This window comes from Neospora caninum, chromosome VIII (genome assembly GCF_000208865.1).
Source record: "Neospora caninum Liverpool complete genome, chromosome VIII".
NCBI classification, from domain to species: Eukaryota; Apicomplexa; class Conoidasida; order Eucoccidiorida; family Sarcocystidae; genus Neospora; species Neospora caninum.
In genome coordinates, this window is record NC_018395.1 from 5,749,426 (window position 1) to 6,026,078 (window position 276,653).

The 276,653-nt window shown below is 54.6% G+C and overlaps 38 protein-coding genes across 38 annotated transcripts in view; 16 read left to right on the forward strand and 22 right to left on the reverse strand.

Moving 5' to 3' along the window:
- Positions 1 to 2,936: 2,936 nt before the first annotated feature.
- Positions 2,937 to 6,531, reverse strand: NCLIV_037190 (putative glyceraldehyde-3-phosphate dehydrogenase; the record flags this gene model as incomplete). Its single annotated transcript, XM_003883920.1, has 2 exons — positions 2,937 to 3,660; positions 4,169 to 6,531. The coding sequence occupies 2 exons, from the start codon at positions 6,529 to 6,531 to the stop codon at positions 2,937 to 2,939; spliced, it is 3,087 nt and encodes a 1,028-aa protein (XP_003883969.1).
- Positions 6,532 to 9,092: 2,561 nt separating this feature from the next.
- Positions 9,093 to 20,599, reverse strand: NCLIV_037200 (GJ21226, related; the record flags this gene model as incomplete). Its single annotated transcript, XM_003883921.1, has 12 exons — positions 9,093 to 9,157; positions 9,512 to 9,654; positions 10,067 to 10,212; positions 10,628 to 10,741; positions 10,978 to 11,038; positions 11,437 to 11,667; positions 11,846 to 11,925; positions 12,325 to 12,654; positions 13,022 to 13,340; positions 13,579 to 13,661; positions 13,885 to 14,062; positions 14,400 to 20,599. 12 exons carry the CDS (start codon positions 20,597 to 20,599, stop codon positions 9,093 to 9,095), a joined length of 7,950 nt encoding a protein of 2,649 aa, XP_003883970.1.
- A 3,383-nt stretch (positions 20,600 to 23,982) lies between these two features.
- On the reverse strand, positions 23,983 to 26,522 carry NCLIV_037210 (hypothetical protein; the record flags this gene model as incomplete). Its single annotated transcript, XM_003883922.1, has 5 exons — positions 23,983 to 24,090; positions 24,308 to 24,580; positions 25,053 to 25,155; positions 25,710 to 26,183; positions 26,428 to 26,522. Coding segments are annotated over 5 exons (1,053 nt in total), but the record flags the coding sequence as incomplete, so codon positions are not given.
- Positions 26,523 to 27,722: 1,200 nt separating this feature from the next.
- NCLIV_037220 (hypothetical protein) lies at positions 27,723 to 28,880 on the forward strand (the record flags this gene model as incomplete). The annotated part of the gene is made up of 1 exon (XM_003883923.1): positions 27,723 to 28,880. The coding sequence occupies one exon, from the start codon at positions 27,723 to 27,725 to the stop codon at positions 28,878 to 28,880; it is 1,158 nt and encodes a 385-aa protein (XP_003883972.1).
- A 1,057-nt stretch (positions 28,881 to 29,937) lies between these two features.
- Positions 29,938 to 32,928, reverse strand: NCLIV_037230 (conserved hypothetical protein; the record flags this gene model as incomplete). The annotated part of the gene is made up of 6 exons (XM_003883924.1): positions 29,938 to 30,129; positions 30,188 to 30,255; positions 30,355 to 30,531; positions 30,588 to 30,644; positions 30,887 to 30,937; positions 31,785 to 32,928. 6 exons carry the CDS (start codon positions 32,926 to 32,928, stop codon positions 29,938 to 29,940), a joined length of 1,689 nt encoding a protein of 562 aa, XP_003883973.1.
- Positions 32,929 to 36,071: 3,143 nt separating this feature from the next.
- NCLIV_037240 (MGC81318 protein, related) lies at positions 36,072 to 39,671 on the reverse strand (the record flags this gene model as incomplete). Its single annotated transcript, XM_003883925.1, has 9 exons — positions 36,072 to 36,268; positions 36,548 to 36,641; positions 36,846 to 36,926; positions 37,201 to 37,302; positions 37,529 to 37,608; positions 37,820 to 37,914; positions 38,325 to 38,425; positions 38,799 to 38,914; positions 39,509 to 39,671. The coding sequence occupies 9 exons, from the start codon at positions 39,669 to 39,671 to the stop codon at positions 36,072 to 36,074; spliced, it is 1,029 nt and encodes a 342-aa protein (XP_003883974.1).
- Positions 39,672 to 41,745: 2,074 nt separating this feature from the next.
- On the forward strand, positions 41,746 to 43,255 carry NCLIV_0372 (transport protein particle component Bet3 domain-containing protein; the record flags this gene model as incomplete). The annotated part of the gene is made up of 5 exons (XM_003883926.1): positions 41,746 to 41,829; positions 42,133 to 42,221; positions 42,409 to 42,590; positions 42,788 to 42,912; positions 43,127 to 43,255. The coding sequence occupies 5 exons, from the start codon at positions 41,746 to 41,748 to the stop codon at positions 43,253 to 43,255; spliced, it is 609 nt and encodes a 202-aa protein (XP_003883975.1).
- A 1,074-nt stretch (positions 43,256 to 44,329) lies between these two features.
- Positions 44,330 to 45,661, reverse strand: NCLIV_037260 (conserved hypothetical protein; the record flags this gene model as incomplete). Its single annotated transcript, XM_003883927.1, has 1 exon — positions 44,330 to 45,661. One exon carries the CDS (start codon positions 45,659 to 45,661, stop codon positions 44,330 to 44,332), a length of 1,332 nt encoding a protein of 443 aa, XP_003883976.1.
- A 2,887-nt stretch (positions 45,662 to 48,548) lies between these two features.
- NCLIV_037270 (putative oxidoreductase) lies at positions 48,549 to 50,370 on the reverse strand (the record flags this gene model as incomplete). The annotated part of the gene is made up of 5 exons (XM_003883928.1): positions 48,549 to 48,790; positions 48,960 to 49,100; positions 49,317 to 49,547; positions 49,739 to 50,002; positions 50,154 to 50,370. 5 exons carry the CDS (start codon positions 50,368 to 50,370, stop codon positions 48,549 to 48,551), a joined length of 1,095 nt encoding a protein of 364 aa, XP_003883977.1.
- Positions 50,371 to 52,146: 1,776 nt separating this feature from the next.
- NCLIV_037280 (putative ornithine aminotransferase) lies at positions 52,147 to 54,617 on the reverse strand (the record flags this gene model as incomplete). Its single annotated transcript, XM_003883929.1, has 4 exons — positions 52,147 to 52,903; positions 53,172 to 53,334; positions 53,586 to 53,751; positions 54,378 to 54,617. The coding sequence occupies 4 exons, from the start codon at positions 54,615 to 54,617 to the stop codon at positions 52,147 to 52,149; spliced, it is 1,326 nt and encodes a 441-aa protein (XP_003883978.1).
- Positions 54,618 to 56,770: 2,153 nt separating this feature from the next.
- Positions 56,771 to 61,072, forward strand: NCLIV_037290 (conserved hypothetical protein; the record flags this gene model as incomplete). The annotated part of the gene is made up of 3 exons (XM_003883930.1): positions 56,771 to 57,656; positions 57,983 to 59,863; positions 60,354 to 61,072. The coding sequence occupies 3 exons, from the start codon at positions 56,771 to 56,773 to the stop codon at positions 61,070 to 61,072; spliced, it is 3,486 nt and encodes a 1,161-aa protein (XP_003883979.1).
- Positions 61,073 to 62,450: 1,378 nt separating this feature from the next.
- Positions 62,451 to 85,405, forward strand: NCLIV_037300 (conserved hypothetical protein; the record flags this gene model as incomplete). Its single annotated transcript, XM_003883931.1, has 10 exons — positions 62,451 to 62,666; positions 62,916 to 64,578; positions 64,878 to 68,280; positions 69,033 to 69,159; positions 69,890 to 70,229; positions 70,996 to 72,010; positions 72,736 to 74,906; positions 75,645 to 75,982; positions 76,307 to 80,642; positions 81,393 to 85,405. 10 exons carry the CDS (start codon positions 62,451 to 62,453, stop codon positions 85,403 to 85,405), a joined length of 17,622 nt encoding a protein of 5,873 aa, XP_003883980.1.
- Positions 85,406 to 88,231: 2,826 nt separating this feature from the next.
- On the forward strand, positions 88,232 to 96,344 carry NCLIV_037310 (conserved hypothetical protein; the record flags this gene model as incomplete). The annotated part of the gene is made up of 8 exons (XM_003883932.1): positions 88,232 to 89,875; positions 90,353 to 91,129; positions 91,422 to 92,538; positions 93,164 to 93,357; positions 93,796 to 94,020; positions 94,419 to 94,514; positions 95,229 to 95,314; positions 95,834 to 96,344. 8 exons carry the CDS (start codon positions 88,232 to 88,234, stop codon positions 96,342 to 96,344), a joined length of 4,650 nt encoding a protein of 1,549 aa, XP_003883981.1.
- A 2,384-nt stretch (positions 96,345 to 98,728) lies between these two features.
- NCLIV_037320 (MGC78790 protein, related) lies at positions 98,729 to 119,731 on the reverse strand (the record flags this gene model as incomplete). The annotated part of the gene is made up of 31 exons (XM_003883933.1): positions 98,729 to 98,818; positions 99,078 to 99,173; positions 99,651 to 99,733; positions 100,216 to 100,282; positions 101,350 to 101,396; positions 101,868 to 102,083; positions 102,728 to 102,821; positions 103,124 to 103,189; positions 103,695 to 103,873; positions 104,253 to 104,362; positions 104,773 to 104,840; positions 105,254 to 105,330; positions 106,179 to 106,356; positions 107,000 to 107,260; positions 107,638 to 107,790; positions 108,452 to 108,519; positions 109,120 to 109,390; positions 109,909 to 109,991; positions 110,411 to 110,689; positions 111,449 to 111,625; positions 112,140 to 112,264; positions 112,729 to 112,782; positions 113,384 to 113,724; positions 114,202 to 114,420; positions 115,314 to 115,453; positions 116,050 to 116,098; positions 116,684 to 116,862; positions 117,475 to 117,527; positions 118,121 to 118,317; positions 118,996 to 119,070; positions 119,663 to 119,731. The coding sequence occupies 31 exons, from the start codon at positions 119,729 to 119,731 to the stop codon at positions 98,729 to 98,731; spliced, it is 4,164 nt and encodes a 1,387-aa protein (XP_003883982.1).
- A 4,590-nt stretch (positions 119,732 to 124,321) lies between these two features.
- On the forward strand, positions 124,322 to 127,377 carry NCLIV_037330 (conserved hypothetical protein; the record flags this gene model as incomplete). The annotated part of the gene is made up of 2 exons (XM_003883934.1): positions 124,322 to 125,329; positions 125,701 to 127,377. The coding sequence occupies 2 exons, from the start codon at positions 124,322 to 124,324 to the stop codon at positions 127,375 to 127,377; spliced, it is 2,685 nt and encodes an 894-aa protein (XP_003883983.1).
- A 3,932-nt stretch (positions 127,378 to 131,309) lies between these two features.
- Positions 131,310 to 134,492, forward strand: NCLIV_037340 (uncharacterized protein; the record flags this gene model as incomplete). The annotated part of the gene is made up of 3 exons (XM_003883935.1): positions 131,310 to 133,400; positions 133,684 to 133,780; positions 134,020 to 134,492. The coding sequence occupies 3 exons, from the start codon at positions 131,310 to 131,312 to the stop codon at positions 134,490 to 134,492; spliced, it is 2,661 nt and encodes an 886-aa protein (XP_003883984.1).
- Positions 134,493 to 139,188: 4,696 nt separating this feature from the next.
- On the forward strand, positions 139,189 to 145,703 carry NCLIV_037350 (Abc transporter, related; the record flags this gene model as incomplete). Its single annotated transcript, XM_003883936.1, has 9 exons — positions 139,189 to 140,248; positions 140,850 to 140,965; positions 141,872 to 141,946; positions 142,155 to 142,335; positions 142,826 to 143,091; positions 143,391 to 143,836; positions 144,180 to 144,282; positions 144,828 to 145,037; positions 145,470 to 145,703. The coding sequence occupies 9 exons, from the start codon at positions 139,189 to 139,191 to the stop codon at positions 145,701 to 145,703; spliced, it is 2,691 nt and encodes an 896-aa protein (XP_003883985.1).
- A 2,810-nt stretch (positions 145,704 to 148,513) lies between these two features.
- NCLIV_037360 (conserved hypothetical protein) lies at positions 148,514 to 152,762 on the reverse strand (the record flags this gene model as incomplete). The annotated part of the gene is made up of 2 exons (XM_003883937.1): positions 148,514 to 149,596; positions 150,021 to 152,762. 2 exons carry the CDS (start codon positions 152,760 to 152,762, stop codon positions 148,514 to 148,516), a joined length of 3,825 nt encoding a protein of 1,274 aa, XP_003883986.1.
- Positions 152,763 to 159,204: 6,442 nt separating this feature from the next.
- On the reverse strand, positions 159,205 to 160,041 carry NCLIV_037370 (conserved hypothetical protein; the record flags this gene model as incomplete). The annotated part of the gene is made up of 2 exons (XM_003883938.1): positions 159,205 to 159,599; positions 160,023 to 160,041. The coding sequence occupies 2 exons, from the start codon at positions 160,039 to 160,041 to the stop codon at positions 159,205 to 159,207; spliced, it is 414 nt and encodes a 137-aa protein (XP_003883987.1).
- A 3,744-nt stretch (positions 160,042 to 163,785) lies between these two features.
- NCLIV_037380 (conserved hypothetical protein) lies at positions 163,786 to 164,715 on the forward strand (the record flags this gene model as incomplete). Its single annotated transcript, XM_003883939.1, has 1 exon — positions 163,786 to 164,715. One exon carries the CDS (start codon positions 163,786 to 163,788, stop codon positions 164,713 to 164,715), a length of 930 nt encoding a protein of 309 aa, XP_003883988.1.
- A 1,782-nt stretch (positions 164,716 to 166,497) lies between these two features.
- NCLIV_037390 (hypothetical protein) lies at positions 166,498 to 170,195 on the reverse strand (the record flags this gene model as incomplete). The annotated part of the gene is made up of 8 exons (XM_003883940.1): positions 166,498 to 166,798; positions 167,554 to 167,625; positions 167,918 to 168,022; positions 168,488 to 168,576; positions 168,834 to 168,940; positions 169,188 to 169,333; positions 169,558 to 169,822; positions 170,129 to 170,195. 8 exons carry the CDS (start codon positions 170,193 to 170,195, stop codon positions 166,498 to 166,500), a joined length of 1,152 nt encoding a protein of 383 aa, XP_003883989.1.
- Positions 170,196 to 172,932: 2,737 nt separating this feature from the next.
- NCLIV_037400 (putative la domain-containing protein) lies at positions 172,933 to 176,990 on the reverse strand (the record flags this gene model as incomplete). Its single annotated transcript, XM_003883941.1, has 6 exons — positions 172,933 to 173,313; positions 173,659 to 174,033; positions 174,392 to 174,595; positions 175,353 to 175,440; positions 175,802 to 176,073; positions 176,631 to 176,990. 6 exons carry the CDS (start codon positions 176,988 to 176,990, stop codon positions 172,933 to 172,935), a joined length of 1,680 nt encoding a protein of 559 aa, XP_003883990.1.
- Positions 176,991 to 181,032: 4,042 nt separating this feature from the next.
- Positions 181,033 to 184,357, reverse strand: NCLIV_037410 (conserved hypothetical protein; the record flags this gene model as incomplete). The annotated part of the gene is made up of 6 exons (XM_003883942.1): positions 181,033 to 181,193; positions 181,809 to 181,917; positions 182,345 to 182,497; positions 183,061 to 183,184; positions 183,709 to 183,818; positions 184,184 to 184,357. The coding sequence occupies 6 exons, from the start codon at positions 184,355 to 184,357 to the stop codon at positions 181,033 to 181,035; spliced, it is 831 nt and encodes a 276-aa protein (XP_003883991.1).
- A 2,197-nt stretch (positions 184,358 to 186,554) lies between these two features.
- NCLIV_037420 (conserved hypothetical protein) lies at positions 186,555 to 188,327 on the reverse strand (the record flags this gene model as incomplete). Its single annotated transcript, XM_003883943.1, has 1 exon — positions 186,555 to 188,327. One exon carries the CDS (start codon positions 188,325 to 188,327, stop codon positions 186,555 to 186,557), a length of 1,773 nt encoding a protein of 590 aa, XP_003883992.1.
- Positions 188,328 to 190,568: 2,241 nt separating this feature from the next.
- Positions 190,569 to 192,319, forward strand: NCLIV_0374 (inositol polyphosphate kinase domain containing protein; the record flags this gene model as incomplete). The annotated part of the gene is made up of 2 exons (XM_003883944.1): positions 190,569 to 191,358; positions 191,757 to 192,319. The coding sequence occupies 2 exons, from the start codon at positions 190,569 to 190,571 to the stop codon at positions 192,317 to 192,319; spliced, it is 1,353 nt and encodes a 450-aa protein (XP_003883993.1).
- A 2,625-nt stretch (positions 192,320 to 194,944) lies between these two features.
- On the forward strand, positions 194,945 to 196,646 carry NCLIV_037440 (Mitochondrial inner membrane signal peptidase,related; the record flags this gene model as incomplete). The annotated part of the gene is made up of 3 exons (XM_003883945.1): positions 194,945 to 195,151; positions 195,512 to 195,800; positions 196,495 to 196,646. 3 exons carry the CDS (start codon positions 194,945 to 194,947, stop codon positions 196,644 to 196,646), a joined length of 648 nt encoding a protein of 215 aa, XP_003883994.1.
- Positions 196,647 to 205,411: 8,765 nt separating this feature from the next.
- Positions 205,412 to 208,866, reverse strand: NCLIV_037450 (uncharacterized protein; the record flags this gene model as incomplete). The annotated part of the gene is made up of 2 exons (XM_003883946.1): positions 205,412 to 205,537; positions 206,362 to 208,866. 2 exons carry the CDS (start codon positions 208,864 to 208,866, stop codon positions 205,412 to 205,414), a joined length of 2,631 nt encoding a protein of 876 aa, XP_003883995.1.
- A 2,564-nt stretch (positions 208,867 to 211,430) lies between these two features.
- NCLIV_037460 (hypothetical protein) lies at positions 211,431 to 217,265 on the forward strand (the record flags this gene model as incomplete). The annotated part of the gene is made up of 12 exons (XM_003883947.1): positions 211,431 to 211,941; positions 212,147 to 212,311; positions 212,714 to 212,985; positions 213,377 to 213,466; positions 214,084 to 214,174; positions 214,424 to 214,516; positions 215,145 to 215,254; positions 215,649 to 215,716; positions 216,113 to 216,169; positions 216,431 to 216,480; positions 216,769 to 216,903; positions 217,171 to 217,265. The coding sequence occupies 12 exons, from the start codon at positions 211,431 to 211,433 to the stop codon at positions 217,263 to 217,265; spliced, it is 1,737 nt and encodes a 578-aa protein (XP_003883996.1).
- A 2,894-nt stretch (positions 217,266 to 220,159) lies between these two features.
- On the reverse strand, positions 220,160 to 225,657 carry NCLIV_037470 (conserved hypothetical protein; the record flags this gene model as incomplete). The annotated part of the gene is made up of 6 exons (XM_003883948.1): positions 220,160 to 220,194; positions 220,851 to 221,351; positions 222,029 to 222,364; positions 222,879 to 223,266; positions 224,724 to 224,835; positions 225,554 to 225,657. The coding sequence occupies 6 exons, from the start codon at positions 225,655 to 225,657 to the stop codon at positions 220,160 to 220,162; spliced, it is 1,476 nt and encodes a 491-aa protein (XP_003883997.1).
- A 1,158-nt stretch (positions 225,658 to 226,815) lies between these two features.
- Positions 226,816 to 232,486, forward strand: NCLIV_037480 (putative TPR domain-containing protein; the record flags this gene model as incomplete). The annotated part of the gene is made up of 10 exons (XM_003883949.1): positions 226,816 to 227,561; positions 227,880 to 228,536; positions 228,883 to 229,147; positions 229,296 to 229,516; positions 229,805 to 230,009; positions 230,305 to 230,602; positions 230,849 to 231,097; positions 231,356 to 231,463; positions 231,700 to 231,926; positions 232,394 to 232,486. The coding sequence occupies 10 exons, from the start codon at positions 226,816 to 226,818 to the stop codon at positions 232,484 to 232,486; spliced, it is 3,069 nt and encodes a 1,022-aa protein (XP_003883998.1).
- A 1,318-nt stretch (positions 232,487 to 233,804) lies between these two features.
- Positions 233,805 to 235,674, reverse strand: NCLIV_037490 (uncharacterized protein; the record flags this gene model as incomplete). Its single annotated transcript, XM_003883950.1, has 2 exons — positions 233,805 to 235,099; positions 235,635 to 235,674. 2 exons carry the CDS (start codon positions 235,672 to 235,674, stop codon positions 233,805 to 233,807), a joined length of 1,335 nt encoding a protein of 444 aa, XP_003883999.1.
- Positions 235,675 to 237,122: 1,448 nt separating this feature from the next.
- NCLIV_037500 (uncharacterized protein) lies at positions 237,123 to 239,147 on the reverse strand (the record flags this gene model as incomplete). Its single annotated transcript, XM_003883951.1, has 2 exons — positions 237,123 to 238,417; positions 239,015 to 239,147. 2 exons carry the CDS (start codon positions 239,145 to 239,147, stop codon positions 237,123 to 237,125), a joined length of 1,428 nt encoding a protein of 475 aa, XP_003884000.1.
- Positions 239,148 to 241,227: 2,080 nt separating this feature from the next.
- NCLIV_0375 (mRNA (2'-O-methyladenosine-N(6)-)-methyltransferase) lies at positions 241,228 to 244,801 on the reverse strand (the record flags this gene model as incomplete). Its single annotated transcript, XM_003883952.1, has 6 exons — positions 241,228 to 241,375; positions 241,562 to 241,782; positions 242,203 to 242,406; positions 242,736 to 242,828; positions 243,382 to 243,537; positions 243,935 to 244,801. The coding sequence occupies 6 exons, from the start codon at positions 244,799 to 244,801 to the stop codon at positions 241,228 to 241,230; spliced, it is 1,689 nt and encodes a 562-aa protein (XP_003884001.1).
- A 4,545-nt stretch (positions 244,802 to 249,346) lies between these two features.
- On the forward strand, positions 249,347 to 253,905 carry NCLIV_037520 (conserved hypothetical protein; the record flags this gene model as incomplete). The annotated part of the gene is made up of 8 exons (XM_003883953.1): positions 249,347 to 249,363; positions 249,685 to 249,903; positions 250,353 to 250,590; positions 251,188 to 251,408; positions 251,716 to 251,845; positions 252,045 to 252,395; positions 252,606 to 252,700; positions 253,566 to 253,905. 8 exons carry the CDS (start codon positions 249,347 to 249,349, stop codon positions 253,903 to 253,905), a joined length of 1,611 nt encoding a protein of 536 aa, XP_003884002.1.
- A 5,552-nt stretch (positions 253,906 to 259,457) lies between these two features.
- NCLIV_037530 (conserved hypothetical protein) lies at positions 259,458 to 262,564 on the forward strand (the record flags this gene model as incomplete). The annotated part of the gene is made up of 3 exons (XM_003883954.1): positions 259,458 to 259,955; positions 261,448 to 261,823; positions 262,203 to 262,564. The coding sequence occupies 3 exons, from the start codon at positions 259,458 to 259,460 to the stop codon at positions 262,562 to 262,564; spliced, it is 1,236 nt and encodes a 411-aa protein (XP_003884003.1).
- A 1,488-nt stretch (positions 262,565 to 264,052) lies between these two features.
- On the reverse strand, positions 264,053 to 266,502 carry NCLIV_037540 (YOR039Wp-like protein, related; the record flags this gene model as incomplete). The annotated part of the gene is made up of 5 exons (XM_003883955.1): positions 264,053 to 264,421; positions 264,787 to 264,934; positions 265,345 to 265,513; positions 265,933 to 266,026; positions 266,320 to 266,502. The coding sequence occupies 5 exons, from the start codon at positions 266,500 to 266,502 to the stop codon at positions 264,053 to 264,055; spliced, it is 963 nt and encodes a 320-aa protein (XP_003884004.1).
- Positions 266,503 to 271,777: 5,275 nt separating this feature from the next.
- NCLIV_037550 (conserved hypothetical protein) lies at positions 271,778 to 273,481 on the reverse strand (the record flags this gene model as incomplete). The annotated part of the gene is made up of 1 exon (XM_003883956.1): positions 271,778 to 273,481. The coding sequence occupies one exon, from the start codon at positions 273,479 to 273,481 to the stop codon at positions 271,778 to 271,780; it is 1,704 nt and encodes a 567-aa protein (XP_003884005.1).
- Positions 273,482 to 275,788: 2,307 nt separating this feature from the next.
- NCLIV_037560 (conserved hypothetical protein) overlaps positions 275,789 to 276,653 on the forward strand; it is a gene marked incomplete at both ends in the record, with an annotated part of 1,258 nt that continues 393 nt past the window's right edge. Inside the window, 2 exons of the mRNA XM_003883957.1 lie at positions 275,789 to 275,891; positions 276,538 to 276,653. The exon at positions 276,538 to 276,653 is cut by the window's right edge and continues 393 nt beyond it. Coding sequence (XP_003884006.1) covers positions 275,789 to 275,891; positions 276,538 to 276,653 — 219 coding nt within the window. The remainder of the gene's footprint in view (positions 275,892 to 276,537) is intronic.

The following is a 276,653-nucleotide window of genomic DNA, read 5'->3' on the forward strand; positions in this document are numbered from 1 at the left end:
CTGCGTCACCGCGAGCAGGAGCAGTGACGTGGCCGAAAAGGGGGCGAAGAGATGCGGCGAGGGCCGGGGAAAACGGCGGAGAGAGAAAACGGGCGAAGCAGCCGGCGCGCTATCGTCACCTTCCACATTCATCCTCCCACAGCCTCCTTCCCCCGAGGCGGGGAAGAAGGAGGGAAGAAGAGAAAGTCGACCCGCGATGAAGGTTGTATTAAAATCCAAGAGAGGTTGGAATTCATCCGGTGTCCGCATGCGCGCAGTCGTGAAGGATCTGCACTGGAAATCGCTAGGTTTGTGCCGCGGGTGTGAAGGCAGGCAGAGTAGGCAAGCGAGATCTTGCAAAGGGGCGAAAGGCGTGAAAAGGTTGATTCGTGAGGACGGCCGAGACTGGACAGGACAATTCCGCGCGCGAAGGGTGGAGGCAAAACCAGATCTTCTTTGTTCCACTTCCCTCTCGGACTCCCGCTCAAAAATGCAAACAACGGGACGATTCCAAGGTATCCCCTAGAGGAACCCGACACGTTTCTCTCTGTCCCGAAAGAAGAAAGTGAGACAAAGGGGAAAACGAGTGTCTGGTGTCCGGCGAAATCTGAAAGCGTCAACAGTCCGTAGATAAATCTCCCGCATGCCGCGCATGCAGAAAGGGGGGCGGTATGCGCTCTGTTGTCACGACGCTAACGTCAGGAAGAGCCGCGCAGCGAGGAACGGAAGCAAAAAGCATCTTTCTGCCCACAACTTTCGGAGAACTCCTTAGCTAACAAGATGCATAGCGAGCCCGCACATTTTCAGAACGTCCTGGGAACATCTCGGCTTTCCAAGCTGAGCGGTTCCTTGTCCAGGCCTGCGGCGTCGGCCGTCTCGTAGCCTCCCCCCTTTCGACCGTCCCTCCACAGTTCTACAGCATGAAAATCACTGAGGCAAAGTCTGTTTTGTCAAACGATGGAGAGGCGACCGACGCCATCCTCCACGTTTGTTGCCTGACACTACATGCGAAGAAGTTCGAAAGCACACGCGGCTTGTGCGGACTTCTTTCTGCGAGGGGAGAACACACACAGACTTTTGACAGAGCGTATACGACCCAACACCGGCTAGGAACCTTTGTCGTGAAACAACGAGTGTTTGAACCCGTCAAAAAGGCAGAAAAGTTAAAGCGTGTGTGAACGGTAACTCTCTGGAGAAGGTTCGGACTTGTATTGAGACGGGAACATGCCGTAACATCCTCCTCCACTGGAAATGGACGGTCCGAGACTGATGCCTTGTGGGTCATGAAGAGACCCAGACGAAGGGAAACGAGGCAATGTTATCACTGCGGTCTCTGCCAGGTTTGCCTGGCGCCTTCTGCCGAAGTGGAGTCTTTTTTTGTGTGCCGTGAGCAAGCATGGGGAAGTGTGGCTCCGTACAAGGGCTAAAGTGGAAAGGTCGTTCACATAGCTCGATTTCCTGTCAGTTTCAAAAACGCCACACGAGTACCAGGTAACTGTTAGCATTTCCATTTGGTTCCGGGAAGAACGTCAAATCACTGTTAGACGCCGTGGGGCGCGTTAGAAGACGGAACGTTGCCTTGCATGGCATTTTTCCAAATGGAAGGATGCAGGACCGTTATCACCGCACTGAGCGCGGATGCTCTAGCTTTGTCTGACGCACTACCCTTTCCAGTAGTAAACGGTTCCTGTGTATCGCTGCTCAACTGAAAAAGGAAACAGGGGTCGGCTTATACTCGATACCTCCCTAGTTCTCTTCTCTACGTCAAAAGTCCTGTGGCAGTTTCTATGCAGACGTCGTGGTTGCACACACGCCGCCCCCTCGTGCTCGTTTCAATGCGCGTGCCTAGCCTTCTGGCTCTTTCCGCCTGGAAAGTCGCGTCGTTTGTACCGCCAGAACGGGCGTTATACCTGCCCCGTCTTTTTGGGTGACATGGCTACACCGCGTACTGCACTGCGCTGTTGAAGCCGGTCTTGGTTGCCACACTCTGAAATTGTGTTCACGTAACAGCGCCGAGCAGCCTCACACATCCATCCGGAGAACGCCGGGATTACGAGCGACTGTCGCTGGAAGCGTGCGGCTCCGTTGCGGTTCATTGGCCTTTCGAATTCCCGTCCAAAATTGCCAAATTATCGGCAATGGAGAGTTTTGTGCGAAAAACGAGGTCATGTATACAAGGAATAGTCGCGATTCAAAACTGAGCACCTGACACATATGCGCACCGTTTTTGGAGAACGGTATCGAAGAGAGATAACAGTTCAAGATTCTTTGGCAGGAGAAAAGCACAAGTCACAAAACGCCACTTCGAGTATACCACGTTCTCGAGCTTAGCAAACAGAGCGCGTCGACAGGTTGCACAGAGCAGCATTCTCGAATAAAACGGCAACTGACGTGGTTCACGTCTTTGTACGGATACTGGTAAGGCGTCGAATATAGAACACCAACTCCTAGGGAAGCACGCCGGGAGTGCCGTGTGCCTGGAGTTATGGATGCTCCGGATACAAACCTCCTCGAAGCAGCGTCAGACGGTTTTTTCTTCCTGAAACTACCCGACAAACAAAGGTCAGAGAGCATCCTCTGTGTGTATTTCAAATTTCCGTCGCCATCATTTTTGACTCCGTCATTCTGGCAGCTTCTCCAGCACCGGACACGCACGCACGCTCTCGGGTGGTAGGCCTCGCAGCCTCCGAGAACCAAACTGTTTCCGTTTGCACGAACACACTCTTCACGTGAATGACGCACACCCCGAGGTCCCCTACCTCGCGTTCCTCCCTTTTTTCACAAGCAAGCACCGGCACTGGGGAGAACCTGACATGAGTCCACCTTCCAGCCTTTCGCGTGAAGTGTGTGTAGTGTACATACACCAGGGTGCGCGCGCAGCAGACTCGCCTGGGACATTTGCGATGCTTTAAACACACTCGCACGCAGCTACGTGCCTCTCTAGGGATGGCTTTTTTTTAAAAGGGTTTCCGGTCGAGTCCCGTTCCCGCGGCAACAACGCCGTCCTTGGCAGCCATGACGGCAATGAGGTCGACGAGACGCGCCGAGTACGCGTACTCGTTGTCGTACCACGACACGAGCTTGACAAAGTTCGGGTTCAGCATGATGCCCGCGTTCGCGTCGAACACTGTCGAGCACTGCGAGCCAACAATGTCCTGGGACACGATCGGCTCCTCAGTGTAGCCGATGATGCCGCGCATGTACGTTTCGCTCGCCTCGCGGACCGCCTTCTTGATTTCCTCGTAAGTCGTGCTCTTGTTCAACCGGCAGGTCAAGTCAACGACAGAGACATCGAGCGTGGGCACCCGGAAGGCCATGCCAGTGAGTTTTCCCTTCATGTGCGGCAGACACCGGGCGACCGCCTTCGCGGCTCCTGTGGATGACGGGATGATATTGCCGGTTGCAGCTCGGCCGCCGCGCCAGTCTTTCTTCGAGGTGCCGTCGACGACCTTCTGCGTGCCTGTGGCTGCGTGGACGGTCGTCATCAGACCCTCAACCAGGCCAAAGTTCTCGTCAATCACCTTCACCAAGGGCGCCAAGCCGTTCGTGGTGCACGACGCACACGACACAACTTTCATGCTCGACTCGTAGTCCTGCTCGGCATTCACGCCCACCACGAGAGTCGGGGTTGATTCGTCCTTCGCCGGAGCGGAAATAACTGCGTGCTTCGCTCCGCCAGGTCTGAGCGCAGAACAGACACACGAGCGAAGAGCCTCCAGAGAGAGTCGGAAAACCTGGAGGAAGGCCAGACAACCACGCGCACACACGCAGAAACCTTCTCACAGCACCGATGCTGCAGAGCGGCGCTCCACCAGAAGGCGCAAGACCTTGGCGAATAGCAGATGGACACCGGGGGGACAACGCCATGGCTGTCGGCTGCAGAATGCCTAGGAATGACCCACACGAGGTACAGGAACCCCGTGGTAAGAGAGAAAAAAAGGCGCTCACGCACAGACGTAGCCGGCGTTCGCGACGCGCATCGCGAACAGAAACTCCCGGCTTTGCCTCCTTCCACAATCCGACACCCAGCAAGCAGATGACATCGGTTTCAGCCCGAGGACTGCCGTTCCCAGGGAAAAGGCGCGACTGACCAGAACACGGGGCCGCCGCACACGATGCCCGGTTTCAAGTCCCGGGGTTCTGCATACTCGTTCCTCGTTCCGCGAGACACACGGAACTCAACCCGTACCTGTTGACGTGTTTTGCCGCAGCCTCGGTCGTGCAGAACACACCAGTCGATTCACAGACGTAGTCGGCGCCTTGCGCCGCCCACGGGATCTCTTCGGGGTCACGGGTGTTGGAGATGCTGACTTCCTGGCCGTTCACGATGAGGCCGGAATCGGTAGGGACGATTTCGCCGTCGAACCGGCCGTGGACGGAGTCGTATTTGAGCATGTACGCGATGTAGGCAGGATCCATGCTGCAGTTGATGTGCGTGACGGTGACGTCCGGTCGGGTCATGGCGATGCGGAAGACGAGGCGTCCAATGCGGCCCATGCCGTTGATCCCCATGCGAATCGGCGCGTTCGCCTTCGCGGAGCTGCCTCCGAGGAGGCCAAACAGACCACTCGGCGAGATGCGCGGGACCGGGGCAAAGGCGTTCTTTCCGGCGCCTCCTGCGGCGAACGCGTTCCGGTTATGGCTGCGAATGCTCGCGCTGCGGGGGGCGGGCGCGGCGGCGGACGCCGAGGGCGAGGCGGTCGCCGGCGCAGCTGGCCCTAGGAATCCAAAGTTGGACGCCAGGAGTGCCTCCGTGGTCAGCGCAATGTTCTCCCCGTCGTCGGCGGGGGACGCACACCGCGGATCCCGTTCTGTGCGCAGCAGCTCTGCCGAGAGCGCCTGCACGAAGCCGCACAAGTCGCTCGTGCTTTTGCCGTCCTTCGCCATCTGCTCCAAGACTGCCGGGCCGTCGACGCCCGACTCCTGGAGGAGGTCAAGCGCCACTGCCTCGATCTCTTCTTCCGTCACTGCAGCCATCGGTTCGAGGGGAGTCGCATTGTCGAACGGCGAGGCGGCGGCCTGCGAAGAGCCCTCCGGCGCCGCGGCGCAGAAATCCGACGTGGAGGCGACCAGCCACAGGTACGCGTCGTCGAGAATGCATCTCTGCAGCACTTCGTCGCCGCTCTGCTCGTACTGAACCACGCAGCGCGGGTGCTGGCGGCAGAGATAGGCGTCCGTGTGGAGCGCAGCGCACGGCAGGTCGTCGAAGGGGGCGAAGCTGTTGTGGAAATAGATTTTCAGGACGCGCCCGGAAGCCGCGTCGCTGATGTGAAAGTGCTTGGGGGCGAGCAGCGAGCGCGGGACCTTTCCGCGCGCGGCGGGGTCTGCGTCGCTCACGATCTTTTGGTTGATGGCGTAGCGCATCTCCCCGGCAGCGACGGCGTCGGCGAGTGCCTTCCCGCTTTGTGCCTCGGCTTCCTCCGTCAAGACCTGCACAGCAGTTGCCAACTCCTCGTACTCCGCAGCGGCTTCCAGCGCCTCCTTCTCTGCGGCGGCGGCCAAGTTTTCCTTCTTCTGCTTCTTCGCGTCCTCGAACGCGCGGGAGGCCTCATCGTGGCGCTCCGCCGCCTCGCTCGCCGCCAGCATGTACTCCGCCACCATCTGTTCCTTCTCGTCCAGCTGCTCGCCAGCCTCCTGAACAGACGTCTCCAACGCAGCGAGTTTCTCCAGAGCCTCCGGGACAGACGCAATGTCGTCTGGCGTGATGGTCACGTCGCACGAACCGTAGGGCAGTCCCTGCTCCGCGGCGTTCGCCTGAGACTCCGAGGCAGCCTGCTGTCTCCTCGCCTCAGACTCGGCGCTCCGGTGCGCCTCTTCCTGTGCGCGCTCGCGGAGGAGCGCAGGATCCGTTTCGGAAACCGCCTGCGCGTACGCGGCGATGTCTTGCGCCTCGGCGGCTGCCGCGGCCGCGGCCGCGGCGAGCTCGTGTGCCGCGGCGATGTCGCCCTTAGCGGCGGCTTCTCTCGCCGCCTCCGCGAACTGCTGGACGTCCTCCGCCGCGCGCTGCGCATGCTCAGTCGCTACAGTTTGCTCGCGGCGGAGGATCTCCTCCGCCTCGCGAAGCGACGGCACGCCATCGGCGCCGTCAAACGCGCCTGCCGGCTCTCGGCAGGAATCCGTGGCGCCGGCGACGGGGAGGCTGTCGGGTTGCGGGGGGACGGGCTGTGCGGCGTCGAGGCGGATGCCGTAGGCCGCAGGCAGGGACGAAGGCAGGGACGAAGGCAGGGAGAGGGAGGAGGGGGAAAAGGGGACACACGTCAGAGACAGAGACAGGAGAGACAGAAAGACGCAAAGCACGCCTGGCCGAAGCCGGACCGACGACGGTCCGGTGAAGGAAGACATGGTGCGTTCCGCTTGAGAGAAGGCAGCAAAAACGCACGAGACAGGAGAGGGTGGGAAGAAGGCACCCGTCGGAAAAGGCGTCGAGAGTGTGGGGGGTTTGACCAGGCTATTAAGTTGCCTCCCCGACACAGATTCGCAGAAGGAGAAACAACAAGACTCGGGGACGCGAAAGGACAGGCCCTGTTTCGGGTGTTTTTTGCCGCGCGTCATTGCCCGCCCGATCTCAGAACCGTCCTGGTGTGCCCATGTGTGCACGCGCTGCAGGCCTGCGTACCTCTCTCTGCCAGTAGCGAGAGACGGACAGCGGTTCCCGTGGGCGGCTTGTGCGCTGGAGGCTAGCGCTCACGCGATTTCCCCGCCCGCTTTTCGCAGCGAGAGACAGGTCGTTGGGGGCTGTCTCGCCTTCGTTGCCGCGCCGTTTGCCTCCTCGAGCTTCTCGGTTTCCACACCGCGAACCCGAGCAATTGAACGAAAAAGCCCGCCCCGGTGAAGAGTGCACGCGCCGCGTCGCGAAAAAGCCACACTGCATCCCGCTCCGCTGGCTTCGGTTCTCCCGGGAAAAACAGACACGAGCTTCGTGGCCGACACGGGAGGAAAACTACCCTACACACGTGAGAGACAGCGGCGGACCGCCTCCATCGCCGGGGAAGACGACTTACTCGCAACTCCGGACAGCTGGGACCGTCTTCACAACGCCTTCGGCCCAGCGGAGACAGTGCGCGACACAATGCGACCGACGGCTTCACTGGCGTCCCGTTCTCTTTCACCTGTGTGTGTGTGTGTGTTTGGGCGTGTCCGGAGGCAAACGCTATCCAGAAGGCGCACTGTGTTGGAAAGGCTGCGCCTCCTGTGTTGAGGGAATCAAAAAGACGGCAGCAAGGACACCGGACGCTGTCTTGGGCGAGCGCTCCGTCTAAGAAACGGTCCTGTCTTCCGCGGCCCTCTCTGCGCACGTAGCTTGCCAAACGCCGCTGTTGCGACACTGCGGCGTGTGAAGGAGAGGTCGCGTAGGCGTATTATCGTAAGCAAACTCCAGGGGTATCTGCGCGAGATCTGTTTCTGCTTGATTCGAATCCTCATAAAACACCGCAGGTAGGCGCAGGTTGTGGCTCCGCGTCCTAGGCTTTGTTTCCGGCAAAAGCACGACTCGGCGATCCCCGCTAAATGCTACAATCCCTTGCCACTTTGCAATCAACAACCATTGTTTTTTCTCACAATCTGGCCCGGACACCGTCAGATCGCCCCGTCGAGTTACGGCCGTTGCGTCTAGGTTTGTCGTTTTTTAAGAAGACAAAAGACGTCAACCGCGAGGGGGGAGGATCGCGAAATCTTCAGACCCCGTAGCGTCCGAAGCACAAGTTCCGAGTATGTCATCGGATAGATCCGACACCGAGAGGAGCAAATCCCTGAACAAACAGGTTTTACGTATTTGAACGAAGTGGTAAAATAGCGGGACAGAGCACGCAGCGGATACCCTTGCGTAGAACCGATCCACGGAACGTCTCTCTGGAGGCGAGAAGTTTCAGGCGTTTCGGCCGCCACCGTTTTCCCGCCGAATATGCCAAATGCACTGTCACAGTTCTTCGTCTGTCCGTGAACGCGCTCGATTTCCCTCTCTACAACAGGGCGACCTCTGCTGCATATGCCTGTAATCGTGCGGTGGCTGCAGCGTTCCAGCGGCAAATACCTACGCGAGTGTGTGCACATGCGCTTTTACTTGTGTACCGTCGCGACCTGTGTGTGTCCGGGGCACCGAAGGCCTGGACTGTGGCCGACGCCTACTCAGTCTCTCTCGAGTTGTTTTCATGGACACGTAAAGTTCGACTGCATTTATCGTTTCCTAGTTCTGGTCACAGAAAAGCTGGCGCAACAAAGTTAGCCTCCGATGTGTACATACACTCAATCGAGTCCGCGGAGAAACGAACAGTAAAAAACAATGAACCGCAATTTTTTGAGGAAAAACGTCGCGTTTCTTCCTGGAGAAAGAAAGGACGATCCTCTCCTGGTCTCTGCAGTCCCGAAACAAGACGATCTGTGTCGGCGCTTGCGGCCACGCCGAACGCGGGACAGAGCAGCCAAAGGGTGTGCACAGTACAGAGAGAGACGGCAAGAACTGAGATGCCACTCGAGTTTCTCACGCCGACTCTCTACACAGGCACAAATACCTACCAGGTCTAGCCGTAAATTCACCCGCCCTGCCTATGACCACCGCATTTCCCTGCCACGGCTCTTCTTAAAAAGAAAAAGAGAACCTCCGGCGCGACGACCCACCGCCCCGAGACGAAGAGAACGACGGCAGAGAAGGCGGACCTCGCTCTTCCCGCGGCATCGTGGTCTCGCCCCCGCCGCTACGAGCAGGGGAAGAAAAAACGAAACTCCTCTTTTCTGTGCCGGTGACCAGGCAGGAGTACACACATACGTCCAGCGTAAAGAACACGGGAGATTTCCGCGCTCCCGTTCTACCCGTGTTCCGCTCGTTCCTGTCCCTCCGTCTCCCAAACACTCGCTTTTGGAGAGTCTGGGCACTGGTTCCCCCCTCAGTCTCTCTCTTAGCAAATCATCATCAGTCCGCTCTCTTCCCAAGAGAGCAGCGGAGGAACCCCGTGCACCGTCCGCCCACATCCGTAGCCGCCTTTTGCCTTAACAGCGAGTTCGACACTCCTCCGTCTCCTGCTCTTTTTCACTGTCCACGCTTCTCTCTACCGCGTGCGCATGTTCCTTGCCACTGGCCAAGAGGGATTTCTCCCCTCCTCTGGCGCGCTGTGCTCGCCTCAGAGCTTGCCTTTCAAATCGTCCAGGGTACTGGTGCTCAGGACTTGGCGCTCAGGGTCGGCGGCTGAAAAAGCACAAAACAACGGCGAACAGAAACATTCCTCAAACCTTTTGTTTGACCTAGTGTCTGAACGAAGCCAGTTCAAAATACACACGCCGCCCTTGCTCGCACCCCCGCCGTTGGCCCTCGTGTTCCGGGAAAACGAAAACACCCACAACTATTCCACAGCTCCTCGCAGCTCGGGTCGGTTGCCGCATGCGCGTCTGTACCCTAGCCGTCTTCGAGCTTCCTCGTTCTCAAAGCAGCCGGCAGAAGCGGCGAACGAAGCATCTCTCTGCGTGAAGGCCCTACGCGGCCGCACCGTTTTCGTTGACACCCTTTTCTCTCGAATGTGCGCCGAGACTCCCCACCACTTACTTTCCAGTGTCTGCAAAAACTCCTTCATGAAATCGGTAAGGCGCGGAACGTCAATCTTCAGATCGCTGTACGGGCTGTCTTCGACGACTTCCCCGTCTTCGCCCTCGTCGCCATCACTGCCGTTCGACATGAACTGCTTCAGGCTGGCCAGCAGAAAACACAAAATGCACGCAAACTCGCACAATCCACACACGCCGACGGCCAACGCAAAGCCCGCACACGACTGAACATACGCCGATATCCGTACACGTCTATCTATCTACCTATATCTATCTATCTCTCTATCTACCTATATATATATATATATATATATATATATATATATATGTAGATGTATCTGCATGTGGGAATCCCGCAAGAGTACACAAACAGCCACGGTTCACCCGGTTTTGCCGAAGAGTACTGGGATCGCGAAACCTCGCAGCACGTTTGATAGGGGAACACACGCCACTGTCGGCACGTGCAGTGAACTCTATTCACTGGATGAACAAGGCGCCGACCCGCTTTCGACGGAGAGGCGCCCTGTGTGGGTTTTCGACCGTCCTCGGGGCTTACCAAGCTTTGAGAGACTCCGCCTGCATGATACCCTTTTGGCAGACTTGAACGAAGAGCTGGAAAGCAATCGCCCGCTGCTTGTTCACGTGGTCCTTATCGGCCACCAGAGCCTCGATAGAATACTTCAGCCACTCATCGAAGATTTCCTAAAAAGCAACGCACAACACAAGGAATCAAACGTGCAATCCAAAAAAACGTGGATACATCTACATTTAAATATATACACATATATACATATATATATGTATATGTATACATGTGTGCATATGCCCGTCAAGTGTACTGTTCGAAGTCGCCGGTTTTGCCACACGGGAGACAAACACAGAGAGCGTGTCCTCTCTTGCCGCCGGGGTCTCTCTCTCATGCAGACATGGGCGACTACGGACAGCATCTCCATTCGCGGATACTGCACACATACATTTACATGATCGTAAACGCGTACCTGTAAGTTCCTATACACACATATATATATATATATATATATATATATATATATATATATATATATATAGGCATACACAGGCGCGGTTCCGATGTTGAGTACAAAGATCGCGTCCTTACCTTGTGGACAGAAGGCGAAAGGTTCATTTCCTTTAGCATCTCCAGCGCCGTGTTGAGGTCCATCGACTGTACGAGATCCTTCAGCTCAGATCGTGCAGCGGCGACTTGTTGCTCCTGAAAAACAGAAAGAGCCCACGTCGCGTGAGAACTTCACAAGGAACATAAAACCAGGCCCCGGCGGACACTGGCGAGAACGCGTCGCTACACTTCACGCCTCACAGGCGGGACACACATGGAGACGACGCATCGCCTGCATTTCCATCAGCAAATTTCACAGTGCGACCGGTTGGGCGAGCCGCAGACGCGAACGAATAAATTTCCACTCTGTCGCTCTTGTCGACAGAACGCACCTCGGATACTGGCGCTGCGCCCGCGCTGCTAGCCTTCGTTGCAGCTGTTTCGCCGGCACTCCTGTGGACACAGGGGAAGGCAAAAAGAGGCGCTCGAGGTCACCCAACGACGGCGGACACTCTGTGAATGGTTCCGGATCGCGGACACACATTTCTTCCAAGAGAATCCAGGCCACCAAACGGCAGGCACCTCGTGGAAACGGCTCCCCCACACATACACTACACTCCTGTGTGTGCCCAAACCTGTTGATGCATCCGCCTCTACACACAGACATTCCCACATGCTTACGCAGGTACACCACACTCCGCCACGTGCTTACGTACACACACAGAGGAGCCCAGTCGCGCCAGGCAGAGCGGCAAGCGTTGGGATTTGAAACGGAGGCGATTCCGCGACGCATCCGAAGCCCTCTGCAATTCACGATTTTTTCCAACTGCGTCCCGCAACTTTCAACTTACCTGCGCCGGCTCTCCTTCGCAGGCGACGCTCCTCCGTCAACGGGGGCGCGGCCGAGGAGGGAACTCGGCCCAGACGAGGCTGCATGTGCAGAAGCCGCTGCGTCGCTGGACGCAGCCGCACTCGCTGGCGACCTCTTGCTGAGGCTCGATCCCCAGTTCTCCCGACGCAGGTTGTCGTCGCGGCCGGGTTCTCGTTCCTTCTCTCGCTCCGAGCGCATGCGCCCCAAGGCACTGGAAAAAGACAAAAACAAAAGCACGCGGGATGACGCAGCGGACCGAAACGCGTCCACACACAAAGAGGTTCTCCTCGCTCCCAGGACACAGCACTGGATCAGGTGGGGAGGCTTGTCGCGTTTGTCGTGGTAACGCCCGCTCCCGTTTGCCTCTCCTACGCTGAAGCAAGGCTTACCTGAAAGCGCTCAAGGGTTTCGAAGGTTCGCCACCCATGCGAGAATTCGTGTTCATCGGCGTCGAGTTCATTCCAGGCTTCTGCGTACAACGAACAAGACAGGAGGTCGCGAGCATGTGCTGTGGGCGCCGGCCGACCTCCACGTCTCAGCCTGCCGAGGAAACGCGTCCCCATTTCCTGTCTCCGGGGGCGAGTTCACATTCTGTTCGACCCGAGAGCGGCCGCACCAAACTCCCGCCGTTCCGCGCCTCTGAGTCGACGCCACACCACCCCTTGAAGCTGCCCTCACCGCTCCCCGCCTGTGCAAGTCTCTCTCCAGTGGTCGTCTGCGCTCTACCTGGCGTCTCTCTTTCCTTTCTCTTCGCAGTCGACGCGGCTCGCCGCGCCGCTCATTTTTATCCTCGCGATTGTCTCCTCTCTCTTTGCCGCCTCCTCCGCGGCACAGTCCAAAAATATGCGTACTCCGTCCCTTCGCTTACCAGTTTCGCGAGGCCGAGTCCACGCCTGCTAGGCGCCATCTCCCAACCGCCGTCGTCTCCCCGGTTGTCGAAGCCTGGGCCTCTACCCTTGCCTCCGAGGAGACCCGCGCTGTACTGGTGCTGCTGCATCTGCTCGAGCTGCGCCTGCTGGTGGAGCTCTGAGAGCCGAGTCGGACCTTCCTTCGTGGCCGCGAACTTCTTACGCCATTTCTCCGCCCGGTTGTCCAGCACGTCCTTCAAGAGGCAGCGGACCCGGAACGGCAGCGACTCATCCTTCTGGAGCTTCTGAACGATCTTGATCCGCTCACAGAACTCCTCGTAGAACTTCCACTGCGCGCACACGGGACAGAACCAACCGGAGTGTTGTCAAGACACGAGAACTCAGAGACAAAGGGCGTAGAGAAACGCGCACGCAGGTTCCCCCGGGTGGTTTCCACCGAACGCGGCTCGCCGACGACTCCCCCGGAGCCCAGCAAAAATACACATGCGAGAGAGGAGACAGGTATACGAATGGTAGGGAAGGATCGGCAGGCCGGAGGTGCGCCGGTTTCTGCACGAAGTGCGTAACAGCGCGGTCGACGAGCTTCGACAGCCCGAGGCAGAAACACTCTAGGCATGGGAGAGACGTCTCAGAAGAACGAACGAGGGAGAAGGATGCACAGCGAGGCTCAGAGAGGTGAGGCAGAGGAAGACGTACTTTCGGGTTCTCGAAGAACGGACCGACAGTGTGCAGGAAAGCACACAAGGCCTCCATGTGAGGCACGCCCTGGTCCTCGCCTCCAGAGATCTCGATACACTCCAGGCGCTTCTGCAGCAGCCTGTCGATACACTCGAGGAGAATGCGGTGGGAAATCATGCGGCTCTTGAGCAGCTCTCCGACGAAGATCATGTTTCCCTTCATGCGCGCCTTGTAGAGCTGAGCGAACTCGAAGGCTTCTTCCTCTCCCAAGCCTTCGGGAACTCGCATCGGCTCCAGATTCGCCACAAACGAATCTTCGCATTGGTTAATCAAGATGCTGAAGCGACAACCCACACGCGCAAGAAAACACACATCTGAATGTTTGTCCGAAACGAACCTAGTTGGGAGATGCAGACGGCGCTCGACCCGCACATGCCAGCAACAGGTGACAAACCATCGATCGAGCGCGCCTTGCACAGATCGCCATCAACATGAGCATACTCACGGATACGTATACTGACCGAGACACATGTGCATGACGTATGGGTGTATGCGGATGTAGACGGCGAACTTACCGACGGAAGTAACTGCCCTTGGCGTCGTCAGCAAGAATCTGTTTCAAGTCGTCCTTCAGCCTGGAGCAGAGCTGGACGTACATCTGAGACAACAGGCAACGACCGGGAAGAGACGGATGAAAAACGAACCGCACACGGACAGCAACACAGAGCGACCGGGAAGAGACGGATGAGAAACGAAAGGCACGAAGGTACCAACGCAGCACGAGGAAAGCCGACAGCCATCTTCCCCTGCAGAAAAAATTCCAGCACCCGAGCACCTCGCGACAAAGGCGCGGTCCTGGCAGAGTCAAACTCGGCGCATACCTGGATGAAGTGGTGCTGAGACACGGCCTTTTCGAAGACCATCTTCATTAGGGCGTTGACTTCCTCCTTCTCCTTGATGCCTGCATTGAGGATCTGAGGGTACAGCTTCTCGAACTTCTCCAGCGTCAGTTTGTTCAGGTGGCCCTTAAGCCGACGCAGCAACTGTTGTTGCTCGTCCCTAGAGACAAAAAGCCCACACGCATCGCGACTCGTGGCTCGGACGGCCCGAGAAACGACCAACGCATTGCTACGTCTCCGTCAAGGCGCGAGGACTAGTCGCAAAATCACCTAGACACCGACCGAACGAACCGCGGTCGATGTGTATACAGCAAAACTGCACATGCCGTTCCGTTCGTCCCCCTCGCGCAGAGAAGCCGGGCGCGTCATTCAACACGTAGAGTACCTATAGCGAGGCGAAAGCGTTTGCAGAGAGAAGGCATTTCAAAAGCGAGCGTTCGGCGAACGCGTGCTTGGACACACACACTGCCAGCGAGGAGACTGCGCTGGAGACTCACTTCTTTTGCTCCGCCTGTTTCTTGACCCACGAGCTCTCGGAGGCCTTCAGAATGGCGTGTGACGGCGGCGGCGGCAGACTCTGTTGCATGCGGCGGAACTCGCCGGGGTCGGGGCGTTCTTGGTTGAAGAAGCCGCCAAGGCCTCCGGCCATGGCGCTCAGCCCGCCTCGGCCGCTCTCCTCGCCGCGTCGCCAGTCGCGCATCGGCGCGGATCGGCCGCTGTCTCCGGCCTGGCCCCTGCTGCCGTTGTGCTGGGTCCCGTCGCCCATCCGCCAGCCGTCTTCGTTGCGCCCGCTGGCGCCCTGCTGGCCCATCGCGCCGCGCTTGCCGTCGTTCTTCCTGTGCAGCGAGTGGAGCAAACCGTCGCCGCCGGCGCGCCCGGAGCGACTCTTCCACGAGTCGTCGTGGGCTTGTCGGCCGTGGTACCAGAAGTCGCCGCCGGGTTGGGCCTGCTGAATGGCTGCATGCGAGAGCGCAGAAATCGAGATCAGCGCGGGAACCGACGCCGCCTGCTTGCTCAGCCGACACGCTACCAGCAGCCGCTTCGAGTACGGCCCGGAGTAGGTGCCGCCGGGCGAAAGAGAGGAGACGCCGTCCTCCCGGGCCACGTCGTTGCCGGACACACTCGACGCGATCCCGTCGCTGACGAGCGACGCGGCAGACGGCGGCGAGAAACTCGACTTGCTCTGTGGCGAGGACACCCCCGCGTCTGGGGATCGAGAGAGAGCAGTGGCCGGAGACCCGACGAACTCCGACGGCGACGAGGCCGAACCCGAACTGCCGACCGGACTGTCTGAAGCCTCAGCCGGCGCCGCAGCGGGCGCCGCGCCGCGCCGTCGGGGGCTGCGCGGGGAGTGCGCCGAGCCGGCGCGGGATCTCTGGCCTTCCCTCGGAGGCTCCACGGCGCCCTCGGGAAGAAGCAGCCGGTTCGCCTGTGGACTCGCAGCCCGAGGCGAAGCTGACCCCGAGGGGCTGTAGGCCGGGGAATGAGGCCTTCTTCGGGAGCGCGGGGAGGACGCCTGGCCCGCGGCCGCTCGCGGAGACAGGAACGTTTCGCGCTTCGACTCCGCCTCCGCGCCGTCCTTCTTCTCGTGCGTCGAGGAACCCGACAACCTGCGGGTCTGGCCCCTGTCCGCGCAACCCGCGCGCGGGCTCGAGGCCTTGCGCGCCTCCGCCTCACATTTGGCGCGCGAGGCGGACCTCGGCGACGCCTCCGCAGAGGCCCTCCCTCGCGGAGACAGCTTCTTGCCCATCTCGGCCTTCATTGCCTGTTCACAGAGCGCGTCCTCAGACGGCGGCGGCTCCGAAAATCCCGCACTCACTGGCGGTAGCCCGCCAACCTTGGCTGCAACAATCCGCGGGGCGACGGACTCAGCGGCGGCCTCCTTCTTCGCCGCGAGCGAAGCTGCAAACCCGAAGGGCGGCTGCTCGACCGGCGCGGACACAGACGGCTTCTGGACGTCAGTGGAAGAGACGCAAGTGACGAGCGAGACGGGGCTCCGCGGAGACAGCGCGGGAACCGCGGGAGGTTCGGTTGTCTCCAGCGTCGTCGGCGTCGAAAAGACAGACCCAACGAGACTCGCGGTCGTCGGGAAGCCGCGCGCAGTGACCGCCACGGGCGCGGCTCCGGTCGTCGGCGGGATTGCAGCGGGGGAAGACGGCATGAAGCTTCCCGAAACGCCCAAGGCGCCGGGCGCTGCTGCAGTCTTGCTGGAGACAGCTTGCGTCTCCGCATTCGAGGGGTGCGAGTGCGATTCCACGTCGTCGATCTCCTCGGCTTCCTGCTTGAGCACCTGCTGCTTTGCGCGGCGACGCTCCTCCGCCCGCAGCTGGTCCTTCCGGCCCTGGGGAAGTGCGAACTTCTGTTCCTGGCCGGGGAGCAAGGGCGCCTCTTTCTCTTCTTCCTGTTCCACCACGACCTTCTTCAGCTTGGGTCGGTTGCGCGGCCACAGCACATGCGGCTCCTCAGCCTTGGTGAGGACCTCGCGGCCCGCAGCGCCTTGGCCCTCCGCGCCACTCGCCCCGGCGCCAACCGCGCCGCCGGCCTGCGCCCGCCACGCGCTTTTCTCGCCTGGAGACGGCGTCAAATCCTCCGCTGCCGCCTGGAGACTCGGCCTGCCTCCTGACTCCGCGTGCGCCTGCTGCGTCGCCTGCGGCCCCCAGCGCCGCGGCTGCTGAGGTTGTGCCGCCGCGACGACTGCCGCGTAGCAGCCCGACGGTTTCTGCGCTCCTGTCTCCGTTCCTCTCGGCTCGCCGGGCGCGGCCGAGGCTGTGGGGCCCGCCGTGTGGCTTCCCCGTCTCCGCGAAGGGCCTTCCTGGGCGCCCGCGCCGGCGGCGCCGTGAGCTGGCGCCTGGCCTTCGCCGCTGGCCAGCGCCTCCGAACCACTCCCGCCCCGGCCCTGGCGGTGCGCGCCGCCTTCGTGCGCTGCGGCTGCCGCGGCTGCTGCGTCGTCCGCGGCTTCGCCCCGACTGCCGCGCTGCTGGTCACGCCGCGGGTGTCCCGCGCGATCAACGTAGCCGTGGCCGCGCCCTTCTTCTCTCCCTCTTCCTCGCTCTCGCTCCCCGCGCTTGGAGTCGCCGAACTTGCCTCCAGGCGCTCGGGACTCCGAGACAGCCTCGCTCGAAGGCGACGGCTTCGCGGGCTCGACTGCCGGAACGGGCTTCTCCTTCACGCGTCGCGCGCGCTCGGCCCAGGTCATCGGGCCACTGGAAGTCGCCGCTGACGCGCTGACCTCCGCCTGAACCTGAGAGAATTCGCCCGTCGCGCTCGCGCCGGCGGCGCCCGCGGGGACCGCGTCGCTCTTGTCTTCCTGCTTCGGCTTCGCGCCGTCCTGCGCGCGAGAGCCCTGAGCACCTGCCGCGCCCGAGGCCGCCTCGGCGCCGCCTTCTCGGCCCGCATCGTGCGAGTCGCCCGCCTTTTCGCCAGCGCCCGCGGCAGGTTTTGGGGAGCTCGGCGCCGACACGCGTGCCGCCCATCCAGTCGACTGGCCGCTGGCAGCTGCGCTCCCCGTCGGTCCCTCCGCAGAGCCGACCTCCCGCTTCTTCTCGTGGACACCCGCCTGAGGGCCCTGAGAGGCGCCGTGCTGCTCGGCCGCCTCGGGGGCGGGCTGAACGTCCCCCTTTCCGACACCGCCGCCTGCGCCACTCGGGCCGCTCTTGGCCGCGGCCGGCGAACCTGCAGCGGAAGCGCCTCCTCGGGCGGCCGCATTTCCTCCAGCATTAGGCGCCGCAGACACATTCGCTGCCGACTTTCGCGCACTTGGCGAGGGCGCGACGACCGCGACCGGCAACTTGCTGGCGTTCTTCATTCGTTCTGCCCAGCTGCGTGGGCCCTGCGGCGCCGCAGGCGTGGCTTCGCCTGGAGACGCCTTCTCCACTGCTGCTTGAGCTTGCTCAGCTCCGCCCTCCTGCCGCGACGACGCCGGCGCGTCGGCTGAAGCTTCGGCGCGAGGTCGCGGCGCCTCGGCGACGCGGTCCTGCGCGTGCGGCGCGCTGGGCGCCGAGCGCGCAGAGCCTCTCCGCGACGGCGACGCAGACCCGACAAGGCTTCCCCGTCTTGTCTGATTACCCGCGCTGTCCTTCGCTGCGGCGGAGAGTCCGGCAGCTGGGGACCCGCTGCTCTCTTTCGCGGGCGTCGCGGCCGCGCTTCCCACCTTCTGACTCCAGGAGGGCGTCGCTGCACTCGCAGACGTTGTTGCGTTCCCCGCTGTCTCCGGAGAGGCCTTGCCTTGCTTCGGTGTCTCCTCCGGACCTTTCTGTGAGGCCGACGGCGCCCGACTGCCGCCTGCGCCGGACGCGCCCGCGCGCGGCGAACCCTGATGCGCCGCCCCGTTGCCGCCGTGACTCAGCGCCGCAGCCGCGACTGCTCCCGCGTACGAGAGGCCGGTCGCGGGCGCGGTCGCCGGGCGCTTGGCCTCGCCAGAGGAGACCGGGCCCGCGCCACTCGACACCGGAGACCGCGCGCCGTCGTTGGTGGACGATCCGGTCGGACTCGCGCCGCCGCCAACCGCGGTGCCTGTTCCGCTCCCCGGTCCCGTCGTGGTGAGAGAAGAAGCCGGCGAGGTCCGCTCTTGTCCGGCTGCGCTCGCCTTTCCGCCGGCCTGCGCCGCACTCGCCTGCGCGCCGGCGCCTTCCGTTTGGTCAGCCTTCGCGTTTCCCTGAAGCAGCTTGTCTCGGAACGACGTCCCTGCCGGCGGCCGCACTGCGCCGCTGCCTTGCGAAACAGTGGGCGGAGGCGGCGGGGGACTCTTCACTTCGTCCGAGGCCTTCGCGTCTGCTCCGTCCGAGCCTGTGCCCGCGGAGACGCGTCCCGGCGCGCCTCCCTGGCCGCCCTGTCCCGCGCCAGGTGTCTGGACAGCCGGTACAGAGTTTGCGTTGCCGCGGCCGTGGTGCGGCGCACCCTGCGCCATGCGAGACGCGCCAGGCGCATTTGGAATGCCGCGGCCGGCGCCGCGTCCGACCCCGCCACTCACTCTGTAGTTGACGTCGCCTGCGCGGCCGCCGCGGCCCAGGCGACCGCCGCGTCCCCTGCCGACGCCGCTCCCTGTGCCTGGCGCTGGGCCGCCCATCGCGTACGGCGTCACGAGGAACTCGCCTCCCGGCGCCGCGCAGTTCGCGCCCGGTGGAGGCCCAAGGTGAGCATGCGGAGCTGCGTACGGGAAGACGAAGGGACCAGGCACTGCGCCTGCGCCGACGGCTTTGTCGAGCTGCGCCAGCGTGGGATCGGTCGGCGAGCCGACTGGAGCGACGACGAGATGTTCGACCGCGCCCGACGGAGGCTGGCCGGCGAAGAGTGCGCCGTTCGGGATCGGCGACGCAAACTGCGAGGGGACCGGGTGCATGGGCGCAAAGTGGAGAGTGCCAGGCACCGGAATGAAGGGTTGCGAGTGGTGCGCACCGCCCCCAGGCAGGTGCGCGGCTGGTGCGCCGCGGCCGACGACCTGCGGCCCGTACGCCGGCAGCGTCGCCGCCCCCGCTGGAGACCCGCGGACGACGCCGACGGGCGGAACGGCGACGGGCGCGGCGCTCGGCGCGGCCGCGGCGGGTGGAGACGCGGCCGCGCGTGAAAGCGACGCAGCGCCTTGAGCGGACGCGAGTGGGGCGGCCATGGCCGGCGGCGGGGGGGTGCCGGCGGGCGGAGGCGAGGGTGACGGGAAGACCATAAAGGGGCGCCCGGGCACGAACTCCTGGGCATTCCGGTTGAACTGGTGAGTGCTGTAAGTGCAAGAAGAGGGCGACGTGGGAGAAGCCCCGTTGTTGACGCTGAGACCCGCGTTGGAAGGAGAAGCTGGCGACGGCGACCCAGCTGCGCCCGGATGATGAACCAGACCTAACGGCGCGGATCCAGGCAGCGACGCCTGGCCTCCGACGCCTTTGAAGTTGGCGGGGACCGCAGCGGCTGAGGCGGCAGGCCGGAATTCCACGGCATCTGCGCGGAGTTGAGACCGCATCGGTCCACCTGCAGACGCGGAGGCAGTTGCAGGGACCGCGCCGTTCGCGGATTCGGCCGGCGCGGCGGCGGTCACAGACGCGGGCGGAGGCATGGTGACAGGCGCAGTTGAGAGGACGCCACCGCTCCGCTTTCGAGGTGCTCCCCCGTCCGTCTCCACGGGACGATGTGCGATGCCAGGAGGCGCCGGTTGAGAAGACTGGGCGTCGACGGAACTACTGGATCGGTCGAGGGCGCGGAAAAGAGGCCCGAGTGGGACGGGAGAGAACGCGGGGAATGCGCCGCGAGCGCTCGCCGACTGGACACAAGCGAACGACAGACCGGGAAGAATAACAGGCTCTAGAGCAGACGGACTTGGACGGCCTGCGGCATTCTCGCTGGAAGACGCTGCCGACTGATTGGCACCAGAGGGGAAGAGGAGTCCGGCTGTCGCTTCCTGTGAACACGGCGCGGCGAAAGGAGAGCAGCAGGGGTGACCAGCCGCGAGAGACTTGCCAGGAACTGAGGAATGTTGAGGAATGCCTCGCGCCCGACAAAAAGGCGGGTAATCGGGCACGGCAGCGAAGGCGGACTCGCGAGTGCCGGTCGGAAAATCCGCGGAAAGCCGAAGATCGTCCTGCGTGTTTCGTTCTTGGGACCTCACAGTGCAAGACTGTTCTGCAAAAGAAGAGTGCTCGACGCTCTGGTTGGTCTGAAAACGTTGACTACCATCACCCGGTTGCAACGGTAGACATGATGCTCGGAACTCCATTCGCCACGCCGGCCACGCAACCCCATCAACCGCGCACGGGGAGCAGCAGTGAGTTTTCTCCTCCGACTCTCTAGCGCTGGAAAACCATCACGGCCGCGAAGGCTTGAGACCAGTAAAAAAACGAGAACGGGCGGCGAGCGCCGAAACACCCATCAAAGCAGGAACGAAGCGGCCGACACCGAAGCGGGGCATGCAGAGAGAGTGAGTGGTCAGCCAAAGACGTCGATGCGGGCCACCGGAGACGACTGGGTAAACGTGAACTAGGTTTTAGTGAACGAACTAAATGCGACGGTCAGGCAAAACACGACGGCCAGTGCACGAGATTCGCTCGCATAGAGGCCGCAGTTCGGCTACACACCAACGCCGGTGGAACTGATAAGCGGGGAGGGAGGAGCAGAGAATGCGGCAGACCCCGCGGGAGAGAGCGCCGGTACGAGTCCAAGAACTTCCGGGGAAAACGCGTAGAGGCGCTGGCAAAAAACCCACGTCGATTTGTCACACGCTACGTCTCCCCTGCATCCCTTCGCTGGGCGAAGTGGACGTGGAAATACTTGGCAAAATCAGGGTGTACCGCCCAAGTACTTTGCTTAACCGCCCTACGGTGTCAGAGCAAGAAGCCGCGGTCGTCGAGATTTCAGGCGGAGAAAAGGCGGCAAGAAAAAACAGGGTGCGTAATTTCAACGCAACGACAGCGCGCTTCCGATGGTTGCTGCCAGTCAGAGCCCCAACATTGCCGATGAAACGGACAAAAAAAGTGGAAGGACAGGACTACGAAACCGGCACAGACGGCGAAACCTCCCTGACCTAACGGATGCAGGAAACGGGTTTTTCCTCTCAACTGTCGTCTCCAAGGGGGAACATGATTCTTTTTGGCTTCGTCACCAGAGCGGGGTTCCTGTTGGTCTTTCACGATGCGTGGCGAGAAACGAAGCGCATCACGTCAGCGAGGAACAAAAAGCGTACGACAAAAAATGGGGCAGCGCTAGGGGAAAAGAGCAGACACGTCGAAGTCCTCCGCGAGTTTTTTCACGAACATGTATCTAGATAATTCGCATATTTTTTAGCACGGAACAGGCCGCACAATGGTCGTCGCGCCTCTGTGCAGGATTGGAGAGTGAAAGGCGTTACAGCGGACGAAGTAGGGTGTGGGGGTGCCTCTCTCAGGCGAAAAGAGGGTCGGAAAATCCAAGCGCGAGAAGTGGGGTAAGTACGAGCGAGAAGTGATGCGGAGAAGAAACAGGAGAAAAAAGGGGGCGAAAAAGATGCAGACAGGCCAGAGAAAGACAACAACTCCTGTCCGCGCCCGCGCAGCGCCTGCTGCATATATGAACGCAAGATTCCGCCCAAGGAAAATCGTGACAGGGGCAGCGGTAAAACAGCAGTACAGCCGCACCCGACTCCACTCTTACTTGGGTGCCCGACCGTTCTGGCGGGAGCGTGAACTTTGCAAAAGGTTTTGCCCCCCGCCGGGGATTTCGCGCACAGCGAACACCCCACCGCGCAAAGAGTTTTACGCTGTCGAGTCCGCACGCGCGCGCGATTCATGCGCCGTCGCTCCCCCCAGTGCATCGTCCACACGTTTTCCTCTCGCGTTGGGGAATGAGTGTGGCATGGCCAGGGCGATATGCCAAAAAAGCCGGTCACCCCCTCACCGGGCTGGTTTCGAAAGGCGCACCCGAGCCGAAAAATCACACGCGGCGCAGCGTCACGAGAGAGCGCGCCTACAGAGCGAAGGAGGGCGGGATAACAACCGCACACGCAACGTCCCACGAGCGGCAATGCGGAACAACAACCGGAGCAAGTCTTCTGTCGAAGCTGAAGGGGTTATCCCCCGCGGTCGAGGAGCTGGTAGTGAATGGGAAAAGAGTACTCGGGGAAATCGGCAAAACGCACGGGCATTCAACTAGCCGCACGCTATAGAGTCCTCTCAGCGGGAAATAGAGCATGGTTTCGAGTTCGCGCCGCACGATGTGTGTCGCCGTTCAAGTAAAGACTGAACGTCCTCGTAGACGGCGTATGCGCTATTCCCACAGAAAGATGACCCCTATTCTACGATGAAATGACAAGGCCAGAGCAAAAAATGGCGAGGAATGCGTGTGTACAAATGGGAAGCAAGCCTTTATATGCTGCATCCTCCGACGCGTGCAGCTGGACGAACATCGGGGGCAAAATGCCGCACAGAACCACCAAGAGACGCCTAGACGAGGGAGGCGTGCGATGATCTTTTTTTGGTCTCGCGGCTCCCACCTAGAACCCATGGCTCGATGCCCATTCCTGGAAGTCAAAAACGAGCGCCAGTTAGCGGAATCGCCCGTGGGGTGCGGATGACTCGCCAAAATACTGAGTGTGCTTCACAGATCCCCGTCGCTGCTTAACCGGGTTCTGCCGTGTGTTTTTTTATCCCGCTCATGTGGATGACCCCAAAGACATGGGGGCCTTTCCAGCTGCCATGCCTCGCATTCAAGACGGTGAGAATTAAGGAGATCACAGCCGAGCCAGAGAAAACTGAGTGATCACGAATGCCGGCTACAGTTGATCTAGCACACACAACCAGAAAAAACGAGTCTCCCCTGTCCCAAACAAGAGCATCCTTCACGAAAACGCACGCGCACAACACTCTGGGTGCTGGCTGTAACCCCAGTGAATTCGAGCCTGTTCTAATTCTCTCGTCTGGTGCGTGAGATGTGACACTTTATAGTGCATCACCTGTGAGAGGGACGACTTGCGACGCACGATATGCACGAGTGTCTTGAGTACGTGGATTTGCCTCGAGAAATCCGATACTGCTGCTTCACCGAAAAACAAGCAGCGTGCTGGCTGACAGCAGAATATCTCCCCACCTATATGTGGATTTGCCTCGAGAAATCCGATACTGCTGCTTCACCGAAAAACGAGCAGCGTGCTGGCTGACAGCAGAATATCTCACCACCTACGCAGCGTCCGCTGCAACGCGGCATCGCGTCAAATGTAAACTGGGGGATTTGGTTGATTATCGAGCACAAAAATAAAGTTGGCGACACAACGGAGTGCCTGGGGCCCACGAGGCACGGAAGCGATGAATCAACGTGGACAAGTCGATTTCCGCGTGAAATGGGAGTCATAACAGGGTCAGAACGCAGAGGCACTGCTCAGCAACTTGTGCATCTGGTGCTGAATAGAAAAGCAATTCCGGATTCCAAGTGTTTTCGGTGGTTCTTTTCTTCGCATAGCCTTACATTGGCTAGCCACATCATCTAGGTCCCTGACAAAACATGGGGGGCTGGACCCCATTCAAAGCGCAGTCACATGCTCTCAGTATCACTGCTGCCACTGGAGCTGTCGGAATCAGACACCGCCCCTTGCAGGTGAACGGTGGTGATTCGGTTGCCAACCGACACGCACACCTTCTGAACTTTGATCCATATCCGGGCGTCGCCCGGGACCCCACCAGCAGCGCCTGCCTCAACCTGTGACGCCGCATTTGTTTCGAAACGAGAACGGTTCGGTGACCCCTGAACGACGAGACAGACACCAGCGGAAAATCACGTGCCAAACCGTGTTCTCCGAACAATTCCCAGGGCGAACAGAATATTAAAGAGCATGCCTTGTCCCGTGCATCACGAATGGGTAACCGATCACGTTCCACGCCTCTATACCTACGCACACGTGCACGGCGCCCGCGTACCAACTTCACACCGCGCGAGCTGCATGCATGTCCTGCACGCTTACGTTGCAACAATCAGCCACTTGGTCCTTGTTGCATTCCCCGGGACTCCTCCGAAAAGCGCTCTCGTCATCGCCGCTGTCCACGTTAGATTCACGCGACTTCGACAGGGTAGCCTCTAACTGCTGCAAAGCGTCTTCTACCTGCGGCCAGCAATGCTGATCGCCTTCGACATCAGCTCTCTGATCACCTTGGCCCGAGCCGGGGGAATTCTGAGCAACTTCCCGCTGTCGGTAAGTTGCAATTTGAGACACTCTGTGGAGGGCGGGGCGAATATCCTGAACCAGAACATGGCGGAACGGAACGCCGCGGCCGACGTATCTTGCGCACCTTGAAACGCATTCGAACGAGCACTGCATGAGAGGCGAGCCCACTGCCTCTACACGGCAGATGTCACAAACCCGGGCAAAGAGAATGGCGCTTACTTCTGCCGTCCAAGCCACGGAGACATGGGGACGGAAAGGCCGGAAGGCGAACGGCGCTCCTCCAAACTTTGTCACAACCTCATTGACATCTTGTACCACCGGAGCGACCTACAGGAAACGGGGGCATGAACATAGATCGTGAACGCAATTGAGACAATCGGTCCAGCACTCGGGTGATGTCGCCGTCACCAAACCTTCGTTCTCGTCGCCGCTCCCACGCGTACATCATCGGAGCAGCTGCGCTACACTCGCCACACCGGGTTTAGATGATGGCACACGCGAACTAGGAACTGGGACTGTCGGGCACGTTGCACCAAAAGCGTACCAGGTTTCTCGCGCAGATCGGCGATACCGGAAAGGCAGCGAAAAAACAAGATTGGTCCAGATTGCTGAAGATGTCCAATCGATCCTGGAGTTCAATTGTGAAACTGCTCCACATCACAGAAAGGCGAGTTGACAGGATACACCGCCGCCTTCTCGAAATGTCTACATCACGTGGGAGCGCAGTATTGTCAGGATACATTGACGTCGACGCAAGCTTGATGCAAAAACCACCTTCACCATTGAACGTCCTACGCACTGGACTCTCGGCTGCAGCCACTGCATCGGGAAAAGCGCCTCCCCCGGGTTTCCTACTGAATGACTCAAAGTGGTTCGAATGGACACTCCTGCTGTGTGCTCGGCCACTCCGTCGTCTACGGAGAGCACTGGATAGACATTTTCTGGTTTTTCAATGGAAATTCGCGCGCAGCATGCCAGATCAGAGCTGGCCTCGCTGCAGGGCTGCGCATGCCGCCTTCTCTCGACAGAGCGGCCTGCTACTATGGACGTCCACTGAGCGTTTTGGAACGAACTTAGCTTTCAAAGTGGAGTCCTATCCGCACAGAGGCACGTACTGATTCCTCATGAGAGAGAGAGAGAGAGAGCGGTAACGCTTAAGAGCTGGCACGCCTAGTGGGCGTTTTAGTCACCAGCTACTCACCATTTGACTTGCTTCAGCTTCGAGGCAATCTGAGCGAGGAAAGGCTCAATTAGGTGGAACTGGAGCATGATCGTCCGGCTGAGGCTTATGTGCAAATCGGCGGCATCCGCGACGTCATGTGTGGTATGCGCTTGCCACTGCCCTTGGATCCTTCGCTTCTTTCCTTGAGTGCCCAGAGACGACACCGGCAATGAATCTGTCAATACATCGTTAGGCGCCTGTCCTTGAACGTTCATCGACTCCTGTCCAGATCGGCCAAGTGACGTGTGCTGCGCCTCCTCGTTTATGCTGTTCCCTCCTGTGGCCGTTGTCGCTCCACACTGCCTTCCTGTCAGCGGAGGCTGCGAGTCTGAAGCGTCTTGAACGCCGATGCAGGGACGAGAGCCCTGGTGGGCATTTTCGTCGCGTGCTCGGAGATGCTCGGCCACTTGGCAGAGCTGACGGAGAGAGGCGCGAGCTGCGTCGAGGCGTCGGCTGACCTTTCGCCGTGCCACTGAACAGGACACCCACAAGCAGACACCTGGAAATAAGTGTTTCAATCTCAATTTCGATGTTCGGGGTTAACCTCCCATGGCGCCCGTTGTTCTGTTATTCAACTCTGCGAGACGCCAGTTGCAGTTGTAGCAGCTGCCGGAGGATCGACAGCCTTCACGTAACCAAAAGGATGTCTGTAGCGGCAGTACAACCGCGCATGCGACCTCGCTCACCGGGGATATACACAAAAGTAGCGAAGTTGCCATCGGCATGTGGGATCTGCCTTTTGCGACTGCGGCGCTGTTGCTGCCAAGTACTCGGCTCCGGCTCTGGAAACATTGAACGGCGAATGCAGAATCGAAGAAATCAGACGCCTGCTGGTTGCGATTCTCTAACGATCCAGTCCAATTGATCGGCGCTTTTGCACACATTCCACCCTTTAGCTGTGGACTGCCAGGCGTGATGGACCCGTTCCACCGCGGACTCTGGGTCCGCGTCTGTCGCATTGCACTGAGGATGCCTGAGACGCAGGGGCAATTTCGTTCTCCTCTCCAACTGTATCGCTTTTGTAGATTGGGGTCTAACACGCACCAAGCCTCTTGTGAAAGCTGAAACTGTCGCAAGGCGCAAAAGCGGGTGACCAATTGCGTTCCTCCGACTCACCGTCCCACGAACTGAGGAGCCTCGCACACGCATCCGCCACATCAAGTTGGTTGGCTCGCATTATTCCACACCCTTGGAACACACTTAGAAGCGCTTCCCATCTCACACGTCTTCTCGTGGGTCAAGTCATGAAGCAAGACACAGGACAACCACACCGCTGCCGGCGGCTGCTTAGAATCTAGCTTCCCACCAACTGTGCTCGACTCCGTCCGCCCGGTGCTGGCCACCTCTGCCTTTGAAAAGGCTGCCCCAAATAATGAGGGAGGTTGCGGTTGGAAAAGGTAGGTGAAAGATTCTATAGGCCATGCATGTCATTCTACGTCGAAAATTATAGATGCTCGGAGTGTTTGCTTAAGAGGCAGGATAGACGGTGTTGCCCCATCGCCCACGTGCACAGCAGCGAGTAGTCGATAGAAGACATCTGGAATTCGAGGAATGGCAAAACCTTGTCATGTACAGTTCCTTTTGTCCATGCCGTCAATATAGAGATGCACTACATTGTTGGTCTTTGCTGGGTGTCAACGTCGAGCGTATCCTGTTGTCCTCTGTCCGTGTCTCTCGGTGTGCAGCGATGTAATCCCGTCGTTGGTGGTTGGACCGTGCATGCGCTGCTCTCGGTGAGCGTCGAAGCGTGTAGAGCGTCTTAGTTTTTTTAGCTTAAAGTTCACAAAAAGATGAATGTCTTATCCGTGAGGACGATTTTTTTTGAAAGCATCAGGGGAGTTCCCTCATCTTCTTGTCGTGAAGTTGGCCGAGCCGATTCAGCATGTCGGCTCGGGATTTCTGCATGCAGGGCGCCTTTCTGCGGCAAGCGTGTCGGTAACAAGTTGATATTTTGTGTTTAGATGTTTCTGTTTGCTTATTGAGGCTCGTTCGATGTCGGATGCGGAGGAAAAGCCCATTTTGACACTCAGGACCTGTCGGTTATACGCAGAGGACGTTGCCCTCTTTCGTCCTGCTCAGTGGCTCAACGATGCGTGCATCTCGTTTTTTTTCGAAGCTCTGCAGGCTGCAGCTGAGTTGTACTTCATGGCCAGGGCCTGCCATGAGAACCAGACGATAGCGGAAGGAATAGCGCGCTGGCTAGCCGAAGGCATTGAACCACTTAGCGAGAAGAATGAAGAACTGCTGCGCTGTAAGCTGGGACTGAGCAGCCCAGCGTGTCAACCCTCTGCAGGCGAGCCCGCGTCGTGTAACGTGACGTCTAGGCAAGAAGAGCACTCCGAGGCGTTATTGTCTTTGGACTTGACAGAACAGGACGAGGCACAGGTGTGTTCTCCCATTCTGTTTGTCGATCCGTGTGTGGCCTTTTGGGTCTCAATGTGTACTGATGAGTCTGAAGTACAGGACACCCTTGAAAATTTGCATATACCACGCCGGTCAGTGGTAGTATGGCCCATCACCGACCACCAGGATCCCTCAACCGTGGGAGGCACACACTGGACATTGCTAATTCAAATAGTGTGTAACAGAGCGGTGAACAGAAATGCAACGGCCCAAAACGATTACAATGCACACGATCCGGTACAACTGCTCAGCGGTTACCAGTATTTTCACTTCGACAGCATTGGCCACAACTGCCAGCAATCACGCGGTAATCTGGCTGCTGCAAGACGGCTTCAGGCACTGCTAGGTCGGTTTGTGAAGATCTCCACCTCAACAGACTCCCCCCCGGCTGGAGACCACGACAGATCAGATAGAACACCGATCCCGCTGCGTTGCACGCCACCTCAGAGCAACGCGTCCGACTGTGGAGTGCACTGTTTGCTATTTGCGGAGAGACTTCTACAACTGGTGGTCAAAAAGGATCGTGACTTCTTCAAAGGAAAGGATAACTCTGGCGACCGGCGTTCGAAACAGACGACGCCGTCTGTCGACGTAGAGACCGGTCCACTATACCCGGAACTTCCGTTTGACGTATCATGGTTTTCGTTGCCCGATCTCCAAAGGTTCGAGCCTTCAGTTCTGGCTGCCCGGAGACGTGGCGCAATCTTGCTGGTCAATAAGCTGACTCAAAGAGGCGGTGGCTGCTGAGGAAAAGGTGGATGCACGGAGATATTCGCCATCGGTTCTCGTGGTGAACAGACTCGAGCTCCCTACGATTCCCTAGTTCTCTCAAGCGGATGACAGCGCCATGGCGCCGTAGTCGTTCTTGTATGTTCAATGCGGGTGAGGTAGCGGTTTGTGGAGTCCACATCGAAAAAGACGCAAGTCGTGACAGATATTGCAGATGCAAGGCTGGTAATGGAACATTTTTCGGTTAGACCGTTTATGCCTATTTGCATTGCATTCTATATATGGGTGGACGACGTCTTGTTCAGGCAGACCTGGATGTTTGTTTTGTATGCGAGTCCCCTTGACTCAAATGAGAGCTTACAATCGAGGGGGCCACTAGCGAAACAGCTGGCTGCCGAAGTGGCATTGCCTCTGCTCTCGTCGGGGATAACCACGCGAAGGCGAAGCGTCAGTTTTTTTCTAAACAGTGGCCATGTTCCCCATACGGGATGAAAAAGTCTTTGAATTCCGGTCATGGAGTGGGTTAGGGGCTGTCGAAGTCTGATATAGTGTTCATTGAAGGACATGTTTCTCGGATGCATGAACCAAAATAGTCACGACGGCCGTTGCACGTGGCAGCGGGTCTTAGAGCAGCGTCACATTACCCCCACGCTCAGACCTTGGCCGTGGTTACTCGCACAGAAGCAGAGAAAGTATCAGCCACCTACTTCTTCCCTTTCCTGCTCTCCGTACCAAGAACGTCTCGGACGCCGGAGTGCGTGCTCACTCTGAAAGGGGGGCAACATTGACCAGTTGGGTGGAACTACAATTGGAATATTGCTTACATAGAGTTCACCACACTTTCTAACGACTCGCCATACTGTTATTGTGAAGAAAATGTTGTTGCGGGCCAGTTATAACATGCAATAAAGTGCCTTACTGTCATTAGCATCTTTCTGGCCTCCTCTCGAGACAGAGGCTTTGCCAGTGCCTTTGGATCTACGAGCACTTACGGCGTGGCACTTCCGTTAACACAGTTGGCATCGTAGTCTTACTTTTCGCCGCAACTTCCTCCTTTTTTTCTGCATCATTCGCATTAACCCTGGGCTCCGGCTGAACGCGGCCATTCAACTGGCGTACCTATATACTGCTCTTCAGCATCGTCAATATCAGCTTCCCTCTCCTCCTCTTCGTCTTCGCTGCCCTGTTTCAGCATGTCTGTGGGATGTGCTCTCGTCCTCATCTGGCGACGAACAAACCTCAGCTTCGTCTTCAACGTCGTCTCCATCTGTTGATCGAGTTTGTGTTAATTTATCAGCATAGGTCAAAAGACGTTGAGGACGGACCTTCTTGGACAAATCTTCCTTCTTCATGAGAATGCCATCCGGCATTCCGGTTGCTATGGCTGATTTGTCTGAAAGAGCCGCAGCAGTTGTTGTTGACAATATTCACTCCCTTCGCTGCAGCTGCCATAGTCTTAAGTGCAGTCGTAGAGAGTTGTATGTGATGTTACCGGTAGGGGCAGACGCAGCTTCTGGAGCAGCAGCTTCAGGTGCACCCCCTTCAGGCACGGCTTCCTCCTCTTCTGGACCTGGGGTGGCCACTGCCCCTGACGCGGCAGCTTTTCCGTCCTCCGTTGCTGTATATTCCGCTGTTTGTTCATTGGGCGCGGGCGTTTGGGCCTCTTCATCTGCGTGTGATGACCACAATCAAATTGTTTCTGGGCAAAATCCAAGGGGGACTCACCTGCTTTGACCTGCTCGATCTTCTCGACCTCAGAACCTATGCCCTCGGGCACAGATTCTGGTGCCAGCAGGACATCATCGGACTCCGACACAGGTTCAATATGGTGGTCGTCAAGGCCATGCGAATAGGTATTTTGAACACCGTCCTTACAACGAGCAATATGAGCATAGAAGGACCCTAGACAGTCTAGGCATGTCGCATCTCACTGTCGACTCCACAGAGTATGGTTGTGAAGCAGCTTTGTCTGCACACTGGTTCTGCATTGATAGCAGAGATGCGCGAGAATGTTCAGGAGCTACCTTTGTCAGCTACGAGACCCTCATCGGCAGCCTCCGAAGCTTCAGCCTGGTCTAACGAACAGGAATGCATCAGCCGAACGACCAGATTTCTGCTCGTATCCGACTACCTTCTGCTATCGGGTACATGTGTCTTCCCTTCAGCCGACTAGCCTCCGATCGAGAGAAAAGCGCAATGCCCAAGCAGAGCGAACAACTCACAATTGCCTGTAGGTTTCTCATTTTCGTAGACCGGATTTGGACAGCGTGTGTCGTGGAGAGACAGGAAAATGGAACGGAAAGCATTTCGGATTCCCTGAGCTCGTGTACAGTGCAGCGATCCGCTCTGTCCGTACACTGCGGCCTGAGAAGCCTGAAAAGGGGGCTGCTCTCCAGTTATCTTCGTGAGGAGGGCGGGAAAATGTTGTTATGAAATTACTCAAAACTTGATCCACATTTCTAGTAAGCGAAAAAGGTAGACGTTGGGAAATACCGGGATGCCCTTTACCCCCACAGGGCCACTAAAGAAGTTACCGCCAGTCCCTACCTACCCATCATATCCTCAAGCAGGCAGTGAATAATCCAGATTTTATGGAACATCGTTTGTATGAACGATTCATGCGATAAGAGAATTGCATGCCGCGAACACACCGCGGTCACCTCGGCCCTGGCTTCCTCTGCTTATTTTTCCTCCGGTCATCTTTTTTAATCTTTCCTTTTAGGAAGCGGTCCTTCAGTTCGTCCCGGCTGAGCGGCCGAGTGTCAGAGTCATCATCATCTGAGTGTTCACGACTACTCACGCCATCCAGTGTCGACGGGAGCTTGATCTGTGGTGGACTACCTACAGACGGTGCAGCTGTGGGGTGGGCAGGAGCACGATCAGCCGTTCGTTCCACTGGAATGTGTATCGGAGCAACCTCACGAAGGTAAAATTCGATGATGGTGTCTGCTCTATGTTCTATTGCTTGTAGAAACGGAACAACAGTTGAATCGTTCAACCCTTGGTTGAACCACAGCTCCTCCGAGTACAGCTCGTGACACTCGAGCTTGTCGAAGATTCGTTGAATCCCAAGCTTCAGTTCGCCAATTTTTTTTGATATACCTTCGTTTTTCCCTTCGAACATTTTGGTCTTCTTTTCGAGTGAAGTGCAATACGCTTCTAGCTCTTGCAGCACCTCTTGTTTCCTTTTGTCTGTGACACAGCTGGACGACTGGAAGTTATCTATGTCTCTCTGAAGCTGAACGATATTGGCCTCCGCTGCTTCAATATCTGCGCTGAGTGCGTTGACGTAGTTGTATAGTGAGAAGTTCTGTTCCTCTGCATTGACAAAGGCCTCAAGAAGCTGATCGATGCTGGGCATTCCAGTGGCTTCTTGGATTTTGGCAAACGCTGCTTTGTAGGTTTCAATTTGCGCAGCTGTTCCATCTGCACTTCCACTGTCCCCACCAACGCTCCAGGCGTCTTGCAGTCTACTCGGGGAATCCGCTTCAGTGGACTGATTGGTTCTCCTCTGGGACGCTTGATCGTACTTCTTTGTTTGCCTGATCTGCTTACTCTTCTGGTAGACTTCAATCAGGCGGCTGAGCTCAGACCGTTCCTTCTCAAAATCTTTGTGTTCTTTCCCTGCTTGCGCTTTCAGCACTGCGACCTGCTGGTGAGCCTCATCTCGAACTTTGTATGCAGCATTGGCCATGTCAATAACCTCTGCCATACTTCTTTTTTTCTCAAGCAAATCACGTTCCATCTTCCTATAGAGATTGTCAAAGGCGACGCGTTCCCGTCTGAGGTTATTTATTTCTTCCTTGAGTTTTTTGTTATACGCCACGGCCTCGCTGTACTTCTGCATCCCTTTGTTCAGACGATTTTCGAGTATTCTTATTTGCTTTGCGATTGATTCACTGGAGACCATCGCACAATAAATCCCTCCCATGGTGCCCATCCTTTCCCTGCACTTCATCACTCTACCCTCTATGAGACTGATTTTAGAGAGGAGATCTTTTTCTTTACGTTTCTCATCTTCCATGTACTGGATCAAGTTTTGGCACTGCTCGTTCAGAGCTTGCATTTTGCTACCCATAAGGGTGTGCTGCTGACTCGATACGGCCTCACGGGTTTCCTGAAGCTCGTACTTCAGCTTTGTGTTTTCACGGGAAAGCTTATCTATGGTGGCACGTTGGCGGCGTATTCTAGCCTGCGCCTCTTCACTGTAGGCCTTCGTGTCATTTTCGAGGACCCGGAATTTCCGTTGCAGCTCCTGTATTTTCAACTCCACCGGTTTTCTACGTGGCTCAGTTGCCATCGTGATATCAAACAAAAACAAGACCACCAAAATGCGTTGAGCGCATGTTTTTTTGCCGTCTGCCTCTCCGAGGCCACAGCCCCATCGGCAATGAATCGAAAGGGGCCAGGCAACAGCGACCCAGAGGCAATGAAACAGAAGCGAAGCGGAAAGAATGCGTTTAGTACGTGGACAGCCCGCAAGTTTCAGCCAGGCTGGTGCTTTGAAGAGGAAAAGTGATAAGTTGTTGCACTCCTGTAACGATAGTTAACTGCGGTAGGAAAGCAATTCTGCTACAAGGCCCTACATCTGCAACTTCCCCACATCGCTTCTTTAATATTTACCAAGGCCATCTAGCATGTTGTTCAAAGAAGACGACGCACTATAACGCTGAAGCATGTACGCAATAATCTGCATGTCTCTTTATGCCTTATGCTATGACTCTATTTGGTAACCCAGTTGTTTCCATTCGGACCCGTAGCCACAGTGGTCAACGTGGCGAGTGGCGTGCAGAAAATGATTCCGAAGGGGCCTGACCAGAGTCACATGCGCCCTGCTGGCCTCGCAACTGCAATTTCGCCACGTCGGAGGACTTTGCAAGGTCGCCGTCTCTACTGGCAAGACCACTCTGGCAACTACACTGTGACACACGTTCCTGCTTCACGCAGTGATGCAAGACCCGTGTCATGTCCCATCGGATGGAGGGCTGACACATCCTGCAATGGCCAAGTGGCCACGATTTCCAACTGTTCCAGTAGGGAAATGTGCATGTGCTTGGAACCAGACATTTACAGCCGCGTCCCTCCACCGCGACTTCGTCCCGCGAAGGGTATTGGCAATACAGGCTTTATCTCGAGAAGCCGTGGAAACCACAATTTACTGCAGCATGAATCGGCTACGCAAGTGAGGAATTGTGAAGGCCGGAGACAGCCCTTGATGCTTCTCAATGAGGGCCGTTGCAAGCCGGACACCCATTACCGGATTTTTGAAACAGAGCCACCAGCAGGCAAAATCCGTCTACGAGGTGATTTTGCAATGGAACTATACAAAAGAAATATCAGGTCGTGCCCGGAGGAGCCGGCGACGAAACAGCACCGCAAGTCTGTATCACGAGCTGACCACGACGATATAATTAGTCACCAATATCTTGTGCAAGACCCAGGTACCCTTACGGAGAACCAGCTCAACTCACGGCATTGCCACGCAAATGTGAATAAGATGATGACAGATTTTCTGACATGGAGAGGACCACGGACCCCGGCAGAAGCCACTCAACGATACACAACAAAGCAGGTGGCCCACAAGCTAGGGACACAAGGACTGCTCATGTGGCACTCTGATAGGGAAACCTCAGCAGCACACACTGACACACCGTACGGAAACCACACAACGGCTTTTCGGGGCATAGCATCTGCACGGAAGCTGGCTGATTACAACGGCTGCGGCATTTTCTCGGCCCGGGCTGATCCTGCTGCACAACGATGGTTTACGCCAGCTACAAAGTAGAGCATTGTAAACAGAAACGAGTTTTTTCCCATGTTGGTCTACGTACTCTACAGCCATCCTTGCCTCATCGTGGAGTACCTTCGTGGTCTGCCAAGCAGCAACGGTGTGCACCGGTTTCGTTGAACTAACCTAGTTACTGTCGTTAGTCAGGTGGGAGTATTTCTATTCTCGTGCTGCCTCCCAGGTTGAATTACTTCTCAGTGGCATGGGTCGCACTGTTTTTTCTAGTTACATCTGTAAACAAAACAAAACTACAGTCTTCTAACCGAAGAGAACGTCCGGCGAAACATCCAACCTTGTCCCGCTCTACGCGTTCACCCACTTATCTATGTCCTCTGCTGAGATGCACAGTAATTCGCCTGGGTGCGGCTACGAAGACCACAGTCATGGTTTCCAAATTGCTGTCCGCTGCCATGCGAAACGTTGCGCCATTGAGTCACCTAACGAATAATAACCGCCTTCACACTCGACGGCAAGAGGGCAAAAAATCCAAGAGGGTGTCCTTGAACACCTAACGTTACTTGGAGAGGTGCAAAAAACGAGCGATCCACATTTCCGGATGCCTCTCAGTTCCGTCAGATCCGAGCTTCATCCTCATCTTACGCGTGTTCAGTTTGCTGTCTACACGTGGTTGCACTTTAAGGCTGGGTTGAAAATTGTGCTCATTCACTTTTTGTTCCATTGATAACACAAGTGTGTAGCGCGCGATCACACTATACATGGTCGGCACTGCAACGACTAACGCAGGTGAGACGCAGTACTAACAGGAATATCGCCGAACCTAGTCGATGGTCATTCGTGGTTACCAGACGCTAGAAGTACGCGATTGATCAAAGCAGCTGCTTCGCTCATACAGCAGGCGCGCCATGTGCAGTACGAAGGTTTCACATGACGATAATACATCCACCTGCGAAAAGCGGTGTGGCGTGTCTGACTCCACGGAGTGCATGCGAGGTATGGAATACGACTGTAGTCTCATCCAAAGAGCAGACAGCTTTGACAGGCTCGTCGATCCAACTGAGCCCGCCGGACATTCCTGCCTGAACGGTAGTTTTAATTTTTACCGGTAGGTAGCTACCTAGACTGAGAGAGACATATTCTCAGACGTCACCGTCCGCAGTGTAAGTGACCGCCATGCCGTGGGAGCTCTATGCGTCTAAAGGCAATGCTGAGAGCGGCCCCCCCCCCCCCTGACCGATAATGCGAAGTCCGCCGTCGCGGCGGAAGCCCATGCGGTGTCCGAACGATCCTGAGAGAGTGACCTGGAGGGTCCAGAAGTCGTAAGATCTGTCCGGGCTTGTGGGATATACACCACGCCACAGAGCATCGTGTCATGATCTTTGTGCAGCTGTGAAACAGCACTCAATTTGACAAGGTACCTTGCACATGTGATACAGTCTGCGGTTCTTTGACCTGCAACACATCTACGTTCCGACAATTGATCTGGGCTTCACCACAGCGGACGGAAGCCTTTCGCGCAAGTCGGGCCCTTCCCGTGCGAACCCCGAGGAGACGAGCTCGACGCTACCTCGCCGATGAGAGTCTGCCATTGAAAAAACGGTTCCGTTTTCGAAAAACAATGGGCTCTGGCCAACCGGTTCCTCCTCGAGGTACACCGGCTCTGAGCAAAGTAAAGAAGCGACACATCCAAGCGACCATACCTTTCGTCTGATTATTGAACCCACGAAAACGAACTGACTATGCTGTAGCGAAGCTGAAAAAAAGATAAACTGCGAGCCTACCGCAACGCATGCCGTATACATCGAATGCACCCTAGTGACTTTTTCTGCAGAAATAATTCCCCGCTGCTGTACCGCTTGTGGTCCTAACGTGAGCGGCAACTTTCTGCTCCCTGGTTGTCAATGAGGCATGTCGAACGTGTTGTGTCCGCCGCACCTACCTGCCCAGTTGGGTGATATTGACGGAGGACACGGAATTAACCAAAGCCACCACCGGGGACCAAAAACTTCAGCGACATGCTGGAAGAAAGTCGTCTTGAAGGGAAAAGGACAGTCAAAACAGGGAGGCGGCAGTACAACTCAGTCGACTAAAGCGCGAGAAACCCACGCAGTTGCGAAACCGGGTGCTGTTGCGCCTGAGCGGGCCCGCACGACCGCGGCAGGCGGTAAAAAGTGCAAACTCCTGCCGCGATGTACACTGTCGCGACGCCCCCGACAAAGCAGCCATACTCAGCATACCCGCGTGCCATGAGTATTCTTATAGGTTTCAACAAGGGTGGTGTTCGTCTCCAGTGCCTCCCACTGTTCAGACAGGAAGTCCTGCAACAGACAAGGAAGACGTCATCAAAAGTTCAAGTCACATTAGGTTCCCCATCTCCCTGGCACTTCTCCCGCGTTCGCGCAAAGAGTCTCGCCGCTGGATCTATGCTTCCCGCTTTTTGAGAGAGCCGTTCCGCAAGAAGTGCCGCCAGCGTCCTCCAGTTTGCAGCCGTGTATGAAACAGTGTACAAGGCCATCTGCGGCAGTCCGCGCTTCTTTGTGTCACAACAGACGCATTCACGACAACGAACGGAGGGGCTCTAGGGACGCTTACCAGAGACATGGCGAGGAAGAAGATGAGTACGACCAGGCACAGTGCCAAAGCAGTAAGTAAGAGCCACGTGGGCGCCAGACTTGCGAATTTCGCTTCAACAACCTAAATCACACCCCACAAATGAATAGCAAAGGAAGACACACAATCTTCCTCTCGTGCGACACAGGCAAAAACCTGATCTGACATAGCTGCTGCCGAGGCTCGCTGAAGCCCAAATGTCTGTTAATCTATGAGGCGGAGATTGCGCGTTTGGTTGGGCTTATTTTCTGTCAAAATGTCCAGGGTCACAGCTAAGGAAACACGGTTTCGGAGCTTCAAAATGGTGTACCTCTTTTTGTATGCCAGAGAGCAGGAACCACTTGAACGCCCCTAGAACAAATATGAGGATGCTGATAGTGCACGCCGAGCCTGCAAAGAAAAGAAGACCCAGGTAGAGATTCCGTGCTCGTTTAACTTGGAAAATGTACTTCTTTCGTAAACGTGACGCTGGTGTCGCCATCGATCTTTATCTAAACGTTGCCGTTGCTTCAGTATTCAGTATGTGACCAGTTATTCTGTACGCATATTGACGTGTGCACTGCTCTGTTCACTTCTGTCCTGGGGGGAGGCAGCTTCTCACTGATGTAGATAAGAAAGAGGATAAAATATTTCTGGTTCATCAGGCCAACGCAGTTGTTTATCCATGGGCAATGATGGTCCATCCGGAAAATGCACCTAAAGAGACACGTGCACACCATAGAAAAACACATAGCCAGGAGTCCACGGTGTACCGCGGGAAGCCTCCGCCGTAGCGCGGAACCGAATAGCCGACCACACCGCTGCAAATTACAGTGGAAGGGGGATAAAGAGGAAAGAGCTCGGCAGAGCCGAGAAAGCGAAAAAAGAAAAGACGCAGTAAGGACAGGGAAGGCAGACGAAAGCAGGCAACTTTCGGACGTAGAGAATCCCTCGAGAGTTTGACTCGCCTTTCTCATCGATGTCGCAGTGACGCGTGAAGTACAGGGGCAGCTAGAGAGTGTACCAAAGTGCCGAACTGTGTCACGATCCATCAGAGAGGTCGGTTATTTGCGCGGAGAGAGACGGAGACAAACCACTCCAGGCGCGCTCGGCAGGAAGGGACTTACTCCTTGCAAACCTTGCAGTGATGAGCCCGTGGTGGCTTCCAGGAACCTCTACACGGCGAACAATGTGCTGCGGCGTATGGGAGATTCGGTGGAGCCTCACTCTGAACAAAAACGACGATCCGTGGCAATCCTCGACTTTTTGCCACAACGTGTCTGACAAAAAGCGCGGAGCAGCGGATATACGTCCGCACAGATGTGCCTACCTGCCCCTAACTCGATTCTGTCGCAGACACATACATGCCGTGGAGACGAACTAAGGGTAATCCCATTCCAAACCGCATGCGCGGCGGCACGCACTTCGACACCCCTTTCAAGGCGAAACGCAACGACGTGGGGACGCGAGCACCGCGTCTTTCCTATTAGCGTCTTGGCGCAGACTTTCCCGTCTTCACCATCCTCTGTGAGGGCATCGCCATCGCGAAGCACTGTCAGCTAAAGGAGTGGCTAGCGAAGCGAGTTGAAGCCAGAACGTACGGGTGCATGTTTGGTAGAACCCGGGTCCGTGAATATTGCCAGCAAGTGCGCCGTCAGCGCAAAAACAACCGCGAGCTCGTGTAGGATCAAAAGAAAGAGACCCAAGGCCGTGTAACCTGAATCACAGTGAGACGCCATCGCCCGTGTCCCCGCAAAAGGAGACGCATGACAAACAGAACTGAACGGCTTGCAACCCCACGCCGACCTTCGAACCAAACTCGTATAAAACAGTACGTCTGAAAAACACTGTCTCGTGGAGTACGCCATCTCCAGATGCGCGTGTGCCACTGAGATTGTGCAGTACGCGCCAAAGCAAAAACCGTAAGGATGTGTGCCTTTTCCTTGCAGGTGAAGCGACTATCTCCCCGCGCTTCAGACGCCGCCCGACGGCCGCCCGGCCATATCCCGTTTGCCAATGTTGTCGGCAGACGTCCCAGGGGAAGAGTTGTGGTACAAGCGACAGCTGGACGCCCACCATTTGATGACGCCACTTATGAGATACAGACAACCAAGTTCGTATGATTGCTGTACACACCCAGCCCAGTGGACTGCTCGGCGATCACAGCGAGCACGGCCTTCGAAGGCGCCGGGGCACGCAGCAGGCTCTAGGATTTCGGCACGAATCACGTTCCACAACATCATGTTCCGACGCCAAGCGTTTTCGCACTCACTGCTGTCTCGAGACGCCGGCGACTCCGGGAGCTCCCGACCCAAGAATCTCCAGAGCCAGTGGGAACGTGGAGTCTCCACGGGTTCGATGTGCGTGAAGAGAGGGTACAGGATGAAGCTAACGGTGACCGTGTTGGCTACCAGCGCGCACACCCACACGAGGAGGCACAGGAAAATCCCCAAGGGACTGAATATCACCCGCATGGTGGGGACGCCGCTTTTCTCCGCCTCAACTGTTCACCAGGCACACCGCAGCTCCGACTCATGTGGCGCGGGGCAGATCGTTTGTACGCAACGCAGGCAGTATTCTGGTTCAGGAAGGATCATTTTTCTGGAGCTGAGTGAACGCAGGAACCACAGTCGAACGCTGTGGACGCCATTCGAAAGCGAGACACCTGGACAATACTAGGGCAGCTCCTGTGGATGTCCTGTCAGGTCTGAGTGTTTTTGCCTGCTCCGACCGCAGGGAAACTGGCCGCGCCCACCTAGCAGCTGGGAAGGCCCCTATATAGGGTTGACAGACACCCGGAGGCGCACTTAGAGCTTGAAGCGAAACGCCAACGATCGGCCGTGTACGGATCCGGAAAAGTCCCAAGAAAACAATTGGGGTCAAGAAGAAGGAGAAGCCCGCAGTGAGCGTCTCCGGAAGGTCATGAGAGCTGTTCAGAACCGATATTGCAGTCGGCAGCCAATGAGACAGCCCACTCGGCCCGCCATACCAAACTCAGCTTCCTGCTGGGCCTTGTATCCGGATGCGAGCCCTCAACTTGACGGAGGAGATCCCAAATATGAGTTGAACCACAGCCAGCCCCGTACACGAAAGGACCTGACTCTCCGACTCCTTGCACCAGAAGCAGAGAGCCGTAGTCCACTGCAGCCACGGGGAAGAAATGGAAGACGAAGCTCTCCAGAGAGCTCCGGATAATCATGAGGGGTGCCAAACGGAACTGCCAAGAAAAGGTCGCCACTTTTGCTATCCCCAGCGGATCTGCGTTTACCGTTTCTGCACGTGAAAATCCGAACTAACCCATGTGGTTCCCAGAATGGCGAAAGGACCTCCTGCCATGTTGCGCTCTTGACGAAATGTATGAGTTGAATACGATGTCACCGTTCAGACGAACTCTTCGTGATGAGACAGTGCAATTCTTATGACAAACACCGACGCAGTGCTCTTTGTGGACACACGACTTCTCGGTGTGCCACGCCAAGCGAGGCCAACTATGGTGAACTAGCACGTTCTGCCAATCGCTCGGGTGTGCGGCTTCGCAGCGGCCGGGAATATGCAGGTTGTCAGTCTCTCTTATTTGTGTGACACATGGACATCTTTGCAAAGACTTTCGACGTCTGGCTACATTTTGACGATGCGGCTAGCACGTTTTGCACGCGAATTTGTGGGCCAACTGGCACGTAAGAAAACGTCGTGGCCACGAAACGCTGGCTCCGCGCTGTCGAAAAGCAGACTTGACGCCTCGGGGCCTCGTACAATGTAGGCCGCTGCAGGCGCATTACACGCCTCGCCTGGTGAGATGAATTCACTGATTCTCCACGCACGTAGTGTTTCCCCAGCTTGACCCTTCTGTGGACGTTTGTGATTCTTTTCGCTGTCTACAGGTGTCTGAGGCACGGCGAGAAAAGCGAGAGGTCGCGTCGCACAGACACACACAGCCAGAGTTCCTGGACCGAGCGTGAATGCAACCCCGCTTTACAACAGCGGTTCAACACGACTCGCGGAAGTCTCGACTCCTCCTCGGTTTGTTAGAGATGCGTGCTATCAGCATTATGTACCTTACTCGAACGAGAGGCTCGCCAATCTGTCTGCGCTCCCCTCTGCCGTGATGGCCCCCTTTTAGACTTGTCTCTACAGACGTAAGAAACCCCCATTGTCTATATTGAAGACACGCTCATTTTTTCCCGTGTCCGTGCATGCAGTCGTTCTGGGTGTAACGTCAAGCTCCCTTTCGTAGTCGCTTTGCTGAATGTTGCGTGACACACGCTCTCAGCATTCCTCGGTTCGGTGATCGTTCACCACTTTCTTCACTGGCTACTGTGTAACTCCTGGCGTGGCGGCGTGGAGACAAACACACACTCTTACGGTTCAAGAGCCTGTGAATCTTCCCTACCTGCGTACAGCCGCGATGGCTTCATGGTGGTAGCCGGTTGCAGGAGCTCTCCTTTACGGAAGGAACCCTTTTGTCTTCCGGTGTGACGTGGAAAGAGCAAGGAGGACGCAGAAATAAAGGCTCCGGTGTTTCTTAAGCTTTGTGTGGGTGTCGAAAAAATGGATCGTAACAAGTTGGAGCGACGCAAGTCGCTGACCCATCCTTCTTTGCTTGACAGAAGTCTACAGAAATCCAAACAAGAAGTGAGACGCCCACACACTGACGGGAAGGGGGTTGACGCACAAGGTCGGCGAGGCTGGTGTACTGGTTACTTGGGTCGGGGCGATTTCGAGATGGGCAAGATGAACTCAAGTGAGGCAACCACGGCTAACAAAACAAAGAGCAAAAACCGTCCTCACCAATGCCACAGAATAGCTGAAGCATGAGTCCAGTAGCGATAGAATCGTTGTGCATATATGACAGTAGATCCACGAAGGAGATGAAAATGTACCTCTCCAATTCCCCCCCCCCCCCTACCCTCCCCCCGTCTTTTTCTCTTGTTTCAGGTCAGTCTCAGCATTTTTGCTTTCCTTTTCTCCGAAATTGTCCAGTACTGCCTGAGCTCAGCGAAGAAGGGCTACCGCATGGAAGACCGGTGAGGATCTTTCGAACGCGAATGTGACCGTCACGGTGAAGTGACCTGTCGAACACCAATGTTGAAGACGTTTCGACAGCAGGGCGTGTTTGATCGGTCGCTTGCTGCTGTCATTTCGTTGGAAGGCCTAGACCCAAGGCGATTCTCTGTAGTCGGCGCAGCGTTCTGTACCAGTCTTTGCCTGCAGGTTGCACGAGCTTGGGCTGCGTGTGGGGTACAAAATACTCGATTTGCTGGTCTACAGAGAGCGGCATAAAAAAAGGGAGATTAAAGTCCTCAGCATCTTGACGTTCGTCTCAACCTGCGTGTGGCGGTATCTGTTCGGCCACAGTGGAGAACTGCTCAAGGCACAGGACAACGAACTTGAGTGTGAGTGTAGCAGGCGCCGGCATGCCTTTACCATATCACTGATCCAATCGTTAGCAGCTGAGTTTGCTTCCTCTCAGACTGATGCAGTCAACTTGACACTATTCTGGGGTTCCCGTCGCGCTACTCATGCCTCCGGATGCATTCTTCAGCTGACAAGAAATCTTGTGTGTGCGTGTGTGTGGCTTCAATCTGCGTAGACATGATAAACGACAAACAACTGCTTCTTAACAAATTTATCTCCATTCCGAGGGACATGAACCACGTCAACTGTGGCGCGTTCGCCGCAGGGATAATCGAGGGCATTTTGTGTAGCGCAGAGTTTGTAAGTTCAATCGCACGCACAGGCCAGGGTCGTGTCGGCGAGCAGGCGTGTCGTAGCTTTTTTGCCCTTTGAAAATATTGGTTGCCGCCATACCGGATGCACACAGAGGGTTCCCATGTTGGACAGACTGCGAGTGGAATGTAGCCGCGTCAGACTCGCGTACGGGTAAATGGATGTGCTGCCTGTTTGTGTCTCGGAACGGATGCGAACGCAGCCTGCAGCGGTTTCAGCTCATACAGTGGAAGACACGCCAAATACAAAATCGACCACCTTCCTGATAAAATTTCTCCCAGAGGTGATTGAGCGACAGAAGAGGTTGGGAGGAGGCGGCGTGACGGGATGATACGAGAGCGAACAGTGCCGGGAGCCTTCCCACCCGTCTCCACCAAAGGGAAGCGACAATGCCTGCGTCTACGCAGGCTGCGTCTTCGTCGAATTTTCTCGTCAAGAGGATAGAGAGTTGCCGTCAGATCTGGCCCATCTTGTTGCAAGCCATGTGTCGCGGCAGGCAAGAGACAGGGGACGCATCGAGGGCCTCTAGAAAAAACGAAGAAGCGGGCAGGCACCCCGGAAGCCTTCTTAATGCTCATTGCCGTGAAAACGAGGTTGCGTGTGCGGAGCTGGATTCGGCTCTTCACCCGCTGTGACTCTTAGTGATTGTTTCCGTCGTTACGTTTCTTTCTGGTAGTAATGATTTTCACGAGCTAGCTTTGTCTAAATAACCCGCACAATATGGACAGCCTTGCCACAAACAACAGTTGCTCACGGGACCAAGATGGTTTCCCAGTTTCTGTGCCCAATTAAATCACGTTGCGGTTACCAGAGTAGAATCGCCGCAAACAAACGCATTTCAAACCGAGACGTGCCGAAGGCGACACGACAGCGGTGCTCAGTACCGTGTTGGTGACCACGCGGGCTCTAGTTAAGCGTCCGTGTTAGCACAGTAGAGGGGCCGTCCGGCATGTAAGGTGCTACCAGACTGAGCAATCCACAATGGGCCCTTTTGATGTGAAACGTCGCCTGGTTACTGCTCTGATAGCGGGCTATATCTGAAGAAAATCGACAACTGATATATATATATATATATATATATATATATATATATACCAGGAGAGTGTTGTAGCGACGCACCCCGATCAAGGGATCTATGGCATCGGCACTTAAGGGAACCAGAGCCCTGTCGGATAAAAAATGGTTCGTTGCCAAGGACCGATAATATAGGTGGACCAACCACCACGTGCTGTCGAAGGACAAAACTTGCGGCGCTGGTCCCCGCAGCAGTCAATGCAAAACGCCAGAACATGCACTGAAGCCAGATTGACACTCTCGCAGCCTTGCGGATTTCATGTCCGTAGGCGACTTTCAATGGTAATCGGGACCGGCCACCACGGCTGTTTAGCCTGGAGTCAGAAGCGCATCAGCTGAGGAACGGCGCTTCCGCCACAGCAGGATTTTTGCCCAGCAGAGCGTGAACGATGCAGATTAGTAACACCGCGATGGTTACTGCAATGAGCGCCGTAGATCCAACGATGAGCAGATGACTCTTATTCATTCTATATTGGTCATATGCCTGAACCCTTTGGCATACGTGATGCAGTAGTCGCGCGGGCAGCGAACAACGCCCTTCCGATGAACCTCTTACGCGCTCCAGAGCAGAGCTGGGTGTCTTGATTTTATTGCCTTTACCAGCATCGGTGTGTGATTTACCACCTGCTGCTGCTGAGCATTTCGTTTCTCGATCATGCATGATGTACGGATAACGCGCGGCTGCTCCGGACTGACAAACCCCGCCGGCAGCGTGTGGATCTGCATCGTGTTGCCCTCCCGTTTCTTCCGGCGACAGTCCTTGTCCCGGCTCCTTCACACCAATAGGCATCTGGTTACTCTTTCCAATGACGACGGATCCCACAACACAGACACATGGATCCTGGCCTCTCGTTAGGACGATATCCGACCAGGCTCCATCGTGGACATCAGGATGCATCTGAAAGCACACTCCTGGTACGTGAAGATCTGCTTCAGGGTGGCTGCTGGCAACTGCAAAGGTGGGCTTGGAAAACATGTTACCGTCGCACGCCTCAATTGCTCGTGTCATCGTTTCCGATGATACCGCAGAATCGAAGTCGTCCATGCTGGCGTAGCCATCGTGGATATCAGAGTCGTCTGTTTGACACTGGCGAACCGTCCCGTCGAGCGAGTCCAGTGCACGACGCTCCTCATGCAGTTCATACAGCAGCCCTTCGGCACATGCAGTCGTACGAAAGCTCTCGCCGGAGTCCGGGCCAACCGACAGAGGAGAGACAGTCCCAGGCATTTCCCTGGCATCGTCGGCTGGTTCCGCTTCCACCGTCCCACCGTCGTCTGCTCCGACATTCAGGCGCCCCAGAGCAGAGGGTTCAAGTTGTGGGTATTCGCTAAGCATGGTTTCTTCAGTCAACAGCAAATGTGGTCCTTGAGACCGTCTCTTGGCTACCGTAATTGAGGAGGACGGTAGCACCGCCAGAGAAACCTCCAACGGAAGGTGCTGAAGCCTAATATCCGACGCTGTTATCTCTGAAAGACGTGCACTGTGCCCCGCAATACACGAAGACATCCAGAAACCGTAGCCAGACGTGGAATTATCCGAACCGATTGCTAGGTTTCCTGTTGTCGTTACTCCTTGATTGCCATCCTCGTATGCCGTTATCTGAGAAATTTCTGCAGATTTCACACAAATGGCTCTCTTTGGAGTGCATGATGACGCCGGCATTCGGAGCAGCATCTCTTGACAATCTTTACGACGGTCCATGTTTAGTTTCGGGCCTGTCGTCCTTTCAGCGTTTCCTTTGCCCTAAAGCACGACTGACGCTGTACCATGAAACAAAGGATACGAGACTCAGGAGTGGCAGGACCGGCGCAAGGGAGACACCCCGGCCAAAAGGCGTGTTCTCACTTAGCGCCTTCGATTCTCTCTGGATTACCGGCAGACTGGACGGTCCCGAAGGAAAACCCCGCCCGAGAGACGGTGACTGCAGCTGTGTTTCGGATCCGCGTCTTGTCCTGTGTTCGCCTTACTCGACTCACTTCGCCTGTTGCGGTTTTCAGTAGTCTGCAGAAACCCGGGCACCTCAGAGCGGCGTTATTCTCATGCGTAGAGCCAAAACAGTCAAAAATCCGCTCCCGAAAAAGCGGGTGCGACTGCTGCCGGGATTTGGACGCGAGCGGAAGAAGTGAGTGTTGGGAGAGGAGATGCGTTCACGCACGCTTGTTCAAGTCTGTAACGGGCATCTTCCTGCCAATTCCAGCATTTGCAATTCGGTTCCCTAGCAAAGCCGTTCACGAGGCACGGTAATAGCGCGGAGAAGAAACATGAGGGGCACACAACAGCCGGCGAGAACCGTGCCCCGGGAGAGAACGGTGTGCGACGGGGAAATTCTAAATCGAAAAAGGCCAAGACGGCGGATAACGGTTGTGCACACACGCGGAGAAAAACGCTGACATCTGCCAGTAGACAAGAATGAGCTCTGAACCAGCACGCCAGCCCCAATGACGCTGACACACACAACCGATCAAGGTCCGGTACCGGTCAACCGTCACAACGACAACAGACAATGCTACCTATGACGGTCACAATCGGGTTGAACCCACCCACTTTATACAGGTTTTTCGAACCTGGCATACACAAAGCAAGTACGATTGTGGAAAGTGAGAGAAGAAACAAAGCCGACGTTTCTCGCCGAGTTTTCTTCAACCGAGACACAACACACTCAAAGGAGACTCTGCGCAGTTGCCCGCTGGGTAACTAGACATCCTCGCACAGTAGGCCGTGTGCGCACTGAACAAGTTGCATGTGCAGGCAGCGTGCTGCATGGCATAAGTCGACCTCCAGTTCGGGATGTTGCTCCTCACCTATTTGACAGAAGACCTTCACACGGAACAACGCTAAATGCTCCCCCTTGCAAGGCGCCTGGCCTGGAGCTCGGGGTAAACGTAAAATATATACCGAATTAGTAGACACGCTTGCAATGGGTGAACGCAGTTTACCTTGGTCCCGAACCAACCAAGGGCGCTAGAAAATGTCAAGGCCTACCAGTGGCAAACAGCTGAGGTTGGCGACTACCACCAGCACCGTTGTCCTTCACATTTTTGTTTCGGTGCAAAAACATTACCCCGGAAGGCGGGGATTGGGTCCATACAAAGAGCTTCGGTCCCTCTACACATGGTCTCACTGACAGCCCCGAGTAACTTTGTCGCGAAACTAACGCCGCGACGCACGTGGAGACACCAGGGACGTATAGCAGACGCGTGGGTTGGCAGACATCGGCAAATTTTTAGAGAGCGGCCTGTTCGAACACAAATAGTTATTGACAAGCAACTAAAGGCGGTTCGCTCATTGCCATTATCGACAGGTTCCAACCGTGAACTGGGAGTGTGGTAATAGCCGGAAACTAATGGGAACTTGCTCGTATTATCACCACAACAGGGGTAATCCTTTGCACAGCATATGCTGGAGATTTTGTCTAGCGCGGAAGAAATATCAAAAAGCGTCCGTCCGTTCTACTGCCGAGTGGTACCACCTTTCCGCTGTGCAAGGCTTCCCAAGATTCAGGCAGAAGCTCTGTAAAACGGAAGAGCGACAGTGCTTGATGCATAAAACTTATGGCCGATGCCGCGTCGATTTATTCACACACACTAGCAGTACTGTCTGAAACGCCGGCTTCTGAGAGTGAATGCGGTCAGGTGTGTGGTCCGATCAATATACCTACTAAGCCAACGGCCATTTGGGGTGATCAATTCTAGTAGTGCCATCGCGAACAATCAAAATGTGGAGGGGTGGGGAGGGGGTGTATGCACGAGATTGACTTGATCATATAAGTAGGGTTTCCAGTCAGCGTTTGGGACCACTTTTGTCGCGCCAGTCTATCGAGATCTGTAAGGGACTTGTGGCTGTGCAGCGCCATTTTAACTTGTTTCACCAATGGGCTCTATGGTTGGGTCGATGACGGTGCCTTTACCGGCTTGGCTCAGCTCGCTCTCTCCCTGCGTGGAGTTGCCCAAGTCCGGGACCATAGCGCAGAGTAACAGTGAATCATCGGGCGGCCTCATTGGGGGCGACACAGTGCGGGGACATGTTTATGAAGCACTTTCCAAATACTGCAAGTTTTCATAGTGCACCGGTCACCATAGAGGGTTTCCTTGTAATGTTCGTGTGAGATTGGATGTTTCTAAATGTGATGTGTTTTCCTAAGGAGAGGAAAACGACCTGCTTAGTATTGCACGCGGAACGAGAGTCGCGACCAGACCGAGACGGACAACACTCAGGAAACTCCACATAGCGAAACACGCAGGTGAGCTTCCATGGGTCTTCACGTTTCGAAGGCATTCAAAATGGCAACGTTTAGCCGGACGCCTGTGGTGATCGTATCCGAAACAATCCGCTAATTACTGAAAATCCGTACGATGACGTATATTTTGCAGTGATGCAACTGACAACTAACCCCGGAGGTACTAGCTCGACTAGCAGCCGGCAGACTTAAAGCATAAACAAGAGGACTGAGGCAGCGGCTGTATCAGCTTTCTTCACACCGCGAACATTCTCGCTGTTTCGGTATCCCCTTCTCACGTGGACAGATGAGCATAAAGCACGTCCGGCTAGATTATCGAAGTTCTTCTGCTTTCGGGTTGTTAATAGCCTTTTGTGCGATAATGTCTGCCACAGTTTCATCTGTTGCAGCGCACATGCTTTTTGCAGAAATGTCAAGGAAGATGCGAGCGGCGAAGGGTACATAGTAGTTGAAATACGCAATCAATAGTTCCGGGTTCCGCGACACCCAGCACTCGGTCAACCGGTTCGACGACGATTTCAGAATCTTTGCAGCAACCGTTTCGCTTGAGAGGCCTGTGTGAGGCATAAATCAAACGGAAAGACAGAAAATCTATATTACAGAACCGGCAAATGTATACACGGATTACCCTTCAATAGTGATGTGGCATGCGGCGAAGGTTCATCTAATCCATCGCTTCGGCCTTGGTGTCCCCTAAGCTTGGTATACGGTGGGCCTTCTTACCGACTGTAACTTTCTTGCTTTTGTAGTCGACTGCCTCGGGCATCTCAGCAGGACCAACAGCCCTCGAGTATATCGGCGTGTCCACCCAACCGGGGCAGATGTTCGTAACCGCAATATTATATCCCTTGGCCCTGAATTCTCCTGTATTTTCCAAGGAAACGCAAATCCGTTTGTTTTTGGGTGGAATGGAAATTATCGAAGGGAAGGGGATCTGCGTTTTACGGGGGATATCGTTAGGATTCGAATCCCTCTGACTACGCTTACGGAGTGCATCTGCTTATTTCCTTTCGGAGCCCTCCAGGTGACGTATGCCTCGTAAACCTGCCGATCAGTATTGTTGGCATCGTGTCTACTCACTGTCCAGTCCTTCGGCGAAAGCACGCAGTCCGTGCTTGGCAGCGCAGTACGAAGCGAAGCCGCCTGTGACGAAACGGCTATACATGGAGTCGGTAAAGATGATGTGCCCAAAACCAGCTTCCTTCATGATTGGGATGACAAGCTTGGAAATCTTCATTTGGGCAAGCAAGTCGACAGTGACTACTCGCTCGTCCGACTTGTACGGCATTAGAGCACCAACTCCGATAATTCCTGTAGAAACGTATGCGGGGGATAGCGGCATTCGTTCTTTTGGAGAAACATGCTGCACCGTGGCACACATGCTATTGTAATGAACAAGTAGCGCATGGTACTTCGGTTGGTCCCCTACAGGTAAAATCGTATCCCATTAGTACCCATCGTAGTGGTGCTAGTGTCTAATTGCATATATAACACAAACTCACCGGCATTGTTGAAAAGAAAATCAATCTTGCCCTGCCACTCTTTCGCCTTGGCGACTGTGTCATCCAAGGTTTCGAGGTGTAACATGTTACACGGCAGCACAAGGAAGTCACTCTCTTTCCTCTGCGTCCCTTTTTTGTTGCAGAATTTGATAATGTCATCCACAGCAGCTTTCAGTGCATCCGGTCGGTTACTGGACATGATGATTTTACAGCCACGCAGGGCCAGCAGCCGGGCGACGCTCAGTCCAATTCCACTGCAGGCGCCTGAGCACACAGTACAACGGGACCAGCGGCACTCGTGTGACACAGCCTGGCGGGAACGAAAACATTGAACGAAGGGCAAAGCAACAACCCCGTCCACATTCTGTCGTTGCACGAGCGAACCGACGGCACGCACAACCAACTACAAACGTACCGGTAACCCACGCCGTTCGGCCCTTCCAGTACGCCTTGTTCTCCGGAAGTATTTTTGTCAGAAGATCGCAATCACGCAATAGCAGCGCAGCAACGACGCACCACAAACTGTTCAAAACTGCTCCAGCAACCTTGAACATGCCCAGACAAAGTACTATCATGAGTAGCGGCGACTCCATCAGTCCGTTGAACAAACAGCCGAGAGCAATCGACTCCATTTTTGGGCTCCTAAAGACACGGCTAAAATAGACAAAAGCAAGCAAAACCAGAACCCTGACTCGGAAAACAAGTACCTTGAGGCGATACAAATGACGGATTAAGACGCACACCTCCCCAGGGAACACACTGAAAGACGCTGACTACTGCTTCCGATCTTTGGGGAAATACTGGCAAGTGTGTCGCGGCTTCGCCTTCCTGCCTGAACCACCTATATGTTCACAACGGAAGAGGAACACACCGAACCAGCGTCCACAGCATTTTGGGATCCCGCTTTCGGCGCAGGCAGTCAGTGTGGTGCTCACTCCGCTTCTCAACGTGTCAGTTTGGAAGCCAAAAAGAGCAGGGTTTTTTGGACAGTTTGAGACGCGCATGTTCGCCTCTGTTCATTTTCATATGCACCTGCGATGGTGTAAAACGAGGGGTGTCTCGCGGTTTTGCCAGTACATTCGTTTCTCTTTCCGGTGAACCCCCCTCTATGAGTTCGATCAACGAATACAAGACTTCGGCTATAAGTTGCGTCGGCAACTGTTAGACATGTAGGCCCCCGTGAGGAAGTGGAACCTCCAGTCTTGTCTCTCGAACGAGTCAACAACAGAAAGGCACATCGATCAGAATCCCCGAGATAACGGCGGTGTGTCAACGACGGTTAACGGCTACAGCAATGTGCCACTGGCGCATTGGAAGCATAGTCAGAAACCTAAAAGACCAAGAAAGCGTTATGTCGCCCTCTACATTTGAAGAAGACTTTTTTCAATGGATGTAGCAGCCTGACAACAACAGGATACAAACGACTACGAAGACAAATCGCAGGAGATGACACCAGTAGACGGTACATGTATGAAATGTGCTGTCAGCATAGCGTATTGGCCATCGCTTGATGGAACTGTTCAAAGACGGTGGTGTTATATGCATGTGCTGGCACACCCGTGTGCGTCAGCTGATAAGTTATCAAGAGGCTGCGCATAAGGCATTTCTGATGCCCCCGTGGCTTACATCTTTATGTTTAACACGATATGGAGAAACACCGTATCTCAAAATGCCCGAGACTTAGTCCCTGCGCCAGTGACACGCGGGTTGGTTTGAATCACGATCCCGGGTAGAGCTTCTTCTTTGCCTCGTCCCCTGCCGGTTTTTGTTCGCAAGCGTTGGCCTATGCATGAAGCGAAAAAGCGTCCGTTCGGGATTGTATTGGCACCACGCAATCGGATTTTTTGTCATATGCTACTCGGCACACAGGTGTCAATCCGCATCGTGAAGCAGTATTGGCTCTGTCTTCTTTGGCACCAGCACGGTTGCAGTCGAACACAATGTTTCGTGCTTGCTTTGCTTCTGTTCCGCAGTCCTCTTTTCCATATCGCACGGAACGATATGCTAATCTCCGAGCGGGCCCTACGACAGCGGGTTCGTGTCTGTGCCAGTGTGGGAATACGGGAAGTCCCACGGCAACCGCTGTGAGATTCCAGGCCTAGAGGCTGTTGTCGGTCGAGACTTATTTCCTCTCTACAATACCACTTTCAATACATCAGCTGTTGGGATCGTCAATGCAACATGCGCCAAATGTCTACAACGGTACCATTAGCACGAAAATTATTGCACCTCGATCAAAAGTGTATTTGCCACAGGGATGTTTGGCATGGCAACTCCAACCGAGGCACAGTCTAAAAACAGTCAAACAAAAACGCTCCTATGCGAAATAATGCCAAGGAAGATGGACAAATGTGGAGAACCTGGGGGTAACCCATTCAGGCTTTAGTAGGCGTCGCCAATGTGAGTTGTCACTTCTTGCGTTGTTCCTCGACTGCAAGAAGAGTCTCTATGATTCGGGCAGTTGCATCCCGATGCTCCTCATCCGTGATTACCAACGGAGGAATAAATCGCAGGACCTTCACCCTTGTCGGCTTGGTCAAAATGCCGTTTTCCTTAAGCTTCGTTACAACGTCGTTCGGATCAATGATATCGGAGTCAACTTCTACAGCATTTAGTAGACCTCGTCCTCGGATTTCCTTGATCCACGGCACCTTCCCGTCGAGCTGCTTTGTGAGACAATCCCGAAACTCATTACCAAGCCTTTCAGCTCTGTCAGCGAGTTTCTCATCTTTAAGTACGGTCAGGGCCTCAACAGCCACGGCACATGCCAGTGGGTTGCCTCCGAAAGTGCTGCCATGGGTTCCTGGCTTGAGCACGTCCATGACGTCAGCGCGGCCCATGACTGCACTGATCGGCACGACGCCGGCACTCAAGCTCTTGCCCAGCAGCAAAATGTCCGGATGTACTTCATCGTGGTCTGCCGCAAGGAGCCGGCCTGTTCGACACAGCCCAGTTTGGATTTCATCAACGATAAGGAGTACATCCTTGCTTTTGCATAGCTCGTGTGCGCGCTTCAAATAGCCCTTCTTAGGGACATTCACACCACCCTCTCCTTGGATGGGCTCAACAAAGAAAGCAGCAACATTGGGATCTTTGAGAGCTCCTTCCAGAGCATCTATGTCATCATAATTAATGAGTTCGAATCCTGGGGTGAACGGGCCAAAGCTGGCAACGACATCACACAAGGCACAGAAAGAGTCGTCTTCTCACCGAGCCCAAGACGACAGCGCAGATTCACCTTTTTGTCCTGCAGGAGAATCAGCCACGTATCAAGTTAACCTGTTCCTCTGAAACGCTGTTACCACCCCTGTCAGATTTGGTTATCGACGAGGCCATCGCCAGCCGGGCTCTACGAAACCTCACCCCGTGAGGTGGACAACCTCCTACCGGAACAAACTCGTTACATCGCGGATGAACGCGCTTTGTGCCTTACTTATTGTAGCAATCGAATGTGGTAGATGAACTGCACGCGGTGATTGTCCTCCCCCAGTAGTTGTTGTTGCATAAAATGATTTTGGCAGACTCTTGTGGAACTCCTTTCACTTCGTAAGCCCACTTGCGCGCGATTTTGATAGCAGATTCACCAGCCTCGGCACCTGGCGAGAGCAATAACGCGCATATAGTAAACTCAACCTCCTGCCCGTCACATACGTCATCTTTTACTCCTGTTCCTACACACATTCGTCCCCAGAGAAAAGTTTCGCAAAAGTATTGTCCATCCCGTAGCTGGTAAGCCTGGACTGACTTTGTGTACATTGAGCGCTTCCCGTAGATGGACAAACAGAAGCATCAGCTTTTAACGCTGATTGCGGCGTATCACATTCAGATGACCCTTCTCTGAGCTAACCTGTATTCATGAGGAGGACACGGTCGTAACCAAACATCTCCGCCATGAACCTGCATGCTGGTCCGGTAACGTCATTTCCAAAAGACCGCAGGGTGAGAGTCAACTGCTCCGCCTGTCGGCAGAGTGCCGCTGTGACGCGGGGGTGGCAATGCCCTTGACTGAGGCTCTACAGAGTGTATAACGTAGAGAGGACAAAGTGGTCGTACCAACAGCATTTCCTCAATTCGATTCAGTAGTTAGCCGCTTGTGTAAGCAGAGTCACTACGGTACGCTCTGCTGCGCTCCAGTGCGGATTTCAGCGTCGGTGTTTCTGCGCTCATCGACACGCAGATACACCAATTTACATATGACTCGTGAGACTGCAGGCATCTTACTGGCTACCGTCTGGTCGCTCAGGCAGTATGCATGGTTCCGCTGTACCGGAACGTTGCGACGAGGCAGGGGTTAGTGTTGAAAAATGCACAAAAAGTACACAACTGAAACTTCCCTGTTGGGGCTTCTTTGCTGCCCGCAGGCGCCATGCGGCTTTGTAGAGACAACGGACAAATTATTTACTCATTCTCTGCAAACGCTGTAGTAACGAAATGCAGCCCCGTGTGGTCGTACGCCGCCCAAGAACAGATACGCCGGGACCGACGAATGACTATGTGAGAATACGCTGTTGTATCTGATTTCAGCCGAGCCAAAAATTCCAACTGCGTGCAAATGGTCGGCCTGAGCAACTACCCTCGACGACTTCAATCACCATGAACAAAAGTGAAAACTCGGTTTTTTCACAGAACTGTTGCTTACGGAGACACCGGCGAGAAAGTCATAGTACTCCTTTCCGTTGATATCCCAGACGCGAGCACCTTTACCTTTGCTGATGACAACAGGCACCGGCGCGTAGTTTCCGCAAACGTACTGCCTATCGCAGGCAAAAAAATCTTCTTCCGTTTTGAGCTTTAAGCTATCGCGATAAATGCATATGCTCATTTTCTCGTCGCCATACTGGGCAGCTGCGAGGGCAGTACTGTCGCAGTCTGTCGACATTTTTTTTACGGCAACACACGAAATTGGGACACGTGTATCAGCACAGACAGTGAGCAACTAGATTACCAGAGCAAATTGAGAACCAGTGAGAACGGAATCTGCATGAACAGTGCCTAGTGAAGCGGCGGGATGAAACGCACTGTACCAAATACTCCGTTCCTTCAGTTGACAACCAACTCGACATCGCTAGCAAAAAGCATTGCAGGATAGCAATCGACCAGCAGGTGTTGTCAGGCGTGTACGCTCTCCTCCTCGCTAGAAGCAACCAAGACTATCCCACTACGGTAGATTGTCTGCGCGCTTCTTCGCCGAAAGCAAAGCGCGTGGGCGGCTCCGGGAGAGAGCGTAATGCATGCCGGGAAACGGAAAGGTGCTGTGACTCTCTTAAAGATGCTACACTACTATTGCAACACACTATTCCGACACGGACTTAGTGGCCACACTGGGAACGTCCAATGTTCACCCAAACCTCAAACCGCCATACACCGCTTTAACGGCGGATAGTAGTTAAGCGGGAACTGGCAGTATACTTCCAAGTAAACTGGCCCTGATTTCCACAAAGTAGGCATTTGCAACAAACACGAGTTTGGCGTTATCTATCTATAAGGTCGATCGTCTACACAATTGATCGACAAGAAACATAGTAAACACTGTGACGAGTACCATCAGCGTGGTATTGCTGCCGTAGTATCCCAGACTTTGAGGAGCTCTGGCTGCTTGCAACAGCTTGACGATAGACCTAGCAATTCTAAGTTCATTCGAATAAATGTCTCCACGCGGCGGCAGTGGCGCAACGATGCTGTGGACTAATGACCTGGGCGGAAAAATACGAAGCCCATGTCATCCTTTCAGCTGTAGCCGTGTGCCTTGGGCAGTGCTGATGTCCAAGAACATACGGTGAACGGTGCACGCTTCGTCGGACCAATAATATCTCTCGAAGCGTAAGAGAAGTCTACAGTGAAAGCGCGTGTCGATGCCCGTCAGAAGGCGTCGATCGTTTAGTCGAATATACCGCCCGTTAAAACGCTCCAGCTATGTACCCATCTAGCGACTCAAAGTGTTTTCTTGATAGCCACTCAAAGTGTTTTCTTGATTTTGTTTTCACGTGGGAAAAAATGAAAGTGTAGACGCTCCCGCATCCGCCGAAGGATAAGCTAAAATTTACGAGAGGGCGGGCGGGACGTAATTCAGAGTTCAAATTCCATGTTGATGCGTTGCTTTCCTGGCTCACGATAAGGCCCTGCATGTTGTTTCTGTACTTCGCCGCTATTCCGAACCGAATGGAACTGCACACTTTGTGTTTGCCGACCAGAACGCATTAACGTCAGCCGAAGCAGCCACAACATGTGCCTTGTGTCATCGGTTGGGTACCCAGATATAGCGAGAAGTTGTTTCTGAATTTTGCAGTGCCTTTTTGATTTGACTCGGTTTGCAGCCGCAGCATGGATCTTCCCAAAGACCTCTTGAATCCCACCAAAGCTATGAACAGTTTTTGGGTCCGTAGCTTCCGCAGACGTCTGCGCCTCGTGTGATAGGCGACGGAAAAAGTATGAACAGAGGCAGTTTTACAATAGCAATGTAAAATCTACAATGTTCCCAGTGCACACAATACTACAGGTGTCATGCCATCGGTTGGCGCACAAATCTAGTAGGTTAATTTCTTTCAGTACATGCATGCTTCTGCCTGACCTCCTTCCCAATCCCATGGGGAAGGCAGGCCTGATTGTGCGCATCGAAAAGAGTTTCAGTTAGGTTTCGAGTTTTTCATCAGTCAGTACGCACGAACTGTGTTCACTAGAGATCCTGGGTGTTGTTCACGGAAGACGTGGTTCATATTAACTTCTTCAGCATGTTGTCTGAATCAGAAAGCGCTCGAAACTTCATTCGGCAGCTGGTATTCGAGAGCAATAATCTCGAGGCCTGTTCCCTCGTGACAGTAGAAGTGGCAGAATATCGTGAGAGGTGTGAAGCAGGGCCTCAAAATGACGAGACTACGCGTTCTTATCGGTCGACCGCCAGTGCCTGCTGAACGTATTTCCTGCCTGCTGTAACGTCCATGCAGCAACGGCTTAGAACGTCGGAGCACCACGGGCAGAGCCACGGTCAACCGCGGCGATTTATCTAATCCGCATTTTCTCCATGTTCGGCCGCAGATGCTCGTGTTGATCGGACCGGAAGCTCCTATGGCGGTGCCAGGTAACAAGGAACAGATGGCACAGCAGCTGCCGGCCTACGGTGAACTTCGAGGGTTTCCCTCCTACAGAAACCACCTGATCGAAAATGTCTCTCACGAGCACACACACGCACTCCACCTGTTGGAGGAACTCATGAGGTTCTCCATGCACAACGAGACATTTGGCGATGAATTTATAAATACGGGCTGTCATAACCAATCTCATTCGAGTGAGACGAGGGAGAGCCTCAGTCATCCGGGCAGCCGATTGACAGGGCGAACATGTGACTGTGAAAATCGAACGCTGTGTTCCTGTTGTTGCCGGTGCCGGGCAGGGACGTCACTGTCCATGCTTCTCGAGAGGTCTTTGAGGAACTCATTAAGAGTTGACGCCGTGGTCTTTACACACCGAAAACTGGATCTTAGAAAATCAAAAAACTCAGGTCGGCGCTGCCCGGTGGATGGACGAGTGGGAATCCTCACAGTTCCTTACTCACTCAGCACATTGCGGCCACACGTCAAATGTTATGAGGCGGATGAATCGACCGTGGAGAGCGCTGCGGCGCTCCCGGCAATTTTATGGCAATGGAGGCTATCGATGTCGCTGTGGCAGAACATATTCAAAAGAGTCGCCTACATGCTGACGCACTCCAGAAAAGAATTAGACGGCGTCATCGCGGAGCCACGCTCGCGTACTGTGTGTTTTTCCAACACTACAAACTCGTCTCAGAGTTGGATAGGAGAAGAACGAGGGCAAGGATCCAGGCTGGCCTCTTATGGTGCTGAAACACAGAAAGATACATTAGATCCTGCACAACACGGTTTGCTGGACTCGCTCGGTGGGCAATCCAGCGACTTTTTGGACGGTAAGAAAAAGGTAACGTCGAGCAGGGTGATTGTAAAAACCGCTGTGGCCGAGGTAGCCAGAGAATACACTTAACAAACCCAGTTTTCCGCATACGGTAACCGTTTTTAGAAAAGCCTGTTTTCGTTGTCATCTGCGAGGCATATGATGGCTGCCACATCTCTCTGCACCCCTGACGCCCGTGTGAGATCGTGCATACCTGCAGAACCGTGTGTAAGGACAACAGGTTATCACGTTCCAGTGGGCATTCACTTGCACAGCTTGCTACCAGGCAACGCAAATGTGGCGGTCAGCTCGCTTGATCGGTTGGTGTGGTTGATGTGACAGCTTTGCAGGACATTCTTTCCTTTGTCCGCACTTACGCCTGTTTCATCCCTTGGCTTGCGCCCAGAAGCTTGGAAGCACTGAAAGGCCCTGTGAGCCATAGGCCGAAGCTGGCTCCTCAGCCTTCTTCAGACATTCCTCATGCCGTTCGAGATCTGTCAAGCCGCTGCATCGGTGCGCTCTCCGCCTTGTTCGAGGCACTTCTTTTTGCGTGCGTCGGAGAGGAGAGGCGGCGCGCTCTGTTCTTCTTCCTCTTTTCTCCCTCAGCGTGGTCAATATGGTCTCAGCAGCCTCTGGCGGCATGTACGGACGGTGTGAGCGACGGCAATGAAGGCTCGTGCCCCAAGAAGCGACGGCCATGGAAAAACGACCATGCTAAGCGGGTACTGCTGCGTTGTAGATGCGTTGACAACAGGGGCCTACGAGCACAGGGGAAGCGCTGCAAAACTTTCAAGGCGCTTTTCCAAGCGAGCGTTGCTTGTTCCTGCGCTGCGGTTGCAGCTCTGGTGGCATCCAGGCTTCCGGCGTCCATCTACCCTCTCTTGTTCCCGTCTTGCTATGGGCAGACCCTACACCACTTGGGAAGGCTCCACTTGCCTCTTCACGACCACCGGCGTTCCCGCGAGGACGATGAGGAGCCCAGGAGTCTTGTCTCGTATCAAGGGGAGTGGGATGAGTTCCGTGATTGCGGGCATCCGCTCCGTGCCGGACAGCTGCCAGGTCCCGCTGGCCTATCCGTTCCGGCCACCCGTTTGCGAGTTGTTAGAGCTTGTTCTTCGCACGGTCAGCATTCAGGTCCACCGCTGCGACAGGATGCATCTTCCTTCCACACGGCACGAAAGCAGGAGAAACAGGGGTTCTGGCACATTCCGGCCTCTCCGTCTCCAGAGCATGCGCCAAGATTGCGAGCGGCCCCAGACAGCTTTTACTCGGGCCAGTCGAACTGTTTGCTGGCGGACCGTTCAGTATCGTGCTGGTGCGGCTGCCCGACCGAACAGCAAGTGGACCACTTTTTCTGGTTGCTGCTTCTTATCCTTTCTCCAGCCTTGAACCACGCAAAAAGTCTCCTGGCGATTGTGAAAATGTGTGGGGCACGGGAGAAGGTTGAGAAGAGTGTCACGCGGTTTGGGGACTTCCAATACGCATCAACCAGAGAGATGCCACGGAGTCACGTTCGTCCCGCCGCACCACCGACAGCCTCAACATCCATCGCCGGAAAAGGATGTACCCAGAGCCGCTTTTGGGAGACGAGAGAAGGTTGCCGCGTTGCACGAAGAGCGGTAGCTGTGCCCGTGGGCGCCACGGTTCGATACACAAACTACACGGGAGCGGGCAGACGTTTGGTGTCAGCGCCGTGCGGGCACTACTGGCGAAAACAGAGTGTGGAGTCGCTCCGCCGAGGCCTGCATCAGGCAAGGGTGACAGAACATGGAACCATATTGCTTCTCACGCAGCTACCACTTGAGAGTTTCCTCCAGCGTCTCCTTCCCAACCATAGTGTGCTAGGGCCTCGTTCGTCGCGCCGGCGGACAGTCACACCAGATCACCGAGGAATGCCTTTCACTCGAAGTTTTCCTCGAAGAACAAGCTGCGTTGAAACGACGGTATTCTCCAGAACACGACGCTTCCTTGGAGCGATGCAAGAGAGTTGTGCGCAACAGACAGATAGCTCGACTGCTAACCGGGTGTCGAGCCGGGGCGTGCCAGGGGCCATTCATGCACCAGGGAGAAGAAAGGCACAACAAGCGTTTCCTCTTCGTGCAGGCGACACTGGCAATCAGGAAGGCTGTGGACATACATATCTGAATTCCGTTGAGCTCACAGCTGTCGAACACATGCGAGGCGTGGATCGAATCGGATACCTGTGTTGTCTTCTTCAACACTGTAAGGAACTCGACACTCTGCAGTGAGTAGTCCTTGACATTGCTCCTGAACGCTTTGAAACCTCCTCCTCTCTATCCTACCGCACAGTACCTGTTCATTCAGCGAGGCGAGGTCCCTCTGTGATATACGAGTAAGACACTAGCGGGGTCTGTCTCGTGGTAATCAAACCGAAGAAATTGGCGACGCACCGTGCACAACACGCAACATAATTGACGCCGTTGCACGTATTTGTGTACCACGTGCTTCGTTCGCTTATATGCTCGTGAGGTGCCTGTGGATAGGATTTCATTTGGGAGACACTGGGTGTCGAAAACGTTTACCGTCGCTCCTGGATGTTTCCAAGCACATTGTTCACGAATATACACAGCAATACAGGTGTGCTGATCACCTAGATGATTGAAGGCATGCTCCCACGTTGTGTCTCGAGGCGTGCCCCTCTACGGTCCAGCTGCTGAGAAGCACTGGAGAATTCCCTGTGTTCTTTGAGCAGGTACTGAGTTTTCAAAGAATCCCTCAGCTGTGCTTTCAGTTCGAGGCTTCCATGCGACTCCTCGCTGCAGACCTGTATTTCTCTGCAGCCCTTATCCAGCTAAACGCCCTCGTTCACTCTATTTCCCACCGTATCTCCTTGTCGCCCCGGATTGCGTTTCTCCTCACGAAACGAACAGGCGGTTGCCGTCCAGCCCAAAACAGCACAGTCGCGATCTTTCAGAAACTCCGAGACTTCCTCACTCATATGCTTTTTCTGTCTCTCCACTACACTCTCCAAGTTTTGGTGCCAGCGCGGGTTCAACGCCGACGAGTTGCGTGTTGGGCCGAAGGTTATGTTTCTCATGGCAACCTCGACAGCGACTCCACATCGCGGCCACGAGGTTCCTGCCATCAAGACACACACTTGTGGAACTCCATTGGGATTTGCTCAGACAATGGACCTGTTTACGTGCCGTCTCAACACGCACCGATCGCGACAACTTGTGTCGATTCTACGGGCCGATTGAAATCCAGCAAGACATCAAAGAGTCACGGTGCATCCGAAAATGCTCCAGAGTTGAAGACAATGCTACCCGGCTCGTATCGGCTTGTCGAAGGCTCTTTCTCGCCTTTCCGAGAGTTCCAGATGATTTTCGTGCACACGCTTCCGGCTTTCACATTGAGCACAGAAGTTGGAAGGGAACTGCTAATGAATCACTGGCCCTGGGACTGCCTTGACGCTGACTTCGGTGAGTTAGAGGGAGCGTTGGGACGAACGAACATCCCCCGCCTGCCTTCACTGGGAGATGTTCTTCTAACTCCGCACACGAAAACTTCAACGACGTCAGCCTGGTTCTTTTATTCTCGGCAGAGACGGAACCCAAGAGTCTCTGTGTGTGGCCGTGAACTGCCGGTGTCATCGTCGGCTTGTTGGGAAACTCCAGCACACTGTGGAGCCATGACTGCAGAGCTGCTAAGGCTTCCACAGGATGCACGTGCACCAACCAGGGGTAGTGTGTACCGACGGTGGCAATCTGTGTTGTCGTACCAAGTGCGTTTGCCGAACAGAGGGAACGTGGTTCTCCAAACGCAGAACTCCGATCACCAAAGCAGTAGCTCTAAGGCATTACATCCCGAGAACACGCGTTTCAACCAGAGGTTTTTCGCCCTCGTCTCTCTTCATGCTCCACCATGCCTCTCCTGAGGACTGCTGAGTGTGTCTTGCTCTGTGTGCTACGGTGGCGGAACACCGTCGTTTCCCTTCGTTCCATGGAGCCCGTGCCTCACCAAAACTGCTTGTACAGTGTGCCTTACTTCGCCTGCACTTTGCAGCGTTTTTGCGTTCCGCGTCGTCTGCACTTATACATCTTGAATCCTCCTGTGCGGTCGTGTTCTGCCCTCGCCTCGTCCCGCAGCGTGCCTCGCCCTACTTGCGCTCTCAGAGCCCAAACCGATCGAAGCACTCTGGACATGGCAACGTCGAGTCGCGGTCATAGATCCCATCCTCCAGGCGTTCCAAACTATCTCCGACACACAGACGTTTGTCCCGGCACAAGCGCGCCCTTCTGTTGGGCTTGGCCGCTGTTTTGCTTGCGCGCCTTCTCGCTCGTTTTGCTCTGTTCCGTCCACTGCGTCTGCCTCGCCTCGCGATTGGTCACGGCGGCGAGCCTGTCGGCCGTGCTTTCCCCCTCTTCTCCTTAGTTTGGCTTTCACAGCTGGAAAGGGCCACGCGCCTGCCGAAGAGAGGCGGCTGCGAACCGAAGCACGCAACACCCGTGCCGCTTCAGAGCTCGATAGCAGACGCCAGAAAGCACAGGAACTCGCAGAGAAACAGAGACCGAGCTGGAGGCCGCATCTTTGTGCATGGACCCCAGGAGGGCGCGTTGAAGCGCTTGCCGTTTTCCTGACATGCTCACGCTTTTTTTACGCTTACCCACAACACTCAGCGCTGCTCTTTCAAGCGCGGCGACACACACAGCTGCGGAGGAATCTATGCTTATTTCCCTCTTCACGGTATCCGCCCGAGCATGGTTCCCCTTCTGTACCTGCTCACAAGGAGCTTGCGTCCTGTGCATCCCGAGCTGCCTTCCCAACAGAGCAGCGTGGAGAGTTAACCATGTACACTGGAGCCCGAGACCGACGAGCTGGTATTCTGCAGGTTATCTCCGTCGCCCTAAGCGGAGGCATGTTTCTCTGTGAGGAGTATCGGGAGAGCGACTGCCGGGTTCCAGAGAAAAAACGTCTCGACTGTTCGCGTTTATCGCTTCTAACCCGTGTCGCCAGCTGTTCAGGGCACCCCGCGTGTTGCGCTGGGGCGGCTGTACTGACTCAGGTAAGATGGGAAGCGCAGGGAAAGGGGGCCAAAAAGCGGAAAAAAAACGCCGACTTGGGAGCGAACAAAGGCGAAAGAAACGAATTGGATACACGCACCTGCATACGCTCTACGGAAACGTTTCGCGACGTGAACGGAATTCAGTCTCAAGGGGAAATCCTAACTGGCGTTCGTTTATGGTCCCGCGGCCGTTCCGGTTTTCTGGTAAGCCGTTGTCGCCCTGCGCTGTCTTTCCATCCCTCTGTCTAGGTGCTCCTTCGACGCTTCCTCTTGGCGTCCAACAGGACCACTGGATATACGGGGAGCCAGGGGTGGCGGCGAAAGGCCCGCCCGCGGCCGGAGCGGGGGGCGAACAAGAGTGAAGGATGGCATGAAGGCGAAGCAACAGACGCGAACGCGGTGAAAGCCGAAGGACACAGCGTGGGAGACGAGTATCGAGAGGACGACGGGGATGTGGTCTACAAAGCGAGAAACACCCAAGAAGAAGCGAGAATCGACCTACAACGCGAGCACGAACAAAACGCCGCAAAGGCTTGCCGAAGGCCTGCGGATGCCCCCGCGTCCTTCGCAGCGGTGGAGAAACGCTTCGCGACTGCCTCGGACTCCGTTCCTGACTTGGCCAACACCCCTACGCACCGAGCATCACGGTCCCCAGCGACTCCCTGTCTGTTCACGCTTCTGCGCACAGCTGCTCAGACCGAGAACCGAAAAACTGCCAGCGTCTTTTTGACCGGCACGAGACGGGGTCGGCGAGAATCCGTCCCCTGGAGGGCCTTGCAAGAAGCCGGGGACGACGCAGATGATGACTCCAGCGAAGGCACCACAACAACCGAAGCTAGAAGTGAGAGAGATCGCGGGGCGGAGGCGGCGGCCGAGGACAAGGCGAGGCCCAATACTGGAGACGCAAGGCACGCGGAAGGGACGCAACTGGAGACGCTGGTGTGGAGCCCCGGGCAACTCCCGCGAGCCCGAGGCGGTACAAATGCCGACGAAGTGCTCTACTCCCAGGAATGCAGGCGCCGCAACCGAAAGGAGGGGGAGACAGAGAACGCGGAGCCGAGGGAAGAAAATCCGAACGCTGGTATGCAGGAACGGTCGACAAAGCGCCCTCCGCTAAGCAGCGGCAAAACTCTTTCTCGTTCTTCCTCTGTTAAATTGGCGCTTGCGTCGGGTCGGCCTCCGGAGTGTCCTGCCTCCGCCGCTTCCCTGCAATCTCGCAGGTCGAAATTCCTGCTTTCGTGCTCCCTCGAGTGCTCCAGCGAGGCATCTCCGTTTTCGTCAGGCTCGAATCCCGCCTCCGCTGCTCCAGGGTTTTCTGCGAGCGCGTCTCCCTCGCCGGCTGCGCGTTGCTCGCCTGGCGCTCTGGACTCCCCAGCCCCGGCTACTCAGTCAGTGTTCGAGCGAGCTGAACCCTCCTTCACACAAGCAGCTCAAGCAGCTCAAGCGGCTCAGGAGCTTCGAAATTTGATCAATCGAAGCCGCTGCCCGTTCATGCCTTCCGTCATTCTCGCTGCCGCTCACGTCGCCCTCTTCACCGACTCGCGACAAGGCACAGCCTTCAGAGCCCCGAGACGAAGGCGGCCCTCGCGAAGGCGAGCGGCGGGACATGGAGACGACGAAGGCGACCGGAAGCGGACAGACGACAACCGATTAAAGAGAGAAGACACCGCCGAAAGAGAAGAAGAAGGAGAGTCGCGCGGCGAGACAACCGACACAGAGGGTAACCGAGCAGGCGAGAAACAGCTCGACGACAGGGAGAAACAAGGCAGCGACGGCGAGAAACAAGACAGCGACGGCGAGAAAGAAGGTGACGACGGTGAAACTGGAGCGTGGGGGCTGACGGTCGTTCTCGACGCTCTTTTGCAGTCTCGAAAGTTTTGGTGGCCAACGACGGACGACGTCGACATTCTGCGTAAGGCACAAAAAGCGAAAAGGAAAGGGAGCGGGGCGTGTAGGGACCGTGGCTCCTGCGGTGTTCTGTGCCTGCACCAAGCGTTCGCGAACGCAAAACACGCGAATCGACCTGAACAGTTTCCTCGTTTTTCGTCGTTGTCCAGTGGTCTCTCGGTTTCGAGGTTCTGCTCACCCAGTGTGTGCCGCTCTTCCCCTTCTTCCTCGCGTCTCGTCTCCCCCTCTGCCCTGACATGGCACCCTTTTCACCCAAAGAGGACTAACCGCCTTCGCTTGGATCTGCGCTTTGTCTTTCCACAGGTCGTTGGGCGGCAAGCCCAAACGTGCGCGTTCCGAGGAGCGATGGCGAGAAACAGCTGTTCCTCGTCTGCTTACGTGACCGCGCTGAACGCCTGGCCTTCTTCCGAGATATCCTCGGCATCCCCAACTCCCTCGGTCGTTCCTCGTCTCCTGCCGCTCTGCCGTCTTCAACTTCGACGCCATTTCCACTGCCCGCTGCAGCCGCTTCCGCGTCGCAGCTGGGGTCCGGTGTTTATGGCGCCCACCCGGCGTGTTTGGGAACTCTCCCTTTGTCCTCCCGCTGTTCCGCCGCTGTGCTCTGTTCACATGCTGCTTCTTCCTCGGCTGCTCCAGCATGTTCGTCTCTCTCGCGCGCATCAGTCGCGCCTGCTCTGGGTGCGTCGCCACCGTTCCCGTGTCTGTCTTTCTCTTTCACTTCTCGCGAAGGAAATCGCTTTCCCCTGCTACCCTTCGTTGTCGCCTTCTTTCTGCCTATGCGGCGTGCCGAGCGTCGCGGCCACCCTGGTCATGACTGCCTCGCAAAAGGCCAGCCGACAGCGGCGCCGGCCTATGATAGATCATCGCCTCGGTCGTCGCTTACTCTCGCTCGCTACCTCGTCGCCTGCGTTGCCGAGTCGCTCCGACGGGCACCTGGACGCGACTGGCGTGCGGCCAGCCCGCGGACCACAGACCAGGAAGAGCGGCGCGAATGGGGACACGTCACGGGCGTAGGAGACGGCAAAGGGACACGGAAGGCGCCACCGGCTTCTTCGTGCGATCCACACGTCGCGCATCCGCGGCGCATGACCGCAGACGAATCTCCAACAGGTCTCGCGGGAGTCGAAGGCGTGCCACTGGACACTCGCACCACACGAGCAGGAACGCGAAAGAGCAAAATGGAAAAGGAAGAGGAACGTGGAGAGCGACCGCAGGACACCCGAGCAAGGGGCGCTGGCGGCACGGACGGGGCGGCCTCGGCCCTGCCGTGTGTTCGTCTCAAACGGACGCGCTTCAGCTTCTGGTTCCCCCCCTGCGTCGCCAGCACGGGCCAGTCCACCCGCGCAGAAGAGGACGTTCGAGGCGTTGCCTCGCGAGCCTGTTTGTCGGCGGCTCCCAAGGCCCGGTCGATTTTTTTCTTGTTTGGGGCCTCTGCGTTTGCCCCCGGGTTCCCGGCTGGGTGTCCCGCGTCGTCCGCATCCGTTCAGCGCCTTTCGTCGGCCTCCGCGGCGTGCAACCCGCTCTTCGCTGCGCGCAGTGTGGTGGAGCGAAGCGCGACGCCGGGAAGATATAGGAAGGAAGCGGATACCGAGGAAAGCAAGAAACGGAGGGCCATCGCGTGTTTCGAAGAGGACTACAGCTGCGGCGAGGAGGCGCATGTAGTCCTCTTTCGCCTTTTTCTTCGCCTCCTTCCCAGAGCGGAAGAGGACGAGGGCCGTTCCCCTCTTTGGCACCCCATGGCGAGTCGCCCCCAGACCTCGCCCCCCCACCAGCAGAGCCGCAACACTTGCCCACCTTCCCGCATCACCTCCGCAGTTCCTCGTCTTCCATGGGAGTCGCGCCCCACTTGCCCTGTGCCCTGTGCGCTTCTTTCCGCCTCTCCGTCCTCGCCTTCCGTCCCGCTGTCGGCGAGTGCCTGCCGTTCTTCCCCTGCCACTGGATCGGCCTCCGTGGCTGCAGGCGACTCGTTTCCTGGCGCCGTGCGACCGCTGCAGAGCTTGGGAGCCTGCGCCGCGTGGCTCGAGCGCCGGCACGACGACGCGCGGGCGGCCGCCCTGGCTGGACTCCTTTGGCTTTGCTGGGCGGAGGAGAGACGAAGAGACGGGGCGCGCGGAGACAGCGTGGAGGGGCGGCGGCGAGACAGGCGCTACGCCGCACTTTCAGACGTGGGAGACAGCGACGAGAGGCAACGGCGAAGCGACGAGGCGCCGAGACGAAGCAGCGAAGACTGGCGGGAAACGGCGGCTTCGCCGAGGACGGAATCGTGGGGAGAAGAAACCCTGAACGAGGACGTAGGAGCACGGCCAGCTCACGCGCTCTGTGGCGCTCACACGAGGCGAAGCGCCTTGCAAGCGACGCTCTCTGACGAGGAAACGGGCCGCCGCCCTTCGGCGTCGCCGCTGGCTCTGGCTGACTCTGGTCTTCGCTGGCCTGCCTCGCACAGCCCCCCGCCGCACACCGCTTCTCCATCTTCCTGCCGTTCGTTGTCTTCTTCCCCTTCCGCATCCCTGTTTGCTTTCTCTTTGGGTGCTGCGTCGTCGACGTCTGCGGCGCCCCTCGCGGAGTCTTGGAATGTGCGGCGTGGCGGGCGGACGTGTCTCTGGGCCTCAGCAGTCTCCCTCCATCTTCTCGCAGGCAACCGCCAGCTGGAGCCGTTCGCGTTCGTGGCGTTTGTCCTTCCCGAAGCGTTTCTGGTGACCGCTGCTCAGCGGCGCGTGCAGAGTGCTGCGCAGAGCCTCGGCGAAACAGAACGGACTTGCACTCGGACTCTTGAGGGCGCAAAGGCGCGTGCCGACGAGACACGTATCTTCAGAAAGGCCGGCAGCCCCACCCAGAGCTTCTCGGCCTGGCGAAGAGACAGCGCGCCTGGAGGGAGAATCGCTCCAGGGGTTCACGCTCCGGATCGGTGCCCGCGGAGCCTGTGCGTTTGCGGTGCACGCCGGGAACTGGCCGCGCATGGTCGGCTGGGAAGGAAGCGAACGTTGCGGAGGCAGTTTGAGGGAAGGTGCGGAGAAGCCGTGGCCTCACGGTGCTGGTGGGACCAGGACGGCGGGCCAAGGAGTGAGTGGACAGATGCGAATGGAAGCAAAGAGCCCAGAAGAGGTCGGAAAGAAGCGCATGGCGAAGCGGACGGGAGGGAGGGAAATACGGCGGGCGTGAGAGCAGGCGGGCACCGTCGAGCTCACGCCTTAGGGCAGGGAGTGCTTTTCGTTGAGAGAGAAGACCTTGACGCCCTTCGTTTCTGCTGGCTTCACCTCCTGCGCGAATCAAGCGCCCAGTGGGAAAATGGAGGCAGCGACGCCGCCTCGCCGCTTGGTTCAGCCTGGCCGCCTGGAGCAGAAGGAAGTCGTGCGGCTCCGAGTGCACGCAGCGAGCGCCAGGATGCACCGCGAGGCGGCGACGAGCACCCACGGACGACAAGGAGAGAAAGGACGGAGACGGGACTCTTCGAGGCGAGCGAGACGGAGGCGACGGCAGACGAGGCGGACCGCAAGAGCGAGGATGGAGCTGGAGACAGAGACTGGGATCCAGAACTCGGAAACAGAGACGGAACGGCCGAGAGGGACAGAGGACGCGAAGGCGGGTGGAAGGGAGAAAGCGCGAGGAAACGCTCCGCTTTCTGGAGAGAATGTGTTTCGTCTTCAGTGGCACAACACGTCACGGCAACTCTCTCACACTTCGCCGATGTGTTTGACCTCACACCCAAGTAGGCATATGAGGGCGCAAGGAACCCGCAGGACAGCACTGCTCGTCGCGCGTTTCGCTTTGCCCACTCGTTTTCCTTGCGTCCCTCAGCGCTCCCTGCTGTCTCTCCTCCAGCTGGCTGGCCAGTGGATGTACCGTGTTTCGTCTGATTGCTCTTCGTAGTTCCTCGATTCGACGTTCCATATTCTCTTTTGCTCTCCCGCCTCTTGTGACTAGCCTCAGTGCTACCTTCACAGCCGGCACCCAGTGCTACGCCTTGCGCAGCATCTCACGGGATTCGTTGCTGGCCTGCGCTTTGTCCCCGCTTACTCCCAGTCTCGCTTATCTCTTCACTCTGTGCCGTTCTCTCCAGTGCCGAAGTCTCTCGTCGGCAGCGCAGTGAGAAATCCGAGAGACCATAGGCCGCGAAATGTTCGGTGGTGTCTCTTCTGTTCGACGTCGCGCTTCGATCTTCGGTGGCCCTCTCTCCCCCCGGTGTCTCATCTTCCGCCCTAGACGCTTGAACTTCCCTTGTCAGTTGCCTGGTTCTCTGTCTCGCCTCGCCTTCCGTCGGCTTCTCGTTCCCCCTGTTCTCTGCTGTCCCAGCCCCTGTCTCCACTCTTGGTTCTCGCCCGCGGCCAGCGTCTCCCGCTGTCCGTTTGTGTCCCTGCTGCTTCGTTCGCCGTCAGCGCCTTCAGCCTTCATCCACACTGGCATACATGCCTGCTTATCCCATGCGCGCGTCGCCTTTCCTCTGTCCTTGCGCCGCCACAGTCCTCTCTATCGCGAGTTCCTCCTCCTGCGCGGGCGCGAGGGAAACGGCCCCTCAACCCCAACACAGATCGCCGTCCTGGTGTGCATCGGAGCCGCGCGGCTTCGCCTCGCCTCCCCCGAAAGCCAAGTGAGAGTGTCCGCAGTTCTCTGGTCTTTCCAGAAAGTCGTATTTCTCCATTTTCCTAGTGTCCTCATCCACCCTCTGCGTTTCGCGCGCTGTTACTGCCTGGCACCTTCTGCTCGTCTCTCGTATACGGCGGCGATCCGCCTGAGCCTTCGCACTACGCACGCGGTAACGCGCAGCGAGATTTTGAGCCCTCGTTCCCGCGAACGTCGGCCTCCAGTACCTCAGCTTCCACGTCTTGTCTCTGACGCCCAAAAAGTTCCGGCACTCTTTGGCGCGTCGGCCGAGGCCTCCCTGGGGCTACTTCGACGTCCTTCCGTGCCATGCGTCCCACATGTGTGGCCCTTCAACAGCGCAACACAGAAGCCGCCGTAGTCCCGCCGCGGTAGCTTCTCTGTCCTCGTTCCGCCCTTTGCACTTTCTCTTTCATTGCCATTGAGTCCGCGAATCGCCCTCGCGCGAGTCCGGTGACACGAGACGACACACGTACTCCACCTGCGACCGTCTCGTGTGTCAGGTGACCTGGGGGGAACCTTTCCGCCTCTATTCCTCTGCTTTGCTGCGGCTTTGTTTCGTCATCTGTGAAGTCCTTTGGATCCGCATTCCCCCCCCTTGATACGCTGCCATTCGCTTCAGCTTGCGGCACAAACGGGGCGAGCCCCCTACCGTTTCCCGTTCATCTCTCTCTCACCCTTTCCTTGCGTGCTTCTCCTCTCTGTCATCCCGTCGGCAGCGCTACCTAGCTGCGTGGATCGACGCGGCTCTGTTTGACCTCTCTGGGGCCGCTGGGCCTCGTCCCAGAAAGCGCGAATGTTGCTGGCTCCTCGCGAAGAGCAAGCAAGGGAGCCGCCGGCTCAGGCAGACCTTCGCGGCGATCCGCAGGCGATGCACCGAGGCCCGACACGGCGCAGCAGCTGAGGAGCCTGGAGCGCCTCCAGCGGGACGCGGAGACAGAATGGCCTTCGTAGGCTCACGGCCCGCCTGCCAAAGCACGCCAGAAAGGGAGGCAAAGGCAGCCAGTTCCAAGCTGAAACCCGCGGGGCGGAGAGCCAGAGAACCCACTGGGGGTCCAGGTAGGCGAAAAGACCACGAAAAAGGGGAACCAGAGGGCGGCGAAGAGACGACGGGAAGAAGGGATGCTAGGGGATGAGTCAGCGGGCCGGCGCCCACGGGCTGCTCGCACTCACCGCTTGAAGACGCGTTTCTGCGACTTCCGCGGAACCAGGAGAGACCGCAGAACACAGAGCTAAGCGTAGCCTGAGACTCGGCGTGTGTCGAAAATACACCTCAAGGATGACAGGTTCGCGCGTCGTCCCACGGTCGCGTTGCGACTGGCGAAGACTAGCAAAGGAAAGAGACACGTGGGGATCCCGAGGAAACAGTCGTCCCAACCAGGGCGCCTCGCAGGCTGAGACCTCTCTGTGCCTCACCCGTAGTGGAAATGTCCCCATCAGCAGGCGAACGGGGAACGCGCTAGGGTCGTCAACAGCGGTTCAGGGACAGGTGAACCCAAACCGGTTCTGCGGTGCTGGCCACGGAGACTGCCCGCGTGCCTGTCAGCCTCCAGGTGCTTGTACGCAGACAGAAATGCACGGGAACTGTCCTTGGTTTATCACCTGTCCACGCAGAGGTCTGTATGCTTCCCAGGCGACCTACCTTCGTGGAGGCGGACTGTAGTAGGTAAACACGAAAGCGTCCATGTGCAGCTGCGTATGTGTACCTCTTTGTGTAGAAGCAAGTGCCGGGGTATATCTCGTGCTTCGTGGCAGCCCTCAATTCGCGGGCCAGACGTAAATGTTTGCCTACAAATGTGTGTGCCTCCCTGCGTTTGCCTGGCAGATCTCTTCTCAACCGCGCAGCTGGAGTTCATCGAGAGCCTCTCTGTCCTTCTCCTCCTGTCCCTGCCGGTGGACGCCCCACGAAGTTTTGCTGGGCTTGCCTCTGCTGTCGCCGCTTCCCCTCCCGCCCGTTCGGCGGCTTGGCCCTGCGCGTGCCGCTTTCCGACCTCTTCTTCCGCTTTCCCTTGCCTCCCGAGTGCGGAGTGTTGTCCAGAAGAGAGCGCGAAACGGAGAGACGAAGCAGGTGTCGAGAGCGGGGGAAACGGCGGGGCGGTGAGCAAGAGCCGCCAGAGACGGAGAATGCTACCGAGTCCGCTATCCAATCAGGAACGAGGAACCGACGACGAAGAGCGTCCGACCAAGGCGGCCAGGGGAGGGGACCCCAGGGGCGAAAGAGGGGAAGAGAGAGGACAAGAGGGAGGCGCGCCTCTGCCGACCTCTTTGCATGTGCATCACCCTGGGCCAGCGACAAGTGAAGCGGAGACGTGGCAACTCGAACGAATGGCCAGGGCCGTGGACCAGGAAAGCACCGACGAATGGGGCGAACGAGAAGCAGAGAGAGGGGCACGTATGTCCGAAGGCGCGAACGACGGCAAACGAGGAAACGGCGACGAAACGGAGACGACAGCACGCGATTGCGGCCGCGAAAGATCCAAGCAAGGGGCAAGCGAAACTGGCGAGCCGTCGCGCGTACGACGGGACGCGGCAGACGTGAGGCCAAGGTTCGAACACTTTTTCCTGTCTCCATGTGAAGCAAACACAGAAACGCGCGAGCTCACGCACAGCGAACACCGGCCAGAAGGCACTGGAAAAGGCACAACCCCAGTTGAACAAGGGGAGGACCAAACATCCGGTGGACTGCAGGAAAGGGAGCAACTCCTCAACCGGCGCCGAGGCGCCCAGGCCTGCTCTCCGAGCGCCTGCATCCCCACACTGCTTCTCGACCTGTACCGAGGCAACCCGCTTTGGAGAGTGCGAAGAAAGGCTTTCCCGATTCTCAACGAACGTCTCATTCGGTAAGGAAACACACTGTGAGGTGCGTCGATGGAGAACGACTTATTCCTACACAGAAGACGACACACTTATATATATATATATATATATATATAGGTTTATGTAGAGGTATATGCCTATCTCCAAGGTCCCATGAAGACGAGCTACGCACATTCACGGGTTTCCCAAGTCTCACGTCCATGTGTTCGTCTCAGACAGTCTCACTCATCGATCCTGTCCATGCGTATGAATTTGCAGATGCCAGTCTCTTGGGAGATGGAGACTTGTGTACATGTACGTGCATAGATTCGGATGTGTGGCCGTTGAGTCGCAGCGCGGCATTCCTAGGCTCGACTGCCGCGTGCTCGTGTCTTCGAGGCAGCAGCAGCAAACGCATCTATGCTGTGCGCCTAGGTCCGTACACATGCAATTCCGACACACAGAGACACACACATTTACGCATATTCAACTATGCACATATGCACATCTATAAATGATGCAGAAATGGCTGGCGAGCAGAGGACGTATGCGAACAACCATCGAGAAGTGGGTGGCTGTGCAACTGTTGTTGAATCGCGGGCAGTAGCAACTCCTGCCGTCGCCTATGGGGGAGATCAAAAAGCTGGGGCGTCGTGCCGGCTTTCATAGAAAGCTGCACGGCTTTCTCGGAACTGGCGGCCAGCACGGCCATCGCGCGAAACATGAGTTTCACCGTGTCCCGCTGTGCGCCCCATTCTCCGTCCCTCAGCGCCGCGCCGTTCTTTGCCTTTCTGCTTCTTGAGGCAGAAGTAGATTCCCTCCGGACATCGGCGAGCTGTGACGTGCACTGCGTCGCCGGCCCAGCCTCGCCTCTGCCGGGGACACCTCGTCTCCCTCCCGACTGCGCTTCTCCTCCTTCCTCCTGGGGTTCTCCCTCACTTCTCGCCCCCAGTGGGGGCGCGACGGGCCCAGCTCCACCGCCCGAGCGCCTCGAGATCGCCCTCGCTCTCGCCTCGCGGCTCTTTCTCCACATTTCAAGAGAGGTACAGACCTCGGCGCTCCTCGTCCTGCTTCTCCCGATGTCCGTCTCCCAGCTCTGGCGTCTCCTGCGGCACGCGGTTTTGTCTCCTCTCGGCGGCTGTGTCTCTTGCGAGATCGGTTCGGGGAGTCCGCCGACCGCCTCTGAAGCCCCGCACACAAACGGCGCCACAGAGGCTTCGCGCCTAGACAAAGAGAGCCGCCAGGCAGAGGCGCAGTGGGGAACGGAGGAAGAAAGCGTTTCGTCGCGTCAGCGGAAGCACAGTAGCGCGAGGCCTCTACAGGCGAACAGAGGCGCTAACGCTTCTGCGTCGGCTTCTTTTTTCCGCAGATTGTTCTTCCGGCAAGACACCGGTTCGAAGAACGCGGGGACCCAGACGGACTCGACCGCAAACCCCGGTGTCGCGCCGCCAACGTGTAAGCGCACCGCCCTCAGTCTTCCACAAGGTTCCATGGATCCCTCTGGGACGAGTGTGGCCTCACAACCCGTGGGAGCCGCCTCGCGTCTCCCTCTTGCATCGGTCGGTTCGTTAACTGCGGCAAGAGCTGCCGTGCCATACTCTCCGGCAGGCGGCGTCTCGTTGCCTTCTGACTCTCCACCCTCGAGCCTGGCACGCAACCCGGCTTTTCTTCGATGCTGGCCACAGTGCCGCGATGTGGCCGCTCAGGCGGTGTCGGCGAGTTCAGCCTTGCTCGAGCTTCTGGACAAAACTCACTCACTGTTCGTTTCTTCTCCCTCTGCCTCTCCTCCCTCCACTCTTTCTTCTCTTTCGTCCACTCGCTCTTTCTCTGTCTCTTCCTCCCTTTCCTCTTCTGTTTCCTCGTCTCTGGCCTTTTCTCCCTCCTGTGCCACTGCGTGTTCCGCCCTTGCCTCGGCTGCTTCCTGGGAGTCTGTCCTGCCCGCGAGTCGCCTGGGCGCCGCAGCGCCAGAGTTGGGCGAAGGCCGCGAACCCAGCGCGTCGCGAAAAAGGGACGAGACGCACGTGGGGAGGGGCTGTCCTGACACAGAACGCCTGCGACGGCAACAGGAATGGCAGATGCGGATTCTCCTTTCCCACTTTTCGCGCGCCCTCAGGCGCGCCTTTCTTCTCGACAAAGTAGACTCGTGTGCAATGGAAAGAAACGGCAAGGCCGACGCAGCTGCCGACACCGTCTCGGCGGTGGGGCTCGAACGCGGCGCCAGAGAGTCGCAAGAGCTGGGGAAAGACGAGACGAAGCAGGGGACAACGGACGCTACTCGACGAGACGAGATCCGGAGAGGAACCGACGGTTTGACGGGCCCGCAGGACCAAGAAAAGGGCGAACCCCCCAGCTCCGGGGAGGCGATACGCTTTCCGAAAACGGCAGATGGAGACGGTGTGCGAGAGACCGTGCATGAGCTTCAGGCCGGACGGTCGATAGCCAACCCCACCTTGGAGCCTCTGCGCGATGGCCACATGCAGAACGGGAGCGACAACGTCGGCGAGCCAGCCGACTCGCCTTGGGCTTCCGAGACACCCCTGGACGACACGCTCGACGCTCTCCCGTCTCTGCCTTGTGTTACTGCGCTCGCCCCTCAGTGTCTCTGGTGGACTGTCTCCCAACTGTCAAATGCTCCCCTCTTCCGTTCTTCGGTTCATGCTACTTTGTCCACCCAAGGCTCTGCCTCGGTTCCCCCTCCGGCGTCTGCTTGCGCTCCCTTCCCACTCCCTGCTGCACTTTGCGGGGGCCCGCCAGCTTCACCTGGTGGTGCGCGTCGTCTTTTCGCATGCTCGAGAGACAGCCTAGAAGGGCCACCTTCGCGCCCCTCGCATTGGGCGCGTCACCACGCTCTCGGTTTCGATTCCCCTGCCTCGTCGAGCGGTGTTGCGTTCGAGTCCCCGCCGTCGTCTATTCCCGTGCCTATGCCGCCCCCATTTCTCCGTGAGTGCTGCGACGGAGTGTATCAGCATACACAGCACGGAGCAACGGCTAGGATCAGAGGGAGAACAAGAGCGAGGACAAGAGATAGAACAAAATATAAAACAAGAGCGAGTACAAGGGAGAGAACAAGAGATAGAACCAGAGAAAGAGTTGGAGAAAGAACAACACAGCGGTTGGATGACAGACCACGACAGAGACCAGGGGAGAGAATGAAGGCAATGGGAAGAGGGCGATGCAGAGACATCTCGCCCTTTCCCTATGTGTTCCGCGAGAAACCCACAAGCGTACCAGAGCCGGCTGACACAGACGGAGAGCTCCGAAGCAGCGAGCGCGCGAAAGCCGAGCAGGAACTCGAACCGCGGTTGCCTGAGCGTCGTTCAACCAGACTGGCCTGGCGTCCTCCCCGGGGGAACGCGGATGCAGCAGCGGAAGGACAGGGTTGCGCACCGAGGCGACACCGAGAGGGCGAAACCGCACAAGGGCGCACAACGATGGAGGCGGTCGGTCAGGATGACGAAGACGAGACAGACGCGATCTCTGGAACGCGTCGTTGGTGTGGGCGGCCGGATATGGCTTCCGACCCAGATCTCTCACCATTACCCCGCTCCCTTGCCCGCCTTCGTCGAAGACAGCACAACTTACTTTGTTTTTTCCAGCCCCCCTTCGCTTCGCTTTCGCGACCGCCTGTATTTTCGTCTTCTCTCCTCGCGCCTCTGTGTCCGCCCCCGTCGGCTGCAGAGGAGGTCAGCAGAGTGAGAGAGCACCGCAGCACTCCGGGAGGGTCGAATGCATGCGAAGCCAGTACGCTGTCGACCGCAAACGTGAGACGACTCCTCATGGCCCTCTCCGGGGCTTGTCGCCTTTTCGTTCACCACCTGGAAGCGATCGAAGAGGCGGCGCGAGACGGGCACCAGCCGAAGAAGGCCGTCGACACACAGGCCACCGCAGCGAGAGAAGACGCCGGCGGCGAAGGCGAAAACGCCGGACACGAACTGAAGAACGAAATGGGTCCACGGAATCTAGCCGGCAAAGAGACAGCAGACAGCGAAGATGACAGCGCAGCGACAACCTCGAGGGTACAACTCGGAAACCGCATGGGGAAACGGGACACTCGCGCCGACCACTCGCTTGCCAGCTCCCTTTCTTCGGCTTCTCCGTTTTCCTCTCGTTCATCCTCTTTCGCGTCTCTCTGTCGCACTTCTGTTTCGCCGGCTTGTTGTCCCGTTTCCTCTTCATCTCGTTCTCTTTCCCCGTCTTCAGAAGTTTCTCGACGCCCAGCGTTTTCTTCGTTTTTATCTGCCTCTTGTTACTCGTCGCCTTTTCGCGCTAGCTCCTGGCGTTCGTCGCTCGTGTCGACGGCCTCAAGAATTTCCTCGTTGCTCCTCCTGCTTGACAAGCAGATCGCCCAGATTTGTGGCCGCCGCGGTGACGCGTGCACCCGCTCAGCGTTCCAGGGAGACGATGAGAGAGACCCGCAGGGAGACCAAGCGGCAGAAAACGAAGTCCACAAATCGACAGTCAGACATGACGCGAGAGAAGCAAACCAGAGCGTTGGAGAAGACGAATTGATGGAGATCCTCCGGCTGCTCATTCACACACCCGTGTTGCCCGCAGGATCCGTGAGCTCGCAGTACTGTCACATCTCCCAGGCGAAAGGCGACCTTCTCAATCAAGCCTTTCCTGGCATCACTGGCGCCAGTCCGGCTTCGCATCCTTCCTCGCCTTGCGATGCGCTTGCCTCCTCGCCTTGCGATGCGCTTGCCTCCTCGCCTTGCCGTTCTCGCCTCCCGTCATCTTCTGCGTCTCGCATTCCCTCCCCTGAGCGACCGGGTTCTCTTCCTAGTTATCCTTCGCTACGCGCCTGCCTCTGCTTTGGCGACGCTGGCAGTCCCAGCGGCACCGGCAGCGCGCGTCCAAAGCGCCGCGAACATTGGACAGAGCATTGGGACGCCCGCGCGACCCCCGACACGAAGGCCAGAGAAGAGGGAGGCGCTTGGAGTCACCGCCAAGCCGCATCGCCCTGTGCCTGCGGGGTCGGGTTCTTCTGGGACTGGAGTCCTGATGAGGAAGTGCCTGTCCTCGTGCGGCGACAAGCCCGAAGCAGGCAGCCAGGCTCGCCGCCCCGGCAGCACAGCTGGTTTCTTTCCCACGCAGCTGCTTCGCCTTGCCTCGGCCGTTCTCTTCCCTCGACTGCCACAGAACGCCCCCCCAAGGACTTCTCCCCGTCGCCGGCGTTTCCGTCGCCCACGACCACACCCCACGAAGGAGCTCGTGTCGGCCTTGCGTCCTGCCGGCATCCTCTGGAGTTCGTTGCCCACTGGATCGTGCTGCAGGCCTCGCGCGTGGTCCGGCGGATCTCGGAGTCGTCTTTCGTCTCCTCGTCTTCCACGTCGCTGCCTCAGGCTTCCTCGCCGTCTCCCACCGTCTCCGCTCTTTGCAGCCCTTCGAGTCCACCGCCTCTTTCCTCCGATGCTTCGCGTCTCCACTCTCCAGCGCCTCACCCCGCCGTCGCTCTCTCTCCGTCATCTGCGTCGTCATCTTCTCTTGACTCGCTCTTTGACATGCTTCTTGATGCCGAGGCTCCGATCGCGCGACTCCTCCCTCTGGTGCATGCGCTACGCATTGAGACGAGGAGCCCGTTTCCGTTCGCTTCCCTTCTGCGCCGAACCCTCGCGGGCATCCGCGTGTTTGTGCCTCTCCGACAGCCGCTGCCGTTGCCGCCGTCCGCGAGATTGTCTGCCTCGTCGTTGCCGTCCGTGTGCCATCCTCTGTCCCCTAGCGGCCGCACTGGATGTCTCCCCGCCCTCGCGCCGCCTTCGCCTCCTTCCGTGTGGTCCGCCGGTGTGCCTCAGCCGTCGCCAGCTTCGCCACCGGAATCTGGAAAGTCGCTCCTCTTTCCCTTTTTTTTCGACGACCGGACGACGCCCTCTCCCTCCAGCGCGCTCCCGACGCACCTTCACCAGGCGTCTACGTCTCCGTCTCTCGGAATGACGGTCACAGTCCTTCTTCCTGATTTGCTTTCGCGTTTCGACGTTGGCCGCTGGAGAGCCGGACTGGACGAAGGCCACGCAGACCCCTCTCGACTTTGCGAGGAGAACCGGGCGAGCGGAGCGAGAGACTCGCGGTGCGAACCAGAGAGTGCACGGCACGCCCTAGAGGAGCAACGACAAGGCAGGCACACTGGCGCCCGAGGCGGAGACTCAAATCACGGAAGCATGCCAGAGCCGCAACCCACAGACGAGCCGACGACGCGGAGACAGGACAAAGAGGACGACGAACACCAGCGCGACGCCGGAGACAAACCAACGGACTGGAAAGCGCACGCAAAGCGCGGACAAGAGGAAACACGAGAACTCCTCGTTTATGTCGCAATGCGCCTCCTGCATGAGACGCTCCGCCTCGCTGTGCTGCGCGCGAAACAAAGCCAAACGAGGGGCGCAGGGAGATTGTGGGGGCGAAGCGAAGCTGCGAGCGGCGCGTCGAACGCTGCTAGTCCTTTCGCGTTATCCAGTCCCTGCGGAGACAGCCTGTGGCATCCAGAAAGGTTTCGCTCACCGTCCACTTCCGCAACGCCTCCCCCGAGCCCCGCCGTCCACCCCATTCCCCTTCCCGCCTCTCCGAAGTCGTCCGTGACTGCGGACCCTGCCGCGGCACCAGCAGCTCGTTGCCGCTCGCTCGTTGCCTCCCTGTTGCCTTCTCCAGCGCCCGCGTCTCCTTTGTCGACAACGCATCTGCTTCCTGGCCTCGTTAACGAGACGTTCCTGAACATCGAGGAAACGTACAGAGTGTCCTTGAGGCACTTCCTCGCTCTCTTTCCCAGCCGCCCGCCCGCGTCGTCCGCCGTCTCTTCGCGGCCTGTCCGCGCCTCCGCTCCGCAGCCAGCTGGCCGGGCGGCTCCGGCCCCAGTCGCGTGGCTGCACAGATCCTCGTCTGCGCTCCTCCGCTCCCTGCTTCCGCTTCTTCTCTCCCACGCGCTTCCCTGTTCTCTCTTCCACCCGAGCTTCCCGCCTGAGCTTCTCCGCTTTCTTCTCCGGTTTCTTGGCGCCCCACCAGAAACACCTTCTCACATTGCCGCTCGCACCGCGTGTGGCGAAGGAACATGCAGTCGCTCGCCTCTTTCCACGCTCTGCGCTCAGCACTCCACGGCGACCTGTGGCTCTGAGCCAGCTGGATCCGTCTCTCCTTCTTCACCGGTTTCTCGTTCTTTGCACTACCTTTTCTCGAGTCCTGCGTCGCGTCCTTCTACTCGTCCAACACCGCCTGACGATCCTCTCTTAGGTACGCTTTCGCGAATGCACCCGCCGTCGCCCCTCTCTCGATCCATGGCCGCCTTCATTCTCTCAGTCTTTGCTCGCGAGACTCTGACATGGATCCTTTTCCAAGAAGAGGAGCAGCGCGACGAGGCATCGCGAGCCCCCAGGAAGCAACGTATCGGCGACGGCGCACCCCGAGATGCGCCACGAGGGACAACGGAACGCGTCTTCCAGCTTCCAGGGACCGTCTCCCCTGGCCACCAAGAAGGCGTGCAGAAAGCCAGAATGCAACACGAAACTGGAGGCAAATCTCCGGTAGCTGCAACGCTCGACGACGGCCAACAGCCCGGCTGCGTCGGTGCGATGGCCGAACGCGCCGACGCAGAGAGCGAAGCCTGCGAGCGGCGGAGCCTTCAGAAAGTCCTTTTCCTCGTTCTCCTGGTTCTCGCCCTTCGTCGGCTTTTGTCCCCAGAGCTGTCCAGGGTTCCGACGAACAGGACCGGAAAAACGGCTATGGCCGCCAACACACTCCATGAACACGATTCGCCCCCGAGCTCCCCGCATGTCGAAGGCGCGTGCCCGCCGAATGCGTCACCTTCACCTTCGCGTGTCGCTTCGGATCGAGCATCTTCGCCTCGCGCAGCTGCGGCCTTTTCGCCGCCCTTGCTGGAGCAGAGGAAACGCGAACGAGGGCGAAAGGAGGCGTCTTCCCGTGACGTCGCATGCCGTTTGCTTGCGCGCTTTCTGGCTACTCTCGTGCTGGCGCGAACTTCGGAAGCCCCTGACGGAGACGCAGTGCAGACAGGCTTCGCAAGGGAAGCGTGCACAGGATTCGTCGCTGAAATGGGAGCGAAGTCTGGACACGGCACGACGCCACAAACGACGCGGAATCACATGAGGAAAGACGTGACGTTCGCGAACCAGCTGATCTACGTATGCGCCGTTTATGGTCTCTCTCCCCTGTCACCCGTCGACTGTATGTACACGCTAGCACTGGGGCTTCGACAGGTTCTCCACCCTGGCCTTTCGCGCCTCTCCAAATCCACGGGGTTTCGCGTTTCGCCGGCATGTTCTTTTTCGTCATCGGAGCGCTCCTATTCTTCTTCCTCTCTCTTGTCCCTGTCCCCGTTCTCGGGCTCCGCTGCCTTCCACGGCGGCGTCTCCCTCGCTTCCTGTCAGACGCCTCCCGCGAGTCCTGCGGCTCTGCGCGCAGCCGCCGGGGGCTGCGCCTCCTCGCCTGAAACGCCGGAAAAGGCTCTCCGTCGCTGCGAACATCTTCTCAGCCTCGGATCTCTCGCCATTCGACAGAGACACGGAAGGCCAGAGAACAACGGGGCGCGGGGGCCAGAGGCAGCAACTCCCTCTCAGGCAGAGCCGCACGGTTGGCCGCCGGACGACGAGGCACATTTCGAGAGCGAGTCACTCCGTTCTGCGCGGCTTCTCAGACAGCCCCGCGCGCGAGCGCTCATCGCCGAAGGCGCCGGTGAGACATGGACGCGGTGTGAAACGGGGAGAGGCGGCGGTAGGGGTCAGGTGAAAAGGAGCGTTATTCAAGAGGTTTGCATGTCCCTCCTCCGTCTGTTGTCCCGGTGCCACAGCCAAGCACCTGGTGGCTCTCGTGAGTCTTCTGTGGCGCCGGCCGTTCCTCACATCCACGCCTTTCTATTCAGCGGCTTCGTGGCCGTCCTCGATACCTCCAGAGCACCAACGAAGAGAACGCATGCATCCACCCTGCGGGCGTTCTCCTGTTCCTCGCGGCAGAAGTCCGATTCAACCCAGTGTCCTTCTTCCGTCGCTCGGCGGTTTCGTCCAGGAGCGTCTCTGTCTGCTTCGGCAAGGCGTGCCGCTTCCACGCCTCTAACCATGCGGTCGCTCGCGGGCCCTCGGAGGCGAGCGGGAAGGTTTGCATGGGCGAAGAAGCCCAGTCAGCTCAACGCGAGACGAGGTAAATCTAACGCTAGCGGCAGCGGCTCCTCCCGCCGAGAGCGACGCGGCTCGGGTACTCAGTGTGGGTCACGACCGACTTTGCCTCGATCTGTCGCACCGTGTCCTTCCTCCACGTCCTCTGTACACGGCCCACCTCCGGCTGTGCCGGCTGCGACTTCTTCTTGGTGCGCCTTACTGTCGCCTTCAAGTTCGCCACGCGGCTCGCCCGCTCACGCCGCTGCCGCTCAACCTTTCTCTGCATCGCCAGCGGGATTCTCGCCTTGTGCTTCCCCCGGCTTCTGCGCAGTTTGTTCGCCGACCGAAGGAGGAGAAGACCGAACCCCAGCAGGCGCGGGCAGAGGAGTGGAACGAGCAGCCGTCGACTCGAGTGCGCGCAGGGGAAACGCAACCAAGAAGCACGCGGGGTCACAGGCAAAAGGGCGGAAAAGCGGAGAATCGCAACGCGGCTTCAAATTCAGCTTCACCCACCCGAGCTCTTCTTCTCTCTTCGACTTGTCCCCGTCCGCGTCGTCGCGCACGTCGGAGGAGTCGCCCGCGAAGCCGAAGATTCGCGCACGCGTCGCAGGCGCCGCGGAGGGCGCCCAGCCACCTCAGAGAGCCGGCGCCGCTCCAGAGGCGGAGCGTGAGCGGCGAGAAACGGACGCTCGCGCAAAACCTGGCGAGACGCGGCACGGACCCTTAGCGGGGACGGTCAACCGAGAAGCCGAGGACGCGCAAGGACGAGCCCGAGAGACGTGGAAGGAACAAATAGGCTTCCGCAGGAAGGAAGGGAAAGACCAAGAGAGGCAATTCTGTGGGGGCCTGGAAGGCCACAACCGAGCAGCTGTGCGGACAGAGAACCGGAACGGCATCGTGCGTGCACAGACGCAAAAAGGCGAGAGACAGAGAGATCGCAGAGAGCCGAACCAAGGCGCTTCGTCAGTCGCGAAGACCGAGGACAGAGGACCTCACTCGGGACGGGCCCAGAGCGCAGAAGAGACACCAGGACAGGAAACGACGGGCGAAGAACCAGAAGCGGGACGTCAAGAGGAACGTGGTAAACAAAGTTCCCCCGACATCGCCACGGAAGCGATTCGAAACCTGCCCACCGATATTTCTGACACGATGAAGGATCGTGAAACAGTCAGCGGTCCCTCTTGTTGGCGAGAATGTTTCCCCCTGGCGCCATGTCGCAAGTGTGCTGCTGATCCAGACGGTGCCTTCCCCCTCGCCGGCAGAACGCTGGCTCTCAGTCCTCGCTCGCTGTCTACCCCGCCCCTCTGCTCCGCCTTTGCACCGTTTTGTTGCGTGCCTCCGGCCGCTGCAACGGACGCGATGCCTTGCCAGAGCCTCCGTTCGGCTTCTCGCCTTCTTGGTTCGCCTGCGTCGTCCGCTGTGCTCGAGAAGGATTTCGATTCGGTCGAGACCGGCCCTCGAGACCCGGCGTGCCGCAGGCAACCGCAGATGGTCTCGGAGGTGTATCAGCAGGCGCCCGTGCCTCTCAAGCCGTCGGGGACGCAGGGGTGTTTTCTCGACGCATCGCGTGTTTCTCCCGCGTCTGCGGCGTCGCCCGTTTCCTCGCCACTCGCCAGCCCGCCCCCCGCACCCGACTCAGTGGCGGCTAAACCCCGTGCAGATTCCGCCTCGTTCCGGTCGTCTTGCGAGGCTCGCGCAGGCGGTTGGTCTGCCGTGTCCACGCAGGTCCCCACGCGGGGGTTAGCGCCCAGACGCGGCTGCTTGTCCCTGTCAGCCGAGGGCGATCTTGGAGTTTTTCGAGATCCGTCTTGTCGCTTCCACGGCTCGCCATCTGTCTGCGATCACGGCCCGACTGCGGGTCCAAAGCCGGACGAGTCCCCGCATGGAGGGAGAGACAAAACGCGCTGTCAAGAGCGAGACGAAGGCTGTGACGCAGACCCACGGGAAAAAGAGGGCGAGCAGCCGACGGAGGGCGAAGGTAGCCAGGGGCCTGACGGCGTGCGAGACGCCGGTGGAGAAGCCGCCGACAACGAAACATGTGCCGGTCTAGGTCACGCAGAGAGAAACGGCCTGGTCAAAGATGGTGGGGAGCTTGGAGATACGAAACCGGGCGTAACTCGCCAGGGACCAGAAGACGAAAACGTAGGGACGGGCAAGGTTTGCGGACCAAACCACGACACGGAGGAGCTGGCAGAAGATGGAGAAGGACAGAGCAGAGGCGCGAGAGCTGAGAGGCGTGCCCGAAGCGAAGAACGCGAAGTGCGGGCTATCGGGCAAGTCGACTCGAAGAGAGAAGGAAATCCGCCGAACGAGAAGTCAGGAGGAACAAGGGTTGGAGAGGCGACGGAAACGAAGGGAGCGACGGGCATGACGAAGGAGGCAGAAAATGAGGGACCGCGAGAAACACGTGCCCGACCATCGGCGAAAACGCCTCACGAACAAAGGAAGCACGGCATTGTAAGTTTGCGACAGCCGGTTCCCGTGGACGCCAGGTGTACCCGCAAACGCCACGGGACGAGCGCAGATGTAGAGGAAGCCGGCGAGGCTGTTCGCAGGCATCAGGCAAGTATCACAACCGAAGCGCTACTGAGAGCGGGTGCCGACAGGCGAAGCCTGTCATCGCGATCCTGCGAACAAGAACGAACGCAGACCGAGCAGTCAGCCGCAATCGCTGAGAGAAGCAGAAAGGAAACCGGGCGAGGCCCCGGCCATAGAGGTCGAAACGCAGAGACTGCAGGGGCGAATTTTGGAACATGGTATGCTCTGCCCACCATAGCAAAACGCGTAGCAGACACCCACGAGCGGTGCGGAGAACGCGCAAGTCCCCGTTACCCAGACGACACGGTGCGCGAGCCTGCGGTTCCGCCCACAAGGGACGAGGAAGTACCGCAGATGCTGGCCTGTCAGGTAGGCAGCCCGACGCGGTCCCCACGGCCGCAATGGCTCAGCATGACGGGACACGCAAGCGAGGAACCAGTTGTCACACGCGAAGAAACCACGATTCCGGAAGCGCCCAACACACACTCACGTTTCCAGATTCCACGCGACACGGCGGTCTGTCGCGTGAAACTGAGACCGTCGCCATGCGTAGACACAAGCCGAAAGCTGTCGGCAGGACTCGCCTGCAGTCGGTCTGAAGACGGGGCTCAGACCTCTCGTTTCGGAGCGGCTCTGGAGTCTCCCGTGCGCGAGCAGGAGACCCGGCGCCGTTTGGTCCGAAGTCTTCCGCGGAATGTCCTGGACCGGAGCAACGGCCTTGCGTCGGTTGTCGCTCGTCGGGGACGGACGGACGATACGGCGAAGAGGCTTGCGCCTCCCGCTCGCCCCTCAGGGGAGAGGAACTGCCGAGGCGATTTTTTCGGCCACGCGCTGCCGGAAAGCGAAGAGGGCGGGACACAGAGTTGTCTCCCCAGCGACGCTTCCGTCGCCTCGCACGTCTCGCCTGGGGAGCAAACAAGTGCCCGAGAGTCGCGCGAGAGTGCACAGATTCGAAACGGGAGCCCGAGACGGGGAGCAAAGGCAAAGCTGAAGAGTGAAACCGCGCAGGCTCAGCCTTGCCACGCAAGCGCTAGTGCATTCTTCGTTGGGCTGCAGGTGCGGGGGGAAGGCGACGACGGGCGTGTGGTGAACCTTCCGTTTAAAGCCCCATCCAGGGTTCGCGAGGAACAGAAGAGATCGGGGAGCGGTGGGAGTTGGTTGGGAAGTTTCGAGAACGACACAAATGCCCACTGGTTCAGGGCGACGGCGCATGAGCGGAGGGAGGTGACACCACGACAGGCGTGCGGGAAAAATGTTCTTTTTCGAGTTGAGCAGACAGCAGCGGAAGGCGAGGGGTCTGGAGCTGACCGCGGGTTGGAGAAGCGTCAACAAAAAAACAGAACTGACGGAGATCGAGAGGAGGAGCCTGGACGCATGCAAGGCAAGGTACAGCTGTCCACGTGGAGAGAAAGAGACAGCAGTCGCAGCGATGTTGCCGCGAGAACGAGGAACGCGCGAGACAAGGTTAGGAAGGCAAACGCTGCAGGCGGGACGCGCCAAGGCGAAAACGCAGCGGAGAAACAGGCAGAGAAGAAAGAGAGAGAACCACACAAGAGTAGAAACGGAGGAGAACAGAGCACACACATTGGAAAACGAGAAAGGACTGAATCTGCGATGATGCATCTACGAAGCTGTGAGCAAAAGGAACAAGCTAAGATGTCGACACTGGGGAGCGAAGATCCACAAGGCAACGGGGGACGCTCGGCGAGCCGTATCCAAGAGGGCGAGGCGTCAGGGAGGAGCCCAAAGGAAGTCAAAGGCGACGCGAGGGACCAGAGACTCCCGTGCATCTCTCGACTTGTCTGATCATGGGTTGGACACGCGAAAAGGCAGCGCTTGTGTGTCTCGCTGGACAGAGTGGGAATAGAACGTTCTCGCCGACTCCCACCTTCGTTTCCTCCCGGGATCTGTGTGTTCCTTCGTTCGCTGTGATGCTCTAACGATAACAGCCCACAAGTATGTGTAACCCAATCACGTTGTGCTTCAGGGGTAGGTGTCCCCAAAAGGGGTCTTCAGACCGACACTGCGTGATTTCCAGTTTTGATGCTTGCTTTCGCTCGAAAAAGAAAATTCTTTCTCCTCCGGAAAATTGCCTATGTCTTATGTTGAGCGATGGTTTTTGGTGTATTTTCGCCATCGGGAAAGAGTCTGAAGTCCCCAGGGACGCCCAGTTCTCCCCGGCATCCGGGCGCCGTACGGCCTCTCTCTCGAATACTTCTCCACAAACGCAGAGTGTCCTTATCCGCAGGCAGCGCCTTCGTTCGGATCAGATTCACTTGCGCCTCCGCGTGGCATCCTGTATCGGCCACCCTGCCTCTCCGAGGAGCAAAGGCGAGATCCACAGAGCAACGACTGTTTCGATTTCCCCATCTCTGCAGTTCTCTCTCTGTCGGCAGAAGATGGGGAGAGTGAACCTACCGTCGGAAGAGTGCAACTACTTCCCAGAAAACATTTTAAATCATCCTGTCTCAGAGCGTATCTTTCTTCCACTGCGGTGGAATTAACCATATCCCAGGAGATGTCTGGGAAACCAAATGTCTGGGAAACCACAGCACGGAAACAGAAATGTACCTCTTTCACTATAGATCTACCAGTGTTTTTGTACAAAAGTAATAATATTAATCATATATATATGTGTATACAAGCAGTATCTATATACATATTTATATGCTGTATGTTTAAATGTGTAGTCAGCGAGCGAACCCGGAGAACGGCAGCGGAGGCGAGGAGACAGGTCAAGAGCTCGACACGTGAGGAGGGAGAGAAAAAAGGGAAGGATTCAGGCTCGAGAGATTTGTCGCTGCGCCATAGAGGGAAACGAGGGTTTGAAGTAAAATCTGGCGACACCAACAGCCTTTCAGGGTGTCTGTTTTTCCAGGGGTTGCTCACCGGGTCCCCCCCGGATGGGAAGGCGTGCCTCCTGGTAACCACGCTCGACGTCCCGTCGTCCCTTCATTCGTGTTTCGCCGCTTTCTTCCGACGGAAACATGTGCTCTCTCTCGCAAAGACAGAGGGACAGCCAGGGGAGAGATGTTGGGTGAAAAGGAAGCACGCGAAGAAAGTTGTGCGTTTTTGAGTAGCGGGAAGCGTCTAGCTACACTCTCAAGTGAGGCGGGAGGAGCCCAGCGTGCCCAAACCGCTTCTGCTCCGCCTTTCCTGTTCGTCCTCATCGGAAAGTATACAGGCGGCTGGAACCCGGAAAAACCGGAAAAGAAGATCTTCTGTGTGTCTTTCGGCGGCGAAGGGGAACAAAAGGGTCAGAAAACGTCCAGATGTCTGTCGATTGCCACGGCCACGTCCTGGCGCGACGCTCTCTCTCGCTGCATGCGTGCCTTTTTTCTCGTCCGGCTCAGCCCCCTTTTTGGGTGAGCGGAACAGACTGCTCTGCAGAGCGCGTCGTCAACAGAGAATTCTCGGCTCGAGAGAAGTGACAGGGAAAACGAGAGAAGTGTGCGATCTACGGTTCCCTTCCGCGATTGGACAGTCGAAAGCGCCTTAGCGTTAGATGACGTTTTCAGCTCTTCTCTGGAGAAGCCCGCGTGCACACTGCAGGCTGCGAAGGCAACGAGCGAGGAGAAAGCTTGGCGCTTTTTTCCTACGGCACAGCCTTGACCAGTTTTGGTTTTCCTCTCTCGGTGCCTGTCTTTCTTCTTCGCGGGCGTTTTAGAGAGAGCAAGGGAGGATCGGCGCCGACGAAAGCGCGCAGGTTCCTCTGTGCGAGAGAACACTTTACACGCCCCGTGGCGCCTCCCTGCCGAGGCGCTCGCGACTTCTCTCACCTTTTTGAAGTGAGAGGAGCGACGAACGGAGAAAGCCCAATCTTTCTGGATTCTTCCAGTGGGCGTTTCCCCTCTTCTCACTTCCTTGGCGGAAAACATCCCGTCAGCAAAGCTCAGGGGCGGAGAGGCACATGGGCAAAAAGAGCGGAGCTCTGATCGACCTCGATTCACCAAGGAGACGGAAACCAGGCAACGTTCGAAGGAGCGGACAAGAGGGAGAAGAACCCCTGAACGCACAGATTCCGGTGTCTTTCATTTCAACGCTCGGATAACGGAGAGCGGGAATCCTCGGAAGGGCGCCGAGACTGACGGGGCCGAGAGGAGACGGACGAGAGAGGGAGAGAAGGTGAAGAGGCCAGACAGAGAGAACTGGAAGTGAAAGAGACAGGGCAAGAAACGAGTGAAGGGAGAACGAGAGTAGGAAGCTGAGTCTGTGACAGATAAGACGGGAGGGTGAGAGAGACGCTGGACGTGGCAGGCAAGGATCGGTCTCTCCCGATGCCGCTGCTGTCTCCCTTACAGAGAGAGGAGGCCGTTTTGCACCCATGAGTGCGACACAGTGCGCCTTCGGGATGCACGAGCGAGGCGGAAGGACTCGAAAGAGGTGCTAGGCTGTTCGTTGCTTCTGAACTCCGAAGCGGCAGCGCACCTGTAGGACCACTTCCTCCCGCTTCCCCCGTCACGTGCACGGGACGGGGGGAGGGGGGACGTTCAGCAGAGAGACGATGGCCGTCTCTGCGCGTCCTGAAACATAGGCGACACTCGCGAGGATCCCCCTCGCCTGCCTTCTCGCTCTCTACAGAGTTCTCAAACACATGCTCACGCCAGAAATCGTTTTCCTTCCCAGGAAACGATGGCCTCGCCTGCCGCCACAGCCTCCCCGCTGGCAAAGGCTGCCGTGGGCGTGCCGGGGCGTGGAGTACGTCCACTGCAGACTGGGCTCTCTTCGCGGCTACCGTCCGCGCAGCTCGGGAAACGTCAAGCCCGTAAGTCGTCTCTCCCCAGCTGTGCCTCGCCATCGTCTTCTGTGACGGACGCGGGGGTTTCTTCCCCTCGCCGCCAGGGTGCGCGAGTAGAGAGAACAGCCACGGCAACGGGGCGGCCTACCCAGCGTCGAGTCTCGGGGCGTGGGGCGTCCGCTCAGAGAACTCTGAAATCGAGCTCAGGGGGCGTACTTCAAGCGCAGGCAGTGACTGGCCCTGTTTCGTGCTCGACCCCCTGCGAGTCGAACGGCCATGATTTCTCTTCGAGTCCTTCGGTCAATTTCTTCGATTCCCCTTCGTCCCGTCCCTTGGGTTCTGCGTCTGCCTCTTCGTGTTCTACCTCTTTTTCTTCTTCGCTTTCGTTGGGCTCTCCTCCGGCCGTGCTTTGCCCTTGCGACTCTCTCTCTGGTGTGTCGAGTTCTCTGGAGGCAGCGCGGTGTCTCGTTGCCTCGACGAACCCGCCTGCGTCTACGTCCGTGCGTCCGACGGTTTCGCCTGCATGCGAGGCGTGCGACGACGGCTCAACGGATGATGAGCATCCTTCTGCGCTCTGGGACGATGGCGAACAGCGTAGATCTGCCCTCGGCGCGGGAGGGGTAGAAACGTGCAAGGGTGAGGAAGTAGGGAAGGCGAGGAGAGGAGGACTCGCGTCGAGAGACGACCCAGGAGAAGACCGTGGTGGACCGACTTGTGCGGACGAGTGTGCGAGCGTCCACGCAGAGGACCAAAGACCTCTCTATTCGCCGAGCGTCCCGTGCCCGTTTTTTTCGTCTCACGTTCGTTCCACCTCGCCTTCGTCCCCTCCGCGCTCAGGCGAGTTGCGTCTGCCTGAAGACAGCCAAGCAGAGAGTCTCTGCGTCCTGGAAGCGAGGGCGAGCGATCGCGCCAAGGGGAAGAACGACGCAAGCGCCGAAAGAGAAGTTTCTCGTCGTCTCACCTCGACTCCTACTGACGCAGACGACCGCATGACCTCTTCTCTTCTCGACGCTCCTTCCGGCAGCAAATCAGCCTCTCTCCCTTCGTCAACTTCCTCCCTCTCTTCCCCGTCCTCGCCCCTGTCTCCTCCCCTCGTCTGGGCCGCAGCGCAGTCTCTCTCGGCGCAGGACGGTGTGTGTCGCCTTTCGCGCCGAGGCAACAGAGACTCGCGAGGTTCCCTCCTGCCGCAGTTTTCCAGCACGCGGGCGTCGCCTCCGCGTGCGCCCCTGCCTGCGCAGTTCCACCGCAAATCAAAGTCTTGGGTCGCCTCGCTCTTCGGCCAGGCAGTGCAGTCTCCCTTCTCTCCGCCTCCGTCGGACGAACCAGAGGATGAGACGGAGTTTCCGCGGCTCGAGAGCGACGCGAACCACAGAGTCCCCAGTGCACCCTCGCTCGCCTCGCGTCTCGCTCACCATTTCCTTCCCTGCTTCAGAAAAGGCTTCGACCGCAGCCACGCTTGCAGTGACCTCGTTCGCCAAATCCATAGCGGCTTCGCAGGTGGAGGCCGACATCTTTTCGCGTCGGCTTTCTGGGGACCCGTAAGGCCGGACCACGACATACAGTGCTCGACCGCAAAATATACATACATTCATACATGTGCACATGTATATGTATAGATGGTGTGTATGTTGATACATGTGTGAGAAATTTTGGAGAAGGTTGATACCTCCACAGCTGCGGAGCATCCGTGTCTCATCTCGATGCCTAAGGAAGCGCCTGGATGTGCATCAGTTCCTTTCTCTTTCTTGGTCTCTCTCACCCCGCTGGTAGCCTTCCACATCCCTTCTCGCCCACAGCTGACGTGCGTCCGCAATGAGTTCGCAGCGTCTTCTTTGGCGCCGTGTCCCTCGACTCGAGGCTTCAAGTACAAATCGACATGGATCGATGCACAGACAAAGCGATGGACGGGGCGGCTAGGTAGCGGGATAGCGAGAGACGTGCGCAGAGTGGCGTGCATGCTTCGCTGGTGGGGTGTGAAGGATTGTCGTCCTTTCCTTCTTTGCATTGCCTGTTAGGGCGCGCCAGCGCTACTGGTCCCTCTGGCGCTTCTTTGCGATCCTGCGGCGTATGCGGAGGAGCTCTTTGCTTTTCCAGCTTCACGTTTCGCGAGGATTCCGCTTCTCGTCGATGCCGACGGCTATCTCTATCGCTACGTCCCCGAGCACAATGTCCGTGAGTTGGAGTTTTTCCAACTCGTCCAGCTCGCCTACGAGCGCGTCTCTGTCGCCGAGGCCTCCCCGCGGTCTGCGCGGTTCTCGGCTCCCCACCCCCTGCAGGCGCTGCTGGCTGAAGACGCCGCACGATTCCCCGAGGCGAGAAACGCAGAGCGAGGCCCGAGGCGACGCAACGGCCCCAGGAGCGTCGTCCGTGGAACCGAGCGAGGAGTCGAGGGCGAAAGCGAGATCGAGGGCGACGATGCTGGTAGTTTCGGAGGAGACGAGCAGGCTTCCGACTCTCGAGAGACAGCGGAGTCTTTGCGGCGATCCGCCCTGGAGCGCCTTCACCTGCGGCCTGACGAACTGTCTCCAAATGTGGCCACGACCTCGTCCCGGCGAGAGTCCCAAGAGAACAAACACAGGCCCTTCTGGATCGTCTCGCCTCGGGGGGTAGGAGCGGAGCCTGCGTCTCGGGAGAGAGAAGGCGCGAAAGAGCAGGAGACGGAGAGACAGGAGACGCCGGCTCCGACGGCGTGGGTTGCAGCCCAAGACGCAGACGCGCCTGCGTCGTGGCCTCAGCGGCTCGTTTCCAGAGGAAGAGACGCAAGCGCAGGAATTGCCGACGTCCAACGACAGGTGAGGATCGGGTCCTGAGATAAGCGTCCTGGATGCTTTCGAGTCAGCGTGTGCGTTTTTTCGCATGTCGTTTCTCCCGTTCCTTCTCAGTTTCCTTCTTGCCAGGCGTTCGATCTGGCTGGATCGCTCATGTGACTGATACGTGTCTGTGGACCACGCGCCGAGTCTTAGCTCTCCTTGTACGGAGGGCGTCTGTGTCTGTGTCTAGCGCGTCTCGGGTTCGTTCTCGTGCTTGCGTCTGCCTGCCGAACGCCCGTTTTCCCTCTTTGCTGTGGCTGGGCCTTCTCGCCAGATTCGCCGCGCAGCCACGCTGTTCACGGAGACTGTCTCCGAGTCGCTCTCGGGCGTCGTCTCTCTCTTCCCTTCGCGAGATTCCTGCGAGGGTCCCGACGTGGATTTGGAGATTGTCGACTCGGGGGCGATCGACCGGCCGCTCAGCACTGCGTCGCTGGCGTCCTCCCCCCGTTCGTCGCGGTCTTCCCGCTCTGTGTCGTCCTGCTACAATCGAGGGATTGGGCGCAGTCGACAGAGACTGGGACAAGGCGAGACAAAAGAAGAAACCGAAGAAGAGGACGAAGGAAACCGAGACGACGGGGACGGCGACGTGGTCAGTCGGGCTGTGGGGCCGAGCCTCGGGCGGCGAGGGCGCGGAGAGACAGAGGGGCCAAGAGGTGGAGAGGAAGTTGCCGCGAAGCACGCATCATCAGAGGAACCGTGTCACGAGTCGGTGAACGCGAAGGAGGAGGAGAAATCCTCGTTTCTCTCTCGTCTCCTGAGCCACGCGGAATTGTCCTCCGTCGGCGAGCGCCTGGACGGCCTCCACGGCGAAGTGACGAGACGCGTCTCCGGTCTTCGGTCCTGGTCAAAGTCGTTTCACATCCCCAGCGGCACAGCAGCGCAGGGCGCGCTGGAACGAAACGCCGAAACGCCCGAGCGTGGCGAATGTTCAACGGGACGACGAAGAACCCAGGAAGGCCCGAGACACCAAGTGCTCAGGAACGCCTTTCCTGATCACGCGCCGGCCCAGTCTCCCCCTTCTTCGTTTTCGTCTTTCCCGCGGGGCTCCAGCCCAGAGGAGCGGCGAGCAAGCGAGAGCTCCGCGCAAGGTGACCACGGAGCCGCGTCCGTCTCGGCGTCCCATGGAGAGCCGGACGAGGCGTGGAGACGCATGTGTCGCTCGCTGGCATTCCTGAAACAGAACCGAATCGTTCCAGATTTCGCTGGCGTCGCGCTCGTTCGCCCCGGCGGCGCGGCGTTGCAGGACGCGCAGCGGCGCCGCCTCGCGCGCGTCTACGCAGCGGAGGAAGCCCGCAAGAGCGACGAGCGCGAACTCAGAAAGCGGTCGGCAGCACGCATGCAGGACCGTCCCTCGTTCGCCCCCGATGGGCTGCAGCGTCTCCCCCAGCCCAGTAGGTCGTGTCCAGGGAGCGAAAACAGGGCGTGGACGCCTCCACACCGGAAGAGGGACGGGGCGGAAAGGGTGATGGGAGGAGCGGTTAGGAGAAAGCAAACGAGCGACAGGCACGCGGTAGGCCACGCCGTGGGTGCGTTTCTGTGTGGGTTGTGTGGGAGCGTGTCGGAGATTTGTTTTTTCACGTGGCCGCAGAATTCCGGTTTCGTGTTGCCACACGCGTGAACGTCGTATCAGCGACTTCTCCGTTTTATGTGGAAACGCACTTCTGAAGCAACGGAGAAGGCCCGAGTCGCAGTGAGACTTGCGCCTCCCTGTGACCTCCGCTTTCTCGCTTTCCCCGCCCTTCCGTTTCTACTTGGTCTCCTCTGTGTGTTGTTCTCGGTGACGTGCTCTCGTCTGGTTCCACACCGGCGGGTTTTCCGCCTCTGGGCCTGGCAATCGTGTCCCTCTTCTTACGGAGCTTCTCCTCCCTTCCTGGCAATCGCCCCGTGCCCCGTCGGTCCTTTCGCCTTCGTGCCCGCGGTTTCTGCATTTGCTTCCTCCCGCCCCCCTCCCCCCCGCCCACTGGTTTTATCGCTGTCTGCCTGTCTAGCGCGCATGTGTCCTGTTATGTGTTGCAGCCTTCGAATCGTCTGTAGATTTCGCGTTCTCGCCCTTTGCGGTCTCGCGCGAGGCTGTGCACTCTCCCGATTCGACGGATTGGCAAGTCGGCGAGCGGACGCTTGTCTGGGAGAAGCTCGACGACGAGGTTCGAGGCGGACGAAGCCATGCACGAGACGCGAACACGCCTCGCGACGGCGTCCTTATGCTTCGCGTAAGACCCACGGCCCACACGGCTCTTCCTGGCCGTCGGGAGGGATCTGTGCACCAAAGTTGATCCTCGGCAATAAACATTAGACACTACCGTTCCGATCTCGTGCGACCGGAATCGAACTGCGGTGTGCTACACAGAGACACTCAAGGCCTGCACGAGGCGTCCTCGTATATACGCTTCAGACGCAGGTTATAAATACCCCCTTCTGAGAGATTTCCACTCCGCCCCTAGGCAGGCACTGGCAGTCAGGAAAAAGCTGCCTCTTCGTTTTTGCCCATTTCTGCTAACGATTGCGACGGAGTCTCCAACTTTCGCGTGCGCGTCGCCGCGAGCCCCGTGGAAACTTACCGGCGTGGACAGCTGCGTGCGCCGACTTTGCTAAGGCGTTTGGAGTTTTTGAGTGCGAACGTTTTTTCTGTGTTTTGTCACGATGTACAGCTGCACATTCCTCTCGCTCAGCCCGCGATTCCGTGTCTCCTCCAAGTGAAACTCGGCCGCAGCTTCATCGGATCGCATGCAGGCGACCCCGCGGCGAGCGTTCGCCAGTTCGCCGACTCGCTGGGCCTCAGCCAGCGAAGCCGCACGACTCTGCGAATCCGCCAAAGAGTCAAAGCGGCTCTCTTCGAGGCCTACGACCCTGGGACCGCAGCCAAGATGCTGACGGTAAGGCGATCGCGAGGCGAAGACCCGCTTACGCACGGCTAGTGATGGGGGGGGGGGGGGGGGGGGGGCAGCTGTCGCACACGAAACGCGAGGGAGAGGCCAGAAGCGTACAGAGACAGAGGAAGAAGAGTGCAGGGCGCAACGGCGGTGAGAGCGGAAGAGCAAAGGACGCGATCAGAGAGGACGAGAGAGACTGAAGATGTATTTCTCTTCAGGGGAAAGACCAGCCTAGACGAAGTCTGTGCGAAAGCTAGGAACGCCGCGTGTCTCGCGGCACTCTCCGCACTCCTTCGCCGTGTGCGGACACCTCACGTGTTACTCGGTTTCGTTTTTTCGCCCCGATTTCGTTCCCCGCGGCATCGTCCCCGATTCGGTCTCGTGGGTTTTGGCTCTTTCAGAATCTCGCACCTGCCGACGTGGGCCTCGGAGACGTTGCGCCCTTCCTCTCTGTCGAACAACTCCAGGCTCTCCTCAAGAGCTGGCAGCAAGCAGAGGTAAACTCCACCCCACGAAGGCCTCCAGCTCCTACGCGCGTCGATCTCGTGCTCCTTCTTCGCCTCTTGGCTCTTTTCGCTGTTGGAACCTGGCGCTGCTTCGGGGATTTTGGTTCATTCCGTCATCCTCTCCATCATCGCTTGTCATTTGTTTGTTTCCGCACGGCGTTGACTCATCCAGTCGTCTCGGGTGCTCCTCCGCCTTTTGGGGTTCGCTCTTTTGCGTTTTCGCTCACGCTGCCCCTGGCGTTCTGTGACCGTTTTCTTCGTCTTTTTAGAAGATACAGAATACCGCACAGGCTTCCCTTGCCTTTCGCCTCGCCTACGCCACCTTCACAGAAAACCCCCAAAGCCGAGTAAGACGCTGAGTCCCTCCAATTGCGTACATCCAAACGTATATATATATATATATATATATATGTACGCATATGTATACATGCTTAGTGATACGAGTCTGTGGGTAGGCTTGCATCTGTTGTGCATGACCGGGGTCGCGTGTGCGCACTGGTTGATAGAAGGATGGATATATAAACATATATATATATATATATATATATATATATACATATATGTTTCCGTCTATTTCAACGTGTGTACATCTGCGTGCCCTTTCGTTTTTCTGATTAGCCCTTTGTTTTCGTTGCTTTTTCCGCGTGTTTTAGTATGGCTTTATGTTTGCATCGGTTTTTTTGTGCTCCCGTCGTGTGCCCGCAGGAGTGCGGAGGTGTGAAGCGTGTGACGTTCGACCGCATGCAGTGCGCGGGACTGGATGCAGCCGAAGTTCTCCAGCTTCTTCACCGGTGGGTGGCCCTCTTTAGTGTTACTTGTTCTGTAGCCCGTGTGCCTTGCGATGTCGGTTTTGTTTCTGTTCCTTTGTTCTCTTCTCGCTTTCTGCCTTCTGTCGCGTTCCCTCCTCGGCAGTTTTCGCCACACGCTCTTCCGTCTCTTCTCTAATCCCTGTTCTTTTTCCGTGCCTCGCCGCCTCTTATCCCGCCCTTTACTCTCGAGACCGTCTTCTTCGCGTTTCGTCTCCACTCTCCCTGCTCCAGTAGGACCACCCACCTCTCTGCTCTGATCCTTCTGTTGTCTCTACAGTCGCCCTCAAACCGTAAACCCCCCGTGTCCCTCCTCCCTTGGCGTTTCCGTCGTTTCTTCCCTCCGTTCGTTTTCGCGCTCCTTCCACTTGTGCATGTGTCCCCGTTCTCGCGTCTCGCTTCCTCGCCCTCGTCCCCTTTTGTTTCCTCTCGCTTTCTTGCCTCTCCCGCCCTCCCCGGTCATGTGCTCTGGTCTCGTCTGTGGTGTCCGAGTCCTCTTTCCAGGTTCCTCTCCCTCCACCGCCAGGTGGCGAGCGTCTGTCTCGTTAAGATCTCGGCGCTGATCGAATGGCTCCGGCACCAGCCGTTTTTCCGCTTCTACTCCACCTCGCTGTTCCTTTTCGTGGACCTGAGCGATCCTGCGGCGAGTGCCGATTGCCGGTGGGCCTCCTTCTCCCACGCCGTTCGCCGAGACGGCCGGCACGCGCTTGCGGGGGAATTTCGAGACGCCAGAGCAGACGGAGCGATTCCGGTGACGCGGGCGCCTAAACCTAGTCAGGAACGAGGCCTGTCGTCTCCGACGTACGCGGGTGCGCCCCCACGCGCTTCTCACCTGTCGCCTGGCGGTGCGCCGTTCGGACGCGGCGAGCACGCACCAGAGAGAGGGAAAAGCGAAGAGCGGACGAACCGGCTCCGGTGGAGAGAAGACGAGAGCCTAGACGAAGTTAACGCGGGAGTCTTGGAGGGGCTCGAAGCCATACGCGAGGTCGCTCGCGCCTGCATTTGGGGGACGTGAGAGAAGAGCGACAAACCGGAACCGAGTTGGACGGCGTGTCGGCACCTGGCGCAACGTCCGGTGTGCCTCGCAGTTCCGAATCTTGCATATGTGAAGACGAAAAAAAGAGACCCGTGAGGAGGAACGACCTGCTGGCTGCCTGAGAGGGATTCCTCGCTTCTGTTGTTTGTGGGCGCAGGCGATGCTAGCCACTGCGCAAAGATTCCGTGCTGTCACTTCACCTTTTTGAATGTGTCCTCTGCATGGAAGATTCACCTATATACAGATGTGCAGAAACTCATGAATCGGTTCCATAGACACAGGGCTACTTACACATTTGCGTCGCTGTATATATATATATATATATATATATATATATACAGTGGAGGCACCGCTATAAACGCATTTCTTCATATATATATATATATATATATATATATATATATGTATATGTAGGTTCGTGTGTAGGCGAAACGTGCATAGTTTCGTATTTTTCATGTGCATGTGCACGTCTCTGTGTCACCAAAAGTAGAGCACAGGATGCATTTCTGTGTAGGCTTTGATGCATGCTGTTTGGCGTCGAGCACCGGCAGCGCGACAAAGGGCGAGGCGATCCACGCCGCAAGGGGACAACGGCGAAGAGCGTTAGGTTTTTCACGCGGGCTGTCTTTAGTCTTTTGGGCGACACGGGAAAAAAGGAAGCGGCTCGAACTTGGGAGGCATATTTGTCTTGTGAAAAAGACGTACGTCTTCGTTTTTTAGACCGTGTCGTTCGGACATGCAGTCTGCGGATGCGTTTTCTGCATGCAGTGGGCAGCTGTCATCCTTTGGTGACGGGCGTCCATGGCCAGGGAATTCGCAAAGGGAGAAGAAAGGACGCAGTGCAACAGGAAAAGTACGGCACGTGTCCTTTTCTTAGAGCGTCTTCGGGTTGGGTGCATGCAGCAAACAAATGGAGATGCTTACCCTCTCCTCTCACAGCGAACACTCTTTCGCCCCTGGCTCACATCGTGTATATTCATATATGATGTATAGAAGGCGTGGACATTTGGTTGCAGTTTTGCATCGAACAGAGAGGAAGCGGGACTGTTTTTTCAATCGTTTTTCAAGGATGCCTTCCCGGTCTTTGTCCCGGCTCGAGCGCAGAGACACAGGGAAACCCGTGGGCATTGTTGGGCTCTTCTTCCACATCATGCCACCCTACGGACCTGCCTTACCTTGAAACCGCATGCAGTGAGAAGCGCCGGTAGCTGCGTTTCGGCAGCCCAAGTCCTCCGTATTGGGAGACAGGGTGTATGTTCTAAGCAAGAGGCGTGTGCACATGCAGAGAAAAACTCCAGCGCCGACTGCCGGTCACGCCAACATCGTGTCTCCTGTCGAGAGACCAAGTCGACTGCCCGTTTTTTCACAACGAAGGATGCAAATCTAAATGCACGTATGCATCGCCATCCAAATACAGAGGTCTACAGATGAAATTGAGGCGGCGGTATGCATTGCTGTTTCTTGGTACGTGTAAAAGAATCCTCAGCGTGGGACATTTTCTGTTAACTGCAGGTCGATATATCGGTGCCTGAGCTTGCAAGAGTTCAGGAGGACGGAAAATGAACGGGGTTCCTGGTTTATTTCAACTAAACCACCAACGTTTTAAGATGAATGTATTGTTATAGCACCCCACTAAAGACGAATTCGTTGCCGGCACTGAATGAGGTGTTCTAGGCGTGTAGGCGTCCCTCGACGAATATCGTCTCCGTCTCTACATGCAAATGAATATTCGCATTCATCCTCGTAAGTGCCGAATACCGAAAGGTTGATAAGCAGCGCCCTCTTCTGTAACATACGCAAATACAGAGTCCCCAGCTTGTTTCTTTTTGGAAGCAGCTTTCACATGTCCGTGGCAGAAGCCGCATATCCCCGCAAAACGAGCCTTCATCCTCAGTGGCGTGTATGGACACCTCTCTGCAAATGTTCATTGAAACCATAAATGTGCATGGATGTACACACATTTAGAAAGACACAAACACAATTACAGAGTCGCGCACACTCTCGTATGGTATATCTCAATGTAGATCCGTCAAACTCTCTTGTACAGGGCTACTCATATAACAGTTAGGAGAGAAATCTGGCGATTCAAAGAAACACAAGCAAAGCCGAGGACCACTGCATATATATATATATATATATATATATATATGTAGTAAAACTTGTCGCTACATTCCTCTGTCTCTTAACCGTCACTGATTAGCCTTGCGCTCTCGAGAAGGACGGAAAAGGTGTTTCATCGGAAGAGGGGAACGCAGCACGCGTCGCGCTGCCACCGATACGAACAGCCAACGACGGAAAACAGATGTGGTCTTTTGGTTTGGGTATCTTCTTCACATTCCCAAGGCTGTACATCTGCATCTGTTTCAGTTCATCGCTCTCGTCGCCGCCAGCTCGGCGGCGGGGCCTAGCTGTGCTTTCACAGTCGCCTTGATTTCCTTAATTGTTTGGTCACTCTACAGGAGATGCACAGCGAAAAAGACAAATTAGGCACCAGATGCAGATATAATCGTATCGAGATGAACGGTGGATATACGTGCGTGTGCGTGCAGGCAGGATACAAAGACAGATAGGCAGAAATACCCACCTAGAGAGGTACGTAGAGGGCGAGAGAAAGAAATGAACATAGTTGTGCGCAGATGTGTGTATAACTATGTAGTTACGCCTACTTGCTCCTTTCGAATCGGATCAAATGCGGCAGTTGAGGGGACCTACGCGAAGTGTCAGGCGAACTTTGTCTTTCACGTTTTCTCCCAAGACGGAGAAAAGAAGATCGTTGACTGTATAAGCATGTTGGACAACTTGAGGAACCTACATGAGCCGACAAGAACGGGAGACAAGATTCCACTCTAGAGGGGAAGAGAAAGGAGCTCGAGGCATTTCCGCTCAACCACGGAGTCCACCGCGTGGCGGCTCACCCTGTCCCCTCTTCAGGAAATAGGGAAAACGAGTTTACAACGCCTTCCAATACATGGGTTTTCACTTGCCAACTTGCATCCATATGTTATAGAAACATGTATATGTAAACACCCTGAACGAGAGACCTCAATACACAGATCGACAGTTGGATGGAAAACGTCGGTCGATCCATAGATTGAGATACAGGGCGAGACAGTTGTGTTTTGTGTACTGTGTTCGGGAGGTTGTATTCACGAAAATATATACATGTGTAGATAGATGCATATGCTCCAATTAAAAGGTATCACCAGATGTAGCTACATACCTATGAATAGATGGAACCATATATATATATATATATATATATATATATATGTGAAGAAGTCGTACCGAGAGAGCGAGTGTCTCAACGAGGTCTGGGAGGCACCCCAAAGTATCGAAAGCGGCCGCGGGAAGGTCCAACAATACCAAGCCTGCAACACGCCGACAGGTTCCATTTAAGGCAAACATAATCCAAGCGAAGCCGGTTCAGAGGCTCTGGAAAGTCTAACCTCTATTTCAGGCGGTTGTCTTTGTATGTATATATACGTATATATATATATATATATATATATATATATAATATACACAGTGACATACATGCTGGCAGACGTGAAGGCTTTTCACAGGATCGTATGCGTACATAAGCATAGCGATTTAGTGGAGAGAAAGGCGGGCTATGGAAAGGGAAGCACAGCGATCCAACGGACGATCCTCTCGACCTCACCACATGTCTGTATGGGAATACATATATATATATATATATATATTACATACGATATACATATATATATATATATATATATATATATATATTACACATATGATATATATATATATATATATATATATGAATGCACCTGCACATGAAGAGGTAGACTTAAGTCCAGCTGGGTGACGTGAAGATTTTGCTCACCGTCAATAGTGCATGCTTGTTGGAGTTGAAGCAGCTGAGCAAAGACGCCAGCTTCGCTGTCGAGAGGCTGTACCCAGCACAGGATTCGTTTTGCATGGCAAATGAGGCCCGAAAGCAAAACGCCTCCTTTTCTCTGAACCAGCGTTACAAGTCTCTTTTCCGCATTCTCTGGGAATCGGGTTACTCCGCTCTGGGCCGCGACGCACTCTCGGCGACGTCGAAGAGTGAGGCACAACGAAAGCAAAACGAAACAGAAGGCAGGCACGCGAGAGACTGACAGAGGGGCGCGCGACGCCCGAGAAAGAAGCCTATCAACTTACGATTATATATATAAATACACATCGATACAAAGAACTATACAAATAATACATGTATAAACATATGTCCCCTTTGTTCGCCTGTGAATAAATGAGAAATTGAAGCATCGTTTTAATGGATAGGTCCGTGGCGCGAGAGGCGCTCGAAGTGCTTCACTAGGTCTCTTGGTACCTCACACGTCTTTCTGAGTATCTAACCATAAGCTACCAGTTGCAGCGGGCCTAGGAATCGAGAAAAGAAAACAGGCGACGACGCGATGTTTCGAATCGGATCCTCGCTCGACTCTTTCCGTTTCCCCGTCTCAAGGTTCTGTGCATACTGCGAAGGGAAATCCACAGACGACAAGAGTTTCCGAGGGTGAGCGCCTGAGCTCCGCGAGGAGCAGTGCGGTCGCTTCCGCGTTCGCATTGCGGTGAGCAGCCAAGTCTCTCGGCTGCGCCGTCGCCTGAACGAGAAGGACCAAGACCCGAGATCAAAACGGAAGCAAACCGAAAGGAAAGAATTACATCACCGAACTCGACACTGGCGATTTGCGTGCCCAGATATAGATTAATATCCATGCACAGAAACATGGATGAGAGAAGGCATGTGACCAAGTGCATCTGTGTATATAAATCACCATAGCTCCATATATATATATATATATATATATATATGTATATATATATATGTATATATTTATATATATATATATATATGTATACGTAGAGACAGGCGTGCTTGCGAGTGAGACTGTCCTGGTGAATCTAGGACTAATGCTTTTGCGAGCCTGCAGGAGTCGTCGGCAGGAGGCGAGGAGATAGCTGCTGGACGTACTAAATCGCGGAAAACGCCTTCCTCTGGTGCTGCGCCTTTGCGGGTCTCTGCTTCCGAAGGAACAGGAATCGACACCAAAATAGAACAATCGGGTTTCCCACGATGTGGGGCGGCGATTGATCCTTGGACAGCCGAGACGTGTCGCCGCAGTCGACAAAATCGGCTGGCCTCTGTAGAGGCTGTTTGATGTCTGACGCGCTTCCGCGCGAGCTCCCCAAATGCCCAGTGTGCATGGAGAGGCACCAGCATAGCGACGGCGACAGAATTTTTCATGCCGCTAAAGACCACCAGTCTGCAGGTACGTAGGCGTGTATGCCTCCCGCGGGAGAGTAAGAAAAACTCACGTTCTTTGTGTGCAAGCTCTACAAACGTTCCCAGCAGCTGTGGGTAGAAATGCAGAGACCTAGATTTGCGTTCGAGCACAGTACATCATCCCCGGGGCCAGGCTGAATACACGCAAATGGATGTATATGTATGTACTTGTGAAACGAAAGAGATATATCCGTTGGCGGCCTGACCTGGGACGTGGAACTGGGCGACGTCGACAACCCGCGCGTGTCGGGTTTTTGCCACAGCCGACGCGACTTGTCTCGCGAGAGAAGAATGGAGATGGGCACTTGGAAAGAGAACAACGCGAGGCCTGAATGCGGCAGCGCAGGCTTCAGCCAGCGTCGCGGAAGTCCCGTCCAGTTTCACCAACTCCCCGCGGGCCTCGAAGAACCGGCTAAGCGAGTCTGCACAGCCGCAGGAAAACCAAGAGAGGAGGGCGGACTCAGCCCCCACAGAGCCCCAATGGACCGCCTGACCACCCTGAGTGCGCACGATTCGATTGGTCCGTCTCTGCAAACAAATCGAGCAGTTCGAGGTAGAAACCTCGCTGCGTTCTAGACCCTCCACACTTAGACACATCGAAAAGAGTTCAGGAGTATTTCATACGCACAGGTAAATGTGTGCAAGGGACAGATGCATATATACATATATGTGTGTACCTACATTCGTATATATATATATATATATATATATATATATATGCACATGAATACACTAAAGGACGTGACCGGTGTATCTTTTGTATTCGTTTGTGTCTCTTACTCAAGGTGCCCATGCCCATCTGGGATGGAGATTTTTTCAAGACAGGCGCTTCTGGTATGTATGTATGTATGTATAGATAGATAGACAGATAGATAGATAGATAGATAGATAGATAGATAGATATACGCACATACATACATATAGATAGATAGAAAGACAGAGAGATAGACAGCCAGATAGATAGATAAAGATACATCGAAAGAGCAAAACGTCGCCATGGATTTACCGTAAAATGTTGGCTCTAGCTGAGTCCTCCGGATGAAGGTAGTTTCGTGCAACGCCTCACCTTCGTTGACGTAGTACGCGTTGAGGCTGCTTTCTAGCTCTTCCTGGTCGACTTCCGGCGGATCTTCATTTTCACTGAGACGCTGCAAGACTGCCTGCCCGGTGAGAACAAAACGACAAAAAACAACCCCCGTTGCTTTCGTGTGCCCGCGCGAGTAGAGCCTTGTGTTTGACGCTCTCGCCTGTCTTCTCCAGTTCAATGTCCAGCACGGTGTCTTGGCCGATCCAGCTGGGAAGCGACACGTAGGAAACGCGAGCTAAAGACACCCTTTTTCTGCGAGGAGGTTCCACGTTCCTTTATATCCAAGCGTGCATCCGGTCTGTGGGCTCCTGGGACACGCCGTTCACGAAACAAATGTTTCTGCTGCCTGCGAGAGAGGCCGCAGCATGTCCTCACCTCCGCGGAGATGGTAACTTGAACAAATTTCTCGAGTTTGACGCCGTGCTTGAGCAAGGCAGAAGCCTGCGAAAATCACATTGAACAGGGACCGCAGCGTATGATATCTTTGGCCTAGGATCTCTCTCACCTTCGCCTCCCGGCCCTCTCTGCTCGTCGTTCCGGCTGCCGCCTGCATCGTCGTTGGTTCACCCTAGGTCTGTCTTTTTCGTTTTCTCTGCAGGTAAAACTGTTTCTCCGCTCTCTCTTCTTTTCTCGCGTTTTGCTTCCCTCTTCGCCCCTCTCTATCTTTGGTGTTCTTTGGTCTGTATGTTAAACTCTCTTCCTCTCTCTTCCTCTCTCTTTCTCTCTCTTTCTCTCTCTTTCTCTCCCTTTCCCTCCCTGTTTCTCTTTCTTGTCGCGCTCCCTGTCGCCAGCACGCGCAGCGGCCTCTGAGTTCCCTGCTGTTGCCGACCGGTGCTCGACAGTCTCGATGGAGGCAGGAGCAACGCCGTTCCCGTCGCTTCTCGCGTCCATGGAGAACGCGACAAACGGCTAAGGAGACCTCTACACACCATGCCGAGTCGCACACCTGCTCAACTGTCTTTGGGTAGCCCAAGAGAACGCAGCCGCAGCCTTGCAGTTCAGCATCGGCTTTAAGGGCCTTCGCTACCGTCGCGGCGAGAAGACTTGGACTGTCGAGGACCGCTTTCATCTTCTTCTGCGAAAGATCGCGCATCTCCGCCCGCGCCACAGACGGAACCAGAGCCTCTGAAAAAGGACACAATCACGAAGAAGTGAAAACGCCCGTGAGACCGTGGAACCTCTCAAGGACGTCGGCCGGTTTGGCCGCTGTCGGGTCTCCCGCGCGAAGCCATGCCAAGTTTTGCGGCTCTGCGAAATCGTTCCGCAACGCCCTGGAAGAGGCTGAAGCTCCACGCCGTTCACCGCACTCACCAGTGGCGCTACAGACTCCCCACGATAGCGAATGAAAGGAAGAGATAAAAAAAGAGAGCGTAGAAGCGAGAAACGGAACGGCAGCCGGGAAATACGAGAGGCACTACAGAAGAGAGATGAAACGATAGGCAGGAAATGAGAAATTCATTCGAGGAGAGAGGTTGAAAGAACGTGGGAGGCAGACGGCGCTTACCGATATCTGGGAGGATCTTATACTGCAGTATGTCGCAGAGGCTCTTCGCCACGTCTCGGGTGTCGATTGTCGGAGGTGCGCCGACAGCGACAACGCTCGGCTGCGTCCCTCTGTCGGGCATCAAAAGAACAAAAGCCCAGCCTGTTTCTCGGCTTTGCTTCTCAAAGGTCGTCACATGCAAATCCGTGTTTCGTTAACTCAGCAAGACGCCCCAGTTCCCCGCGCAGGATCACTGGCGTCGTTCAAGGCATGCCTGTAGTTGTTCCTTTGAACCTCGAGTCAGGTCGATGAACGTGAACAGCGGAGAGGTGATGGGTAAAGCGAGACACCACCTTGCTCTGTGTCCACGGAGGCATTTGGGTTACAGTGCCTGCAATGCTGGAGTCGCCCACGCATGTGGCTGAAGATTCTTTTCCTTCTGCAAGGCAGTCCAGGTTTCTCTTCAAGGGCCGTGTCACTTTGCTGTTCCAAATGGGGGAAACAACGAATCGAGAAGGGGGAGAGAAAACCGTAAGCCTACCTCACGATCTCGGTCGCGAGGTCTTCGGCACTCCTATCGGCCTCGTTTCGAACTTCGATCACTTTCAGCTGTTGTCAGGCGCGGCAAAAAGCGGGGAGCAGGGACAAACTCAGAGAGGGCGACAAAGAGGCAAAGCGAAAACGAAGGGGCTAGATACAGGTGAAGAGAGAGAAAGCGGGAAAGCCACGGAGAGATAGAGAGCGAGGGAGGTGAAACTGAGATGAAGAGATACTGAGAACGGCGGAAATATGTTGGTAAAGAGATATACATAGATGAGCGATCGAGGTAAGGAAAGAGAGGGGACTGCTGATTGAGAAGGATTTGGATAGATAGAAAGATAGACCGCAAGAATGAGGGGGAAAGCAAGGGCACGCGACGGAGAAGAGGCACAAAAGGTGGACCGAAAAAAAACCAAGCCGCAGCTAACAAACTGGAGGAAGGCGAAATCCTGCCAGCGCCGCACGTTTCCCCCCTGTCTCACCTTTTTGTTGAAATATTGTGTCACGATTTGCAGAAAGCGACGTTGGGCTTCCGTGTCCTCGGGCCGAGACGCAGGATCTGATTAAACACATTTTCAGATTAATGTGTGGGGGCGCATGTTTTCGCATGGTCAAATATTCAAAGCCACGGTTTTACACACATAGATATAAAGATAAAAACGGTGACATACACCTTTATGAAAAATCCCCATTAGGGTCAGCATTCAGGAATATATATATATATATATATATATATATATATATATACATATATATATATATATATACATATATATATATATGTTAATCCACCTGCACGCAAGCGTACACCCATAAATCCATACATATGTGCATATACATATGTATGTATATATATATATATATATATATTTGTTGAGACTGGGGGAAGAGACACAGTCGAAACGACCGATCCTGTACCATGCATGCATATCTGTGTAGTGGAGGAAAGTTCGACTACAGTACCCCCTTCTACTCGCATCTATGTGGCGAGGAATTCGTTTTGCGAAGCAAAGAACGGAAAGCGTGTCCTCGGATACAGGAGATGCTAGATGCTCTCCATGGCAGGTGGAACAAAAAGATATTGTGACAGCAACAAAGTACTTGGTGAGAATATATGCATGACCAAGACGGACACGCGCACGTCTACACAAACCTCGCAGTCCCTCGCTCTGTGTATATACACAGCACCTGTGCCTGTATGTATATGGGTATATTGAAACACGTACACACGTATGGAGACATAGAGCGATTGAGGTGGAGAGAGCATTACAGAATGTCGATACTTATAGATGGCCGTAGATGTGAATTCTCAGTGTCATCGCCCCAGGAACCGAAGCTCCTTCGTTGTCCGTCTTGTCGGCTGCAGCATTGCCGCACAGTTTCTTTTCCAGAACTCAGGGAACTGACCCAGCTGCGAGGCGCCTCGGACACGGACAACCTGTTCGACGTGGACGCTCTCGTCGAAGCTACTCAACTCCGCATCTCCCCAAGTGCGAGGCAAATTGATTAAAACGGCAGATTCGCTTCGCATGCGGTGAAGCGCCGCTCGAACCGTCCGCGCACAAGTGCGCGGGTCGGCCATCGCCTGAAACACGGAAGAGATCCCAGAGGCGGAAAAATCAAAACGCATGCAGACGACCAACCGCCGACATACACCACCTAAAGTGACCGAGGACGCTGGCGGGAAACGTCTTCACGCCAACGGGGAGGACATCTTGCTACACAGTCCACAGACCCAACTGGGCATCTGCAAGATCCACGTTCAATCACATTTATATATATATATATATATATATATACATACATATAAATATGTATATATATGTATATATATGTATGTATATATATATATATATATATATATCTGTGGGTGTTTGTTCAGTTTTTGTCTCGATCAACCTAAAGAGATGCGCATGCACGCATGCAGTGGTATATGTGGGAGTATTTGCCTCCATGTTGGAGCTAGACACTTGAGGTAAGCAGCCAGAACTGCAAACGCGCCTCGCGTTTTTTTCTTCGTAGGAGGCTCTAACTCCGGCGACACGGATATAACTTTCTACACAGATGCATGTGCACATCCGCACCTAGATATGCACGTATCTACATATGTGTAGTCGCTTCGATAGGCATTTACATATTTATATATATGTACTTTTTCATTTATGGATGCGTCCGCAGAGCTTTTTTTTTCTGACGATGTTTTTGGGGCATGCATGTGTATCTCGTACTGGCAGCGTCTGGCAGCTCCCCGTCTCCAGTGCATGAGTTTGTAAAGCGTCGCAGTCGAGGAAGAGCGCTTTTTTCTTGTATTTGGAGAGTGCGAGAGCGAGAGGAGCTGCGTCGTAGCCGGGAGGTCCCACGACGATCGTCGCGCGAGGGCCGAGGGGAGACAGCAGATCGAGGAGTCTCCGCCCCACAGAGCGGCTCGTCGCTGCTAAGGGACACTCTCGCAGAACATCGCAATCGACCGTTTGTAAGACTCTCCGAGCCTGCACCGACACGCAGCAGCGAAGCCAAGTACGCGAGAAGGTCCAGGCAGTCGCGGTGGGATGTTGCCAGTGCCGACAGATAAATAGTGCTGGGAAGCATGCAAACACGTAGCCGTTCACCGGTTATCCGGTCGTCTCCACAGCCAGCGAAGCCTGCCAAAGAGCTCCAGTTTCCTCACGGCTGAAGTGCGTGTCCACCAAACACGTCTCTACAGATATATCTATGTGTCACGTATAGCATGCTTTAGAACGTCTCTTCCTCTTGTAGTCATATACATACGTACATGCATGCATACATACATACATACATAAATATATAAATGTGTGGATGGTACTCGGTAGTTGCTTCGTGATGTCGAAAAGTGTGGGTTGGTTACCTCGAGGTCAGCAAAAACAGCATTCATGTCTTGGGATCGAAACGCTTTTCGCCTTGTCTCGAGAGCCTTCAGCGAGGAGTTTCCAGCATTTTCCAAGGCTTTCAGAGTGGTCGGCGACGCACGGATGCGAACTGCTCGGACTGTACATGGCACCTGCGCACTCCGAAACGAAACGCGCCGTTCCACGGTAAAAATTACCAAAATCTTTGCCTCCCATTTTGGAAGGACACCACAAGGCTCCAGCTCACCCACAACCTGAAATGAATATTGAAACGAAGCTACATGTATAAAGGCATCCCTGCTGTATGCATATAAACATATGTATATATACTTGTAGTTGTGTATACGCATTTATGTATCCCTTCATCGAGGGCAATAGACAGATGCACCGCACTATATATATATATATATAAAGATACATACATATATGTTTCCATGGGTATCTCTGTTTGTATATAGCTATGTCTACGCGTAGTCATCTGGATAAACAGCCATATGGATCTGCGTGTGTCTCCATAGCGTCTCAAGCGCCTCAATGCAATACGTCAATACCCTGCAGATGCGTGCACGTGGAACACTCTGTCTAAGGATCGTAGCTTAAGAGATCAATGCATCGACTGAACGCCGAACATGAGCAAGCGAACACGAGCATGCTCAGGAACGGCCCGAGGGTCCACAGTTGCGTTCCGCAATATTATGGTTTCGACAGGCCTCGAAGCAGGGGACTCCACAGAGCCGCCTCTGAGAGACGCGTCTCGGCGTTCGGTCACCGCGATACAGAGAGATACGGAGAATGTGAGGAACTCTTCTTTACTTGTTCTTCGACGAATCTCATCTGCTTGACAGTTAGCGGGAAATCGGTGATAACGAACTGGTCGTTGCCTGCAAAAAACCAAGCCTTCGAAAACAACCTGGCGTTAAGGTCTCCCCAACACGCCAGTCACCGTCATTGCCGCCCGCCCGCTCCTATGCATGTTTCTTGCACTAGGCCTCTATATCGAACTATTTATCCATATAATATATACATATATATATGGCATGGATAGATAGTTAGCTATAGAGGCGTAGAGAAGGTGAGACGGCAATGACCTTCTACCCAATTCGTTCTAGGGAGTGTCTACTGGCGTGCCTAGGGGCGAGAGCATGATGTGGCCAGCTCGCTGCCTAGAAAACGTCCGGGTATTCACAGATGTGCAGAGCCAAAACTACTCACAGGCGCGAAGGATGGGGCGCGACAAAGCTCGCAAGATATAGAAGTAGAGATATACATATGCGTTTCACAGGTACGTGTGCTAGTTAGAATAAAGGATAGATAATATGCCTACGGAGATACAGGCACGGAGCCACACACAACAAGTAGATAAGCGTGTGGAACTTCAGAGCTCTGGAGCCGGCCCTGTTGGCGTCGCCTTCGCGAAAGCTGTTCCTGTCTGGTGCTCCACCGCAGATTCCGTGCACTGGTGCATGGGCCTCACTGCGCACCCTGGTTTTGCAGTTCTCTGAGGTTGTCGACAAGGAGCGGACAAACAGCCGACGCCGACGTGAGAGTGTGCGCGACAGCGACAGGCCTCGCGCGGTCTTGCAGCAGACTCAGCACGTCGACGTGCTTCGCATCTTCGCCTTCCAGCTCCTTTGCGATTTCGTTCGAGGGAAGCCCCGGAGGCGCCAGCAGGTAGGTTACCACAGGCAGAAACAGATGCCGAACTTGCTGAAACATTTCCGCCGCCGACAACGCCCCGTCAACGACAAAGACCTAAACGTCAATTGCACACGCACGTGAAGGAGCCCGAATCGATTTTGACTCCCAGGCGCGTAGGATCTCGCAAAACGGCCGATGTCTGGGGGCGTTCCTCGTCATATCAACCTGATTGAGCGAGAGTCGGGGAGGCATGCGCATCTATCTCCTACTCGCCAAGGCGAGTAGTTCTCGGTGCATTATCCGCATGCAGGGTACCAGACTCAGACACACAAACATCATATAGTGACACAGGCATGCACATCCACACAGACACACATAAATGGAAAGACATATATATATATATATATATATGTATACATATAGTTGCCCCCACTTCTACCTGTGACTAAGTAGATCTGCATATATCTACATACCTAAATACATGCATAAATATATACATATCCGTTATGTATTCACCTGGAAGGACCGATGCATTGCCTTGTCTCTTCTATATACCGTTACTGTGTGTTTGTATGTGGAGATGCGAGCAACGGACGCGGTCTCGAGAGATTCCTGTGACTGTTGCGGCGAACCTTTCCAAGTCGTTGGTAGTACTCTTTGACGTCTGCAAGATGTTGGAGACTCTCGTCGATCTGTTCCACGTGGGCCAGAGCACCTACGAACCGAGGCAGAGAGCAGCATTTTCGGCGATTTGTGGACTGAACTCGGTGGCCGGCGACGCTGGAATTGTGCACCACACCCTCTTTCTTCTCCTAGGCTGCTGCATATAATGTGCATGCTCCTTCCGGCATTCGTCGACTGGGTTTACCACGGGAAAATAGACCAGAATTCCAAGTTCCGAACGCAAGGCCGCCTCTCCAAACAACTCGGGCGTTGGTCGGGAGCGACACGGCACCTGATCAGGAGACAGCCCGTGAGAACGCTGTTGCCGTGCTCGCCATTCTGTCGAACGTGGGCCCCACCATCTCGGCTGGATTGCCCGGCCTCATCTTCTCGGCTCGTCCCTCTCTTTTAACCCGAGTTGCCAAAAGAAAAGGCTGTGCCGAACCCGAGGGAGTGACGCCTTTCTCTCACCTGCCTTGGCTGCGCGGGAGACGAGAAGTTCGCGGGGGCAACCGATGAAGACGACGAGGGCCGGAACGCCGCCCAGTTCCCTGTCGAGACTCTTGGCCCGTTCCAGTGAGAGACGGCTGCTGGTGATAACAACCCTGTTGTTGCCGCTGTGCTCCAGGAACGCCGACTTCCACAGTCGGGCTTCGACACTCGCCGGCGGCATTTCCCCGACACGAACTATCGGCTCCAGCAACTGCCCAAGAGCTGACTTCGAGGCAATCTCCTTCGCCGCCACGTCCTCTGGCGCCACACGCGTGCACATCGGGGTTCATAAAAAGGCACTCTCCGCAGCACACTCAGGTCGCACCACACTGCCTTCAGCGGCTTCGACAGAACGGCATTCTACAAATAAACATGTCCGTCTTTTTGTATGTGTGTATATGTATATGTATGTATATAATATATATAATATAAATATAAGATATATATATTTATATATATATACATAGAGAAGGCCACATGCGGTCCGGCCTAGGAGCTTCTCTGCGTATCGCACGGCCGCCGCCTGCAGAGAGCGTGTACGCTGCGGAGAGAGGGGTGCGACAGATTCGCAAGGCATCTCGGAGTTGTGGGAAGGCGTGCGCACACGCGCGCGCAACACTTCCGTATCGTCATTAGCCTTGGTCTGTTAAACCCGCGAAGCGCTTGTCCTTCTCCGCATCTGCAACAGAGGCGTCTCGGAATCTTCCAAGACGTGGCGCCGCAGCCGCTGCGTCCTACCACGCGCTCGCGTGTGCGCACATATCTGCGCTCGTACATAACTAGATAGACAAAGTTACATGTATAACTTTATGCATGCACACAATTGTACAGGCGGTTGCCTATGCTGGTCTCTGTATGTAATATATATGTCACCGTAGACTATATGTGATCATATGGCCGTGACCAGACGGGATGACGTTTAAAGCCGTTAGTCTCGCTGAGAATCTGTTTCCAATATTCGTTTTACATATTCACAGATGGATGGTCCGGAGTGTCGACTCGCGCATCCGAGCTCACTGAAACTGAGAGCGACGAATCCGGTTTCGTCAGCGATTCGCTTGCTCAGAGTCTGTTTCCCTGAGAGCGGCCCGCCGACGATTCTCACAAAGAACGGCGGCCTCGGCAACGAATCCCGCAAAACGTGGGGCATTTCCTTCCCTTCTTCGACCGTGATGATGGTTCTCTTGGGCGGCTCTGTGAACAACGCGAGGCACTTCAGAACTCTGTAAGGCTGCTCTGTTTTCAGATGGGCGTCCTCTCGAGCCTCGTCTTCCTCTCAAGCGTTCTTTCCGTGGAGGGCCGCTCTCTCCAGATGCTTGCCTCGTGTCATCGGCCGAGGCGCACTCTCCCCCTTGGTGCTGCGCACAAGTCCTCGCCGCCCCTCCTGTGTGAATGCCAAAACGCATGCGTGCGCTGATAGATAAACATGTTGCTTTTGTAGCTGCCGTACGCCATATACATATACATATATACGTATATATATATATATATATATATATTTATATTTATATATATATATATATATATTTATATATATGGATGGTATATTAAATATGTAGGGCTAGCACACGTCTGCACATATGCATATATGTGAATGTGGAGAGGCGACTGTAGGATCCCGGGGGCGTCGGAGGTTCGACTTCTTGTTTGCAGGACTGCTGCATTGTCTTCGCCTTTCTCAGTGCATAGTGCTCCTCGCGGTCTTCACCTGTCGGGTCAACGGTGAGCTGCCTTCCCACGTCCTGCTGCCGGGCGTTTTTTTCAAGCCAGTCGGCCAGGTACGAAACGGCTGCGAGGCCTTGAGGCTTCACCGCACACAGCGCCTCAAGCCCCCTGCGAAGCGTCACAGGAAGCGTTGCTCTTCACACACACAGGCTTCTATTTCGTTTCCACAGAGCGGGGAATACCTGCGGACTCCTCTATTTACATAGATACACATACGTCCAGTGAGAGAGGGAGAACGAGATATTTCTATGTACAATTATGCATTGGGATGGGCACGCACGCTTGGCGATTCCTTACGGTGTACGGAGGTAGGGCTAGATTGTTGGCGCTACGTCTTCATCACCGGAGATGAGAGAAAGGAGAGAGAAAATGAAAAGCGGGGAGTCAAGGGCTCCAGCGAATAAGACCCTTCGGACAAATGCTTCTGGTGTGTTTTTAAAAGGTGTAGATCCTCAGCCCTAGATTTGCAACTGTTTTTCGTGCTCGGCTCTCGAAGCTTGCCCGCGCGCCACGTCCCGGCTTGGGCGTCATTCCGATTCTCTTTCGGATCGAAAGTGGCGAATCAAACCGACTTGGAGATGAGGATTTGCAGCGTCGGGGGGACCGTGCCGCGCGACACCGGTTCGCTGCGAGGCATCAGAGAAGACACAAACAAATCGCGTTGTGTCCCACGCTGTACAGCCAAAGGGCTACAACAGAGTCCTCACAAACCCGCAGCGCCTCACCCCGAAAAAAGAGAACAAACTTTTCGGGCTGCAGTGGCAAATGAAAGAAAAAAAGAGTGCGCTCTTCGTTAGCAGAAAGTGCGAAGCTTCTCTCGACCCCTGGCGCAGTTCCGATCTCCACCATGTAGGGTGGCGATTCGACCTGCGGCAATTTATAGTCCAAACCGTGGACTAAGACAATGTGTATACATATAAATATATATATCTATATATGAAGACATCCATCTTCATAAACGATATATATCGCTACATCGGATTACGGCACTTTTGGGGTCTTTTGGGATGGGTGCGTGCGGCTTTGTTTCCCTGTGTCGGGTCATTATTTGAACCTCTATATGCACCGACGCACCTGGCGTTATGCAAGTGCATATATATATATATATATATATATATATATAAAATATACATATATATGTATATATGTATATATGTGTGTGTAATCCAGAAATTTATGTTTCTTTGTAGGGCTATTTTGCTTTTTTCTTCGCATGCATTGGCGTACCGCTCAATCGTCTTTCCAGGCGCAGCCCGTTTGAGAAAGACGTAGTCGTTGATGTACTCCGCCTGCGGGATGGGGTAGAGCGGCAGTTCGGGGAAGAAGAACGCGATCGACTGTTCTGCTTGGTTTCGCGTCTCGGAGGCGTGGACGACGTTGCGTAGGCGATTCTTCGAATACAAGCCGCGCAAACTTTTGCCTCTTGGCGGCGCCGTCAAGTCTTTTCTCACGCCCACGGTGTCCCTCCAAACCGCCACTGCGCCGACACGCATGAGGATGAGAGCCGTCACAGGCCCGCTCGCGAGGAACTCGCTCAACTCCGCAAAGTACGGCTCTCTGTGGTGCGCCTGGAAGCGAATTTCGCAAACCGCGAGAGCAGACACCAACGTGCTGTGGCCAACTGACCGAACCGCCAATAAAATCGCACCTCTGTTACACTAGGATTGGAGAAATAGGTAAGGCTACACATACGTACAGAGAAACAGCGCAGCGTGTGTATGTGTGGTGGTCTTATATTTTCATGAATAGGGTCAGGCGTAAATTGCATCATTTTCATACCAAACACATCTATATAGAGAGGGAGAGGAACCTAGATGTAAGTCTGCACACAGGCATGAACAGGCATGAACAGGCATGCATCTATATATATATATATATACATAAACAGCTATGCTATTCGATACTATGTGCATGTATATAGAGAGAGACATTTGAGCGCATATGGCATTTTGTCTTGGTCATGTATAGGAATGCATGAACATAAACATAACGACTGTATATCTACTACTCGCATATCATAGGTTCAAACATCTTGGTTGTCGTACAGCGTAGAGTTGAAGAATGCCTTGTTTGTCCAATTGGAATTCTTTTCGACAGATGATTTGCATTCTTTTCTTTTGAATTTCCTCCAAGATGGAGTGTCGGATTGCCGCTGCCATTCCATCGGGCTTGATCAGCGCAAACGTCCTCTCAAGAGCAAAGTCTGGTTCCGTGAAGAAGAGCCTCATCGCTCTCTCCACCTCCGCCGCGCTGCCCGATCCGTGCTGAAGCGGCGCAGGAGAGACCACGCTACTTGAAGGATACAACGCATCTGACGCAACAGTAAAACGGTCATCTGTATTGCGTTTTATATTGCTTTCGCGAACTCTCCAGCAGTTTTGTCGAAGTCGACAGAGCCAACGCGGAAGCGAGAACTTGTGCCCACGTACAGTTCTCTCTGCCACGCTGGAAATCTCTCGGGAGGCAGAACGGGAGGATCTGGTCTCTAAAGCTGCGCAAGATGAGACGTTCTCCAAGACGATAGAAGAAAACGTCTTCCCCGGAACCAGTGAGCAGGCCCAATAAGGACGAAGCGAAGGACGTGGGTTCGAAAGAGAAAAGGCACCAAGCGATGTGCAAATTCGCACGGGTACAAACAGCCCAGGACTCTCTGTCCAACCTCTCAGAGCGCCGGGGCTCCTGGGCACAGACGACTGACAAAACCCTCTCCACACGCAAGTCGCATAATCTGTAACTACTCATCCAAGAGCAAATCCTCGAGTACATACATGGGTAAACATGCATATCTATTCGGATCCCAATACGCATATTCAATCTCATATATATATATATATATATAGAGAGAGAGAGAGAGAGAAAGAGAGAGAGAGTCAGCGCACATGGAAATATGTATATCCTCGTTTTTATACATTTGTAAACATGTCCGCGGTTGTCCATATATGCGTAGAGATTTACATAGATGTGTATGCAAATATATATATATATATATATGTACACGGAGAACGACATACATGTACAGATACAGATATAGCAACACGGCCAGATCTATGGCTCTATGCACGCCTCTATATACATATATATGCATGTACGTAGATATATGAGTTTTGCATTTGTTTTCCGTGTCGTTCCGTTTCTCTTCGCTGTCGGTCTTTCTTACAACGGCGTTTTGCGTGGCATCTGAGCCAAAGCGGGCGCGGAGTGTTCCCTTCGCGATTCGGCGCGCTCGGGCGCTGTCGGCTGGGCCGCAAAGCAGCGTCCATCTTCTGATCGCTGCCTGGCCCTCGAGAATCAAGACCGCTGCACGCCCAAAAGATGCGCAGTTTCGTTTCTGTTTCGCTCGGGTTTTCCGCTTGTCTGGCAGCTAAAAACCACAGAGAAGTGCGCGAGCGATGCAGCCTCCGGCGGCTCTGGACCACAGCGCTCCTGCACGGGCAGCACCAAACGTCGTAGACTGTCGGTGCCGCTTTCCCTTTTCTCGGTGATGCTCGCGGGAGGCTCGAGAAGGTTTTGGAGGAAACCGCGGGCAAGTCCCGACCTCCCAGCTTAACGGACTTCATCGAGAACCACAATGGGCACGCAGAGTCGTCTTCGGCCCTTCAGCCTTTTTCGCAGCACATCCGCTCAGTTGCACACGAGAAGACCGCCACGAGATGTCGACGTAGACAGAGGTAGATATCTGTGGAACGCGGTCGCAACCGACACAAAGAAGGCCAGCCCAGAGCTCGAAGCTGGCGTCACTGTGGATGCAACGAAAAGCGAATCGTGTTCAAGTGCCGCAAGGCACACGCGTCCGGACATGAGGAGACGAGCAGCCTCACGCGCCCACTTGCCCCCTCAGCAGCTCGAGATTGCGTCGCCGTTGTTGCGAGGGCCAAACTGAATTGCCGTCCTACCTACTCCATCCGAGCCTGTGAGAAACAGGCGAAGATCGTCGAAGAAAGGCTGAAAGCAAAAGAGCCAAATCACGCGGTCGTCAAAGCTGTGGTGAGACGGACAAAGGGTGTTTTCCGCCTGTGCGAAAGCATGTGAAGAGAAAGTTTCATGGCCGTGGAATTCCGGTGGGGACACGAAGATGTAGCAAAAAAAGAACGACGATGAGGGCCCGAATCAGAATTCCCACGGTTCTGTTGACGTTGAGAAAAAACTTCCACACCCCGGCTGCTGCTCAGCTGAGACGGCAAGCACATCTCTTCACCGGTACAGAAAGATGCATAGATCGTTGCTTCTTTGTATACAACCATCCACACATGTAATGGTACATGCACGCATATGTAAAGATATACACACATCGGGACATCTACATATCTAGATCAGCATACACATGTATATATATATATAGATAAATATGGATACATGTGTCCATTTACATACGCGCAGATCGACCCAAGTCTCCCTGACTATGTACTGCTTTTCACATCCATATGCATGTATGTAAATATATGTGTCCCTACGGACTAGTGGTGTCACCTATCGAGCGTTTTCTGCTCACAGACGTTGTGTGTCCGTTTCGACCTTTCTGTTGCTCACCTTATCTTTGTGCTCTTCGTACACAGCATCGACTGCTGTTTCAGTTAAGCGCAGGTGCCTCTGGCAAATGATGTCGAGTCCCGAATCCAGGATTTCGTCTCTGATCTGCTCAAACGCCCCGGCAGCCACGGCGTCCGGTTTGATCATCGCGAACGTCCTCTCGACTGGACACCTGTCAACTGCAAGGAGGCGCGCGCAAGGCGACGAAAAACGCGATACATCGGACCTGAGCAGTGAACGCGGTTTTCTACAGACAGCAGCGTGTTCCTGTGCATCTGTGTGGATGGTTCACGAGAGTGGGAGCATTGTGCATCGTCACAGCTGTTCCAGCTTGAGAGAGATGAAGAGCGAAGCTCAGGGAGACAGAGAGCAGAGTTGCCGAGAGAGAGAAACTACCTGGATAGATAAAGAGAGAAATGTGCGTAGGGAAACAAAGAGGGATGATTTCGACAGAGATACACAGGCAGAAACAGTCGCTGGTAGACACAGAGAAAGAGAGAGAGAGACATCGAGAGATTGCTCGTATAAACACACAGGCAAACGCATACATACATACATACATACATACATACATACATACATACATACATATACACCTACATACGTATATACATACATACATACCGAAAGGGTACGACACAAAGGCAGTTGTCGACCTTCCCAGGAAAGGGTGATTTGTAGAAACGTAGGAATCCCATGTTCTAAAGCGTAGCCGGGAGTCCAGCTTTTCAGTTGTTTTCCGTTTGGTATTGCGCACCTTGAGTAAATAAGAAAACGGAAGGGTGCATTACCAAACCTAACGAGAATGAACGGGTTAGGTAATGCCGGCTCGAACACATGAGCTCTGTAAGTTTCATGGTGTCATGAGGCGACCGCAGACCCTGAGATTGCGAAGGACGAGTGTCAGATGCAAGCCTGTGTCGACACGCCGAATTCCTTTACATGTACAGACGTTCCTTTCTATGAATAAGTCTTCATTCAAATGTGCAAGAAGCGGGGAGTCACGGAATGCGCCGGGGTACAAACGGTTGTTCTGGGGGGATGCTTTGTTATCTGCTCGCTTTTTTTTTCGCCTACGACAGGGAAAGAAGAATTCCATGTCACGTTGAAACGCCCAGTCGCAGCCGCTGCAGTAGAAGCCCGCGAAGCCGTCATCGGGGAGGAACAGCGCGCGTAGACTGAAGAAAAAGCGCACAGGAGGACTGCACTCTATGGGGAGACCCCAACAAAGGCACCTGTGAACGAGTCCTGACACGCGCGAATGTGGACGAAACCGAGAGCGATCAGAGACCACTTGCCGAAAAGCGACGGAGAAGCTGAGCCAAGAGGCGCCGCTTGTGTTTGCCTCTTGTAGGAGCCGTATGCTTCCCACATGGCCCACTTCTCTTCCATCAAAGACGCAAGCGAACCAGAGGACGAGCGACGAAGGCCACGCACTTTGGATGACCCGATTCTTGCGCCTTCTTCGCCTCTTGAACATCTTCTGGGCCGACTACGTCGAGGAGACGCGAGACGGTCAGACCCTCGGGGTGCTGAAGAACTTGGAGGCGGACCAGGCCGGAGCAAACTTGAGAAATAAAAACCGACCTCTCCGTCGACGCCGGAGTCTCCTCGAAGAACCGCGCCGCTTCAGTCTGCAGGGTAACAAAGCCTTCATAGATAAAACCGCAATTCATCTGGTATTTCTATACCTAAGTATATGTATATATGTGGATACATAGATATACGAGTGCATATCCGTGCGGCTCCCTACACGCACTTAACAGTATTCATCTGTGCGAATACACATGCGTACATATGTGCATAAGTACACATGTGAAAATATCCGTCCACGTCGCTCTCTTGCTCTGTCTCTCGATAAATATATATATATATATGTTTATAATATGTACAGCAGGTGTTGCGCGCATGCATATCGTCTCATTCCTTACGACCTACATGTGCATGCGTTGGGTGCATAGGATGCATATCTTTGTAGAGGCCCGCGTTTGGTGAAGTTGAAAGATTCAGTTTTTCAATGTGTGACTTCTCTACGTATTTCGATGTGCAGCAGTGCGTTTGGATGGTGAGGGTGCACACAGGCGCACTACTGTTTTCCTTCGAGCAGCTTGTAAAGCGCTCTCTTTAGAACGGAGAGAGACAGCCGATCGGGGGGGAACCGTGTCTGGGTAGGAGCATCCCTTTCCTCGACGAGGCGATCTTTTTTCCCTGGCGGTTCGCTGTTGGGCCCAAAGTGGCGTGAGGTAAAGATTGCTGGATCATCTCACAAACAGACGCGTGCCTGCCGGACCGGTCCAAACTGTCTCTCTTACGTGCGTGAAGCAGAATTCCTTTTCCCGGATGATGTCGAAGTCCTTGTCGAGGAGGAAGTCGACGATCGAAGGGATCTGCCAGCAAAACCCGGCACGCGACGGAATCCAAACACATGATGTCGAAAAGCTCTCGTCTCGTTTGTATCTGAGGAAAGCAAATATGCTCTCAATGTATAACCGCACACAGACAAAACATGAAACCACGCCGACACAGGCACACGAGCACACATGTACACGTATATTCGTTAAGATAGAAACGCATATGTATATATATCTGTACAGCGGCAAAGCGTAAGATTTGAACGCATTTGAAAAGACACTTGCCCTTTTTTGGTGGGGACGTCTGTTCAGTTTTTTGTCTCACCTGAGACTCTCCCACAAATACAACACACGTGGCTTCCTACCCAGAAACTCTACATACACCACTGCACGGGTATTCCGGCAACGCAAAACAGCGTTCCTGTCTACATCTACACAAGGTGAAAGGGGGTATGTGTAAGACGCTGAACAGTCAAGACTGAACATAGTGAACGAAGGGTGAGGACCGCGCAGCCTTTCGCTGCTTCGTGAGACGCTTGAGAGCGTTATATCGCCGCGTTCCGTCCTCCTCCCTGTGGATGTGGCGTGTGCCCGAAAGCGCCAGCGGCGAGTGCGGCCCTTGTCTCACCTTTTCCGTTCTCATGATCTCCGGAAAAATGAGGAGAACGGCCCCGTCTCCCCGGTGTGTTACCGCCATCGTTTTCTGGCAATTAACAACACAGGCAAAGCTCTTGAAAAACAGACGTTCACCAAAAGAAAAATGGTCTCCCTCACCCAGTGTTACAATTACTCGCAAATATATATATATATATATGTATATATGTATATATGTATATGCAGATGAGCATGCAGATACGCACATAGAGACCCAAACATGCATATGTTTACATGCGTTTTGTTTGTATGGTGAGTGGGCGACGAAGGCAGGAAAGAGAAGACTCTACGCTGATTCTGTCAAACTTCAGCGAGTGAAACATCAACGATAAACACAACCATCGCTGGAAAACACGAAGAGAGGGGTTAGAACAGAGAACAAGAGGGAGACCAAGAAGTACAGTAAGAGAGAGAATGAGAGAGAGAATAAGAAGGGAAATAAGAGAGACGTAGAGAATGAGAACAAGCAAGAGAGAATACGACGGAGAACAAGCAAGAGAGAATACGAAAACGAACAAGCAAGAGAGAATACGAAGGAGAACAAGAGAGAGATTACGAGAACGAATAAACGTGGATCAAGATAAAGAGAAAAGTAACGAGAGATTAAAGGAGATGTGCACACGTACAGGCCCTCTTTTGACAGTGGTGTGTACTTCCGCACTCACTGAGAAGGATAAAGGGATTGCTTGCAAGGGTCGTCTTTTTCGCGTCAGGCAAGAAAACGGAGAATGATGCTTTCGCTTGGTTTTTGAGCCAAAAAGAGATCCTTCAAGCTGTGCGCCTCTCGGGTGAAGAACAACAGCGTCGTATTCTTCCTCGAACACGCGATTTCCTCACGATGCCACGCAGAACTCAAACAAAAATCCTCTCCAGAGAGAGAGAACCGTCCAACCCTCCTGCTGTTCGTCTCATGACAGCGCGCGGTTTACGCGCAGAGTATTGGTATGAGTCGATTCATCTACATAAACCAACTTGTGGAGTTAAGTGTAAAAGCACATGTGGTTGGTTATATATAGTTCTATATGTGGGTAAGGCATAACAGACAAGGCTGCCTGTATATGGAAACCTACATATGTACATAGGTGTATGTATCTCTACATTTTTATGTATAGTTGAGTATCGATCCGCAAAGGCCCGTCAAGGTAGCAGTTGATAGTTGCGAATGAGATTTGGAGATTTAAGGCCTTTATCAATGTGGAGAGTTGCTGTACTTGATGGATAAAGGTTTATTTTGCACTTGACCAAGGCGTTCATGCTGAGCGTGCTTGCACGACTGTTGGAGAAAGAAGAGCTGAGATTTGCACGTTCGAAACAGGCTGCGGAGCCGGTTCTGCGAAATTCCAAGCGGGTGGTCTCGCTCTCTGGAAGTAAGGTGGCGAGTCGCTAGGGCTCGCAAGAGGAAACGAAGAAGACAAAATACTGGAAGCAAAAAGCAGTCTCTTTGCGAGAGTCCTCGATTTCTTCGCTCACGACAACGAAGATAGATCCAAACACCTGCATATAGATATGTATGTCGGCATGTCCATCCGATGTTCGGAGATAAAGGCGCGGAGCGAGAGAGAGAGAGTGATGTGCACAACTCTATGAAAGCAAGATTCTTCAGGGAAGCTGGTGCCTAGAAAGGGTGTTTCCTCCGCAGAGCAGAAGCCGCGCATCGCAGGAACTTCAGACTCTTCGAGCTCGTCCAGCAAAGGCCAAAGACTGGAGAGAGATTAAAGGGGCTGTATGGGTTTCTCGGTGTAGGAGCGCAGACGCAAAAGGACTTTTTCCGCCAACTCTCACCGTTTCCTGTCGCGCGTCGATCGCGGGGGGGAGAGGCGCGGCCTGCGTGTTTCGGCTTACAGAGTTTTGAAATTGTCTCTGCTTTCTGTTCGTGGAAAGGCACTCCTTCTGTCGACAGGAACGGCACGAAGAGGAAACGGATCGTCTGTGTCTTTCCGCTTTTTTTCGCAAAAAGTAGTTCACTGCTAGATGCTATAGAAAACGCGGTTTCGCTCTCACCCCCCACGCGCTCTTTCTCTCGAGTCTCCGCTGCACACCTTTGCGCTTCCCCTACAAGCGACATTTTCTCTCCGCTTCTAAAATACGCCTAAGATGGAGACAAGAACGTTCTTCCGCAAAAAAAGTTCGTTCTATCAAACCCGTCCACAGGCACATGCCTTCTCCACACACTCGCCGTCTCTCGGTTTTCTTGTGGAGGCAAAACACACGGAAAAGTTGCCCACGCGGCGGTCTTTCTCCTCAGAAAGAACCTGCCGGCATCGCTCTCCGCCTCCACACAGAAGGGGCTTTCCCTCCCGCGAAGCTGCTCCGTTGTGACCCAGTCTTTTCCGAAAAATACCTCTTTTCCCCCCGCTCGGTGTCCGAGCTGCACGTCCAACTGAGAGCGGAACACAGCGAGACACACAAAGCGATTTGTATTGTCAGCGCGGCAACTCGAGGCCGACTTCTCGACACTTTTCGTCGCTAGACTCCTGCACGGATACTCGTATTTTTCAGCGCATTTTCGTTCCTTTCAGAATGGCTAAGAAAGGAAGGAGCATAACTGCGCAAATGTGTGCGAAGGAAAATGGAGAGCAGAAAAATCGAGCGTTTTTTCTGCCTCTGTGTGTGGCGGCGCCGTCGAAGGGGAGCGTGCGCGCCTTCCTCTAAACGGAGAACCACCTCCACTGTCTGAGCTGCGATTCCTAAGATCCGGCTTCGTTTTTGAAGACACGCAGTGCTTTGTGTTGCCTCGAATGTTTTGCCTCCCGTTGCCCCGAGTCTCCCGCGACGAGACATATCCATAGGACAGAGTCGCTCGCTCTCCTTTTTCTTCGTGTCTGTGTGTGTGAGTTCCTCTCTTTCGTTTTGTCAAGTTTTTGGGGTGTATCTGCGAGAACGCAGACGAGGAAGGTTCAGGAGTGTCGCTGCGTTCTCCCTGAACCCTGAAGACATTTCTTTATCGAACCTCTCTCTACAGTCCCTTCGTTCGTGTCTCTTTTCCCCTCTCTGAGTTCGTGTCACCCTCCCTTCGCCTTCTTGTCCCCTGTCTCGTTGCTCTCTTGCTTTATTTCCCGCTCTCCGGCTCTGAAGTTTCCAAGGAAGGCAACGCGATGGAAGAACCTCCGTTTCGCGAGGTGATTGGGGAGGGAAATTCTCACAGAAGGATTCCGTCGCCTTGGCATGGACGCACTCGACGGCAGGGAGACAGCGACGACGAAAACAGCCTCGCAGAGTGAGTTCCTTCACAAACACCTCCTCTCGCGCCGAACAGGCAACTCGCGCAAACCCATGTATTATGTTTATGTCTTCGTATCTGTAAATAAGGAACATGTACACGTGGGGTCTGAAGAGAATGCACATGCTTGCCTATATCTATATCTATATATATATATATATATATAATTGCTTGCCTGTGTGAATACATATGTGGAGGGCTGTTCAATCGTACACACGTGTGGTTAGTTCTGCTGTTGGCATGCATGCATTCATGTATAAGAGGTACACACACATTTCTATATATATATATATATATAGATGTATGTATAGATGCCACATAGAGAGGTGTACCCCTGCACGTATATAGTATCCTGTCTGTACAGACGGATGGAAGCGCAGTTGTGCGTAGAAACAACTCACAAGAAGAGTTTAGTTCTTGTGATTGAGGGACGATTGGCCTCTCTGGGATTCTGCGAATTCGAAACTTTTCAGGGCAAGTAGCAGGCGGCGGCACAACACGAAAACTGGCACCCCGCATTCTTCGTCTTCCCCCGGCTGTACCTCTCCAGTGTCTTCTTCCTCTTCTTGCTCGTCTTCTTCCGCATCTTCTTCCTATGGTTCCTCTTCATCTCGCTCATCTTCTCTCACCCAGAGGCGACTCGTGGCTTCAGCCGCGGAGAGGGGGGACAGCCCCGCGGGGCGCCGGGGTGCGAGGAGGGCTGTTGCGGGGAACGAGGCGTCCGACGCCAGTCGAGAAGACAGACGGGACGAATCGGCTTCTGCTGAACATGCTCCCGATGGCACGCGCCCGCGGGAGAGAAGACGGCGTGCTCGAAGTCGCGTGGGCGGCAAAGGGAAACGCACAGGCAGCTGCTTGCATAGGGTATGAAGGACGGAAGAGGGCCGCCAGGCCGAACTGAGAAAGAAAAGAGAGGTGGAAGGGAGCGAAGAGTGAGGGAAGAACGGAGACGTGGCGGGGACAGTGGGGGCGTCACACACAGAAATAGACGAAACAGAGAAGAGAACGCCTGCGAGAACAGGTGGAGAGAGATCACGGGAACAAAGAGATTCCAGAGGGAGTTGCCGTTGGAAGGGGGTTGTAGGGGGGGAGAGATAGCGGCCTAGGGAGACGAGAGACACGAGAAAATGCAAATCGAAGAACAAAAAGAGTCTCGTGCCGTCTTCTGTTTAGGTAAGCAGCAGCGTGGAGGAAGCCGGGTTGGATGGAGGACAGAAGCTTATAGAAGAGAAAACGTCGTGGAAGTGCATTCCTTCAACCTCTGCAAGTTCTGCCTCTCTGTGCGGTTGTTTGTTTCTTTCTCTCGATGCCTACGGCCTACAGGGAGAAAGACAAAAACAAACAGAAGCGCCGTCCACCTCTCCGTCTTCTTCGTCTTCTTCTTCCTTCTCTTCAACTCCTGCGCCAGAGAGGATGCGACAAACCAAGAGGCTGACTGGTTTGTCTTCTCTCTACAGCCACATCATGTCTTGTCTGTCTCTCCGTGTCTTCCTGTTGCCTTCGGTCGTTCTCGTTCTTGTGGCGCTTTTGTCGTCGCTTGCTCCCTCCTCTCTCTGGAGCGCCTCTCGCCCACAAAAGCAGGTTCCTCTTTACTGTAACAAGACTCGCGATCTCCCCTTGGCACTCCTCGACGGTTCCCCCTCCCTGACTCCCTCGTCTTCCGCTGCTGCGGCGACAGAGGCTTGTCAGCCTTGTCCGGCGCATGCAGTCTGCTCAAATGGCGAGATGCGTTGTCTGCCGCCCTATATTCCGGTCTCAGCGCAGTCGTCTCTCGAGAGTCTGTTTGGCCGCTTTGGCGTCCCTGTGGCGCTCCTCAGGCGTCTCGTTCACCTCGCGCCCCGCTCTGCGCCCATCCACGAAGACGCGGCTCTTTGCGTCGAGGATCTCGCAGCGAAGGAGACAGCGAAGCGGGTGACCGAAGCTGTCGTTCTGTTCCTCCGGAGAAAAGCTGGCGAGGCACAGTGCGCCGCCTTCTCTCCCGCCCTCGCCGAGTCGAGTCCCTTCGCGCCGGCGCCGGAAGGGGAGTGCGACGAGGCTGTTGGAGCTGGACGACCGCAACGGACCACATTCGGTTTTCCGAAGAAATGCGAGATCCAAGGACGAGAGCGAAGAGACACATTCACGAGGAAGCCCGGAAAAGGACGCGCAGAACCCGAGGGAAGAAAAGACCATGCACAGGAACAGGGAGCTCGAGATGGAATTCCTGCTTCCGGACACGGTGGCAAGAGACAGCGGGAGAGAAGGGGCGAGTCTCTCTCCGATGGCAGACCCGCACGAGCGGCCCAGTCGTCCGAGAGCGCCACGAGATGGGAAATCGTCCAAGCCGCTGGAACCAAGGACTTCGAAGACGACAACGTCTACGCCTACGTCTTCAATCACTTCCTCGACGAAGAAGTTGCTGAGAGAGACTTCTCTGTCCGGGTACGTTTCGAGCACCGAGGCTTGCCTTTCATCTCGTGCTATCCTATCGGGGACAGAACAAAACCGTAAATGCATGCGTAGGTGAAAGTCCATAGAGGTTTGGGGGCACTGAGAGGCAAATGGAGAGGTGGATGAATGCAGGGAAGTAGAACGGCAGACAAATCGCGCAGAGCCAGGTGCTTATCCGGTGCGGTCCGGAGTGTACGCACAGGCACTCAAGTGGCGACGGTTGCAGCGTCCGTGTTTGCAGCTTCTTTCGTGGATAGGTGTGCATGGGCATTACCTCTCGGTGTCCTCGATGCGTTCTCCTTCTGTTTGTCTGCTGTTCCCCCCCCCCCCCCCCCCCCCCCCATTGCGATCTCTCCTTGCAGGTTGAGCAGACTTACTCCTTCCAGTCCCTCGATCTGGTAGCTCCGGCTGAAAAGTCGGCTGCTGCTCGCCAAGAGCAGACAGAGGCTCTTCTGCCTTTGTTTCTCCGTGAACAGCGCCGGTCGCGAGGGATCACATACACGTACACATACACTGGACGCCACGCTCTGAGGCCTTGGTCTTGCACACTGTATATCGCCGTAATGTACCGTCTCGCTCCAGCGGTTCTCGCTCTTTTTCTTCTCCTCCTTCTCTCACTCCCTCTCGCCTTCTGGCTCCGTCGGGTGTATCTACGGCACAAGTTGCGCGAGTTGCTGTTGAGTCGGCAGGAAGCGGAGTCGTCGGAGTTGTTCACGCTGCAGCGAAACTCACTAGCGGCGGCAATTTCTCCCGGTACATCCTCCAGAGAACTTTCGCACCTGTTGGTCCGGTCTCTTGTGACCTCCCAAGCAGGCCGTTGCCTTCGCTGGTGGCTGCAGAGACTCGCCAGAAATGCAGACGAAGTCGACACTCTGTGCCATGACTTGCTTGTGGACAAACACATCCGTTTGCATACAGCACGAATCGGGGAGCAAAACTTTTGGTGGGCAGAAACTGGAGGCGCTCCAAAGCCTGCACAACGGGAAAGTCCCTCGCAGGCTCCAAACACTGTGTCGCTGTCAGCTCCTTCCGGGGCGAGCGCATCTGTCTCGCAAGACCTCCATTCGCCGCTCTTCTCAGGGGCACCACCGGCGAAAGCAGCGGCCTGCCGCCTCCAGCGGGAGATGGCTCCCCGGCAGCCTCCATTTCCCACGCTTTTGGAGATGTGTGGAGCAAACGGACCAAGCGGCGGTTGTTCCTCGTCGTTAGGGGGGGACGGGATGCCTGCAGAGGCAGAAATGCTTGCGATCCTTGGGGATCGGGGGCAGGAGGGATGGCTCGACGAGAGAGTACGGCGATCGAGTGCCTATCTGTCTGCCTGCCGTCTCGCGGATGGTCTAGATGCGGAAACCATGCGGGGACATCCCGGGAAAAGTGGGATGCGGCGTCCGACATTGGGAGGCTCAGACGATGCGTACTGGAGAGAGCAGCGTGGTTCGTACTTGGAAACGTCCACCGGCACTCTGGGACAGAGAGCTACCTTACTTGGAGGCGGAAGCGATGCTGAAGGGTCTGGGATCGATTTAGCGAGAAATGACATCTCTAGCGGATCAGAGGCCGCTCCTGGGCTGAAGCCACTTCCCGCGGCTACGGGTGGGCGTAAGCGTCTATCGTCTTCATTGGATCGGGGAAGTGGAACTGTGGGCCGCGCGCAACAGGCGGTTGGTGTCTCGGGTGACAGCCGTTCCAGTGTCGCTGCCCGTGTGCGCCAAAGCTCAGTCGTGAAAGAGACGGCAGAGCGCGATTATTCTCACGCTGCTTTCTTTGCGATGGCGAACCGCGGAAGAGAAAGGAGGCACGACGCGACTAGGCAGGCTGAGACAACACACGCAAGGGGAAGTGGACGGGGGGGTTTGGGGTTCCTGCCGGGAGAGGCGGCAGAGATTACACGTGACGGGCGCTATACGGGGACTGCTCAGTATGATCAAATCCTTTTGCCTTCGCACGAAAGACGCAGAAGCGAGCGTAGGCGCTCGACTGGTCTGCCAAGGGCGGACGATGACGGAGACCACGACCGAGGACACGCAGTTCTGTGCTGACACAAGAGCTGGAGGTTCTCTCGGCATGTCGTGCTGTGCTTGTTATGGAATTTGCTGCTGCGAAAACGAGGAACCTTGCAAAGGTCGAGAAGGACACACGAAACTGTGTGCGAGACAGAAGACCTGTTTCGACGAGCTTGGTTGGGAAACAGTTCTCCTGTATCTTTGTTTGGCCTTTGTGTGTCGTTTCTCCATTTGTGTCTCCTTGTTCGCCGATATTTATCGGTTTGTCGTCCGAAAAGTGGCTACCTTCTACGGCCTAGGAGACAAGCCGTCACTTGTGGCATGCATTGAAATCGGTTTTCCTTAGTTCAGAGGGAACGTTCCTGTCGATTAAAAAACCTTCATGTGACATATAATATCTGCTTGATGCGAGGTGCCATGAGTCAGTTCTTGCGTCGGCAGGAGTGTTGTGAGCATGAACCCCGCCTGCGGGGAGTGCTTCAATAACGTAAGAGGTCAGAACTGCTTAGGTATGACGTGTTTGGCCTGGAAGGCATATTTCAAAGAGACTGAAGACTGGAAAGGCGGCAGAATGACCCGAAATAAGAAAATGACGCCGACACGGAGTGCATACGTTTCCACACGCTACACATCTATGAAAGCTGGCCAGATCCACACATGGTGACTTCACCACAAAAATCCCATTATCGGATGGTTGAAAGAAATCACGTCGGCAGTGTGTCAAAACGTTAAGGTTCGTGGTTGTCGGAAAAAAACTATATATTAGCAGAGTGCCCAGGCGCGTGTGAGAGCAACTAATGCGATTGTCGAACTTGCCAAGCATAGAGTCCGTAACTGCATGGCGGATATCATATCATTCGCAGTTGCCGTGGGGAAGGTTTGGGGATTTGGGGGAGGGGGGGTTGTATGACGTCCCAAATGAATCATCGTATCTAAGGTGTACCCATTGCTCGACACATTGACATTTGTACCCAACTGAAGCAGATTCTAACACATCTGACGGTATCAGAGTCTGCAAAAATTGTGCAAGTTGTTGAGCACACCAAAGAGGAGCTCGGACAACGTTCACACAGGAAGCCAGAGGCACTGCAGTGAGTTCGTCACCTTCGGTAATTGGATCTCACTTCAATACGTAGTCGCGTCTTCTAATCATCAAGAGAGAAATATTCTTACACAGAAATGGCCATTTCTTCCATAAATTGGCAGCATGCTGACGAGGCATCCTGAAACGATAGGATCTAGAAGAAAGTCGGCGCCCAGTAAGGCATTTCATCCGTACCGACCGCAACTAACTGTTTCAGTAAGTTCCCTGTCATACGATGCTGGCTAACGGAGAGCACCGTGCCACCACTGTGACCCCCAAAGAAGAAAGCATTCCAATCAACAGGAGGAAACATCGGGGGTTCAGCAAAAAACGGGGTTAGTACGCTGCACCCCGTGGCCAACAGATCGGAGATGTTCAGTGGGTATCTCTGTACTTTTCCACGTTGATCTAGGGGGATACCCCCTATGCAACCTACATGAAGGCAACATGAAAGCGGTTTTCCGGTCCTGGAGAGAATACACCAGAAAACGCGACCTAAATGCGTTGTTGTGGTTGCTTCCGTCTACGTGCTTTATTGCTGGATACGTGTACATATTCGTGTGATATCCCGTTGGGAAATAACACGCGTGAGACCACTCAAGCGGGTGTCGCCTCTAACATCACGGAATCCTTACATCTTTCGTAGAGGCGCTTTTTTCTGGGTAGGTGGGGACAGTTCTTAGCGATTCACGGTTCGTCAGGGAGTAGAGCGTGTGGCACCTCATTGCGTCTGTGGAATCCACGCACGTGTCGCCGCCGTTCCTTGGGTTTCGTTTCAACGGCTTTCAGTTTCCAGTGGTATGCACCTTACTGTGAAGCCGTGCCATGTTTTCGGGCAGCAGCCTGCATGTTTGAGCATTTCCTCAACCAGGCATCTGTATAGAGTACCGGTAACTCGTCCTCTTCCTCGATTTCAGGCGACGCCACACGAACGTGGCGCTTGGAATTACGCTAGCGACGTACGGTTAGTAGCTTTATTACGGGATAGTGGAAGTGAAACGAGTCACCAAAACCTCCGAGATGTGCTTTCGGACGAAATGACCAGTCCTTGGAGAACCAGTTTGTGCCGCCCTCTACGATGCACACAGCTTTCCGCCGGTGGTTCAGCCCCACTGCTTCGATACAAACATAGGAAATCCGGACATTCGTGCGACTTGGTCTACACGTGCCAAAGCATCATGGATTGTGTGTGCTTGTGCCGGCCCTGGAAACGCACCAGATGGCTGGGTTCCGTGTGTGTCTGTGTGTGTCGACGAAGCAAACTCTAGGACTGCTCTCCACGATGTATTCTTGTGCAAAAACCGGGACCAATCTAGAACCATTGGCTACCTGTTTCATGCCGAAGTGACCTCGTCTACCTGCATTTCCACACCGCTTTAAAACGCCTCGTTTAATCTTTATGCGTGTGACTTCTTTAACACCGTCGTGCACCCTCGGGAATCGCCTTTCCTCTCACACATCTGCAGAAATTTACGCGTCGCTGTGTGTGGCCGCCGTCTTCTTACTCGCTGGTGGCCCTGCGACATCTCACCGCGCACGACTGCAGTTTCTTCTCGCTCGGATGGGACGTGGCGAGGGAGACAGGCGCGACAAGAGAAAACGCGAGTCGAAACTCGCTAGCCTTGTCACAACGCGTTTGTCCATATATGGTGTGGAGTGTAGAGAACGGGAGGAGCGAGACGTCTCTTTCGATGTGAGAAAAAGGACGTGCGGAAAGGCACTGGCGACGCCGCACGCCCGCTTCCGCTCGCGTGCATTTGCCCGACAGACGAGGGCAGGCACCCGCGTCATGTTTTACCACGCGAGGAAGGGAGAGCGACAGCCGCGTCTCGATTATTTTTTTGTCTGTGCCGCCCGGCAGTGACCTCGGATACAAACGTTTCAAAGCGTTCTGCACTCTCCCGAAAGGGTTGCACGGGGCTGTTGGAAAAAGTCTGTGTTCGTGTGCAGAGAGGCGGAAACGGCGCGTGTTTCCGTGGTGACGTCCCTTCTCAGTGACGCTCGACGATCGGGCAGTACGCTGTGCAAACCTCTCTTGTCGAGAGGCGGGTACGCATGCTTCGCCGGTCTAGAATTGAGCAAGCGACGGTTTACTGTCACCTGGTCCCAACCGCCACGTTGGGGAGAGTGTCGCAGTCCACGGTGCGGGGTGGAGGACGAGCACGGCAGACCACGTGGGTATCAGCTCTTTTATCTGCCGAGCGTCGCACGCCGGGGACTCTCCCACCACCGGTTTTCCACCTGGTTTTTCCACCACACGGTTGTAAATTTGCTCTTTCCGAGACATTTTTATGGAGACGCTTTTCCAGTCCGTTTTTCTTTGGTCTTGGCGATACTTTTTTGCGGTCAAAGAGGAGAGGACGAGCTTCCCGATCTGCAAGCAAAATCCCAGCCAGCCCAGCCAGCCCAGCCAGCCCGGGTCGTGCGCGGCGCATGTCGCCTAGAAAGCGACACTCTATTCCTGACGGAGAGAGAGGGTGGACACAGACCAAACAATAAACAGTGCGAGAGACTGGTCGCGGGGAGAGAGAGAGAGCAGGCCTCGGATCCAAACGACGCGCGGCAGCACAAAGGCAGTGGACTCGCAAAAAGAGGCGCACCTGACCGTCCCTCTTTGCGGACATTAATTCTCTTGATTCGTTGTACGTGGCGTGGGCAGGCGCGCGAGCGTGGGGCGGGTGTGGTACGCGCTCTCGTTTTTCAAATAAGTTCGTCTCTGCCCTCCCGAACTGGAAATGCCGCGCTCGGAGAGCACGGCCCTATCCACAGTTCGCGTCGAGACGAGCGAGGACAAGAGCACTTTGTAGAGTTTTCCGACGGAACGGCGCGTCCCCTTCCGGATCTGTGTCATTTTTTCCGCATATTCTCGTCACCCGGTGGAACGATGACGCGGGCAACAGCCGCTCCGCGGGACGAGCGTGTCGCCGATGGCGGGGGGGGAGCCGGGCACTCTGTGGCCGAGTTAAGCGACTCTTTTCCAGAGGAGAGTTCCCACAATGAAGCATCCTGCAGAGAAGCAACGCAGGAAGCAGACTTCGAATCGCTGCTGCCGGACGATCATTGGGCTGGAGCAGCCACTGCGAAGCCACCTGGAGATGACTCCTCAGGCGACCTCGGTGGGTACACCGTCAAGGGGACAGAAAGAGCGGGTTCCTCGCGTCCGTCGCGGAGACGGGGGAGTCATTCGGCCGATTTGGTCACAACCACGAGCGCTTCGCATATCTCAGATCTCTCACAAAGCCTCCTCGATTTATTGCCTCCCGCCAGCGCCGCGTCGTCGCTCGCGTCGTCGCCGGGCGGGGGGAATAAGGATCTCCTTTCGCCGGCTGGAGGTGATCAGGGGGGTGGGAACTCCAGAGAAAATGCTTGCGATGCGCGAGGGCCGCCTACTCCAGGCGATACGCCGCCTTCCCGAGAGGATCGCCCAGGCCTCTCTTCACCTGGTGCAACGTGTGAAATCGACGAAACTCTCCAGACGGTCCCGCAGGAATCTCCAGTCGGCGGTGCCACAGGACGGAGTCGAGGATCAAGTCTCTCTCAGAAACGACTGTGGGGTTCCTCAGGTGCCAAGCGCGAGAACGCACCAAGTTCGACAGTCAGCAAGTCTGCTGGCGGCCTGGGCCACAAAGCTTTCGGCGTCCCAGGCAAACTCACGGTGAACGCCGAGGAAACCGAGAACAACCTCTTATCGTCGGTGGCAACCGAGGCCGACTGGCGGTCGCCTGTCGGTAACGATGGCGAGGGCTTGCGGGGCCGTTGTGGCTCGGCTTACCAGGGTAGCGATGAGCCGACGAACACCGGACAAACTCGCTGCAGCAAGAACGCAGGTGCGTCGATCTCTGGAAGCTCTCCGTCTGGGGCCGCGCCTGGGAACGACAAGACGCTTCATTCAGGTGAAAATACGGCCCCTTCAGGGTCGAGTAGACGGAATGGAGTCGGGTCCATCCCGAACGGAGCGGTAGCGTCGGGAGGCGCCTCAGCGGGGGGGGGCCGTCGAGATCCTCGTGCGTCGCCTTTCCCTGGTGTCAAGTTCTGTAGCTCACGAAATGCGTGGATTGCCCGGTGGTCGGAGAACGGCCAGGAGAAGTGGAAGACGTTCCCTGTTCGCGACTCGACGTTCGAAGAGGCGCGCCGGCGCGCTCTCGAATTCAGACAAGGGAAGGACCGAAAGAAGTACGAGCGGCTGTGGCAGCAGTTGAGTGCGGATGCAGATGGAGGAGCGGGACCGGGGAAGAGTCCTGGACCAAGTGCGTTGGGGGGTGGATCGTCTCCGAGTGGCAGTGGCGATGGCGCGGGGGGGAACCCCCTGGGCGGGCTCGATGGGTTTCGAAGCCCCGCCGTCTCGTTCTCTCCCGGAGGAAGTGTACGCGGAAGTGGAGGGAGCAGTGGAGGCCTGGGAAGTCCGTCGGGGGTGGTGTCTCAGGATATCTTCTCCAGACTCAGTCCAGCAGCCTATTCGGGAGGGCCGGGACTCGACGATACTTTGGAGAACAGCCGGGCGACCGCTGCGGGACTCTTGTTCAGCGACTTGCAACAGCATCGATGGCTGGAGGAGGCGTTGCTAGGGACAGGAGCCGATGGCAGCGCGCCGCAGCTTGCCTCCCCCGCGAAAGGCGGCTTAGACGCTGCGCTGCGGGAACGGTTTTCCCGGTGGCCACCGACGACGTGCAGCCGCCTTAACGGGGTAGATTGCGGAAACGGAGGAATCATCGAGTCTCAGAGCCAGAACAAGAAGCGGAGCTGTGCAGCTGCGGGGCTAACCGGGTTTTCGCACTTCTCTGGCCTGCTGGCTGGCGCGCTGGAAGAGGCGGCTACGGGGACCAGTTCCCCGAAAAAGAAATCCAAGATGCATCGCAGAGAGCTCCTCGATGGCCTCGTTCTCACCGGCATGGATGCTGATCTCGAACGGCAAAATGTACCCCCTCGCGTGGTGGGATCTGTCGACGGGCTGGCGGATGAAGCTGCTGCCGATTACGTAAGTGACCGGTTGAGAACCTTTCAGAGACAGTCAACAGTCAAACACACAAGCCGTGTTTGCTAGGTAATAACGCAAGCCTGGATCTCGTGAGTTTTGATTTTGTACACGGTTCCTATTGCGCAAGGGAGGGGGTTTTTGCGTCTGGTCCGGGGCTGTGTGGATTGCGCAGGCCTTACTCGCGGGGGGGGGGGGGGGGTGGGCGGTTAGTGATCTGGGGCTGCGAGGCCGAGAGAGGCATTGTGTCATACCTTGCTGTTTTTTTGTGGGTGGTCCTGTGCAGTTGACTGCAGATCAGACAATGAATCCTCTTCTTGGACTTGGATCGCTCTTTCAGTCCAGCTTCCCTTTGACGTGCAAAAGAGAAACTCGCGTCGCTGGTGAGTCGCTTTTAGTGAGTGCGGAGAGGCGGGTTTGCCGGCGGCTGTCGCTACAGGCTGACTCTGTGATATCAGACACCACCGCCGACATTAGGAAGCGTCGGAGGCGTTCTGTTTTTTTCTCGGGCGCCTGGGGGATGCGAGCTCGTCGGCACGCGTTCGGTTACCACCATACGGCTGGGGTGATTCCAGGCGTTGATTTGAACATGGACTGTCCCTGCTTTGTGTCCTTGCTGCAGAGGCTGGAATGGACATCGACAGATGGTCACAGGCGTCCCGGGGATCGTTTCTGGGTGATCCGAGTGCAACGGAAGATGCATGCAGGAACTTGCTAAATGCAAAGGCGCTGGGGATGTATAAAGACGCCCTCATTCTAATTCTCGATGACCTGCTTTCTCATGGGATTTCTCTGCTGAGCCCGCGAGGGGAGAATGGGTCGTCGTCTGTTTGCGGCAACGGCATGACGTGGCGGGCCAAACAAAAAGGAGCAGAGAGACCCATGCGCCGGGTAGTGGAGGCCCTACGACGACACGTCCGGGATGCTTCTGTTTTCCGAGTGGTGTCACCTTTCATTAAACTCTTTGAGACATGCATCCTCGAGAAGAAAGTGCCGAGCCAGTTTGACGCCCGGTCGCAGATTCTCTATCTCAACGCGTTGAGCGCCTTGTACGAGATCGCTATCCCGGCGGGAGGTGGTCTCCTAGGGCCGTGAAGGAGAAAGCGACAGCGCGGTGTGTTGTTCGCGTCATTTTGAGACCAGGGACCGAAAATGTTTTTGTTTTCTCCGTAATTCTGTTCAGCCACGGAAGTTTTCCTTGTGAAGATTTCGTGTGTGTGTGTGCTCGGAGCGCTCGGCGATAGGTTGCTCTGTCTTTCCGGGCGTGTGAGGGCGTGTGGCTGCAGTCGGGGGTCTTTTTAACTGTCGTCTGGCTCGGCTCAGATATCTCCTGTAGTCGTGCATTGAATAGAAGCACTATCTCCATCCAGGGATTGGTTGTCTTTCTCGAGAGAGCAGACACACAACAGAGGGTTAACAGGCAAGGTTCTGTTCCTATTCATGTTCACGTATTACGTGTAATTCTCGGTGGGAGACAGGGACCTGCGGATTGCTGTAGTTCGCGGGAAGTGTAAATCTCAATTCATGTATAAACATGCGGGAAGTTTCGTTGCTTGACTCTCTGTAAGGTCTGCTGTTTTTTGCAAGAAGGGGAGCCCTGTTTTTTCGGTGCGCAGATGCTACTTCCCTTCACGCGTTGCTTTCCATTTCGTCTCGACGCAAAAGTGGAACGTCGACAGTTTGAGATCTTGCAAGGGTCCATCGGTCGTTCCCGGGATGCCTCAGGGAGTGTTTCGCGGTAGAAGCGCATCGTGGCGACAGATGGCTGGCAGATGGGAAGTATCGAGAGAATTGATGCTTTCCAAACCGAGAAGAAAGCCCTGCTTTTTTCGGGTGCATGTCGCCGTGCGTGTGTCCCGCCGCGTTCGAGTTCGTGCTTTGGGCCGTGGAATGCTGCTCCGTTGTTTAGCATGTAAACGAGGAGGGAAGGACACACACAAACGGGCGTCAGTCTTCTTGCATTCTTTTGATGTGTTCCCGAGCGAAGGTTTTTCATCAAAGTATATAGGGACTGTTTTCTGAGGGCTGCATGTCGGGTACAGCTCGTCTGTTCCACCACGATTGCCGAGTGTCCGAGTTTGGGGCTGTGAGAGAGAGTCTAGCCCACCAAAAGAGAAACTGGCATGCACGGGGAAGAGCACGTCAGCCTATGGGAGTCGGCCTACTCAACGTGGCTTGGGGCCTTGGGGGAGAACAGTTTTCGATTTTTAGGGAAAAGAGAGTTTCGTTCCTTCCTTACCAGGAGCCATCGAGACGTGTTGCAGTGTAGCGTTCCAGTACCGCGTTGTTGGCGACCAAGTGGATGTAGATACATTGGTGCACACGCCAACGAGTTTCCGCTTCATTTTCGACTCTGTGAGGTCTTGCGATCCCTTTGCGACTCCGAAATTCGAGAAATGAAGCCAAAGCAAAGCGCAGGGGGTAGACCGGAGACAGCAAAGTGAGTGCGCGCCTCCGCGTGTGCTTTTTCCCTTTTCGTTCCAGGATATCCCCGTCATCGTCAGGATGCGTTCTTCAGTCGGATGCGTACGTTTCTTCTGGATATCTTACACAACATATGTTCCGATGCGTGTGTACATTTCAACAGTGAAGTTTTTCGCGTTTAAGGGTGTGTGCTTGTGTCTATGGCGTCCTTTCCGGCTCTCTCTGCGAGAGTCGGCGCGAACGGCAGCGAGTGGGCTTGCCCGTGAGGACGGAGTGTAGGCAGGCAAGCGCACGCGAACGCGATTGGCTCCGTCGCGTTCCCGCAGAATTCTTAACGCCCGTGGTTCACGCTAGAAGTTATCTCTGGATGCGTGGAATTTTGGAATCTAACCACACCGAGAATTTTTGCATGTATATGTACACTGTATACATGTATGTGCAAGTATCCGCCGCTTTACGCAACAAGTCAGCGAGAGTGGAGTGAGGGATTCACACATGACAGAAGATCGTCCGGTGGCGTTTTTCACACATGCGCCATGGTGTCCCGAGGCATGCCGAGGTGCGGATCGTACCAGGGGATTCCTTCACACTGCAGTCGCCCGACGCGGTCTTGTCACTTTGGCTGGTCTTTTTTCCTGGGTAGCAGGCGGCTGCATCTAACCGTTCCCGTGTACAGATGGCTCCGCCTGATCAGTCCTGTAGTGGGAGTGGCGACAAAACCGTTTTTCTTTCCGTGGCGTTACATAATGTACTGCGTCGGTATGACACGGAAGTACAGTTCTGCTTATTCATGCTAACAGAATTGTCTTACCAGTCGTATAGGACTTGTACGTGGACAAAATCCCCGTCAAAATGCTGCGGTCCACCTCATAGCGTGACGCGGCTCGGTTTAGGGCCTGCGGAAACGGCCGTGAACCAGCGTGGATTCGCCATGCACAAAACAAACCAAAAAACCTTTCTTCACAGAATGAGTGTTTTCCTGCTGTCCAGGGGACTGCCACCGGGAGGCACCACCGATGAGGCATGCCCGAATTTCTGACGATTAGACGGAAACGACGGGGTTCAGGTTCACACTCTGCCGCTGCACTTAAGGTGATTTCGCGTGACTGACAAACGGTGTAGGGACTGCGGCGAATGAGCACCCGGACGATAGAGCGCGTAAGCGGTTGAAGCTGCAGGTCACTATCCTGCAAAAAGCGGTATAGCTGACGTGTATATCTGGCGCGGTTTCTGGTCATTGGTACGCCGTCGGCTGTTGTCGAATCACACCCGTACCAACACACGCTCTCCTGGCAACTGTGATGACAGACTCGAAGCGGAGTTCGGTTTTCGTGCCTAGAAGGGCCAGAGGATGCGGAAGACCACGAAAAGTCACTGGAGCAACGTGCCACACAAGTATGCACAGTGAAAGTATGCTTTTCCAGCAGGACGCGGCGCCTGAATGCTGGTTCGCAGCAGCATTTCAGCGTCCATATTGCCCTTTGGTGGTCCGGAGACGTTCTGATTTTGCTTCCTCAGACTTCTGGGTGGCATTTAGAAATTGATAGCTTTTTCATGCTCTCTATGTAGTTCCCGTGTTCTAACTGTATAGCCAAAAGCTGCGAGTCCATCTCTCCGCTTGCGTAGATCCAGCAACACTTAGAACGGGTTCCCCGACTGTTCACCCACGAATGGCTACCACTTTGCCCCTACACCGCAAACCCTGATTTCGCTTCTGACGCTGTTCTAGTCGCACGCGCCTACAGGCGAGAAGCCCGCACTGGATACGCTGGATCGAATGGTAAACAAAACCGCATTGAAGAGTGCTGCAGAATGAACGTGACATATATGGTAGAAATAGTGGCTAGTTGGAGAACGCAGGAGATTGCTTCACAGCTCATAACCCCGCGAAACAGTGGAGGCTTCAAAAAACTGAGGCTCTCTGTGTATCTGCTGACATATCCGCGTAGTGAACGCTGTGTCTGCCACCCACCAATGCGTTTCCGACGCACGCAACAACGTGAACATGTCTCCGTCTCCTTCAGTTTTCAAAACCTAAACTGGAGGCAGGTCGTCTACGCGCTTGGCTCTGACTCTGTTTCTCCGCGAATCCCGGCGCACACCCGTTCGACAGACGCCTTCATATTGTGGACTGGCTCTTCTCCGCGGACCACCAGCACAGGCAAAAACGCGTTGCCCCCCTTTTCCGTCTCGCGCTTTACTTTCTACATGCATCGGCCGATACGCGCACTAGCTGACACAAGCACGAGCGGCTGACACCACCGTCTCTGGGCCCGACGGAGATAAGGTATCCCCTCCCGTTCTCTTTTACGCTGGAGCCGCCAATAGGCGCCATCCCAGGTGAGCTCTCTTTTTTTGACTGTCCACATAAGCAACACAGACGCCTGCAGTTCTTAGCCGCCCACGAGGCTCAACCCTCGCGTCTGGTTCCTCGCCTCGCTGATGCGAACAGTCCGAGTTTCAGATGGACCCGCCTCGGCTGGTGTCCTTGCATGCGCGTACCATGAGGCTAGAGGGCGGCTTTTCGTCCTTGTTTTTTTCGTTTTCTGTGCATATGCACGGCCAGTGACAACAGGGCGGTTGGTCGGTATCTCGCTTGAGGTCGATTCCCTTTTTTTCCACGCTCGCAGTGACCGGCGCACAGGAAAACTCGAAGGACTTGCCGCATGCCGCCTCTAGCACTGTGGCTCTAGCCAATATGCGGCCGCCTACCAGAGCCCCTTTTTTCCCTTTTTCTCTCCTACGAGGAAGAAAGACACCGTCTTCTTCCTATCGACTTCCTCCTGAAACGGAGAGGTCAGACGCCTCAAACCAGCGAGTGCTTCCCGCCTCGCGTTGCAAACAGCCGGCGCTGTCAATCACAGACCGTCCGGCCTCTCCTCGGCTCTCCTGTTCTCGCCTTTCTTCGCCCTTGTCTTCGTCCTCCTCTTCCCCGTTTTCGCGTCTCCGTCTCTCACATGTTTCTTCTCCTCCGTCTTCATGGGCATGGATCTCGCCTCCGTTGGGCCTCGGCCGCTTACTCGCCTCCTGGGCTTCCCCTTCGTCTCTTTCTTCCCAACGCGCTGCTTGTCTCTCTCCATCCCCCTTGTCTCCTTGCCCGCCGCTTTTGCCGGAGAGCACTGCCGGAGCCGACACTCTCCCACGGTCTCCCGCCTCTCCAGGGAGCGCGGCTGGGTCCCCCTCGACGCAAACCTGCTCGAGTCGCCTCGAGTCACAGCCCCTCTTTTCGACTCGCCCGCCTCGGCGGGATGCCCTAAAGGGACCACTGCTTCGCGCACGAAGCCTCCTCTGCGCGCTGGCGCCGGCGGCAGGCTCAACTGAAGGGTGCGCTGAGCACAGCCTTTGTTTCTCCACGAGCGTGGAGCGAATGGTTCTCGCTTCAAACCCAATCCGAGGTGCCAGTCCAAGCTCTCCTTCAACTGATCTCGGCGCTTGCCCAGTCGATCTGCGGTCAGGCTCTGCGCGCCAACCCGTCGACTCTGTGCCAGAGTCGCGAGTTCGCGGAATATCGCCGTCTCCTCAACTTCCTTCTCGATGCTCGCTTGCTCACTCCCCTGACACCTGCTCGACGCACACGACTCTTTTGAACAGCCTCTATTTTTCCCCTTCCTTTCCTTTCTCGACATCCTCTTCTCCCTCCTCTTCATCCTCGTCTGCTCCCTCCTCTTCATCCTCGTCTTCACCCCCCTCTTCGTCCGCGTCTGGTCCCTCCTCTACGTCTTCGTCTTCTCATTCCTCTTCATCGTCTTCTCATTCTTCTGCATCGTCTTCTCATTCCTCTTCTTCGTCGACATTCTTTTTCTCTCGGCCCCACAGTGCAGAGTGCCGCGCGTGTCCTGTGTCTCGCGCTCCTCCCAATCCGTCTCCCCCCCAACTTTTGTTTTCTCTCCTTCCCTTTCTGTGGCCCGCGGCCCTGTCGGATCGTCTCCGCGTCTTGGGCTCCTTGGCCTGTCTCGTCACTGCGAAGGTGCTGACCATTCAGGCGCCTCTCCTCCTCGCCAGCCTTGTCGACGCCTTCCAAGTGCTACCCCACGCTGCCTCGCCCCTCTCTGCAGGAGTCCCCTCGGCCCTGTCCCCGGGAGACACCTCGGCCCTTTCGCCGTCGGCGTCTGGTTCGCCGGACACGCCGGTTCCTGCGGAGAGGCTGCACGACGCCGAGAAGCCGCGCACATCCCTTGGCGAGTCGGACGGGCGCGACGAAGGAGCGACCGCTCGGCTGTCTCCGTCTCTCGAGACGGGCCGGCCTGCCGCCGCAAGTGTCGAGCGAACCGAGACGTCTGGCGGCGACAGCGACCGGGAAGATGCTCACGCTCTACACGCTGCTTCCCATTCGTTGAGAACTGAACACCTCGGAAATGCAGCTAGCATCGCCTCCGTTCCAATAGGAATTGTCTGTGGATTCCCCGTTGCCAGAATTGCCGCCACAGGTATGTTTTGAAAGCCGTTGCCTCTCTGCGTCTCGTGCACTTTGAGGCGCCACGAGAACTACGGACAGGCACATCCTCACGGGCGATCGACATGTCCATGAACGTTTAAGGAAGCTCGTGTCGTGTGGCCACGCTCATGGGTCTCGACAGAGCTTGTACAAAAGACAAACATCGACTCGTACATAGAATGGGTTTTCATCTGCATCGGCGTGGCCGCGGATACATACAACACATTCATACGTCAACCGGGTTACCGTCGAACAACATACGCTTGTCTCTCAATCATACATATGAGCGTATACATATATATATATATATATATATATATTTATGCATCGACCGTATGTAGCGATGCGTAAGTAGGTGCTAGCGAGCGCCTTCGGGACATTCTGTGTATTATCGTGCGACCACGGTTCACATCCGCCTACTTTCGCTCCTCTTGTGAAGGATTATGCGGAGAGCCGAAGCTTGGAAACTCGCATATATGTCAGCTACGTGCTCCACTCCTTCTGAATCGGTGCGTTGTAGCTACGAAGGGTGGGACGAAGCGTCGCTTTGCGTTAGTCAAAATGGGCGATATGTCTTTGCGCGTTTCTCCCAGGATTTAACGAACTTCGGTCCACCTTGTTTGCGCGCGTTAGTCAGAGCGCGAGCTGCGATTTTTCTTGCCACGCCTTTCTTCACCTCCACTCTCTCGCCTTCTTCCACGACAAAAGGGTAAGACATCAAAACCAGCAACGGGAAACCCGCGTGTGTGCATCCGCTCAGAGATGCGTGCTCGGTTACAGCCAACAACGTTTCTTCGCATGCGAAGTACATGTGTCGGTCTCTACATCGGGCTATATATAGTCGCAGACACGGGTCGTTTCAGATAAATTTGTAAGAGCTGTGGGAGGAAAACAGCACGCAGGCAATCTGGCTGCGGCGCTGGAGAGTCGAAACGCACGGGACCGCGCGTCTGCAGCTGGACGGCATGCACAGGCACAGCGCCCGTGTCGGTGTCCCCCCCAAAGCCGACGAAGCGGCCTTGGCGTTTTTTCGGCTTCGCCCGCTCCGTGAAGCGCAGAGGAAGGACACAGCGAAACAGATGGAGAAGAAGGAAGCGAGAAGGCTTTTGAGTTTTGGGGATTCAGGAGTCTGCGCCTCGCGCGCCGTGGGCACAAAGTAGTCCTGAATTAAAAATCGATGAGAGCTCCTGACTGACGCCCAACCACAGGCTCACACGGTTGAACGACTCCCGATTCCCCACGACTCTGTGCATGCACGTCCAGGCGTGTTTGTTTCGCTGCGCATGCACATATCTCTGTGCGCAGCAAGCTACATGAGAGGCAACAGGGACGGGGGTGACAGTCGACTGGCAAAACTCTGTACGGCGAGTGTTACAGATGCGTCACTGCCTAGAAACATACCTTGCCATCTCTTCATGTATCTAGTCGTTGACGCCTTTGCAGGGAATATTTACATACATGAAAAACATGCATATATATATATATATATTCGCGTCTTTCTTGGGTTTCTCGCTTTCCGTATATAAGGTGTGGCCCCCTTGCACCGTTTCCCTCAAGAATCAACCGGAAAGGCAGACCTGGAGAAAAGAGGTGAAGATGCTTGTTCTGTGCACAGGCTGGCGAATTGTCTGTGCTGATCAGCCGCGGCATCAAGTCTGTCACCAGTCTCCTGAACGTTCTTCTTTTTCAGGTGCGTCCAAAAACCTGCATGTGTCTTGCGTGTTCTGTGGGAAACTCACGAAAGGGCGTGCCTCGAACGGTCTCACGTTTACGCTTCAGGGTGTATCTCCCTCGGTTGGTATCGGCTGCTACCACCTGCCTCTTGGGCGGTTCGCGGGCTGCTCATTGCCTCTGGAAGGCTGCGTGTCTTTGCCGTCTGCTGTGCCGGCTCGCTGCAGCTGGTACCAACGGTTCTCGAGTTTGCTCTCGTCCTCTACCTGCTTGGAGGGAAGGTCGGCGGCCCCTTCGCGTGCATCACTTCGCTCACGATGGCTGCCTACGTGGCCTTCACGACGGCGGTGACTGCGCGACGCACAAAAATCCGGAAAGCAATGACAGCGGCTGAACAACAGTCCGTGGGTAAGGGAGAACAGCGCGCCCAACCTGCGCCCGGGGGGGGGGTGGGGGGAGGGGGGGAGAGCAAAAAGCGAGGCAAGGTTGAGGGTGGAAGCTGACGAAGCGCCGCAGCAACCGAGATTCAGCGAGACTCAATGGAGGGCCGTGGAACCCTCAGCGCAGCAAGAGCGTAGCCGAAAGGCGCCGGCGAGGGAAGCAAAACACTCTGTGGGGAGAAGGGGAGCCATTTACTTCTGGGTTTTCGTCGCTGGTGTAGACAACTGTCTCTCGGCTCACCGTCAGCTTTGCTCGCGTTTCCGCTCCGAGGTGTGGAGGCGTCACGGTCGCACTGGGTAGAACCTCGGAGCCGGCTGAGCTAGCTGGACCTGGCGATGTCGCGTCTCTCACGAAAGCCCGATTGCGTTGCGGCGAGAATCAAAGGCGTTTCAGGTGTCTCGTCTGTGGTGGATCCTGTGGTGTCTCCTTTGGTGTTGTGGGGCATCTGGATTTGCAGGACTTTTGGTCGACTCGCTTGCGAACGCAGAAGCTGTGCGCTTCTTCACGGCGGAGAAGGAAGAGTTGGCGCGCTTCGCGGCCGTACAGAGACGCTACGCGGAGAAGAACATCCTGGTGAACGAGAGTCTGGCCTTCCTAAACTTTGGCCAGCAGTTCATTTTCAACCTCGGTGTCCTCGGCTCTCTCGCCTACACCGCCTCGCAAGTGGCTGCAGGCCTCCTTCCGGTCGGACACATTGTCCTCGTCAGCAGTCTGCTGCTCCAGGTGCGAGCGAACGCGAAAACAAAAAATTCAAAAGCGGTTTTGCTTCCGCCTCAGAGATATCCTCCTGTCGGGCGCAGACCCCTCCCGTTCTGTACCCTTCCCCTTCTTCCCTTCGACTCCAGTTTCCTCTCCCCTCGCTCTCCCGTACCCACCGATCTGTGAGGGGTGCTGGTGCACTCGCTCTTGAGCGCCGGTCCTGTTTCTCTCTCGCGCGCGGCGCGCCGGCAGTGCATCGTATTTCGTCCCTCTCACGACCTTTCCTGCAGTTGTTGCTTCTCTGTTTCTCCGATTCTCCGCAGCTCGCCGTGCCCCTGAACTTTGTCGGCACGATCTACCGGGAGACGAGTTTGAACCTGGCCGACTTGGAGAAGCTCTACGAGCTCCTCAACCACCACCCGCCGATCCAGAACCCGCCAAACGCGAAGCAGTTTGCATTGCAGGGCGGCGCGCTCACGCTCGACAATGTCAGCTTCTTCTACCCGCCTTCGGTGCTCCGTGCAGCGCCTCCTGGAGCCGCGCCAAGGCCCGCAGGCGACGCGCAGACACCGCCCGAGGCTGCGCGCAGACTCCTGCTGGACGGTGTCTCCTTCTCAGTAGCTGCCGGGGAGAAAGTGGCGATTGTGGGGCCGAGCGGAGTGGGAAAAAGCACGCTGATCAAGTTGCTCTTCCGCATGTTTGATCCGGCCAAGGGCGCCGTGCGCATCGACGGCCAAGACGTCAAGGAATTGGATCTCCATTCTTTCAGGTCGGCATTCAAGCCGCATATACAGTGGAGGCGAAGGCGCGGGAATATGCGCAGAGAACATAGACGCTTCAAAGGCCCTTCCAGCGCCAAGTCTCCACTGAGACAGACACGCTCTCGGTATTTGGGTCAGGCGACGGCGTTAGTCGCATGCAGGTGTGGACACATCTACCTTTCTATCTGCCGATAGTCATTTGTGTATACTATCACGTATTGTTTCATATATATACGTATATTTATCTATATATTTATTTGGGTAGGTGTACGAGTAACGGGTTTGCATGATGGCCTTGCGGAATTGTACAAGTCATGTTGTGCTGCCTGCATGCTGCTCCATTCGGGTCAGACGACACATTGGCGTGGTACCGCAAGACATGGTTCTCTTCAACGACACCGTTGAGTTTAACATCAAATATGGCTGCCCCAACGCGACAGACGACGAGATGCGGGTAAAAACAGAGGCAAAGAGCCGGGGAACGAGCTCTGAGGGAAGGCCGAGAAAAAGGAAGCCATCGCCGTCACTCTGCTGCGCTTTTGGTTTGCCCTGTGTGTGTGCTTCTTTCTCGTTTCCTTCCATCTCAGTTTCCTTCTTTCTCGGTTTGTTTTGTTGCTGTTGCTTGTGACAATGTTACGCGAAACCCAGGAGCTGAGAAAAGAGAGACAAAACTACGGCCACGTACTTTTTGAGGAACCGGAAGGAGAAAGTGTCCGGTTAGGAGGCGTGCTTGCGTCTGCCTGTCGTCCATCTTCACGCCGGTCACTCGTTTCTCTTAAGAGACATATGTATGCCCATACATCTCTGCTTAGATATGTGCTTATAAATCAGAGCATCTCGGTATATTTGTGTAAACACTTGTGCCTACAGTGATGTTCGCATGAACATATATCTGTATATCGATGGAGGTGCCGAGATATGGTTGTTCGATTCAGCCGGTGCGCGCGAGAATCAACGACGAGTGATTGGTGAGGCTCTCGTGGTGTTTGGTGTTTGCAGGCTGCTGCCAAGCAAGCAGAGATCGACGACATGATTATGAGCATGCCGGACGGCTACAAGACGGTCGTGGGCGAGCGCGGCCTGAAGCTGAGTGGCGGCGAGCGGCAGCGCATTGGCATCGCGAGGTGTCTTTTGCGAAATCCGGCGATTGCGATATTTGACGAAGCAACCAGTGCGCTAGACTCCCACACGGAACAGAAGATTTTGAAAGTGAGAGACAGGCAGCAGAAAGGCGAACAGCAACAGAGACAAAACAGCCGAAAGAGGGACGGGAGCAGAAACGTACGGGGGCGCACGGGGGCTGGGCGATGCGCAGGCTGTGGCACACTGGCACCCACGGGGAACTCCGTTTTTTCAGTTGGCCGAGACTTCATCTGCTTGCGTGGTACGCAGACCTCACAGAGGTGCGATTGTCGACACAACGAGTAGAGCAAGCGACGAAAACAAACGGGCGGCTCACCGGGGGCAGCAGTGATGCCAGGAAGGGCGGGAGAAGGTAGGGTGCAAACGAAGGGTGTTTGCACGTACCCACTTCCGTCGCCGGAATTTCCGTTAAGGTGGGTATGACGCACAGCGGTGAGGCCATCCAGGCAGTGATTCGCGTTTCTTCTCTTGTGTCCTCCTTTTCTGTCTCTGTTTCAGGCATTTCGTGCGATGGCGAAAGGCCGCACCACCCTCGTGATTGCGCATCGGCTCAGCACCATTGCCGACGCCAACAAAATCATTTATTTGAAGGACGGAAGAATCGCAGAGATGGGCACACACGACGAGTTGCTTCAAAACCCTGATGGCCTGTACAGGGCTCTCTGGGAGTCTCAGCAACATCAGGATAAAGGTGATGCCAGGCAGGCGTGGCGTGAGCCAACGCTGAGATAAAAGGGCGAGAATCGATGAGGAAGAGGCGCCGCTACTCAAGACGCACACGCTGTTTGCCTCAACGTGGTTCCGTCCACGTGCTGCGCTGGGAAAAGAAAGGCACTGTGGCGACTTCTGGTCTCGCCACAGTCTTCGTAGATAGTGGGGGCACTGCACCAAGCGAGGAGGCGAAGAAGATCGATAGAAAAGAGAACTGAAATTGGGTACTGGCAAGAGTCAGAACAAAGCAGACACCACCAAGAGGGATGCAGAGACACGCCCGTGGCGATGCGCCATGGGCTCTGAGAGGCCGCAGGCCCCTCGTTTGATTTTGTGAAAAACGTGTTCAGGTTTTCACCCCCCTCGCGGTACATATCCGTACGTACATTCAGATCGATATGTGCATTTCTGCATGAAAAGACGTATTGCAAGAGGTATAGTGTACAGAGATGCATATTCGTTTTACAGATGTGTATCTGTGTATGCGCAAATGCATACGGATCCATACAGATAGATGTAGGTCTTTACACGGTACAGGCAGGGATGTAGACAGGTAGGTGGCTAGGCAGATAGATGTCCACTCTGAGATAGAGCGATATTGTGTATCGTAGTGCCGATGCCGTGATGGCACTCGAAATACCTTTTCGGAAGGTGGGAACCGAAAAGCGTGGTGAAAAATGCTAAGGAGACGAAACTCAGATTTTCCGAAATAAAAACGCCCGAGTTTCGCTCGGGTGCAAAAAATGCAGAGAGGTGCGTTGTCGGCCTTTTGCTTACGCGTCGCCTGCCTTTCCGGATGCTGACGAAGAAACGTTTCCACCTGGAGAGGCCTCTCTCCGTGGAGTTCCTCTACTGAAAACTCATCCGGCAGGGCCAGACGAGCAACGCATCCAAAGCAAAGCATTATGTCTCCCGGTGTTACGTCCCGATTCGCTCTCGAGATGTGGCAGCTCCCTAGCCAACGCCGAAACATCCACCGGCGCCATACGGACAAGCGTAGAAACACACAAGGATAAATAGACTTGCAAAAACATCGAAGGAAGAACTCCCTATCTATGCATATAGGGTTCGTAAGTAGAGCTGCGTCTGATACATCGTGCACAATATATATATATATATATATATATATATATGTATCTTTGAATACAGATGGATGCATATAGCTACATGATGCTGCGAATACTTAAATCACCTCTGGCCACGTTCAGCGAGGGGATGATAAATGGAGAATCCATAGAGATATACGCTCGATGTGTCGCAGATGCCACGTCAATTGGTATCCGGAACGTCGCGGCTTCCACGTATCGCGCGAGATCGGTTCGCCGAGGCCGGCCCCAAAACAGCTTGTGGAGCGCTAGCTCGGTGCGATCTGGCCATCACATCCCTGCATGAACAACGGGCACGCAGCCCGTAATCATTTTGTCAACGGAAGTTTTGGAGCGGCCCTGGCAGCACCCTGCCAGGCTCGCGCTACACGTGCCATAAGCTCTTCAACTCAGGGACTCCGATCTGCATCTGAACGGGGACGCAGCTGCACTGTGTAGCGAACACATCCACATCCCTTTGAAGCTTCAGTATCTTCGACATGTACGCCTGGTGACTTCTAGCAAAGATGAGCCAATCGGTGAAACACATGCCGCCGTACGAGGCTTCAGCTATGCCACTTGCTTGCATGAGCATTAGCATGTATCTATACACCCATCTATCCAGAGATCTCGTTAACACATGCAGCGATCGATCTATCTCTCCACCAAGCAATCTGTCTGACCTCCCATCTAGCTATCTGCTGTCTCTCCATGTCACCACCATCGTTCGGTCAGATACGTTCCTATGTATCATCTACTTCCTCTGGAAATTGCCAAGTACGTACTGGGGGAGATGTCGCAGCGGGGAAGGGTTTCAGAGAGCCAGGTTCCATGCTGCGCTGTGTAGGTGCGGGACTCTCGCATGTTGGTTCATACTCCTGTACCGCCAACTCCATGCTAGTGGGCCACCTAGGAACGCTCGAGTCTCCTCACGTCCGAAATTCTTTGGGTAGGGGGGGGGGGGGGGTGATTCATTCTACACGGGCACGATCAAAGAAATCCCCTTCACATGCAGCGATACATTCTCATCACTGCGACCGCCCCGCCATGGTAGCGGCTCCTGGATTGTTGACCAGATCGGTCCTGGGTTGAGTCAGTCTACATCAGGCAGAATAACACTGCCAGCGGGACGCTATCATCCCCTGTCGCTACGTAGTAAGTCAAGCTAGTGTTGAGGTCTACGTTCTCCGTGGTTTCGATGTCTCCCGGCAGAAGCGCACAGGGGCGCTCTGCGCGGCATGTACCGCCAACTCGCTCATGCTAGCGGGCCACCAAGGAACGCTCGAGTCTCCTCACTTGCGAAATGCTTTGCGTATGTGTTTCACTCTAGACGGGCGCGATCAAAGAAATTCCCTTCACATGCAGCGATGCATTCTCATCTCATCGGCTGAGCTCTGTTGCGCGCATCAGTACGAAGCAAGCGCAAGCGCCATCCGCGAAGAGGCAAAACAGCTCTTCAGCGACATTTGTCGCGTGTTGGCTTTTCTCGTTTTGAAACTCCATCTTCAGGGCACCATCGAGACGTGGCTTCCGGGAGTTCTCGTCTCTCCAGCTTTTGCGTGTGCAGCTGTTCTGTCGTCGTCTATCCTGTTGGGTTCGGTGTCGTGTTCTTTTTCCTTCTTTCCATTCATTCAGTGTTCTCATTCCATCTCCCTCCATCTCTCCCTTCGTTCTTTCTATTTCTTTCCCCCCGCCCCCCTCCCCTTGCGTAGCTTCGTCCAACAATGCCTGGTCCACCTTCTGTTTCTATGCGGGCGGCTGCTCGCGGCGGTTGTCTGTTTCGCGTGCATCGGGCACATCTTCTCTGTATTTCGCGCGTTCGCGCTTTTGTTGCGTTCGTTCTGCGCGAGCGTGCAGTGCGCCTCGCACGTCACTCAGCACAGCCTGCACGAGAGCGAGTTTCAAATTTTCGTCCACACTGGCTTTCCGCGTTTTCGGCGTCCTTTCGCCTTGCGAGCTCCCCGCGGAGGCAGCACCTCGTGACGCCGGTACCAACAGCTCCAGTTTGTCACAGGCGACGCCCGAGGACGAGCCGATTGCTGGAAGCAGATTCGGAGCGAGTGAGGGCAAGAGACTCTGGCGATATGCGCACTCGTTGGTCGAAGTTGGACGCCGAGTCGCATGGTCCTCCCCTCGGTTTCGGAGAATCGAGAGCTCGATGTCCACTCGCGTTGTCAGCTTCTCCAGCGCTCGAAGCAACGTCCCTTGCCCCCGCGCGAGCAAGGCGTCTCCGAACTGTTCGAAAGGCCCTCTGAAGAGTTTTTTATCCTCGCTGTCACACGCCGCGTCGACCCCGCGAGAAGGCGGAGTGGCGGCCTTCTCCGGGGTGTACAGACACAGCTTGAGCCAATTCAAGGCCGTGGTGAGACGCTCCGAGTTCTCCACAACCGTCCCTTCCGCCTCCTCCACAAGCGTTGTCGTCATCACCCGCCAAAGCATCTCTGCGTTCTCTGCTTGGGCAACTGAATCGAGACACGCAACCCAAGTCGGGGTAGGAGAGGAAGAAGAAAGGGAGGAATGCGAACCCACGTTCCGTCTGGGTTCCTTATCCCTTATCGTAGAGGCGTCGGACGCTGGTGAGATACTCGCTGCCCGGTCAGCCTCGTCCTTGCGCATGCATTGCTTCCCTGTGTTGTCTACGTGGACTTCTGTCTTCGTGTCCTCGCTCGCGGGCGCCTCGCCACGAGACACTCGAAGCACGCTGGCCGTCCACCGCCGCTTGAGGAGAATGAGAATTGCACCCACCGCGGCGTCGGGCAACGGTGGCGGCTTGCGAATCAGAGACAAAAAGAGGTCCTCCTGCGTCGCCTCGTCGTACACCTGCGACGCCTGCAAACCCCACAGAAGGCGAGGGGACGGCACAGGCCCGCAAGGATGCAACCTCAGTGCAGAACCGCGACAATGAGACAGACACAGATCGTGTGCTTTGTCATGCATCGACGAACCTACCTTCTACTCCATGTATCAATCTACACATCTGCATATGCAAGCAGAAGACGAACTGGAAACGGAAGGACCAACGAGAGATGCATGCGGGCGCCGACATTGCTCTATATTATATATATATATATATATATATATATGTATGTATGTATCCAAAGAGAAACCGACTGGAGGAGGGCAAAGCAGCCTTTGGCGCCGTGTCAGTTTTCACAAGAACAAAGCTGCTTCGGCATTGATGTGTTCTCTATGCTGTCATGGTCGGTCTGGGCGTGAACGTTCCATCACATCAACAGCTCTTGCGCTGCCTTACCTGACTGAAACATTCAAAGAGAATTTGGACGTCCTCGGGGTCTCTTTCACCACTCTCCGTTCCACACGGCCTGCCTTGCAGCGCGCGCAAACACATCGCTCTTGAGGCTTCTTCACAGTCATCTTCATCTGCGTCCTTGTGTCTGCCTTGTTCCCTCTGTCCTGGTCGGTCGGGCTTCAACCGCCGCATGCGAAGGGGCTGAGCGACGAGGACAGTCGACGCTGCGGTTCCGCCAGACGTCATGAGGGCGAGCAGGAGCTTCCAGTAAGAGAACGGCGAGAAGCCGCCGCAGAGAGAGAGGAAGCGTTTGGGGCTTTCATGTTGCTTTCTCACAGACAGAAGATCTGTTGCAATCAGACACAGCTGCTCTGCCTTTCTTTCCACCAGCCACATGTGCCTCTCGGGGAGGCCTGATGTCTGGACAGCCGCCAGAGCCGCGACGCGCATGCTTTCGCCTGCGTCTGTGTGTTTGTCGTCGTGGCAAGGTCCCTCCTCTTCCGATTTTTTCGCTGTGGTGTTGGCCGGCTTTGTGACTGTCGAGAAGGCGTCGAGCGACGCGCTAGTGTGCGGGTTCGCGTAAGCCAGAAGCAGAAAAGAAGCTCGAAACGCCATGCTCGCTCTTGAGAGCGAGGAGATCGGCGACGGCAGCGCTGCGGAGCCACAGAGCCGGAGCGCGAGAAGAAGGTACGAGAAGAAGGCGAGAGAGAATGGCGAAATTTCAAGGTCGCCCTGATTCGGCGATGGGATCGCAGTTGTGTTCAGCAAACCCGTCAGAGAAGGCAGGAGGCCCCCGCGGTGTCGCTCATGCAGAACAGCTGCACACCACACGAGGGACTGCAGACAAGAGAGCAAAGAAGGGAGGGGGGGGACTAGACGCCGAGACGAACGCAAAGAAGCGACAGAAGAGTCGGAAGAAGTGGCGTGCTTCCAGACGCGGTCGCGCGCTTCGTAGAACGCTTCCCGGTTCCCCTCCATAGCCGCGGCCCAGCCGTCGACGTCGGAGCACAGTGCGGGGTTCCGGCGAGGACAAGATGGAGAACCGGGAGAAGAAAGCGGCGAGTTCGATGTCCTGAGTTCAACAAGCTGGATGTCAGGAGTCATCGGAGTGAACAGTTCGAGGATCCTGAGAGTCGCCGCGAGAATAGTCAAAGGAGCGACGCCTTTTCGCGGGTCGTTGCCCGGTTCTTCGTCCCCTGGCTGCTCTCCGCCCATGCGCTGTGTTTCCACGCCTCTTTCTCTCAGATCCGCAGCAGCGAGGGCCACACAAAGACACCTGACGAAGGCGACCAGGCCGCAGAGGGTGACATGCGCAGGCAGCGGAGAGAGCGCGGGAAGGAGGGAAGCGGCACGCCCTTCGCTTGCCGCATCTGGCGTCACAGCAAGTGAGCCCAAAGAAAACGAGAGTGAAGAGGGAGGCGTTCCGCGCTTTCGTGTCTGGATTTCTGCGGCTTCCTCTTCCCTGTCAGCTTCTGGAAAGACAAAGGCCCTGGCTGCGGGCGGGTAGAGGCGCCGAAAAGTCTGGATCCAGGCACTCGGCCCATGCAGTTCGTCTTCGTCCCAGAACCCGCCTCGGGCCGCTTCGGTTCCGCGACCGGCGAGACGATCGAGGTCCAGGTGAAGAGCGCGCGACGCCTTCTTCACGGTTACGTGGAGAACCAGCGATGCGGCTTGGACGACAAAGTGAGCTCGGCGTCTCCCGATTGCGCCGCAGCAGTAGGCGAGGGTCGGGAGAAGTAGGAGGCGGAGCGAAGGCAGAATGCGGGAAGAGGGGGCCAGACAGCCACACAAGCCGACAAACAACTCTTTCGGCTTCGCGCGCCGGCACAGTGCACGGCAAAGCGGGAAAACTGGTAAGCAGATGGAAGACGCTTGCGTGGGAGGAGAACCGAAACAGGAAGAATGAGAGACAGAAGAACGGGAGGACCCAGAAGAACAGGAAGGACACGTGGGACCGACAGGAGGCCGGAAAGAAGACGAGCAGGTGACAGAACAACAGGCAGGCAGGAGGTGAGAGTCTGTTTGAAGAGGAAGAGGGGCCGTGACACCGAGGAGACTGGGGAAGGAAGGCGGAGGGTAGAAGCAGTGAGGAGCAGAACTCATTGCACTTTTCAAGGAATCGCCGTGACTCGGACTGGATGCGCATGAGAGGAGAAGAAGAAAGGGATCTCCTTTGCCGGCATCGTGGCATGGAAAAGAGGGACACGAAGACAAATAGTCGGCAGAGAACCTTCCTTGTTGCGCTGCCTCGTTCTCGCTCTGTGCCCGCTGAAAGTCCCGCTGTGCCTCCCACAGAACCACAGAAGAAGCTTCGAGAATGCAAGCGAGACAGTCGCAAGCGACGGAAGCCACAGCTGGGGAACACTCCACATGCTTCAAAAGAAAGTCGTAGAGGAGATACACCCGAGTCGCAAGAATCGATGTTCCGGGAGAGCAGCAGTCTTCCTTGCCAAGGTCTCGTTCGTCTGTCCCCTCTGCCCCCCAGGCACCCGTTTCCGTATTTGCCTTTTTCAGAGGAGACGACGAAGCAGCTCCACCAGGAGGAGTGGAACGGCACGCGACTGCTGAAGAACCAGAAGAGGCAGGAGTGAGCGCGACATCTCCACAGGATGCAACGGGGAGAGCCAGCCACTCGGTAACGGCATTGAACGCAGTCTCCGCATCTTCGGGCGACGAAGCAGAGAGAAGTTTTGTGAGTTCTGGAGGAAGTGTCTGTGGAACGTGGAGACAGAGTGAAGCCGCCATCGTGAGAGAGACAGCCGGCGACTCGCCAAGACAGCAGAGCCGAAGATCGGGGGGGCCGCCACGAAGGCGAGAAACAAAAACAACAGCCGAGGTCGGAGAAGAGCTGAATACAGTGGAACAGCCCCAGGGAAGAGAGGACACAGTCAGAAGCTAGTCGAGAGAAGACAAACGAGCTGACTATTCAGGAGGTATTTAAAGTTCCCGCACACCACACACTTCATCACGGAAAGGAGAAGAGAGGGAAGTACGATAAACTCACGCGGCCCACACATTTCTGGAGCAGCTGTCAGTCCAACTGCATCCGTTTAAAGGAAGCAAAACTGAAAGCGGTTAGATGTCCCACCGGTGAAATGTAGCAGGAACAAGTGTAAGGCCATCCTTTCCGTGTGCATGCACCCGAGAGCTGCTGCAGAGAATGCCTATTGTCTGATCTGACATTTGTAGCGGTACAGTTCAGCATTTCAAACGTTGGAGGGCGAGAAGAAGCGTCGGTGTTTGCTTGACGAGACGAGCAAGTACGTCGATATATTTTTGCACGCCTCAGAGCAGCTTGCCTATTTGTCTGGACAAGGTCTGCATGCACCCGTAAGGTTTGTGTCCCTGGCGTTTCCCGCGTGTTACGCCAAGAAACACGAACAAAACAATGCATCGGAGTGTTTCTACGAAGAAGCGACTGCGTAGTATCCGCTGTTGAGGTAAAGCGTTTAGACATGAATATTTCTGATTCATGGGTAGACTCGGGTCGGCTGTTTACATTTCCGTCATCACTCGGCCTCCAACGCCATAATTCGTGCATGTAGCATCTGCTGAACGCACATCACAGTCAATTTCACCATCAGAAGAGACTCGGCTTTGCAAACGGGGTTAAGTTGAAAACGACAGAGAAGTTCTAAACCGCAGTGTGGCTAGCGTGACAGCGGGAGCGTGCGATTCTGGGCAACAGGGCGCCCGAGCCACCAGCTGATTGCTGTCACTCTAAGTAGATTCTCGTGTTTCTGTGCATGAGATGAACCGGAGCATCCAGGTGATTACAAAACTACTTCCTCAGAACAGTTTACTTCACTCTGGCTACTTTGTGTATGGAAGATTCTGGAGACGTGGTCTAGGCGTTTACGAGAGGGTCACACCCTGAGGCCTGCCGCTGCTAGTCGATGTTCTGCAGGCGGTACCAGTGAGCGACAGATGGCGAATTGCCTTGTGTTGGGTCTTCAGTGTCATCCAATACCGCAGACTACGTTTTCCTTTCTCGGGGTGGAGGAATAAAGGTGATGCGTCCGTGTGCTTGGTGTTTATAACGGAGTCAACCAGAACGTCGAAGTAAAGATCACTAGAGGTGTATGAAGCGGGTAGCTGAGCCTTCCACCACGTGTTATCAAATTTTGTCTGGCTCTGAGGTGGGGATGCTATGATTTATCTGGCAAGGCGTTTCGAAATCGGGCCCCCTTCTGGAGCTTCTTAATATCTAATGTTAACGGCTGCAATGCGACCGATTCTGTGGTGCGTTCATTGCGTTGACCGACCACGGCGATAGGCAGGCGTTTCTCGTTGGGTTGTGGAGAAGAACTGCAGTAGGTTGATTCATTCCTTGGCGACCTGGAGAAGGAGCAGTCGACTGCCTCCACAGTTTCCCTTCGATGCGGGGAAAAATACCGCTAGGACGTCAGTTTGTTTTGGGAGGGGGGCGGGGGGGGGGGGGGGGAGCGGTTTCAGCCATAAATAGTGGGGAATCGGCTTTTGTCCAATCGCTCGTGTGTGAGGGAAGAGAAATGAAAACGACGGGAAGATAATACACACACCTATTACCGGATAGTTAATGTCTACAGAGAACACATTGGATCAGAAACGAATACTGCTGCACGTGCCAGTCTGTGGGACGGAGTCCAGCTGCTGCCGGCTGTCCGTTGCGAGAATTAGAGCTGATCTGCTGATTTCGTTCTACACTCAAAGACAGGCCAAAAAATAGTTCGTGAGCGAAACCTCACTCGAAGGCGTTCATAGCGAAATCCTTATCATGGCTGTTGAGCACCGTTTTCGCGCGACGCTACAGAGGCAACTAAACCCTCTGTTTCGAGGCGCGGTGATGGATTTTCAGTCCATCAGACTGTCAGCAGGGTAGCGTCGCTTGAGAGCCCGATACTTCGCCAACGCGATGAACTGCTCCAGTTCACCTTTCTTGTATCTAGTAGCTCACACAAAAGACATGGTCACAATTTGGCGGTGTGTTCAAGAAACGTTCGACCCACATGCCGCGAAAGAGTAGGCAGGCGACAGCAGATGCGCACGTGCCGGCACCAAAACCTTTATGTATGCTTTATACAATAAGACGACCAATTCCACCTACTAAGTCTCCGATCTAATAACCCTGTGTAGCGTTTGGTACACGTTGTGGGCAATTTGCCGTCGTGGCAGAGCAACACGCGGCTAAACATGGACCTGCACTCGTAGGTGCCACTGCCTCAAGATGGCGCGGTGGCGTGGAAGCGCAGATACCCTGGTCTACAGAAGAGCGTTTTTTGACAGCGTTACGTGATACCATTGCTTTCCCTCCTTGAGCCACTAGTAAGCGCACGGGTACTCTCATGCCGATGAATGCGCAAATACTCGTCTCTCTACGCCCTACCTCAAACCCGCCAGGACACGCTTCGCGTCATTCTCGGATCCTACGACGCTCCGTTCGCGAATCCTGCAGATACGCATCACCAGAGGGAACAACAGCGAATTTGTAGGCGCAGTGCGCATGTAGCGACTGGTTTCGGCCCTCTGCTCTCAATGCATTATCGAGGAATGGAAGGTACTTATGTCTACGGTAAAATGACGCAGACAAACCGAGACTGAGATGTTCTTCTGTGTTGTTCTGACGTCTGGCACTGTAACAGTGGCAGACGTGTTTCGCGAAAAAAGTCATTAACAAGGCAGAAGAAAACGTCCGGCAACTATGATCGGCCAATTTTCTCTACGAAGGGAAGGAGAAAATTGTTTGAGGTCTCGACATTAATGTCTGAGTGGCGTCTGTCTTGTAGTGTGCTGCACTTCTGCCAATCAGCAGTCTAAATGAATATCATTCAGCACTTTTCGCACCAGCGTTTGATCACGCGTATTTCGCGTTTTTTCCCCTCTTCGTCTAACGGAGTTTGTTTCACTGTGTAGCAAATCGTCTTGAAGATGTCCAGAATTCGTGGCCGAAACTTTGACCGTAGAATATGCACGGTACTCATGGTTATACGGCGCCTAGAAGATCAGCAAGCGAAAAAAACGATTTTTGCAGTGCCGTGACACGCAGAACGGCGTTCTACGACAACGGCCACAAAAAACGAACAACACCCTGGGTTTCCAGATAAAGCACAACCTTGCATCAAACGGTTCGCTTTCAATCAATATCAGCATATGCAAACGATTTTTGAACAAACCCTCTATGTCCTTAGCCACTCTGTAACAGAAGGTCCGCTGACTTTGGTAAACGCGCAGGAACGTGGTGAGGCGATTTTCGCATCGCGAATCCAAAGAAGTATTCGGATAGTGTCTCTGATTATCTGCAACACTACAAATCCTGTCCCAGCATTTCGATCTCCGTCTTCGCTTGTCCGAACCACTTTCACACCACAACAAAAGAACCTATATATCTCTCCTTTTCTGTCAATTGTGCTGTCCGATGGTTCGGGCCAGATGTCGCAGCGGCTTCCACTACCCTTCCACTGGCAGGTCTGCTGCCACCGAGCACTTTTCTCTTTGCGGCCACTCCACATCCTTGCAGGGGCATTCCATGAACTACACGATAAGGCTCTTGTTTTCCTCTGTTACGCCGAGCCAAACATTTCAGATCACACTGCAGAGTGTGTAGCGAGGAACGAAGCAACACACGACTTCGTAATGACCAGCATCTGATGCGAGCGCCACGCTTCTCTTTCTGCTCATCCGGTAGCCCCAAATCCAGTCTGTCGGGGTACAGCACGGCGACATACTCCGCCATCTGTCGCTGCTGGGCAAACTTTTGTGCACAATATGAAGTAGGGTCTGGTCCAGACGCCGACATACAGGAAAGGCAGAACGTTCAGCTCGTGTCTCATCGACAAGAGTTTGTTGGAACAGGCTGCCGTCGCACTCTGAAACTGATTTGAACAAAAAAACCATCGAATGTGGTTATGAAACTCCGAGGGAATCCAACTCCGTCTGCCCAAACAAATAATGAAGAGAACGTAATGGTCATAATAAGACGGGTGCGTTTCTGAACATTCGGCCGATCCCCAGAGCCCACTATTCAGCAAAAGCTCTTGCCGGCACTAGTCTTTAACAGTATAGTGGGAACTACTTTGCAGTGTCCGGTGATCGCCTTAGGCAGATTCTGTCGTCAAACCATAAAATAATGCTCCAACGCTAGTCTAAGAGTCGAACATACATTTTACCTACAACTGTACGGAACGTCCAACCTCTGCTACGTTTCTAACTAGATGGTGAACGCTAGCAAATGCACAAGATGCTGACGTGTTCACAAACGCAGGAGTGCGTCGACGTTAACTCGGCGCCTCAATACATTTCAGGGAGAACCAGAGAGCTTCACATTCGAGAAACATCCGCAAACCGGACTGACATGGGCCGATCCGATGTATATGCTGGGGACCTGGGAATATAGGGACACACCGAGACCCCACGGGTTGCACAACCCCAGCTGCATTAATGTTTTCTCCGCCTGCTAGTCCCGACACAATTGCGTTCTACCCGTCTACGCAACTGAATGTTCTCCTGTCGCTGTCATCGTGGGATGTGTCCACGCCACGCGATGATGCTCCTGTAATGCATGCTATTACCTACGCCTATTTCACTTGTCTCTCCGGTCTTCCACCTTAAAGGCTCCTGTTCTCGCCCTACAACACGAGTGTACACACCCAACCTGGCCGATGCTGTGTTGTTATTCTTTACAGCTTTCCGCGTTTACGTGGCTACCTATTCGTATAAACCTCACCAGCGACGCTCGGTCAGCAACAGATCAGCGCTTTTCTTGCTCAAACTGTCATGTCCATTGACAACGGCACGTGAACGCTGCTGACAAAAAGTCTCAATTGTGGCATACTGCTACAGGTGGCGTACCAGCAGTCCCTCACCACTGACTAAGTGACACCGCGAAAACCGGCAGCAGCCGGCCTCTCTCATGATGTCACTTTAGCGACGAAGTCAGCCCACCAAATCTTGAATACGCCCAAGAACGCAACTCGCCACCGCACCTTCTGTTTGCAAACTGTTGAGGCGGTAGGCGGGGGCTCCCTCCATTGGTTCCATGCGATTGATATCATCGTCTTATTAACTGGATCAACGCAAGTTATGGTACCAGTGCTTAGCCCTGCTCACAAACCTCTCGCCTCGCTACCAAGCGACGATACAACTCTGCACGTGCAAAACACAAGGCCCTACACGCCGTACAAATACAACTAACGTGCTCGTGTGCCCGCGCCTCGCAAACTCATCTGCAACATTCGTAATTGCCACCGAACTGTCACACCGCTGAGTGACTGAAAAATCTGACGCCGTTCAAGGAAAGGATCTCATTTAAAAGACGTGGTGAAAGAGGTTGAAAACAAGCGACCATGTACAAAAGTTTCTTTCATACACACAATTCCGCCCACCAACCTTTTGGCCATCGTGTTCCCTTCCTGAAGTTGCTCCGCGAATAACAAAGTCCAGTTTTCCCGTATAGCTTCTTCCGCCGTCACATGTCCTCATATGTGCGGGCATCTCTCTTTGGAGAGCTATCGTGCTCAATTTTTGTCTCACTGCTCAAATGACACGCCGCTCAGTCAAGAGCCAGAACGGCGTCAGAACGTCTGTAGACTTCAAAAAGCTCTGGGAAGACAATATCCCGCCACAAATTCAGCCACAACGCGCATTTGACCAGCTGTCACCATCGTTAACTCGACGAACTATCCTCAGAACATAGCACAAATGTATATCCCTAGTTTCGGAGAACTGAAATACATGAAGCACGCCGATGACAGCAAGATGGCAGATGTCGAGAAACAGTTCCGCTGTTCACTCATCCAAATGCCGCAATAGTGAGCAGTCGGAATCCTCCGTCATGCAGATCCGCCGCTCCTGGCCCCAGGCGGCGTTGACTGTTTTCGCTCGCTATTACGATAGGGAATAATATTAAGAAATATATTCTCGAACGAGCATATGACCTGCACCACGTGATCCCCTATGGGGGTGGATCGTTCATGCACGGGACACCGCTTGTAATATTCCTGTGCAAAAGTCATGACTTTCGTCTTTCGAAAAATGTCATTTTCCTAGCGGAAATGTCATGCGAACGACGGCTTCATAACGCCTCATCCTTCAACAGCACGAGACACGGCAACGCTACGCCTACATAGTTTTTGATATCTTCTGTCCCGCTTTTTCGGCTTTTTGCCGAAGGTGACCCGAGACAAGTAACCTCCTCGTGGCACAGGGGCACTTACGAAGAAACAACTGCTGCTGGTGCACCAGCGGCCTTAACTCCTGCTTCTCGCCTCTGGTCTGTATTAGTGCTCGTGCACGCTTCTTCTCTTCGGACGGTGCCTGTCTGATTTGATTCCATGCGGTTCCTGTCGGTCGTGCTGGGAACCGCAGACGAAACTGTGGAACTCATTCTTGACGGTATCCCGGTGACAGAATTACTGTGCAACGCGTTCCCTCTGGCTGAAGAGAAAAACAAGTCATAGGTATACTTCGTTGGATCCGTGTAGTAGTGGTATGGCCCCGCCACAGACACAGGTATTGCAGCCGCGGCAGGGGAAGGAGGGGCAGAGACCACCGTGTCTGTCAAGACTACACCTCGTTTTTTCGTTCTCTTTTTTTGGACGGGTGAACCTGAAAAAAAGAAAAGAACAGACTAACCGGATGATACATTCGGGCTCACGAGTGTGCCCCACCGTATGCAGCACGTGCGACAGTGATTTGCATTGCTCCAAATCCAATGTCAGGCACAGCCAGCTCTCATGTTGCACTCCTGCCACCTCCAAGCAAACAATCGTGCAACTGACCCATAGAGAAACGCCACATATGCGAAAAAATGAAACCTTGACAAGTGTCAACCAACGAAAGCGCCCGAGACGAATATATTTTTCCTCGAGGGCCTCTTGATGTGGGAAGTGGAAAACCTAGAGTTCGCAAGTTTGATTGGCATTTCACCATTTCTCTTCCGGTAAATATTCAGGCATTGGAGTAGACGTCCTTTGTTCAAGTTCATATTACGTGTAGCATACGTCTTGATCCCACTATGTACCAGCTTACATGCATTCGCGGCCTGCATCCGGGCGACGGTGTCCAAGTAGTTTTCTTCCCGGGATGCGTAGTGGCGATCCCTCCGATAAAAACACAGGGCAGCAACAACGACGAATAGAAGGAAACATCCTCCTACCCCTGCGAACACCTCTATCCAAACAAGGCGATTCATACTGAACGCCGCGCTCAAATGCTTCACCCTCACGGCCGTGAAGATGCATCAGAGATTCCTCCCCCGTCCTCGCACATTACCACACCTCTGATTCCGAGTTCTGTGGCAATCCTGACTGCACAACTTAATCGACAGAATAGCACTTTCGCAGGACGATACAGGCCACATCTCTAACTGCTGCACATCTCACGGGGGGAGCTGTTTGCTTGCCCACCGTTTTTTTCTTGGTAAAAACTCCTAATTTTCCGCCTGGAAAAACGCTGACCTCAGCGGCAGTAAAGAGAGCACCCTCCCTGGAAAGAAACGTCATATATTTTGTTGTCTGTACTGCAACAGAACAGGTCGCCGCCGGTTACAGTTCGAGATTCACCCGCCGAGCGGACGGCTCGCAAATACAGGCATGGCTCTGCCGCGTCGCGATGGAACACGGCGTGGCAGTTCGATAAAAACGGTAGCCCCTCCACCGACAACAGCATGGACGCCACAGATGGAGCAGTGGTAGTCAAGATGTCTTCACACTTCTTTTATTCCTGCCGTTGCGTCGCAAGGTTGATAACATGGACTTGTGTGTTCTCGTACGGACCTTCAACAACGAGACGGGAGAATCCCAGAAGCAGGAAGAAAGCGTCTCAAATAGTCTGTGCCGCAATACGCCGAGAGACAATGCAAAATATAGCCAGACAACGACGACAGCGAAATGCCTAGTACTTACTGGACACTCAAATTTTGGGAAATCACAAAAGAATGGATCATCTCGCCCGACATGCGCGAATGTCCCTGCTTGCCTGGGTCCTCAGCATGGCACTAGGGAGCTGACCCGCCTCCGGTAGAGTAGGCTCGAAGAAGAACCGCTTTCGCTGCGTTAAGCCACGCGGGCACCTCTTTGCTAGCTCCCCTGCTGAAACTTTGCCCCTCCCATTATATGAACGGAGAGGCATGAAGCGAAAAAGTGTCGTAAGCCTTGCATATACGAAAACAGCTTGCTTCTTAGCGAGTCTGTAACCAGTCCAATCTTCTGCGATACGCACTGCCTCCGTAGACGTGACCCTAAAACTGAGAAAGAAACTGATAGCTCCGGATGTGTACAGGTGGCTTTTACCGAATGCAGGCGTTCACCCCGGCAGCCTGACGCTGCTCTAAGCTGACGTACCTGCGGACAATCTTGGATGTCTTAAACTGGGGGGCGGAAGGACGGAATAATGTGATGCATTTGCCCTACCGGCGCAATAAGTTATTTAGTTAAAAGTGTCACGTGCGGACCTGAAGTTTCAGCCACCGCTTTCTACGACTCGTCTACTCAAGGCCTTGACCTGAAGAAAAATTCTACGAGATTTTCGCAGCCATATTCCATGTTGATTTCCGGCGACCTCGCCCGCGGGGGAGAAAAACCTGTTAGAAATAGTTTATGCTCCACGCCTCTTGTTTGAGGGGAAGCCCCGCGCCGGACATGCGACTCGGCCCTCGTCCGGACAGCGCTATACGGATGACAGTGAAAAGGTGAAGTAAAGGGGCTGCCACTGGAAAAAATGGTAACAGTTGGTGGTGTTGCCTGTCGACCTCTCCATCACCACGTTCCACGTATATCCCTACCCTGATGCCGGGAGCCGTCAGTGCTTGATCCCTCTCCATAACTCGTTCGCAGGCCTCCCGGCAAAAGCTCAAGTAAACTCTACAGCTAGTTCCCGGCGACGTGCTCCCCGAAATCCTTGAGGGACCAGCTGGACTGAAAATTTACTTGAAAATGCTTTTGCCATGCGACAGCAAATGACGCAGAACGGCAAGGAGTCAGGATCTCCGCTTCCGCTCAGGTTTGTTCTGTATCCAGTGGCTAACTGAGTCCGCAGGTGTGGGGTTCTATCGGAAGTCAGTAAGCTTTCCTATTCTTTTCCCTCTACAGACAATATCGGGGCAGCTGTCGCCGTGGCTCGTAGAGAAGTTTCCGGAGATTGGTGAGTGCATAGGTCCGTTTCCCCTTGGACGATGTGCCAGCTTACTACTGCAGTAGGCGAATCATACTACGGAGGTTCCAGCCACCACCAACCAATCCAGAGCGAGTTACAACAACCCTCAAACATCGTCAAGCACACTTGCAGGGCCTGCCGGTGGGATTTGCCACTTTTACCTGGTGTTGACTATTAGTGTGCAGACTAGAGCAATTAATCTTCCATCGGCCGGAACCTACCGCAGCACACGCTAGAGAAAGCGGGCTGTATTGCCCTTGAAGCCAACTTCAAGCGCCCTTGCATGTCACTTTGGATCTGCCCTAAAGAAGCTTCACACGAGGTGAAAGTCCCTCGCAGGGCACACGGCTTAGATCCAAGTTTTGCGACAAGGTCGACGCCTTGTTACGTACAGCTTTGTTGACTGCACTTACAGCCCAGAAGAGGCCCGTAAAACATGTCAATATACGCGGATGAGGCGCTGGTCTGGCAGTGAGCTGTCGAAAACGTTACTCGAGTTCCCCTCGCCTTCGTGCCCCAATGAATCGTGGTTAATATGAAGAGCGGCGCGATTCTGCCACTGTTGAGTCGCTACTGTTTGCACTCGCAAGCTGGTTCAGCAGCGATGTGGGTTGTCAGCCTGCCGAGTTGTGTTCCTGCATCTGGTCCAAGAGACTGCCTTTTCCTGCCGTCCTCCAAAGACCGTCCGCAAGGGTTAGCCGCCCATTTGTATTTTCCAGTGACTGCATTTCCTTGTTTTCAGCAGCGGTTCGCAGCCACAGAGGTCGCCGACGCTGGCGATCCCCCGAAATGAGCCCGTCTGAGACGGGAGAGACCCCCTGGAGGAGATCCTTGGTCCCTCAAGGCGAACATCCCCGCCCGCGGCAGTCTTCAAAAGTCACCAACCTACACAGTAAGAAAGAAGTATTTTCTTTCTTGAGAGCTTTACAAGAATTTGTCAGATGAATGGATCTACGGATAGTTGTTCTGGCAGATCGCTCTGCCGAGATGTTCGCTGGAGACAGTTCTTCTGCCGTAGCGGCGTCGACACGTAACTGGGAAAAAGAAATAGCAGGGCCGTACCATCCATGCTGCTAGTGTTCACACGTTTCAGCACATCTGGAGCACAGACTGAATTGAAGTTAATTCTGCCGCAGAATTGCAAAAATGGCCTCGATCTCGCTCGACACTGATATCACGCCTGCGCATGCAGCAAGGTAGCACGGGTGAGCAGGGGCTGCCCAGAATCCAGCAGACTGAGCGTTCCGGGACCCATTTCCAACTAGGGAACCATTACCGTGGAAAACGGGATGGTAGTGCACGACAACGCCAATATGTCGCGTTTGCGTAGAGATCAGCACCCCAGCTTGTCCGCTGGAATTCTTGATAAATGTCATCTTGCGTCAGATAATGTGTACAAGCTCCGCTCAAGGAGAACCATTTCGGTCTGAGTTTTCGGTCACTTGCCAGTGAATGGAATCCAGTGGTGTTTTGAGTGACACTTTTTTTCTCTCATGGCAGGGAGTCACTCTTCTTGAGTCGGAGGAAGCCGTGGGTTTCCTCGTACATATCTAGTGGTGGCTGTGTCTCTCTAGAGTGTTGGGGCATCCTCTCGGCGACTCTCTGCGTTCTCCCACTCAACGCTACCACCGCTGTCAACATGAGGCTTTTCTCTTTCGGAAGCAAAATTTGTCTCGTGTTCCACTTCGTGGGAGTTGCTGTGCTCGGAGATGTCGCGGAGAATCCGGAAAAGCCGGTGGCAGGTGCTCAAGAGGAATCTCACAGCCTGGGCACCAGCACTGATGAGCTTCGGCTTCAGCTACTAGAAGCCTTGGTTAAGAATCCCCTGAGGGAGCTGCCAGGAGCTGAAGAAGCACTCTTCCTTCAGCTCGATGAACTTGCTAGGACCGGACAAGGGAGGGCAGTGCTGGCCAATGAGAGTCTGGTGAGAGTAATGGGCTCACGAGCGATGGCGCTAGGCTTCCTGGAGACCATTTCTGCAGGTTTTCGTGTAGAACTCCCAAAGCTTCCGCTCGTGTGTGCAGACATCATCACACGCATCGATGACATTATCTCTTATCTTCGATCTCGTGAACATCACTTCCGAGTGAAGCGATGGTCTGAAAAAGCGCTTCACGGCTTGAGGATTTTCGGTAAGGCCGTTGGAAACATAACTCCAGTTGCGGCTGCCGCGAAAGCGTTGGGGTTGAAGGCAGACAAGCTTCTTCCGCCTGTCGATCGCCAAACACTTGAGCGCCTCTTTCACGTGCTAGAGCGAGAAATCTCAGTGCCATTGGCCCGGTTCGGCGCCATTATGGAGGTCGAGATGCGAACTGCTAACCCCGAAACGGCAAATCACTACGCTGAAGTCCTAGAGAAGCTGAAACGTGTCAGCATGGCCGTGGATGCCTGCATGGCTTTCACCCTCCTTGGTATCTACCGCAATGACAAAAATGCCTCGCCGACCCAACTGGTATTCCCTGAAGTAGAAACCACAGTCAATGAGATATTGCCACATTCGGAAGCAGGGAATACTGGGAAGGAAAAACGCGAAGCGGAGGGAGATGGAGAAGCAGCAGAACGTAGCTAGACAAATTCTGAGGGCCGTCGTAGGAGGACTGGAACAGGTCTCTTCGGGGCCAGGTGATGACACTAAAGACTAGCTGAATGGGAATGCGGTTTCATCCACCACAGATAAAATCGAGTGTACGTATCGAAACCCCAACGGTCACTGTGTAACCGAAAGTATCCTAAAACGTTCACGCAAGAGCGGCACTAGAAGGCATTACGGGCTGATACGTGAATGTGTTCTGTTTTACCGAACTACATCCCTCCCTGGACCAGTGTAGCGTTGGTACACGGGACCTACAGTAAACCAGGAATGTTCTATGGAAACGAAGTCAGTCCCTTTGTTCTTGTGGCGTGTCGTCTTTGATGTCACGGATCCGAGAGAAGGAATTGCGTTACGGAGACCTGCGTATATACTTTGAAATTAAACACTTGGTGGGTCCGCCGCCTGTGACTGGACGCTGAGGCTCAGCCGGTTTTTTTTTCGGACTCCGTATAATGAGAAGGGTCACAGAACTTTCTGCGTTATGCGTTGCCATCAAGGGGGAAGCGAGAAGGAAGTTGGAACAGATGATACAACATATTTTGTGAAGATCTGTGCAGCCAGCAACCGAAGGTGACGGTTTTCAGGTTCCTTCCACATTTGGTACGCCATTTGTGTCCTGAGGCTCACTTTCGTGTTGTATGGAAAATGTTCATGTGAATGTATAATGTCGCGAATGTGAAAAAGTGGAGGGTACCCGATTCCCGCGCGGAGAGGAAAGAATTTGCAGAGACTCGTCGGACAAGGGGATCCGCTTTAACTGGTGATTCGATTCTGGTAAACACTGACCACCTGCTATCTTAAGGGCCCGTGATACTGTTAGGCACCGTGCTACAATCGAATGCAGGACTGGTACAGACAGCAGTCAGCAATTACCCTCAGTTATGTGGTATTTCTTCGGGTTTCACAACACCTGCCTCTTCTTAAAACGCCTGTAGGATACAACCACGAACAGGGCATCAGCGACACCTGCTGTCAAAGTTAAAATTCCGGCTGAGTTTCCCTAGATGACGTGCAGACACGGCCTACACGTTGCGCCCTTGTTCACAGAGGTTTTTCGGGTGCTATGGCGTCTTTCCGTCGATTGAAACGCCCCGACGGAAACGTGCTCTGGTCAAGCTGCACCCTTTCATCTTTGCGGCAAATCTGTGCCTTATAAAGGAATTAACATTCCAGTCCACACCGATATTAAAAGCCACTTGTTCAAATCCTCCCTCTCCACGGAAAACTGGAAGTGACAATCCCGTGATGTCATCCGTCTTCGTTGCCCTGGAAAATCTAGCGCTCGGCAAGATGCCGCCGTCACTACTTACGCAAGTGGTTAATGCTCGACGACGTCTCCAGGACATAGACAAAACCGCAAATCTCTGTAACTGTACTAACTCCCCAGGACAGGATGCACTTCAGTTCCCATATACGTGGAGATATATGCGTAGATACATATATATATATATATATATATATATATATATATATACTATCTGGTCACATGGGTCACCGCGGTGTAAAAATGATGACGTACGGCGGCACAATACGCGGTGCTGCTTGTAAAGCTGTATTCCCTTTCCGCCGTCTTGGGTGTTAACCGAAGGCACTACATTAAAACTGATATGCCTTGCTCTTTACAATAGACGGCTCTTCTTGACGACGGCTTGCAAACACATATCCTTCACTCGCACACATACGCACACTAGTACGTATATATATATATATATATATATATATATATATACGTACTATCACCACATGCTCAAGCTGGTTTCAACTTGCGTATGAAGACATATTTTGTTCCGTTCCATCTTTCTCTGCAAGCTCATCCCCACTCTCCCTAGCGCTCTCGGCGTCTCCCACGGACTCGCAAAAGCTATCTGAAGACGTGCAACTGCTTTTCTGTCCGCGCAATACCAACAAGTTCGCGACAGCACTCGGGCATGCAGCTGCGATGATTGCAGCCGCTTCGACTTCTGCATCTGCTTCACGTTCTCCTTCTGAGTCACCTTCCTCATGGGGCGAGGGGAAGGGGTACAGTGGGTTTACTGTCACATAGATATATGTGGTGTACCTACACAGGGCACAACCACAACAGGCGGAGGAAAGGGACAGCGGAAACCACTCAAACCTTATGGCTGCACGTTATTGCGCCCTCAACTAGCCAAAGGCCTTGCTACGCCACAAATACAGCCTCGCTGCCTGCACCGTCACAGTCTTTGACGCTTTGTTTGCGTGACGAAGCAGTAGAAAGCCCCACTGGTCATACGAGACAGTATGGCCACCCAATATAACGGCAGTCACTCGCAGTTTCAATTTCTCTGTACACAGCGACTGTCGCATTCTCCCTGTGTTACAAGGACGCCCACTGCGTCTTCGCCAGGGCGGTGTTCCCCGTCCCCATTGTGGAGCTGCATTTCATGGTGTTTCTGTTCCGCGAGAAGCGTGTTGATGCCTGGTAGTCAACCGCCTCTAATGGAATGCCGTGCCAGTCGAAATCTATCTGGGTAGACATCTAGGTAATATTTATGCTTCAGAAATAGTGGTACTCGCGTGCAGGAGGTGAATATCAGCCTCGGCACATCAGCGGATCTCAATACACACCCATGCGAATCCAGATATCTACCCAGAGCTTAATAGAGGTACAGAAAAAGCGGGGCCTGTTCCTGTATTCATTGTGATCTATCTGCATACCGGCGACAGTTATAGAGGCGCGTCTGAGCCCACAGGTCTCCTGTCTATCCCACGTGTCCGCGCAACCGTTTTTAGGGCAGAGCAGCGTCTCCGCAGCAGCCGCTCCACCCTCCGGTCCACTGGTTTCCGGCTTACCTCTGTCCAGAAGTTGGACGCGCATTGTCGATCTGCCATCGGTGCGTTGTAGCGATGCACGACGTGTGTGAGCTGTACGAACAGCGCAAGACGGACAGAGTGGCCGCCGTTCAAAGACTATGAGATAGAAGGTTAACAGAACAAGAAAACATCGCCGCATTAAAGCCGATATTCCTCTCGAGGCCGAGAAGTATAGTCCCGCACCGTTTCTGCATGATATTCTCTTATATTCAGTCGGTGACTGCCTGGTGGGGTCTTCGATGCGTGTGCACATGCATAGGTAACTGTGAGTGTCTTCGCTGTGAACTTCCTGAGCCCCTTGTAGACAAGGAAAGGCACCGGAAGACAACTGAAGCAAACGAACCCGAAGACAGAAGGTGAAAGCGCATCGTGGAAGAGGTGGTTGGCCAAGCAGTGCAGAGGGACGCCCCGCCCGGGTTGTGGCGGAGGATCCCTCGCCACTTGCGTGCTGCACACAGCACCAGAGAGAAGAAAACATCAGCGCGTGCGAACAGCGCCTATGGCCATCGTGCCCCTCCATTAGGAAGCGGAAGCCGAATGCTGAAAACCTCTGAAACGAAGAGACCCGATTCACACACCAAAGAAGAAAAACACACGCCTACGTCTCCACACACGCACAAGTGGACACCTCTGTTTTCTTAGACAGGAACTCTACGTACATGCTTTTGTGTTCCTAAGTATACATGCCAAAGATGTGACGTCGGAGCTTGCTGGACAGACTGAACCTGCAGTCCTGCAAACCGGGGCGAAGGTTCTTTCTCCCTCGATCCTTTGCTCGACGGGAAGGAAACAGCGAGTGCATTTCCCTTGTGACTTGCATCGCGACAGTCGCGGCAGAGACCGTCGCAGAGAACGATGTCAAAACGAGAGAGGCAGCACGGTGCCGATTCGCTCGCGGGGCGCTTCTCCTCACCTTCGTCCCAGAAGAATCGGAATCGGAGGTGCATCCGAGGAGTACTCCGACGGCTCTGGAACGCACTGGTGGTACACCGCTCGCCGCGCCTGCACACCACACGCACACGCGAAGAACCCACCATGGGGGCGGGAAAACGCCTCAGTTCGACAGCCGTCCGGCGCAGTTGCCTCCTTGCCTCAGCAGAACGGAAGCACCCTAATGTGCTTTCCCTTGTCTCTCGGTCGCTGTCTCCAACTTTTTGAGGCTACCGCTTTCCGCGACGCATGCGCCTCCGGCCGCTCAGGCGGGAGTGAGCGGAAAAAAACGCGTTCCTGGGCCTTGCCTGCTCGTTTTCGGGGATGACCTTGAAGTTGAAGTGCGTGAAAGAGGAGATGTCGAGGACGTTGTTCACGTTTCCGTGCTCGTCCGTTTGTGTCTGTTGATCCGGCGCATATTTCCACTGGTCGTCCACTGCTCGAAAGGCAACACACGAGACCAGAACGCAGTGAAGCACGACGTCACCAGACACGAAGTCCGGCAGCCACTGGCCACGAACGAGAAAAAACCATCGCCTCGGCGAGATGCCCCGCGGGAGGAAACTGAGCGGGTCTCTGTGCCGACGAGAGGAAGCGTCCGACTAACGGACGAAGCCAGAAGGGCGCGTCTTGTGTCTTTCCCAGTCAACGTCTTCCTCGACTCCGCAGACGGTCCGACGCACCAATGAATTTGTAGAGATGGACGCCTCGGGGCAGATTCTGGATGTACGAGAACTCGTGGCCGCTGCGGTTCAATCGGATTTTGTTCTCCACACTCCAGCCGTTGAAGGAGCCCGTGAGGAACACGTTGTGGCCGCCGTGTGTCCATCTGCAACCGCACACGCAGCAGCGCGGGGCGCAGCGACCGGTCTCGCGTGGCCCAGACGTTTCGCTCCCGTCGCCATGCTCCCACAACAACGTATAGAGCCTACGAACGCACGAGCCTCGTCCTCGTCCACACCGAAAACCTTCTCTCAAGCTCTGGCCCGTCTTCGCCCTCTCCCCCCCCCCCCCCCCGAGGCCGCTGCATCTCCGCAGGTCTGACAGACTCACGTGAAGACGCAGGGGGTAAGTTCGTCGTGGCTGTCGGCGTCGCCTTTGTCTCCATTCTCGTTTCGCTTCTCGTGCGCGCGCGCGTAGAGGGGCGCGCCAGACGCGTCGACGGCGGCGGCAGCCGCAGCCGCAGCTGCTGCGGCGGCTGTGAACGAAACAGACTCCCCAGACGCCCCCGAGCCGGAGGGTGGCATCGTCTCTTGCGGAAGAAGCAACTCCGGCGCCGCGTCCGACCCGAGAGGGGAAGGTCCCAAAGCTCCAAAACCTACACGTCACAGTCATCACAGTTCCCGCAACTAAAAACATCTTTGTCGAGTGATGCGATGCTTTCTTGGCGTGAGACGCACGCGAGTCGCGAGAGAGCGACGCACGGTGCACGTCACCCGGTCGATTCGAGCCTGCCGGTAGACCCAGAAGCGTCGAAAGTTTCTCTAGAGGGGGAGGAGGTGCGACGGGTCTGTGGGTGACCCGCCCCAAGTCCGCGTTTCTGTTTTTAGCCTGGTCGCAGCAAGAACGCGTGCGCGCAGAGAGCGAGGACAAAACCGCGCTGTGCGAGGCGGGAGAAACGCACCTGAAACGCCCGACTGCTCAGCGTCCCCAAGCGCTTGGTGGCGACTGTTGCTGGTTTGAGATCCCATGAGGGTTTCGCTCTTTGAGCGTCAGGCTCGCCGCAGCGTGGGAGCGCAACGCCGTGAACACACGAAGAGAAAAAGGAGGGAACAGGAAGGATGAAACGACCAGAATGAGCCGGAAGGAGACGAAAGAAATGACAAGGATGGGAAGGAAAGAGAGAAACGGACAGGAACGAGAGAAAACTGGAGCCGCTGGGTTTTTTCCGGGCGGAAAAACCCGGGTGTAAGATGCGGATGAAATCGCGAGGAGAATCGGAAAAAAGCGAGACAGCGAAGGGCGCGGCGACCGAAAGGATGAAAGCGAAGCAGACGCGCAACAGGCACCCATACCTTCCCGAGAGACATCAGGAGAAGGAAGGTCGGCAAGCCGGAGAATGTGGAAAAACGGAAGAAGTCGAAAAGCGAGGGCCACGCTTTGCAGGCTCTGGGCCTATTTATGTGGTTGACTGGCAGAAGGTAGGCAGAATAGGAAGCACCGAGGATAGCCGTTTTTGAAACGCCTGGGAAATTGAAGTGTGAACGGCAATACCATGCTCCCAACCTCCTTTCTAACTCATGGACAGAAAGCAAAGACGTGTGAGGCCACCAGGGTCAAAGAGAGAGACGAGACAGACGAGAAAAAGGCCTGGGGACGTTGAACACTCGTGTCCTGTGAGAGACCACGACACAGCGTCCAAAGAGCGCACACGCCTCGGGATTTATCGGAGAGGAAAGAGGCGCAAGAACTCGACGCCAACGAGAAAAAGCTCACTTTTTCACCATGGAACGCAGGGTCGCCCCCCTAGGTGGGGAGGCCGTCCAAGTTTTCCATTTTCTGGTGACAACTGGAGAAAATTTTAGGTGTAAAAACAAAGGCTTCTTCCAAACGCAATACACAAAAACGCGAAAAGAACTAGCCGGCCAAGGAGCGTCTGAATCGCAGTATCTACCGCTGAGGTTTGGCTGTCTCTTTCACCAAAGAAGCAAGCGCATGCAGCGAATTTCTAAGCGAAAAAGACACCGTTTTGCCCTACTCCGCCGTTCCTCGAGCAGCGTTTCTAGGAAAAGCGGAAAGTTAATCCTTCACAAAACTCTCGACCGTCTTTCACGCCACTTGTTTTCTGTAAGCTACTGTCGTCCACGCACTGCCGCTAGCCCAACACTCTTCTGTTTTCAGTCTCTTTCTTCTTCCGGAACATGTGATGTTCGCTAGAAACGCGAAGGGTAGAGAGTGCTTGCGAGGCTCGCCTTCCTTCTGTTGTGCCTGTGGATACACCCCCTCTTCACGTGAGGGAAGAATTATGCTCTATGGTAGGGACAACACCTCGCTTCTCATTGGCGTTTGGTGCTTGAACAACACGCAAGTTACGTTCGACAAAGAAAACGAAATCCGCATATTTGTAAGCTTGGCGCGTGCCTGTCGATGCAAACGGAAAATCCGAGGGATTCACAGTGATGCGCTCATGCTGATAAAGGATCTGTGTTGCTCCTCACTCTCCCGCTGTGAGCTGGCCAGCACGAACAGGACGCGCCACGCACGAAACAAATAGAGAAGCGAATAAGATGCACGACGGTGTCGTGTCGCCCTGGAAGGTTATGGGAACTGATGTCTGGTGAATCCACGTCGCAGACCGTTTCGTCCTCAAGCAAATGCGCCGATGTGTGTGTGCTCTGTTTGTGCTTCTTGAAGTTGTCTGAGCGTTTCGGACGAATTCTACTAGCGGTGTGACGACAGCCTCGTTTACTGTTGCGTGCACGTCTTTCCCCCTCCTGGTGTTTGGTGGTCTTCATTTCGTCTTGGCAGACACCTACGGACTGGCCAAGGCCACAGCTCTTATGAAGAATCCCGAGCTGGTGTGGCAGTTGAGGGTGGGTATACAGGTGTCGGATTGATCGGGTATAAAGCGAAATCCGTAGTTTTGTCTCTTGGGAGAACCCTCCGCGGCAGGATGAACACGTGGAACCGAAAAGCAAAAAACTGCGAAACAGTCGCTAGGAGGTGGGGAATTCGCCGCTTCAAATCGACCAATTGTCTTTTTTAGCGCCAGCAAGCATCTTTTCCTTGCGCAATCGTGCGGCGAAAGCACGGAGCACCTGCTCTGTTGGTGTGGAGAAGATAGGTCGGAAAATAATTATTCGTGCTTGAGTTCTCTGCACTTTCCGATTGTGTCCTTCCCAGTGATGAAGCCCAAGAGAAATGAGAAACGAGGTTACCGTGCACACCTCGGCACCTCTATTTGTGTACACCTTCACACGCGTGCCAGCCCATCTATCTCCACGTAAACAGATGTTTAGGCTGCACAAGTTTAGAAGGTTGCACACGGAACACAAGTGTTGATCTGGAGTCCACGTGCTCGCTTTCACTTCAAAAAATGGAGCCACAGGAAAACGGAAGGCCACAGCAGGGTGCCAGTGCGAGAACGCCTGTCCCAAGACACACGGCGTCGCCGGCTATCCGCATAGAAAGCGTATGGTTCTCAGTATAGACCTAGAGAAGTAGAACCATATCGCGAAGAGCAAGGAGCCTTAAAAAACACACGTGAGTATCAGTGAATCTATATATGTATAGATGCGTCTATCGACCAGGGACGACCCAGAGAACGCGCTCGCGGTCTTTCGCTGAAGCCGGCAAACTGACCTCGGTCTCGGATCCTCGGAAACAGATCCTTGGAATCCCTTCCACCAGCAGTTTTCAGTGATATCGAGGGCGGCGCCCCCGCTAGTCTCTTAGCGCGTCTAACTCGACAATCCCGGATTCCACGGGCTACGCGGTTTTCTCCGCGTTCGACTCCGCATTCTGGGAACTGACCTTGGCTGCCGTCTCGCCGCCTGTCTGCTCGCCTGCGCCGCCCGCAGCGCTCTCCGTTGACGCGGAGTTGCAGTTTTCGGTGTTCTTATCGGCACTCTGTCCGTCGTCCTTCTGTGCCTCTTTCGCGCTCGTCTCTGCAGGCTCCACGGCTCCCGCGGCGCCAGTCACCCGCGCAGCTTCTTCGCGAATCTTGCGCCTTTTCTGCGCCTGTTCGGCTGCATGCGCCCGCTGCTGGGCCACTGACTCGTAACGTTTTTGCAGCAACTTGTTGAGTTCTTCGGCATCGCAAGGGGGATCCTTTGCCAACTCCGAAATGCACTTGCTCACAGAGAAGTCCTGCAGACCCCACGCAACGAGCACAGCCACGAACCAGAGAGATACACACCAGTCCATGTTGGAGCGTGCAAAGATGCATGTATCTGTGTCCGTGCATACACGGATACATAGATCCATAAGTGCAGCGAGGCCGACGCAGCAGCGCAATTCTACATACAAACGCTCCCCGCTTGCAACCCTTCACGCCAATAAACGGATGCCTGCATGTATTTTTAACCCCCTACTTGCGTTCACGTGCATGCACCCCGCACTGGGCCATCAATACAGTTTAGGTGTGCACGTGATTACGGCCCTTTCTTTTCCTGGCACGTCTACTTTGTTCCGCGCTTCGCTGCCGTTTCTCACCTCTTCGTCTTCTTCGTTCTGCTCCTCTCCCTTTTTCTTGCGAACAACGAAGAAGCACTTGCTGCGCTCGCCAGACTGGCTGTCGAGTTTGTCGTGCAAGCCGACTTTGATGCCGACGACTTCCCGGTCGCGACCGCCCTTCTTCATGTACGCCTTCGGGTGGTAGTCGAGCAGACTCTTGACGGCCTTCTCAGCAGCGGAGTTAGGCTTCAACGCCTGGTCGACCGGCGTCTTCTGCAGGAACTCCGCCATGCACATGCGCAGGTGCTCGACGCTCTTGAACGGCACGCCTCCCAACGAGAGAGGCAGCGCGGCGAGTTGCCTTCTGAGGGTCTGGAGATCTTTCTCCCGAGCCATCCGGATCCTCGGGGGAAGCTGGAAGTCGCGGCCGACGGGGCGCACAAACACACAGTGCACGCGAGAACAGTGAAGGTGCGGATGCCAGCGCAGAGGAGACACGCAAGAATGCGAGGTCCGAAAACAGGCGAGCTGCTCTTCTACGCGAAGCGATCTAAGTCTGCTGCCGTGGAAGGCTCAACGACTACGGCGATAAGAAAGATTTCCGTCTCCCACGCTGCCACCTTCCAGCCGGATCCGACAGTGGACCACCGCGCGCGATATGGAACGGGGAACGCACAGGCCGAATTGTGGGAAGGCGAAAGGGAAGCGAGTCATAGTTCCTAACGACTGCTACGACGGCCCAGTTCTCTATCTGCGTTCTCTACGGACTTACATCTTGCACGCAAAGGCGAACCTCCTGGTCTGTCAAAATGTGCGCCTCTGCCTCGCCTTCGCCGAGGGGGATTTTGATCGGCTGCATCTTTTGGAGTGTCTCGCGGTCGTTCTCAAACGGGCCGAGATAGACCCAGCACCGGCGCGTCTTCTTGTCCCCGGCAACCGACACTTCGTCGATTTTGGAAACGAATTTCACAAAGACCTGAAGAAGCAATCACGTCCGACATCCACAACCAGAGACGCGTGACAAACAGAGCTGGCATTTCGCTTCGCACCTCGGTGGGCGTGAAACTCTCGAGTCGTTTGAGCTTGTTTCATCGACTTCATGGCATCTGCATGCAGAGAGACAATGCTTTGGCGGCTCTTCGTCAGAAGGCTGTCCCTCGGAATCGGTCTGTAGGACCGACGAAAGAGTGCCCCGCCGACTGGAAAGAGGAGACAGCTCGGATGCGGTCACATACGACGGGACGGCCGGGGTTCCTGCACACCCCGTTCTGTCTACGACGCTCGTATCAGGCAATCTCCACTTCGGCGTTTAGCTCCCCAAAGGAAAAACGGTGCATGTGTTTTATCACAAGAGCATCGCTAGCCCCCCATTTGTGTCCATTTCTTGATTCCTTGTGCGGTAGCTAAGCCGGACAGAGCTGGAATGTCTACTCTACACCCGTCAACAGATGGTCGTCCAGAACAGATGTTTTTCGATGCAAAACGATATCATAAGGATTCGCTACGGAGACAAGAAGTCAGCTTCCATACGCGCAATAGGTATCTATGTTACCCAGCGCGACGCACGCATCTACCAGCTGCACGCAAATAAGTCTCTGGCTATCTGAAGACACACCAGGGACAAAACGTGGACGCCTACGTGTCTCTATAGACGCAAACGTGCATACTGGCTAAAACCGTTCAAGAACTAGGCTTTGCGTGTTCCCGCCTCTCGCCGATCGGCAGGTGCTTACCTCCCCAGGCAGTTTCTCCTTGATAGCATCCTTGACTTGCTGCCACTGTTGGACATTTTCCGGAATGTCACACAGCTTGAGAAAGACTCTGGGAAAATAAAACATGCGAGGAGACAAAGAAATCCGACCGGTCCTGCACGTAGGCGCTTCTGTAAAGTACTGGAAACAAGTAACGGGTACAGGGCGGGAATACCAAAGCTACTAATCCACGTTTTCTCTGAGGTGGCAACGAGTAGGCGGGAACCGCGTCTGCGTGCGACACACACGTGTCATCCCTAGAACCCACCCAGCGTACACAACGACCTATGCATATATACATGCATGAAAATATACATCTATCAGCACGCGTATATATATATATATATATATATATATATACGTATGGATCCGAGACGCGTCTTGTGCGACTGGGTTTGAAGAGATTCGACCGCCTAGATGAGAGGACGTACCCTGCAGCGTGCGGGTCCTTGCCGATTCCCTGCGGAATCCTGAAGGCTCCGCCAGCGCCTCCGTCTTCTCGGCGGCCTCCCGCAGCTCCTCGCTGCGGTCGTTCTTGCAGCTCGGGCAGAGGCGTTTCGCGGTAGAGCAACGTTGTGCCGTCAGCCTCTTCCTTCACTTTGACGAGAGTCGAATCTGCAATCGCGGCGAGGATTTCTGCCTTGGTCAAATTCAGAGACTTGATTCGAGGGCTGCTCAACACGAAGCGAAGATCCAGTGCCTCCTGCAGAGCAGCGAGAAGTGGGAAACAAGTAAACCAGAGAAAGGCAAACACGGGTCACGGACGAGAAGCAAGTGAGGGATCTGGGGACGAGAAGAACATTGAAAGGCCGTGGGTGACGAGAAGGCAGACACAAGGCGATTGACAAAGAGGTGCGGCACGCGACGGACCAGGCTGCCTGGCGGTGCCCAGACACATGCCTATGAGAATTGGCGGTGAACACGAAACACACAGGGACACCTGAGCAGCCGCATGCAGAACGGTACACGCCGAAGAGATCTGTGGACAAGCCCCTGACCGACCCAAAAGCTGGCGCAATATGTCGATCGAGAGCGATTCGTCGACATCTCCATACACATCGCGATTTGAAAAAAAAAGAGGTTCTCGTCAAAAAAGAAGGGTGTTAAGACCCACGAGGAAGGATAAACTCGGTGTATTTGTGCGTTAGTTAGCTGTGAGGCGGGAAATGCAGCCATCCCTATCTGCAGAGGCAGAGGAGACGGTCTAGCTCTAGTATCTGTGTTCGAGTCGAGCAGATCAACGTGCCTTTGTTCACTCACTCCTTTTCCCTGTTGCGCGGCCTCGCGCATTTTGCTTTGGAAGAATGTATCGAAAGTAAGACTTTCGTCAGAGAGGTAGTACTCCACCTGCCTCTTGATTCTTTGTTTCAGCTGTTCCGGCGTCATTTCGTCCCTCTTTTTCGGGAAGAACGAGTCTTCGTGTCCTCCCCTCTTTCTCTTGCGGTTGAGTCCTCCCTTATCACCAGTGCAAGCGCTCTTCCCTTCCAGATTTTCTGGAGTCATTTCTCGTCCAACTTGATCCGACTGAGCCTCTTTGTCATGTTCTGCCGACCCCACAGTGCTCCGCTGGTCGACTGTCGCTGGAGCGGCAACCGCAGGGTTCGATTCAGGAGCCGCCATCTTGATTTTCGGCCGCAAAACCAACTGGAGCAGAAGCGGGGAGGAGGGGACACGGGAGGAATCGAAAGGATCAAACAGAAAAGAAATACAGCGCACGCAATATCAGCCGACACAGATGGGGACGAGGACAGAGTAAAATGAGACAGGGACCGCTCGAGGGTTGCCGACGTGGAGAGGTCTCCGCGGGGGCCAGCGCGGGACGACCGGTAGCGTTGCATGCCGACGGAGCATGCGCTCAGATGCGACCTTTTCCCCTGAAGACTCAGAACTCTCGCTGCAGTGAGGACAAAGAAAAGGGAGAGAAAAAGTCAAGTTTGGAGAAGCGAGTTGAAAGCGAAGACGCCTTGGAGAGGCGGAGGCTTCGCCTTTCGCAGGTCACAGGCTTAGAAGCAACTTTCGCGCGTCGTTGGCGTGGAACAGCACAGCGGAATCGAAACGTCATGCGAGACACAATAAAGAGGGACACACAGCGCGGGGCGAGGGAAAGAAAGGAGAAGTCAGGAGCCCTTGAAAGGGAAACAGAGGGCCATAGGAGATGGATGTTGAGCCTTTTGTGCTGCCAGGAAATGCGACACTGCGCCGCAGTTGGTTTCTTGTACCAGGCAGGCACCTCGAGAGGAAATCGATGCTTGTCAAAGCCCGTTTCAAGCGGCGAACGTGTTCAGTGAAAATGCGTGATTCTAACTTACGAACTTCAATATCGAGTCACCTGGTCGTTGCTCGGCAGTACTTCCGTTCACGTTTTTTATTCTAGGCACTGAGCTGCGCCGTGCTTCCGCGAAGCTGACTGGAATTCTGCTCAGATAGTTCGTTACCCCTCTCAAAACTGGAGACAAAAGCATCCGTGAAACGGGACCGTTCCAAAAGAGGCATACGGCAAGAGTCGTGAGTTCGAAGAGAGAGAGCAGGTTGCACATCAGGTGGACGGTGACTCACTCTCCGGATTTGACCCTAGATTTACAATGGCGAGGCTGAAAGGCGTTTTCGCCCTTGTGGAAAAGCCTGCGCATGCATCTGAAATATCTTGTTCACGGCTTCAGGCAATCAGTTTCACTCACGTGCGTCTGCAGGAGTTCCCCCCGACAAGACACGAGGGTGCCTGCGGGCGTTTCGCTCTTCGCTTTTACCACGGTTATCCGACAAAATCAGCACTCATTCCATTCAAACGTCGCAGCTTCTTGTTCTCCCGCTGCCGCGGTGAGGCCTGGCCTGTGTGCTTCACACTTCTCACTCCTTCCTCTGCCGCATAAGACAACGGCAAACGTCTCTCCGATAGTCGCTGACTCCCTGCGTTCTCCGTGATGCAGCTTATTAGGAGTAAATACGATGCAGCTGACTAGAACCGGGTTTCTATGTGATAGCAAGGGTGTTGCGCCTTCTCAAGTGGTTTGTAGATTTTACGCCCCACAAAAAGGGTGTGTTTTGAATACGTTCGCTTCATGGTCTCCGTTATACATGAAATGGATGGCAAGCGTTACCTTTGGACAACCTCGATCAAGAGCTGTGAAACAAACGTGAAGTCTACAAACTATCAGGAAGGTCAGGGATTCTGTTCTGCTTGAGGGAAGGCCCGGCGAAGTCCCTTCTGTGTTGTCATAGCCCAACGGAAGGAAACCAGCGTTGTTTCTCTCCGTAGAACATCAAGTCTCTGTTTTCTGCTAGTGGCGAGCGCTGCTCCTCATCAGAAAATCCGTCGTTTCTACGAAAGCTTGACTTGTGGCAGTACACGGGAGAACCTGTCGTCATCGATGATGAATGCAGCAATGAAAGCGGAACGGCTCCCTCCCGAATGAATGTCTGTTCCACTTATGTCCAGGCTTTGAGTAATTTCCGCTTCCCAACTGCATGAGCCTCCACCCTGCCTGCTACATTAGGTACACTGCGTGAGGTATTCAGTTTATCGAGAGCGCTACAAGGTCGTTGAAAACGTTCTACAGAAACCTTTAGACAGGCGTTTTCTTCGGGGGGTTCCGCAAAAGCAACGATAAAGAAGAGCGCAAAAAGAGACGGAACTATTTCCGAGACAACGTATTAATGATGGCATGCGACAAGTTGTCAGACGGGCACTTCATAGCATATATCTATCTATATATAGGCATATATATGTATATATGGAGAGAGATATATATATGTGACTTCTGCATGTACTTGAGAATTCGCTCTTGAATGCGGTTTGACGGGCAGAAAGTACGCCGTCGACGGTACCAGAGAAATATGCACTCTTGCCTTTCATCTTTCATTGTAAGTGGCTCATTCCCCCTTCACGACGCCACCCTGATCTCCAGATATATGGGGGAGGACTCTCTTGTTTTACAGATAGTACGCCTAAGCCCGAAGGTATGCACGTGAAAACACTCTGTCTGTGAAAAGTTTTCCATTATGAACATTCGGTATTCGCGCTCTGACGCTGTATGCACAACAAGGCAATAGAAAGGGGAGAGCCCCATAACGCTGCGGTTTTTTCATGCACAGTATGACAGGTGAATGAAGGCATATGGACGCTCTGCTGTTTTCCACAGAGCTGATGTGGGATGTAGTGGCAAAACCATGAAAGCTCTTTGGCTGCCATGAAAACGTTCGACAAAAATGTCACACTACAAATTCTAAACTCCATTCTTCCCCTTCAAGGATTGAGAAAAAACAGCATGACATTCACTTTTTCGCTGAAGAGAGAGGGACACCACACGAACTCACAAACGACCTGCCCTCGACTGAAGGGGCTCTGTGTCACTGAAGCAGATGTTTGCAAAAAGCCAGAAATCCCAAGAGATCCTACGGTGATAAGGAGCACCGATATGAACTTCTTCTGACAGTCTCTGTAGATAGTGTGGAGAGAAACACAGAGATACATACGGAGTTGCACAGAAAAAACGGGGAGTCAAATGGGTGTAAGCGTAGACCGGACCATTTTTGGAACCCGAAGAAGGCTGATGAGAGAGCGATGCAACCGGGCGCAAATACGGTTAATTTGTCTTCGATACCATTATGCCAAAGCATGGCCAAAAAGGTGCAGCTCCCATTGGTTCACGAATTCGGCACTTGTACCGCTAAATTCCCTCATCTCCGGTTTGATCTCTTCTGTCTTTGTAGATTTGGATGGCGTGTGTCAGCACCACGATACTACAAACAATCCACCGCGGTTTTGGGTTTACAAAGAAAAACGCCTTTTTTTCGCTGGATTGACGTCGACACCAAAGAACCTAGCCAACTCCTCTGTGACAGGCTCGGAGAGCTTCCCTCCAGTAAACTGCGCCTGAAAAACAGGCAAGTTTCGCAAACGGCTGGTTGCATGCCTTTATCAGGAGAGGAAAACGCTTCAGACACATGCGATAAACACACGCGTGATGAAAGGCCTAACACCGCAGCCCCAGTGCTTGACACACTGGGTTCCATAAACCCGACGCTTTTCACGACTCGTGCGCACAAAAGAAGGTCGGGCGCTGCGCGTTTTCGCTTCATAAAACCTGGTAGAGTTGCATGAATGCCCCGCGAGGCAGAGCCCTCGAGTGCGAGACGCCCAGTGGAGTGTTCAAGCGAAGGCAATTAACAATGGACATTTGCTTCATATCTGTTGTGAGTTATTATCACAGCAGCGTGTTGAAGGGGACCTAGTCACATGGTCTAGGAGTGGCTTTCAGAGGGGAGAGGCTTTTGTTTGCGATCGAATCAATTTCAACATGGGGTTCATAAAGAGCTCACAGAGGCGCGGAGCGAGACATCCTGCTTACTTTCACGTTTTCATTTGATGCAGCATATAAGCAGCAGGGAAGCCGGAGCAGGGCGCTGGAATGTCTGAAGGAGCACGCCGGAAAATAGAAACATGTAATGGTGCTCATCGTTGACAAGGTGCCAAACTGATCACTGAAATGTTTCGAGACTTGTTCATTCCGGTATGTTGCCTGGCGCTGCGGCCACCAGGCGACATCTATGTTTTTATTTGCACGCGGGCATGGACGTAGAAATAGGGAAACTTAGCTGTGTCGATTTGCATGAAGTTATCCCAAGCATCGGGAACCAGAACAAGCTTCGAATTGTTTCGCTCTTACGTGATGGAAAAATGGCAAAACCTGTCGAAGTTCTGAGGCGAAAGTCGCTGGTGAATGTGGTTGGCAAGCACCTCGCACAAATGCTGCACCTGATAGTGGTCTGCCAATTCGAACAAGTCCAACAACTCGTCATCACTTGGTTCTTCTTCGAGGCAGCCTGGGCGAGACATGCAAATAAAAAGAAGCTGTGGAAGCCCTCACTGTGGCATTCGTCATGTTCTTTGATACCGCGTGCATCTGGAGGAAGGTAGAACGGAAACGATACGCTGTCAATTCCTCAGGAAAAAAACTCGCGAGGGCTATTTACGGCTTGGTTTTCTCCAACGGAAGCGTATTGCATGAAGTAGTGTTTCTCATTTAGTAGCTCTATTCATTTGGTTATGTATTTGAGAGCATGACTGAAGTGTGTGGTCTTCTACAGTGAGCCGATGCCTGATGCGTCGAGTGGTTCTCTTGCCCTTGCTCTGACGTAGCTTCCTGATCAATAACGCCCATCTTTTGTTGTCTACATGCATTTTTATGTAGGCACAAATGGTCGGGTTACTGCTCAACAATGACCCTCACCTGCATATATATATATATATATATATATATATTTATTTATACACATGCGCAACATTTAGAGCGGCTGTTCCGGGGAGGGAAACGCAGTGTGCAGTCACTCATGTTGACCCGCCCTTGGTTAGTCGTGCACACCGAAAACTTCCGCCGTGTTTGACGCAACACGTCAAGCTAAACTCAACAAGTGATAGTGAGACGGGCACTTCCTCACCGGTGTAGAGTAGATTCTTGAATTTTCGGAAATCCTCGATTTGGATGTGGGAGAGGTCGATAGCCATGTTCTTCTTCTCCAACATATCGTGCTTGAACATTGCCTCGAACTGTGTTTTGACACATGGACAGCACTGAATTTAAACGGGAATGTATTCCACAACCTGCTTTAAGCACACTATTACAAGTTTTGTGACCTGCCCATGAAAGTCATTTCGAAAGCGAAACTAAATAAAGTGGTTTCAAACTTCTGGAAAAACGCCTTGGCTTTTGAGAGCACTTCGTCTCCAAGGAATGCAAGTATATCCTGAAGTGCCCTTGCGGGGGGGCCGAGCTTATGGATGGCCAGGCGTCTCACACAAAGGAGACTCGTTTGAATGATTCGAGGCTTTATTAGGGACACCTTCAAATCTTTTGAAAACGTAATCGGTGGATGAGAAATGAGTTCAATGTGTGCATGAATTTAAAGATGAAAAGCATGTGAAACCTGTCGGGTTTAATCGTTTCGTTCACACGTAGAATGTGGAGAACGCTTACTGTCTTTGAAGCCGTTCTAAGGACACAGGAGTGAAGTTTTACTGTCCCGTTGCAGCAGGTCACGGTCACGTCGGCGGTCTCTTCGTTCAGCATGAGCTTTTCCCAAAAGCTCACGACTTTCGTGTCGAGAACAACCTTTTCGGAGCTTTCTTCCTGGGAAAACATGCATCTGTATGACACGGTGTCCTTCATGGAAAGGCATCGATTGATCGCTGGTTCACAAAGTCAACTCGAGGGCATCTTTTTTCGAAATGCATTCGGCAGCAACAGAAATAGGAGGCGAGACAACAAACATTGTCAAGCAGCATTTGATCCAGAAAAAAGTTTGATGTGACTGCGCTGCTTTTCCGTGACGACAGCTTTCAAAGTTCAGCTTCGAATCAATCGTGTAGGCCGCCTATGAAGCTACTCTAGTCTTTACTGGCGGGAGCCGAGATGCTGGGATAGACCTCCAACGTGCCTAGAAGAAGTTAATCATTTGGTGTACCTTCCCAGTCGGTTCAGCGAAAACGCTGACGAGCGCTCGGCAGCGTTCGCGTTCTTGTTGCCAGGCTGCAGTTGACGGGAGTGAATCTTTGATGTCATATAGAACCTGATGGTAGGCAATTGCGCAACGCAGATAAATCACATTATGACTAGTTCCTGGACCTACACGCGTACTGTCGTCGACATTCACTCAAGTCGCCCAGGTTCAGTTCAACAGCTGTTTGGCATACCTGGAGAGCATTCTTTTTGGAAACCAGAACACGCTTCGTCTTGTCATTTTCATTGTCGCGTTTTTGGTAAGAAATCTGAAGAGTGCATGTGCTTGGTGTCATCGTCAGCGGATTCGCGCCTCGTCTGTGCTCATTTGCGCACAGGGGAGAAGAAACAGAGTTAGACAGTCACTGCGGACGAGCAAGCCATGGAACGTCAATCACGTTGGAGGCAGAAACCCCGCCTACTGGTACGAGTGACCAAAGCGAACAGCAACTTCCCAGGCCGCTGCTGATTCCCCAAGTGCTAATACACAGTGAGGAGAAACCTCAGAGCTGCTGTGTGTAGCAAGGACGCGCAGTGAACTCTCCAAAAAGGATATGCATCCTGCGTTGTCCGTAGACCAAACTGGGTAGTTCATATTCCACTTTATGCTCCAGGTACGAAATCCCCTCCTCTGCTCATCTTCTCCAGATTTACGTTGCGACAGTGCACATGAAGGTACATCGAGTCAAATAAATGGTTAGGTGGTGGCGACTTTATCACAAGAAGGGCACGCCGTGTACGCATATTTTGCGTTCTGCTGCGAAACTCTCGTTTCGCAAAATCCTTCTTCAACCGGAAAGCCTACGCTCAGGCGCCTGAACTCATTTTTTCTGATTTCCTACTTAAGCAGCCATCGAAAGCAGCTCAAATACTTCTCCTTCTCGTTGTTCGGGGACTTGAAGATGAATTTGTCGATAAGCGTAACCAGTGGTGTGCCATACACATCACTCTTCTGCAAGCAGAAAGATCACACCTGGAATGGCATGAGTGTTCTGTGTTTTGGATGTCATACTTTTCCCTTGCAAGAGATGACAGCTCCTGTTTGATTCCGGTGTGATCATGCCTTGAATACGAGCGAGGTCAGGAAAGGTCGCTGCGGTCTTGTCACGCTATCGCAATCGATGCTCTCTTTACTCTCTCTAGCTTTTCATTGACGCGGTACTATAGCTTTAACACACGTTTCAGACTCACTAATCCTTGACCCATTTCCAGCTGCTTTACGAGCAGCCGTTCTTGGAAAGCAGATAATTACAGCGATATGCATGTATCCATATGTATATATACATATATATATATATATATACATATATAGCTGACCTGGTCAACGTCTGTAGCGCCTGTGTCATATTTTTTCAAAAGGGCGTAGTCGCCCGCTTCGATAGCTTTCCATTGCCACTCTTCCAGCGGCAGGCGCGGAGCTGGTTGCCCTTCAGTATTTTGACTCTGACAAACGAAGCTCGTGGCCATATCACCTGCCTTAAAGTCTTTCATCTTGATTGAAAAACTGAAGAGGTTCGAAAACGAGTAATCTGTGATGATGGCCAACTATGGGATTCCCTGTCTTTTGACAAAGAAGTCACTGCACACGTGCGCGTACAGGAATGACGAAGCGATGGCTCAAACGACTTTCGAATGCTAACTTGAAACGCAAGAGATTCTGTGCCACCCACGAGGAAGCTACAAGCAGACAAAAAAGAGAGCTGCACAACTTTCCTGACCAGAATACAACTTGGCCTGTATTTCTGACGAATAACAAGTTTTGTAACAACTGCTACCTCTATTGTTTCACTGCAGCTGTGCCATTCTAGAAGCCAATGATAACACTACAACGATACACACTGATGGCCTGAGGTTAGAGCATCAACTTCAGAGCATTTGGTCGATGTGCGCCGAGAGACACCTTCAGGACGGTACCAAGAACGAGTTTTCTTCTATCCGTCGAACAGGCATCCACGTTGCGATCTCATCTGCGATCAAAGGCTACCGCAGAGCATCAGCAGTTTTTCTTTGAACGCACTGCAAGACTGACGCTCTCCGCGGTGAGCCTGTGGACATACTTCTGGATGGTGAAACCTGTTTCTTGACGATCACAGAGTGAAGTCACTTTTCGTTACTTGGAACAAATTTGTAAAGCGCTGAAAAAGCACGGTGCATGCATTTATTTCCGAGGGAATGTGCGAGCAGCACCGGAGACGCCGTGAGTATAATTCGTTTAAAGGCTGGTTTCATGTCGACGTGTATGCAAAGCTGTCAATGAAGAAGCCTGGGTTCTTTTCTGTATCCGATACACACGGTGTAACGCGCGTTGCCCAGAAAAGAATATATATTGTCTCCACTTCTGATGCTTCTGCCGACCAAACAGACGAGACACACAAGATAGGGTCTTAGGGCTGCATGCTGTCGCTTCTCTTTTCCCGCAGGGAGCAGATCTCCAGCTGGTGGGGAAAGCGACCAAACCGTGAAAACCCGCTCCACCTTCTGCAGCGATGGCTGAGCTGGGGTCTACTCGACGAGAAAGCAGCGCTCTGCCTGGAGCCGATTGTGTTCTGCATTCTGACGGCGGCATGCCTGATAGCCTGCGCAGTGCATGTGTCCTCGCAGGCAAAGCATATGATGTAGTACGTACTCTCCTGCTCTAGTGCCAGCACATGTAAGTACCGCCATAGAAGCTAATGGTGAGGTCTCCTTGTACTGACGTTTCTGCCAGCATTTCCAGAATCTACAGGCTACATGCGACAGACACACTAAGTGGTCAAAACCGCTCGCCCCTCTTTGGGTCATACTATGCAACGTAGAGAAGGTTAAACGACGATTGTTCCGTCAGATTGGCATTCTCATTCGGTAAAGGCGCAACCGCGAAAAAGGGAAAGGCCGGCTCGGGTTTTAGCGCAGTAATGTTTTTCTTTCCGCTAGAGGCCGACCTCTCTACCCAGCAATGGATCGCCGACACCTTAAAGGCTGCATCAGCGGCATGTCAGAAAGAGCGCATCACGCCTTGCTCTCGGAGCTTTCATCCGTGCAGCCTAGGCTACCAGAATTGGTGCTTCTTTGCAATCGATCGCTACTGAGAAAAAGTCTTTCCGGCTGAGATGAAATATGCCGTCATAGGTACCACCCCACCGCCCTGCGTCCTCTGTAGCGGCTATGAGGCTCGCCACCTTAGGTTCTGTCCCGGTAACGCTGCCATTTGCCTTCTTGCGTTGTGTTCGTGAAAAGTGCCGACTGACAGCTTCCCACGAATTCGAATCTGTAGGAGTGACGAATGTTTCAGAGAGAAGACAAATAATTAAGTGGATTCATGTGCAACAAACACGCACGACTTGCTACACAGAATTGGCACTGTCTGCCGCATCATGACCCCAGAACGAGGCATCTGGGTCACTTACACTGCTGCCGTCAGTTGCCAAATCTCCGTGATTCATTGATTGTGGGAAAACATGACGCGGCCAAGCACTACACTGGACCCGCCAATCAGCCTTCGTCATGGCTCTTCACTGGTGGTCTTCTTGCGAGCAGTCACCCCATGGCTTACTGAGGCGCGGTGACCACTGACCCTCTCGAAACAGACAATACAGTTTGAGGACAAAGCAATTCTTATGAGATAGTTTCAAGTACACTGTGCGCACTATTGTTCATTATGATATGGAGACGGGTGAATTATCAGTCTCCGTCCCTTCCTTAGGCGTTGTCAGTTGACAGCCAACACGTCCCGTAACGCTTTAAAAAGATTCAAGAGCGGCCCAGTTTTGGAACTCTCTTGTCTATCATTATTTTCCCTCTCTTCGGAAGAACTTGTGTAGTGCCGCCCGAAAATGGAATTGTCTAACAGTCCAACTGTTCCAGCACCGGCAGGTGGCATCATCAGGCTCTTCTGGTCGAGCCTGTCGTCAGCAAGGTGTTCATCGGTTGCTGCCCTTGAACCTGGAAGTCCGCCGCGGAGACTTGACATCAGAGGGGCAGGCGGTATCTTCTTGTCTGTGTACTCCATAGCCTGCAGAGGACCACCAAACAACCATCGTGCTGGTAATGTCGGAAATGCCACTTGTGCTAGAGAGGTCGCTACCCACCCAACGCTTTGCAGTAATTCTTGCCAGAACCATCCAAGCTGCGAATCGAACAACATTTTCATATTCTTCCCCTCCGTGGGTGCACGCACCTTGATCGAGATGTCTTGGATTGTTCCAGATGTATGAACTGGGGTTGGATGGAAGGGAGCCGATGAGGGCGGCTGGGGTTCAAATTGCCCTCTGGGCGATCCCGCCTCTGGTCTGGTCGCAGGTCCTTGCGCAGACCGTTTTATATTATGTGCCTGGTTGACAGCGGATATATCTGTAGATGGCGTGACGATCAATTTCTTCGCCAACGTGTCTGGAACTCCTTGCCGAGATTCGGAGTACTTAACAGGCACCGAAGGCCTCTGAGCGTCGCTATATTCTGTACTATGTAACGCTGGTGGTGAAGGCTCTTGATGTGTTTGAGCCGTGACAGGAGAACCGAGTTTGGAGCGTCTATCTTCCTGTGATCCCCTAAAACCCTCAGTCTGTGTTACCACCTCTGTAGACAGCGGCTTAGTCTGGGATATGGTAGATGGGGGTTTCTGAATCGGTAGGGGCGCAAACGCTTGATCTTCGAAGAGTTGTGGGTACCGAGAAGCAAGCCTCTCGAGCAATTCTGATGCCTCAGTATCGTCTGCAGTGTCTTCGGGTACTGGCTGGTCATACACCTGGGGTCCCAGCTGATTCCAGAAATCCAGCCATTCTTCAAAGGCTATGTCCCTACGAAACTCCTCAATTTGCTTGTTTAAGGCCAGCTGCTGCAAAAGCAATTTGTGTTCTAAGATAACCTGCTCGATCTCAAGGTTCTTTTGTATCTGCTCTTGAATTTGAACAGGTAATGGAGTTACCAATCCATCATACGGAATTTTTAAAAGCCCATCAGAGGCGGCACGGTCGGCAACACGCTCGGTGAAGGACGCACTTGACGCCTGACGTACCAGCGTGTCATGCATTCCGCTGCTGATCTCACCACTACATCCGGAGGCGTTTGGCTGTTCTTTACACAGGATCTGCTGGACTGGCAAAATAGCGCTTGCAGAGCTGTGGGATCCCTGGAAGCCGTCTGCCAGTCGCTCTCGTAGTCGTTGTAGCTTGTCTTGTAGAACCCCATACAGTGCTGCACTTTCGACGCCATTTGATAGATCACTGAGAGAGCTAATGTCGTATATCGTCTGTTGCAGGCGTTCCCAGTCTAGGAGTTTCTTTAAACCAATCTCTGTATCCACGATGTGACCCGCAGACGGTGGAACGCTTACCGAGGCTGGCCGATTGCTATTTGCATGCGAATCTTCCTCACCAAGGTGACGGGCTGAAACAGGTGACGTCGCCGCAGTCTGGCCGCACCTGGCAACGACTGAAGAGGACCGCAGCAGCACAAGTAAGACCCCACATGTACACAAATACATTGGCGAAAGCCATGCTCCCTTCACTTGCGGCGAACCCACCAAAGAGGAACTCTCTGTTCGACGATTGGCTTTTTGAACCGCTCAGTATCAGTGGCATAGTCGCGTGAACTGCGCCGAAGCGTGGAAATCGTGAATCTGAGAAGGGGAATGTTTTGCGACATTCTAAGGTTCCAGCTGTCTTGATTATTTTTCGTCCCCTGTCTTTTCGTTTGCAAGGCGCACATCAAAAACACATGGCAACACGAGACGCTTTATCAGCCAAATGGAGCGTGGCCATATCGTTGCAGCGACTGATTTCCTTACCTGTGCCGGCGCTTATGCTCTGCAGCACAAATAACAGCCCGGTCGCGACGCGCAGTGTTCTACTGCGAAATACGAGAGCTCTCCAGGGAAGGTCATATGGGTGATTTCCAGGCAAGCCGCCCATGCCTGATACACGTTTTTGTGCGCGGATAACTCTCATGTGGTCCTGCTTTGGTTAAAGAAGAACGTAGGCCAAAACGAGACACCAGAATACTCACAAGACCGCTATTCACTGGTCAGAACATAAGCTGCGGGGTCAGCGCAAAAACTCAAACAATTTACTTATCGACCACAAGACCAAGGTCGGCCTTTACATCGTCCTGTTAAATTCAAAACGGCAGAAAAAGCCCCGTGTCCACAAGAACGCAAGACAGCAAGCGTTCACCGTCGCGTTCCCGGTGGATAAATCCCACGGGGTGAACTCGATGTCTTCCGTAGTTGCGTAACCTTTACATATGCAGCACTAGCGTCACTGACAATACATACAAACAGTCGATCGTATGTCGGTCAATGGGAGGCGGAGAAAGGCGGGAGAGCGGTAGCAGCGGTTACGTCAAGGCGGTAACCTTGTCACCCTCTACTATAACACTACTGCATTAAACAGCGTTGTGACGATCCACCCAGATTGACAAAAATCAATCGGTGCAAGAACTCAAAAAACTATATCGATTATTTCTCTGGAATTACCGGATGTGCCGTCCGCTAAGGGCAGGTGTGTGGCGAACGATGTGGAATTATCGAAACACGGTGGGGTTTCATTACACGAGGCCGTTCTTTTGGTGTGGTTGGCCCGAAAAGCCTCCTTGCTATTGGGTGCCACAGGGCTTCTGAGGAAAAAGTGACTACAACTGCAGTGCAGTAGCGGAAGCGGATCTTCGTCGAAGTACAGCATAATGTACGCCCCAGACACATTCTGGCCCTCCCGTGCCTACGAAAGTTTAAAACAAAGTGTGTAAACATCATGGCAGCGGTGTGCTAATAGAAGACGGGATGCAGGTCAGAATCTCGGCTGTCTGGCAAACTGCTGATGGGACCGGTTATCCAAGAACATAAACACTGTCCCAGCAACAGGGCACACAGACACACAGATGCTGGATGTTTCTCTCACGGGTTGTCGGATTCTCCACCATTGCACGATATTACTCGAGAATAAGGAACCGACAAGTTGTGACTTCACTCTTGCAGAAATGTGATTGGACAGAGCGACACTTGGGCTTCACGGAGTACAGCGAGTGTGAAATCCCGCGCAAACCCTTTCGTCGCGGCCTATGTCACAGCTCCTGATACCCGCTTTATTTGGCACCTGTTGTGGTTTTTGCCGAAAAAGTACACATTTGACTACCAAGCTTTCTCGAGCCCTCTTTCCCGTTTGTTGTCGTCTCGGGGATATCGCCATCGCTGTGGCGCATCAGCACACGATGTGCAGCATTCAGGATCTTGCTTGTCCAGTTCCAGGAAAGTCCATGATTTAGACAAACCCTTTATTTTATGTGACATCGAAAAACAAAATTGCTGAAGAGTTACTTCTGAAAATCAAATGCGGAAGGTAGACATGCGGAACATGGCGATGCTTTTTCTTGCGCGGATTACATGCAGTGATACTGGCACACACTCGAAGACGAACACAGTCCAGCGACAGATGTCCCACTGGTCGCCAGCCAAGAAAAACGTCCTATATTCCCAAACCCCTCGACGTTTTTCTGTTTTTTTGAGGACATGGAAAGTGAGCAAGATCAGTGAGCAATGTTTCTATGTCCTTCCCTATTCGCTTCTTAGGGAGATGCGGGATTTCCCTCGACAGCCCCCGTCACGCGTGACGGATTGGCGCAGATGCCTGCCTCCGGTTGTGCAGTCGATAAATATGCTCCTCGTCCCCTAATGTGGTGATTCGGCCTTCCGGTCGTCTTCGATGCTGTACACCTATTTTGGGTGGTTGCTATGGAAGATTGGATGACTGCAGAGTTAGCCGCCGGGCCGTGCCCGCAAGACAAGGGAGGCTGCGCGGCCGGCTTTTTTTGCAGTGGTCACGTGGATTCTAGTGGATCCCAAGCTGGGACACAACCTACCGGCAGCGAAATCAAGGCAGGCACGTGGCAGGCAACCCTAGCTGGGGGCCATGCGAAGAATTTCCGGTTTTCACGTGACGGATTGTACATCACCAAACGGACCCACACCCGCGAGATCGAGTTCTATCGGTGGATCTATGACCTTGCAGGCACGCCTCTTCCCCAAAATCCGAGTGTCCACGACGAAAGCGACTTACCTAATACACAACAAAGTGAACCAGGAAGCAGGCACGGAAAGGCGTCGGGGGCAGCCTCTCCTACACCGGCTTCTGACGAAGCTTCAGGGGCAAACGAGCAGCCCTGTCTTCAGCGTTTGATCTCCACTGATCGTTCATCTGCAAGTCCGCGCCTGGACAAATCAGGGAAAACGGAAGAAGCCTCTCTCATGTCCAAGAACGGTTTCTCGCAAAACGAATGGCCCCCGAACGCGAAAAGGATCGATACAGAGAATCAGGCGCGAGCTCTGAAACCCTGGATTCCGGGCGTCGTCTGTGCTTCAGTCGCACGTGCTGGGGATGTTCCCGACTCAAGCGGGGGCTCCGCTGAGTCAAATGAGCCTGAAAAAGGGGACACTGGCGGGGACGGGAGGAAACGAGGAATTCTTGTCCTCGCTAACATTCTCCATGGCATGAGATGGCCGGTTGTTGTGGACCTGAAAATGGGTAAGCAAAATCACGTTGATACACGCAGACATGTCTTCAACAATCCCGTTCTGGCAGTGGATTTGTCTTGATCGCTTTCATTGGTGATGAAGCCGCTCATGGTAGACCTGTTTTGGTGTACTCCCAAGTCATTGTTTTCCACGCACGTGGCTGATTGGTACGTATATACACGCATCCACGCATGCATACATATATGTCTACGTTTTGTGATGAGGGACAGTAGGAGCGTTGCGCCCTGCCCCCCCCCTGCATGCGCTGAGGGAAGCCACCATTGGTTGGCGGAGCTGAATGTTATCCATGCGAGTCGTCAAGCCTCACAGTTGTCTAATGTTTTTTCAAAAGGATTGTCGCCCAGTCGACGTATGGCCTCCATGTTTCCAAATGTTTATGGCTGCCAGGCACGCGGACTTACAGGGATGAGGCCTCGCCTGAAAAACGTGAGCGAGCAAAACGGTACGCAGAAGAACGCGGGAGCGCTTCTGTAGGCATGGCCTTTTGTGGCCTTTCTGCCCACCGCCAGGACGGAACTGTGGTGACAGTTGACGGCGGGTCTCGCGCCCCACGGGACTGCCAGCATCCGAGGAGGCTGGAAGACTTTGTGAAAGTCCTCCAGGCATTCCTCAGTTTTGTGGGCTTGGAGAAACGTCGAAAGGACATTGGCGCTTCACTGCTGCTCCAGCTTGGCGAGCTTGAGCTGGCGCTTGAAAATTTGACGATAGCGAATTTTTACGGGAGCAGCATTCTGTTAGCTTATGACGCTGCAGCCGCTGAAGACAGCTCGGATTTATGTGGCAGAGCGGATGCTCCGCCCACAAAAGCTCAGGTAAAAATTGTGGATTTTGCTCATGTGACGATGATGCCTAAGGAGCCTGATCTGAATGGGTTCCTTTTTGGGCTGAGAAACCTGAAAAGCGCACTGCAGCAGGCCGTCGCGAGCTCCGTCAGGGGGGGTGTTCTTTAAAGTGAAAGGGTAGAAAAGCGTGCCCTGAGTTGGAGGTGAGCAGTAGCAAAAAAGGTATGAGTGGCAACATGTCTTACACTCCTTTTTGTCCATTTCTAAAGCGCTGTCTCCTGTGTCGTTGCGTCGTGACGCGGACCAGCCGACCTAATCCAGGAGAACGGCGCACGCAAGTGGTTCCACACGCCTACAGGCAACAATCCACCTCGTTGAAGGTATCAGTGACGAGCGAACGGTTTTCCGCATCTTTTCTCCCTTCAAATTGGTATATTTTCAACATCAGGGATTTATCTCCGCTGTCGAGTGGCCAGTATGAAACCAGCTGTGGGAACGTTCCAGAGTTGCGGGGGTTGGTGTTACTGTAACACTGGAAACAAGAGAGCGAGACTCCCAGTTCCCCGCAGGGGATCTCACATGTTCCTGCAATCCTTGTCCGAGGCGGCGGTGGCTTAAAATTCGTCACAAAGCTGTCGGTCACGCTCGCGGAAATGTTTGCACAGCACAGTGGAGAACGGCGAAGAACGGCCCCTTTGTGGGGACGTCTAGTGAGCAAAAACTGGCAAGCTTAATCCGTGCATTAGAATGGCCAAACTGTTTATCGGGTATTCAGATTGAGATTTGGTGATTGCCTTGCAACAAAACTTCTAGCAGCTGATTTATTCTACTTCTGTTCGTGTATCTCTCAAATAGTAGTGCAAGTCTTGAGCTCCGTCGCCACTTGGGAACGACGAAAATGCGGTATAAACTGCGTAAATCATGCGAGCTCCCTTTGACAGGCGAAACGAAAAGGGCAACTAGAGCACCGTGCGAGCGAGACCTTGGTTTTCTCTTTTGATTCTACTCAGTGGAGGGGAAAAGCTTCCCTGGTGTAGGAAGGACGGTGGGGCATTCCGTAGGCAATCGAACTCGAGCGCAAGATGGAGGCGTTCACAAGTGATCAGCGAGGTAGCAGGTGCTTCTGCCTCTAGCTCAATAGCATTTTCAATTTCAGGTGGCAGGAAGATCTTACATCGGGCGGGGTCACCCGTCGCTGGTTTCAGTACCCGTCACCGCAGTCGCGACAAAGAGATCCGTTTGCGGGGCCAGTTCATGGTTGTAGGAGAACGCACGTTGAGGATCCACTGCCTCGGGCACGCCAGGAACCAAATTCCCCTCGTGAGTGGTTCCTACTGGGCCACCGAACTTGTTCACTACTAATCACGTTTCGGTCTGCAGCTGCAAAGGCTGTGCCACAACATCTCCCGCCCTGTTACGCGAAAAGAATCTTGTGAAGCTTTTTTCAATTCCATCAACGCCGCTCGAACTCACCTCGAGTCGCGAGCGACCCAGAAAACCGACGGGTCTAACATCGCGTTCCCGACCGACAAAATGGTCCGCATGTTTGCATGTGCATGCGTTTAGGCATAAATTGGTGTACCTGCCTATATCGACTTGAAGTGCTGTATGCTCGACAAAATTGGAGTGAATTGTCCCTGGCGAAAGATTCTTCCGAACTTTTCTTCGGCACTACCTTGTCTGCCAGAAAAGAGATCGTACGCGAATTACGCATTTTTCGACTACTCTGCGGGAGCATGAAAACAGTAGACTCTGCATGCGCTCTGATCTCTCAAAGACACTTCCGGACGCTTCTCAGTCTGCAAGAATTCAGCTCACCAAAAGGAGTCAATTTTATTTGCTCACCACCTTACAACCTTTCGTCGTACCTCCACCCTGCAAAGGACTGGATGGCCAACACGGTGCGGTCCTTCCTCCGCTGCCGCCATCATGGCGTACAATGCGAGAGGGGATTTTACGTTTTGCCGCAGGAGGCGTTGTGACTGGGTTTGAAAAGCAGGAAGATGTCTTTCCGCATGTTTTTTCGAAATCGATTCGGCTCGTCGGCGTTGGATGTAGTGTGTCATGCTTCATGAACGCGGACACCCTCCGTGGCCCTACCGCGGCCGTACACATTTTTGTTCCTTTCCAGTCCTTCCTTTACCCGCGCAGTTGTCCTGTTTCTTACCGCTCTCTACGCCTTCCCCTCTTGCAGCTGGGGCAGCCTTTCGTCTTTGTCTGTCTTTTCAAGTGTCCCATCTTTGTCGCTTGTGGCAGAATCCAACATGCGCAGGTCTCACAACGCAAGAAAATGACGAGAACCCGGTCCGGTGGATGTGCTACAACTAAGAAAGAGAAACATTCCATTGTGCCCCGCGCTTCCGTTTTTCCTCGTCAGTGTTCTGAGGCAGTTTCTCTGCATGTGGCCGTGACACATTCTCCAAAGCTCCATGTACTCGTAGTGTTTCCTCGTTCGTAACTCTATCCCCCCTTTCGACATAGGCTCGCATCGAGCCGTAAGGCGTTATAAACATACAACACATGAAAAACACACCGACGCGTTCTGTGTTGAAACCAGAGCGTCCTCCCTGCATGTGTGAGACGGCAAACGTGAAACGCCATAGTCGCTTACCGGTTCTTCTTTCTCTGGTCAGATGCAGATTGATGTCTCGAACGGCGCTATCGCTGTGTTCTGAGCTTTATCCTTGCTTGATTCTTTCCCACGCGAAGGACGGAAAACAGCCTCTTCACTAGTTGAGTATCGCGCCTTTCCTCATGCAAGCAACGTCGTCTGAGCGCGAAAAGAAGAACGAAATGTGGCCGCAGGTTTCGCGCTATCTACGGGCTTTCCCACGGCCCACCTGGCTTTCTCGCGCGAAGGGAAAGGGAGGCCCTCCTTCGCGGTCGGAGTTGTCTCGCCTTATGCAGGACGCCTCCAGCTTTTTCTACATTGTTTCTCGCTGGACTGTTGCGGTGTCTCTCTGCTCCCTATGTCAAGCGTACATCGTATGGGTCGAGCAGGTCAGCGAAGTCCTACGGTGTGAAAAGCGTCTTTGCGAGGTTCTTGGTGCGCTTAATTTTCTTCCGTCGACGCTCCTCATCTGCAGGCCTCCCGCTATTCTATGCGTTGTGGCACGATAGAGTTTCGGTACACAGCGCCCATTGGCTGCATTCGTGGATGCGTACACGTTAACATGTGTAGACATATGTGTTCCTCGGGAAAAAAGTTGACTTTCTGGGTTGTCGTCAAGACGTTTCTGGTTCGATTCCCAGTCTATTGCTCCTGGAGGAACGCGAGCACCTCGCGTTTTGTCTCGAACTTCGGCTTTCCCCATATCTCCTCACGTTGCCTCTCCCCCCGCTTCCCGCGTGTGCTGTCAGACTCGCGGCCTGTCGATGGAGCCAACGCTTCCAGCCGACGGCGGTCTCCTCGTCGTGGAGAAAATCAGTCGGCGGATTTACGACAGTTCTCTGTTCACTGGCCACCCAAAGTTAAAACGTGGGAGCATCGTTTTGTTGGTTCCACCAGACGGCGAAGGAGTCGTGTGTAAGCGAATCATCGGCTTGCCAGGCGACGTGCTGGAGGTTGCCAGGGAAGAACAGCAGTTCGTCGGCTACGAACCGGTTCTGGTTCCTCCTGGACACGTGTGGGTCCAGGGCGACAATGGCGGTAGGTTGGAGTGAGAAACAGACGAAGCGATGAACCACCGAGTAGTTTTCCCACAAAAGCGACGAGGGGAGAGGTTGACAAACCAGCGTTTTTTCGACGCCCATTTACGTTTCTGCACAACGGACTAATTCACCATTTTGTGCACAGCGCAGAAGGGCGAGACCTCTTCTGCGCACTAATATTTGTACATGTGGGTTTACCACGCATGTCTGTCGTGGCATGTAGTCAACGCTTCAGTTTTGGATCAATGGACATGCAGTCTAGGCGACTGTAAGCGATTTTTGGTGGGCTGCATGGCGTTGACACGAGCGGTTCTGCACAAAACTGAACAAACATGACGAGATGCAGCGTTGACGCACTCTTGACTGGTTTTGTGTACGGTCGCAAACCGCAAGTGGTTTGACACACCTTCGTTTCTAAAGGCCGCTGCACCCATTTCGATTCTGCTCTCCAGTCGTCCTTCGTTGTACCAGGGAGCTAGCACCTCCCATGAGTCCGTGCAGATAGGAGGAATGGAGGGTAATTGTCTTATCCGGAAAGATCCTGTGGAGGTGTCCACGTTTCGACGTGTGAGCAACGGGTGGAAATATGTCAGGGCCGCTTCCCTGGAGTGTGCACGCATTCGGTTGTGTGCTGTAGCGATGCATTTATTTTTCACTTGGCTGTTGTATGCCCCTTCTCTGTTACTATGCAGAAGCGTCTCTTGATAGTCGCACGTACGGTTGTGTCAGTCAAGGGTCCATCCTCGGGACTGCGATGTTCAGTCTCTGGCCTCTTCGCTTTCTGCCGCGCACGCCTCCATCGATGAACGGAACTCGCATTATCGCGTCCATTGACAACGCTTGAATGCAGTTGATGCGAAACATTATCTGCGGCCAAATTCCTCCAAAAAGGGATGCTCACTCCTGGCGTATCCACCAAAGACGCTGGGGACTCTTTTTCATGACACCAATCCAGGGAATTAAAATCTGTATATGCAAATCAGCACATGTATATGCATATTAATATATATATATATATATATATATATATATATATATATATATATATATATTACTGTGAAACCCAACTATTTCTGCGTATATAGTTTACGTGACCGCAAACAAATGTATACAGATGGACATGTGTACGCAAATAAACTTCGCATTACGCATTTTGGTTCCGTCCCTGCTGATCCAGCTATTTGGGCGAAGGCGAAGTTTGTTCTGACGATCACCATCAGATGTACGTGTGTTACCCCTTTCCTAACAAAATAGGCACAGAGTACATTCCGTAGGTACTTTCTCAGCGGCACGCGATATGTTCCGAATGGCAGGAAGACGCCCGCTGTGAGAAGCAAAATTCCTCTTCGCAGCAGCCCCGCGCAACCAACAGCACGCGCAGGCGAAAAGCGGATGATGGTTTCGTTCTGTTTTGAGGCCCCCTAAAAAGCTTCGCAAGCACATGGCGATATGCTGCATGGGCTTCTTTCTTCAGGCACGGAACAAACTCTCGTTCCAAGGCGCGTGCACAGCTGCCAGTAAAGCTGCGCCGTCAGCTTTGTCCCAGCCGTAGATGCGATGTACAACTCCTTTAAAAGTTCACTTTTCGGTGGTGTCATTCATGCCACAATGGCTCTTTGCATTCTCCAAAATCCCCACAGACAGCACAATTTTCCATAGAACACTGTTTTTGCATAGTGCTAGTGTTTTATGGGGGACCTCTTCCATAGCGAGAAAACATCCCGTGAGATAGAATCGGGTCAACGAGGATTCAAGTCGTACTGCCAGTCTCGCTCAGACCAAGCGTGCGCCATTAAAGATGACCGGATAACCATAAGAATAAGGGGGCGCCGAGCCAGCAGGCGGTGTCTGAAAAAAAGGTAAAGGGGGTGCTGCCGCATATTGCACCCCTACAGAAGAATATGATGCAGGGTACACCGGATCTGCAGTTGCGTAGGCGGCATTCTTTAGATACGCGTCATACCAGGCGGTGTACAAATCAGTTATTGCATTCGTGTAAGCGTCAGAGGGCCCTCCTGGCCGTTCCTTGGGTCCCTCAGCTCCTCGCAAAGCGGTGGGCTGCCCAGTGGGCATTCCGTCGTTTGCGTTAACCGTTTGCAGCGACCGCCCGGTACCAACGACAGACGGCGGTGGAAGCACGCCCGCTCCACTAGTTGGGGTCTCGCGCTGTGTAAAGGTTGTCTGAGCCTGTAGAGGAAGCCTGTGGACAAGGATAACTGCCAGCGCAAGCATGGCCCGTCGAGCATTCTGTCGATGAGGGGTCGGAGGGTACATACTGATGGCTTGAAGCGTTTGAGAGAAGTGGAAGAAGACGGACTAGAACACGAGTAACACAAAACCGCCTGGCGATCGTTCAAGAAGCAACAAATGTGGCGCTATGGCAGGGATCGAAAACACCTGTCTTGCCGCTCATTTACGTGCAAGGGTCTTATAGAAGATGCGCGTCACAAAAGACAAGAGGCTCTCTTCTGCCACAACACACCGGTTTCCGCCTTAATGAGGGGTACGCGGTGGAACCGTGGGTGGCTCCTGCGCTACTGGGTAGGCGTGGCCAGAAAACTTTCAAAAAGGGCATATGCTATCCTCTCCAGAAGATGTTTCCTCTCCGGAAAGTCTTCTATTCATTCTTGAAAGTGACTGAACTTTTGGAACGGCGATGACATGCAGGTTTGGCGAGAATGGTATATAGCAATGTGGAGAGCCGGAGCTCGACCAGCTACGTCTTCAAAATGCAGACGCGCATTCATTGCTCTGATCCTCCTCTTGGCCCCTTTTCGTTTGTGTTTCAAGGCCAATTCGGATTGGTGTCGAGCTTCCAGTTTCTTTTCGTCACTTCATCTTTCGCATTCCTCGCGGTCCTTTCTAAGATCCGCAGAACTCTGTGAGAGTGATTCAGAGTCTTGCAGTAAAGTGGCCATAGGGTATCGATCAAATTTTGGTGTCTATTCGAGACCCTGTAAATGGCCAACAGACAGCAGCAGAAACGTAGGAAACTGTTCGCTTAAGGCAACCAAGAAACGAGCAATCTTTCTGGGATAGGCAGGAACTAACAAGTAACCGAGATTTGTCGGGTCATCCGGCAATGTGAGGGATGTAAAACTAGTCAGACCACAGATGATTTCTTTACCCTACCTTCTCTGCGTGCAAGTTTTTCCCGCATTCTCTCTCTTTCCAAGGTTTGTCGCTCGTGAGTAGCCGAGCACTCTTCGGAGCAAAACTGCTTCGGAAATGATCCCCTATTTTCTACAAAGAAACAAAATGCCGACATCCGGCACCCAAATGGCACATCCATGCGTCTTTTAGCTCGTTTCCTTCGTCGAAAAAGAGGTTCCATCGAAAACCAATTAAACAATAGTCACGAGGTTCCACTTTTCCTTATGGCTGTTGCTCATACCGATAGCATATGAGAAGACACGGCAATCTCGTCGGTCCTTGGTCAGTTGGTTCACGGACAGATTTGAAAACGCAGCATGCAGAGTCGTTTGGACCGTGACTCACTCGTTTCTGTCTTCGACGCTGACGTGAAGAAGAGTTTGTAGCAGGTGTAGCAGCATACCTACGAAGATGACAGCCGCCGCCATTTGGGGTTGTGCAATGGCTGTAGCAAACCTTATATGGCTTGTGGCTTTAAAGCAAATCAACACAAAGCCTTGATGAGGTGTCAACACGAGCAAAAGGACGGAAGTCCACTGAACGCCGAACAGTCGTGTAGATTACTTTACATCATGGGAATAAGAACCCTGTGGAGTAGTTCTGTGGGCATTTGTTTTGTTCAGTGTCGGCACTCTGTCGATAACAAAAGCTCTGCCAGCTATCAATGTAGGCCTAAGGATTGAGCACACAATTAAAGAAGTGGCACACAAAAATACCGTTGTGGCATTGTGTGCTAGCGTGTGCGGCAAGGAACAGTTTTTCTCCCTTTGTGAACCTTGTGACGCGTTTTATAGCAATCAAACTCGGAAAGGTGGCAAGCGCTCGGTGACGCTTTTCAGTTGTTAAACAAAATCTTCTGCGTACTTTCACTTTTCCGTTCCTTGCCGCCAAGAAAGAGGCAGTTGAGCAAGCAGCATCAGCCACTGCTGGTTCCGAAGGAGTTTGACACAGCGTTTCCGACGATCTGAGGTGCGACGCCGTTCTGCAGACCATCCTCGTCGATTCACGGCTCTCCTTTGAGCTTCCACTGACATCCCATCTGGTTTTTAACGCATCAGATCGCCATCCTGCGCTCTCCTTGGTGTCGCCAATTTCCTAACAAGCTTTATATGTATGAAGGCCCACATGAACTTTCCCTTCTCTTTCCCGGAATTGCACTATAACGAAGCGACTCCACCAGGCATATAGCCGTTCTGCTTCACCTTCCGGATGCATTTTCAGAGATAGCAAATACGAAAACTACAGAGGGGCGGCTGTGTTATCAACTCTTGAGGAGAGAGAGACGTGTCCGGAAGGTTCCAGGAAAACCTGTCGTCCTACGGAACGTGACTCAGCGAGCAGCTAGCTGATTTGTTTCCTGCAAGGAAAAGGCGCATATTTACCAGGAAATCTGTTCTGAATGGACAACGACCGCTTTCAGAACTCACTTGTCTCCAACCAGCGCACTCCATTGACAGGGATCTCCGCGGCTGCTCCGGAGTTGCCTCGGAGTCGATTGATCCTCATCAACCCGACTGTCTAGTAAAGACATCCGTGCCACGCTTGAGTCAGACACGGACCTATCCGAGGAAAAAGTCGGAGACGTTGAAAGGCTATTTCGCATTGACACTCCTGCAGGCAAGGACTCATGCGACGCCAGCCTAGACCGCGGTCAAACGATTGCCTCCCCGTTTTGCCCGGCCAAACCCTTTCAGTAAGTGTATATACGTATTTGTATTTATATAGAGATGCATAGGCGGATGCAGTTGGCTACGTGGTGCGGCTCTCTGAGGCAAAACGGGCTGAAAGCAGGAAATTCGGGCAAAAACATAGGACGATCCACCTTACGGGATTGAAGTGCGTTGTGGCCGAAAAAATGCTTGTGTGGCGAGCGCAAACTTTCAGGTGTCAATGAGGCAAACAGGAAGACTACCCTTGCTCCTCACGGTCCACCACAACCTAGAAACTCCCCAACGGGAGGGGAAGGTAAGCGCATTTAGAGGAGAGTATGGGGCCGTGGGGTCGCCTACAAAGCGGCTTTCTTCCTAGAATGGCACATGTTCGAAGTCACGAAGCATGTTGTTCACCGAACATAATGGAACTTCCTTATGCAGCACTCAACGTGGCAAGAGATTTACGCCGCACCTGTGCAGCTGGTCGCATGCGGAAACCCGGCGCTGCATGAAGCATTCGACGTAACCTCGGTCACTGGAGTGGGCAGTGCCGGCTTTTGCAACAGTTTGAATTCCCTAATTTTCTTCATCAGCTGCACGCCGAGCTCAGCACACCAGGTACGCCATCGACGACGAACGGAGGGGAGGACTCGATAACATAAGCAAGTGTCTAAGTTTGCATGTACATCCTCAAGAGACACACAGTTTGTGTGAGTGGCTTTGTTTCAGTCTTTTGGAACGTGCAGTCTCATACAAACCTTTATCGATGATTATTTCAATGAAAGATGCATCCATCCAAACGACGCAGCGAGGGCGGCTTTGAACCCCCTCACTCAATGACATGTCTGAGGCCATTTGTTAGGCAGTCACTATCTTTTGTACAGGTTGCATACTTCAGTGCACACATACGACCCTGTCATGGACCATAATTTCATGAGTTGACGTCGTACAGTGCCTCTCACCTTCATTCTATTCCCAACGTGAATGCCGAGTTTTGTCTGTAAGTCTTTTTCACTAATCTCGCAAATACGTTCCATGGAGTCGTAGCCTTGAGCCAGAAAGGCCTCAAGGTATTGGTCGAGCCCAGTTTCCAGCAGGAACGTTTTTACTTCTCTGCACTTTTCCCAAGCGTGTTTCTTGCAGCTCTCTGGAGACAAGTCTCTCTCTATTTCAGCTGCCTCTTGCAGCAAATTGAGCTCGACTCTTCTCATGTGAATGTTGTGCGTGGGCAATCGACTAGCGAGAAGCTTGACATCTTCAGGGGGAACGAAAGGCGAATTCTTTACTACGCGTGTTCGTGACTCGCTGTCACGCCTTCCTAACCATCGTTAAACAGACAACCAACACACGACAAACGATATAATGTGGCTCGTATTCCGTGGGAAACAGATCCTTCGCTCTTGACAAAAGAAGTGGACTTGGTTCATCGGGAGAGTCATTGAATATACTTACAGATTTGCGTATGGAAAAGCATGTATGCTCTCTAAGTTATTACTCGGTTATGTATTTTAGATGCTAACGTCCTGGCTATACATCTCTTTTCTTTGAAACACACTTCCCGTCTCGCCGTTAGTATGATCTCAATGTGCCAGAAGCCATTGTTACCGGATCCAAGTTCTACTGTGTTAGCGGAGCGTAGTTAGGAGGATAACTATTGTGGAAACAGAACCAATGGAACACCATGTATTAATGTAACAAAGATAATCAGGGTAATCTGCGGTCCTTCTTGGCATAACATTGTGTAGTTATATGTCGCGTACATTCCGGTGATATCTAGCTCAAACCGCATTCAGTAATGAGATGGCCAGAATGAAGAACGGTGCAAATCTGCCCTTTTCAGACGCGTTTCAGCAAAGCCTCACAATGAAGCTAATCGTCTCGTGTGCAAGAATTTACAAAGTTGGCATTGAGTGGAACATGCGTCCGCTGTGCTGCTCTGGTAGGCTTGGATTTCAGGAGTAGTTCTCCATGATCAGAAGGCAGAAGCAGAGGATGACGAGGCGTGTGCGCCCTACGGTTGCTTATACGCACTTCTACTACCGTTTACACGATTTGAACCGGAAAGTGATGCCTGCAGTTTTGTACTTCTCATGTTCAATCTTGCCTGGATATGTAATTCGATTCTTTGGCTTCTCTCCGGATCCATGAGCAGGCTGACCAAGGACCCTTGAGACATAGCCTTTTACAATAGGTGCCTAGCCGGCACCGTTGAACACGAACACAATGAAAAACTCTTCACAAGTCCGATATGGCACGACAACTGTCTTTCCAACCTTCCACGCAAACACGGCACTCCTGTGTTGTCGAGTAGACTCACGAAGTGTGCAACGTTGAAAATTTACTACGGACGCAGAGGCAACAGCAACTAACTGAGCCATGCTTAAGGACTAAAGGATGCTGAACTCAGCCCTCACGGCAAGCTCAAAGGATAAGGCCACCCAAACCCGGCGCGATGCATCTGAAATCTCTTACCTCAGCGCCTCCGCTCGCCCATCGGCTCTTGGCAAGCCTGGAGTGCAAGTATCCAAGGGGCAGAAACAACGCCGGTTGTTGCCTCGGCTTTTCTTATTTGTTTTTGAAACGCCCAGTTGTTAGAAAAACGATCCACAAGAGGGAGTTAAGTGCTCGACACAGGCACTTATTTCTCGTTGCTATCACGTTGACGGTTGTGAGAGCCGGAGGCAAAAAACAAGTGGAAATCGTCTGTGCCTTTACGTCTGCTGTGTCTCTAATATGCTTGTCAGGGGAACCGTTCTCTCCAAGTCCCCAAGCATATCCTTACTTCTCTTTTGATTCTCCCCTTTGCTGCTGCATTTTGCGAAGCCGCGACAGCTGGCCCTCCATCTGAAACGTCTCCTGCTCGAGCTGCTTCGACACGCTGTGGCGCAGACTCGAGGATTTGTGTGGCAGCATCATGGAAAGAGAAATTAGTCAGAGAAGAAAGATGGGGACGTCCTTTCTGAATTCAAGCTGACCGACACGCGGGATGGAAAGAAACCGCCAAACTTTCGAGACAGGGCTGCCAGGTTTCCCCGCTTATGTCGCCTAGTGTCTGCTATCGCACTGGGCATCTGGCCTTGCATGCAACATGAGTGACAGCGAGTTCTTTTCTGCTTGTTTCCTCCAAACGAGTCTGTAACTGTTTCTTGAGGCAGCCAGCCGAATGTCGTCCGAAAATCTTCATGCTGCGGTTCTTTGTCGCCCATTCCAAAATCCTTACTTCGCTCCTACAGCCGCATGAGGTATGGTACATGTATGCATACAATGTAGTTCGGCTCCAAAATCGCGTTTTGAAATAACAGTGTTCACGGCACTCTATTGGTACTGGGGTGATGCTCTACCTGAATGGCGTTTGACCTGGTACAACAGCGATGCGTAACCCGTGCGAGCAGAGGAACGTGTTCCAGGAGTTTTCTGAGTTGCCTGCTATAAGCCCATCTCAAGAAACGAAATGGGCTGTGTCACGATAAGACAAGTATGCGTTCACGGGCGAATCGAAAACGAAGTTGTTAAGCTTCACCAGGATTCTATGCGAGCGCTTAATAGCCGCTGAAACTGAGAACACCTGGGACCGTGGAGCCCCGGTAGCTGTTTTGCAAGAGAGAACAAATTAGTTCATAGTAGTAATCTAGCAAACAAAGTTGAATGGGTATGTGTCTGGGACTCGGATGACCGTAACGTGACTTCTTGACATACTCTGCACGTGATTCCTGCTCCCTGGAATCAGAGAAATCCGGTTTTCCTATTGATCTTGCTTTTTTGTAAAGCATGCACACAGAGGGGGGAGTGGCGACACACTTGCGGGGCGCGTGAATTTGGCTGGACTGAGCACGGAACCTGAGACTGGAACTAACCTTTCGAATCTTACGTTTTAAAAGAACCAAAAAAGCACGAGGCAACACGAGCAAAATGGTGAAACCAGCGGCCCCCTTCAGGGATTGACCTGCCTGCCGGGCGTTGTTGTGTCCACAAAGTTGCCTGCCGTCCTCAGTAGGTTTTTTTCTCCCCACACAAACACGTAATATATAATGTCTCCGTCCCTTCTCGACTCGGGATCTCCAACCAGAACTGAGACCTTGGGCAGCACGTCAGTGATTGAGCTGCGCAATTGCGTAGTATATTGGTTGCCAATTCGGGCGGGACGGAGACACGGGTACCGGTACACAGGTCCGGGGGGTTTGGTGACGGGAGCTAGATAGAGATAAACAGAAAGTTAATCCCATTGTTCTTGGGATAAACCCTCAAGCAGTTTGAAACGTGTGTCTTGAGCGCCTTGTGAAATTTAGACATATATATTCTTCTATATTCGATTGTTTCCACGCGTCTGTACCGATATATTATGCTACCTCTCGGATCCCCCTCCTGCCTTGCTATTCAGATGGACATTCCTGTGTCTAAAATCGTCTACCTAAATGTGCCTAATCTTTGAAGCCTTGGCGCTGATCTCTCCGTGTTCGCTGGCCCCTTTGCATCTACCTCGGTTTCCTACTAGACATTTCCTGCCACCACAAGAAACCTACGGTCGCATGTGCGGGTCTGAAGAGCAAGACATTTGTTCTTTGCCGGCGAAAAGCGAACAACCCGAGGCGGACGTCCGTGATTCTCTGTTTGAAAACAACTGCGCAGGAACTTGTTCTAGAAAATGAAGCCTCATCCGTGTCTCTTGAGAATCGATCGAGACTGTCTTCACTTGAAATCCTCAAATATTTTGTACATCCAAAAAGTTATTTTCAACAGCAGCAGGGTACAAAAAAAAATCTGTCAACAAGCTCGGGGGCCATTACAGGCAGAAAAGATGTGACCCTCAATCACATTCCCCGCTGCAGTCAGGATCCGGCCCGGCACTGGGAACCCTCGCCACGTTCTCCTCGACGGCCTTGCACGTCTCGACGACGGCAGCTTCGCCTTGCGAGTGCCTGTCCCCGGTGTCCTGCAAAAGAAAAGCATAAGCGGTGATGTTCTGAATCTATTGAAATACTGCCAGAAATACACTGGAATGGAGGCGGCCATTGCACACACCGCGTACACCTAATGCGTCGCTCGGACACAGCGCCCGCAAAAAGCTCAGCTCACATTTCACGACTTTTACTACGGAGTGACATCGCTGATGGCATGGAGACGCATGTACAACAATGGAATAATTTCGGCCTGCCGCGTGACACTCTCACCTAATCGCTTCTAGTGACGACAAACGAGGTCCCTCCATGTCACACAGGCATGCGCTTTGCATGTTCTGTGCTGTCTCTACATGCATGTAACCACACCTGAAAGTTCTACACGTGCTTCGTCACCTCAGCCGTTCTCTTCTCAGCTAATGCAACGGCGCACTCGATTGCTAAATTGAGGAAGGCCGCATAGTATTCTTTCCAGTGTAAACGATCTAAACCGGAACGAAGAAAACCGCCAGCTGTATCGGGAGCAATTGTCCCTCTACTTGACACCACCAAGTCTAATCAGCTGGCCGATGTCCCACAGACAAGCAATTAAGAATGCATCGATCATACACACTCGAAAGCATTACAACATATGTATAGGCAATTCGATCCAGAATATATACAGGCATAGAGTGGCTCTAGCCAGACTAAGTAGAGTGTGGCTGGCAGTCATGCTGCAGAGCCAACAAAAGCAAACCCCTTGCCTTGTCGGCCTTTGTAAACATTTTTGGCCCGCGGTATGGCGTTCCTTTTTTCGCAGTCCCGTCTCTAGGCGCTAGCCATGCACAAGTGCTCCTCGCCTCCACCTACAGACGCCTACCTTGTTCCGGGTTGTATCAGTGTCAGTTTTGTCGTTTGTGGCCGACACTCTCAGCACAGGGGGTACACGTGGGAGAGCCTTGGGGGCTCCACGCACGCGAGAGCCAGTGGATTTGGCACAGTCGGGATCAGAAACTGGTCGGCGTGTAACCGATGCTGCGTTCTGGATTGACAAAGATTCTGCATTTGTGTCGCGCGTAGGCGCGCATGCACACATGCTGTCTGTTCCCTGCTTCCCCCCTTCTACGTGGTCGCACCCGTCGAGTGGCTCGTCACTAGGAAAGGCTCGGCTACCCACGCTACGGCTGACGTCCTTTCCTCTTTTCTTTTTGCCAGAACGGCGTCGTTTCCTAGGCTCAGCTAGCGGCTGTGTGTAGCCGCATATTTCCATGGCTCTCTTCTGCAGCCGTCGAATGTGCCGAAACTGCTCTTCTGTGAGAAAGGGAAGGAGCGCACAGTACCCCAAGTACGGGTTGCTAGGCTGGCCCGGGTCCCCACGCAGACTCAGCGACGGCGGTCCCAGGCTCACAGGAATGCCAAACACACCACCTGTCTCCTTCCTCTCGCCGTTGAGAGATCCAGGCCGAGACGCCCCTCGACTGAGACTGCTTGACACACTGCCCACATCGGACCGACCTCGTCCTTCCGATGACACATCACGTTTCTCTGGAGCTGAAGCACAACCCGATGAACGGACACTCCCTTCTCCCGCACTTGGTGGAGGTGGAGGAGGAGGAACGCGTGTCGCTTCCTGGCCGAGCCCCGCGGCGGGTAAGCCTTTCTTTGGCATGCCTGGACCCGCTGCAGACCTCGCAGACGTTTGCGGCGTCGAATACTGCCACGGCTCCGCAGGTCGACTCCCAAACTGAGCATAATCTTTAATGCATGTGAGGACTTCCTCGTACTTGGCCGCCTCGACGACGGCCTCAATCATGCTGGCGCCCCCGCCGCCGAAAACCTCGCGCTTCAGGAGACCAGGAACTGCAGGCACGCCGGACGCATTGAACTGCCTCCTGTGTGCACCCAGCAGGCTGCACAGCGGCTGCTTCCGCGAGGGCAGCATGGGCATGGGAGTGAATTTGCTGTCCCACGTGATGTTGTACACGCCAAAGGCCAGCGCACTGCAGGGATGCGCCGGCAAAGCCGAAGCCCGACCAGGAGAACTTTGCCACTGCTGAGCGACAGCCGCAGCGGCACTATCTGATTCCGGATCTACGTGCCTGGAGCTGCTGACGCGCGCGAAGCCAGCGATTGAAAACGAAGTTCCCCCGCCGGCAGAACAGAGAGGTACGAGAAAAACCTGATGATTCGTGTTCTTCCCGGCGCCGCAGAGTTGGTCCTCCGGTCCGTTCGTCGCGCCTCCAGCTCCGGCGTCCCCAGCGTCGCTCCTGGTCTCTTCCTCTTTTTCACCATCGGTGGGATCCCCTGACTCTGACGCAGTCTCGACTGTCCCGTTTCCCCGTCTCTGCGCGGGTCTTGTCCGAGGGGCCAGCGCGAGAGCCAGATTCGAGGAGCTCTCGACGACCATCATGTCGTACTGCCGCATGAGTGTCAAGTTCTCCTGCGGCACCAAGTAGACGAAGTGCAGCCAGTCTGTCTCCCCACGACAGCCCTCCTTGGTCCCCGGTGTATGTACACTTGTGCTACTGTCCACCCTCGCATCTTCGTCAGCCTCTTTTTCTTCGCTGACCTTCCCGCCAGAAGAAAGGTCTCGGAGGCCCGCACCAGCCGCACTGAGACTTTCTCTGGAGCCCCCTCTGCCGGCGGAGTCTGCCTGTCCCTCTCGCCGCGCACTGCACGTCGCATCTCTGGAGCCTTCGCCAGTGGAGGATGCACTGTTTGCGGCCTCTAACTGTCTCTGCTGACCGGGGTGCTGTCCCCCGCCTGCGGCTCCGGGCGCAGGCTCGAATTCGGACAAGTTCGCGAGAGCAATAATCTCTTGGAGACGTTTGTTGCGGATTGCCTGGCGAAACGGGCTGTTGCAGAACGGACAGATCCGGTTCGGACCGAGGCGCGCTTCGAGACACGCGAGACACGCAGACTGAGCGCAGTTGCTGGCGCACCGGACGAGAACCGGATTCGTCATGACGCGGTGACACAAGACGCACAGCCACTCGGGAGGCAGCCGTTTCAGGCGACCGCCCCACTTCCGCTCTTCCGCCGTTTTCCACTCTTCCTGAGAGAGCTCGGAGCGCGCTTTGTGCAGCACACTTTGGCTGCCGCCATACGTGATGGCCACGCGCTGCAGCACCACCTTGGAGTACGCATGGATCATTTGGTTTTCGTCGACGATCTCGGTCAGCTCCTCGCCCGCCCCCGCTCCAGCTGGCGTCTGACTTCCCGCCAAGAAGATGCGGAAGTCGATCTTGCGGCCATACTCGCTGGCGAGGCCGCAACGGGCTGCGAGAAGGTGCTTCACTTCGGCCAGGGAGAGTGCGCTGCACGAGAGCATGCACTGCCGGTACGACCCCGCATGTTCACTGCTGAGGCGGTAGTAGAGCAGCATGGCGGGGACCCGTAGACAGAAAAACAGAAAAGAGGATCCAGAACAGAGCCAGACGGACCACGCGCCAGAATCGCGGAGGCGCGCATCCACACGAGCACACAGAGTGCTCGTGTGTTTGACCGGCGGGCAGAAACAGCCCGCAAGCTCAAAACGGGGTTCCGTTGCCCACGAGGACGGCGATACGGTGCGAGAGGAGACGGGAAAAGGAGCCGCCAAAAAACAGAGAAAACCGCAGGAAGCGTTTTTCGCGAAATAACTCAAGTGTTCACGCAGAACCGTTACCGTTGTGGAGAGAGAGATACACAGGCATGTGTGCGTGGTGACACAGACACGCAAAACGACGCACCCCAATCGGCAGCCACGGAGGTCGTCAGAGGCTCTGAAGCAACAAGCAACCGCGCAAGGCGGGGAAATCGCGCTAACGCAAGGCCATCCTGCCCCGTCGAGCAGTCTTACGAGGAACAGTCCCACAGCGTGCAGCTGTTCGCCTTTTGGTTTGGTATCTTCTCTCAAGAGTCTCGATCTCTACGTGCCGTTTCGTCTCGTGCGATACACTGGCTGCGGAGTCCGCAAATAAACGGGACACTGGAAAACGGAGAGGCTAAAGCGACCGCATGGTGGGCATCGCCGCGTTTGGAGAGATCCCTACTCTAGCGCGAGGTGTGCTCAGGGCGGCACGCAACGAACTGCAGAGAACCCAGCACCGGGCTCTCTTCGGCGTAGCTCTGTTCGACAGGCAGACGCGATTTCCCGCTTCTCAGGATCCTACGCTAACCAAACTGTCGATTACGCGTATGGGAGCGAGACATACCACTGAGGCATCAGATCAGTCCGCGACCCTTGATGCTACGCACATGCAGTTACATACGTTAATATATAGGTACGCATTCCTCGATTACCTCCCAGCGTTTGAGCACCCCTAGCTTGTACACAGAGAATCAGGTGCCGGAGGGATTTCCACGGGCAGCCGAGAAGGTAGGGGCTGCGCGGTTTCTCGTGAGGACGCCCTAGCTGTGTCGGGAGGCTGACGGAAAAAGCGCCAACCCTTCCTAAACCAGTTTATACACCATGGACGGTTCCTCGTATGATATCACCGGCATGTGCCCAACCTGTGTTCCCGGTGTTCCGATTTTTGTCTCTGCCACGGGGCAAAAGAAAGCTAAAACCTGCCAGTAGACAAGGCGAGACAAAGAGAGGCAGCGAGGCGATCGGCAAGGAAGCGTTACTGTTGCCGTGAGGGACGACACGGTAGAAAAAAAACACTCCCTCGGGCATGGACGATCACTCGAGGGCGGTTACGCAACACAGTTTCCACAGGATGCGTGGGGAAAAGCACTCTGAAAAAAGCACCGCCTTGGCTTTCAGGAAGAAAGAAAAGTTTTGTTCTGTTTTCCGAGCGAAACTGCAACGCCAGAAGAAATGCCGACGTACCGACACTTGAGACCTTCAAGCCTTTCGCCGCGCGTGTATCTCCACGAGCACGGAGAATGCTGTTACCCACTTCCCGTCTCCTCTCCATGAATTTTCAATCTCGTCGGCGGAAAGACGAACGAAGGGTGATTTTCTTCGCATGGACGTTCGGGATGAGCCTCTAAGTAAGAGAAGGCCGTGCCGGCACGAGAGGCTTCCCCTTGGGTCAAAGTCGAGCCCCGAGGAAACCTCCTCTTGAAAAGGAAAACAACCAAAAACGGTTCCGGGAGGAAAATTACAAAGAAAAACCAGCTTTTCGCCGGCGATCGCTGAAACGGCACATCAAGACACGTTCGCCCATTCCCTGAAAAGGTCTGCAAACTGCAGTCACCACACGAAGAGGGACAAGCACCTGACCGAAAAGAAGCCAAGATAGTTGGGAGGAAAACAACTGGAAAGTAAGCGAAATGCAACGCGGCACCAGCCAAGACAGTAAAGAATCATTGTATTTTCGCATGCAGTTTATTCCTGCTGGCGTTTTTTTGGCATACGCAGGCTTTGTGTCGACGAAGCCCCAGAATTCCGAATATAAGCCGAATTCCTGGCAACTCGAAACCGTTTATCAGTGTGTTCCTTTGCCGGTCTGCTCGTAGTAGCGAAATCCTCGCTCCAACCTTTTCCTAGTGTAGTCTGCTGTCGTGTCGTTGGTTCCCAGTGTCGGTTCGCTATCACTGGTTGGTGGCGTGATCCAAGATCTTGCGGTCTCTTTTTTTTGATGTTCGGCTGTCGGTTGATTTTCCGGTTCCATGCGAGTGTGCCAGGCCGAGTGGCGTTGACCACGCGTGCGGACTTCTGGGCTCTTGTACCTGCCTTACCTGCGCAGGTGTCCGTGTTTCATAAACCGAAAGAGCGTTCAACAGGCCTGCATCTTGTCCAAGTTTCCGGGGCTTCCTGTGCGGACTTTCGATCCCAACCCGACCTACCCGCTGCCGGCCGACACGAGGCGGCGGCGTACCTCGAACCGAACGTGGCCGTTTTGGACCACGAGGGCCCTTCCTCTCCTGAGGTGCGTTTCGCAACTCGTCCCGGCGTTCGTCTCGTGCGTCGCTCGAGGACGCGTCGACCTCGTCTGCGGCAACACACTTCTAACCAAAATGCTCCTCTCGCGCCTCCGAAACACCGCGGCAGCGGCGCTGGTCCTGCGGACGAACGCTTCCACGCCGGTTTCGCCTCTCGCGTTTTCTTCTCCGCTTAAGCAGACCTTGGGAAAAACCAGCGTGTGTCCCCTCTTGGGGGCGAGTCCTGCCCCGGCCTCCTTCCTCAGTGGAGCCGCCGGCGCTGTCGTGGCCAGAGCCCAGGCGAAAACGGATTGCCGGTTCCTGGGCGGAGCTGCAGCCCAGGCAGCCGCGACCAGGAAGCTCTTTGGCAGGGTCGACGCGATTTTCCGACGGAACTGCAGCTTCCGCAGTCTGAGCACCAGCAGTCGAAGCCTATGCGGCGGGCTCTCGGAGGCCGAGGCGGGGGCGGCCGTCGAAGCCGCGCTCGACGCCCTCGCCCTGAAGATCGAAGACGCGGCGGGGCCCAAACGCGAGCTTCTGAAGGAACTGCGGAAGGAGCATGGCAACTTTGTCGTCAGCGAGGCCACGCTGAATAGCGTGTGTGGCGGTGCGTGCACAGCGAAGAAAAGCCGGGTTCGGGCGCGAAGTCCCGGAGCCCTCGACAGGTCCAACAGGCAGATGTCGACAAAAACGGGACGTGTGTGTCTTACCTGGACGTCGCAGGGTGTGCCTTCGTGGCTCCAGGGAAACGCCTTGAGCGCTGCAGTCAACTCTTTGTCGTTGGGTTGTGTGTCTGTGCTCGGCGCTCGCAGGGATGCGGGGTCTGACCGCCCTCTTGACTGAGACCTCGACTCTCGATGCAGAGAAAGGCATTCTGTACCGTGGACTGAGCATCAACGAATGCCTCGCGAAGCTGCCGCGCCTCGACAAGGAAGAATACCCCGCAGTCGAGGGCCTCATCTGGCTCCTCATGACAGGTAAACCTTGTTCGCGAAGACTGATTTCGGCCGCGTCAACAAAAAGTCGCAAATCGACCAGGGTTCTTCTGGAGACCCAGACGAATCTACAACGTCTCCGCTACCATGTTCGCTTCCTTTCGGTGAACCAGGATCGCATACGAAGTGCCTCTTCTCTGTGCGTTGTCATGTTCTCGTCTTGTGCGCTCTCGTCTTTCCAGAACAGCCGCACCTGTCCCTCGCACCCCCCAGTCTCTCCCTCTCCGTCTGTTCTGGTAGAACATGGGCACCAGCACTCAGTGCACGAACGGCCGCGCTCGTGCGTGCTCTGTCTGTCTGTCTCTCTCGTTCCCGCCGTGGCGTCCTCACATCGTACTCTCCCCGGCTCTCTCTGCTTCACCCGCGCGTGCGGACGTCTCCCAGGCTCGATTCCTAGCGTGCAGGAGGTCCAGTTGCTGTCGACGGCGCTCTACGCCCTCTCGCTGTCTTCGGCGTCGTCCGCGCCTTCCCCCTTTATTCCGCCTCACGTTGGGAAGGTTCTGGATGCGGTGCCTCCGAGCACGCATCCGATGACGCAGCTGGTCATGGGCGCGGCGGCGCTTCAGTCCACGTCGCAGCTCGCTGAGGCGTACAGACACAAGACAGTCACCCGGCACGATTTGTGGAAGCCTGCGCTCGCCGACGCGCTTTCACTCGTACGTGTTTTTCACGGCAAGCTCCCCGCGTTTTCAACCTCTCGCCCTCAGCGTCCGATGCGCAGAGGGGGAAAGTTCATCAAGGGCCGGCAAGCGTCCAGTTCTCTGCCTCCTCGACGTTGACGCTTCTCTCAAAGACTTTCATTTCGCATCACGCATTCATCTAGGGAGCTATGTACACGTGCGTCGCTGCCCACACTCAGGTGGACCTGTGAAGGTTCGATAAACACTGCCGCATAAAGATATATACATGTATAGACATATCTAGACATATACAGACGTATGGATCCGCAAGCGTCCAATACAAGTGTGGGTGAAAGTTCGAATGACTACAAGACGAACGGAGTTTGATTTTTCTTGTGCCCTCTTGTTCACCTGTTCCTTTCGCCAGATTGCAAAAAACGCTGTTGTCGCCGCCCGCATCTTCCGACGCTCGTTTCGCGATGGCGAAGAAATCGATCCTCAGCGGAACCTGGACTGGGTGAGAAGCCGCTCTTTTCTAAAGCAACGGCAGAAAACTCACAGCGACTCTCAGACCTACAGTTATGCGGACTTGTTCAGCGCCAGTCACCCTATATATTTATATATATATATATATATATATATAGATTGATTGATTGATTGATGTGCGGCGTGGGGTGACTTGTGCGTCTGTCAAGAGTCTCTCTGGGCACAAAACGAATCGGCTAGCTGTCGCTCTTCCGTCTGCACAACCACAATGCGTGCGTCGATCTGCGCGTGCGCCTATGTACATCTATGTGTTCGTGCAGGAACGTTTTGATTCGGTTGTGCCATGCGTTGTCTTTTCCAGTGAAGCTTTCCTTTCTCTCTGGCGCGCAGTCCACCGTTGCGACGCGGTGATTGTAGATGCGTGCTGACCGCAGCGGCGGCAGTCTCTTCGTTTTCTCAGTTTTGAATCCAGTGCGTTTCACCGTTCTTGATATTTCTCTGGCATGTTGAGGACGTAAATATGGATACACCCCCGGTTTTGGATGGTCACTACCCAGCGAACGTCACCTGGACTGTCTCGAGTGCAGGTGTATCTACCTGCAAACGTCCCGCAGCGTTGGTTTCCCCGCCGTTTCTTTGGTGTTTCAGGCAGCCAACTTTGGACACATGATGGGCTACGACTCCGAGAAACACTGCGAGCTCTTCCGCCTGTACCTCTTCCTCCATGCCGACCACGAGGGTAGGCATGCGCTCTCGCCAGCTCTCGCCAGCTCTCGCGTTTTCTGCCTTCTCAGTGCATTCGCTTCTCGGTTCATCGCACCTGGCGCACGCACAGAGAGTTCCCTGTACTTTGCCTCTACGCAGACATCTGCATACACAGTTATGTGCACAGCGGTGCATGCGTCTATGCGATTTGTCACGCGTGCGAACTGAGACAAACCCGTGCGCTTGCAACTAGCACTCCGCGGGTTTCCCTTTTTCTCGACAGGCGGAAACGTTTCTGCCCATACAGCCCACGTCGTCGGCTCGGCGCTCTCCGACCCCTTCCTCGCCTTCTCTGCAGGCATGGCTGGTCTCGCAGGTTAGCCTCCAACTCCCCCACAGAAAGCCGCTGTCTTCCTGTCCCCTTTCCGTCCTCTCTTCTTCCTTACATCTTCAACAATGGTCATACACCCATACGTGTATTTACCTATATATATATATATATACAGATACGTGTAGGAATCTGTAGAGGGTGTGGGTGGATTTAGATCGATCTACGATTCCGTGATTGGATTAGTGTGAAAATCGGCATCTCACTGTGTGCCTGTTGCGTATGCTTTACCTGTGTATTTGCATTAAAAGAGAGGCACGGCGAGTGCTGTGTTGCGTGCTTCGACTAGGCATAACAGGGTCCACGCAGTCGGCCGTATTCTCGTTTTTCTACTGCTCGGTGTAGCGTGTATATATCTACATATCTGTATATACATATATATATATATATGCATATATATCTATACGCATATAAATATATGCATATAAATATATGTATATATGTATATATATGTAAATGTAGATGTAGATATGTGCTTATAGCTTGTCGAGGGCGAAGTTGAGGGCATGACTCCGGCGTGTGTGTGTCTGTAGTGTCAGTCCGTCTTTGCGGCGGTTTCGCCCCGTTTCTCTGTTTCGACGGTCCCCTTTCTGCGACTTGCATGCGTCCCACGCAGGCCCCTTGCACGGCTTGGCGAACCAGGAGTGCTTGAACTGGCTCCGCGACGTGCACAAGAAACTGGGCGGAGCAGCGCCGACCCGGGAGAACGTCAAGGCGATCGCAGAAGTGAGAAAAATGGAGTCTGCATGCACGCAGAACTTCAGGGTCTGGCGGCTAACTGTCTCTCTGTCAGGCGCGCAGCAGGAAAACTCTGGGCTTCAGCCGAAGGACAGAAACAGATCTCGACACGCGTGTGTGTAGCGGCACATAAATGCACATTTACTGCATGCATATCCGACATGTGTACTTATTCGGTGTGCATGCATCGCTGTATATGCAGCTGTAGAGTGGGACGAGACCAGAAGCCACAAACTTCTCGGGTTCTGCTCGTGGATATCTTTGTGGAAGAAAAGACTGCAGCAGTTCTTTCCGTTGGTTCCTTGCCACAGTTGTGCTGTGTGTCTTGTGAGATTCTGTGAGGCTCCGATCCATCTGCGTTTCTGTCCGTTGCTGCACGCAGGACACGCTGGCCAGCGGACGGGTTATTCCAGGTTACGGGCATGCAGTTCTGAGAGTCACAGACCCCAGGTCAGTTTCCCCGTTCCCTGAATTCGCTGCCGCGCGCTTCCGCTGCTTTCTGTACAACGGAAGGAGACACTTGAGACGCAGGGCGTCTCGGTACTTTGCAATTGCCCCTGGTTCTGTTTCTGGCCCATCTCTTGTCTCACCTGTTCTTCCTGTTTTTCTCTCCTCGTTTGTCTCGCCTGTATCTTCCGGCTCCCCGGTGGGCGCGAGAGAGGCAACTGCCTTTGCCTGCACGAGGCCGTGGAGCCTCCGTTTTCCACGTGCATCGCGACCCTCCGGGGGAGCAGACTCGAGGCGCCAGGCGCTGCGCTCGCTGCAGCGGTCCGGCATCTCCGAATATAAGCGGACGTGTCCCACACGAGCGTCCTCCGTGTGTGGCGGCTTGCGTGTTTCGTGCAGATTCACGGCGCAGAGGGAGTTTGCTCTGAAACACCTGAAGGACGATGAGTTGTTCAAGTAGGCTACGCGCTACACTCTCCGGCCTGTGCTGGTTTCCCTTTGAGAAACTTGCAGAAAGTTACTCGTAGACCTCACCCGTATGCATGCATATATATATATATATATATATATATAGATAGATAGATGCGCGTCTAGTTATATAAAAATGTATCTCCTCGAGTTCTTTCTGTATGGCGTGGAGATTTGGTTTCTGGTTTTCGAGGCTTGGTTTAGGTTTTTCCTCGTTGGCTCTCCCCGCTGCGGATTTTGCGTCTCCAGGCTCCTCGACGTAGCGTACAACACGATCCCCGACATCCTTCTTGCCACAGGTACGTTTGGAATGGAGCTAATCTTGTAAGACATGTCTCCTGTTTACGTCGGCCCCTGGGTACATACTTCCGGCTTACAAATGAATGTGGGGAGTGTTTCTTGATCTGTGTGTCGACAGCGCCATGGTGGCCTCACGCGTACGTAGAGATATATACGTTTCTCAATGTATGCACATCAACCGTTACACGCGATGACCGTGGTCGTGCGCTTGTGTATCTGTACTTTCGTGTGAACACACACATTGCCTGATGCTTCCGTTTGCGTTTGTTCCGTTTGGTCTCGCGCAGGGAAAGTGAAGAACCCGTATCCTAACGTCGACTGCCACAGCGGAGTGCTTCTCCAGCATTTTGGAATCACCGAGTCCGACTTTTACACGGTCCTCTTTGGTGTGTCCAGAGCAATCGGCATTGCCTCGCAGTATGGTAAGCTGTCACTTCTCGCAGAACGCACGGCGGCACAGAAAAAAGAAGGGGAAGGCTTCCAACTGTGTGTGGCCGATCCTTGCCTGTGCGCGGACCCTTCTGGGGTGCACTGTCTCTCCGCTGCGTATCGGCCCTGCGTGGTTTGAGCGTTTTTCGTTCGTGTCTCTTTTCTTAATCGTCTCGGGGAATCCGAGGAGGCATCTGGTTCCGCGTTTTCTTTGCTCTTCTTTTTCATCCTTTTTGCTTTTTCTTGTGTGTCTTGAACAGTGTGGTCCCGCGTGCTGGGTCTGCCGATTGAGCGCCCCAAGTCGACGACTCTGGAGCGCCTGAAGGCTGCGTGCTTGAAGAAGAAAGGAAACTAAGTGCGCGCAACGGTGCCAGAAAGACAGCACGGAGGAACTTGGTGAGGGAGGTCTAGACCGAGTGCGCACCACGGGACGTGCGTGGTCTGAAGGAGACCGTGACAGCGGTCAGCGATGTTCCGCCGGAAAGGCTCTTTTTGGGAGGGAGTCGAGGAAAAGGGGAGAGATTTGGAACCCCGAAGAGAGTCAACAGGGGTGTTGCACGGTGGAGAATCACAGAGTGGGAGAAAAAAGACAGGCGGTCTCGACATTTGAACCCTTGAGCTCGCGGACACACTTCAGCTGATGCATCTTGACGGGAGGCATCAGTTGAATACAGGAATTCAAACCCAGTTCGAAACCTGCTGATTGCCTTCAGGCAAAAACCATTTATAGGATCTGTTGAAAATACGTGTTGGTCTATTTCCTTTGTCTGCTGTAACCGTCGTGGAGAAACGAACCAAAAACAAATGTGGTTCTGGATCTGAGACGTGAATCGCCTCGCACGCGTCAGAGTTTCTGCAAAAAGACGTGTATATCAGTAATAAGGCGGAGAATCGCTGGCATTCTTCACCACGGTCTCTTCAGAGAGGCACCCTCACAGTCGGTGCGCCGCCGGGAAAATGTTGCTCAGCTTTCTGCGGACGGCGAAAGTGACCATCCTCCGAGACAGTTCAACGTTAACTTCGTACGGACCATGGGAGCGAAGACAATCTAAGATGAAACTCCGTTCATGAAGGCAAAACACGACCAAGACTCCCTGTCTGAATCTGCACATATGTACAAATTTATGTAAACAGATGCATCTTACACCGCTGCTTCATCGTGGAAATGCACACGAGTATATAGTTTCACACTTTGGAGAGACATCTGTGCATAGGAAAGAGTTCGGGAAATGGGAGTCGTGACGCACAGCCAGCCTGCGTTTCCGGTCAGTGTGCCAAAGGAGACGCAGAAGCGCGGTAGAAATGCCTTGTGCATGCGCCTAAGCACAGTATCGGGCTAAACCCGCCGAGAAGGCGAAATCAACGGAAGTTGCAGTGGTGAGTGTGCACACGGCGGTGAGGAAGAGAGTTGCAGCCGACTTGAGCCCCGTCGTTCTTCGTCGAAAGAAAACTCAGGAGCCTGTGAAACGAGTGGAAAAGCGGCGCGAAGAAAAGTGAAGAACTGCACTATCCAAAACGCTTTGGACCGCAGGGGCGTGGGCGGCACAGGACGAGGGGAACAAGGAGGTTGAGGAAAAAACTGTGGGAGACACACAAGGTCGATGTGTCACTCTGTAGGCAGCGCTCGTGGCTGAAGGGAATATACACCGGCGGCGTTTCTGACAGCCTGCGGCATTTTCTCTCTCGCCATATGCTGGACTGTTTACGCCTTTCCAGGCACGCGGGGCCGTCCACATACGACTCTCTCGTGCTCCATTCTCATTTGTTTCTTCGTGGATGTGTCTCTGTGTCCGTGTCTCTTCTCTGCTTGCGCTAGGATGCGTAGTTGCAGGCTTTGAACAAAAACGACGGGGCCTTTCTGCATCGTGGGTAGTCGCAGTGTGCCCCATCTGCTTGGACAGTCGCCACTCCGTGGTGGATTTGTCTCGACTCCTGCCATGAAGACGGAAAGCGACTTCTCTCGCGACGGAATCGCCGGTGGCGCTCTATTTTGCACCAGGGAGACCACATTTGGCGTGGAAGAGCTCCTGTTTTTTTCTTTTTTCGTCCACGCCTGTGACTTCATTTTTCTGGCGTTTCAGAACAGTCGATTCTCTTTTTCGCGTTTGGCGCTCTTTCATATTCTGTGCTTAAAAGAGCCTCTCCTCTAGTTTCTTCTTCGGATTTCACTTTTCCACGTTCACAGGTATTTCCGTCTTTCCAAAGAGCAATGTGCCAGGAGGACAAGGTTCGATCAAGAGAGAAGAGGAAAGAAGCAATAAGAGAGAAGGCCCTTCGCCTTGAGATTTAGAGAGCCGTGCAAGATAACTCCGCTGAGAACAGGTTTTCCTGGTATGACTGCTTAAATATTTGGGTCCGGTTCTCTCTTCTTTGATCGTCCCAAAGGAGGGGATGATTTCAAGTGGCGACAACTCGAGATGTCTTTGCTTACTGATAATTCCCACTTACACTGCCCCCTAACTGGTCGCTCTTATCCACGTTGTTTGCCTGAACTAACGTTTGGAACTTTTTGCTGTTCCCCTTCTCTTTTCAAACACCGACAATGAGCCAGTCATTTACCAGTGAGGACAGGTGCACTACGAAAGTAACATATGCCCGTAAATCAACGTACAAGACGCCGGTGGTCGTATCTCTCTGTGACACACGAGAAAGCCGAAAGGAGCGCGTTGCGTGACATCCTTTCAGCGGTCCAGGTTTCTGGCCATTCTTTGAAGTTTAGAAGACAGACATTTCCTCAAAAAAAACAGCGCAAAAGGCGTTGTGGAAACTGGAGAAAGGACCTCCCAAAGAGGCGCTATATCTCAGGAATCCAATGAGATTCGCAACAAGTCTCACAATGCGCCGTCTTTTCTTCGCCGTGCCATCACGCCAGCCTGTTGTGCATTGAGAGACAGGATGAAATTGTGTAGCCGGGACATACATGCACCTTTAGACGAACAGTTACACATGTATATCATGCATAAGGTAAAGCAAGTGTGTAGAGAAACACGTCCTTAAATGCGTGTATACAGACCATACACACGCGTTAACATATACGTGAGACCACCATCTTGCGTACACATAGGGGTGGACGTGTACGCATTCATCAGTGCACGCACGCGTGTAGACCCTCTCGACTTGAGGGGTTGGCGCTGAGCCTAGAAAATGAAAAAAAAGATTATATTTAAATTAACAATGCGCAAGCATGCAGGGACTGGCTTTCCGAAAACTCTTGCCAGTCCTGTGGCCCCACATGCTCTCGAACCAGCTCTACTGGAGGATGGTGCTGAAGTCCATCAGAAAGGCTGTACAAAAACAACATAGGCCAAAAAAGGAATGCGTGTGTGTTCACCCTCATCTACCGACTCATGAATCTACACGTATCGAAGTGCACGCTTGCGGTCGCACAAATATGGAGATTCGCATACTGTCAGAAAGTTGCAAACAGTCAAGACTGATGCGACAGATCTGCTGGGAGGCGGGTCTTTGTTGTCTGCCAACGATATCGCGCCAGTCTCGGGGTGGGTTCACTAGAGTTCGGCTTTTGCAAATTTCCGCAGCAGCCACGTCTCATCAACATTCCGGCTTCTGCTGCCATGCCCGAGGGGTCAGCATCTTAACTGCATGTATGTTAGTCGCATGCATACGTACCAGCGCACTTATATAAACACCTATGCATACATGTTTACATTTGTACTTGCAGGTGTACCACGTTGCAATTCGCGCAACCCTGCTGCTAGGAGCCTTAACCCACGCACGAAACGAAGGCGTCTACGGATGCAAGCGCACTTACACGTACACCAATGGTTACATTTCGTGCGGATTTATCTCTCCGTATGAGTCTATGAAAAACTGAGTCTATGGACCTAGGCACATTTCTGCCTCTGCTTCTCCACACTGCACACACAGGGCTGGCTCTGTTTTCCAGGAGTCGATTTCCTTTCCTAGGTGAAAAGCGTACCTGTCGAGACGGAAGGGTTCGCGGGTGCCCAGTCTTCCGACGACAGCGCGGTGGGGCCGCACGCAACGCTCCTCCGCATGTCTTTTGCCGAGGGAAAGTAGCCGGACTTCTGCCCAAAAAATGCGAACTGCTGGAATTTTCCCAGGAAGCTGTAGAACGTCGGGGTCTGTCTGTGGTTCAGCATCGTTTGCTGTGCAACGAGGAGCGCGAGTTTCTCGCGGTGACTCAGAGGGAGCATCCGAATCGCACACTGGGCCATGTAGTGGAGCCCAGTCCAGACTTGGATCAGCGCGTGGTGAATCACGCCCCAAGACTTTCCTTTAAAGTCGTCTTTCTCGCGGAGACAGTGCCCGATGATGTACGAGATTTGCTTGTCAGAAATGTCAGAATGCTCGTCAAACGATCCATTCATGTGCGTCGCCAGGGCCGTCGGAGGAGCTACCGTAGCACCCCCAGGCATGTGGTAGTCGGACGCGGCCAGGATCGTGTCCACACGGTCCGCTGCGAAGAAAGTTTCAAACCAAAAAGGGAGGACGAGGTACGAGACATAATTCGTGAGGAGACATGGCGAGGAACGCGAAACTACGAGGTGACGGGAAAAAGAGACACAGCGCAGGGGAGCCCGGCGAACCCTGCGAGGGAGACGTGGTACGGGAAGGCCCTACTGGGAGTGACATTCTCCACGTGTCCAAGTGAACCGAAAACGAGAGAGCGCGCAATAACCTCCCTCGGAGGACGGTCTGGATCCCGCGAACTCGCCAGCAAACGTCCTCGGAACAAGTGCACCGGCGACAACAGCAGTCAAATGCCTGCAGACGTATATATATATATATATATACGCAGGCGTAGGCGGTTACCAAGGAACGGCGTCGATATCTAAAAAGCGCATCTGATTCGATCGCTGTTACCGATCCCGAAGAAGAGACATGTAGATGGCAATGAATAACGTGTATTCGTATACAGGGCGATAGATGCATGCACGCACATGGCGATCCCGCGTGTGCATGTGCCTACATGTGTATGCAGACGTGTGTGTGCCACGGAAGGAGTCGATATAGGTGAGCGGTGCGGCGAGCCTAAAGTGGGTTCGACTCCCGAGGGGCCGTTTTCTGTTTCTCAAGCCTCGTCGAGCTGGCCTGTGTGGAGCGTTGTTCTCTGTGCGCGTGCCTGTCACCTACCGATGAACGCGCATTTGGTGTAGAACGTCTTGGCCCTTTTCGTCTTCTTTCCCTGCTCGGCCTCCTTCTTCAGCGTGATCGAAAACCACTTCCCCAGAGGGACGCTGACGCCCGTCTCGTCGGCGTCACCGGTCGCTGCCTTGCTGGCTTGGCGCATGGCGCGATACGCATCGGTGAATCCGACGGCCAACGCACAGATGTAAGTGAGCGTCCGGTCGTCTCCCTCTTGTGCCGGCCTTCTCCCGAGAACTTGCAAGCCCGAGTTCAACACGTCGAGAACATGCAGGCGCACGTCCGTGGTGCTCTTTTTCAGCGTCAAGTAGGGCTTCTTGCATTCTGCCAGGCGGCCACACACAAAACCGGGACACCGCCAGGACGCAAAGATGGACCGCCAAGGGGACCAGGAACGGATCTAGAGGCCTTGTCGAGTCAACGCATCTGTGCATTTACAGAGCTGCACAGAGGGCCGAGTGGATAAAACCACTTAGAGGTAAAGGACGTAAACGCGTTAACCAAGGCCTGTTGAGAGAATAGTGCACCGCGCTGAGGTACGCGTGTGTGTTTGACGCGAACGATTGCGGGTGAGTTGCCTTATCCACGGGCATCGCACAGAACCCCCCTCGGGGATGTATCGACTCGCCCAGCTGGCCACCGAGAGGCGCCAGCGGTTTCAAATGTGCGCGCCGAGCGTGGATGTTTCCTATTGACGAGAAGGCAGTCTCTAGGAGCCTAAAGTGCTCCCTGCAGTGGATCGAGCAAAATCCTTGCGCACAAGCGAGTCGACAGGCGGGTGTACGGGATCCTTCATCTCTCACTGGCTCACATTTCACGCAAATCGCCCGTTTTTTACCTGTAAAGGTGTACCACTGGTAGTCGAACGAAGAAGAGGAAACCGCCTCAGAAGAAGTCACCGGGGGGCGGGGGACGGGCGCAGGGTCTGACTGGCGGGGCTTTGGGGGCTCGGGCTCCGGACTCTCTTGCTCGCGAGGCTGGTATTGAGGCTCGTCAATCTTGTTCACAGCCTTCAGAGTCAAGTCGCTGTCGGTGCCGTAGTCCAATTGAGTGGACGCATCGGTTTGGAGCACAAAGTTGCGAGCGTGGAACACGAGAAAAGAGACCGAGAGAAGAACAAAAGAGACGCGAAGGGGCCCCATCTTGTCCGCCGGCAGTTTTCCAGATGAGAAAGACGGAAGGACCCGGTTAGACAGGGTCAGAGATGCCGCCGAGGCTTGGAGCTGCTGAAAAAAGCAAAACACACGCGGAAACACACGATGGAAAAGGGTGCTAGAAAAGAGCGTGGACTTTGCAATCACGTGTCTCGTGTACACGACGCAGTTGACGTGCACATCTGGAGTCTCCCGAAGGCCTCACGGTGATGAGAAGTGGAGCAAATAGATATCTCTAGACGCTTGCACGACGCAAACGTGTGGAAAACGGAGACACATTTGGGTAGCCGCAAATGCCTTTTTTGCCTCAGAAGTAAGCCGCCACAGACACCGACTACACAGCGCATTTCGGCAAATCATTTCGGCAAATCAAGACAGTATGGAAAAAAGGACGAATCCAGGGAGATTGCTAGAGACACATGAGCAGCCCAGACGAAGCACACCTTGAGATAGCGCACGTGTGCATGTTCTACGTGCTCAAGCTAGAATGGTGCCTAGGCATGCACACACAAAGATTTACGCTATATAAATAATATATAAGAGTATACAGGTACACACTGTACAGGCTGCTCTTTTCTCGCAGTAGGTACGGCCGCTAGCAGTTAAATTCCCACGCGTTGCACGTCTGTCATGAAACGTTAAGCGCCTCAGTTGGGGCAAGACGAGTTGCTGAGGATCCGTTGCGTGACTGCGTCGTGGGTACAGCCCCCAGCGCTCTCTTGCGCTGCCAATCAAAACTCTGTATTCACACGTGGGATCCTGAACTAACGAAAGCCCATGCAACAACTTGAGAAGACAATTGGAAAGGAAATCTCCCAATGCCCCTCAAGATGGATCACAAACTCGCCTTGCACGAGACCAGAGGAACACGCCTCGAATGCAGTGGGGGCCGGAGAAACCGACAGTCTTCCATAGGTATCTCCTCTATCGAAAGAAAGACGCATTTGAATGTGTCATAGGGCACATACCATCGTACAGATATGTTTACACATATATGCATGATGAACTCGCGCGGTCTCCTGAGCGCAGGAAGAACCCCGGAACCAAAATGTCTATCGCGAGAGGTAGCTGTCTGTCGAAGACATGCTATAGTTCCGTGTCAGAGGATGGCGGAAGACTGACAAACCGTCAGAACTCTGGCTTTTACCAATAATAACTAAACAGGCACATACAGTTCATGCACACTTTAAGGCTGGCGAGATCTCCGGCTCCGCGTTGTTTCTGGGGCCTTTCTCGCGGCGCCCGCTTGACTCGCCGCGCCTCCCAGACACGGGTCGGCAGGGCCCGTCAAAAACTTCAGAAAGAACGGACCGTTGTCAGTTGCCTGTAACGCTCTTGAAAGGCCTCTCGTCCAAACTGTCTCTTTGCGGGAAAACGTATAAAAACAGTTAAATGGTGCGTTCGAATCCGCAGAACGGCCCGGGGGATCTACCCGCGCACGGAGGAGCTTGAGTCTTTTGTCCGAGAACGAACGTGGCGTGACACTCTTTTTCCCGGGACGATTCCTTGGGAAACAAAGGACCCCTTACCCGAGAGACAGAGCGCGGAAGACTGGAGGGATTCTTCTTCGCGATTGGTAAAAAAAGGAACTTGGTCAGGGACGCCGCGACCCCGCCGTTGTCTATCTCGTCCAGAGAAGGCCTAGCGCGCGAGAGAGCTGCGCCGTGGTATGAACGCAAGACCGGAAAGGGTCGAGAGACCGTGTATGAGATACGCCAACTTGCTAGGGACAGGTGAGGATACAGTCAGAGAGTGGGAAAAGAGCCTATCCCGAAGTGCAAGTCCCTTTTCAGCAAATAAGGGAGAGTGCCGAGAGAGGCCGGAAGAAGAGGCTTTAGGAGATTGCCTGGCTTCTTCCGCGCCGACGAAGAACCCCAAACACAGAGACTCCGGCGCGCGCGCCGCGTTGAGGCTCTGAAGACGAGCACGGCTGACCTCCGAGTTGGCGACTGTAGGGTCTCGTTTCACACACACGAGCGTTTTCGGAGAGCGAGAGAGAGCGCTACGAGCATTTTTTTCTCGCTTTTCCTCCACACAGCGCCAGGAAATGACAGCCGTTCTGAGCAGTGGTGTGCGGCTTTGTCTTTCTGTGCGTTTCTCGCGTCTGTGCCGTCGAATCAACGCATCCCCGGACCCAGGTTCTCGCCGCCTTGGGCTGCGCCCCCCTTTTTCTCTCGAACCCAAAGTTTTTTCGCGCTTCCTCTCTGCTTGGTCTCCCTGTGCGGATACCGCCCCCTAATCTTCCTGGGGAATTAAGCGGCGTGCACGCCTGCTCTTTCCTGTCATCTTGTGCCAAGCTCTCTCGAGCGCTTCTACCCCAGAGACTCGCAAGCGGCAAAAAACGTTCCGTGCGACTTACAAGACACGCGTCTTTTTCTTCGGGGCTGCATCCCCCGTTACAGGACTCCTCTTTTGCGCTGAGCTCTCCGCTTTGGCCAGAAAGCTGAGCTTCACAGAGAGCATAGGAAAAACAAAGAAACGGGGGAAAGGAGAAGAAGGGCGGAAAGCGAGAGAAGTCCACAGCGCTCTGCTCTCGTGCAATTGAGGAGGAGAGAGCTACGCGGCGCCTCCGCTGTTCCTCGTGGTTCGGAGGTTCTCATTTTGTGTAGCAAGGTTCTGTCTCTCTCTTATGGCACAGACACCCTTTCGTTCTCTCCGAAAGCACGGCGCGAAAACGGTCTTCACTCCTGTCTATGCATTCTGTGACGCGTGATCCTTTCTGTCCCGGTGAGTGTCTTGATTCACATCCCGCCGCTGCTCTTTTTCTTGCATTCGATCGAAGAAGCGAACAGCGGCCTGCCGTCACTTTTTCTCTGCCTTCTCCAGGACAGCGAAGAAAACGCCGCAGATTTTTGTCCGGTTCTTCACTCTATGCTTTTGCTGTCCTTTATCGCGTCTGTTTCCTCGTCTCTGTACTGTCGTTCTTCTCGGGCGTACAGTTCTCAACCAACCGCCGCCGCGTTCGCGTGTGTCTTTCTCTCATCTGCGACCGGAAAAGACGGGGCTGTGAGGCAGCTTCAAATCGTCTTTCCTTTCGACATTTCCGTTTAAAACCCGCAGTCCGGCGCTCTTCCAATTTATCGTCTCGCAGCGAAAACGCATGCAGAAACCCTGGGTACTTTCTCAAAACCAACGTGCGTGTGTGTATACCGAAGCCTGGCAATTTTTTCCACGTCTGTCAAAAAGCCGAAATCGGCTGCCTTCCTCACGCCTCACAAAGAGCTGCGTTCAATCTCTAGGCTTCGTAGGCTCTCTGCCGCGACCGCGTTTTTTCCCGCTGTAGACCTCGTGTGCCCTAGAGATTCGCAGTTAGGCCTTTTGCGAGCGGGCGTCGTCCTTCCTCTCCTGTTGTGTTCTTCCGCGTTCCCGCCTTGTTTTCCCCGTGGACGTTCTTCTCTTCCTGGTCCACCGTCCTTGTCCCAAACGCTTGCTTCGGGGCCGAGCTGGCCCGGGAGAGCGCGGGAGTCGCGGGTTGCGTGCTCTCGAGTATCTTGTGTCAAGCGTGAGGCGTGATTTTTCGCGAAGGGCGCTGTCTCTCGCGGCATCCGTTTTTGCAGTGGATTTTTCGGGAACTCTATCTTTCCGCGTTGAGGAACCGGAACAGAATCGCTGAAGGTCGAGATGGCGAAGCCGTCGGTGTCGGACTGTGGAGACGCCTCCCTCGCGGGGGCGGAGCAACCTTCGTCTCCAGCCGCGCCGCGTGTCTCTGCCTTCGAGGGCTCCGGGATCGCCACGGTGGGAGGAGAGGCGCCAGTTGAGCAGAATCCCGACGAGAAGTTCTGCGTCGAGAAGAGTGTGTTGCTCTGTGAGTCGGTCCTGTGGGATATGCTGGAGAACTACTACAAACAAATGGCCATCACGGCTTGGGCGCAGGACTACGTCCCGAGCTTCGTCACGAGCAACTCGCGTCTCTGTCGGTCCTACGCCCGCGTCATCTTCAACTTCATCCAGGATCTCTCTGCGATGCAGCAGCAGGAAGGCGCGCGCGACCGCAAACACGGCGAGGCGGACTCTCTGTCTTCTCGCGTGGTTATCGTCGAAATCGGCGGCGGCCACGGACGGTTCACGTACCTTCTTCTGCGCGCGCTGCTGAGGTATCGACACCTCTTTCGCGACCTGGGCCTCCCCGAAAAACCCTTCCTGTACGTTTTCTCCGACGTCGCCGAGGCCAATGTCACGTTCTGCTCCAAACACCCCGCGTTCCAGTCCTTCATTGCAGACGGCTGGCTCGATTTTGCGGTGTTTGACGGAAACGACAAAGAGGCACGCATCCACCTGACCTGCAGCAAGCAAACGGTCCCCCTTGGCACGCCCATCGTCGCAGTGGCAAACTACGTCTTCGACTCTCTCCTCACCGACGGCTGGAGGTAAACCCGTGGTGTATCCCTCGTGCTCTCTGGAGGGAAGAGCTGGCGATGCCGACTGTTTTCCCTTCAGCCGCACATATGCGCTATACTCTTTTTGCACGTATACACAGATGTACAGTTGCGCGTACGGTGGACGCGAGAGAGGGACATCTAGCCGTCTTAGGTGGGTGGGGTTTGACTTGCCAGACGGGGTTTAGGGACTCTGGGCGCTCCGTTTCCGTTTTTTCCGCGCCTGCCCCTCTACCGAAGTGGAGGAAGGGGAACCCCAGACACCCTCAGCCTATGTCTTTGCGTGAAAACCTTGTCGCGTTTCTCCAGGGTGACTCCAGGCGAGAACGTCGAATTCCACCGCGCGGCCGTGTCCGTCTACTCGCCGCAAGTCGAGCCAGATCCCACTGCGGCGGATATTATGCTTCGCATGAGTCTGGGCTGGGACTGGCTACCCGTGAACTTGGACGAGGCGTGTCGTCCGGTGGAAGCGGAAGGCAAGGCTCAGCCAGGAGGCGCGCGGCGCTCCGCGTACCTGCGCGAGGATCCCACGATCCGGCAAGTCCTGACCAAGTACCGCGAGCTCAACAAGACGCTCTCGTTTGTCTTGCCGGTCGGGGCTTTCTCGCTCTTTCGGAATTTGCTTCGCCTCAGTGGCAACCGCCTCTTTTGTCTCATCGGCGACAAGGGCTACCCGACCGCAGACGAATTCGTTGGCGAGCGCGATCCCCACATCGCCATCCACGGCTCCATCTCCTTCATGCTGAATCTGCATGCAGTCCGGCTCTATTTTGACGCGCTGGGCGGTTTCTCCCAGGCAACGCCGTACAGAGACACCTTTCAGGTCACCGGCTTGTGGCTGTGTGGCCAAGAGAGCGACATGCCCCGGTCTCGGGCTGCTTTTCTCGACGACTTGGAAGACATGGCGCCCGACAGCCTCATCCAGTGGCAACGGTCTTGCCAAGACCTCGTCAGCAGCGGCGGAGAGTGAGGCCACCACAGACCGTAGGGAGATCCAGCTGAGGGGGTGGGGTGGGGAAGGAAACGCGTCAAAAACCTCTCGCCGGCGTGGCGCCGCGCCTGCCTGGGAAATGGTCTGGACACTGCGCACGGGAATGTATGCGCACATGCATACAGATATAAATATCCGTAGTAGCCTTCGGCGTGTGCATACAAGGAGAGGGGTCAGCAATGTGTGTGTGCACTCGCATCTCGGTTGTGTGTGCGCGTTTGCCGTCCCCTTTCGGGCTTCATGCTCTTTTTCTCTCGGCTGTTTCTGTTGAGCGATCGAGAGACACAGTCGGCTTTTCGACGTGTGTTTTGGGTGTTTTAGCACCGGTGTGAAGATCAAGGAGTTGATTTCGCTGCTCCGTTACTCGGGCCACGACGCCGACGTCCTCCTGAACTTCAGCTCGGCATTCACGAGTCAGTGCGTGCAGCCATTCATCAGCTTGCGAACCGAGCAAGACATCCTTTTCGACCTTGACCAAGTGTACAAGAACTGGTACAAGCTGAAGAAGGGCGAAGACGTCGCTGACCTCTGTGCGCACATCTGCATGCGCCTGGGAAGATGTGACGCAGCCGTCAAATACCTCCAGGTGAGACAAAGCCCGCGAAGCGCGAGCGTGCAGAGGGAGAGAGAAGGGGGCGGAGTGGCAATTAAGTGCGCAGGAAAACGAAAAAGCTAGCTCCGCGGAGGCCGTCATCTTTCTGTCCATCCTTCTTGCGTTCTTGCGCCGCCTGCAGGGGAGCATCGATGCTTGCCCGGAAGGGCTCCACAGCGCGACGTTCGTCAATCTCGCGTCCTGCCACAAAGTCCTAGGAAACATCGAGGAAGGCATTGCCTGCTGTGAGAAGGCCCTCGAACTTCAGCCGGACTACGCCCAAGCAAAGGAGATGCTGATGACCCTAAAAATCTGCCAAAACCCCGTCACCGTCGCTCTTGTCGGCCTCGGATACTGGACCAAGTAAGCTCGGGAACAACTCGTCCACATATCCAAGTCCACGTCCATATATACATCTGCACACACACATACAGACATATGTATACGGATTTATATACATATATATATATATATGTACACGTTTATAGAGCAGTAGGTTTACCTGTCAGTGGGCATGCGAAAAAAGAGTGCGAGTGTTTTTTTTAGAGTGATTCGGACGGCAGAGACGTTTTGCAGGGTGTCTGGAGAGAATGTTGTGCCCCTGCTTCTCAATTTTTGTGTCGTTTCCTTCCGGCTGTCTTTTGTCGACAGGTACGAAGCGATCCACCTTCTTCGGCGAGACCGCCGCATCAAAATCGCCGCCGTCTACGGCTTCAAGCAGTCTGAAGCCGAAGCCTTCGAGTCGTGTCTGGGTTTGGACAACATCAGCGTTTACTGGGGTTCTGCGGGGCTGAAGGATCTGCTTCAGCGCGAGGAGATCCAGGCTGTTGTCCTTGACGTCCATGGCGAACTGATGGTACGCGCGACAAGAAGGGAGAACCCGAGGGGACGATCCAGCGGTGCTGTCTCCTTTCTTGCTCGGTCTTGTCCGCCGCTCCTTTGTCCGTGTTTCCCTTTCTTGTGTGTGTCTCTTCGTGCCACTTTTTTCCCTTTTTTCCTCCCCTCAGTTTCCTATGTTTCTCTTGCTCTCGCATCGTTCTCTCGCCCCTCGACCGGCCGCGAGTTGCGATTCTGAGCGCCTCTTGCCTCCGCTCCGCATCTCCTCTCACTTGACTTGTGGGTGCCTCCGTCTCGGCTTTCCTTTTCTGCAGCCGTCATTCCTGCCCAAGGTCTTCGAGTCGGGAAAGCACGTCCTGTCACGCTCGCCCCTCGGCCTGCGCGTGGAGACCGGTTGGAAACTGATAGAAGCCTACAAACCCTTTGCTTCGCGTCTCGTTTGGCATGCGGTGGACAGTGCCCGCACAGAGGAGGCCTTCTACGAGGCGCGCAGGGCCATTGCGGAGTTGGGGAATGTGACGACGATCACGGTTCACTGCGCCACAGATCTGTTCATCAGTGCCCCGACCAAAGCGAGCGATGGATCGCCGTGCTTCCCCTACGACGTGAAGGGTAAGAAGAAAAACGAGAGAAGTCTTTCTCACTGTCCATACGCATGAATGCATAGTACTTTTATATATATATATATATGCGTTTGTGCGTAGTGTGCAAATCTGTGGGTGCAAAAAACTGTCAAGGGGTCCGCGTGTGCTTGAGGCGTTGGCGAACTCGGCTGTTTTCTGGTTTCGCGATGCGAGCGTTTCCAGTCCGTGCTCTCGTCCTAGGCGTGTTTTCCTTTCTTTCCTCTGTCGCACACAGACCACCTGGCCCTCGAGCTTCTCCGCTGCATCTCTGCAATCCGAACCATCACCGGCGAACAGCTGGTCGGCGTCGCTTCGTTCTTCGGAGGCGACTCTCAGCTCCCGGCCCGTGCTGAAGCTGGAGAGAAGGAAGAAAACGGAGGCGAAAGAGAAGCGGACAGTCAGAAGAAGGCGACGAGGCTCCGGAGAGACGCTCCTCGCCTCACCGGGTGGCTCCAGTTCACCGGGACGCACTGCTCCGAATACCGTAGGCCCAGACGTGAGGGGAAGCAGCAAAGATAAAATGAGTGAAAGAGGGCGGCAAAAACGGCGCGAAGAACGCACTCCAACTGGCCGTCCTAAGTGAGAGAAGACAGAGCAAGGTATTCGTAGGCACTTACATGGAGCTTTATCCACATGTAGATACCTATATATATATATATATATATACGTCGAAATGGACGAGAGTTGTTTTGCGGATTCAAGGAATGGCCGTTTCTCTATGTTTGGCTGTTTGCGTGTGCAGCGGAGATTCCTGCGACCTTCATGCTCACGAACTCTGCCGGGGACAATAGCCTCAAGTACACGATCTGCTGCGCCCGCGGCACACTGGAGATCTCCAAGAGCATGTCGGGTGAGTAGAAAGATCTTCCAAAAGGGGGGAAGGGGATCCGGCGGAAATGGCTTCAACGTGGAGATAGCAAGCACTTGTTTGCCGGACACTCTCGCGCAAAGGCATTCATTTATCTTTTCGTGTCCTGACGGAGTGCCCCTCATCTTGCAGTTCAAAGGGATTTTGCCTTCCGTTCCTTCTCTTATGTTAGTATGCTCCCATTTTTTGCGGGTTGATTTGTGCTTGGGAATTTGCAGCGTGGCAGTTGAAGACAATCACAGACGGTTGCTCGACGTCTCAGGCGGTCCAGAGTATTGGCCACCAAAACAGCCACGACGCTTGGCTGATGGACCTCTACCCTTTCCTTTATGAGAAGAAAGCAACTCATTCCTCCTACGAAGAAGATCAGCCCCTCGTCGACGTTACCGTCAATGCGGCTCTCTCTGATTGTGCCACCATGGACGCGATACTCACCTCCATTCAGGTCAGCCAGTAGGAAATTGTTTTTAAGTGGCCCGCGCATGCATGCATGATTCACCAGATGTACCCTTATGTGGATAGTTCTGTAGTATCGAATATGTATGCATTTACATATAAATATATATATATATATATATGTTTATGCATGAATAGCACACCATAGGCTGCTACCATCCATGTGTTCCAGGAGTGGTCCGGCGGTTGTGGACGGGACACTGGCTTCCTGAGGACACCCAGCTCTGTATATACGGGTGGGTTCAAAGGTTACGTGTGTAGCAGCAGATGCCGGTACAGCTGTCTGTCACGTGGAAATTCTTATGACGGATCTCCAAAAGTGTATGATTCACACAGACTTTGCTCGACTTTCCGCACAGCCTGTCTGACCTTGTCCCGTGCCTGTCTGACCTTGTCCCGTGCCTGTCTGACCTTGTCCCGTGCCTGTCTGCCTCGTTCTCTTTTCTACCTTTTCAGAAAGGAGGCTTCCCCGTTCGTTTCGCTGTGAAGAAAGTTGGCACGGATAAAGTGGGGAAACACGTCACGGCTGCGCTGGAAACAGCGGCATAAGACCTGAGGAACAAGTGCACCTGCTTCCTATCTTCAGTAAAGCTGTCTCGCGCGGCGCTTGTTTTTTCTGGAAAACGTTTCGAAGAGAGGAGAGAGGCGTGGTTGTGTTTTGTCTCTGTTGTTCGAAAGAGAACCAAAACGTGCCAGAACTTGAGTGGCCTCTTTCCTGTTTTGGGAAGGAACTGGACAAGGCGTGCGTGCTCTCTCTGTGTATTCCTCTGTCGCCATTTGACAGAGTAAAACAGTTCGAGTTACGACTTCTCTCGGTGTTTTTTTAATTTAATGATACCGCTTGCTTTTTATGTCCCACAATCTCATGTTCTAAAGCATCGCTAAGTCGATCAAGTAGTTGTAGATACACTTGTGCATGAATGCCATCATCAAAGGCGCCCGCGTTGCATCGGGGAAAACTGTGTTTCTCGAGCCATGGAGTGTCCAGTGTTTCATCTCTTCAGTATTAGGTTCTACCCTACTGCCGCTTTGAATGGCTGGGGGAATTACAACTGAGACGTGCAACTCATCCGTCCCTCCGCAGGGTGCCTCCGCCTGGGGGCCGCAATACCTAGTGTCCCCTCTTACTCCAAAATCCCAGTCAACTAAAGAACGGGGACTCGCCACATTTGCCAAGTGAAATGCGTTACAGCTGTTGTGTTGACAGACCAGTAGAATGTTACAAATGGCAAAGAAACTTCATCTGTTAATCCGTAGAAGGTGGGGGGGGGGGGAGTCACTGAGGCTTTCCGCTGCAGTGATGCCAGTAGGGGTATGATACTGTGTTCGGGCAATACAGCCTCGATTTGAGGTGTTTTGCGTACGAAATCCGTTCCGTCTCGCGTGGGCCCTTTATGGGGCTCCCATGAACTATAGCTAAAGTGGAAAAAACCGAGCACGTACTATGTGCTGCCATGATCCGGCACCCCGATCCGGTTCCGGTGACCAAGCATTGTTGCGGTCGGAGGGCCCCCACCAAGATGGTGCGTCCCTCATTCCCAACGCGGGTGATCTGGATGGAAACTCGTATGTTTTTCTTGTAGAGAGTTGTCACCTTTGAATCTTTTGTGGAGCATGCACTGAGTTGTTCAAAGCATTCAGTTACTCACGCCCACTTTCTGTTCGTAACACGGGAAGTGGAGCATTCCGACGCACTCACAGATGCATTGCCATGGCGTCGCACGAAAATGGTCCTCGAATGAATCCAAGTGCTTTTTTGCCTCGTGTCATCCGTGTTTATGGAGGCTCGTAATTCGAGGTGGGAAAAGGGTTGGGCGTCGCCAGACCGGTGGATGTATCGCTTCAGCGTAAGCCATCAAAACCTTCTTCATTTTGGGTACCGGAAGCTCTCTCCTGCGTATGCACAGTCTGATCCGAGGGACTCCTCAATCCGCAATAGCTGATTGTACTTGCACAGTCTTTCCGATCTGCACGGTGAGCCACTCTTGATCTGGCCACATCGAAGCCCCACAACGAGGTCGGCAATAAAGGAATCCTCTGTTTCTCCTGACCTATGGGAAACCTGAACTCCCCAACCGCTTTTTTGAGCGAGGAGGCAAGCCTCAATTGCCTCGGTTACGGAGCCAATTTGGTTTACTTTGAGTAACAGACAGTTACATGCCTTGTCCTTGAGTGCTTTTTCGATTCGAAGAATATTTGTTACGAGAATATCGTCGCCTATAACCTGTGTTTTCTCCCCCACATCTTTTGTAAACGCTGCGAAACTTGCAAAGTCATCTTGGTCGAAAGGGTCTTCGACTGAGATGATGGGGTACTTCTTCAGCCACCCCTCGTACACTTCCTTCAGCTTGGCACCCGTTAGATGCATAGAGGTACTCTTGTTTTTGCTTTTATAGTCTAAGTCATACTTCTTTTCCTCTTTTGCGTAGAACTCTGAGGCAGCAGAGTCGAATGCGATCTTGATCTTACCCTCATACCCCGCAGCGTTGATAGCTTCCACAAGAAGATTCAGGGCCTCTTCAGCAGTGGCTACGTTAGGTGCAAAGCCGCCCTCATCACCCACATTCGTTGCGTCTAAACCATATTTGCGCTTTATAACCGTTTTCAGGTGGTGGTATGTCTCCGATCCATAACGGATCGCCTCTCGGAAGCTCGGAGCACCAACAGGAGCAATTAGGAATTCTTGAAGAGCCAGACCATTGCCTGCATGTTCACCGCCATTGATAACGTTGAAAAACGGTACAGGCATAACCATCTTATCGATCGGTTTGCCTGCCAGTGTAGCAATGTACTTGTATAGCGGTAGGCCTTTTGCTGCGGCTCCCGCTCGGCAGCATGCTATTGATATGCCCAAGATGGCATTTGCTCCTAGCTTTGACTTTGAGTAACCCCACTCATTCTTTGTTCCGTCCAGCTGCTCCACCATAAGCATATCGATGCCTTTTTGGTCGCATGGGTCTTTTCCCAACAAATAGGGCTTTATTTCCTTTTGGACGATCTCTACAGCCTTCAACACGCCTTTTCCCAAATATCGTTTTGGGTCTTTATCGCGCATCTCCAGAGCCTCGTAAATACCCGTAGAGGCTCCACTAGGTACCGCCGCTCGGAAGACACCTCCTTCAGTTGACAGATCAACTTCGATTGTTGGGTTGCCGCGGGAATCTGTTAACATCAGAAACAAGGCCGAACATGTTCAACACCGTCGAGGATCTGCCGCCACCTCTGTGAAATCCGACGCCTGGAGTGCTGGCATTTTGTAACTCTCAGTCGGTTGTCTGTCAAGAAAAGTGTCACTCGATACGTATCGTTTCCGCTGTTTTCCCGGTGAACACGCCACATCCACCGCAGCCCATCTGTGCACCACGAACTGATTTCGCGAACCGTGGCCTATCAGCGGTCCAGGCACACACTGAAACATGCGGTGAAGCTGGCTGAAACCGGTATCGTCTCTATCCCGTTCTGCTCTGTGTTCCCGGCGTTAACGTCGTCATTCACGAGGCACCGTGTGCCCGCTGCTCGAATGACGCCGTACTCAACATTTGCGTCTGATGACTCTCATAACGAGGTATTTCCGGACTTCAGCCACAAGTCTTCGCTGTTCCGCCTCCTGCAACAAAATGAACCCACATCCTCAATGACTCCCTTAGTTCTGGTAAGTTTATAAATGGCAACACATCGCACCCTCTAACTTTCGTACCCAGAATCTCGCGTGCAACGATGTCCTTGATCACCACCATCGTGATAGGGTAGGTTGGGGAGCTTGGCCTTTATTTAGAAGGGGCGCCTGGCAGATACTCGATAACTACCACAGACGTGCCTTTTGTTGCTCATAAAAGTTTCCTTAATGAGGCTTTGTCCTCGCGAAGAAACGCACTGCCCAGTTCTAACGGGTCATCCAAAAAAAGGTGCTCTATGACTTGTTGTGTACTGAAAAGCTGGGTACACAGACTGTGGCAGAGAAACCTGGGGCAACGCAGTGTACTGGGGAAGGAGCGGGCAGCCTGGAAGCACGGGAAACGGGCTCAAAAAAACACTGGTCTTCACACAGTACCCTACCCCGGTCGGCATATCAATTCAGCCTACGACAAAAATGCACCAAAAAACACACCGCCAACTCTCAGAAGTGATGCACAGATCTTGGTTGTCGGCTGGTAGCGGTAGCTGGACGGACCACTGGTCCCCCGAGCTTGTCTACCAGGACCAAACCAGGTGAGACGGTCCAGGGGAACGGAGCAGTCGCCCTCGGGCAACAGTCACGTGTGCGAAAGCTCTACCTTCCAGGCTTCGGTAAGCCGAGTGACTGCAGCTGTCTGTGCATATCTCAGCTCTTTGTCTCGGCAGTTGCGGCAGCGCTAACAGCAAGAGAAATGTCCTTGCACTCCGACGCATTCAGTCATAACTGCGTGGTTAAAATGCAGGGTCGTCAGTTCGCGAAGCAAGGATCGTTTCGCGGAGGCTGTGCTGCGTATGACGTTGCCGTGGCGGAGCTGCTACCGTACAAGCTTCTCAACACACTGCGGGTGGCTGCCAAGCGTCCGAAATTTCCATTTGTGTATTCTGCAAATGGCAAACCGGCCTTTCGGTCAGAGGGGTTCAAAAGACTTCGGTAAACACTAGTGTGGAAACTCATGGGCACTTTTGATCTAACCTCAAATCGCCTAGCTGTATTCTGTTGCCACCGGGGCTGGCCGATTCCCGTTCAAGTTGTCAACGACAGTCTCGTGGACCCACTGTGGCCCTCTCTCTGGTCTATACGTCCCAGAAATTATGTACAACGGGTATTCCTGGCGTCCGCCGCTCAGATGGTGACGCGTGTGAAACACGCGTGGTACAAAAAGGTTTCTCTTTCGAATGGCCCGAAACGTTCCGGAGTTTTTTGGCGTTGCCCCACACGAGGTAACACAAGACAACTGCTATCGCACCATACAGTCGAATTTGACTGGAGGTACCGCACAACCACAACGCGTCGCCGACATTGTCAACACAACTGCTCCTTCGGCTGAAATGGAAGATCACAGTACCGGAATACACGGCCACAACTCGGTGCTGTATCTGCGAAAGTGCCCCTGCCCACAAAGCACAAAAAAGGCAGTTGCTTCTGCAATCTCGTCTGGCATTCGAAGACAAAGTGGACAATCGCCGACCCGCTGAAGCGGCTATGTCGAGGAATCGTCAGTTTCCCAGTTTAGTTAAGATGGCGGAAGCTAGCGCCAGCGTACTGGCAGTCGGAGCCGAGAGACTCCTCAATGCGCATCAGCTGGTTGTACTTGCAGAGACGCTCGGATCTGCAGGGAGCACCCGTCTTGATTTGCCCGGTGCGGAGACCGACAACCAGGTCCGCAATGAAGGAGTCTTCAGTCTCGCCGGATCGGTGGGAGACCATGACGCCCCAGTTGTTCTTCTGGGCGAGCTGGCAGGCCTCGATGGACTCGCTGACTGTGCCGATCTGGTTGACCTTCAGCAACAGACCGTTGCATGCCTTCTCCTCGACGGCCTTGGCAATGCGGGTGGGGTTGGTGACCAGGAGATCGTCACCGACGATCTGGACCTTTTCGCCGACCTCGCTGGTGAGCTGGGAGTAGCTGTGGAAGTCATCCTGGTCAAACGGGTCCTCAATGGACACGATGGGGTACTTCTCGGACAACTCCTTGTACAACTTGCGGAGCTCCTCCCCCGACTTGCGCTGAGATTTGTCGTTGTCGGGGACTTTGAAGTCCAAGTCGTAAACCTTCTCCTCCTGGAGGAAGAACTCGGAGGCTGCAACGTCGGCGGCGATCTTGACCTTTCCTTCATGGCCGGACACCTTGATGGCTTCCATCAACAGGTCCAGGGCCTCCGTAGCGCCGCTGATGTTCGGGGCGAACCCACCTTCGTCACCGACGTTGGTGGCGTCCAGGCCGTACTTCTTCTTGATGACGTTCTTGAGGTTGTGGTACACCTCAGCACCAATTTGAATGGCCTCGTGGATGGTGGATGCGCCGACGGGGGCGATCATGAACTCCTGCATGGCGAGCTTGTTTCCCGCGTGGGAACCGCCGTTGATGACGTTGAAGAAGGGGACAGGCATCACCATCTTGTCAGTGGGGGTGCCCGCCAAGGTGGCGATGTACTTGTACAGGGGCAGGCCCTTGGCAGCGGCGCCGGCGCGGCAGCACGCCATGGAGACAGCCAGGATCGCGTTCGCGCCGAGCTTGCATTTGCACCAACCCCATTCATTCTTGGTGCCGTCCAGCTCCTCGACCATGAGCTTGTCGATGCCTTTCTGGTCGCACGGGTCCTTGCCGATGAGCGCCGGCTTGATGACCTTGTGGATGTTCTCCACGGCCTTCATCACACTCTTGCCCAAGAACTTGCTCTGGTCCTTGTCACGGAGCTCGAGAGCCTCGTAGATACCAGTCGACGCACCGCTGGGAACGGCGGCGCGGAAGCAGCCGCCATCGGTCAACAGATCGACCTCAACGGTCGGGTTTCCTCGGGAGTCTGCAGGGAAAAGTGCAACAGACACAACCCGCAAAATGGTTCACATCGCCCCTGCCAAAACCCGGACACGCAATTCGCGCAGCGGATTCACACCAAAAAAACACCCGGAGGGAAAAACAGACGGCTCGGCCCCCATTGTCTCGGGTTCGAAGAAGCTCGTCCGGTTGGCAAAAACAAACCACGAGAGACAACCGCGCTCCCTTCGCATATGCGCGCACACTGAACCGGGATTGACTGCCCGCCGGCGTTCTGTGGCGAGGCCGTTTCCCAGAAGCACGATTCAGAGCAACACAGTCCAACTCTCTGCAGGCCCCGAGCCCGCTGATCTTGAAGCTCATTTTCATAGACTCGTGTTTGGGTGAGAAGCGCACGGCATACAACTCGTCCGGTCCGAAAGCCCCCGTTTGTGTGTGCCTCACGAACACATTCGCTGTGTTCTTGCTTCCCAACACTTCGTGAAAACTACCCCGTTACAGACCCACGTCGAAACGACGGCGCGTCCGCGTTCTTCTGGGTTTTTTCAGACGCTGATCGTGTGCCGCGAAAGGGCCCCATGAGAGAGAGGAAGTCCGGCCTCGAGGGCATTCGCACACTCACCGAGGATCTGACGTGCAGTGATGTCCTTGATTGCCACCATTTTGCTGAAAGTTAACGAAGGGTAGGAAGCGCTAAAAGGATAACGGAAACGGACAAGATGAGAATAATATGAGGGAATCAAACGCCGCAACATTGTCTCCCACAAGTTTAGGTGGTGCTACGGAAACACGTGCGTTGTGCGGTGCGCCGGCCGTCGACATGCGAGCACTTGAGAGAGTGGACAGCGTCCGTCCCGCCCCCCCCCCCCGGAGGACGCGGTATTAGTCAAAGTGAGACATGCGCATGGGTCGGCGAACTCTTTTTCGCTGCGTCCGGGTGGTGAGAGGCATATGGAGACCTAGCACGTCCGTGGTCTGCGCGTCCGTCCCGCTGAAAACCAAGCACATAATTGCGCCACGCGGCACACGATCTTCGCGGACGGGTTCTTCTCGGAAACTTCTCTCTGCAGAAGATGACGGCGAGCTATTTCCAGTGCCCTGTAGCCCACAGAGAGGTCAACTATAGGCAGCAAGCGTCAAAAAGCACAATCTGAACTGCTGGCTGGCCACACTGCCCTCAGGCGAGGAATTCCACCGCATGGAGTGTGTGCTCTCTCAAGAATGTGCCAGCAAAGTGCGACATCGTCCCGTTTCCGCGCTGCGGGAGGGAAATCTGCGAGCAGTGGCAGCGGAAGGACAGGCAGAACCCAATCGCAACTCGTCCAATCCCTTTTTCCCTGTTCAGTGCCAGGAGGCAGCTACACCTCGCGGCGAAACACTACACGCCGACAGCGGCGGCATCGCGAGACTTCCACTGTCACACATGGAGTAATGGAACACAGCACCCCCGGGCAGGAAACGATGAAAAACCGCGTGCCGGTGATCACGACAGTGTGTACCGTGTTTTTCGACAAGGTAGCGTAATCTGGTTGAGTCGCAAAGGCCCATCCACTGCCGTTCAAAAAAGTGCGCCAGCTGGTGGAGCACTCCGCGAGCCTGGTGTGGACATGGAGGCCTTCGCTCGCTCAAGTTACGGCGCCATCTCTTCTGGCCGACTAGAGTGCGGCTCTGCCGTGGAAAAGGAACTCATTGAACGCTAGAGTCAGCACTCGGCTGAGCATCACAAAGGCTGCCGTGGGGAGTGGAGCCGCTCTCGCACGCGTCACACGCATTTGACGGCATTTGACAGCTCGATCATTGGCGCCCGGCAAAGAAACACGTTAAATGGTTGACGAGAGACTGCGTGTTTTTTTCTGGGTAAAAATAGGATGTCCTACGAGACCCTACAGATGAGTACGTGTTCCCCTGCAAATCGCTATCTCGGATCGGGAATGCACAACGCACTGCCGGGGGGGGGGGGGGGTAACCGGCGCCACTCTGTGGAGGGCTGAGAAGGTGAACTTGCCCACTTTCTCCACAACAGCGCAGGCACTAGGAAGCCTTGCTACGTCAAGCATGTGATCGCTCACACCTTGCCTCAGTGAATGAGAAATTATGTGTGCGGCATTTCAAGCGTTGAGGCAGAAGCTGCGGAAAAACCGTCGGGAGAGCGACTCTGGCTCTCATGGGCGAGCACTACTGTTCAGAATCAAACGATTTCGTGCACAGAGAGGAATGCTGCTTTTCCGCGGGCCTTGAGGTCCGCCGAGCGCCACGCGTCCACATCTTATGCGGGGGTCCAGGTTCACACACGCAGCGGTTGGCTGATGCGCCAAGGTGCTTTCGCCCCCGAAACTCGATCACTTTGGTTCTGACCCGTGTATCTCATTCGCAGCAAACTTTCGCGGGCAGCGTGTGTAGCTGCCCTTTAGCAACTTGAGCGAGGCAGCGTGTGTACTGCGAAGGACTGAGGAAGAAACAAAAGCTACCCAGCATGAAGTTATTCCTCAGGTTCGCAAGAGGCGTTGCACCACATCTCCAAACACAAGATGCGAATGCTTCGCTCCCACCTCTTGTGCACTTCCCGTGTCGTGCACTCGACAGAAAAGTTCCCTACACTCCAGTTCCCGCGAGGCCCGCAGAATACGACTTCCGGGAGGCCTGATGTAGCCTCCACGCACCCCTTCATGTTTTTTCTCTTTTGTGTTTGGCCCGTCTTGCAAACTTCTGGGCGCATTCGCCGGGACGAAACGAAAGGCGCAAACGCGAGAGCTGTCGATCCATGACGAAGACACCGTCTTGCTTTCGCTTGCGCGTTCTCCGGAAACGGGCCGTTTCACCTCTGTAAAGATTCGCCTAACTGCCTCCTCCACTACGATCTGGGAATTTCGTCGGAGACTTGGGCCGCAGCTGCTCAATCTCTGGCATCGTTCCAACGTACCGCCCCCCCATGTAGTCGGTGGCCTCTGGCCATGCCACGTCGCCTTCGAAAAACGAAGCGTACCTGGAAAAAAGGCAGGGCAGGGAAACCGAAGAAGCGGATCAAACGCCACAACAGCGCCACCCAAGGCCTAGATCAACAGTCTTTGGGCTCTTCTCTCTTGCCTACGTTCAAAGCCCGCGCGAGTCGCCACTTCGCCCTAGCGCGTTGCCTTTCTCTGCGTTGCCATCCGCGTTTTCCTTCGCTTACGTTTTTGGATCAAACGTGGTGAGGCCAAACTCGCAGCCGACGGTGACCCACCCAGCCCGGCGGTTCCAGTCGCGACCAAAGAGTTCGATGCGCCGGCGACCGAGGCAAAAACGCTCGATGATGTCGTACAGTTCCTCCGGCTTCCGCGTGCACCCAACTTCTTCTTCCTCTTCACTGATGAGGATATCTGTGTCGAGGTTCGCGTGAATGAAATGCGTGTCCTGTCGGAATCAAAGAACCCGACTCGGCACACGTTCCAAAAGAGCGTTTCTCACAGCGTGCACCGGCTGCGGCTCTCATTTCCGCAACGGTCCCGCAAAATCGTCAGCCGCTTGCACAGGCGAAAAAACTGATAAACAAAAAAGAGCGCGGGGTTCCCCTCCCGCCGAAAGATACACCGAACCCATCTGGCCAGTCTCGGGTCTGTCGGGCTGCGTCGCAGCACTGAACAGCGCGCGGCTTTCTCGGTTCGACGAGGAAAGTGGCAACCGATGGAAGGTCAGTGAGATGTGAACTGGACAACGAAAAGCATGTCGGACGCTGCTGCGTCTCTGCCTCCCCAATCTCTCTCTTCGCAGAGACGACGGCGCCCACCTGCCAGGCCATGTTCTTTCCGGGTCTCTTCCTTTCTGCTACCTCACCTGGGAGCGCCGAACTGTGCCCTTGATTCCCATCAGACAATGCTCCGTGGTTCTCTGAAGAATGCTATTTTCATCGTGGACAAGCTGAGTGGCCTTGAAGTCCAGAACGTCATTGACATGGGCTGCGTCTTGCTCGCGTCGACGCTGTGCAGCTTTCTTGTTCGTCTTCAGCCAGCAGATGTCTTCGCACCGTCGGTAGCCCCACTGGAGACGAGCCGAACACGAACAAAAGCGAGAAACGCTTGACACCACACAAACGCCTTCCTCTCACATGACTTCCTCAGGGGTATATCTGCACGCCTTCATGCCGCATCATCTGCATCTCTTTTTCCTTCTGAATCGCGTTCGTTCACGAATTTTTTCCTCTCCGCATGTCTCGGCGTCTGCTTGTCAGTTCTTCCACTTCTACGTATCGAGCGCTGCTTCCCTCTCTTCTCTGTGCTCCGGCCCACCGCTCGCTGGGTGTTTTTTTTCCTTTCCTTTTCCTCCTTCCCCTACTCTTCCTCGCTCAGCGAGTCTGTCGCAGTGCATACCTTGTGAAGCAGCTGGCGTGCGTCCTCGAGGTGGGTCACTCCGCACCAGAGGAAACAGAACGAGGGCGTGTCGCCGATCATTTCCACAGGCAGCTGAGAGAAGCGAAGAAACGAAAAACCCAAGGCGGATTTCTGGAGCGGCAGACGACGACCGAAAGCACGGGGAAAAACACGCAACACGGGGGGAGGCGGGAGGCGGGGGGGAAGTCGCCGGTTAACTGTAGCTTGCGCGACGTTATATACGCACGGCTTCCGGCCCGCCAATCTCAACAGAGAGGCCTGAGTGCACATCCTCCGCTGTCAACCATCCGCCCTCGAGGTACTTTTACAGTCACTCTTAGGAACGCACGCGTGGGAAAAGGTTTACTTGACAACAACGCAGCTGACTCTTTGTCCGCACGGCATCTGCACCATCTCTCTTTTCGTCCTCCGTTCGAAAACGGATAGAAGAAAGTGCAGAAACGACATGGGGGCAAACACGCGACGAGAGCGTCAACGGCCAAGACACGCCCTCACGAACAAGCGATTTTGCATTTGCCCTAAAACGCTTCCTGACCGGGCCAACAGAGGCGTAGACAGATTGGAGCACGCAAAAACGACACAGGCGCCTCGAATATAGACCGCTGTCGTTTCGACAAGGAAATACCCGAAGCATTTCTTCGACAGTCCAAGGGGTGAGATCTTCGTTGGTAGCCCCAATGGCTGCGCAGCGATCAAAGTACTCCTGCCACGGAGGATCGATAAGGATAACGTCGAATTTCATTCCGCCTAGGATGCTCCAGTCAAAGTGGCGCAAGTTCGCCTGCATGCATAAAATGGCAAACGCCTTGTTTCCTCTCCGTTCACATCTCAAAGCAAAACTCAAACCTTCCAGAGAAAAGAGCCACGCTGCAAAAGTCGCCTGGAGAAAATGAAACACGCATCGGCTTCACCTGCTTGTTTCTATGCGAAACATGCGGCCCCCGCACCAACCATTTGTGTATCTCCCATCAGTGGTTAACAGACACACGAATATAAACCGACACACACGCCTGGAATCCGGACGCACCTCCCACATATATACATATATACATATATATACATATATATATATATATATATTGAGCATATCCCGAATCGGCCTGGGGAAATGCCCTGTGAAACGGCCCACTGTGAAGGCCACTGACGGGAAGAGAATTGTTTCGCGTCCTCGGCCGTACCTGTATACAGAGCGAAGGCGTGTTTCGTCTCTCGAGAACCTGTCGCTTGAGTTTCATAAGTCTCTCCAGTTTTGGGTACTCCAGAAACCGCTTATCTTCTTCGCAGTCTCGAATGAAGTTTTGCGGTCGTTCCCCAACATCTACGAAGTGCTGGGTGTAGTCGTTCATGAGCCTGGCACGGCCTCGGACGCCGATGTTCGTGGAAGTGGCGGGGTCCTCCGGTTCGAGTAACCCTTCTCCATTCAGAGCTCCCGGCGGTCCACTGCCGGCCATGTGCGACCCCAACATGTCATAAAAGTTCCCGTCCTTTGAGAAATTCCCGCCGTCGCCCAACGGTGGCGGCGGCGGAGGTGGCGGCGGCGGAGGGACGCGGCCCCCGCCTCCCATCATGTCTCCAGGTGTATGTACACTGTGGCCGGGGCCGACGGGGTGCCGCGGCATGAACGAATTTCCTCCTGACTGGTGAAAAGATCCGTTATTCGCTCCAGGCATGGCGTCCTGATCCATTTTGGTGAGCGAAGCTCCTGGAGGCTGAAGGACGACAGGCGCAGGCGGCGGCGGCGCGAAACTGTTTCCGTCGTCAGGTGGGGGCGGCGGAATGAAGGTTTCGTCGCCTCCCACCGGCCGACTTCGCTTTCTTCCATGCGGAAGGGCATTCGCCGCAGGGTTCCCTTGAAAGGGATCGACGCGTCCTCGGAACGCACCTCGGCCGCGAAAGTTCCGTGCGCCTGGTCCCTGGTTCGGAGCCTCGCCTGCCGGGGAGCCGGCGCTCCAGGTTGCTTCAGGCGGCCTCGGGAGGCCTCCTTCCGTAGAGGGGGGCGTTTCAGAAGAGACGGGTGGCGGCGGCAAAGAAAAGGAGGACGCCATGGTAGCGGGAAAACGGAAGAAAAACAGGAGGGGCTCCGCGCAGGTTCGTCAGCAGCGATGGGAGGCGACAAAACAGTGAGGAAAGGCCTGGAAGAGCAGGCGGAGACCAGAAGAAGGCAGAGAGCCAAGACGAAGGCGAGAGGAGCGCAGCCGCCGCGTCAGGGGAAGAAAGCCCAAATCAACGATTGCATCTGTGCTAGCACAGGAGAGAGATGCAGAGAAAGACGAGGTGAGGTCGCAAAGATGCAGAGGAGCCAAACAGAGAGAGCGGGAACGAAAAGACAACTCAAAGAAAAGAACGCGTGGACTGGAGCCAAAAAACCCGAGGAAAGCATGCCTTGTCGAACCACGGAGACAGCAGCGGAGAGTCAACTGCTTGTTTCTCTGTCTGCCAGAAGGGCCCTTTCCGAAATGGTGGACAAACAGAGATACACCAACACATTTTTCACATTGGGAAGCGCTGTTTCTGCTCCTCGGTGAACCGAAAAAACTTCACCGCCGTGAAGGATCCACCTTTAGTTCGCTCCTTCACAAAAGAACAGGATCTCATTCTCGCCCTTTTCGGCCCGTCTGCCATATAACCGGCCACGTTTTCTTCTTTCTCAAGTGAAACGCGACGTTTCTCTCCAGTCCTTTTCGAGCGAATGGACCGACGAATCTTTTTTCTGGACAACCTACCCACCCGGCAACGCGTGCATGCACCGAGCACGGAGACAGACGTAGGGAGACAAGGTCGCGGAAGGTTGCAAAAACGAAGGCGGAAACGCCAGGTGGCTCCTGTGACAAAAAATGGAAATCGGGGAAGGACGAAGAGGTGAACTTTTTCGAGAAGCTGAAGAGAGCGCAAACAGAGACAAACAGGGCTGGAGGCGTTGAGAAAAGAAGGAAAAGGTGGAATCCGGTGGCCACGCAGCTGGGAAAAAGACCCTTAGCCATGGAGCAAAATCTTTTGTCTAAATCGACTGCGGACTGCATCAAAACAGGCCAAACGCTGGACATAACGGCTGTGGACTACACTGTACATACATAGCAAAGATATGAACATGTAAATTCATATGCATTTGTTCCATCGCTATATAGTGTATACAAAGCGGTACGAGTATGTACACGAGCCCACTCGTGATATATACAAGCACATGCGCTCGTGTATTCATCTTACATACGTCTGTATACCTGGTCGGACGAGGGCGTCAATCCGTTAACCTATGTGTATACGCACGTAAGACGGTTTTCCTTCCTTTTTGCTTTTCGCCAGTGCGCGAGTACTTTCGGTGGCAGGATACGACCGTCCTAGTTTTACAGAAAACGAGTTGGACTACTGGTTTAGATCTTGAATGTCTCTGTTTGCCGGATCCAGGTTCTATTGTGTTAGCAGAGAATAGGTCAGATGATAACTATTGTGGACATCCGCAGCGGCGCTGTATCTTTTCATTTGCAGTCCATCACGGAGTCCGCAAGTTTTTTTGGCAGTGAAACCGTCAAACTCTACGCTCCTGACACCTGCAGAGAGCGACTGGCCCCTCTTGTCAGAGTGAGAGAGGCGCGCGAGCCTATACAGTGCGAACCCGGCATTATCAGGTGTAAGCAGACAGCGGAAAAACAGAGGATGGGTTACACCCGGAGAAAGCGTGCACACCTCTTCTGCCAACCGGGGGCACATACTTCGCCGGAGAGGGAGGAGATCGCGCCACCTCCTCAGTGGAGCTTTACATACTGTCTACTTACATGTAAAGGGTTCTAGTAACTCTGCAGGTGTAGATACCGCGCCGAGTACCAAAACTTAGATGCACGGATGGAGATAATTAATCCTTGTACGGTTTATGAGGCAACTCAACAACACCTTGGAGGGAAAGAACTCGTTCGTGGAGTGAGGGACGCTTGGTTCGACCGGGCTACGAGGGCGGCGCCACACGCCAAGGAGAAACACTCTTTTGCACGTGGAGGTCTTCCGTCGTTGGTTTTATACGGATGTCGGATCCTCGACCAACAGATTTGTCGCCGCGAGTGAAAGTCTTTTGCCCGCACACCTGGCCACAGCCACAAGAATGCAGTCCAACTCATTTTGAGTGTGACAAGCCTCTCGGTCTTTCTCCGAATCGCAGGCCCTCTACCGGCAACCTCTCTGCGAGGCTTAAGAAGCCGTGGTTCTCGGCACTTGTCCAGGAACAATCTCTGCCTCCCCGGTTACACAGTATCCTCATCCGCTTCCTCATAGCGCTCTCCCTAGCCCACTTCTGAAGTCTGTTTTGTTTTTTGAAAATACGATCCCATGCACACGGTCCACCAGCAGCTGCGAAGCGGCTATCGCGAGGCGCTCGGCCAACTGCAAGTTTGGTTTCCGTAGAGACGATCGTTCCCAGTGTGGCCCCAGGTGTCGTGCGAGTCCCCTAAAGCAACAATGCATCGCAGGTTTCCGTACTGCTCACTGGGTTGATGGAAGACAGTTACACAGAACGGTCCTGCATCTCCTATCCGGAGGCGACATGCCTTGAATGGTATTCTGCACTACAGGGGACCTCCTCTAGGGTGTCGAGGTGCGCGGTTTAATACAAGCTAGAATTCTCGCGCCGCATGCAGCTGGAAGGACGAGCGTCGGATGCCTGTCGTGCTACCTGACCACACAGTGGGTTTCCCGAGTTTCTGCACGCGTCCTTTCTTGTGGGTCAGAACGAACGGAACAAGGATCATTCCCCCAAAGTGTCCAACTGTGACGCCGGCGCAAAATGCTTCCATGTTTTGCGCAGATGAGGACAGAGATTACTCCACACTCGGTTCTGCCGTGCATGGCCTACTGCTGGCTCGAGACCCGAAAAAGCGAAGCAGGCGAGGAAGAGACCGCTCAAGTGGACTTTCACACACTGTCTGTGCCATTGAAGTTCCCTGTTTCATCTCGTTTCTCTCGGCCCGCGCTTCTCTCCCGAGGAGAATGAGGTGCTCTCTGGCGTGAAGGCTGAGGCTTCCTCGCCGGTACCGGCCCCGACTGCACGAGGCTGCCGCCCATGATTTCACGGGGAAAGTAAAAGCGCTACAAGTGGTTCGAGGAGAAGCGTGAGACAGAGGACGCTATCCTCTGACTGGTCAGAATGCATTTTTTCAAGAGGCTGAGATCGACGGTAGCGTTCGTGAAACGACAGCGTATGCGGGTACTCGGCCGCGCCCCCCGGGGCAAGAGTGGTGGCCGAAAGCCGCCGAAAGCGTCCAGTTTTGGGGGCAGAAAGGCGCGGCAGAACACGGGAACGACGTGGACGACTCGTTGTTTCCCTTCCCTCTTTTTTCAACCAGGTTTAAGGTCCAAAAGTGTGTCGCGCGAGACACAGACAGAGACTGGGAGGGCGTACCCCTGGCCGCGCGTGTGTCCCCCCTTCCTTCGCCGCCGGGGCTGGTGACCGCCTTGGGCGGCATGCATGTGCGTCGATTTTTGGAAAAAAACAGAACCGAGCGGGCGCTCTGGCCAGCGGGTATCTTCCGATTTTCCTCCCTGACACACTTGCAGTTCTCGCCTTCTCTTTCCGATCGTTTTGCCGTTTTTCGTTCCTTCCCCGCCGAGCTTCCGAGGCGGTTCCCCTCCACCCTATCCCGACCCGGCGTTGGAGCTTGCTGTTGCACTAACTCCCGTTTTCGTTTTCTTTTCTGCCGGAATCTCTCTTCCTGCTCTCTTCTCCCGTTCGCTTCGTTCTCCAAAACAGACGTTTCGGCGGTTTCTCTTGCCGCCCCTGGCGACATGTAGGCAACGGCAAGGCGCCACACACTCTGGCCGGATATACCATCGCGCCCGCGCGGTTTCTCTCGTTCGACTCTGTTCCTTTTCTGTTTTTTCCGTCGTATGCGCGAGTGTCCTTCTGACCCTTTTTCTACTCTTCACGGTCGTTTCGCTCCGCTTTTCTCTCCTTCCAGCTCGCCGCCTCGCCCGGTGTCCTGTAGTCGGCAACTCAGAGGCAGCCGGCACACAGACGAGGCCAACGGGACTTCCCCAAGCCTCCGGCTCGGTGAGCTTTCCAGAATATATATTTGTATAACTGTTTTTGGAAACATGCGTCGGGATGTACGGTTTTGCAGTCACGTTCCTACCCATTTGTGTCTACTCTGAGTTGTCCAGTTGCCGCCGGAGCGTCGCATGCTCAAAATGGCGACGCGGTCGGGAAATCGCGGGGAGAAGCACGTGGAGAGAAAATCGCGTGGTGTGAATCGCTTGAGAGGTTTCTGGCCCTCTGTGCCGTTCCCATACGCACTCACAGCACGACTCACGCGCTTCCTCTGGAGATCAGTTTCTCGGGGCTGTCTACCACAAGTCTCCTTCCGTGCTCGTCCGGGGGGGGGGAGGCAAAGGCAGTTGTTTGTGTTGTCCTTGTCAATCGTTCACACAACTGGGAGGGCTGGACGCCACTGCTTTCGCGAATCTTTTCGTTCTGCTGTTTCTTGACATCCCGGAGGAGGCCTCGCCCCGCTTCCTTCCTTGCACTCTCCCCTCCTTTTTGACGCGGCGTGTGTTTCTCAGGTATCTGAGAATTTCGCTCGCGTCGCTCGTCTGATTTCCTTACCCCGAAGATGCAGTCTCTTAGGAGGTGAGAGCAAACGTCATCCGCGAGAAAGCCCCGGTTCACGACATACTCGTCTTTTCACAAACATATGAAAATGTGTTGAGCGCTGGATGGATTCACGAGCGGAAACCCCAACCGCTGTTGCCGGTGTCGTGGAGAGCGCGGGAGAGGACATCCTTGGGATGTTCTTGCTTGTGCTGTCGAAGACGCACCGGGTTTTTGTCGGCTCCGGGAGACTGGGGTGTTCCCCACAGTGTGCCGGCACCTTGGGTATAGATGAGGAAAACCTGTCACTGAGCACTGTGTGGCCTACCGACGGTCCGTGTGGGGTTTTGTCTTGTTCAGAGGGGCGGCGATCCCTTCTCGTCTCCTTCCTCGGCGAGACAGCTGGCTGTCGCTTGCTCCCTTTGTCGGACCTAACAACGCGGCGGCGTGGCGAAAGCTCCGCGACGGGGCCCAGGATGTGCAAAAGGTCATCGACAGGCAATCGACTCCCGCAAAAACCCAGCAGATCGACTGGGCAAAGTGGGAAGGCCAGATTGCCCACAAAGACATCCTCCACTGGTGCGTGCGCGACAAAACAGAACCCAGAGAGAGGCGAGACACGGATGCCAGGAACGCTCGAATCCAACGCGTCTCTGTTGTCTGTACCCCACACGTATGCGGTGTTTCTCCCGAGGCGTTCTCGCGTGGACACGCATGAGAACCACCCCGACGTGTAGACGCGTCCAGGCAATGCGCGTCTGCCGCCTGGTCTTCCCTTCATGGTTTGCGGGGCCCTGAAACTGTTGATGCTGGACGAGGGAGACAGGAAACTGTGAGGCCTTTTTTGTAGGTATCGTCGACGTAGTGGGGGCGCCAGCGCGAGCCTCGTCGCGAGAGCGCAAATCCAGCGCATAGTGCTGTCGCGCTCTCTGCCTGGTTCTGCGCTACTTTTTGGGTTTTTCGTCTCTCGAAACGCGGCGATGCAGAGCGGTCGGTGGGCAAACGTTTCTGCGTGCCTGTTTCTTCAGCATGAAAACCTTCTACACCAGCCAGGTCCAGATTCTCGACCTGGCCCTCGGGGCGTTGGAAAAAGCGAGAACGCCGGCGCCCTGTGAGGGCGCAGAGAAGGGCTGGGCGCTGTATGACGCGGCTCTGCGTGCATGCACCAAGTCCGTGGAAAAATCGGAGGAACTTTTGGCGAATGGAGCGCGGGCTTTGTGGGTCTCTTGCAACAACCCGCCAGTCTGGAAAGTCAACACCAACGAGGTAAGAATCTCCCGAACGCGCCGAACCACCTAGTACCTTGTGCCGCCAATCGAAAGACATCTGTCTCTGTTGACCCCTCAGCCAATCCCTCATGCACATTCATATATATATATATATATCTATATGTATATATATGTATATATATGTATATATATGTATATATATGTATATATATGTATATATATGTATATATATGTATATATGTGTATATATATGTATATATATGTATATATATGTATATGTATATATATGTATATATATGTATATATATATGTATATATATGTATATATATATATATATATGTATATATATGTATATATATGTATATATATGTATATATATATGTATATATATGTATATGCTGCTGTCTACATGGGAGTGACGAGGTGCACCGGAAGAGACGTCCGGAGCAGGGGAAGAAGAGCAAAGAGAACATGCCCCAAAAGACTGCTCTGAGGGGAGAGAAGACGAGATATGTAGACGTCGTCACAGCTGTAAGATTGCGTCTGTGTGTCCAGAGATGTCCGGCAGCGGGCTCGGAGACTGCCAGGCAGACGCGTAGAGAGCTTGCCTGTGGGGTTCTGTTTTTTTTTCAGTGGCTGGACAGTGACCAGTACTGGCAAGCGTTCGTGGAAAAGCATCACTTTTACTCCCAGTACCAACCGGGCGTCGCCGATCCCGAGGCGCCTCAGGAGATCGAGGCCTTCAAGCAGTCGTGGCATTCGCGCATGAGCAAATTCAACGACAGGAGCGACACGCCGATGCTCTACGCGTATATGAATGAACTGCCCTCGTGGGAGTACTACGATCTCCACCGGTGAGGCGGCCAGAGACCGGCAGCTCTGCGCTTGGCTGGTTAGGTTACTTTTCGGACCAGAAAACCGTCCTGTTGAACCCGAGATTGAGGAAGCGTGTGACGAACAGGGCGGCGGGCTCGCTTCACGGGAGGCGCGCGGCGGTTCAGACCGGGGGGGGGGGGGGGGGGGGGAGGGGGGGGAAGAAAGGGCCGAGGCAACGCAGCGAGGGAGGGAAGGAGAGGTTCTCGTCGTTTTTCGTGGGGTTTGCGTCTAGCGAGAAGAAACACGTGAGCGTTGCGCGGCGGAGAAACTGTCCTTTTTTCCCAGGAGCGCGTTCCTCGAGCACATGACGTACTTCCTGGTTCGCACCGGCGGCGATTTCCGCTTTTTCCCGGAGATGCCGCCGTGGCAGTGGTTGGCGCACATTGAAAATCTGCGCTTCAAACTTCTCTCCGTGGTAAGACTCTCTGCTTTTTCCCGCGAGAAACACAGTGAACGTGTGTGCGTTCGCTCCTCTCTCTTTCGCCGACCTCGCCCGCTCTGTGCGCGGTCGCGCTGTCCCCCGAATCGGGTTCCGCGACTTGCCTCTTTCCTCTCGTGGGCCTCTGCCCGCGCCGCCTCCACGCCGTTTTGTCTTTTTTCCCGCCATTTTGCAGGCGCAGAGCCGCCGGTCGCAGCTGCAGCTGGCGAACTTGGAGCGGGAGCGCGCTCTCGACTTTCTGCCGGTAGACGTCGAGCACCACGGAGAAGAGTACACGCAGAAGTTCCTGCAGTTCGAGACCGACCTGTTCCAGGCGTGTGCCGCGCGTCTGATGGGCCACTTCATGTTCCTGTGCGATCCCTTCGTCCCCGTCCAGAGTGCCGAAGCGCTGAGCGCAGTGGCCGAGATCGACGGCGGAAAGGGGAAACTCTTCTCCCTCGGCGAGGACGTCAACGCCCTCTTCTACCTCCCGGAACAACAGAAACGCGACGTTGCAAGACCCAGCCAAGCAGTCCACGCGCTCCTGGTGAGAGACGGCGAGACGCACGTGGTCAAGTGAAGGGAGAAGAGAGAAGACAGGCGAGGCGGCAGGGGACACCCCGGAGACACAGAACCGGAACAGTGGAAACGAAAAACGACAGAGGGAGAGAGACTCCAAAACGTGGACCTACACAGAGACGCATTTGTGCCGCAATGTGGCTCGGCTTGTGTGCCGCTTTCTGGCTTTCGCGTGCAGAGTCACCTGGAAGCAACCGGCCGCCCCTTCAACCCGTGCTACAGCGAACTGCTCCACGTCCACGCGGAGGTCCTCGAGGAAAGAGGCGAGCACTGGTAGGCGAACAGTCGGAAACGAAGAAAGTTTTTTCGCTTTGGAACCATCTGTTCCACAAGGTGGACACTCAGACATCCACATCGTCTTCTCCGTGACGTTCGCTTCTCTGGACTAAACACGGACAGCCTCCAAGGTCTACCCGAGACGGTGTGACTGCGGCCATTCTATAAAACCTAAACCCTACCGCTGACACGTTTGCATATATATGTACATATATATATATATATATATATATGGTTATATATCTACACGAAAACATATAGGTGTATATGTGTATGCGTATGTGTAGGATATGTATATTCGCTCGCTGTACTTTTCTCTCCATATGGACGTTGGTGTAAAGGCGGATGCATTGGAGACGTGCGTGTGGACGAACGCGAGAGATTTCCCGTTCTTGCGTGAGCTCGCAGCAGGCGAAATGCTCTCTCAGAGGCGTTCGCTGTTCGGGGCAATATTGGACATACGGGTGTCTTTTTCCTCGGTGGCTGGGGGCCGAACACTTTTTCGTGAATTTCAAAGAGTTAGACCACCGAGTGGGTTTTGTGCACTGGTAGACTGCAGTGCGGCCGAGGCGTACGTTTCTCGTCTTCTCGTACTCGTGTGTCTCGCTCGTAGTCGTTGTCCTCCTCTGTCGTTTGTGTGTTTCGGAATTTTCGTTTTCAGTCTCCTTTTTTTGCCCTGTTTTCTTCTGACTACTGACGAGGCGCGGTGTTTCATCTTCATTGGCTCTCCTGATGACAGCCGCGCCTTCCTTTTTTCTGCTGCGGCTTTTCTTGCCTCTCTCCTCTCTCTGCGGTATCTCTCTTCTTTCGGAACGGTCCGTCTTCTTCCACTTTTTCCTGTTCCCCGTTTGTGTTTTCGCAGGTTGACGGCGCCGGGCGAGTGCACGTCCCAAGCGTTCCTCCGTCGCCTGCGTACAGATGACCCCGCTTTCGAAGTGTACTGCTCGTATTTCAAGGAAATGTACGAGCGCTTCGCCGCAGCGACGGAAGTTTCGATGGAGGAAGGACGCAAGCGCCTGGCAACCATCGCGAAAAACGCCCAAGAAGAAGCGGATGCGTACGGCCTCGCCCTCCGCACGATGGGCTCCACCGAAATGGCGCAGAAGGCTCGCGAAGGCGCAGCGAAACTCGAGCAGCTGAGGGAGGCGCAGAAAGCCGCGACGGCTGGACAAGCCGAAGCAGTCAAGGACAGCAAGATGTGAAGGGGCAAAGTCGGCCATGTGGTAAGGCAGTGTTCACATCTCTTGCCCCGTGTGTGTATATACAGTGTAGATGCAGGTGTTGGTTTCGGACTTGCCGGTGAACGTTGAGGCAGTGGAAAAGAGGGAGGGTTTGGAAGGAAGGAGCGTGCATTTACGTGGATGTTTCTTTCGATTGGGTGGTGAGGTCGCGTCCACAAATGCGCTGTGTCTCGCTTTTCTTTTCTGTGTCCTTCAGGAAGACGCGCTGGACGCCGTGTTTATGCAGGCGGCTACGCAGGCCGCTCTCATATCGTGCGAGAGAGACAGGAACTGAAGGGGGGGGACACGGAAGGATGTGGAGGCAGAAGGAAGTAGTTTGGGGGGGAAAGGTAGGAAAGAGGAAACTCGGGGTACACGAATGAATTTTGGGGGCGAACAGTATAGTGATGCGTTCACTTCGAGATAGCTGGCAGTTAGCTCGTACACTGCATCCTACTTACAGGCGGGGCCACGGGTTTTTTGTACCGACATCCTCAGGTCTCGACCCCAGTTTCCGGTGGGACGTGCGAAACGAGACAGCAAAACCTGGCAGAGAGAGGCCACGGCTCTTTGTGGAGGACCAAGATGTCATACGCCACTCGAAGGCACGCAACGAACCAGGAACAACCAGCGTCACACGTAGAAGTTTTGACTGTGAAGGACGAGGCTAGCCAAGAAAATATTCGCATTTAGGCGTCGATGCATATTTACCTGTACATGTGCATCTGCATGTATATATTTTGTGATCCGTTCGTTTCTCCGTTACTAACGCCAACTGTCGGTGCATCTTGCCGTGATACCCCCCAAGAAGCTTCGGCGTATTTACGGGGCCGAGACGCACTCGTATACTGTTGCTTGTCGGATTCTGCACGCGAACTCAACAAACCCAATTGGAGTGCCTGGCCCCGCCCACACACGCCTCACGGAAGTTGCGGCGAAGACGACATCCTGATTCGATCTTGCTCGGAAGAGCGTTGCATCGATTTCCACGACTTCAACTGCATTAACAGGGACACGAAAAAGTGCTTGTCGAGAAGAAGGACTTCTTCCGTCTCGGGCTGTACTGCAGTTCGCAGGGTCCACCATACGTCTCTCCCAGTCGTTCAAGAGATTTCTTTATACTATGGATGGTATGACGTTGGTATAGCAACAAATTCTATACTAACGTCGATAGACACAGATGTACCTGCACTCATGTCAGCCACATAAGACGTATCCGGCGTTTAAATGGTATAAATAAATGTGTATATGTAAAGAGACGTACGTAGGTGTATTCACCTGTATCAGTCTGGCCACATCTTTTCTACTACAAAACGGAGTTGCAGGGATCATCTCATCTAAATGACGCTGAAGGCTGTATTATTCTAGGCACCGGACGTTCTCGTACGAACCTCCACTTAGTGAAGTGGTTCCCTGTGCTGTGGTCGAGTTGTGTGTAAACTTCGTTCTCCCGTTCGCGTCTGGCCCCCTCCAGAAGACGAAGCCAATTTTGAGCAAGTACCCTTTGTGCTGAGACTGGAGAATCGATCAGTACACGTCGACTCGTTAATATTCGTTTATCAGGCTGGGTATTTCATATGGACATACGTTGGTATGCACAAAAAGGAGCAAGCACTTCGCAGTCCTGGGGGGGGGAAGTCGGCAGCGATGGTTCTTGAGGCGGTGCTGATATGTCCTCGCTTTCCGATCTGGCTGTTCCATCCCTCCCGAACCACGCGTCTCGTACAAGTCCGTGCTTTCCTTACTAAAGAAAAACAGCGGGGAGGGTCAGTAGCAATTCCGTTCTGCAACGTTCTGAACACCAAGGATAGCGTCCTTGTTTCTGCGATCATCGTAGAAGCAGTAGAGCAACCGAGGGGTGGAGAGAAATGAGACAGAAGGCATTCTTTCAGCAGAAGAAACGTGCAACCCCAGTGCCTCTGTATCGGAAGGCTTCTATTGTCCTTTCGGTCACGGACATTCCTTTCCCCACGAAATGGAGCCCCTGAGAGATTTTGTTGTTGGGAAACTCTACCGAACTGCCACGAAGACGAAAAAACCCAGGGATGTCTAGAGAAAACACTACTGGGTCGAGGGGAACCAAAAGGCTGCCCCAGGGGGAATACTTTCGCTACTGCGAGTTGTGTCGGGGAAAGCGCGCGTTCCCCAGGTGGAATCAGACCTGCTAATCTGGTCCTTCTGGAGGGTTTCGACCCCGTAAGGCGAAAATATGAGGGATAAGATGCGTGTTTCGCTGAGCTTTCGTAAAGATACGACCTCCGCAGTGTGCTTGAAAAACAGAGAGAAGCTCCTCTGTTTTTCCTTTGCTCCTAGGTGTTTTTTTCCTCAGCTCCACATTTACCAGTTTAGCACGGGATCGGATCTGCCGCCTCATTCGCGCTTTGGCAGCACGGCCGCAAAAGTGGGGGAACAAACCAAGCAGAAAATGCGAACGGCATTCGCATTTGTGTCTTGAGCTTTTCTGTCCTTTTGTTGTCTTTTTCCGTCGTCCCAAAGCCTTTCCTGCCGAGTTGGCTGGTTCCTGTTTCTTCGTCAGCGTGCGAAAAACGATCTAGCCCAAGCGAGCTAATCTCTCAACTGGCAACGAGCCTACCCACCTCATCGCTCTTGTTTCCTCGATCCTTCCGAGTCGGCAACCACATATGTTTTCGTTGCTGTTTTGTGTGTCCCCTGAGGAGAATGAAAACACAACACCCGTTCGTCTGGGGATATTTTTGTTTCCGTCCACGCGTAGTTTCGTTCCCGTGTTTTGGGTTTTGACAGCTTAGATCGCATTTTTGGACAACCGATCTCCTTTACACCATTCCTCATGTCTGTTTGTTTCTCGTTCTTTTGATTCGTCCTGTTGCTCTACCGTCTTTCCAGCTTTTCTAGGTCTCGTCCTGTCTGGACTTCGTGCTCTCTTGGTTTTTACGGTTCTTTCTCTGAGGCAGGCGGCGTTCAGATTTTTGAACATTTCAAGAGGACCGACGACGAGCGTAACCCCGCTTTGCTTTCCTTTTACGTATTCGAGTTTTTTTTCTCTCTTTCTGGGTGAATCCTCGATGGAATTCCGCTTTCCCCGCAGTCAGAACGCTGGACTGTCTTTTCAAAGCACAAAGTCGCTTACCAGCGGGAAATTCTTCCCTCTGTCGTGTCGTGGTGCGTCTTGGCTTCGTTTTGCCTTTTTGCATCTTCCTTCGTATCTGCTTTCTTCCCCGGGTTGCTTCCTCTCTTGATTTCCCCCTCCATTTTTCGGTATCGTTTCCTGCCGCCTTCTCCATCAGCACTCTCCGCGGTGTCCGTTTTGGTACAAAAGCAAAACACCGCGAGGGAAGATGACATTGCGCACAGAACCCCAGGTGGAACCAAGAAGAGAGAGAGACTGCTTCACTAGCGCGACTGCAGAGTCGGTGGTGCTTCGCGTTAGGAGGCGAAAGGCGGTTTTTCCCTTTGTCCCGATTGAATCAAACGCCTCGGCGGTGCCCAGCTTCGGCGAGCCATGGACGCAGAGACCGGAATACACAGAAAGTAAAACTCTGTCCCAGAATGGCGAAACCCGAGAGAAAAAAGTTTTCGCTTCCACTTGAAGCGGACCGAAGAGATGAAGTCGGCGGAAGACGGAAGGAGACATACCGAGGAGCGCAGGAAACCGTCAGAGGCAACTTCCCGTCGATCCTGGGCATGCCATGGCGACTGGTTTTTCTTTCTTCCTCAGTGATGAGGCAGAAACAGACCGCGTTTTTGAAACTATCTTCTTTCCTACTTTTTTCTAATGCTGCCATCCTCTCTCCGCATTTCCCCTCTTCTTGCTTCTTACCTTTCTCCGGCAGCTCTTCTCCTTCCTCCTTTTCCGCCTTTTCCTCCGTAGGACTCCTCCCTGTCCACGGCCATCTAACGTCTTCCGTGCATCCGGTGTCCGCCTGGTCTGAGGCGTCTGACGAGGCTGGAGGGCTTGGCGTGGAGGCGCAAAACACAATCTCGGCTTCACCACTCGCAAAGACTCCCTCTTTCTCACGTCCTCCCGTCGCAAAGCCCACACCTGCCTCCTTCGTCCCTTCTGTGCAGGTGGACGATGCTTCTTTCCTGCCTCTCGACTCCCACTCTTCCTTTTCTCATCATTCGTCTCCTTTTTCTGCTCGTCCTCGTGCCGCCTCCTCTGCTTCATCTTCTCTTTCCTATTCCCCGTCTTCTGCTTCTTCTCAAAATTCTCTCCCTCCCGACTTCACCGTTCAATCCGGCGAGCACCCTCCGACGCCGAGCTTTGCAAGGACGGCCGTCGGGCCTCTCCTCTCCAAGTCGACAAGCGGCGCGTACCACACAAGCCATACAGGAGCCACTCGGCCTTGGATGTGGTAAAAAACGCATAACCACAGATTACGCGATCAGGAGATGTGTTGTGTGGACGTGTCGATGCCACCACACATCCCTTGTCACTTTCCTGTGTTTTCTCCTTCCTTTCCATACACTTGCTTAAAATCCAAATGCCTACCTCTCTCTGTGTCTGTACCTCTGTTTTTAGCTATCTGTATTTCTACCGTCCTTGCGCTTTACACATCGACACCTGTACTCATATATATACATATCTACATATATATATATATATATATATATATATATATATATATACATATACATACCCGTACGCCTGTAAACATGCAATTATCCTATCCCGTTTGAACAGCGATCTTTGATGCGCAACGTCGCTGTGAAGGCTCCCGACACAAAAAGCGACGAGACTGCAAGAAAAGAGACGCGTGGGGGTGCGCCGTTACAGAGGCGCACCCCACGAGGAGCGCGAGACAGCGAGTTGAAGATGCGCATCTGTTCATCTCGGCTTCCGTCCCGCGATCTGCTCCTCTCTGCCGCAGGGCCACGGCGTCTCTCTTCTGCGCTGCAAGTGTCCTCGTGTGGATCATTCATCGCCTGAGGCTTCGGCGCGTCGCCGTCCGACTCCAGCAGAGAGTCGGCAGTTGCTTCCCGCCTCCTGTGGTCTACGCCTACGGCCGGCTCTTTACCTTCTTTCCTCTCTTCGCCGCCTGCTGTTGGTCAGCGCTTTTAAGGACACAGAAGCAACGAGGTTTCCACCAGCCTAAAACCCGAAAAGTCCCCTCATTGTGCCCATTCTCTACAGACACTCTTCTACGCACACAAATATATACATACATATACATACATATACATACATATACATACATATACATACATATACATACATATATATATATATATGCATGTGTATATATATATATATATATATATATGCATATGTCTATATATCTGTAGTTCTTCTGCACTCTGCTACCATTTCCCCCTAGTTGCTGTGGCTTCCTCTCTCTGGGGTGTGGGGTGCTTCTCCGCCATATCTCCGTTCGCTAGCGTGTGCTTGTTTACGGAGTCTTGGCGATTTTGCGCATGATTTTCGCGTTTTTTCACGTTTGTTTCTTTTGTGTGTGCATGCCAGGATCTCGCTACTCTTCCCGCAGCTGGCTCTCCTCAGCCGCGTGCTTCTCCATCTGTATGAGGTCGCGTGTCTTCACTGGTTTTGGGCGCTGATGCTCGAGTTGCTCGGCGGGCCGGACAGCGCCATCCTGGTCATCAATTCTTCTCCGGAAGCAGCGCACTTCCTGCGGCGCTCTTCTTCTCTGGAGGCGGTGAGGAAACTCAAGGAATCGAAGCGGAGGACGAGTCGGCGGCTGCAGCTGGCCTTCACCAAGTTGCGGAACGGCGTAGAACGCGGACACACTCCGTTTGTTTCTTCGCTGGTGAGTCCGCGAGAGGGGCGCCCGAGGGCGACGGAGACAGAGGGACGGCTCGCGGGCGGCGAGGCCGAGCAGACGAGGGACAGGGAGACACGCGAAGGCGTTGGTGGGTTTGGAGACCCAAAGCGAGAACGGCCGGAGGAAGAACGCTCTCCACACTTTGTCCTGTCGTGCACCCTGCGCGACGAGGCAGAACGAGAGACAGAGGAACTGACAACGACTGAGGAAGACAAGCAGACGCGCAAAGCCCAGGCGGGAGAGAACCGAACCGGCGCGACGGAGACGCGACAGGTCAGGGCGCCAGACGAAGCCCGTGGAGGCGAAAACGAGCAAGTGAAACGGGACAGAACGCGGAGAATGTCCGACCCCAGACTGGCGCATTCCCCGACACCCTGTCAATGGCCTTCCATGCGAGGAGCGCTAGATAGAGAAGCAAGAGGAGAAATAGAAGAAGGTGGTAAGGAAGGCGTGAAAGAGGACAGCTGGACAGGGCGATCTGCGTTTTACTCGAGGGCGCGCAGCAGGGCGTTCTTCGCGTCGGGTGTGAGAAGCGGAAGGGGGGGAGAACGCAGAGACGGCGCCGGAGAGAGAGGCGAGGAGGAAAGGGCATCTGCTCAATTTCTTCCTTTTCTCCTCGCCAAAGCGCGAAGCGGGTTCTTTCTCAGGAAAGAAGGAACTCAGCCCTCCGCTGGGACGTCTCCGCGGCTGCACGCGACACGGGGACGATCCCGAGGCGACAGAGAGAAGGCGCGGGTAGAAGAGAAAGGGAAAAAAGAGAAGGAAGCGAGAGACGAAAGGAGAGAAGCTGGACTGGGGGACGCGCTGAGAGAGGAAGCCCCTTCCCTCGCTTTTTCCTGCTCCTCCTCCGCGACGTCAACTGCGGCGACGACACCTTGTCTCCAGCCCCAACGGCGTGCCTCTTTCGCCTCTCCTCGACGCAAAGCGACAGAACCACGCGACGTGGCGCGCGAAGAGGAACGAGGGAGATGCGGCGAGGAGGGCGCCTTGAGCGAAGGAGAAACTTTGAGAGGGGGAGAGCGGGAACGACGCGGCTCTTTGTGCGAGGTCGGCAGAGGCACTCGTGGGCAGCCGCGGGGTACGGAAAGAGGCTGTGTGTCAGACGGCGAGAACAACGCGAAGCGGGAAGCGAGTTGTTGCGTGCCTTTCTCTCCTTCCATCCTCCGCGGGAACCGCGAGGACATGGCGCGAGATGAAGAAACAGCAAGCGAGGGCGAGGCAGCAGACGAAGACGAGACGCTGGCAAAGTCCGGAGGCGTTCTTCGACGGATCTGGTGTGTTCCGCCACTCTGCTGTTTTGCAATGAGATCGGAGAGACGCGAATTCCAGGCCGTAAGGTCCAAACCCGCAGCAAAAAACTCGGACGCCCGAGTTCTAGCTTGTCGCGTTTCGCCGCCCTCAGCTTACGGGTGTGTTTGCGTGCGGTTCCTGTTCTGTCTGTTTCCCTTCCAGAAACAGCCACTCGGTTCTCTCTCTCTCTCTCTCTCTGTCGCGTTTCTTGTCCGGCGTGTTTTTTTCCTCGCTCACTTGCCACAGCTCGACCGTTCTCCGTATCGCGCAGCTCGTCCGCTCGGTAGCTTTTCTTTCCCTTCTTCGCCCCTCCTGCTCCTGGCTTCCCTTTCTCTTTTCTTCCACTTCTCGGGAACCGCGTTGCATGCCCCTTCGCTTGTGAACGCGCGAGCTCGAGGGGTTTTTGCTCCTCTCGGCGCGGAAACGCGCGCGTCCCCACCCTCCTGCCGGTTCGCCCTTTTCCTTCTTTTCGCAGAGAGACATCCGCCTCAGCTTCCTGTGCCTGCTGCCGTACACGTTCCTAAGCTGCGCAGTCACCGTCTTCTCGGCGCTCGTCCCCTCGACTCTGTTTCTCGTGCGCTCGCCCTCGCTCTCACCTTGCACGGGAATTGGCGGAGCAGAGGGAAGAGATTGTTCCGCGGCGTCAGGCAACGCGACTCTCTCAGGCGTGCCGAGCGCGGCGAGTGGCGAGAAACACGCGTCGGCCTCCACTTGGACAAAATCGACGACGCTCGAAGTCGCTGTCCAAGAGACTCTCCAGCAGGCAGCGGTCTTCGCCGTCATGCTCGCCATGTGGGGAATTGGCGTCGTGTACTTTGCGACTCGCAGGTTCCTCAAAGGCTTCAACCTCGGTGAGACCTCGAATGCGCGCGCGTGCGAGAAAAGCGAAAAGAAGACACAGAAACGCAGAAGAAAGATGAAAGCGTCGCGGACCCCTCCCGGAACCGACGCGCTAGTTCTGCTTCCCACGCGTGTCTCCGTCGTGTTCCTCCTATCCTGCGTGTGAGCCTTTCCTTCTTCGTTGTGTTTGCCAGTTTCGCCTTACGAACCTTGCCTTTTCTGCCTCTCCTCTGGCGGACGAAGACGCGCAAGGCGTCGTTCGCACGCCACGATGTGTCGCGCGGAGAGATCGCATGCAACAGAGAGACGGCGAGAACTGTTCCGGGAGCCGGATAGAGCGGTGACTCCTTTGGGCGTGAACGTGTGTGTGGTGTGCCTGTCTGTCTTCAGGGCTGAAGTTTTTGTGCATCAAAGTGCTCGTGGTGGTTATCCAAGTGTCGGAAATCGTGGCCAAGTTCCGAGGGTCACCAACGTACGAAGCGGACGTCGCCGTCCTGTCGTCTTTCTCGCCGCCTCCGGAATTCGAAGGCGCCTTTCTCGAGCTACATCACTCCGTCTTTGATTTCGTTCTTCTCTTGCTCGCCCTGCCCGTCACGCTGCTGGCTCTGCGCACGTTCGACCCTCGCGAGTTGTTCCGCCTCGAGGAGAGAAGTCCGGCCTTTGGCGGCGTGCCGCCTGCGGTGCGAGGTCGAGCGCATGCAGGCGACTGGCGACGAGATGTCGACGGAGAAGCCGAGAGAGAGCAGGCGTGAGGAAGTGCGTTCGTGGAGGTGCATAAAGAGCTGCGAGAGAAAGACAGCGCCAGCCGCGCCGCGGACGCGACGCTTCGAGAACGGTCGGCGTGACAGATGGAGAATAAGAGAGAGAGGGGCGGGGCGTGAGAGAGTACCGCAGAAGCGACTAAGGACATAGCAGGAAAGTGGAGAGGCTACGCATCGAAAGCGAGAGAGCAGGGAGAAAAGACAAGAAAACGACGCGAGCACGAGAGAAGGCGAAGCAAGAGGGAGCGAACGGGGCATGCTGTTAACCGTCGGGGCGTTCCCGCCGTACGAAGCATGCCGGCCTTGGGACTGTTTTCCATAGTGAAGATGCCAGGACACAGTCTGGACGCAATCGCCTGCGAGTTCCACTTTCAGTCGAGCCCCTACTCAACTTCTCACTTGCACCGAATCAAGCAGCTCACCCTTCTAGCAAACACGTATATATATGTATATGTATATATATATATATATATATATATACACTATACATAGGCGAGGATCCAGTAGCACGGCGTTCTCTTCTCTAGCCAAGCGTTGCTCCTTCTAGGCACAGGATGCTCAGTCTTTTCGGACAGAAGGGGCTGCTTCAATGCTCCGTGCCAGCCTGTCCGCGACACGAAGTCAGATGAGAGGATGAAAGCTCTGTTAGAACACGTTTCTCGCCGAACTGTCGCGGCGTGGCCTTCTCTTCGCCCTTCATCAGTCGAGGAAAACGTGATGCAACTCTAAGAAAAAAGGCGGGCATTGACTCGCGAGGTGGTACGGGGGCAGAGACTCGTCACTCCTTTTTCTTTGCATGTGCGTCTCAGTGCCGGCAGTGAAGAGCACGGGAGGACAAGCAAAAGGGAAACTGCGAAGGATTTGAACCTTCCGTCCTTTGCCCTTTTGAGTCTTTCGTATTTCTCTCACTTTCCCCGTGTTTGCGTATCATCCCCTGCCACAAAACTCCTGTGCGTGCTTTTCTGAGGCACAAGGGAGGGGGCAGCTGGACAGCTTTCTCTTGGTGGTTAGACTCCAGAGGCCAAGGGAGTCTCTGTTCCCCACAAAAAGACAGGGAAACTGTGTAGACTCACGGTCGCAAAGAGATGACATCAGGGTGACAGGAGCGACGGGAAAAGGAGCAAATGGAGCGGAGAGCGAGACACAGTCAAAACAGATTGGGCGAATTAAGGTGAGATGCTGACGCCAAAAAAGGTCAAAGAGCCATCCTCCGTGCGCCCGGACACGAGAGAAAACTTTCTCAGAAAACAGAAGCTGCAACAGAAGTGGAAACGTGAGGAAACACAGCGTTACTGCAGTTCTGGAAGCCGACCCGAATCGTAGACACGCACCCCGATTTCCTCAGAACAAACGTTGATCAAACCCTACACACAATGGAGAGCGTTTCGGTCCTGGACGAACAGACAAGTCTCCGCTCCGTTCACACTGCACCCACGTTTCCTCTCCTCCGCTGTCTCTGCATGCGCGTCCGCCTCGCGTTCACCGCCGGCCTGCCTCGTTCGCGGGGACAGCCGCCTGAGCGGCAGCGTCGGCGGCGCTCGAGATGCCAGCGGCTGCAGCTGCAGCCGCTGGACTGCCGAGGAGCGCCTCGCGCTCTTCTTCGGCTCTCTGTCGCGCCTGGTGAATCATCCGCGGGATCTGCTGGAGACGAAGGCGCGTCTTCACTTGCGGAGACACTTTGAAGCCGTACACGGTGGGGATGTAGTACGGCGGGGGCGACACAGTTGTACTCCGCGCCGTCGGAAGCAGGAAAGGAAACTGCATGTGGAAAATCTGTGCGATCGATGTGCCAAAGTACGCGCCGTCCAAGTGGTTCAGCCGACTGCCTTTGGGCGGGTGATACAGCTCCTGCAGAGAGAAGGGAAAGACAGGCAGACCTCGCGGAGTTCGCGAAAAAGGTGCAGGCTGGGGACGAGGGAAAACATCACGCACGAAGAACCGCCGAGGCCAGGTCGTTTCGCAGGCTCAAGCGTCTTCGCGCGAGAAAAAGGGCGCACCATGTGACCGAAAAAAGAACGTAGTCCCCGATGTCGCGAGGCAAAGAGGCCTGTTGATATCCAGTATATACACATGCACATAGGCGTTGGTCTATTTACATCGTGAACTTGAGAGGACGAGCGAAAACACGCGACAAAAGAGGTGACTGCTGGATTCTGCGCTCGAAGGTGTGAGTACAAAGGACAGGTGCATCCGGTAACACCGAGTGTACATACACAGCATTTGGCGCAGTAGACTTTGGCAGTGTGCTTGTTCGGGGTGTCGGTCAAAGCCGTCGGAAGAAGCGCCCAACCTTCGCACGCGCTGTTGGGGCACACTCCGAATTGCTTTTGCGCGTATTTCTGCTGAAGCAGTTGCAAACCCCTGTTGAAACCGCAGCCATTCAAAGACAGAGAGAGAACAGGCACAACGGTGCATGTCGGCGAAGACGAGAGCGGCGGGCGCCCGGCGGGAAAACCGACAAACGAGAGGCGACGAACGAAGACAAGGAGACGGCGACACACTCGAAAAAGAGGACCTAGAAAGCTGCGGCAGGGAAGGCACCGGGCGAAGCAGGATTAACGCCGCGATGAAAACCCACATACATAACCCCTCAATCGCAGGAACGCGCAAACGTGGAGAGACAGAGACTCACTTCACACAGCCAAATGAAGATCCCAGCCGTGGATGTGGACAGGGTACCCGAACAATTATACATACATGCATGCGTAAACATTTATAGGGATCTGAACAGACCTGTGCACAGAGTGAATCCCAAGTTTCCTTTTGCTTACCGCGCTGTGGCCAAGAACCGAGCATGCACGAGGCCGTAGAGGAGTTCGGCAGCCTGTTCGGCCATGGCAGACTTTCTCTGTTCTTCTTCGTCGTCTTCGTCTTCGGACTGTTCGTTGTCGAGCACAATGTCCAGCGCTTCATCGAACAGGGGCACTTGACTTGCGAGACCTGAGAGGGACAGAGGAGAGGTGTGGAAACGACGTGAATCTTTTGAATCAAAGCTGGCAACCATAGGATTTGCAGGGCACACTGCACAATGCAAATAAACCACTGCCCGAGACACACGCAAGTCGGTGATGGGAGAGAACCCCCGATGTGTCGAAAGTCTCTAGAAAGCTCCCCAACCCCGAAAGGTCGAAAACGAGGCTCCAGAGCCCGATAGAGAAAACGAAGAAGCTGGCGTGGAAGGCGGCGCAGAAAGCAGAAACACCTGCGCTAGCCACTGGGCACCTCCAGAGACACCCGCGGACAGCACGGGGGTTGAAGAGGAAGGAACACCGGGCTGCACAGCAAAGCGAGACGCGTCTCTGTCTTGCTGCGTGCGTGCGCCGAGATCGCTGAAGGCGCGTGGCGTGTCCAGGCGTTACCTGTCAGGTTGAAGTCATCCCGAATGAAGTCCTCGTCGACGACAACGAACAACTCATTCCCCTTCAGCGTGCAAAACCACTCGACCCAGCTCATCTGGACGAACAGCAGACGGACTCGCCTTTTCCAGAAACATAACGCCAAAGATGAGCCGTACCCCTCCACACATGCACATCTATACATGTCTACATATACCTCTTCGCACATATGCGTGTGTACCGACATATCCAGATATAGAGCTATAGATACACACGTGGAGATAAATATTCCTACATAGAGAGAGGACGATCCACAGATGATGCTGACTATGCGTGTCGGGACACCTGCGCGTGGGCTGCCTCCGCGGTGATTTTGTCTTTGTGGCTTTCTCTCGCGTTGTTTGTGCTTACATCTTCCAGTTCACTCGTGCCGGTCATGTCGGAAAACTCTTGTTCTTCGCTGTCGAACTCTTCACTGCTCGACTGCGAGCCTGCCGTGCGACTCGCCGCACGAGAGGCCCCGGCGGCCGCCGATGCCCCGCCACTCGCTCTGGAGCTGGCGCCCTCGGGAGTTCGCTCGGCCTTCTGTTGCATTTTTGAGAACCTTTCGGGCACGGGGTGGAGAGGCGAGAGAAAACAAGGAGACCGACGGGGGGGGGGGGGGGAGGGGGGGAAATGGATCTGGGGGAGCGGAGAAGGGCGGCGCGAGCCACGACGGAGTGGCGGGTCTTTTTGCGGAAACCGGGGGGAGACCAACAGGACGCCTTCGCGGCAGCGTCTCTGCGTCAGTGCAGATACGAGAAGCGAACGCAACAGTTTATGCGTTCTGGGGAGGGAACATAGTTCAAGTGAGATGCTTCGCTCCCTAGACAGTTCTTGGGCGTCGACGAGAACAACGACGCGTCTTCAGTGCAAACACTCACGTGTTCAGATGCGTGTCTCGCGTTCTTCTGCTCAGCTCTGCCCTCTAGACCCGTCAGAGACACTAAACCGAAGGAAGTTCCGTTCCTTTTTCGTTCAGGAGATTCGAGTCCTGCACGATTCGCTCTGGTGGCGGGAGACAGGCGTTGAGGCGGAGAGGGACACGGGAGAAGGAAAAGGAAAGACGAAAGGGTGTGCTGGCGAGCGGCGCGAGGTCAGAGGGAAGAAATGCTTTGCAGCGGCGCCAGAGAGAAAGACAGACAGTCGCGAGGCGGTGAGAGGAGAATCAAACAGAGAACGGGAGAGTCGGGACGACGGCAGGCAGCGAGAGGCTGTGCATGCCCCGGTAAATAGGGTGGACGGAATGCGAGTTTTGTGCGGCCGGCCCCTTTCCGCGGATGACGCGCCGAAACGAGAGAAGATGAACTGCGCCAGAGAACTGAAGAGAGGAGAGAACGCGAAGAAAATACAGGCAAAACGGTAGCCGCTCTTTAGAGGCTACGGGAGGGACATATGAGGGCGGGGAGGGCGGGCAAACGAAGCATCGGCAATTGGAGAAACACGCACAAACATGAGACCTCTATAGAGGAGAAGCAGAGACGCGACGACGCGAATAGTGGATTGTTTGGGATGTGTGATTGGCAAGAGAGAGAGGACAGGAACGCGGCGCGAAAAAAATTTTGCGACACAGAACATGCGCGGAGAGACAAAGAAGGGATCGGGAGGGCATGCACAATCGTGTTTGACTGGACAAGAGACTGCAACGCAAGAAGGCGCCATCTCTCTCGGGCCTCCTTCTGCTAGAACTCGGGTCTTTTCCTGTGAAGGTGAACACGAAAGACAAAGCACATGAGCCTTTCCGAGTAGAGATTTCTGACGTTTGTTCTCGATTCGCCTCCTTTGTCTTCCATGCGTTGTCGCCATGCGTTGCCGCGATCGCCGGGACGCCTTCATGCGCAAACAACACTCCGAAGACAAAAGCGGTTAAACGAAATGTACGTTTTCCGCTTCGCGACGGCCTCAGTTGCATTTCCCTTTCACTTTGTCAGGATCTTTCGCGGGTGAATCAGAGTGCCACGCGGGGGGGAAACGGCGGCAAGACTCTAAAACGGGCTTTCACCAGGCGGAATGCCATGACACGGGTCGGATCGGAACTGGCACGATTCGTCCTGCTGGCTGTCTCACCACGTACGCCCGAGTTGTCATTAAAACAAGACTCTGGTCCTGCATTTGTAAGATGCAGTGCCCCTCATACTTTCCCCGTAGTCGCTTTGACGGGGTTGTAGTGTAGCATCGGGGGAAGGGAAGGGCCAGCGGGGGAGGGGGGGGGATTCCAGGGGGAAGGTTAGTTACTTCAGAACAGTGGAGTTGAAGGTCTGAACCCGAGTCACAACGGCCGCGTTTCCACGAGAACCTACGCGAGGAAACACATCTCGATGCGATTACGCGACTCTCGCAGCTCGAGAGCATGGCGCAATGGAAGCTTGCTCCCTTCCGTCGTCACAGCTGCCTTATACTTGGACGCGAAATTCGGTCTGTCGTTCGAGCGCATATTAAAAAATTTGCGAACAGTTTAGAACCGATGCTAGTTGCCTTACGCTTCATCGGCGAGAAAACACGCTTTAGGAGGAAACCGAGATCAGGTATCATTATTTTTGCCTGATACAGCAAAGTGACGAGACACCCTCGTGTTGCGCTGACCTGCACACCCAGATCTTCCAACGTCGACACAGGCAAAGCTCCTGTGAAATGTCCATGAGCACTTTGAATACTGATAGAGGCGCTTTGCAGCAAACTGGTTGGTATGAGGCGTGTGACCAGCGCCGCGTCGGAACGCATTGTTGCCAAGTTGTCACCTGAGGTTCCGGTTTAGGTTCGTCTTCCCTCATCCACAGGCGAGCCACAAAAAGCATGAACACAACTTGAAGTGGAAAAGGAACTGCCCATCTTGAGAGTATTGAGACCTCTGTTAATCATCACCTCAACATAGATTTAAACCGGTCATGCTTCCTCACGGAGCATGCCAACGGGTGCAGAAAGAGTAGCTTTCTTCTGCGGATCGGTTCTCTCTTTTACGCTGCCTTTTCATGGTACCGCTGGAAGACTTTGCTTCTACACGCCACTCATCGGCTCCCCGCGAATCACGTGAAGAGCGCACCCCGAAACAAGCGCGGTGGTTCCTACTTCGGACTACCTTTTTTCTGTGCTATTTTCTGGCCTTTTGCTCCGCGCCTCTCGAGATGTCTACCTCTCAACGCTGCTGGTCTGAGGAGCTGGAAAGTCGCCCACCCCTGCCTCCACGCAAGACGTCTTTTTAGGCAATAAACACGAGGGCGTAGACCTGCCACCACTCCCTATCGCTGGCTTGGAATGTTCAGTGTTCTGTTCGGGAGTGTCTATCTTTTTCCGTCGACTCCCCCCGGACCTCGTCAATTTCCTAGGGAATGAGGAAATGGACAGTGGTCAACCGACTTCCTCATGTCAAGCAAACGAGGAAGATTTCCAGAAAACAGAGTAGAAATCGATCGATGAAACTAGGACTGTAAGCGCAACGAAAAGCGGAGCTCCCTAGCGGGGTAACTTCGCACATCCTCAATTCCTGAGAATGTGGCGTGGGCGACAGACACTGCGGCACTGAACGAACAATACCTGCCTGGAGGCAACAGAGCAGCATCCATGCTAAACAAAGAATCACTCCCTAACCACTCCTCGCAGGCATGACGGCTGGACGTTAATCTATCTCCAGATTTGTTTTTGCATGGCGTCACAGGGAGTTAATCGTGGCCAATGCGCAGCTAGTTTGGTTGTGTGCTTGTGATTTGTGTGTTTTACTCAGAGCCTCGAGTCGCTTCCGGTGTGTTCCCACCGGGGCGAAATGACCAGTGAGCTGCTGGATGGCTGTCGTAGACAAAATAGTAACTGGAGGGCTACTGGGATATGGGGCGCGACGATCCCTTCCGTTTGTTTCTGAGCAGCTACGACACAACCCAACCTCTTTTGGAACCGAATCGTGGAACAGCCATTGCGGCAACAGTGTGGCAGAACAACGCATATATATAAGCATACATACATCCGCACAGACATACTCGAATGGGGGATTACAACGGGCTCTATTGCAGACGCCAGTTTGCTGCTTTTGCCTTGTGACTGCAAAAGAATGGAACGGGGCACACAACGCTCTTTTGAACAGATGACCCAGTTCACCTTAGAAAGTCGCAAATCCAACGTACGAGGATGTTGGGTTCTGCGACCAGGTGCGGTGCTTTGCGTCAAGGCACTGACCGAACTCTCGGGTAATCTCCCCAGTGATTTTTTTGTGGTGATAAGGTGTCGAATGTCTTTGGTAACATGTTACTGACAAGCCGAGAGTTTGGTGCCTCTCTGGTCACACCAGGCAACCGGACTGCATACTTACAACACGATTTGGAAACACGGCAGCCCACCCCCGGGCCACTAAATATCGGCTCGCCCAGTTCCTGTCGTGTGAAAGCGCGCTGAACCTCGAGAATTCAGAAGACGGTAAGGCGTATTGGAACGAGCGCACTTTCGAAGCTTTTTGTTTCCTAGTGGAAGCCTGAGACACATGAGGGACTAGATGGTGTAATTCTATGGCGCTCGCGGCGCCCCCGTCGTGCCCGAGTAAAAACAAAAACTTGAAACGCTTCGTACGGCCAGATAGAACTCTATCCAAAGTTCAACTGCTTCTTCTAGTATTTGCTGCCGTGCCACTCTTCTCGAACGATAGTGGACGCCAGTTCAAATCACGGACTTCGTGTTCAACTTTTGCAAGGTAAGCGCCTTTTCTGTTCGGGGTCGTCAGGTCGACGCGCACAATATGGAACTCAAGTTTGAATGAATTGGTTCGCGGCGGTCGAACAGTTTTACCGTAAGATATATGCAAAAAAAACAGAGATAGTCCTCCGCCTTCAGATGCACAAGGCATGAAAACTGGTGATACACGCCTCATCCATGGTTGGACGTGAATCCTGCAAGGGCCGACCTTGCGACTCTCCCCACAGCGCAAATGTCGCATACTCTGACCAAGTGACCTAAAGGTGGGAAAGCACACCCTAGTGGATTCGTCCGATTGTGTTTGGAGGGTTGGTTTACTGGTCACCATAGATAGACCGACCTCAAGCCCCCCCCCCTCCAACGCGGGCGGATGTCATACAAGAAGTGGGACGATGTTTCCCTGTTCGGGTTGCCACTCCCACATCATTCACGGACGCTTTCAGAGCAACATGCAGATGAAGCCCCAAGGGAAAAGGTACAACAACGCGGAAAACTGCCGGCAAATAGCTCCATGTGTAGCTATGGCTGTTCTACCACACACGCAAAGGGAGACTAGTGCTGGACTTACGTATACATATCTTTCCAAATCTGGGCGTAGGCCAAATGATGCAGGAGAAAAAGAGTCGGTACGAAGACGAAAAAGGTAGTTGATGATGCCGTAGGCACCAGAGCGAGACGGCATAGCGGACTCTTCAAAACCTTTCCACACATAAAGCAACAGAAGATCTTCCTGACATTGCCGCAAAAGACTACCGCAGACGGTCTCGTCTCGATCACCTTACGGCGCGGAGCTTACATTCTCCCCACCTCCACGAATAATGTATGACGCTAGTGTGTCTTGGATAAACAACAGTAGCGCCCCACCTTCTTCCCAGGCTCTCTACTTGCCCACCCAACCTCACGAAAAAAGCCAGGCAAGGAAAGGACACGCCACCCGCTCGCGCCCATCCCTCTCTCTTTCCCCGTTAGTCATCTCATGGTGTCTTTAGAATTTTCGCTGTACCGTGCTCAGACGTCCCTTGAAGGCCGGTCGGGGTTTCGTCTCGATTCACCATCGGTCTGTTCTAAAATTGAATCTCTCACCGGTCCTCTCCCAATACGTACCGAGACTCCTTGAGCGCCGGCCATGCCGTGAGAAATACAGCCGCTTGGGCATCTATTGATCGGGCTTCGACTCTCCCGATTTCTTCTCTGCCGCTGGCTCCGGCAAATTCCGCTCTTTAGCTCGAATCTTTGAAGCCGTCTGAGCGAGATCCAGTATTCTGTCGACCTCAAGATAGTCTGTTCCCGCACGACCTTTCCGGAACAACGTCTCCGCATTTGCAACGAGACGGTCCTCGATGTCTTTCTCGGTCTTCAGCAGCAGCTCCACGCGAGGCAGTTCCCCGTCCAGCTTCTTCAACGCGTCACGCCGTTTCGACCCAGACAGAGCCACTTGTTGGACGAGGCGCTGTCCCTTGATAATGTCCTTGAGGAAGAGCATTTGCTTCCGGATTTCCGCGCCTGCCTCCCTCACCGCCGTCTCCAGGGACTCCGTGAGTTTCTCCACGGTTTCTTCTGTCGGCGATGCAGCCGCCGCCTGTCGGGCTCGCCGCAGAACGTCTTCTCGCATCTTTTTAAACTCCGCGATCTTCACCTCCACCCATATCCGTCGCAACCGCAGCTCCGCAAGTACTTCCTCGGGGGAGGGAGGAGAAAAAACACTGAGTTCTCCCGTCTTCAGGTTGCTCAGAACGGTCTGCTGGAGAATGCGCAGTTCCTCCTGGTTTCCAACGTACGCCTCCAGAAAGTCGACACCGCGCAGGGGACCTTGATTCTTTCTGATCTGTTGCAGAGCTTCGACGACATCGGCCATGCGGAGCACCTTAGCCATGTGGCGGAGCGGCGAGGACAGCAACTGAAGGAGGACCATACCCATAAGTGCTACCTCCGCCGGAGTCGTCAGGCTTATGAGGCTGGCCGGTGATCCGTGCTGCACAATAAAAGACCGCGCCGTTTGCGTCCTCTCCAAAAGGCTGTTGAACAGCTGTACATACTTCGTCGACGACACGAGTTGACGCCCCCATTCAAGCAGCGATCCCGTTTTCTGCATCGCGGTGTCGTAGTACTCCGGGCGGTGCTGCTGGATTGCGACGGCCGCGGCTGCGAGGCCAATGCCCGCGGCGACGGTGATCGCAAGGATTCGTCTTCTCCGTGCAGAGGCAGCTCGAGCCTGTCTCTCGTCGTCCTCAGCTTCCAGGGCGCTGAGTAGGGCGTCCCGATTCTCTTTAGGGAAGACGGCGCTGAAGAGTTCCTCAGTCCCAATCGGCGCCTCTGTGCCTTCCTCAGGAGGTTCCTCGCCTTCTGAGAGCACAGCCTTGCGAAGCGCTTTTCCCCAGGTCGTGTACTGGACTCCGAGGGCGGCGGTGAGGAGGAGAATCGACACCACAAAGAGTCCAGAAGAGGCGCCGCGCGCACGTTTGCTGACGCCATTCTTGTCCGCCCTTCCCTTCCTGCCCACCCTTCCCCCACGTTTTCCCCCTTCACGCTTCATCGTGCCCCGGCGGTCTCGTCCTTCGATTTTCGCCTCTTCTGCGTCGAATTCCATGTCTTCGGAAAGTCCACGATAAGAATTGGGTGAGGAGACCGCCCCATTGTCCCTGTACTTCACAGCTCTCTGCTCCGTCAACAAACAAAAGCTCGACGACGCAACAGCAAGCGAGGCAAGAAAAAGAAGAAACACGCGATGCTTCGACGCACGCAAAGGGCGGTTTCGTCCCCATCGGGGTGCACGCTCGCCCTGGAAACCCGCCTGCTCTCCGAGCCCCTCGGGCTCCGCACCGGCGAAGCCAGCATTGTTTGAGGTGCGAAACGCCATCATGTGAAGTGCGATATTTCAAAAACACGAACTTTTGAGAAAACTCGCGGTCCAGGCCGCTCCCCTGCGACTGCAACACTGCTGGGGGAAACGCTTCGCCGGGTAATCGGCACTGCCCGTCGCTCACGGCGCGAAAACCCGTCGGCGCGCCCGGGGCAGGGGAGACGGGACCACAGCCCCGAAAAGATCCCCCCCGCCGTGTACCTCTCGGGTGGTCGGAAAACGACTTGGTCACAAAAAGGCGATAAAAGAGCAAACTCTAGCTAGACACACTGGAAGATCCCCGGTGTCGGCCTTTTCACCTTTAAACCGCGCACAAAAGACCCTAAAGGCGGAGTCCAGGTGTGCTCGCCACGCGGTACTCAACACTAGCAGGGGCACACTGCCCATGGAGCGGAGCCGCTTGAAACGTCTGCGTGGTGCTGACGATTTCCAAAGAATTTTGGTGAGCGCCCTCGAGTTCATAAATGTCAAAGCCTTCGGAGCTTACCGGAAACAAGACTGTCGATTTCTCTAAGTTCTTGGGGATGTCTCCGGGACGCGCTGGCCCCTCGTCCCGTCTCCCCAGTCGGCCCCGGTCCGGACAGCAACGGCTGCGGAGCTGTGCTTGGTGGCTAGGAGGAACGGAAACTCGCACCGCGTGGACTCAGCAACACAGGACGATTGTAAGGCAGGCAAAGACACTGCACTTTCACCTTCTTTCAGTAACACTTCGCAATGATACTTTTCATCCGCTCCGCGCGAGTCACGCGTAGCGTGAGAGATGCACAGCGCCAGAATGACACGGGAGAAGCAGGTTCGCAAAGAAATATCGTTTCCTCCTTCTCAGACTGACAACGTTTCGCCCTAGCGGCCCAGGGTGAGACGGACGGTGGCGTTTTGGGTGCTCTGCGTTCGCCGGCCAGAGTTGGGATCAGTCAGCGTTTCGAAAAAGTAGAAACTGCAAGGCTCCGGGTCCCCCGCCGCGCCGGAGACGCTCTTTTGTGGTGGAGAACGAAATACGCCGCATAGGAACGGAGGCAACAGAGAAGTTGAACTGAAAGCAAAAGCGAACAGATTTCGCCGACGACCCCGCTAGGGAAGTTCTTCGCACTTCTCAGAAAACGCGGCCGAGGCCCTCTCTAACAGGAACGTGAAACTCTCAAGTTTCGCTGGCGTCCTTCTGTGAGAGGCCTGGGGGTGCTAGAGCATTGCTCCGTTCCTGTGTCCGCCGATTGGTGGCGAAACACGTCGACAGAACTGTTCTTGAGGTTCGCCTCCCAAGCAAAAGCGAGTCTCCGTCGATCCTTTCCGGGTTCTAAGCGATGTCGCGAGCTACGGCTGCATTGGTTCTCAGGACCACAACTGGGACTGCGACTCCGGCTTTGTAAAAAGGCGCCACGTTTGCAGCACCCCACAGGCGCTTTTGTCTCGGAGAGTGGCTGGTACCTGCTACTAGAGTTTTTCGATTCCCACTGGTGAGCATGCCTCACATGCGTTTCCTGTGTAACTCGGCGCCACAATAGTAAGCTCCAAGACTCATACATGCTTGTTGATCAGGCGGCTGGTCATCCACTTTTTGCTTGTGAACTCGTGCCGCCGGAGCTCGGCCCAGCTATTACTGAAGACTTCCAACCATCTTCAATCGGCTCACAACAGTTCGGCCTGGTGCCCATTTTCGAAGGCCAGTGAACCGCGCACCATACGGCCAATATTCATAAAGTGAATGATATTCCCAGTGCATTCCACTGACTCACCCAGGACTTGCTGCGTTCAATTCGCAGTGCTGGGGTGCTGTGACGGTCTAGTCTGACCCGAGATCCAAGGAGGGGCGTGGCCGCCCCATCTGTAAAAAAAACTCGACATCCAGGGCCTTTTAACGTGCTGAAGCCTGTGCTGAGGACATGACCAGTGGAACAATGACGCACAGAAACAGCCCGGAGCCCGAGGGGCGTCGCGGAAGGAGTAAAGATACGAGACATGGGCAGAATCGTGGTACTGTGGTGGAAGACAAACGATGGAAAATTGGGAGGGGCATTATGGGTTCGCCGAGGACAAACAGATACCCAAGCAGCGAATGAGAGAGGCCACAGCCAAGCACGGAGAGCGCCCTCCTGCGACACCGTCATACTAGGTAGCAAAATCTGTACCTGGCACCAGTCGTGGGCTAGAGAAACGTTTGCGGCCATGTTCTGTGCTCCCATGGGGAATTTCAACTTCCCAGAGGGTATAGGATACTCGGTCTACTTTAGACGAGCAGGGGCGCCGTGGAACTCATACACCTCCCCATTCCCGAAGCAAGACTATACTTCGTGCCATTCTCACGTCAGAATGCGGGCGAACATACTGTCTTTGGGTTCAGGCACCACTTCCACACCTTGCCTCGACAGCGCAAAAACACAAGTCTCCGATGAGAGTGGGTCGAGGGTTAAGGGTGAGCCTGACAAGTTTTTTCACCCGCCCCGCCAGCTAGCTGTCTCGTGCAGGGGCGAGGCGTGCATGCTCTAGAGAAACGATTCTCAGCCTTCACACCTTTTCTTCCTGCATGTACCCTTGGGTGCGTCGCCTGCGCCCCAGCGAAGAACCGACGTGTCTCCAGAAATGCCCTTCCGAGAAAAGAACTGTTCGCGCGCGATATTTAAATTTGTCCCAAGACGATCCGGCCGCGACACACTTCTTTGATTCCGGTATCTTCGCGAGAAGCGTCATGCCCGCCCGCGGCTGAACCGGCGTCCCGATTGAGGGCCTTCTCGAAACGCCAAACGAACACTGCGCTGTGGTGGTATAGAGGGGGGACGGGGTAAGAAGCTGCGCGTTTCGTTACCAGGTCTGGAATCAAAGTGCACCTTTTCGTCTCTCCGCACTTGCCCAGTCGTCGGGCGGAATTCTTAACGAGCTACGGTGCTGAGTGTATCTATTTATACTTCCAGAAGGTTCGTTGCGTGCGATTGCCTCCGTGATGACTCGAGTTTCTGTCGGCCTCAGTGCCGACGGCGGGCTAGCGGGAATTTGCCGCTGGAAAAGCGTTCCTCGGAAATACATTGTGTTTGTTTGCTTTTTTGCGGCGTTATGTAAGGCAGTGTGGCCAGAGTTCGCGGCATGCGCCCCATGGCGAGCACCGACGTCCGCAGCGGCAGACGGCGGTCGTCGTCGCTCTGCCGCTGCAAAACCTTCAGGGGCTGTGGCGGCCGAGGCA